This window comes from Trichosurus vulpecula, chromosome 4, assembly GCF_011100635.1.
Source record: "Trichosurus vulpecula isolate mTriVul1 chromosome 4, mTriVul1.pri, whole genome shotgun sequence".
Classification (NCBI taxonomy): domain Eukaryota; kingdom Metazoa; phylum Chordata; class Mammalia; order Diprotodontia; family Phalangeridae; genus Trichosurus; species Trichosurus vulpecula.
The window spans coordinates 34,588,284-34,872,554 of NC_050576.1; the positions used below are offsets into that span (position 1 = coordinate 34,588,284).

The 284,271-nt window shown below is 50.4% G+C and overlaps 3 protein-coding genes across 4 annotated transcripts; 2 read left to right on the forward strand and 1 right to left on the reverse strand.

Annotated features, from left to right (window-relative positions):
- The first annotated feature begins 35,529 nt into the window (after positions 1-35,529).
- ERI3 (ERI1 exoribonuclease family member 3) lies at positions 35,530-221,226 on the forward strand. 2 transcript variants are annotated; one of them, XM_036758045.1, is made up of 8 exons: positions 35,530-35,561; positions 56,454-56,739; positions 88,054-88,170; positions 94,896-94,955; positions 111,582-111,673; positions 134,831-134,903; positions 185,463-185,562; positions 220,510-221,226. In XM_036758045.1, exons 2-8 carry the CDS (start codon positions 56,644-56,646, stop codon positions 220,590-220,592), a joined length of 621 nt encoding a protein of 206 aa, XP_036613940.1. In that variant the 5' UTR covers positions 35,530-35,561; positions 56,454-56,643; the 3' UTR covers positions 220,593-221,226. The 2 variants fall into 2 exon arrangements, with proteins under 2 accessions (XP_036613940.1, XP_036613942.1); XM_036758047.1 differs by lacking the exon at positions 35,530-35,561 and having other exon boundaries at positions 55,302-56,739.
- Positions 221,227-221,370: 144 nt separating this feature from the next.
- Positions 221,371-237,631, reverse strand: DMAP1 (DNA methyltransferase 1 associated protein 1). The gene is made up of 10 exons (XM_036753290.1): positions 237,398-237,631; positions 236,845-236,936; positions 236,327-236,522; positions 229,665-229,823; positions 229,153-229,320; positions 228,467-228,652; positions 224,098-224,169; positions 222,812-222,884; positions 221,742-222,031; positions 221,371-221,575 (listed from the first exon to the last, which is right to left on the reverse strand). The coding sequence occupies exons 1-10, from the start codon at positions 237,497-237,499 to the stop codon at positions 221,516-221,518; spliced, it is 1,398 nt and encodes a 465-aa protein (XP_036609185.1). The 5' UTR covers positions 237,500-237,631; the 3' UTR covers positions 221,371-221,515.
- A 28,655-nt stretch (positions 237,632-266,286) lies between these two features.
- LOC118848912 (ubiquitin-fold modifier 1-like) lies at positions 266,287-266,725 on the forward strand. The gene is made up of 2 exons (XM_036757962.1): positions 266,287-266,465; positions 266,530-266,725. Exons 1-2 carry the CDS (start codon positions 266,331-266,333, stop codon positions 266,668-266,670), a joined length of 276 nt encoding a protein of 91 aa, XP_036613857.1. The 5' UTR covers positions 266,287-266,330; the 3' UTR covers positions 266,671-266,725.
- Positions 266,726-284,271: the final 17,546 nt, after the last annotated feature.

Consider the following 284,271-nt stretch of genomic DNA (forward strand, 5'->3'; position numbering starts at 1 on the left):
AGGGAGGGAGTTGGTAGAAGCCAGGGCAGGAACAAAGCAGTCAGAGGAGACTAGGAGTGGAGCCATGGGCTGCCCTGCCTTCCACAAATGGCCAAGGTCCTTTGGAGGCTAGGCCTGAGCCACCACCCCTGCCTCCCCAGGCAGTTATTACCGAGGCCTTTGCAAACCTTAAGTGCCATCCGCACACTCAATGCAGCCCAGCGGATAATTTCCTGTCCCTTTAAAGCATTAGTGTCAGATTATTAACGCCCTCGTTATGCTCAATTATTTTTATGGCCAGGTAATGGTGAGCTGCACAGCAATGGGGCTCCTGAGTAGTGGCTCCCTTGGCCCAGGTCCCTCATTCTTGTTGGACAGGACTGCCAGTTGCCAGGTCCCCTGGGTGGGAGCAGGGCGGGAGTGCTTCTTATTGCTGCTACATCTGCCCCTCTACTCCCAGGCCTCACCCCCAGTGTCAGAAGGCCTGGCTATGGAGAGAGGACAGACAAATACCACTGTTAGCCCTACTAGGCCCCAGTGGCTGTCCAGAAAATGCTGGGGCAGAGAGGGGTGGACAGGAAGGAGAAGCTGTTGGACAGTTTGGTGGAGGAGTCTTAGTCTCCCTGGGGCCTTCCCCCACCCCCATTGGATGGGCACAGTCACTGCTATGTGGTCCTGCTCCTGGGAAGCCACCTAGAGGGGCATGGCCAGCCTGGACAGCACCTGGAGATTGCCTAGGAGTCTAAAGAAGAGCCAAGCAAAAGCCCGATGTGCCATTGCTAGAAAACTGCTAGAGACTCCCTGAGGGGCTCCCAGGTTGAGAGCCAGCCCACTCCCATCTCTGAGACCTGAGCAGCTGCCTGCCACAGTGATACCCGAGAACCAGGGATCCCCCAATTCCCAGCCTAACCTGGAGCCCTGTCTAGTGACCCCTATCAGAGGCTTAGCCACAGAGACTGCTCCTCAGCAGACCTCCCGAGCCCCAGCTCCTGGGCCAGGTTCACCGCTTACCTTGATAGACGCCTTCAAAGCCCTTCTCATTCTCCCTGTCCTCCAGGAGCAAGGCCAGGTGTGGGGCAGATGAAAGGGCCTTGAGGGCAGCCAGTCTGATCCTTTCGTGGTGCATGAGAGGGAGAGCCTTAGGTGAGTGTCTCTACCCACTTCAGCAGACAGATGTAGAGCACGCACCTTTGTGCGAGGCCCCTTCCCAGAGAGAGCAGGTAGTTCAACCAGTGTGTCCAAGAAGACCACGGCCTGCCAAGACTCAGATGACCCGGCCCTCTCCAGGGTCTTCAAGGCCAGTCTTCTTCTTTCCTGGGCCTCTCAGAGGACAGACTAGAGTGTATCAGAGTGCCCAGCAAACACAAAGTAACCTCAGGGTGTGGGTGTGGGGGCTGAGGCCTAAATAGCAGCAGAGAAAACCTCATCTTTAGTTCCCTTGATCCCCAGGGAGAGGTTGAGGACAACCTGCCCCAGAAGGAAGCTCAAGGCACAAATGGACCTCTGCTTGCTCTGATCCTGAGCCCCAGCATCCTACAGAGACAAGAGATTTGGACTCCCTGGGCAGCCTGATCCCAGAAAGCTGGTTGCTTGCCAGTGAAAGGAGATTTCTTGTGCAGGCATGAGGCTCACTCTCCTCTGCCTTCATCAGCCCCAATATGGAGTGGTGTGTTTTGGGGATTGTACAGAGAGAGACATAAAGGCAGCTTCGAGTGCAAGGAACAGACTGCTGGGCCGGAGCCAGGAAGACTTGAGTTGAAATCCTCCCTTTGATAGTTACTAGCTATGTAACCCTGTGTGAATCACTAAAGCTCTGTTTGCCTCAGTCTCCTCAGGTGAAAAATGGGATAATAATAGTACCTACCTCCCAGAGCTGTTATGAGGATCAAAGTGCTTAACACGGTGTTTTGGCACATAGTAGGTGGTATGGGAATGCTTATTCCCTTTCCCGTTTCATATGTTAGGGAGGGTATCCAAAAGATAGGGTAGCTGGGTATCAACGTGGACAGGGTGCTGGGCCTGGAGTCAGGAACACTAATCTTCATGAGTTCAGATACTACTTCAGACACTAGCTGTGTGACCCTGGAAGAGTCACTTAACCCTGTTTGACTCAGTTTCCTCATCTGTAAATTGACCTGGAAAAGGAAATGGCAAAGCATTCCAATATCTTTGCCAAGAAAACTCCAAATGAGGTCATGAAAAGTCAGACACAACTGAACAACAACAAAATCCAAAAGATGGCAGCCAGAATGGGGAAGGGTCTTAAGATCATACTATGTGTTCAGCTTGCAAAAGAGAAAACTCAAGGAGTCTTGAGTGGTTTGGAACAAAGACCTCTGATATCCAGTGTGGTTCTTTAATTCTATGCTTTTGTCTGCTCCTGTCACAGTTTGGGATGTGCAAAACTTATGCAAAGTGTAGTTCCTGACCTGATAGAACCCATAGTCTGATTGGGAGAAAAGAGACCAAAGGCCATCACTAATGAGGCCTGTGATGCAGCACACTAAGCCTTGGCTTTACATGGTCTCGGGAGCTTCTCCAAAGTCATTCTCTCTACTTCCTATCCTCTTGACCTAGAGTTCTTTCTGGGGAATCTCAGAACATAGCTTGAGTCTAGGCCTCCACATGGAATGGGGATAATAAAGAGATCCCTGATCTACCCCATGGACCAGGCATGAGCTGAGCTGGGATCCCTGGCATCCACTATTCAGTAGGTCAGTCTCAGAGCTTAGGAATATGGCAGCAGGGGGAGGGGAAGGCATTAATGTAGACCGAACACTGAACCATGAATAGCTAGCTACCCATTCAGTGGACTTTAAGAGAGTGCTTTCCCTTCTCTCTGGGGAGGCTGGGGGTCCAGGAAGCTTTAACCACTTGGCCTGTGGTTCTCCTCTCCATAGCTGCCATCTCTTGGGCACAGAGGTTATACCATGACCTGACCAAGATTGGGACTCCATTCTTGAGCCATGTGAATGAGAATTCATGTAGCTCCCCTCTGCCCCACCCCAAGATGACCATCAGTGCCTGCCCCCAATCCTGGTCAGCTTTTGGTTCTGTTGATCTTTGGATCTCTCCAGAAAAAAAGGCAAGAGAAGTCTGATTTACTCCCCCAAAGGGTGAAAAGATCGAGCATTCAATTAATTGACAAGCATGTTAAATGCCTACTAAGTTCCAAACAATAAATCAGCCCCTGCCTTAATGGAACCTAGCTTATATTTGGGGAGAAAACATGGAAACATGCTTATATCAGATTGCGTGCTGCCTTGGGGAATGGGGAGGGAGAAAAAATTTAGAATTCAAAATCTTATAAAAGTGAATGTTGAAAACTCTTTACATGTACTTGGAAAAAATAAAATACTATCAAGTGGAAAAAACCAAAAAGTCCACACGTAAAATTAAAAACAGGGTGATTTGGGGGTACTAGAATATTGGGGGGATAAGAAAGGTTTTTTGGAGAAGACAGTGTCAGAGCTGAGCCTTGTTTGAAGAATTCTAAGAGAAGGCCATGAGAGATAGAGTAGGGTATGTGAAGAAAAGTGAGAAGGCCAGTTTGACTGGTCAGTTCAGTCTAACTTAGAGTGCTGCACAGAGATGCTTACTGAGGCCAGGAGCCAGGCTGCAGAACTTTTGACTGGGGGTTGTCAGACCCAGCTCTGGCCTGGAGCAGGAAGGGGTGTGTGAGTCCCAGGCCTCAAGGGAAGGGTCCACTTGAGACTGCCTGCTGGTGGAACTCTGGCTTGTGCTGGCTCTTGGAGGGAGGCAAATTGTTTATATCCCCCAGGGTGTGGTCAGCGGAGAACAGCTTTTCTCCCCAGGGAGTCACTCAACATCTGCCAGCCCTCCTGATCAGGAAGACTTTCCTGAAGTCTGACCCAAGTTTCCATTCTCTGAGTCACTTCCCATTATTCCTAGACATTCCCCGCTTCCCCCTCCCTGCCCCTTGCCCCAGCTGAGCCTCTTCCACCTCCTCACAGCTTCTCCCCTTGAAATATTTTCATACCAAAGTCATATCCGTAGCCAAGGTAGCATTGTTTGGGGGCTCGAGGACAGAGTCAGGATGTGGAGGCCTATTCCGGCTCCTGCTGGAAGCCTGCTGGCTGCGTGACCTTTGGCAGGGATCTACCCACCACCTGTGATGGGGGCGGCGGGGGGGGGGAGGTCCCGGAACTCTGCTGGACCAGCGGGTCACTGGCAAGGAAAGGGCTCAAGAATGCAGATACCCACCTGGCTGGAGCCAGCAAGGATTGACGCTGATGCGGGGTGCAGAATATGTACATCCACCGTGCTAATCTCTGATGGCAGAGGACTGCCCAGGAGAAGAAGGAATGTGTAGGAAGCATTATCAAAGGTCACGTTACTGCTGACTTGGTGCCACAGACTCAGCCTTACTTGACCCTTTGAGATTATACTGTTCCTAAGACCTTAGGCAGCTCACAGCACAGCCCAGTGAATAAGATCCCCCACTCCCCCACCCAAAACACAGTGGAACATAAACACAGGCACGTGGGAAAAACCACCCCAGTATCCAGGCTTCCTGGATTTCCACAGCTCTGCCCCACAGAGATCTTGTCAGGCTCACTTGCTTTCTCTCCTAACAACTCTGGACCCATAGTCTAAGGAATCCAAGTTCTTTCTGCTTTTACCTATAACTCAAAATGCTAGTGCCCTCATCAGAGCCGTTGGTAGCGGCTGCTGCCTTTCTGCCCTCGAAGCTCACCTGCCCTGCCTCCCTGGTTGTGCAGTCCACTCAGTCCTGGACTCCATGATTCTTACCTCCCCAAGCCATCCCAAATGACATCTCTCATTTGAAATGCTTTCCTTCAAGACCCACCTCCTCTAAGAAGTCTGCTCTGATTAACCCCACCATATCCTATCTGAGGCTTTATGCCCCTTTAGCATTTATCAGTCACAAATACTGAATTATGCTGTAACACACACAAGGGGAAGGGCAAGAGGTGAAATTCCAATCAGTCAGTCACCTTAGCTCCTTGAAAGAAGCAATTATAAAAACTGGGTGAAAAGGACACTGACATCATGGGGCACTGGACCAAACAGACTCTCATTGGAGTACAACAAATCTTGCGGGAGGAGACAAACTCTGGGCTCTAGCCCTAGTCTGTACAGTGATGACTGAGTTATCTCTGATCTGCTCCCCTGAGATATAGGCATGCCAACATGTACCCTACTGAGCCTCCCTCACATGCTTGTTTTCAGTATAATATCATTACGGGAGCTGGTAAGCATCACAAAGGCTAACGGCTAAAGATAAAGCCATTGGAGAGTGTGGAATAAACCCAAACCATGGTGCATGAGAGTAACAGGATACACCATAAGAAACAAAACATGAAGAAATCAGAGAAACTTGAGAAGACTCATGAACTGATGCAGATTAAAATGATCAGAAGCAGGAGAACAGAAGGTGTGTGTGGGGGGGTGAGGGAGTAAGGAATGAATTAGTATCAGAAATGAAAAGAAAAAAGGGAAAAATAAGAAAAAAGGAGCATCAATAAAATAGCTAAAAATCCATAGAAGAAAACAAAAAAAGAATTCCAGAAGGGGACAAAGAAAAGAACTGGGTAATTTTGTTACTATTTTGTTAAATTTCATATAAACTTTTTGTAAACAAACTGAACATCACAGAAACTTAGTTTTTATAGACAAGACTTTTTTGAAGCTGGGTGGGGAAGAAGTGGACCATTTGCACCTGTTTATTATACTATGGCAGGGTGGGAGGTGAATTCACCACATTTCAGATATAATCAGATGATACAAATGAGATTTATGGAAGTTTGGTTGCTCTTCTGAGTTCCAATCCCACATCACCAATTAACCGCCTGCCGGACTTCTGGATGTCCCCTAGACATCTCAAACTCAACACGTCAAAAGTTAACCTTTCCCCCCAAAACTCCTTCTGAACTTTTCCTCAATCTTTTTTTTATCCTGAATGTAACAAATCAAAAAAGGATTTTCATGACAAACTAGAATAGAAAAAAGGGGATTGCATGTGAAACTGTAAATCTATTATGTACAATTTGCTTTTCCCTTTAAATACATAGTTACGTAACTTTCTTTCCCCTCCCCCTCCCTTCCCTAGAGATAACTACCATTAGACACAAATATGTATATACATATGTGTGTATGTATATACACACATATATATATATACTTTATACACACACACACACACGTGTGTGTGTGTGTGTGTGTGTGTGTAAGTAAAACCATCCCTTTACTTTTAAAGGCATCATCATCTTTCCATGACCCAGGCTCCAGATCGAAGGGGTATCCTCAATCCATCACATGCCTTCACCCCATACATACGATCATTTGCTACATCACTTCTTACCTCCAAAGCATCTTCCATTCATTTCCTTTGACCTGCTCAGACAGCCGCCACTCTGGTTCAGCCCTTCATTAACTCTATTCTAAACTATGCCAATGGCATCCTCATTGGTCAGGCAGTCAGTATGCACTTATTGAGCCCCTTCTATGTGCCAGGCTCTGTACCAAGTGCTAGAGGTACACACACACACACACACACACACACACACACACACCAGTATCTGCGTTCAAAGGGCTTAGTCTAATAGGGGAGACAACATAGAAACAACTACGTACAAACGATATACAGAGGATGAATCAGAGATGATCATCACGAAGGGAAGGCATAATGATTAAGGAGGCCTGGGAAAGGCTTCTTGCAGAAGGTGGAATTTTAGCAGGGACTCAAAGGAAGCTCCGAGATGTAAATGAGGAAAGAGAGCATTCTAGCAGTAGGCATGGGGGAATTGGAAGATGGAGGGTCTTGTGCAGCTGGATCCCAGAGAATCGAGAGGGAAGTCCTTGCCTCTAACCTCTAGCCACTCCAATCCACCCTCCTTCGCTGCCAAAGTGATTTTCCTAAAGAGGTGATAACCCAGCCCCTTCCCTACTGCCCTTCACTCTGTGCCTCTCCCCCAACACTGGTCGTCTTGCTCTTCCTCAAACGCCCCATTCTATCTCCCATCTTCAGGCCCTTGCACTGGCTGTACCTGGAATGCTCTTCCTCCTCACCTCAGCTGCTTAGAATTTCTAGATTCCTGCAAGACTCAGCTTTGAGCCCTGCTGTCTACAGGAAGCTTTCCTCGAAGCCTCAGCTAAATCTTCACAGTGCTATTGTAAGGATCAAATGAGACAACATTTGTAAAGTACTTAGTACTGTGCCTGGCATGTAGTAGGCACTTAATAAATGCTTGTTTCCTTCTTTCCTCTCTGCCTTGTTTCCTCCCTGGCTCCTCCCCCCTTCCCTCCTTTCTTCTTTCTTTTCTTCCTTCTTTCCTATTGTCTCCTCTCACTATAGCAGAAGCTCCTTGAAGGCAGGAACTGTTGCCTTCCTGTGTTTGTATCAGCAGCAGCCAGCACAATGTCTGGCACAGTGGGCACTTTGGAACAAAGGAGGCATCATCTGGAAACATCTAACCTGCCTCCTTGAGGGGAGGGGGTCAGGTTTGTGGTGGCCTCAGGGGATCATAGGCTCATGGGTTTAAAGCTGGAGGAGAGAAAGACAGACAGACAGAGACAGAGAGGGAGGGAGGGAGAGAGAGAGAGACAGAGAGAGACAGAGAGAAACAGAGACAGAGGCAGAGAGACAAAGAGGAGGGGAGAGACAGAAAGAGAGAGACACAGAGACAGAGGCAGGCAGAGAGACAGAGAGAAACAGAGACAGACAGAGGCAGAGACAGAGAGAAGAATCATGCCCAAGTTCCTCCTGCCTCCAGAAGTGTCCGTTCCAGCAGGGGGTTGAGACACAAGCTCAGAAAAGTACATGGAGAGCTGCATCATTTGATCCTGGTTCTAAGTCACAGAGAAGTCGAGAGCTGCTGTTGGTTCCCCAAGGAGCTCCCCAGTGGGGACCCAGCCGACAAAGGCACTCTGAAATGCACAGTGAGGCAGAGACAAGGGTGGGCTCCAGTGGTCTGAGAAGGCTGCCCCCATGGGCTAACATGGGGGCTGAGAACACCTCTCATTCTGCAGTGTGGAAAGGGAGGGGAGCCAGCAACTGCAAGGGATGCCCATGCCGGCATCAGTGATGGACAGCATCTCTATTTCAGGGCCAAGCCCATCAAAACAGAACCCGCTCCCCCTAAGCACAAAAGAGCTGAGCCTCATCACCTTCTTCAGGCACCAGTTCCTAGCAAGTGTTTGCCTGTCTCCACCCCAATGTCAGACAGGGGCGTCGTGCCCCCAGACCCTCCCAGCCCACTCCAACCTCAGCTGTGTGCCCCATTCTCCCCTCCCTGGCTGCCCCCACCCCGGTTTCATGAGCTTTGAGCCTCTTCCCTCTGCTGTGGCTGTATCTGGATCGATTGCACTTTCCCTCCAGATTAATCTCCCTTCTCAGGGGCCTGCCTCCCTCGCTGTGTCCTCCCAGTGCCGGTGTTCTCAGCTTCTCTCCATTTAGCATCATCTGCGGATTTCATTAACTCTCTACTTAACCCCTCTCTCCCAGATCAGCCCTGAAGATGATAAATAAGGCCCAGGGCTAATCCGTGCACAGGCCCCCACTCGGCACCTCCTCCGTCTAACAAGACACGGGGCCTCGCTATTTATCACTCCCTGGGCTGCCAGGCCCTTGGACAATCTTCACTCCAGGTGACAGAGTTATTATAGCTCAGCCAGTTTGAATTGATTTGGGGAGTCAGATTTCCGGTGGGTTTCCACAATGTGAATTGTGGCCCAACTTTGACTCTCCTGTTCTTGTGGCTCATTTGGGTTTGTGAGTCAGGCCTAAGATGGGTGATCACTAGGGCAGCGTTCCCTGTGCCAGGCTGAGGACCACTAGCACTTTCACTTGCATATGGCATTACCCAGCAAGCACAGGGAGGGGATCAAGGAATGAGGACCTCTAGGAAGCTAGGGTGAAAACAGCCTCGTGGCCAAGGCCTCCTGATGGTGCCCCAGGGAAGGTGGTTTCAGGGCATCTGTTTGTCCACTCCTGTGACCTTCTGCAAATCACTGTGACCTTCCTGAGTCAGGATCCTAAAGGTGTAGCCCCTCAGAGTTGGAGGGAGCTGAGAGTCCAAGATTGGAATCCTTTCTAGATTGTCCCCTGCTACTGTCCACCCAGCCTCTAGGAGCTGACTTCCCACACAGGAAGGGTTCTCGTGGTTAAGAAGTTCTTCCTGACACCAAAGCCCAACTAGGTTCTTTGCAACATCATCCCATTGGTCTTGGTTCTGTCTTCTGGGTCCAGGCAGAAAAAGTCTGATCCTTCCTCCGTAGGACACACTCAAAGACAGCCCTTTTGTCCCATTTCCACTCCCCATCCCCCTTCTCTTCTCTAGACTAAACATCTCCAGCTCCTTCAACTGGTCCTCATGTGCTAATGATAAAAATATAATAAAATAATAATACCTAGCATTTATATAGAGCCTACTATGCACCAGGCCCTGTGATAAGTTATTTACAATTACTGTCATTAAAGTTGGGAGAGGGGAGGGAAGGGAGGAAGGGGGGGAAAGAGAGAGAGAGGGGGGGGCCTATTATTATCCCCATTATACAGTTGAGAAAGCAGAGGTTAGACAGTGACTTCTCCAAGATCACACAGCTAGTCAGGTGTCTGAGGCTGCCCTTGAACTCAGGTCTTCTTGACCTCAGACCTAGTCCATTGTGCCACCTAGCTGCCTCTGAGAGGATTTCTCAGCTTTTCACCATCCTAGGCGCGCTCTTCTCTCTCCAATTAATCTATGTTTTGTCTAAACTTTGGTGCTCAGAATTGAACACAACATTCCAGATGAGCAGATAATCCTCATGAGGGCAGAGAACAGAAAAATTAACACTTCTATATTCTTGGAAGCTTGGATCCTCAGTGTGCCCCAGAAAACATTAGCTTTCTGGGCTGCCTATCATGATACTGCCGCACATCGAGCTTGCAAGGCGCTAAAATTCCCAGATGCCTTTGAGACAAACTGCTAACTAGCTCTCTCTTGTCTTATCCTTGTGAAGTTGATTTTTTGAGCCCAAATGTAAGATTTACATTTCTCCCAATTAAATTTCATTTTCTTGGATTCACTGAATGCTCCAGCCAATTCAAGTCAGCAGGCGTTTGTTAAGCACATAGTATGTGCCAGGCACCAGGTAAAAAGCTGGGGATACAAACAAAGACCCCCCAAAAGTCCCTGCCCAGCAGGAGCTCCCAGTCTAATGAAGGGAACATACGAAGCTGGTCAAGAGCTTTTGGAATCCTAACTCAGGCATCCAGTGGGCCGGCCCCTCCTTCCAGCTTTGTGTCATCTGCATATTTGATGAGCGTGCCCTCAATCCGAGCCATTGAGAAAAATGTTGAGGTCTCTTACCAAGATGCCCTGATAGCATTAGTAATACCAGCTTTTTATCGCCTTGCCCTTCTTTTCTGCAGTGTCTGTCTGTCTGTCTGGCTATTCTCTGTCCTGGTCAGAGCCCCTCTGGAGTGTGCAGTTCCGATCCAGGCATTACAGTTCAGGAAGGTTTTGATAAGCTGGGGACCATGCCACTCGAAGTTGAAGGAACCCAGTGATGTGACCTGTGTCAAAAAGGATCTGAAGCATCTGAAGAGTTGTTACCTAGAACAACCTTTTTCTGCTTCTACTCAGAGGTCAATAGGGAAGTTACCTGGTGCGGCGGATAAAAGGCTGAGCATGGAATCAGGAGTTCAAATCCTCTGTTTGCCTCAGTTTCCTCATTTGTAAAAGAAGCTGGAGAAGGAAGTGGCAAACCACTCCAGTATCTTTGCCAAGAAAACCCCAAAAGGGGTCAGGAGTGAACAACGACAACTAGATGTCAAGCAGGGGCAGTGAGGGGGAAGTCGACAAGGACTTCCTAACCAGGAGAGCTGTCCCAAAGCAGCCTGGGCTGCCCATGGAGGCATTGGGTTGGAGATTCAGGGCTGGAAGCCTCTCTTTTAGAGGCCATGGAGTCCAACCCCCTCGGCTGAGAGATGGGATTTCCCAGGGTCTGAGGATGGGAATTTGAGCGTTCCGGAGTCCTATCCATTGTACGACCCCCATTCCCTCCCAGGCAGAGGTTGCGGGATGCCTGGCTGAGGACCCTGTGGGGCGAGGTGGGGGCGGGTAGAGAACTTCAGGTGACTCGGAAGGATCTACCTTCAAGCTCAGGTGCGCTGAATGGATGGAAAAAGCCCCAGCCAGGGGCTCCCCCTCCCCTAACCCCGCTCTCCCCCCAATTCCCATTTCTAGTCTGTATCTACTTCTCTGTGGACCTGTTGTTTCCCTCCTTCCGGGAGAAAGTGTACCCCTCTCGAATAGGGATGCTGGCACACAATAGGCGCTCAATAAATGCTGCTTGCATGCAATTAAACTGAAGGGCCCTTGGGGGTCCTGGAGCTGCGTGCCCCGCCCTGTCCAAGCTGGACTTGCGAAGAAGCCGGGCCTAGCGCCAGATTTGGGTGGGGGGGGGGCGGCGGAGAGGGAGGGGAGGAGCTCCCATTTTCAGCCCGCTCCCTCACCTGCTTTTTGTCACCGCGGCTTCTGCGATGTCTCCATTACCTCCTAATTGGCCAAGTCTCTTTTCTTTATTTTTCTTGTTAAGGACAGATTTAAAAAACGGGTTCAGGGCTCAGCGATTTCCGAGCGCTCATTAATTTCCCCCGTGCCGCTGCGCCTCCGGGTTTATTAATGGGGCCGCTTCCTCCCTGGGATTTCTCGTTCCCCTGATGTGCCTGAAGCAGCCTCCCTCCCTCTCTCCCTCCCTCACCCGCCTACACATATACCAGCCCCTTCCAAGTTTTGGGCGTCCTCAGCCCGTGCAGCTCGCGGGGTCACTTTGCCCCCTCCCTCTCCGTCAAGGGCAGTCCTGGCTCCCTAGTGGCCCCTGGACCCCATTTTCACCCACTCCCCCTCTTCCCCCATGGGCCCGGACCCCTCACTCTCCCCAGACCCCTGCCCCACCTTTGTCTTGCTGTCCCTGTCCCCCTCACTACACCCTTGTCTCCCCTATTTCCTGCTGGCTCTGGATCTTTTGCCCCTCTTCCAGTCCGTCCCTCTCCCCTCCAATGCTTCTGCCTCTGCAGCTGAAGAGGAGTCACCAAGCATCATCACCAGCCCCATGGCAGCCCGGTCAGGGTGGAGCCACTTCCCTTTTCTGCTCCATTCCTCAGTCCTTCCTCTTTCTCCACCTTCTTTCTTGCCTTCTTTTTGGCTCCCTTCTGTCAACCCCAACCCACTCCTCCCAGCTTTGCTCCCTTCCCAGAGTCAGGCTCCCAAAATATAGGAGGCTGAGCTTTCACTTGGGGAGAAAGCCGGGGCCCTTTCCTTTCTCCCCAACACTTTCCCTAAATTTCTCTCTTTCCTAGGGAAGAGAAATCACTGCCCTTCTCCTGTGTCTCTAGGCCAGTAGCTACAGGGCTGCGATTTCCCCGGGTCCCTCCTTTGGCCTTCCATTTAGCTGACCAGGACTCTCCCCTTTCCTTTAGGGGTCTTCCTGTGTGCTTGGTCAGGACTGGGGAAGGAAGGCAGTCAGAGACCGGGGTCGAAGAATCAGAGAATGCTTTGGAGCATCCAGGAAGGAGCCTAGGAGCCCATCTATACAACTGTAAGTGAGGAAATGTTGCCATTTCCTTCTCCAGTTCATTTTCCAGAGGAGGAAACAGAAGCAAGTGACTTGCCCAGGGTCACACAGCTGGTAAGTATCTGGGGCTGGATTTGAACTCCGGTCTTCTGTATTCCAACCCTGCACTCTGCCCACTGTGCCATTCAGCTGCACAAGAACCTGGATGTGCACACAGGTGATTCTTGTGATTCCAAGTCTCTGGACCCAAAGGTCTAAGCCTCACCTGGAGAGAGCTAGTAGGCTTAATGATGGGGGCGGGGGAGGGGAACAATCCTCACCTAAGCCCAGAGCTTAAGTGGAGAGGGAGCACAAATGGCACACTACATGGGGCCCTGAGTGAGGCCAGATCACTTCAGCCTCTGAATGGAGGGTGGAAAGCTCCTCTCAGAACCTCCTTTTAAAGAAGGAAGGCCCAGGCCCTCCTCTGGGCTTCTCCATCCTGCACCAGTCCCATCCCCATCCCTTCTCTTCTCCTCCCTCCTCCCCCACCTTTCTTTCCTGTTGTGTGTTGTCTCCCCCATTAGACTGTGCACTTCCTTGAGGGCAGGGACTGTCTTTTGGTTTTCCCTCTATCTTCAGTCCTTAGTACTGTGTGACTGGTACACAGTAGGTGCTTAATAAATGCTTATCAGCTTACTGAGGACCAAGACAAGCCATGGAAAAAGGGCCTGAGACCCCAGTCCTTTCCCCAGCAGATACAAAGCCCCCTGCTGCCTGAAGGTCAGGGCTAAAAGGACCTTAGGGACACTTGTCCCCTAAGTCTCCTCATCTTCAGGCTAAACCTTCTCAGCTCCTTCAACTGATCCTTGCTTGGTGGGAACTTGAAGCCTTTCACTGACCTGGCCTAGCCACTGCCCTCTCCCTCTTCTGGGGTCCTGCTCTTTATCAATGTACTTCCTAAGCTGAGGTATCCGAACTGAGCTTCACTCACTTCAGAAGGGTCTCACCAGGGCAGAGTACAGAAGGACTATTCCCTCCCTGCTCCTGGAATCTCTGCCCATCTGAAGATGGCCTTGACCTTCTTAGCTGCCACATCCCTCTGCTGCTGCCCACTGCCACCCTCCCATCCTTGTCTGGTGCATTGCTCTTTAGCGCCACCTTTCCCATCTCTGTGTGAAGTTGATTTTTTTTAACCTATATAAGACTACATTTGTCCTACATCTCATCTGGCTTGGTTCAACCCAGCATTCTAGCCTGTTGGGATATTTGGGGATCACAGGCCTGCCCCCCAGTGTGTTTGCACTCTGAGTTCCAACCCAACCTCTTGGGTATTTCCTAAGCATTACAAGTATGCTTTCATCCCAGTCATTAATGTGCCACCCCTTCTGGGCTTGCTCTTCCAACCCAATTGTTCCAGGCAGGTTGGGTTTCTAGAGGGCAGCTCATTAATTTCTTCCCTCAGAGTACTAGGAGTAACCCTGAGGGGTTTTGGTTTTTAGGTACAGTCTTACCAGTGAAAATCCCTTATTTGGTGCGCTTTTCCCATATTGATTTTCCAGTTAACATCAATTAACTTTTATAAAGGGATATTTTCTGAGGTTTAGTAAGGAAAGTCATTATAAAATATACCCTCCCTTGCCCAGACCAGGAGGTGCACTCTCCCCTGTGGGAAGGAAGCTCAAACTTGATGCACACTTGGAAGGCTCAAGATTCCTTGCCCTGGGAGTTGGCTTCTTGTTTTGAGGAGTACCCATGTTCTCTATGGGATATTCCGATGGATGAGTTGCTCTCTTGATCAGCTGGGCCAGTTTCTTGTGAGACTCAATGTCTCAGCTGATGGGTCAGTCACTGCTGAGCCAACTCAAACAGGGCTGGCTCCTCATCTACTGCCACTACTGCTTCTCTGATGCCCACTCGATTTGTAATCTTCTGAATCCCTTGCCCTAGTACTCTCGCCCTTTGCCAAATCCTAGCCCCACCTCTACCTCTCCTGCTCACGTGTTACTGAAAAAACTCTTTTTTAATTAGAATTTAATTTTTAAATTGTATTTTGTTTTTTCCAATTACAAGTAAAAACAGTTTTAGCGTTCATTTTAAAAATGTTGAGTTCCAAATTTCTCCTTCCTTTCCTTCCTCATCACCCCTTCCCTAAGACAGTAAGCAATTTGATAGAGGTTATGCATATGAAATCATGTAAAACATTTCCAAGAAAGAAGAAACAGGCCAAAAGAAAAGGACCACAAAAAATAAAGAAAGTAAAAATAATATGTTTTAATCTGCATTCAGACTCCGTGATTCCTTCTCTGGATGTGGACAGCATTTTCCATCATGAGTCTTTTGGAATTGTCTTGGGTCAATGTATTGCTGAGAGGAGCTAAGTCCTTCCTAGTTGATCATCATTGCATAATGTTGCTGTTGCTGTGTATGATGTTCTCCTGGTTCTGCTCCCCTCGCTCAGCATCAGATCATATACGTCTTTCCAGGTTATTATGAGGTCCATCTGCTCCTCATTTCTTATAGCACAACAGTATTACATTACATTCATATACCACAACTTGTTCAGCCATTCCCCAATTGATGGACGTCTCCTCAATTTCCAATTCTTTGCCACCACAAAAAGAGCTGCTATCAATATTTTTGTACATGTGGGCCCTTTTCCCTTTTTTATGATCTCTTTGGGATAGACACTTAGTAGTGGGATTGCTGGATCAAAGGGTATACACAGTTTTACAGCCCTTTGGGCAAATGAACAAAACTCATTAAGGAAGTCACCCAATTGTGCCGACTTGATCCATGAGTTTATATGATCAGCTTCAACTGAAGCAAATGTATCATTGTGTTCTTCCCTAATTGATTCCTTATTCCCCTCCCTGCAGAAGCCACTGCAAACCTCTCTTCTCTCCTCAAGCCTCCCCTTCCACCACTATCCCTCTCTCTCTTCTCAACTCTCTGGGTTGTCTGAGAAGGGATGGCGACCAAGGTCATGGTGGTGGATTGACTTGTCTGGCTCAAGCTGCCGCCTGCCTCTCCCTTGGGGTGACTTACTGCTTCTCCTCTCAATGATGGCTACAGGAACTGAGCTGGAAACAGGTCTGGTGATTTGAGGGACACTGCTGTTCCCTCTTCATCCTACTCTTTTGGACAGTATTACTAAAAACAAAACACACACAAAAATCCCTTTCATTTGTCCTTCTGCCACCAGCCTCTGTGCCTTTGAGCTTCAGCACTCCTAACACTGCTTACAGGACCATATCATGTGCTTATTTCCATCCTCTCTGGTTGTCATGACACTGTTCTATGCTGGTTTTCCTCCTACCAATGGAATTGCTCCTTCTCGCTCTCCATTTTCAGCACAGTCTCCATTAACTGTGAGTGCCACCCCAAGCTCTGTGTTGGGGGCTCTTCTCTCTCTCTGGTCTCTCCAGACTCCCTTTGTTATCTTGCTTGAGTTCAATGATCATTTCTAGGCAGATGATTCTCTAATCTACATATCCAGTGTCAGGTCTTTGTCTCTCTCCACAATTTCAGTCTCCCATCTTCAGATGACTATTGTCTGTTTTGAACTGGATATCCCATAGTCATCTCAAACTCAAGACATCCAAAACTAAACTCATTATGTACCCCCCCCCCAAATAATACCTTTCCCTTCTTCCTTAACTTCTCTATTATTATCAAGGGCACTACCACCCTTGAAGTTCCTCAAGCTCCCAACCCAGGTATCACTCCTTGATTCCTCACTCTCTCTCACACTGCCTGCCCCCCTCCAAAGTATCGCCCAATCAGGTCAATTTTACATTCATAACAGCTCTTGTAAAAAAAAAAAGCCCCCTCGTCTCCTCTGACACTACCACTAGCTTGGTGCAGGCCCTTATCACCCTGTACCTGGACTACTGCAATAGCCTGCTGGTGGGTCTCTCTACTTCCAGGGGTTTCTCCCCTCACCAATCCATCACCCAATCAAGTACCAAAGTAACATTTCTAAGGGGCAGGTCAGATCATATCATTCTCTAGCTCAGTAAACTTCAGTAGCTTCCTGTTTTCTCTAGGGTCAAATGCAAACTCCCCTGTGTTGCCTTTAAGACATTTTCACCTGGTTCCAAACTACTTTTTATGTATACATTCCTTCCTTTCATATGCTCTTCAGGCCAGCCAAACTGGATTTTTTGCCGTTCTTCACCTACAACCTTCCACCTCCCAACCACCTATCTCTCTCCCCCATGCTTGGAATGCTCTCCCTCCTCACTTCGATTTCTTAGAATCCCACATCTCCTTCTGCATTCAACTCAGCTCCTGCATGAAGTCCTTCCTGATCCCTCCCAGCTTTTAGTGCCTTACCTCCAAATTGCCTTGTATCTATTCTGTATCCATTTTGCATGTACACCTATTGTCATCTCCTATAGAATGGAAGCTGCTTAAGGGTAGGAATTGTTTCATTTACATTTTTTGCATCCCCAGCACCTCCCACCATGCCTGACATATGGTAGATCCTTAATAAATGCTCACTGATTGATTATCTACTGTTATCCTCTGCTATCTACTCTTCCTTACATCATTTATACACATCTTTTAAAAATCCAAGTTGGTTGGTAAGCTCCCTATGCATCCACATCAGTTTCTTTAGCCAATTCCCATTTTTCATCCTCATTGGAACTGTTCCGCTTTGTGTCCTTAGAGTTTAATTCAGAATTCTCCATCTTTCCTGGTCTACCTTGTAGAAGTTTTGTTCAGAGGATCCTATTTATGCCTCTTCTGAACCTTTGAGATGGGTAACGATCATTCTTCCCACCAAGGTTGCCATCATTTTCTCTCCAGCAACTCATTCCACCCTATTGGTGAGAATAAAATCCAGTATGGAATATTCCTTTGTTGGTTCTTCCACATTTGAAAGATGAAACTGTCATTAAGGCAAGACAAGAATTTCTTACTTGCTCTGTTTGTGGCAGAAAGAACTCTGGCTGATGTCCACACATTGGGTGTCCCTCATCAATATTACACTTTTGTGCAAAGCTTGTGATCTGTTTCTTGAGTTACTCATCTTTTTTTTTCCTTCTGTCTGGTTCAACAACAACAAGCATTTATTAAATATCTACTATGTGCCAGGCACTGTGCTAAGTGCTAAGGATACAAAGAAATGGAAGAACGAAACAAAACAATCTTAATCCCTGCTCTCCAGGAGCTCACAGTCTGATGGGGGAGACAACATACAAATAACTGTGTACAAACAAGACGAAGACAGGATAAACAGGAGGTAATCAATTTAATCATTTACAGGGTAAATTGGAGGTAACAGCTGGTCTGTATTTTACTTCCATGACAATATTATTATTTCTATTTCCCTCCCTGTTGATCTTCACCCAAATATTTTCTGTCATCTCCCCTGTAATTCTTGGATGATTTCCTATTCATGTTCTTAATATATAGTATAATTCTGACCATGGAGTGCACATGTGCCCCCAATCCCCTCCCTTCTTTACATAATTTGTCTCTTTCACATCATGTGCTTTTTCAGAACCATAGTGCAGCGTCCTGACCTGGGGTCCATGACCTCTCTGAAGTCAGATTCCCCTCCCTTTAGGATTTCAGGCTCTTCTTGCCTGTCTCCCATTCTTTACACATGTATGTTCCTACAACAGAGGCCAGGGGTTTTCTTGCTTGTTCCCTCCTTAGATTTGGGTTTTTTTTTCCTCCTATGGATTTCTCAGAGTTCCTCCTGCTCCTGCTGCTGCCTTCCTTCTTCCTGGGTACAATTCCTTTCTATGGTCCCTAGTCTTCTGAGGGTTTGAAGGCAGTTTTCTCTCTCCCTTCCCCCTCCCTTTGCAGGTTAAAGCCCTTTTGATTATATTTGCAAGATTCAGAGTGACAGAATTTGAAGCTGGAGGGGACCTCAGATATCATCAATCCATTCACCCATTTATCCATTGAATCTGTCTCACACCTGAAGTACAAACCCCTCTCTAACATCACCAAAAAATCATTATCATTTGGTTGAAGATCAATGAGGAGTGAGAGCCCACTACCACAGAGTCAGCCCATCCAATTTCTGGGTAGCTCTGATGTCAAGACCCTTCTCTGGTCCCTCTCTGGCTCATCAATGAGCATCATTAAACTGTGGTACCCAGAAGTGACTGCTGTCATCTTGATGTGGTCTGATCAGGACAGAGGTCTGGGGAACTATCACCTCCCTCATCCTGGAAACTCTGTCTCCCTTCATGCAGAGCCCCACTTTTGAAAATCTTATCTCCACGCTGATTCATATTAAGCTTGCTAAAAGTCCCAGACTGCTTTATGGACAAACCACTCTCCAGCCACCCATCCCCGTCCTGTACTTGTGACGATTCTCTGAACGCTGGCGCAAAGCTTTTGGCTTCTAGTTTATTCCATTGTTATCATTTGTCATCATTTCCAGCTCTGTCCTCAACAGCTCCATCCTGCGTGGCCAGCCTGCGCTGCCATCTTGACATAACCAGCGTCTTCTCTTCCTGGTGACACCAGCATCCCCTGACCCAGGAAGGCGGCTGTTCTTAGTTGTCCTTTTCCTTTGTGCCAACATCAGGTTGACCAAGCCCCGAGCTTCCATCTTTGAAATATTTTTTCAAATACATCCCCTACCTCCCTCCTACACATTCTTGCTGTTGCCTCATTAGGCATCCTCTGTCCCTGCTCAGGTGACCATCATTCCCATATTTTAAGCCATGACCTGAAATTCAGATCTCATCTTCTTGACCAGATGTTTGTTTCCCACACCTTCTCTCTTCCCAAAGCCGCTGCCTTCAATTGTAGGCAGTGATAAAAATGCTGATGTTCCTGGTCCCATCAGTTCTTCTCTAAGCTCTTCAGATATCCATAGCCCTGATGAATTCATCCTAGGAGGCACCCTGCTCCTCTCTTCTGTGGAGGCCCTAGACATGAACCATCTCTCAACTTTCTGTAAGAGATTTTCCCAGGAACTCTGGGGCAGTGTTACTCATCCCCACATGAATCATCAGAAGTAGAGAGTAGTCATGGGGTCTGACAATACCAGCATTGCCTCTTGGGAATGGATCCCAGATGGCAGCCGACCATCTCTTCTACTTGTCTGAATGGTCTCCCTCCCCCCTCCCTACCATATCCAGAGTTCCTCCTCTTCGTGCCTTGATGAAAAAGCAGCTGGTTCCTCCTCTGGCCCTTGCTTCACTCTCTCTGTGAAAGCTTCTGAAACACAACTTAGTTCAGGCCACTTTGCCCTTGCTTTCCCCCGGATTTCAATCTCATCTTCTAACCTCTAGCCCAGGTCTGGATTCTCTTCTGCCTCTTGGGATTTTTTTCCTTTGTTTCCCCCTCAAATCTCTTCTTCATTTTTCCTTTTCTTTTCTTCTTTTTTTTTCAGGGCTAAGTGACTTGCCCAGGGTCACCCAGCTAGCCTTCCTCACTTTCCTTAGGAAATTCCTCCTTCCTTCTGATAGCTTGAAGGATGGATGGATGTTTCTCAGAGTCCTGTCCTTTACTTCCTCCTTACTGTGAGATAAAGGCACTTGTCATCTCAGGAGACGGCCCAGCGGCTCTGCCTTCTCTTCACTTCTTGCTTGCCCTCCATCCCTGCCTTCTTCCCACTCACCACACAGGTACCCTCCTTCTCATCCCCCTTCACAGTCTACCTCCCACTTTGTGTTTTATCTTCTCCATTAGGAATTGGGAGCAGCAACCACCTCATTTTCCTGTGTTTGTGTCCCCAGCTCTTAGTATGGTGCCTGGCCCCTGGTAAGCCTTCAGAAATGCTCTATCTCTGAGGAAGGAGGCCTGAATCCTTCTTCATCTGTGCCAACCAGAAGGCAAGCAGGGCCAGTACAGCAAGATGCCACCCTGAACAGGGACATTTAGGACCTGGATCTGCCCCTTAACTTATCCTGGGAGCCATTCATGGAAGGCCAGCCCCCAAGCCAGTAGGTATGGGACTCTCCTCCTCAGTGGAGATGAATGCCCTGCCCTTGGTGAGGGCTGGGGCAGGCTGGAGGGTTGAGAGAGGAGGGTTTTGCTCTTCAGGCATCTTAGAGCTCTCTTCAAGTGTTGACTCACTTTAGGCACTTCTGGCTTCCAACTTTCAGAGGGAGGATGGAATAGGCCAGCCTCGCTTTAGGAAAAAACTCTAGGAAGATCTGAGGGAGGCCAGCTTTCTCCATCATGTCTCTATGCCCAACTTGCTCCTCTGGAGGATGTAGGGAAATTCTTTTGGGTGAGATCTAGGCCTTTGATATAGAACTTGGGGTCCTCCTTTCTCCCAATAATGAAGCAGTTATCAGATGTTACCTTGAACCTGATCACATCCCCTACCAGGGGTGGGGAACCTGCAGCCTCAAGGCCATGTGTGGCCCTCTAGGTCCTCAAGTGCAGCCCTTTGACTGAATCCAAACTTCATAGAACAAATCCCCTTAATAAAAGGATTTGTTCTGTAAAACTTGGACTCAGTCAAAAGGCTGCACCCAAGGACCTAGAAGGCCACACGTAGCCTTGAGGCTGCAAGTTTTCCACCCCTGCCTAGACCAACAATATCTGAGAGCAGATAGATATAATTCTATCCCAGGACCCATCTTCTCCCTGAGAAGAGCAGAGTGGCCTCTGGCCCTACACTCCTGCTTCCTCTCCTGGCAGGAATTAAGGTTTACCCTGAAGAAAGGTGGGAGAAAAAGAGGTTAGGGATATAGATAGGGAGAGACTGGGGCCCACCAGAGGAGGAGGACAGGAGGGGAGTTTTCCTATGGGTCAGGTATGAACCACTCTGCCTTTTTTTGTCAGGCTAAGTACAACCTGTCCTCTGTCCAGTGTTCTTTTGGGCCAAGTGCTTCCAGAAGAGTGGAAGGCCCTTTTGTGGGAGAGTAAAATAAGCCTGATGCTGCTAGGCCCAGGGTTCCCCGGAATGAGGCCATAGTCTAAGGAAGCTGTATGAGAGGCCTCCTACAATTGTGCCCACCTAACATATAGGCCACACCTAGAACCCATATAGGTTCTGACCTGGCCTGCACTCTAGGCTTAGGGCTCTGGCCTCTCTCCTTGGTTCGATTGTAGTGCTGAGCTGGGCTGGCCTTTGGGCTCCTTTTTGGTAGTCCAAAGGATATTTCAGTCTGGTGGCTTCTATCTAGCGAGATCCTGCCTATGCCCCTGACCTGAGTTGTTCATGGGGGACCCAGTGGCGTGGGCAGAGGGAGCAAAAATAGTGATGTTAGAAAGGCTCAGTGGGAGTTTCCTGGGACCTGGATCTCTTGGGGGACTTAGTGAGAGAGGCTGGCCCTCTGGGCCCCCAAAGAGGAAGAGACTAATGGCTCCTGCAGCTGGGCCTGCCCTCCCTTGTATAGGCAGGCAGGATCCCCGAGGTCCTGGCCTGGGGAGCCATATTTCCACACTCAAAGACCTTGTTCCTTGTCTCGTCCTGGTCATAACCCTGTTTAATAGAGACATTAAGATGAATTATTGTGGCAGTGCTGCTGGGCTACGGCGGGGTGGGGGCAGGGTGGCTCCTGGGAACTGCTGTGGCCGCCCATGTTCAAGAGCTGGTGGTGGGTGCAGGGAGAGGAAGGGAAGACTTAGACAAGACTGGGGGGCAAAGCAGGGACCTGAAGGGGGAGAAAGAGTTACAGGGGCCCGGAGGGAAAAAAGGATGAGGAAGGAGACACAGAAGGAAAGAAGAGGGAGCACAGAGGGCACTGGAGCCCTGAAAGAGACCCAGAGGAGCCGGGAAAGAATAAAGAGTAGGACAAAAAAAAGTAAAGAAGGGACAGCAGAGGAGACACAGAGGGATGAGAAGAGGTCCCTGAGGGAACCCAGGGGAGCGAGGCAGGATCCCAGATGGAAAGTGGGGAAACACAGAAGTCACAGAGGGGATACTGAGGCACAGAAGATTGGCTACCCCCCTGTTCTGCCCTCCCTGCCCTAGCTCCTATAATGAGGACCATGAAGGGCAGCCTCAGCCAAGTACTGATTGCTTCTGGCTGGAGCAGCACCTTCCTAGACTAGTGAGTCCTGTGCTGAGGACAGAGCCAGGGCACAGGAACTCCTAGGACTGTGAGGAGTCCTGTGACAAGAATTCCATTGCTTTGATTGACGCTAAAGGGCAGGCCTTCTGGGCAGGGTAGAATGCTTGGGAAGGGAGAAGAGGAGCTCGGTTATCCATTCCATGCCTTTTTCTGGGATCCCCTCAGGTGCCTGGGGGATGGGGTTCAGTCAGGACAGCCTGAAAGGGCAGGCGAGGTCCATTTCCTGTGGATGTAGGGGTGGGGACCAGGGATGACAGAGTACTCATGCTGTCAACTCTTGATCTTTGACTGTGACTCCCAAAGGGGTTGAGAGGAGGCGAAGCAGGGCAGAATGAAGGTTAGTGAAGCACCATTAAAACCCAAACTCAACATGGGACACCGCCCCCATGCCCCCTCTCCACCCCTGACCAGGGATCAGAGTAGGAATTCCCTCCATGACCTCTGCTTGAGGACCACCAGTGACAAGAGATTTAAGGCATTGAGGAGAGAGAATCTACTGCCACAGGGTCCCTGAGCTGGAAGGGAACTCTTTGACATCTATTCTACTATATACCTGAGCAGGAAATCCTTCCACAACATCTCCATTAAGTGGTCACCCAGCCTGAGCTTGGAGGCCCCAGTGAGGGGGAACTCACCACTCCCCAGCTAAACAGGACAGCCAAGCACAGATCCCTTGGGTATTCCACTGGAAATCTCTTTCCAGTTTGACTGGGAACCATTAATGACACCTTGAGTCCAGCCATTGGATCAGATCTAAATTCACTTAGTTGTCTTGCTATCCAGCCTCCATCTTCTCCCAAGAATAGCACAAGATGCTTTGTCAAATGCTTTGCTAAATTTAAATAAATTATATCTACCCCCATTCCCCTGATCTCCCAGTCTATTAAAAAAATGAAATGATATGTGTTTGGCAAGGCCTACTCTTGATGAAGCCAGGCTGTCTCTTTGGGATCACCATTTCCACTTCTGCTTGCTTGCTAGCCCTCTCTTTAATATCACCTTCCAGAACTCCCCAGGAACCAAAGTTAAGCTCACTGGCCTATGGTTAACAGACTCTGTTCTCTTCTTTTTCTGGAAGTCTGGACAATATCACCCTTGCTCAGGCCTGTGATTCAGCCCTCCTGTTCTCCACAATCCTTCAAGGATCTCTGACAGTGGCTCAGCCATCACCTCTGACAGTTTTCTAGGATTTGAGGATGTAGCTCACCAGGGCCAGATGACTTGAATTCATCAAAGACAGCTTTCTTACTAGATCTTTACTTATCTCAGGCATCAACTCCCTCTTAGTCATGTTTGTTCTGTCTTTTTCTGTTCAAAGGTCATTCTTCTTGGAGTAGAAAACAGAAGCTAAATTAGAATTGAACACTTCTGCTTCCCCTCTGTGGCTGTCTGTTGGCCGAGCTGAGACATTTTGCAGGGTGCTCCCTGGCACCATGCAACCTCTTCTCTATCTAGCCATTTTGGGGCCTGCTGTACTATCTGTGTACATACCCTTCCCCCCTTTCCTCTAGCCTTTCCCCCCTCTTATCCTGAGAATTGCAATCAAATTAACACCCTGATTGCCTCAACTGCCTTTTTATTCCACTCACCAGTTTTGTGGCTTCCCTAGATCAGAATTTTCTTCCCTTGCACTATGCACTGTTTCCCCTGTTAGAGTGTAAGAAGATGCTGTCTTGGTTTTGTATTTGTGTCCTAGTTTCTGTAAGAAGGATGTCCCATACCCCAAACCCAATTAATATTACTGACAAGAGGCTATATCCCTAATACCTTTATAAGCAAGAACATATCTCTGATTGAGTTATAGAACCAATCGATCAAAGCTGTAAAATAAGGGTGAACCATTCCTAGATACCTCTATTGAATCAATCCATCAATCAGTCCAAGGAACCTACGTAGGTTGGAAAGGGGTAGAATGTTTCAAGGCATTGGACAAAGTCAGATGATGTAAAACATTGGTGTGATGGACAGAACACTGGACCTGGAACCAGGAAGACCTGAGTTCAAATTCTCCCTCAGATGTTTACTAGCTGTGTGACCCTGGGGACCTCTCTTGGCCTCGGTTTGCACAGCAGTAAAATGGGGATAATAGTAGTACCTACCTTTCAGGGTTATTGTGAGGCTAAAATGAGATAATATTTGTAATATACTTTGTAAACTTTAAAGTATTATGTAAGCGTTGGATATTATTGGGATTGGTTGAAATAATTAGACACAACTCTGGTCCTATGTAGAACATGGAAGGAGATTACAAAAGGAGTGTTTCTACAATTACTTTGAGGGTTAAGCTCTTTGAGGGGCCATATCCTTGTACCTGTAGCCATTCTGCCCTCCCACACCAACCACATCGCATCAAAGGTTTGACCAGTAACAAACATGGCGTACAGCCAGGCACACCAAGGAAAGGAAGCTTCAGGGAGGATGGAAAGAAGCACATCTTCAAGAGTCCACAGGTGACCCAACCCTCCGGTCCCAGCAGACAGCAACACACAGAAACTTCACAAACACTCCAGGAAGGTGAAAAAGAATGTCCACCTAACTTAGGAGCTGTAAGTTACCCCTTTGCCATTTGTGGTCTCTAAGCTTGAGCTCATTTTCCCTTGGACTACGCAAATATTTGTGGGAGAGTGTATCCCTGAATTTGGGGGATATGTTTTGGTACCAATTGTTCTTACCTTACAACATTACTAAATGCCCCTTTCTAAGAGACAATTAACTCTATCTGGCTGATAATCAATTGGGAGCACACTCATGGGGGCTCATGAATAACAGTATTTGAATCCTCTCCTCCCAATCCTTCAGTGTTACCCCTAGGGCTCTAAAGGGAAGAACAGCCTGGGAACCCAACCTACCGGTCCAAGAGGGTGTTGGGAAGTAGCCCTGGAGGCTGTGTTACACAGAACATAGTAAGCACTTAATAAGTGCTTTTATTCATTCATTCATTTGTTACCAACATATTATTAGCCCTAAATCATTATCTTTCCCTTCTTTCATTTTATCCTCAGTGATTAACACAATGCCTGGCACATAGTAGGGCTTAATAAATGTTTAATAACTGACTTATTGTCTCATCCATCCTGAACAGTGGCACTACCTTTTCTTGTATCCTTCTCTTTCCCACAATCTAGCCTTTTTAAAAGCCTCTTTTTTTTGTTGTCCTTAGCTTCTCTTGTCAACCATGGGCCATTCTGAGCTGTCACACTCCTGATGTTTTGCTTAAAGGACTGTACCATATTTTGTATCAGTCCTTTGTTACCCTCACATCATCCAGACACATCTTTTAAATATCTAAATTAATTGGTAAATTTTCTGTGCATCCACATCAGTTCCCTTTAACCTTCACATAAGAACTGTTTCCTTTTAAAAAGTCTTCAGAACTTTATCTTTCAGATTCCTGTCACTCCTGGGCTAATCTATCCCTATAGAATTTTAGTGTATGGGATCCTTGCTATCCTTTATCTGAACTCTTTGAAATCTGCTCTGCCAAAATCTAGGCTCCATGTCAGACTATGGCTGGATTTTTCTTTTTCTCTATCACAAACTCCTGAGGGTGGGTGGGATAGAATGGTCACTTTACCCCAGGTTGTCATCATTTCCATGCCAGCAAATCAGTTCTCCGTTAGTAAGAAGCAGGTTCAAAAGGGAACTCTTCTTGTTACTTCCTCTACCTTTTGAAAAGTGACGAGAGAGAGAGAGAGAGAGAGAGAGAGAGAGAGAGAGAGAGACAGAGAGACAGAGACACACAGAGAGAGACACAGAGACACACAGAGACACACAGAGAGAGACAGAGTGAGACAGAGAGAGACAGAGAAAGAGAGACACAGACACAGACAGAGAGACAGAGAGACAGACAGAGACAGAGAAAGGAGAGGGAGAAGGGGAAAGAGAGAGGGACAGAAAGAGAAAGAGAAAGAGAGAGAGAGGAGGAGGAGGAGAGGGAGAGAAAGTGAAAAGTGAAGGAGGGAGAGGGAGAGGAGGGAATTCTTGCAAATGTCTAGATGGCTGAATCACCCCCCCCCCACTTTTATGCCTCTGTGCCAGGCTTATGATCTGTTTCTTGAACCTCATCTATTTCCTCCTTTTGTACAAGTGGTCTGTAGTCTACACCAATGACAAAATCATTTCTGTTCCTTCTTTCATTAATTTTTACCCAAATGCTGGGAGAGAAGTGATAACATAACAAGCAAGAATACCTAAACTCAGTACAAGCAAAAAGCCAGCGACCCCAAGGACAGGACAGGAAGAGACAAGTTAAGGATCGTTGGTCTAGCACTCATGACACTCTTCCAGCTGAATGCCTTTGCACTGCACAAGCTGTGAACTGGTAAATATTTAACAACTGGCTGGGGGCTGGGAATGTATGAATAACACCCTTTTAAATTTAATCTCCCTTGTCAACATCTTCTCCATCTCTTTCTTAAGTCTATGCAATTAACAAAACACTCAATCAAGCCAGGGTTTGTAGTATTTGCTGATTTCTGAGGTATAAATGCTCACATGGAAAATTTAACAGTTGGCTGGAAAACTTAACAATCAGGTCCCTTGAGCCGGTTCAAGCCAGCTCCAGCACTCCTCTTACTAGGGCTGGTATTCTCCATGCCTGGAACACTCTCCTTCCTCATCTCTGTCTCCCACTTTCCCTGGACTCCTTTAAGCCTCAGCTCAAAGCAGGGGCAGGTACCTTTTGTTGAAGGCCTTTCCTGGCCCTACCCAACCTGACAGTACCTTACATCTATATCCTTAGAGGGTAGGTAGTATAGTGCCTGTAAGCACTTAATAAATAATAGATACTTGTTCACTGAGTGCCTGAAAAACATGACAAATCAAAAAACCTGAACATCATAATGAAGGAAATAATATAAGAAAATTACCTAGAACTTGGGGACATGGAAAACAGTGCCAATCAAAAGAATCCATAGATTACTTCCCAAAAATATCTACTATGCTTAAAACCCCAAGACATACAATGGCTACATTTAACAATTCCAATGAAAAACAAAAAATTCTGCAAGCATCCAAGAGAGAACCTTTTAAAAAAGGAAGGAAATTTGAATAACAGAAGACTATTATGCATCCAGTAGACACTGAAAAAGGGAATGGGATAATATATTATGAAAAATAAAGAAGCAACCCAACATGTCATACCTTACCAAGCTGAACCATTATAATCACAAGTGAAAAAGATGGACGTTCAGGGTCTTCTGTAATCTGGTTCCTATCTACCTGTATAATCTTATTTCACATTACTGCCCTTTCATGCAATCCATGTTCCATCAAAGTTGGTGTATTAATTGTTGCCAGAATTCAGTATGTTACTTCCTGCTTCTTTGAATTTGCACAGATTGTGACCCCCATACCATGAATGGATTCACTCCTCATCTCTGGTTTTCAGAATCCTTTTCTTTCTCTCATTCATTCAACAAATATTTGTTAAGCTATTACTCTATGTCAAGCCCTCTGCTAGGTTCTGGAGATACAGATGTAAAGTACTGTCTGTTTAAAAGTTCTGTCTATTCCTATGGAGCAATTAAGTCAGTTTGGCTCCGAATTTTAACAGAAACAGTTACTGAAGTGGTTGTTCTGACTGCTGTGACAAACTGGAGCATATCTGGAGAGATACAACTGAATTTTTTGTGATTATAGGACAAATGTAATTTTATCTGACTATAGGCTAAAGATGACAATGTGGTTATTTTAACCGTAACCCAAGGTGGGGTCATGTGCAGAGAAAACCCAGAGTCTGAACTTGAAAAGAGAAAAGAAGAGAGGTGAAATGACAGATTTCAGAACTGTGCTAACTGAACTTGAAGCTGGACATGTTCAGTTGTTGCCAAGGAATTAAGTCTGACTGAATAGAGGAACATCTTGGAAGCAGGGAATCAGAGAAGTCACCCCATGATCACAACAAGTTTGGCTGAGCTATCATGCCTTCAGAGTGGTAGTAAAGAAATAAGCATCATCTCAACTTAGCAATGCAGGTATCTGCTCAGCACAGAACCACATTTCATCCAGGAACTTCTATCCACAATGCCTGAGACCAAAAAATAAAAAAAAAAAGACAACGAAGTTTACAATTCCAGAGTTGTGAGTTACCTTGAGTATATGGGTTTTCCTCCTTCATGTTCTTTTTGGCTGTCTTCTATAGTGTGCTTACTCTTTCCCCAAAGATACTTAATAGGACAGCGTGGCCCAAGTTCATGTGTGTATCGTGATGTCAATAGGTCAATCAACAAACATTCATTAAGCATATACTGTGCTAAGTGCTAGAGATGCAAATAAAGGTGGGGGAAAAGAAAAGCAGTCCCGCTCTCAGGAGCTCACAATCTAACGGAGGAGATGACAGGGAAACAGCTATGTATGAACAACATATAGATAGCCTAAATTGGAGATCATCATCAGAGGGAAGGCACTAGAATTGAGAAGAAAGGCTTGGGAATTGGAAAAGGCTCTTTGTAGATGGCAGCTGGGACCTGAGAGAAACCAAGGAAACCAGGAGATGCGCATGAGCAGAGAGAGACTCCCAGGCACGAAGGAGAGCCAGTGAAGTGCGTAGGTGAAGGGTTTGTTATTAACACATTTGCTTTAATATATGAGAAGCCACGGTGTTATTATTTCTTTCACTTTACTATTAAGTACATAGTTATAGAGATGGGGGTGGAACTTGAAGGAGCTCCCTGAAGGTGAAGGAGGCAAGGGCTAATTCCTTAATAAGGGATCATTGACCAACCAAGTGGCTGATTCCATCATAAGCCTAGCAGACATCGATAGAGCACTTTGACTTGCCAAGGACTTTACCAATTCACCAAAGGAGCCTCATCACTATTCTATAAGGCATGGGCATGTTCACATTATACAGGAAGGTGCCCTTGAACCCCCAGCTAAAAAATGTTTGAGGTGGGATTTGAACTAAGGTCGACTGGGCTCTAGGTCTAGCCACTGAACTTCACTATAAGCACTTTTGCCTCCTCCTCTTTGCCTGGTGTAAGGCCTGGCACACAGTAGGCACTTAAATGTTTGTTGATTGGTTGATTCCTGGAACACATGTCTCACTTCCTTCTTGTGCCCATCACTCCCTGCGTGCATTGGGTTGACTCATCAATGATGCTGTGTTGACCCTTGAAAAGGCCCCCAGCACCTCAGAGACCTACAGCTGGCAGGGGCCTTGGAGGCTAAGCATCCCTGACTGGTGGCTCTCTGGCCTCTGCTGGAAGATCTCCATTGAGGAAGAGCCCAGCCCATCCCCAGGCAGCAACTCCTTCCACGATGGGACAGCTCTCCTTGTTGGAAGGTTCTAACCCCCAAAAGGATCCTAAGGAAAGCCCAATGGAGAGGCAGCAGGGGCAGGCATTCTCCTATGCCAGGGGTAAGAAGAGGATTCTTATCCACAACACCAGCAAGCTAAATCTCTCTCCTAGTACACCTTGAATCTGGCTTGGGGCTGGTTGGCCAGTGATTGTTTGCAAGGTTGAGGTAAAAGCACCCAGATCAGGCTGGGCTTGGCTGGGGCCCTGTCCAAAGGAGCTGGGGCCCTCCTAGGGACTGTAGAAAGGTGGCAGTGCCTGATTAGGTGGGGCCGTTTGATTTCCACTTTAAAGGGGGAAGCCTCCAATGGCCCAGAAGAAAGGGGCTAATCAGAAACCTCTGAGAATGTGGCAGCTGGTCCCCAGGGAGCCCCTGAGGCAGCGCTGACCTCCCGGAGTGCGCCATTCGTTCCAGGGCCTGGCAGCTTTATGGGCGCCTGGCTGCCTGCACAGAGCACCAATTTGCTGCTGTAGTTGGTTTGGGGGACTGAAACTTTCAATAAATCTATATTAAAATCAAAGGGGGAATTAAACAGGCCCCCACGAGGGCTACCCAAGATGAGGCAGCCCCATTAGCACCCTGGCCTCCCGGCCTGGCGATCTGTCTCTCAGTTCAGGAGCGGGTCAGCGGGCTGATGAATGGTTAGGGGCCCAGAATGCAGCACGCTGGGGAAGACAGGAAAAGAGGAAGGGCGAGGGGAGGTACATAGACCCACAGCTTCCAGTGGGGCTTGGGGCAGGGTGAGATGGAGAATGGGAAGGGGGCCCTTCCATGGGTGCAAGAGATTACTTTTCTCTAACTACCCAAGCAAACACCTAGTTTTTAAAAGCATCCAACCACAGAATCCTTCGAGATAACACAGAGGACAAGGGATGGGGGATGGGCAAGAGAGATGGTCCTCTGACCTGGGATCAGGAGAGACCAAGCTCAGAAGTAAGTACTGGTGCATGAGCCTCAATCCCAGAAGCCAGCCCAACCCCGACACGAAAGGAATCCCTCCATAACCCACTCCATGAGTGGCCTCCCAGCCTCTGCTTCAGGACCTCTCAGAGAGGGGAGCTCTGCCCTGCTGATGGGCAGCTCTGATCACTGGGACTGTCCTTCCTGACATCCAGCCTAAATTCTTCTCGGCTCTCCAGGGCCAGAACCAGGCCAGTCCCTCCTCTGTGGAGGGATTATGGGACAGTTTCTGAATACGTGAACTCTCCTTTTATCCCCTCACAGCCTTACTTTCTCCAGGCTAAACATGTCCATTTCTTCTACTCCTATGTGATGTGACCTCAGGGGCCTTTCATCAAGCTGGTTACCTTTCTCTAGATACTTAATGTTCTCCTTTATCAATGTCCTCTTTGAACCGTAGTCCTAGAACTGAACACAAGATTCCAGGGGAGATCTGAAAGAAAGCAGAGGACACTGAGGCTTTCACCTTCCTACTCTTATAGGAATGCAGCTCAAAATGACATTAGATGTTTTGGGCTACCACTTCACACTGCTGGCTCATCTTGAGCTTGTGGTCTTCTAAAACCTGCAGATCTTTTTCAGAACAAGAGACCACTGCTATATCCCATAGAGATCATAAAAGGGGGAAAGGACCTATATGTAGAAAAACATTTGTAGCAGCTCTTTTTGTGGTGGCAAAGAATTGGAAATTGAAAGGATACTCATCAATTGGGGAATGGCCAAACAAATCGTAGTCTATGAATGTAATGGAATGCTATTGCACTATAAGAAATGATAAGCTGGCAGATTAAAAAAAATCAGGAAAAACTTACATGAACTGATGCAAAGTTCATGCAAACTGAGCAGAACCAGGAGGCCATTGTGCACAGTGGTGGTAACATTGTGCGAGGATCAATTATGATTGACTTAGCTCTTCTTGGCAATGCAATGATCTAATTCCAAGACTCATGATGGAAAATGCTATCCACATCCAGGGAAAGAAATGATGGAGTCTGAATGCAGACTGAAGCAGACTACATTCACTTTATTTTTTTGCATTTTTTCCTTTTGCAAACTGTAATTTTTTGCAAACAGTTTCTTCTTTCACAACATGACTGATATGGAAACAGGTTTTATATGATTGAATATATAAAACCTATATCAAATTGCTTACTGTCTTAGGAACAGGGGAGGGGGGGGGATGGGGGAAGGGAGGATGGGGGAAGGGAGAAAATTTGAAACTCAGAATTTTATAAAAAAAATGAGTGTTAAAATTGTCTTTACATGTAACTAGAAAAAATAAAATACTATTAAAAAGAAGAATAAGAGACCACTGGCCTAGAGGTTAGGCAGTTTGCCTTGGCAGGTCCTGCTTGGGACACGTGCTGGCTGCGTCACCCTGGGTCAGTCACTTGATCTCTTAGGGTCCCAGACAACTAAGACTTAAGGTTACCAAGAGGGTGCCAATATCTGCATAGGTAAGGGAAATTCTTCCCCAGGAGCCTTCTATATCAATGGAATCACAAAAAATATTTGGAACCCTGTTCCTTTAGGACCTCATCCCTACCCTCCTCAGTATTTTTAAAGTTTTCTGTGTTCAAATACATTCAAACATCTCCATTTGCCCTTCCAGTTTATCCATTCCTTCTTTTTTAACTCCTTGCAATATGGCTTCCACATTAATCAGACTAAATATAGACTAAAGGAAAAAAATGAAAGAACATGAAAGATAGTGTGCTTATCCTGGGGTGGTGTTTTTTTAAAATTTGTTGTCTCCCCTGTTAGGCTGTGAGCTCCCTGAGGGAAGGGACTTGCTTTTGCCTCTCTTCGTATGCCCAGTGCTTAGCACAGTGCCTGGCACACAGTAGGTGCTTAAAAAGTGGACTGAGTACAACATCTACCTAACTATGCCTCCCTCCTGCACTTGTGAAATGGATGTTTTGTGCCCATGAAAGATTTTATGTTTCTCTCTTATTGAATTTTCTCTTACTCGATTCAGCCCAATGTGAAGCCTATCAGGAGTCTTCTGGGGATCCTGGCTCTGTCACCCAGTGTGTTAGCTATCCCACCTAGCTTTGGGTCCTCTGCACATTTGATGAGAATCCCCCCTGTGCCTTTATCTAAGTTATGGATGAAAATGTTAAACAGCACAGGGTCAAACACAGACACCAGAGGCACTCCACAGGAGACCTCCTGGCACAATGACATTGAACTATTAACAACAGCTCTCTGGGTCTGGCCATCCAATCTGTTCTGAATTGCTTGTGTTATCATCTCCATCCATATCTCTCTATGCTCTCCACAAGAAAAGTCTGAGATACTTTGCTAAAATTGAGGTGAACTGTATCCACAGTATACAGTTAGAATAGAAAATGAGGAGGTCTGCTGATATGATCTGTTCTCTCTTTAAAAAAAGTTTTATTTTTTTCCCTAATTGCATGTAAAGACCATTTTTAACATTCATTTTAAAAAATTTTGAATTCCAAAATTTCTCCCTCCTGCCCTCTCATCTCCCCCCTCCCTAAGATGGTAATTTGATTTAGGTTACATATGTGTGATCATGGAAAACACATTTCCATATTAATCAGACTAAATACAGACTAAAAGAAAAAATAAAAAAAATAAAGTGAAAGATAGTATGCTTTGACCTGCATTCAGACTCCATCAGTTCTTTTTTTGGAGATGGATAGCATGTTTCATCATGAGTCCTCTGGAATTGTCTTGTATTGCTGAGAACAGCTAAGTCATTCAACACTTGATCATTACACAATGTTGCTGGTTCTGCTCACTTCACTCTGTATCTGTTCATGTAAGTCTTTCCAGGTTTTTCTGAAATCAGCCTGCTTGCCATTTCTTATAGCACAACAGTATTCCATTACAATCACATACTACATATAGTACATGTGCCCCTCCCTGACACCTGTATCCTGTCCTTCCATATTCCAATAACTTTCATTTTTCCTTGAGAAGCTGTCTGGGAGTAAGAGGAGCTAGGTGGGTGCTAGAGTGAGGTATTTCAAAGTAATTCAACTGGAGTGATTGAAGATTGCTAATTCATATGAAGAGAGGGAAAGTTCTACTCCTGTATTAATGTGAACTCTGAATCTAGCATGTTTTGTGTGTAGGAATGTTATTTCCCTAATACCTGACTTATATTGGATGTTGAGTACCTTCTTACTCCCTCATGCCCCCAGATCCCTTTTTGGGTAAGATCTGAGCCATAACCTAAATTATAAGTAAATTTGTCCCTGGGTAATCAAGGTTGGGGCTTAATTAGCTGAAGATTGTGACAAAAGGAAGTCTAACTCTTCTCATAGACTGGGCACAATATCTCAGCCCCTGCGGGTCGGAATGGTTCCCCTTTTCGTTTCTCCCTCACCCAACTTCTCTCTCTTGAAAACCTCCTCAGGGAAAAAAAAAGAAAAGAAAACCATCATTATCTCCCATGGGCTTCACTAATCACCTCTATGTAGATGACTCCCAGTCCTGGTCATTCTCCTATGCTCCAGTCCTAGGCATCACCCCCTGACAACTGGACATTTCAAATCGGATGTCTCATAGGGAACTCGAATCTTCCTCTCTCCCTGAACTTCTCCCTGCTATTATTGAGGGCACTGCCAACCTTCTAAAGTTTACAGCCTCAGTGGTGGCACTGGACTCCTCACTCTGTCTCTCACCCCTCCAATACTTAATCGGCTGTTGAGTCTCGTCGCTTCCACTTCCTCAGTATCTCCCCCATCTTTCTCCATCTCTCCACTCACACAGCCCATCCCCACCCCCATCCTTGTGCAGGCCGTCATCCCCTCATGCCTGGACTATGGCAATGCCCACCTGCTTAGTCTCTGATTAGTCTTGCTGCAGTCGCCTAAAATACAGTGGCCAGCATGGACATAGCTCTGTACAAGTATGATTTCATTTGATCTTCACAACCACCCTCATTTTATAAATGAGGAAACTGAGGCAGACAGGTGACATGACTTGCCCAGGGTCACACCGCTACTGAGCGTCTGGGTAGGGATTTGCTTTGCAGCCTTCCTGACTCCACCTGCTTCCTACATCTGCTCCAGATCCGAGCCCCACCTGGCTTCATCCCCTCCTGCCCGCGGTGCGCGCTCTCCTCCTAGGGGAAGGGAAGCCCCCTGAGGGCAAGGCTGCCCTGCGCTGCTAGGCTTCCCAGCCAGGCTTAGCCCCCAGGGAGTCCGTGATGGGAGGGTTTTCCCCGATGCCTTTATTGTTCTCCAGTCTCTCGGACGCGGCTGGAATGAAAGAGCCCGAGCCACGGACGAAAAGACCGAGATTCGTAGACAAAGGGGTCATGTGACGATCCGATGAATGAGGGGCACCGGTTAGTGAAGCAATGAAGGCACTAAAGGCAGCAATGCAATGCCTTGATAGAAGTAGGTGCCTGAAACGCCTGGCCCCTTGCTCCCCAAATGAGGGGAGCAGCAGTTGAACCCAGCCAGCTCCACCTCCTCTTCTGGGGCCAGCGCCACCCCCCCCACCCCCCCTCGGCTTCGTAAGGCGCGGCCTGGACCTAGGGGGCCCCGGGGCCCACGTGCCCCTAGCTGGACATGCGCAGTGGGCTCGACGGATGCTCGGAGACTGGCCCGCCTGGACTACAACTCCCATGATACCTAGCGGCTACAGCGGCCTGGCGGGGCGCCTCGACGCGCATGCGGATGGAGGTGCGAGGGCCGGGGCGGAGGAAGCCCCGCCCCCCAGACGCCCATTGGCCCACGGCACCGGCAGCGGACTCGGCGGTTGGCCGGCTCGGCCGCCCGTCGGCGGCGCCGCGCGGGGTCAGAGGGCACGGAGGTGAGTCGGTGTGTTGTGGGGACTCGTGGTGCGGGCTGTCGCCGCCGCGGCCGCCGAGGGGGGCGACGGGCAGCGGGCGGAGCCGGCCCCGCCTTGGCCTCCCCCGGACCCGGGCCTGGCCCACAGCCCCGCGCCTGCTCATCCGCCGCGGCCCGGGGGAGGCCGGCGCGGGGCCTGCGGGCGCCCGGGGGGCGGGGGCGCGCGGGGCGGTGGCGGGAGCGCGGACGTGGCGGCGGGAGCGCGCGTTGGGGGTGGTGGGGGGGAGAGGCGGGGTGCGGGCAGGGGTTGCCATGGCGACGGGTACCCCGCTGCGGGCGGGGCCCCGAGCAGGGTTGCCATGGCGACGGCCCTCTCCCTCCTGCGGGGCGGGGCTGAGGGAAGGTCTGGATGGATGGGGGCTCCCCTCTCCAGGGGGGATAGGTATAGAAGGAGGTCTGGATACGGGGATTCCTCATCCTGGAGGGGAGGGTTAGGTCCTCCCTCCTAGAGGAATAGCTATTAGACGGAGGGGGAGTTGAGGTGGGCCTGCATGGGAGCACCTTTCACCCGGGGCATTGATATCAGAGAGGGGAGCCCCCAGGGGTGGTCTGAATGGGGAGACTGTCATTCTGGGGGAGGGTTAGGTATTAGGAGGGCTCCTCCCCCTGAGGGGATAAGTATCTTAGAGGGGGCCCTCGGATGCCGCACCCTGACACCTTCCTCTGTGTTATGGGTGCTGCTGGGAATAGCTGGGGGGTACCCTAGGGTGGATGAGTGGCCTCTGAGGCACAGGAGGCAGGTTCATCCCTGATGTCACTCCTGTCTTCATCTTTTTCTTTTGGTGGGGAGGAGAAGAGGAGAGTGTGTTTTTGGGTGTGGGGCATGGCGGCTTCATGACTGTTTCTCTTGGGTAGTGAGAGGGCTGGGGGACCATTTGATCCTGCCTGGGAGGGCCCTAGGGGAGAGATTCCAGAGCAAGGCAGCCTCTGTCCTCTAGGTCTGTCTGGTGATGTTGGGCACAGGGGCTGGAGAAAATAGCCTTCTGACTAGGGGCTAGCTCCTTCTTAGATGTCCACAGTACATACAGGTGTGGGCAGCACAGGGCCTCTGGCTGGGCTCTGGCCTGCCTCATTTGCCTTGCAAGCCCTCTGGTGTTGCCATCCATAATAGCTGCTGAGTTAGACTGAAGGACTTGCAAGACTTTGGCTTGATTTGGTGTTTGGACTCCTACATTTAGGACCGGAAAGAATCGATGTCTTTTTGAAAACTGCTGGCCCTGACAGTTTGAACTGTTACCTCTGCTAATCGTCTCTGGTCACATCCTTAACATCAGTTCTTACCAGAAAGATTTACTGGGGCTCCCTTCTGAATGGCAGTGCCACATGAGTCCGATTGGCCAAATACTAGACTGGATTTCAGCTGTGGTTGGTGGGAATTGGCTCACTGATTTTGTTTGTGGAATTTCTAACAGGGTTTGGCTTCATCAAATATGGCTTTATTTTGACTTTATCATACGTTTCGTACCTTGTTTTAGTGGTTTGGTGCTTTGAGCTTAAGTCTGTAACACCTGAGTCCCCTATCGCTTAAAAGTCCATTTATAAACAGTGATTTGGAGTGTGACTTCAGTAATGTGAGTATCCAGGAACTTGGTTAGAAACCCACCACTTGGCTGCTGTTCGGGGAAGTGATTGATAAGGCTTCCTTTATGGATTCTGGGGTGGTTCATTGGAGCTCAGAGCACTTGACTCCACTGAAGTGCTCCAAATTAAAAGCTCGTTAACAATTCCTACCCAAAGATCCTGTAAATAATCAGCCGGCTAGGTCAGAGAGTTGAGCAGTCACCACAGCTCTCCATATCTTATTAGCTTGAAACTTCTAAATAAAGGTGATTAAAAACATTGAAAAGTGGTGTTTTCTTTGTGCTGGGCTCATTTGGTGAATGGCCTCCTTGGAAGTGTGTGAAAGGGGGCAAGGGTCTTGGGGAAAGAAGGGAAGATTCCCTAGTAGAGAGGACAGTGCTTCCTGATGCTGTCCTGGGAGGCCACCCAGTCTACCAGGGGCATAGTGGTCTGTTCTCTGATAGAAGAAAAGGGAAAAAAAAATCCCTGTGGCTTCCATGTCAAGAACCTGGGATCGCCAGTACATCTTGTTTTTGTGGCCTTGAGTTTCTGAGAGTGAGTGAGTAGTCTTATGGAGTCCTGTTTTACAATTTTAAGTGGTCTGAGACTGATTTCTTCATCAGGTGTTGACTTAGTTTATGGTGAGCCAACCTGTGGAAGGTCAGAATCATTCTTGTGGGCTGTCTGTTGAATAGGCGAGGGGCACAGTGACATTGAGAATGTGGACCCACACTTTGAAAATCAGGGTTTTTCTCCCTGCCTCCCCACCCCCCACCCCCAGCAGCCTGTCCTCCAGTATCCAGTTACACAATCCTTTGTTGATCTTGTCCTTTCTTACCCTGAGGGCTAATGCCTTCTTTCTGTTCCGTGTATTCCTGGTCCCCTTCACTGCCAGCTAGCCTGTGGGTAAAGATAGAGATCTTCAACATTTTGCCAAGGTAAACTTCCCTAGGAAGGACAGCCTGCTGGGGATAGAAAGACAAAAATGAAACTCTTGTCCTCGAGATTATGTTCCATAGTGGTAGATAACATGGACACTTGTGAGCACACAGAATAAATGCTGGGTAATTTTGGTCAGGGGAGGAAGGAAGGAAGGCCTGATGGAGGAGGTGGTATTGGAAATGAGCTTCGAGGAAAACTTTGGGGCTTCTGAGAAGTAGAGGTGAAAGCAAGAGAGTTACCTGGTTTTACAGAAGTTCCCAAAGTGGGGGAGGGGGCGGATACCACCTCCTGGCGGGTGCTGGAATGATCCAAAGGGCAGTAGTAGCCGATGGTGCAATTGAAGAGTGTTGAATAAAAATAAGGGGATGTTGGAAGCACAAGGAAAGAAGAGAAGATAAGAAAATTTTTAAATGTACATGTTTCATCTGTTGCGTAATAGAGGTAAAGTCGTAATGATTACATTATTTTCTAAATAAACATACAAAATACAAGTCATAACCAATCAGTGATTGTCTGCTGACGGGTCTTAACAAGCAAGTGTTAGCATGTGAGCCTGTTGAGCATTGTCAGGAAGTCTAGCATCAATCGGCTGGGATATGCACATGTAATGACTTGTTTATGATACAATAGTATACATCATATGGTATACAGTATACGGTTACATGACACTATTGCAACATTAAAATTTCAGTGCAGGAAAACCCCCACAAATTTACAATAAATTATTAAATTTAAGATGTATCATTTCTAAAAAATTATATATTTTTTGAAATGATGCACATTTGAAAAAACCAAGATTTCCAGGGGGCGCTGAATAATTTTTTTTAAAGGGGGTGGTAGGCCAAATGAGTTGGGAACCTCTGGCCAGGGATGTAATGTGGGAGGAGGACTAAGGTGTAACAAGGCTGAAAGAGGCGTTGGATCCAGCTTGTAAAAGTTGATATTTGAACCTAGAGGCAATAGGGAGCCACTGGAAGTTGCTTTTTTGTAGGAAGAGTGACACCTTTAAACTTGTGCAGTAGGAAAATACCTTTGGCAGCCATGAAGAAGACCCCACAGGAGAGGGGAGAGGAGCCTGGTTAGTACAGGTCAGAGGTGCTGGGGGCCTGCACCAGGGAGGTGACTGTTTGAGTAGAGAGAAGCGTATGTCTGTATGAGGGATGTTGTGAAGAAAGAGGTGACACTGTGACTTTTTGGAGTGTGAGCATGAATGAAAAGTCCAGTCTGGCTCTGGGCTTAGGAGCCTGGTGACTGGGAGAAAGGCGGTTCTCTTGACGGATGTTGGGAAGTTGAGAAGAGGGGAGATTTAGAGGGAAAGGTTGATGGGTTCTCTTTTGGCCATGCTGAGATTGAGATTATGTTGTGTGTAGAACTTAATGTTTGGATGAACTACTATGCTTAACTGCAGTCTTAATTCTGCAATTCTGTGATTTTTTTTTTTGGACAAATAAAAGGAGTACATATGAGGAACAACTCTCATCTGGAGGATGGATGCATGTGTTCATTGGGGGAATTTTCACAGAGGAGGCAATGTCTGAACTGGGTCTTGAAAAATAGGAGGGATTTTAGCAGGAGGAAATGGAGGCAAGAAATTAAAAACAACATGATGAGCAAAGGCTGGGAGGTGGGAAAGTGCACGGTGTCTTTGATAGAATGGTAATTAGATAATTAGTGAAACATTGTGCTTATGAAGAAGGCAGATTGTGGGAGAGTAAGTTGAAATATGTTCTCACTAAGCCTAAGGCTTGAGACACCAGAGAAGGGATTGGCAGATGTGATGGCTGAACTGCTGGGGGTGGGCATTTAGGGTTCTGGGGTGAGGGGAGGAGAGATGAGCCACTAGAAAGGAGAAAAATAGTGCCCTAATTTTTAAAAAGAGGAAGGTGAGCTCCATAATCTCACAGTCTGGTGATCCAGGCAGGCATGTCTCCCTGGCCAAGTCCTGACCAGTTGTTTATGAGCATCTAGCAAGGGGAAAACTGATCACCAGGAGCCAACATGGACTCACTTAGAAAATGCTATCTCACATCTAATCCTGCTTTTGTGGACTGGTTGAGGAGGGCAATGCAGTAGATGCTAAGGCATCCGGATTTTAGCCAAATGTTGGACAAAGCCTCTGGCCTGATCTGGGTGGAGATGTGGATGTGGATTGGATTAGGTGGATGCCCTGCTAGTTGATTAGTGGGTTGATGTCAGCCTGGGGGGCTCAGTCTGCTCTGTTCTGATCAATATTTTTATTTATTTATTTTTATTGAAAAGGATTAGATAGAAACAAGAATTTCCATATTCATAGTAGAACAGAAGAAAGGATTTTACATGCAACTTTGAATCTGTTTTGTACAGCTGGCTTTTCAAACGTATACAATAAATTCAGCATATAACCTTCTGAGCTGTTCTGCTTGTTTTGAGATTTCTTCTGGACTTCCTCCTCTTCTGTGCATTTTGAAAAGATGCTTCAGTGATCCATCCTTCCTTCCTTCCTTCCTCCCTCCCTCCCTTCTTCCCTTCCTTCCTTCCTTCCTTCCTTCTTTCCTTCCTTCCTTCCGTCCTTCCTTCCTCTTTCTTCCTTCCTTCCTTTCTTCCCTCCCTCCCTCCCTCCCTTCTTTTCCTGTCCCTAAACGACCTCTTGCTTTCCTCTCCCACCTTTCTTCTTGGAAGAAAAGAAAAGCAAAACTCTTATATATGTGTAAAGTACAGCAAAACAAATTCCCTCATTGGCCATGACTAAAAATCCATGCCCCCTGAGCCCACCACTTCTCTGTCAGGTAGGTAGCATGTTTGATTATCTCTTTTCTGGGATCATGATTGGTTATTGCATTAATCATTTCTTATATATTTCAAAAATTTTGCTTTATAAAGTAGTTACTATGTAACTTATATTCCCAGTTCTTATTTCTATCTTCATCAATTCATACAAGTCTTATCACGTGTGTCTGAAACCATCTCCAACATTTTTAAGGTACAATAATACTTTATTACATTCTCATTCCATGATTTCTTCAGCCATCACCCAATTGATGGACACTCCTTAGTTTCCAGTTTCTTGCCACCACAAAAGAGCTTTTATAAATCTTTGTGTATGTGTATCTGTAGGTTCTTTTCCTCTTTGTTCTCCTTGGAGCATGGACCTAGTAGTGGTGTTGCTGCATCCAAAGGTGGGCAGAGGTTAGTGATTTTGGGGGCATCGTTCCACATTGCTTTCTGGAATGGCTGGATCACAGATCTACCACCTGTGCTTCAACATACCCCTTTCCCCTCAGCCCCTTCACAGTTGTCATTTTCTTGTTTGTCATCTTCGTCAATCAAATGAGTGGGAGATAGAATTCCTCAGAATTATTTTAAGTTGTATGTCTCTAATAGTCATTTGGAACACTTTCATATGGTTTGATAACTTGGAATTCTTCCTTTGAAAACTGCAGGAAACTTTGATCATTTTTCTATTGGGGAATGGCTCTAGTTCTTATACATAGATTGGCTATGAAACCTTTATCAGAAAAACTTTGTGCAATTTTTTCCTTCAGTTACTTGTTTCTCTTCTAATTTTAACTACACTGATTTGGTTTATTCAGGGCCTTTTTGATTTTATGTAATCAGAATTGTCCATTTGTCTTCCCAATCACAGATCCTCTTTGTCCTCTCCTTATCCACAGTTATGAAAGGTGTTTTCTTCCTTGCTCCCCAACTTTGTGGTGTGACTTTTAATATCTAATTTGGAGCATGTCGTTGCATATAGTGTGAGATGTTAGTCGATGCCTAATTTCTCCTGGACTTGTTTAGCATTTTTATTGATGGACATAGACCCAAAAGTGTACTTGTCAAATCTGTGGATGACATGAAGCAAAGCTGGGCAGGATCCCTGCTAGAGTGGGTACATAATGAGGTTATTCCAGCTGGTTGAGGTCTTTTTAGATTCTGATTCTAACAAGAAGAGATTTAATACAGGGAAGGGTAAAAAATCAACTGCCCTAGGACAGGCTGGGGAAGCCACAGTGGGAAGAGCCCTGGGTCTGGAGTTAGACCTGAGTTCAAATCCTCCCTCAGATACTAACTAGGTGACCTTGGTTAAGTCACTGAATGTCAGTCTGCCTTGGTAATGGCATCTTTCTCATGGGGTTGTTATTAGGATCGGTTGAGGTAAAATTTGTCAAGACATAGCTTGGTGCCGGACACATAGTAGGTAAATACTATGTGAATGCTTCCTTCCCGTAGTTGGCAATAGAGGTGCCTCATTTGGACCTCCAGGGCTCTGATATCTGCACAGCTCCACCCTGATATGATCCTAGACTGTGTCAAGAGCTCTTAAGTACGAACATGACAGCCCCTTTGTCCTCTGCACTATTCATGTGCCGGGCTCTCTGCTAGGCACTGGGGACACAAAACAAGTCTTCAAGGCACTGTTATTCTAATGGGGGGGGGGAGAATGGGACACTGGACACTTGTAGACTGAGTAGATGGAAGGTAACTTTAAAAAAGGTGTTAGCAGCTGAGGGGGGTGTGGGATGAGGAAGGTGAGATTGAGCCTTGTGCTGCAGGTGGAGGTGAGGAGCTAGAGCATTCCAGGCATGACAGAGGTGATGAGTTGGGCCACGAAGCAAGCAGGCCGGGGTTGCTGGACCGTAGAGTGGGAAAGGGAACACTATGCAATGGGGCAAGATGGGGAAGTCCTTCAGTGCCAAACGGAGGGGTTTGTTTGTTTTTGATCTGGAGGTAATGGGGAGCCACTGGGTGTAAGGGAATGAATGGTCATCGTCCCACCAGTGTGACTCCCAAGCCTCTGTTGTTGTGCCTGATGCTAGGCTAGGTACTGTGAGGATGAGGACAAGTGGAAACAGGCCTGGCCTTAAAGCGCTTGCATTTTATTGGTGTTCATGGGGCTGGGAGGTCATGACCAAGCAGGCCTTGGCCCCAGTGTGGTTGTGAGGAAGAGAGGCTGAGTCAGAGAACATTTCAGAGCCGCCTATATACCAGGCACTGTGAGAAGCTGTAGGAATACAAAGAGAGACAAAGGTCAGTCTCTGCCCCCAAAGAGCTCATGTTCTAATGAGAGAAAGCACACGCAAACCGCTCTGTACCAGCATGCTATAGACGGGGATCAGCAGAGGGAAGGCACTGACATGAAGAGGAAGGCTCCTTGTAGAAGGTGGGCTTTGAGCTCTGACTTGGAGGAAGCCAGTAGAAGCTGGAGATGATGATGGGAGGAAGCGCATTCCAGGCATGAGAGGCAGCTAGGGAATATCCCTGGCATTGGGAGGTGGAACAAGGAAGCCATCATCACTGGATCATGGCAGAGGGAGGGTGCCAACTGGAGGAAGATTGGAAAGGCAGGTGGGGGCCAGCATAGGAAGGACGTTAAGTGGCAGACATTTCTTTGGCTTTTGACTGTTCCTTTGGTTTAGGTGATCAGTGATCATGTGTGTTAGAATTTGGGCTCAGGTTGAAGGCAGGTGGCTTTGTCTTGCCCATGGTCTCTTTGTCTGTTTGGAGAAGCAGTTGTGCCCTCACATGGCTGTCATAGGTTTTCCTTTAGATGGAGCCTTGGGTGTCTCCCCCTCACCCCCCACCCCCAGTCTTTGTGGGAAGGGTATGAAGAGTGGAGAGCATATGTGGGGAAGGGGTGGCTGCAGTGCCCTGACCTTCTCCTGGGGGGAACCCCTGCTTGGCATATTGGAGTGAGGCCCTCGAGTGGCTGATCCTTCTCCCTGGAGTGTTTTGGGGTTGACCTCTCCAGCTGGAGATGAAGTGCTGCTGGGTAAGGGAAGGATGCTGGCTAGGAGATGGAGTAGAGCATAGCAGCAGGCCTGTTGTTGGCAGCAACAAGTTGCCACACCCAAGTCCCTATTGTTTGGCCTCCTTGTTCTGTCTTTGTGGTCCTGCAGCGCAAACGAGGCTGACGGTCAGCAGCCATCTGGCAGGAGGCTGGAGCTCATTAGCCAGGGCATGACTCTTCGGAACAGGGAAGATCTGTGGCCAGGAGCTGCTCCACCAGGCATCTCAAAGCTTTTCACCAGGCTCTACTTTGGCCCCACTGGCATCAACAAAGAGAATTCAGCTTCCAGGCTGTTTAGTAGCTTCCGGATCAGAATTCCCCAAAATGACTGTCCCTGCATTGTCTGGTTGGCGGCTCTAGCTGTCATCTTTGCAAAGGGCCTTCCGCTACCTCTTTGGCAGGTGGATCAGCAGGTCAGCATTCTTATCCCTGTTACTCTTGTGAGCAAACGGGCTGGGGAAGCTGAAGTGAGTCGTCTGGGGGCATGCTGGGAGGTACACAAGCTGTGATTGTGTTCATTTGCCTCTGCAGTTTCTCTTCCTTGGGAAGGTGAGGGAGGCACCAGCTTGGCCGTTCATTCAGTGGGATGCTTGGGCTGTCAGGATCTGCCTGATGCCGTCTGGTTGTGACTGAGGCCCTGTTTGTAGAGTCCTCTCCCCTCCCACTTGGGTATTTTTCATCCTGATCTCCCTGGGGTGGTCCTACGAATTGTTGTGGTGGGTACTCAGCTTGGTGCATTCCCCCCCTTCCCCCCTCCCCAGTTCCAGGTACAATACAGAAGCACATAATTTATGGGAGTGTCAGAGCTAGCTGCCGGCAAGCACCTTGGTGACTTGAGAGGTCATTAGTATGCCTGTTCAGACCCTCAGTGTCCTTGCGATTGATTCTCCTTTGCATGTGTCTGATTTGGGAAGTTGTAGATCTGTGAGTGGTGATTGGATGTGACAGTCCAAACATGGGTCCCTAAATTAATCCTTTTAATAGTATTCCAGGCCCAAGGTAATGCGCTCATCTCTTCCCATGGGAAGGGAGGAAGAGAGTAGAGACCAGCCTGCCCTGCTGCTTCAGGGTAGCCCCAGCCCAGCAGTGTTAGGTTCTGGGGTGTAGGGCCAGTAGAACATAGGTTTGGAGTTGGGCAAGACCTTAGAGCCAAGTCAGCCTCCTCCAGCTACAGAGGAGGAGGGACAAGGAAGGCCTGCTCTGTCAGAGGGTGCCCAGGTGAGGATTCGAACTGAGCTCTTGGATTCTTTGCACCGTACCTTCTGCCTATTGGCTGCTGCCTCATTGTTCTCCCTTTGAAATATGGAAAGATTTTTTTCCTTTAGAATAATATTTGCAAGGGATTTGGAGATGCTGGCTGTAAAGGTGTATAAATGTAGGGCATTCCTTCCTGTTGGGGCCATGGGTGGACGGATGTCCAGGGCTAATCTGTCTTTCAAGCAGATCTCATTCTTCTGTTTGTCTTGGCCAGTTTTAGCTAGAGTCATACTTTGTTTCTAAAGGGAACTGGATTGTAGATTTGGGGGGCTGATTCTTTCTCTTGGTGAAAATTCAGTTCAGCAAGCCTGTGGGTCAGACACTGGGATAGGCCCCAGGGATGCAAGAACTACAGCAGAATGGGTCCCCAGAAGACAAGTCAAGTAGAGAAATATTCTCCCCAGTCATTCAGGTCACACACTGAGGCTTGTAGTCAGGTGCGAGTTTGAGTTGTATGTGGTAAGGGGCATGGCTTTTTATCAGGCCTGCACAACCTGCGACCCACCAAAGGATTTCTGTTACATCTTCCTCTACATGTCCTCTACATTTTTGGCAGGTCACCTGAAATACTTTGGTGTGCTGCAGGTTGTGCAGGCCTGCTCTAAATCCAGGGGAGGGAGACAGCAGGATCCCAAGGCCCTGAGCCATGTCTGCATTGACCTTGGCCTTCTCGGTGTGGTCTAAGAGCCACAGGCCAGCCAAGTCACTTATCTGCCATGTGACCTTGGACAAGTCATTATATTTCTCTCAGCCTCAGTTCCCTTCATTGACCTATGGGGCTAATGATGCTCACGCCACATTTCCTCATGGAGGAAAGCACCATAGAAATGTGAGTTATTGTTGGTTTCCTGGTCCTGTTTGTCCTTCAGCTCTTAATTGTCCCTGACGGTGAGGGAGGTCCAGGCCTGGGTGCTTTATCTGTGGGTGGATGAGCTAGCAGTACGGTAGTCACTGACAGTGGTCCCCTTCTACTCCTTGCCTTGTTTGCATGGTCTGTCCTCAGGATAGCCTGTGGCCTTTGCTGGTCCCCATCCCCTCCCCCACCTACCAGGACTGGGAGTTTGAGTATGAGAGCCAGCCCGATGTGCCAGTCTGCGACAGATGAACCTCCGTCCCCAAGTCTGCGTGACTGGGGTTGGGGAACAGGAGTGATCTGTCCGATCTGCAATTATTCTGTTGTCCAGGATGCTCAGAAAGATTAAGCTGCTGGTGGATCCATGTGTGGCCTGAAATAAAGTGGGTAAAAACAACTGTTCCTTCCCAGCTGTGACCCCAGATGGAGGCTGCCCAGGCTTTGGGGAGTTACAAACTGGTGTAAATGCTGGGTAAATCGTGGGACATATTTCCTCTTGTTGTGTATAGCCCGATGATGATGGAAGCCAAAGGCGAGACTCTGGAGACTTGGGGAGTGTGGCCAGTCTTTACTCAGGGCTGGTGCTCAAGGCCTGCATCTTAGGTTCCCTGCAGGCTTTGGTACTTGTGCATGGCTAGTCTTCAGTGGCAGAGAGGTCAGGGGTAGTTGGGAAGGTTCCAAATCTTCCCCTTCTGTCGGTGGTGGCTAGCCTTGGATGGGGCTGGCAGCTGAGGTGAAGACAGGGGAAGGAGCTGGAGTGGTCTGGGCTCTGCATGAGCCCATTTAAAACATTACCCTAAACCCCAGGCTTGGGTTATGTAGACTGATGGTGTCTTGCCTCCAGCATCCCAAGTGTCACCTCTTCTGGAGACACATCTGTCTTTGTGCACTCCACCCTCCCTGCCTCTGTCACCCAGTGGGGCAGCATAGCTACCAGGACCTGGCAGGTCACCTGATCCAACTCCGTTTTCTTACTCTTTATTCCAAGGCTTCCTTGAAAATGGGGAGGTGGCTAGGGGCAGAGAGACTTCAGGGTAGAGAGAAGTGAATTTGAGGCTCTAGGTTTAGGTTCCTGGTTCCCTGTGTTCCAGGTGAGCACTTCCAGAGGGGAGGTTATAGATTCTCTAGGCTGGTATCTTGACTGCAATTCCTGGCAAAATTAAAAAATATGTTATTAGATTGTGAGCATTTGGGGAGGGAAGTGGAAGTGACTAAAAGTTAGCAAGGACACACCAGGAGCAGATTCTGGACATGTTTCCTCATTTTCTTTTCTGATAAGGGTCACCTGGAAGGTAGATCAGGAAAAAGTAGAGGACCTAATATACTTGGTTTTCAGGAAAATGTTTATTAGAGTCTCTGTTGTGATTCCTGTGGACTGGTAGGAGAGATGTGGGGCTAGATCAGGGCTGTTCAGAACACGGGCTGTGCGCCCCCATGCGGCCTGCCTGTGTCCACCACAAGCACAGAAATTGACACAAATGCTTTATTTAAAGCATTTATGTCACTTTCCACGCTGGTAGTAAACAGGCGGGCTGCATAAAATCGCACTTAGGGCAGCACTTTGGATAGCCCTGGGCTTAGATGGTGTGGCTCATTAGGGGACTTTAGAACTGGTTGAATGACTGGACCTGAAAAAAGCCTGTCATGGTATGTTCTCCATTCCTCCGACTACCTTAATTACTGTCCTTTGGATATATTCCAAGTCATGAATGTCATTCCATAGATTTTCTACCTCAGGGTAACTTAATAGAGATAAATGTAAAGTCTTACAGCTAGGGTTCAAAAAGCCAATTGAAAAATTATGAGACAAATTCATCGATCAGCAAGCATTTTTTAAAAGAATTTTTATGTCTTTTATCTTTACCATCACCTACATTTCTCATGCCTTGAGTTTCATTCCTTCAAACAGATAGTTTTTAAAAAGAGAAAAAACAGTTCAGCAAAACTACTAAATCCATCCAAATCTTCTGTTCCCCACCCCCGAAAGAAGAGAAGAGGTGCCTTTCCTCACCTCCTCTTTGGGCCTGGCGCGGCCACTCCAATTTCACAGCATGCTGTTTCATTTGTTTTATTCTTTCCGTTGTTCCAATGTTCTTTCCATTAACATTGTTGTTTTCCTGGTCCTGCTAACTTCATGTTGCATCGTTTCAAATAAGTCTTCCCATGTTGCCCCATAGTTTTCAAATTCACTCTTGCAGCCCAGTCATATTTTCTTATATTCATGGAGCAGAACTTTTTTTTTTTTAAATCGAAAGCTCATTATATGTTCTTTTAAAAATGTTTTAAAATAATATATTATTTTTTCCAATTACATGTAAAGAAAATTTTCAACATTCACTTTTTTAAGAGGGTTCCAGACTTTTTTCTCCCTCCCTCCCTCCTCTCCCTTCTCCTCTCTCCAAGATGGCAAGCAGTCTGATATAGGCTATACATATGCAATCACGTTAAACATCTTTTCACATTAGTCATGTTGTGAAAGAAGAATCAGAACAAAAGGGAAAAACCACGAGAAAGAAAAAAAGAAGGTGAGAACAGTCTGCTTTAATCTGCATTCAGACTCCATAGTTCTTTCTCTGGATGTGGATAGTATTTTCCATCATGAGTCTTTTGAAATTGTCTTAGATCATTGCATTGCCAGGAAGAGCCAAGTCATTCACATTTGATCATGGCATAATATTGCTGTTACTGTGTACAATGTTCTCCTGGTTCTGCTCACTTCATTCTGCATCAATTCATGTATGTCTTTCTAGGTTTGTCAGACACCTGCCAGCCCATCATTTCTTATAGCACAATAGCATTCCATTTCATTCATACATCACAGCTCATTCAGCCATTCCTCAATTGATGGGCATCCCCTTGATTTCCAATTCTTTGCTGCCACAAAAAGCTGCTTTCAATATTTTTGTACATGTGGGTCCTTTTTCCCTTGTTTATGGTCTCTTTGAGATACAGACCTGGTAGTGGTATTGCTGGGTAAAAGGGTATGCACAGTTTTATAGCCCTTTGGGCATAGTTCCAAATTGCTCTCCAGAATGGTTGGATCAGCTCCACCAACAATGCATTAGTGTTCCAATTTTCCCACTATCTTCTCCAACACCCATCATTTTTCTTTTCTGTCATATTAGCCAATCTGTTAGGTGTGAGGTGGTACCTCAGCATTTCTCTAATCAATGATGATTTAGAGCATTTTTTATATTACTGTAGATAGCTTTAATTTCTTCATCTGAAAACTGCCTATTCATATCCTTTGACTATTTATCAGTTAGGGATGGAGCAGAACTTTTTAGCCATTCACCAGTTGATGATTATCTATTTCATTTCTAGTTCTTTAATACCACAAAAAGTAGTTATGAATATTTTGGTGTCTGTGGAATCTTACTCTTTGTAATTTACCTCCTTGGAATAAATGCCTAGCAGTGAGATCTCTGAGTCAAAGGGTATGAACATTTTAGTTGCTTTCTTTACATATTTTCAAGTTGCTTTTCAGAATGGTTGGCCAATTCACAGCTCCACCAACAATGCATTAGTGTGCCTGTCTTTCCACAAACTCTTCAACACTGACTATTCTCATCTTTTGCCCTCTTTTCCAGCTTGCTGAGTTTGAGGTGAAACATCAAGGTTGTTTTACATTTCTCTTAGTATTAGTGACTTAGAGTAATCTTTCCTATGATTGTCAGTAGTTTGCAGCACTTCATTCGAGAATGCCTTGTTGATTTTACTGATGAACGGCCAGAGATTCCACTGCTAGGGACCTTTTCTTCCCGTATATGGCCACTAAACTGGCATAGGCCCTTATCACTTCTTTCCTCTCCTCCCTGTCTCTCTCTCCTTTTCTCTGTTTCTCCCTATCTTTCCCCTTCTCTCCCCTCCACTCCCTTCCCTTCTCTCCTCTCTCTTCTCTCTCCTCCTCTCTCTATGTACTCTCTCCCCTCTCTCTCCCTCCTTTCCTCACTCTAGCTTTCTTCCTCCCCTCTGTTTCCCCCTTGTCTGTGTCTTCTTTCTCTGCCTCTCTGTCTTTGTCTCTCTCTGTCTCTGTCTGCCTATTCTCCCTCCTCCCTCTCCTCTCTCTCACTCCCCATACCATGCACATATGTGTGTGTGTGTGTATATATATATATACACACACATATATGTATACATATATATATTTATATATACATATTTCTTTTAGCTGCCTCTATATCTTGGCTACAGTCAGTATATTCATGGAGCCATTGTTTAGAATGAGGGCAGGGCAAGACCCCCTTCTGTGCTTTGGTGAGAGCAGTCATCATGGAGGATTGTGTCTGATTCTGGGCTGTTGTGGGAAGGATCAGTTGACAAGATGGAGAGAAGGGTGATTGGACTGGAGAAGGGTCTTGAGCTCAGGCTGAAGGAATTGGGGATGTTTACTGAAGAAGAGCAGCCACTACAGCCAGTTTCAGGTCCTTGGAGGGCTGTCTTTTGGAGGAAGGATTAGCCTTGGTCGGCTTGGCCCTAGAGGACTGAACAATGAGAGGTGATGAGGGGAGCTGCAGAGAAGCCAACTGAGGCTTGAGATTGTTGGATATTGTAGGCAAAGCTTCCTAATGGATTCTCTTCTGAGGGCTTGAGGAGGAGGATGCATGTCCGCTTGTCAGTGACAGTTTGGATACTGATATGTCTGATGTCTGTTGCAGCTGTGTGATGGTTTGATCTGACAGAGCCCTGAGGGACTCTGTGACCCTGGGCAGGGAGGGAGGGAGGGAGGCAACCTGACTTCAGTGTTTTGGGTGCTAGGTCAGTCTCTGCTCAGTGAGTGTCTTGGTTGACATGTTTAGCTGGCCTGGCTTTTCTAGGGTCACCAAAGGGGGAAAGATGTGACTTTATTTTTCTAGCACTGGGTGGCGGGCCTAGGGAGTTACCTCTAGGATTTAAAATTGTTTCACACATACAGAAAATCACTGAGGTTGCTCTGGAGGATTCTGGGAGTGAAGAGGGATTTGAGGCTGGGAGGCAGACCCACTAGTAGGCTACTGTAACAGGTCACTTGGGCTTGACCAGGTTGGTGACAGTGTCAGAGGAGTTAAGGGGGTCAGAAAAATGACCCCTAGATGGCCAGCTTGAGTGATTGGGAAGATGTTGGGGCCCTGGGCTGTAGCTGGAAAGTTGGGTAAAGGGGAAGATTTGAGGGGCATAGGGATTGAGTTCAGTGTTAGACATTAATGAGAGGGTTTTAATAAAGATTCTAGAGAGGGTCAAATCACTATAAATGGGTTCTGATTTTACTTCATTTGTAAAATGGGTAAGGCTCTGACTTAGGGGCCCATTCTGCTTCTGCTGCTCTGCCATTGACTGAATGTGTGACCTTGGGTAAGTTACCCCCTCCCCCTCCTAGGTATTTCCTGAAGTCCTATTCAGCTCTGACATTGAGGTATTTTTACAGCAGGGGCTCTAATGGGGTCAAGAAGGGCTTGTCAGGTTGATGATCACAATTCTTAGTGTTCTGTGGTCTATGAGGTGCTTTCCCTGGCTATTCTTAGTGCCCCGGCATCTTCTCAGGTGTGGCACCTCTGGTGTAGGGCAGAGGCCCTTTGTGGGTGAAGGTCCTAGTGCTGGCAAGGGAGTCAGGCCTGGACCGTGAACCTTGGCTTCTGGGCTGTTGCCTTAGAGCCAGCTTTGGGCCTTTCGTGAGTTTCCCTGGAAGGGACGTATCTCTGGCCATGCTGAATTCCTGAGTCCATGGGGAGAGTGTTTGATTCAAGAGCTACTAATGAATAGCCCCCAAACAGCTGTAGGTGTATGATTTTGGGGGAGACGAGTTGCTTTGGAATTCTCTTGGCCTTCCTTTGTTTCCCATTCCACATCCTTCTGTTCCTTAGTCTGCACTCTTCCCCCACCTTCTCTTTCCTTCCCTTGCCTCCTCCTTCTTTCCCTTATCCCTTCCTTCCTTCCCTTGCCCCTTCTTTCCTTCCCTCATCCCTTCCTTCCCTTGCCTCCTCCTTCCTTCCCTTGCCTCTTCCTTCCTTCTATTGCCTCCTCTCCATCTCCACTCTATGTATCGGAATGCAGTGAAATGTCTATTTACCCAGGATGCAGAGCTGAGTCTGACCCCTCTGTGGGTCTGTGCTAGCCTGGGGATGCCTCGTTTCCTTGGTCTCTCAGGTAAATACAGATTGAGTCTTTTTATAAAGGCATATTATTTACCTCATTAAGTGTGTGTTTTGGCACATGTGTTATTTACCTGATACACACTCAGGGCTTCAGACTTGCCATTTCTCTTGGCTGTGTAAATACCATGCACAGATGAGCCTTTGGTGGGTGTCATGGGAATAGGTCCCTTCCTTGCTGCCCCATGGAGGGCTGTGTCTTGCCTCATCTCTTCCCCAACCCCTTCCCCCCTTTTCTTCCTAGATGGGTGACTAGGTCCAATTGAATCTTTGGTGCCCAAGGAGGGCACTGTGTTGGAAGCTCCTGGGCTTGGTCCTCCTAGGGCTTGTCCTCAGGCTCTTGGCCCCTGTCTCTTTTCTGGGTGCCCATTGGTGGTTCATTCCACCTCACCTGAAGAGCCTTTTGGCCCTGTGCAGCCTGGTGCAGAGCTCCTCCGTGTCATGCTTTTGGCCATTTGGGCTTTCATTCCCAACCTGGGTGGTCCCTGGATGGACAGAGGGAACACCGAGGGGCAGTGGAGAATGCACAGGATTTGTCATGAGAAGACCTGAGTTCCAATCCTGCCTTTGCTTTTTACTGCTGGCATGACCTTGGGCAAGTTATTCCACACAATGTAAGAACTCTGACTCAATCCATCCAACCCCACCATATGTTCTCCTATATCTCTTCCCTTTCATGGCTAACCTTCTTGCAGTTAGTGCCTCCACTGCTTTTCTTCTCTCATCTTAGCTCTCAACAGTCTGATCTCCAGCCTTCCATTCAACTGGAAGAGCCCTCTCCAGAGTTACCCGTGAACTCTTAGTGGCCAAACCTAATGACCTTTTCTCAGTCCTTGACCTTTCTGTAGCCTTTGGCATTCATTGCTGATCACCCTCTTGTGCTTTCTACTCCCTTTTCTCTCTCCTGCTCCTGTTCCTGCCTGTCTGACACCTCCTTCTATGACTCTTTTTCTGGATAGTCTTCCAGGTTGTGACAGCTAACTGTGGCGGTTCCCTAGGAATCTTTCCTCAAAGGGTCTGTCCTTGGCCTTCTTTGCTTTTTCCTCTAGACTGTTCCCCTGGTGATTTCAGCAAGTCTCATGATTTTTGTTATCATCTCTTTGCTGCCGGTTCTCAGATCCAGCCCTCTACATCCAGCCCTCACCTCTCTCCTGAGCTCCAGTCTTATATCTCCAATAGTCTCAGACACCTTGAGCTGGATGTCCCACAGATGTCCTAAACTGGCCATGTCCAAACCCAGCCTCCTGACCTTTCCTCCCAAGCCCTCTTCTCTTCCCTCAGTCAGTTGCCCTGGCTCATAATTGGGCGTTATCTCTTTACTCCTCCCCTGTAGCCAGTCTGTTGCCCAACCCAGCAAGTCTCAGGTGCTCCCCCTCTTGGGCTCTTCCAGTGTCCTGGTGTGTGTCCTCTCACCTGGCCCCTTCACTGTTGGGATAGCCTTTTGGTTTTTCCCTTGACTCATCTCTTCCCCACTCTAGTCCACGATCTCCAAAATGTCAGCTTGTTCCTTCTAAAGTGCAGCTCTGACCACATCCCCCCTCCAGTTAATCAATTCCAGTGGCCTCCTGTCACCCTCAGGAGCCCATGGAAAATCCTTTGTTGAGACCAGGCCTTCTCCTGCCTTTCCAGTCTTTCTGTACTTTACTCCTCCTCATGGACTCGGTGATCTAGTGAAACTAGCCTTCCTGCCTCTCCTTGAAGCAGACACTGTCTCCTGACTCTCATCCTCCCTCCGATCTCACTGTACTCTGTTTCTGTCTTGTTTGTACATAGATGTTTGTATGCTGTCTCCCCATCACACTGGGAGCTCCTTGAGGACAGGGGCCATTTCTGCCTTGCTTTGTATTCCCAGCCTCACCACAGTGCCCAGTGTGTAAGGATTACTTGTTCACTTGCCTGGCTCTGCAGGTGCCCGAGGCCTGGTGCTGTTCCTGGGGCCCTGGGCTCCTGGGCGTGTTGTGAGGGCCTTTACATTCCCACAAGCCATTGCTGTGTGGCTAAGCCCTGGTGAGGCCTGAAGTGCTGACACCATCTGTGCTCTCGTCATCCTGCTTCCCCTAGCATGGGGGTCCAGGTGTGGTGTTGGGGACAGACCGCAGCATGCATTCACTAATGACGTGTGGAGGAAGGATGAATCTTGTCCTGCTGGCTTGGGGGTGGGGGTGGGGGCTGCAGGGGGAGGGTGCAGACGAGCAAATGGAGGCTGGGTGAGAATTGTCCCACAGCGGCCTGGACTGCTCTCCCCATCCCCACAGTTCTGTAAGCAGAGGCTGTGTGCCCATTTGCTGGAGACGTTGTAGTGGGGCATTCCTTTCTGGTTTGGGTTGGATTGCATGAGAGGCTGTGTGGCTTTGGGGATTCTGTGGGCTTGTCCACAGACACTCATGCAGTGCCTGATTGTCCAGGGGAGCAAATCTTGGCCTGTGCAGAGGGAGGTGGATGCCCAGGCTCAGCCCTGGGACTGATCATATCAGAGTGGGGGAGGAGAGGAGCTATGGTGATGCTATGGATGTTGGGAAATAGCCCTGGGGGAGGAGGGCACCAGCCTTCTAAGTACTGTGGCCCAAGTCCCAGGGAAATGTGAGCCAGCTTCGGGCCCAACAGCTGCATTTTTATGGGTTCCTTTTGCTGTTACTTGAAAAGGCTGTAAAATAGCCCTCTTCAGGGGGGACCTGGGGTAATACTGATCAGATTGCATCGAATACCCATTTCATAGAGAGGGAAACAGGCCCCCAAGTTGGGCTGGAAGATTATCAGCATTGACTGACCCAAGCATGGTGGGAGGGTCTTTGGCTTTAGGGACTGGCCCTTTCTGTGTCCTGAGCAGTGCTGCCCTGCCTGCCTCAGTGGGTGGGGCCTTGAGTAGACCCCTAGGAGATCCCCTGCCTTCTTCATTCTTGTCCTGTGGGCTGCCCTTTTACCTTAGCTCTGCCTCCCTCCAACTCCCACCTTGATAGGTGTGGGTTGGTAGATCTGTGGTTCTGTGACAGCGACTGTGGTTGCTTACTGGAGGACCCCCACAACATGAAGCTGTCCATGCAGCTGGAGCCCCGTATGTGCCTAACCTAGGAGCTCCCTGCTCCAGGCTGCTGATCTAGTTAAAGGGAAATGTAGGGGCGGGGGTGAGTAGAAAGGAGGCACAGTGAGGGGCCCTGGCACAGTGGGGCCTGCTGGGAATGGAATACCTGGCTCTGAGGGTTGCTTTGCTTTTTTCCTTGGAGCAATAGACGCTGTGGGAGGGGACATAGACATGGAGGGGAAGCTGACTGAGGAAGGAATTCCTCTCTTTCTTTGCCTGTGGATCCTTAGATGATTAGATTAGAGCATTAGTCATGTTTCTCTTACTACCCAGCTAGATGAACAAAGTCTGTCCCATTAGGCTTTTGGTGCAGTAGCCAAGGCAGCCAAAGTTTGTGATCACCAAGTTCACTGCCCCGAGTTCCCCAAACTGAGGCAGATGCTAGCCCCGAAATGGGCATATTTTTGTCTGGCAGTCAAGCAGATTGGGGACAGCTGTGCCCCCCTATTCTCCTGCACGGGCCACCTTGGCGTGGGGAGGGTGGATGGGTCCTGTGTAGTGAGTGTCCGGAGAGGTGAAGGTGGCTCCCTCTTACTGCCAGGATCAAATTCAAACTCTCTGTTGGGCATTTCAGGCCCTTCCTGGCCTGGTCCTTCATCATATACTTTCCTCCCCTCCATATACGGTAGAATCCAGCTACACTGGTTTTGCTGTTGCGTGTGTGTGCCCCTCCTTCCCCCTTCTCTGTGCCTGCTCCCAGGCTGCCACCTGTTCCCTAGATGCTCTCCTTCCTCTCCTCTGTCTCAGCCCTTTCAAGACTCCGCTCAAATCCTGCTTTCTGCAGGAGGCATTTTCTGGTCCCTCAGAGGTTGCATTCTATTTACATTGATCATATCTGTACCTGGTTATTTCCGTGTTGGCTCTCCGGATTAGACTCCTGGTAAGCTCTTTGAGGGCAGGGACTGTTTTTGCCATCCTTGGACAGTACCTGGCACGTGGTGGGTGTTTAGGAAACATGTGATGACTTACTGACCAATTATCTGGTTTTTCTCTCTTATTGACTGTTGGGTCTGTGGCTGTCTGAGCTGGTTAGCTGTGTGTGTTCTCAGGGTTCCGGGGCAGGGAGCCCGCAGTCTCTCATTTCTTTATTGTCGCTTTGGGGTGACCCTGCCTGGGATGGGCTCAGGAGCCTGTGGTTCTTCCAGGCCACAGCCCTGGGCAGCTGTGTGTGGGCTAGCACCCCAGGGAGGGCTTGGGGACCTCAGGGAGCCTCCTGCTGGTGGTGGGGGGAGAGTAACAGCGTGTCTTTTGTCCCCTCCTCCCTCCAGACTTCTGGGTGTTCAATGATAGCAGCATTTGGCCGTCCTGGGACAGTAAGGCTCTCTCCAGACTCGCTGTGGAAGGCGAGGATAGCGCTGGGCTCTCCTCCTCCTCCTCTTCCTCTTTCTCCTCCTCTTCGTCCCGGAGCTCGGCTCCATCTCCGGCAAGACGCTGGCGACTCACGGCTTCGGGGTGGCCATGGCGGCCATGGCAGCCATCCCTCCGCAGAGGTACCACTACTTCTTAGTGCTGGACTTCGAGGCTACCTGTGACAAGCCGCAGATCCATCCTCAGGTGACTGCGAGGGGCCTTGAGAGTGGGGTGGGGGCGGGTGCTGCCAGGGGCCCTGAGGGGTGTGGCCACCCCTTCTCTGACATGCTTCTTTCTGTTAGGCCTGGGCTCTCTCCAGTGCCTGAGGAATGCCCACTGGGTGTGGGGGCAGGGGTGGGGACAGGCACTGCCAGTGGCCCCGTGGGGCATGTCCACCCCTCCTCTGACATGCTTCTTTCTGTTAGGCCTGGGCTCTCTCCAGTGCCTGAGGAATGCCCACTGGGTGTGGGGGCAGGGGTGGGGACAGGCACTGCCAGTGGCCCCGTGGGGCATGTCTACCCTTCCTCTGACACGCTTTGTTCTGTTAAACCCTGGGGAATGGTGTGGGGGTGTGGGGGGGCATGGCTGGCCAAAGGAGAGCACTGACCTTTCTGGGATTCTTGGGGCAGTTAAAATCACTGACTCTATAGACTTCAGAGGGACCTCAGAGGGCATCTAGCTCACCCCACACAGGAATTAGGAGCCTCCCACAACATACTTGACCCCTGATTTTCCAGCCCCTATTTGGAGCCAGCTGGGGGCACCATAGTGCATGGAGCATGGGGCCTGGAGTCAGATCTAGCCTCAGACACTTACTAGCTGTGTGACCCTGGGCAAGTCACATAGTTTCTATTTGTCCCAGTTTCCTCAAGTGTGAAATAGAGATAATAATATCACTTACCTCACAGGGTTGTCAAGCCCTCAGCACGGTGTCCAGCACGTAGTAGGTGCTTGTGGATCAGTTGGCTCATCTGTACAATGAGGGGCTTGGGCCAAATGACCTCTGAGGTCTCTTCCAGCTGCAAACTTCTAAGCTCATGATTGTGGCAGGTGTGTGAAGGGAGAATAGATTCATTCTGCTTGGTCCCAGAGGCTAGAGCCAGGGGGAGGCTGGGGACAGGTGGGGGTTGAAGGGGCAGAGAAGGTAATGAGAACCTTCCTTCCACCCCCGAGAGCTGAGCAGCAGTACTGGAAGGTTGTGAGCTCCCTGGCCTTGGAGGTCTTTGAGCACAGGCTTCTCGGGGACACTCGAGAGGGGATTCTCATTCAGGTTGGGGGGGGGGGGCCTGGACACTCCCCTCAGAGGGAACCAAGCTCCACGGTTCTGGGATTGCTTGTGTGTCCTGAGTTCGTGGTGAGTGGAAGAGATGGGGCCTGACTTTGTCTTTTCTGGGGCTGCTGTGGTTCTAACCTCATCTGGGCGAGGCAGTGAGGAGCACTGTAGACGTAGGGGCCGGGGGCCTCCTGGTCCAGACGCCGAGGGTACAAGTTGGAGGGCACAGAATGGGGTGGTATGGTTGACTGAGTGGAGTGGTTGTACCCAGTGCGCGGTAGGGCCATGGTGGTGGCTGACAGGCTTGTATGGATTAGCGTGGCAAGCTTTCGGGGCAGGCAATGAGTCTTGGACAAGGCCTGGAAAGATGGCTGGTGTTTGGATAAGCAAGGAAGCCTGGCACTGGAGGGCAGTGAGGGGAGGTCTGGGACTCCTGGCCCAATTCAGGGGCTGTGGTGGGATTAGGAAGGCACTTGGGTCCCCTGCAGGGGCAGGTAGCAGGATGGCACGGGTGAGCTGGGGAGATACTTGGAAAAAGATCGGGCCACTGGTGGACAGCAAGACTCAGAGCTGATTGGCTCCTGGGCATGCCCTGGGCTGGCTGAATGAATGGGGGCGGGGGTCAAGCCAGTTCCTGAACAAGGGAATCTGTCGAGATGCTGTTTCTGAGGTGCACTGGGTGATACGTCCTGCCCAGGGGAGCAGAGGGCCCAGAACAGCCCTGGAGCTGGGTGGCAGTCCAAGAAGACCCTGAGGCTGGAGGGAGGGGCTCCAGGAGTGAGGAGAGCCGTCCACCCAGAGTCAGCAGGGTACAGGGGAGAGCCTCCTATGGGGCAGCTGGTGGTACCATCGTGCATCTGGAGTCAGGACCTGAGTTCAAGCTGCCTAACTCAGTGTCCTCAACTGTAAAATGGAGATAATCATAGCCCCTGCCTCTGGGGGGTGTCATGAGGATCAGAGATAGCACTTGACAACACTTTGCACACCTGAAAGAGCTATGCAAGTGCCGCCCATCATTATTACTGTTTTCCACTCTACCACGTAGAAAATGCTCCACTGTCTTGCCCTTTGCAGCCTGGCTCCAGTGTACCTCTATCTAGCCTCATCATACATTTGTAGAAATAAATTTGATTGTTTTTAATGAACAAAGCCTGATTTTCTTTCCCCATCCTCCTCATGGGCAGAAAAGTAAAACTTTGTAACAAATTTGCATAGTCAAGCAAAACAGATTCCCTGCAGGGTTATGTTCTTCTGTAGCAGAGCCTAAACTCTCCGTGTTGGGGGTGGGAGGCTGCGTGAGCTTGGTCTTCCCTGACCCTCGAGACTCATTTGAGTTTGGCTACACTGGTCTTGCTATTCAATTTATGGGACTCTCCACACAATTGCACAGGCTGTGCCCCATGCCTGGAATGCCTTCCCTACTGGCCCAAGGTACTACCTCCTGCCTGAGGCCTTCCCTTCCAGGTACACTGGCCTCTCTCTCCTCCCTCCTGTCCACCATCACCTCATGTTTAGTTTGCACGTACTTCTCTCTATACACTTTGTCCCTGCAGATAGAATGGTGATTGCCCTCATGAAGCCTGCACACAGGGTGTGCTTGGGTTTCACCTTTAAAATGAAGGTCCCAGGGCAGGAAAGCCTACCTGTCCTTCCTGAGCTGATCTGAGAATGTGATTGAGAACATACTATGGAGCTTGGGGATGCCAAGCCCCTCTGGTCTCTGCCTGATTCTTGGGGCCTGTGAAGGTGGCAGGATGAGAGCATGCTGGAGTTCCAAGCTTTGGCAAGGCCAGGGAGCTGTCTGATTTAAGGGTCCTAGCTTCAAGCTCAGTCCCTCTTGAAGTCACTTCAACTATACAGTTGTAAAAACCCCACTTTTTTCTCCTTGACCCTTTCACGTGACCTCATTTCAACGAGAAATGACCGTATTAGAAGGTGGAGGAGTGCTTCTGGGCCTCTTCTGTCCATGGCTGGGTCAGCTCCCTAAGCAGCAGGGCTTGTGTGTGAGACCCCCCTGCTGGACATCCCTAGACTGGAGCAGTGGCCTTCCACATCCTCTCCTGCCCCAGGTCTCTGCCATGAGAGGAACTTTTCTGTGATGTTTGTTGAATGAATTCTGTGTGATGAGGACTGCATAAAGGACCTGGGAAAGGGTTAGCCTAGAGAAGGCTCAGGGAGGGACTGGGAACTGTCTCCAAGCGTTTGAATGGTTGGGTCCTGTGGAGGAGACCCAGATCTGCTTGACCCGCAGAAGGGAGAATCGGGAGCTGGGGAGGGGGGAGGGAGGGTACGACAGGACATGTAGAGAGGCCAGTTGAGGCTTTTTGTCAGGAAAACATCCTCATACTGAGGGTTGTCCCAGGGTGGGAGGGACTGTCTCCCACGGAGGTGAGCTCCTTGTCCTCGGAGGTCTTCAAGCAGAGGCTGAGCGGCACCTATCTGAGGCCCTTCTCAGAGGAGCATTCTGGGAATGCCCAAGACATGGAAGGACCACCGTGTTTGGACCTGGAGGGCACGGCTCAAATTCTGGCCCAGTTACTTCCCAGCCATGTAATGCTAGGCGGATCATGTAAGGGTGTTGGACTGAGGTGACTTCCAGGGTCTTTCCAGCTCAGTCTTTGGGAGGTTAGCCTTGAGAAGCTCGTGCCAGGAGCCCTTTGTGCTGGGGTTGAGGGCAGCTTCCCCAAAGCTGTGCAGACACTGGCTCTTCCCATGGGCTGTCTTTCTTCATAGAGACACCTTTTTCTGGGTGTGGTCATCTTTCCCTGGGGCCTGCTCTCTGGGACTCTCCAAGGATACAGGTCCAGTTCAGGAGGAGGCTCTGCCAGCAACAGCTATGAGTCAGGGGTCTCTCAATGTCTCAGCTATTGCTTCTAAGAGCTCAAACGGGAGTGGATCCTGGCCTATTGGTCTTGACAAAGAGAAAACTGACCAGGAGAGGAATCATGAGACATAGAGACTCCTTAGTGTTCTGGGATTCTGGAGAAGACCCTTTACCAGATCACAACTGCTGAAAGATGATGTTGTTGGGTCAGTGCAAATTCTCCAAGATCAGTGTCCTTGTTTTCTGTGCCACTGTGATGAGGCTGAGGAGATCCCAGTGATGTGATCCTATCACGTGCTGGGATCCCTCAGGGAACCTGACTCAGGGTTTGAGTGCTTGGCAGGGGTGCTGGCGGCAGAGCTGAGCCTGGGGAGGGACCACAGTTCCCACAGCAGCTCTTGGTGCTAGGTCTTACCAGCATGGTTATTTCCAGTTTATAGATGAGGAAATTGCCTCTAAGACAAGGTTGGGGAGGGATCTCTCAGTCAGCTAGAAAGCAGAGCCAGGAGTCCGTGAAGCTGGCTCTTCTAGTCCTGTGTCCTTGCTCTATGGCCTCCTGGTGAAGGATGTGCTCCCTGGATTGGCAGGTGGAAGGAACAGTTCAGCCCCAAATAGGCCTCAGTTTCCCATTGGGGTCTTCATGGATCTGGATTCCAGGGCTCTGAGGCCCATCTTGGAGAAGAGAGGAAGGGCGAGCCTTAGGAGAAGGGCAGGATGTGCAAGGAGCTCCTTTTGTCTCCACACCTTGTTGGGTTTCAGAAGTCCCCCCGCCCCTCCCCCCCATCCTATAAGAACACTGCAGGAAGGAAGGGAAGGATGGAGGAGGAGGATGCCAACACCGACCCAGGTCTCAGAGGCCTGGAGAACACTCAGGCCATCTGCCCCAGCTCCTCCCCCCACCCCCCCGATTGATCCACAGGCACAAGCTTGTTTTGTAGCCAGATGTGTGGTGGTGGCGGTGGTGGTGGTGGCAGTGGCAGGGGTGTTGCTTGATCAAGGTCTTAGGCTCCCCTTTGGGGGAGGGGAGCCCTGACGGCCAAGGAAGGCTTTTTTCACAGGAGATGTTAACTTAGATTTTCAGAATACATTTTTACTTCCTTTAAACATGGGGCCTAAAACTCCTCTTGTTCCACGCCCAGGGGACAGAAAATGAGCTTCTCTGTGTGTTTCTAGAAGTTTGCAGCCTGTCCTGCCCAGTGGCTAGGCTTGGTTGGCGGTGCCTTTGGTTGGTCTGGGTCTCACCCAGCAGTGTTGGTGTGTGAGCTGGAGGGAAGCTTTACGTGAAGAAGCCAACGTTCCTGGCCTGGGTTTGTGAGGAGGGGTCCAGCCTGGCCTTGTTGGTGCTTTTCTGGCCCTGAGATTTTCTTGCTGGCCCAGCTGCTGTGAAAGCTGTCTCCACTGTGTTGCTCTGTATTCCAGGGTCTGTAACTTTGGAGAAAAATGACCTCTGGGATGGAGGTTTCCTAATGTTTGGTCTGAGTCCGATGGGGATTTCTTTCCTTAGCAAAGTTTGCAGAAACTCCATCTGCATTTCAAGTTAACCTGCCAGTAAATGACTTTTGCTTTTGCTTATAAAGAGAACCATTCAGATGCTTTTTTTAGGGGTGGGAGCAGAGTCATGGAGAAGGGGTTGGGCAATTGGAAGATTCCAGAGAGTTGAGATTTCGGATGTGTTAGAGGTGGGCATCCTGGCAATCCTCCATGAGGAAGGAAGGAAAGTGTTTTGGAAAAGTTGAAGGAAATTTAAGATTCTCCTCCTCACACCCTGGCCCCCCTAGACCCAGTTAAACTGTGTCTCCTCCCTTGGGTGTTCCTGCCCTGCTGCCCCAGCCGGTGTCCTTTGCCCAGTTCTGCTTCGGAGTCCCTTTGGGGGTTGTAAAAAAAGGCCTGAGTAAAATCTGACTGCCCTGTGGCCCCGCTCTGGCTTTGAGCACCCCCTGGAATCATTGTGCCTGGTCATGTGTCCACAGGGAAGGCCCTGGCACTCTTCTTTTAAGCTGGGAAATGAAATGCAAAACTGACATTAATGTAACATTATGGTGGAGATTAAATGCACCCAAATCAGGAAATTCAAAGTTATGCTCAGCACAGCCTCGATAACTCAGGTTCCCTTGGCACATGCCGTATTTCCTGTTAGCATGGAGGGGTTATATGTTATGGCATTAAAGCTGGCACTATCTGCCAGACGAGCAGGGTGAAATGATGGGGGAAGAGCTTGGGATGGGCTTGCAAGTGTCCCCGCTCAGGGAAGGCTTCATTTCTTCCAGGGTCACCGTTAGCTCCCCAAAGACAGGCAGGGTCTTCCATGGCTCTCTCTGGGTTTTCTCAAAACCTGATGACTCAGTCACCCCTTGGGGGTTCAGAGGTGTGGGACCAGAAAACTTGTAATTTCTCTGGCTTGGATTGTGGCATCCTCATGGGGGCCTCCTCCTGGGTGTCTGGTGGGTGCCTTGTGGGCCCAGGAAGTGGGATGGATCTGTTGGCTTTCTCTAGGCTGCAATCTGCCTTTATTTTCAGTCAGACTAGAACTGCAGGAGGAAAATAGCCATGAGGGGTAGGAGGGGGAATGAAACAGTGTGAAGTGTGCTCAGGGTTTGGGCTGCACTCGACACCGGGCCCCTGCTTCTGGGCCTTGCCCTGGAATCGCCCTGCTGAGCCCCTTCTGTGCCAGGCGCAGCCGAGAGGTGTTGGCTCTGGGTGCTGCCAGTCTGCCACCCCTCCTGGATTCTGCTCTCCCCCAGTGCTCCTCCCACCTGTAACTGCTCCTTCTGAGTCTCCCTTGCTGGCTTCTTAGCTGTGCTGTACTTAATTAGGCATGCAGCCATCTTTTCTTCTTTCTCCTTACCCTCCCTGTTGTTGAACACCCTCAGCTGCCAAGGATTCCATTATCATCTGGGTGCAGATGTTTCCCACACCCAGATATCTAGCCTCGGTCTCCCATCCGAGCACTCGGCCTACGATAACACTTCCTGTTGGACTTCTACACTTGTATGTTCTATCATAGGCATCCCAAAGTTTACATGGCTAAAATAGAATTCAGTGTTTCCCCTTTTCCAGACTTCCCTGTTTTGATGGAAGACACCACGTTGTTTTTTGTATCCCTGCTGGATCTGAGTGGGGAGAAACTCAAGGCAAGGAGGAGCCTCCCCCAGCAGCTGTAGTACTAGTGCAGGCACGTGGTGACCAGGGCCTGCACCAGGGTGGGGGCGGTGTCAGAGGAGAGAAGGGGACAGCTGCGAGCCATGTTACAGAAGTGGAAATGACAGGACCTGATCACTGATTACACCTGGGGGGAGGAAGAGAAGGTGAGAATGACACCCAGGGTTTGAGTCCAGGTGACTAGAGGATGGTGGTGCCCTCTCTGGTAACAGGGAAGTCCAGAAGAGGGGAAGGCTTGGGGGCAGGATGGGGATGGAATGAGTTCAGTTTTAGACAAGTTGAATCTTAAGATGTCTATTGGATGTCTCGTTTGAGATGTCCTCTGGGCAGGTGGGGATGAGAGACTGGAAGTCAGAAGAGACGTTAAGGCTGAAAAGACCTGAGCATCATCAGAATCCATGGGAACTGATGGACTGGGTCACCAAGAGAGAAGAGAGCCCAGGATAGAACCTTGGGGACCTAAAGGGAAAACCAGCAAAGGAAGCTGAGGAGAGGTCCCAACAGACTGGGGAGCTAGGCGAAAACAAGGTCACAAAATCCTGGGGAGAAGAGAGCGTCAAGGGAAGAAGGTGATGGACAGTGTCAGAGGCCACAGAGAGGTCAGGAAGGAGGAGGGTGGAGAAGAGGCTGTTGCATTTGGCAGTTAAGAGAGCACTGGTAACTTTGGAGGGAGCGTTTTCAGCGGATGATGCTGAGGGCTTAGGAGAGGGGGAGAGGAGTAACGGTGCAGGCTCCAGTAGTAGCCAGCCTCCTCAAGGGCACTAGCCAAGAAGGGGAGGAGAGAGGAAGGAAGGTGACTGGCAGGGAAGGGGGTATCAGGTGAGCATCAGATGGGCATGTTTGTAGGCAGTAGGGAAGTAGCCAGGAGACAGGGAGAGACTGGTGGGAAGTGGCAATGATAGGGGTGTGGGGGGCAGTTGGTAGAGAAGGAATGGTGGGAGGGTTCATTGTGCATGTAGAGGGCTGAGCCTTGGCTGTGAGAAGGCATCTGGGTGGTGGGAGATGTGGGGAGGTTTGGCAAATGACCTCACTTCTTTCAGGCAAGGTTCTGAGCTAGGAGATTGGGATAAGGGGGTACCATGGGAGCTCAGGGGATTGAGGACAAGGTTTGGAAGAGATGCTGTTGTCATTGGCAAGGTGGAAGGACTGCCTTGCAGCAGTGAGGGTCCAGACAAGATTCTGGACCATAAGTCTGTAGGGGACTCATTCAGTCACTGCAGTTCCATGATTTTCTCCAACTTCATTTAGCAGCACATAAATGGGAGCGCAGGCATTGGTGGGTAGAGAGTAATCCCAGGCTGAGGCTTGGCAGGGCAAGATCAGTAATAGGATAGAGGTACAAGGGACTTGAGAAAAGGCTGGTGGAGGTGTGGATCGATTTGCCAGGCAGTCAGGATGCAGAAGGGGTGAGAGAGGTGAGGGCAGGAGGGCTGGCTTTGGAAAGAATTGAGGGATTGCAGTCATCATGAAGATGAAGAACAGGGTTAGGGGTCATAGGCCAGAGAGAAAGATGGAATGGGAAAAGGAAGGATCAGATAAAGGAGTTGGGAGGTGCCCCTGAGGTGCTGGGCCCCAGGGTGCTAGGCCAGCCCTTGTAATCCGGAGCCCTTTTGTGCCTTGTGGCTGGACAGTTAGTCCTGCTTACTCTGTGAAATCCAGGCTAATGAGCCAATGGCATGGTGACCCTGAAGTGGTGTTTAAAGGCCCTGTTGTGGGTGTGTGGGCCTGCCCTGGGGGTCTGTTTGGTTCTGTACTTGTCTTTGGCCTGCTCTTTAGAGGGCTGAAGATGGTGTGCCAGGTGAGCTGGTGGAAGAGCAGGTTGAGAGTGGTAGGAGCTCATTGGCAGAATCTTGGGGCTCCTCTAGGGAGCTGGGGTAGCCAGGACCTGAGAGGAAACCCCTGGACCCCAGCCCTCACGTGGCACCTGCAGACCTGCCAACTTTGGGGGACAGCTGCATTCTCTTCCTGCTGTCCCACCTCTGTCTGTGTCTCTGCACTTCCTGCCCCACCTTGGAAAGGGCCAGACACAACAGAGACAGTTCCTATTCCTGGGATAGCTCTTCTGAGCAGCTCATGCTTATCAGCCTCATTTACTAGGATTAAAGAAAGGAGAGGGTGTAGGTACCGAGGACATGACAGATGACCAGAAGTGGGGGGGAGGGCATCACATATGTCAGCACCGTATCCTCTGGGTTGCACATAGACTGAGGCGTGGCCAGGCCCAGGCTTTCCTCCAGTGAGGCCCCAGGGGCTGGAGAAGGACCACAGGGGCTTGGTACTCTGGTGGAATTCTCTGGGACACTGCAGAGAAGTCTGGGCAGAGCACATGGGCTTCATGTGGCACAGGAGCTATGCAGCTGTGAACAGACACTTTGGGGGCTGTGGGTGCTCCAGACACAGACCTGCCTCCTTGTACCCCCGCCTCCCTTCCCCCCCCGCCCCCTGTCTCTGTCCTCTTGCCCTCTGCCTCCCTGTTTCCCTGTGCCCCTTGCTTCCCTCCTTCACTGTTTGCTGAGTGGAAATGTGGTTAGCAGCTCCCCTGGGCTTATGAGGCTGAGCCTTCCTTGCCTGCTGCTTAGAATCTGGGGCTGGGGACTCATGTCCTGTCTAGGTGGTTGTGGCTTTAGGGCAGGGTCTGCTTGGTGGTTTCTGGGGACAGTGGATCCTAAGGAATCCCTCCTGGGACAAGTGAGGGTAGCCTGGGCACCTCGGGCACCAGGCTAGAGGCTGATGGTCTGTGATTTGCCACACAGGGCAGGTGGTGGACAAGGTTTGTTGAGAACTGGCTGTGATGCTTCTGAGACCTTTCCCTTCTGGGCGGCCCTCTCACTTGAGGGTATCCATAAGTTGGGGAAGGGTCTGAAGGAAGAGAACATTGAAGAAGACTAAGTCTGCCCTCATCTATCCTTCCTCAGACTCTGGAGAGTTGGGCAGACAGGGCACTTGGGCCTGTGGCTATGACTCTGAGGAGCAGGGAAGGAGCTCCCAGAAAGGAACTCTGGAGTCCACCCTTGGTTTTCTTCTGGCAGACAGGAAGCCTGGAAAAGGCTTCACCAGCAGGCAGAGAATCACTCATTGCAGAGCTGGGGGCTAGTCTTGGCAGGAAGGGATGCCCAGGAGATAGGGTCTTAGATGGGGGTGCCCTGGGATGTGGGGGCTCTCTCTGCAGGTTTGCCCCTCACAGGCAGGACCTTATCCCAGCCTTCCTGGGCCAAGCTTCATGGTGAGGTGTTCAACCTTCCATCCCTTGGCCCTTGGAGGCTGGGATATGAGAGGGAGTGTCAGGCTGGCTGGGCAAGTGAAACGGCTTTGCCGTCCCATAGTGATGGGCAGTCTGGGCAAGGGTTGCTGTTCGAGGACTGTTGCTTGGATGAGGGACAAGCTCGTGAGGTTGTATGTTGAGAACTCAGGCTAGTTTTCTGCACACTAGACCCAGATTCCAACGCTGCTGTATTGCTACCTTCCTGGGGCAGGTTTCTTGCCCTACTCACCTCACAGAGAAGCCAAAGGAGACCATCAGGTCCTGGGGACAGAGCCACCCTGCTGCTGCCTTGAGGGCTTGCTCATTGCCTACTGAGCCTGTTCCCTGATGTTGTGGTGACTGTCTTCTGTCACTACTCTTGTGCACTGCTGGGGACCCAGTGCTGACTGTATGGGGCAGCATGCCAGCTGTGTTCCAAAGCATCCACACCCTGTCCCATTCCCCCAACAGCCCTGCGCAGCACACTGGTTATCTGGTTAATGAAACAGTTGTTTGGGATCCCTCGGGGCTCCCCTGGTACCCTAGCAACCAAATCATTCACTTACTGTGTGACCCTAGGCAAGTCACTTGACCTTTGGGCCTATCAATCCACTTTGTGGGAAATTGGCTGATTAGGAATATTGCATTGTGGGTCATGTGCAATGAGGTCAGAATCATGGCCTCTGGCTCCCCCAGGGGAGGGAACTTCTTGGTGACCCTTTGCTAGCTGAGCCTTCCTGGTCTGTGCCTTCTCTTTGAGGCACGTATAGGGCCGCCCTCCCTTTGGGGAGAGAGAGGGGAAGGGAGGTAGGAGTAAGGAATGAGCTCACGGTTGACAGTCGTGTCCTTGGCAGGTGAGTTTGCCTTTGGGAATTGGCTGGATTCTCTCCCTGCCTCCGAGGGGACATTGCCATGGGGGCAGTGGCTGCAGCCACAGCCATTCCCTGCCTCAGTGGCACCGCTGGGGGCTGTGCCTCCTCCCTGTGGTACCTGAAATTTCATGATAAATGTGTGTGTACAGGCAGCTCCCCAGAAATCATTTGGTGCCAGCTTCTGCTCCGAAGGATCTCCTTAGCAGAGGCTACCAGGATTTCAGCACTCCATGCAGGGCTGGCCGTTCTGTAGCAGGGTGTGAGTTCAGGCCTTATGTCCATCTCCACACAGAAATGGCATCATTGGGCAGTGCATTTTTCCAGGGAACTGTGATCATTGGTCTTTATTTGCGACTTGTAGTGTTATCTGTTTTCTTAAAACTCAGGTTGAGTAAAAGTAAATGGTACGTACACACACACGCACACACACAGCTAGTTGTCTGTGTTTGAGCTCTTTTCTGTTTTAATGGCCTTGAGGTTGACATGGGAAGGGGGAAGAGGGAGGGAGGAAAAAATAAGCCTTTTCAAGCCCTGATTTCCCCACCGTCCTCCCCCTGAAACTTGGAGGCGTCTGCTCTCATCTGTCAAAGTGCAAATCAACAATTAAAACACAAATAGCCCAATGCCAAAGATGACCTGGAGCACAAAGCAGCTGACAAACAAGTCCGGACAAATCGACGGATAATTTATAAGCTTGGCCCTAAAATCTAATTATTTGGCAATTCGAATTTGCAGCCAGCCAGGGCTCTGCAATAAATTTAACCCGCCATAAATTATTTAGGAGCCGTCTTCGGTGTAAATCAAAACCACGAGTGTTTGTTTAAGAAATAAGCTCCTTGTGCATAAAATGACTTAAAAAAAATACAAACCAGAGAAACTGAAGCAAACTGTGTTGCTCCTGCCTAGTGCAGAGTATGGCACCTGGATCCCTCAGGTACTAAGACCCCATCCTCTGCACAGGCTGGCTGCCTCATCTTTCTGCCTACCCCTGTATATACCCAGTGACTCCACCCCCTGCAGAACCTGGCTCCCAAACATACCCTTTCTTCCCCCCCCCCCCCATTCCCTACTGAGAGATCCCACTCTGTCCAGAGCCTGGCTCCCAGGACACCCTCCCCCCATCATGGGACCTCTCCCCTGCAGAAACTGGCTCTTAGCACCCTCTCCCCCATCACACCCCACGGAATCTTGCTCCAAGACATACACCCTTTGCCACAACCACCACCGAAGAACCCTATCCCATTCAGAGTTTAGCTCCCAGGATACACCTCCTCCCCTGCAACTGAGGGACCCTTCCCTGTCCCAAGTGCCAGAACTTTTCCCCCAAAGCTCTGCTTGGGTTCTCTGGGCTTTCAAGGCTGCTTCCAGAAGACCCCGTGCTCCTGGCCATGGTGGGAGCCTCTTCTTTGGGGGGAAGAGTGAATAGTCTCTTATCGAGCAAATACCAACTCCTTCCACAAAATAAACTTATTGGGTCCTAGGGAGGGAAAGGACCTTGGGAATCTACTCTGTTCCCTACCTCCACCAATCAGAGGCCAATATATTCTGTTTCTAAAGATGGCTGTGGATAGATTCTACAGCATTGAACACTCTTCCTCATCCGGCGCTGCTTCTAATCTATCTTATGTCCCCCATGCATTAACTCAGAAGGGGGTTGCTTTCATCCTTTCTCATTGCCCACAGTGCTTTCTGTGTTCTGTATGTTGTGGCCGTTCAACATTGTTTTGTGCGGCTGCTGCAGTGGGCAGAATTGGGTAAGGTGGCTGAGCCGCTGGCCCCTTGAAAGACAGTTCCTTGTCTGTGACTTCATCTTTTCCCTGACCTCCTCTGACTCAGTTCAGCAGGCATTTATTGAGTGCCACCTGTATACAAAGCGCAGTGTCAGGGCCTGAGGATACAGAGACAGAAATAACAAAGGGCTGGGGCAGAGCAAGGGGATTTCCTCCTCAGTGAGCCTCATCTGTTTCCTTTCAGCTTTTGCTCATTGCTCCTAGTTCTTCCTTCTGAGGCCAAGCAAAATGAACCTCATTTCTCTTCCAGGCGATGGCCTTTCAGATAAAAACTTGAAAACTCATCATCTCCCCCTCTGAGTTTTCTCTTCTGTAGGCTAAACATGCTTAGTTCCTTTAGTAGACTCTCATATGTCATGAACTCAGGACCCTTCAGTATCCTGATTCTTTTCCTCTGGACCCTCCTTCCTCTGTGCCTTCTGGCGGGCCTGTTCCATAGTTAACAAACTTGCTTTCACTGTAAAACTTTTCATTTCCTGCATCTTCCATCTTCTGGCTGTCATTGAGACCTGGCTCCCTCCTGAAGATGCAGCCTCCCTGGTCACCCTTTGCAGCACTGGCTGGTCATGATAGAGGAGTCAGAATGCTCCTTGTTCCTCATGTCACTTCTGGGCTCTCTCTCTGCTACCCTCGCAGATGGAGGTGTCAGCAATCTCTCCTCTATGGGGGTTCTTTTTTTAAATTTTTTTTAAAATTTTTAATTTACAACATTCAGTTCCACAAGTTTTTGAGTCCTGAATTTTCTCTGCCTCCCCCCACAAGACAGCATGTAATCTGATATAGGTTCTACATATACCTTCACATTAAACTTATTTACACAATAGTTAAGTTGTAAAGAAGAATTATAACCAATGGAATGAACCATAAGAAAGAAGAAACAAAACCAAAAAAGAAGAAAAGAGAGAAAATAGTTTGCCTCAATCTACATTTAGATTCCGTAATTCTTTCTCTGGATGTGGGTAGCTTTTTCCATCATGAGTCTTTTGGAGCTGCCTTAGAACCGTGTATTGATGAGAAGAGCCAAGTCTATCAGTTAGTCATCACAGATACCGTGTATCTTTAATCGTGTATAATGTTCTCCTGATTCTGCTCCCTTCACTCAGCATCAGATCATGTAAGTCTTTGCAGGTTATTATTAAATCCATCTGCTCCTCATTTCTTATGGCACAATAGTATTCTATTACATTCATATACCACAGCTTGTTCAGCCATTCCCCAGTTGATGGGCATCCCCTTGATTTCCAGTTCTTTTCCACCACAAAAAGAGCTGCTATACATAATTTTTATACATATGAATCCTTTTCCCACTTGAATGATCTCTTTGGGATACAGCCCTAGAAGTGGTATTGCTGGGTCAAAGGTTCATGGGGGTTCTTTAAATCCAAATTGATTACCCAATCAAGATCCTGGTGGCCATTTGTCTGTTGACCCCCAGGATGTTTCTCCTCATTTCTCAGGGAGATCAGTGCTTGGCTCACAACATTCCTCTCCTCCCCATGTGCCTTTAGTGTACATGTTTGTGCCCCCCTAACTTCCCAGCCATTTGATCTGTTACTCCTCCATTCCACGAGGACAGTCATGCCCTTAATCTTGCCGTTACCCACAAGTGTCCCATTTCCATGTTCATGAATCCCAGAATTCTTTTATGTGATCAGTCTTTTGCCATCCTTGTTCTACATCCTCACTACTGATGGAGCAGTAGACCTGGAGTCTGGAAGGCCCAAGTTCAAATTTGGCCTCAGACACCTACAAGTTGTGTAACTTTGGGCGAGTCACTTAATCTCCCTTCTCCGTTTTCTCATCTGTAAAATGGGGATGATAATAGCACCTACCTTCCAGGTTTTGTGAGGATAAAATGAGATAATATTTTAAAAGCTCTTTGCAGACTTTAAAGCGCTATATAAGAACTAGCCGCTGTTATCATTCCCATCATCCTCCACCTCCTACTCATGTGCCATGGAACAGAGCTGGAGAAAATCACAAAACTATGCTGACTAGGTCCACTACAAACTTACTTTATTACACAATCTCAGATGGGCCCTCACTGCTATAAGGCAATCTTTTTTTCTTTTGTTAATTACTTTTCAACATTCACTTCCATAAATATTTGAGTTTTAAATTTTCTCCCCTTCCCTCCCCTCCCCAAGATGGCATACAGTCTGATATAGGCTCTACATATACATTCATATTAAACACTTTCACATTAGTCATGTTGTAAAGAAGTATCAGAACCAGTGGGAAGAACCATGAGAAAGGAAGAAACAAAACAAAGCAACAAAAGAAAAAAAGAGAGCAAATAGCCTGCTTCGATCTGCATTCAGATTCCATAATTACTTCTCTAGATGTGGATAGCATTTTCCATCATGAGCCTTTTGGAGTTGTCTTAGATCCTTGCATTGCTGAGAAGAGCTAAGTATATCAAAGTCAGTCATCACGCAATGTGACTGTTACTGTGTACAATGTTCTCCTGGTTCTGCTCACTTCATTCTGCATCAGTTCATATAAGTCTTTCCATGTTTTTCTGAATTCCGCCTGCGCATCATTTCTTATAGCACAATAATATTCCATTACATTCATGTACCACAGCTTGTTCAGCCATTACCCAACTGATGGACATCCCCTCAATTTCATAAGGCAATCTCTCTATGCCTCCCAAATTGAATCACTTATCCCACTTACTACAGCAGCTATTCTGAACAGTCCCATCTCCTATCAAGGCTCTGACAGCATCCTGAGCCTGACAGAAACTGAGGCTATTTACCAAAAGTTCTTCTTTCTCTTCTCCCCTCCTCATCCCTCATTATTCATACATCTCTTCCCATTGCCCCTGTCTCACACGAGGAAGTTGGCCATTCTCCTCCACATGCACACTTGGTTCTTTCTCATTCCTTCTTCTCTGAGCTCCCACTACCATTTTCACTCTCTCCCTATCTACTGGCTCCTTGCCTACTGTCTGCAAACATACCTCATCCTTAAAAAGCGCTTGCTTGATCTGACCATTTCCACTAACTGTCATCCTATATCTCACCTTCCCTCCTTGACTAAACTCAAGAAAGCCGTCCATAACTGATGCCTCTCCTTCTCCTACTTACTTCTCAGTTCTCTGCAACCTGTCTTTCGACCTCACCATTCAATTGAAGCTGCTCCCTCCAAAGTTACCAGTGCTCTCTCAATCACTGAATCTGATGGTATTTTCTCTCCCTTCACCCTTCTTGATCTCTTTGTGGCCTTTGACACTGTTGATCCCCTCTTCTCCGGGATAGTCTTCCCTGTAAGCGTTGGTGATTCTGCCATTCCCTGGTTTTCCTTTTGCCTGCCTGACCTGTGTCCATTTCCTTTGTAGGCTCTTCATTGAGATCACACCCTGTCAGTATCACCCACTAAGTCTCCCAAGGCTTTTTCCACTCATATCATTTAGTGATTAGCTCTTACGGGTTCATTTATCATCTCTATGCAGATGATTCCTAGGTCTTTATATTCATCCTTTCTCCTGAGCCACTGCCCTGTAACACCAGCTACCTTTTGTATATCTTGAACTGGATACCATGTAGACATCTTCAACCCAATGTGTCCAAAATAGAACCCATGATTTTTTCTCACCAAACCCTCCTCTTGCTACCTTTCTTATTACCATCAAAGGTCATCCAGGCTCTCGATCTTGGTGTCATCCTTGATTCCTCACTTGAATTCACTCTGTATATCCAATCCATTACCAAGTCGTGTCATTTCTACTTTACAGCATTTCTCACATCCAGCACCTTCTTTCTAATTCCATAATCATTGCCCTAGTTCAAGCCTTCATCGGTCCTTACCTGGACTTTTCCAGTAGGCTTCTGGTTGGTCTTCTTGCCTTCAGCCTTTCCATATTCCAGGGTATCCTCCATTCAGCTGCCAGAGTTATTTTCTTAAAGAGTAGGTCTGACCATGTTACCACCCCCTGCTGAATAAATTCCAGTTACTCCCTACTATGGGAGAGGATGAAGTTAGGGGTGCTTGTAGATGAATTTGTCTTGTAAAAGAGAAGGGCCACCTCTTTATGAGACACAGTGATGAAGGGGTGGTAGTGGAGATGGCTGTCTGAGTGTTTTATTTTGAGAGGAAGAGGAGAAGAGATAAGAGCAAGCCCTTGGTTTGAGAAATAATTTTCTTACCAAGGATTCCACCTGGCCATGAGTGAATTTAGAAAAATAGATTTTTATTTCATGTCATTTCTGACGGGTGACCTGGCCTTTAACCCTTTGTGAAAAAGGATCACTTTGTAGGTGCAAGCACACCTTAAGACAGTTAGAAAAGCTTTTTATTACCATCCTGATTGGAATTTCCCTCCTGCATCCCATTGGTCAGGTCAGAGTTCACAGCCTTTCCGAAGACACCTAACTCCCCCCCCCCCCCCCCCCCCCCCCCCCCCCCGCCACATGGGTCTACACCCTGATTACATCTTCTTATTTCCACATTTCAATTCCCTCTTTCGTCCTCGTACTTTAGCCTTTATTTGATAATTTTTTTTTAGTTTCCTCCCAGTTCATCTGCATCAGATAGCATGAGAAAGGAATATTCTCAATTGCTAAGAGAATTGACAAAAGCTGTGGAAGATTCGAACCCAGGATATTCATGAGAAAGAGTCCCATTATCTAAGACAGCATCTGGATTAATGGACCTCATCCTTTCTGAACCATGCCTGGTCCCACCGTTGTTGATACACAGGAAAGAGGCTTTCTCAGAACAAAGAATAGGAGTCGGCTCTGAGGCTGATTATCAGGTGGCCAACATCCCCTCCTGGACAAGCAGTTGTATCTCTTGCATTCGTCACCAGTATGACTTCAAATCATGTTTCATGTAATTGCTGTGGAAACAAAGGTTAGTCATCCCTTACAGTGGCGAATGACCTCATTTTTTGTTTTTTTGATGAAATATGAGGTTGAGGTTCTTGGCCTATAGGATGGTGAATCAATAGGATTGTAAAGGGTTGCCTTGCTGTAGTGAGAGCCCAGTTGTAGTTACGTAATGTGAAATTTCTAGTAGACCCATTTAGAGTAGTTTGTGATTTTCCCCAGCACATGAGTAGGAGCAGAGGTGGCGGCAGATGATGGGAGTGATCCAAGGTGAGGGTTTGTCAGGGAGAGATTGCTTATAGAATAAGGGGACAAGAGATTCCTGCCTAGAAGGTAGTATAACTGAACTCATTCATCAAAGATCAGGATAGGAAAAGGAAGAAAGTGTAGTCAGGACTGGGACAGGGGAGGGGGATGGGAAAGGCTTGGGAAAGAACTGAGGGGTGGAGGGATTAGGGGTCACAGTGAGGATGAAAAACAAGGTTTGGGGTTGTAAAGCAGAGGGAGGGATGGAACGGTAAGAGAATGATCAGATAGAATATGCCAGTGGAGCCTTCGTAGGTAACGGCAAGGTCAGGAGCCACAGTGGATGATGACGATGATGACGACGATGATGAATATTAATAATAATAATGATGGCAATATTTGTATTGCCAGGTTTGCAAAGCATCTTGTCCATGTTATCTCATTAAATTCTCACAACAGCCCCATGAGGTAGTAGCTGTTATCATCATTCCCATTTTTCAAGTATGAAAACTGAGACAAAAAGTTTTTCTTTTATTTTTTCTTCCCTCCCTTCCCCTCCCCTCCCCTCCTGTCCTTTCCACATTAAGGGCTTTGGGTCTGGCCATTCATTCAGTTCTCAATTTCCCCAACTGCAGGATTTGTTCAAGTTGCATTAAGGCCTTTTGTTGCTGTTTGCTGCTGCACAGCCCCTTCCCATTCCACCCCCCACCCCGCCCCAAACTCTCCCTCATAACTAGGGTCTGTGTCTGACAGGCTCTGCCACAGGCTTTATCCAGAGTCCCCTCTGTTTTGTATCATCTTGGACTTTGCTGTTATGTAGGCCACAGCTTCCCAGCAGGTCTCCAAGCTCCAAGGACACACAGCTGACCAGCGGTCCATCCTGGCGGCTGTGTCAGAAGTAGAGCTAGTCTGGGGTGATCTGTCCTTGGTGAGGCTGTGCTGGCTGACACTTTGGGATCCTCCACTCTGGTCTGGTCTGACCCCCCCACGTCCCCTCAGTTAACTCCAGTGGCTCCCTTTTACCTCGAGGATCAAATGGAAAAGGCTGGTGGGCTTTCCAAGCCAGTCACAAGCTGAGCCCTTCTGACCTTTCCAGCCTCCAAGACTTGACCGCCATGAATCCATTCCACAGTTGAGGGACAGTGGCACAAGGCACTCCATGTCCCAGCTCAGGGCATTTTCCCTGGTGTCCTCCCTGCCTGCAATGCTGCCCTTCCTTCAGGAATCAGCTCACATTCCCTCTTCTGCAAGAGGCCTTTCCCAGCTCCCCCTCCCCACGGGCATCCCCATCAGCAACTTCTCTTAGAGGTCCCCTTCCATTTACACCGGAGACATCTTTGATGTATGTCGTTGTCTCCCCCATTAGACTGGGAGCTCCTTGAAGCCAGGAGCTGTGTTCTTGCCTCTCTTTGTATCCCTAGTGCTTAGCACTGTGTCTGGCACACAGTAGCACTTAAGGAGTGCTTGTTGACTTAAGTTGTACTGTACTGCAGACATGGTATGACCAGGGCAAAGTATAGAGGGATTGTTCCTTACTCATGAAAGCTGTGATTCTCTTAATGCAGTCTAAGATCACAGTAGCTCTTTGGACGTCTGGATGGAAGAGATGGGAGCCCATGAGCCCAACCTTCCTGCCAAGGCTCCTTCTCTCTTGGGTTGACACTAAACTCCTTCCCTCAGCCCTTTCCTATCCCTCCCGAGTTGGAGGCCCCCGCCCAGTCTATTCTTCCCCTTCCTAGTTGTCAGCGTCAGGCGTTTCTGTGCTCCTCTGCACCCTTCCCATGGGGTGGATGTGGTCTCTCACAACACTTGGCCGAGCAGTTATTCAGTCATTGAGATCTTCTTGTCAGTCAGTCAGGTGCCTGGCATTGGCCATTTGCTTAGAGTGAGTGAAGCAATTGCTGCTCACAAGGAACATACAGTCCAGTGATTAAGGCAGCAATGACTCGTGTAAGCACGAAAAATAAATACAAATAAAAGTAAAGTACAAGGTAACTTGGGAGGAAGATCTTGAAAGGCCTCTTCATGCAGGAGCTGGCAGAGGTGAGGAGCGAGGGCACTCTAGGCCTCAGCGGCAGAGAGGCTGGAGGTGGAGGGCCATCAAGAGAGTAATGGCCAATCCTGCTAGAAAGATAAGTTGGAGCATGTTTGTAAAGGGCTTTAAAAGCTGAATCAGTTTGTCTTTTATTCTAGAGGCAATAGGGAAGCCCTGGCTTTCCCTGAGGAGGAAGAGGAGGAGAAGGATGGCCTCCACTTAGGGAAAATCTCTTCATGTAAAATATAGAAGTGTGCTGGAGTACAGGGGCTGGGCAGGGTACTTGGAGTGGGAAGACCAAGGAGGAGATGGAATAACCTAGCAAAGGACCAGTGGTGGCAACTTGAACTGGGGCGTGGCTGTGGGACTGGAGATGGCAGTGTGCTAGGACCTAGCAAATCTCTGAAAATGAACCCGGAGGATAGTGATGAGAAAAACAAAGAGAAGCACCTGTAAACTCCTCTCTCCATTCCAGGACGACACAAAGCTTGTGATTCAGAGTCCTCCCTAGGTACTGAACTCGGGAGACAAGGCAGGAGGGCTCAGGCACACCTCTTCGTGCCACCAGAGGAGACAGGGCCAGAGGGAGCCCCATTTAAGCCACAGCTGAGCCACGGCGAGTGGATCACAGGGCCAGCTGCCCCCAGCACACACAGTAACATCTGGTTGAGACCTTTCAGGGTCATAGGAAGGGATGGAGTCAAATCTGGTTTCAGGATTGTTCAACGAAGAGGAAACAGAAGTAGCCAAGACCAAAACTTCAGTTAAACTACCAGAAGAGTGAGCCAAAACCTAGGGATTCCTGCAGAGCACAAGGCTTTAGCCATACTAAGACCAAAGACCAAGCAGGGTGTGCCCACACTGTCCAAGATATGGAGAGCTAAGTCTGATCCAAACACAAAGCCCCAGCCAAAAACTGGGGCTGGAGGTAGAAATAAACAGAAGAAAATTCCTAACACAACAAAGAAATATTGTGGACTGAGAGAATCCAAGGAGAGAGCCTAGAAGAAGAGACTGCCTCCATCAGAAGTTATGAAATAGAGCCTCAGAGAAAGAGTATCCTGGCCACCAGGTGCCGGAGTACCTGGAGGAAAAGAGACAAGCGATTAAAAAAAATTAAAGGGAATTAAAGAGTATTAAAGGGAAGAGCAGTGCAGGAAGAAATAGGGTTTGACAGGGAGAATGAGTAGCTTAAAACTAGTGGTGATAAGCCATACCCATACTGACCTCCTTGAAAATTAGAATAGGCCAACTAGAAAGCAGCAACTCCATGAGACGAGAAACCTTTTTTAGAAAACGAAAAGACTGAAAAACCAGAAGAACGTGTAAGGTACATGCTATCAAAAGCAATTGACCTAGAAAACAGGTGTAGGGGAGAGAATCTTGGGCTCATGGGCTTTGTGGGAGCAGGCGTGGGCTCCATGCTGCTTGGGGGCCTGCCCTGGCCCACTGCAGGAGAGCTTGTAAGTGTCCTCTCTGTTTCCATCTCCTGCTCTGGGTCCACGTGGCTTACACGCCTGGCCTGCCTCCTCTTGCTTGTCTTTGCTTATAGTTTCTGCAGACTTGCAACAGCCATTTTGTATGACCCTGGACTGGATAGAAAAGTTTATGAAGATCATACCCCCTTCCCCAAAGGCTGGTTATATTTCAAGAAATCAAAAACAAAAACTTCCCACATCTCTTGGAACAGCAGACTAAGTAAAATGAGAAAGACTGTCAATCAACCCTTCTGAAAGAAACCTCAAAATGTAAGCTCCCAGGAACATTATCGTCAAAATCCAGAGCTTCCAGGTCAAAGAGGAAATATTGCCAGCAACCAGACAGAAAGAATTCAAGTACCCAGGAGCCACAATCTGGATCACAAAAGATTTGGCAGCTACCACTGTAAAGGAAAGAACTTAGACGATCCTGTTTGAAAAGGCAAAAAAGAAAGGCTTACAACCAAAAATAACCCGGCCAGCAAAACTGAGCATAACCCTGCAGGGGACAGAATGGCACATTGGTGAAGAAGAGGATCTCCAGGCTTTGTTGATGACAAGGCCAGATGGGGTAGACACTCTGAAATGGAAGCACAGGAGTCAAAGGAAACATGGAACAGTAAATACATTTCATCATTCGGAAGGGACTGACTGATCATTTGTTTACAATCTAATAAGAGAAGAAACACGTGTGCTCTCAGACCCTTGATGTCTTCAGGGGCCACAGAGAGTTAAATAAGACAGAGGGCCTGAGGTGGCTCTGCTTGCTTTTGATGATTTTAGGAGAAGAAAGAAACAAAAAATATGCTGGGGGTTGGGGGAGTGGCGGGGAGGAGGAAGGGAAGGAAACGTACTATCTCACATAGTTCCTGGGCGTAAGATGAAGAGTGTACAAACATGGTGAGCCTCACTTCCATTGGAACTGGCCAAGGGCAGGTAGAAAACATGCATGCATGTACACAGCCCCACACACCCACCCACCTACCTTGGTGTAGAAATCCAGAGCAAGTGCGAGGCTTTCCATCTCTTCCTCTTCCTTAGTTTCAGCCTATGTCAAGACCCTTTAGGCTCCTGACTCTCCCCCCTCCCTCCTGGTTTGTGCCCTCTGTAGATTTGGTTGCATGCCAGCTCTGCCTGTTTCCTTGTCATGGATGAAATGTTAAATAAATAGCCCAGGGCCAAGCACCAATCCCTGGGGCACTCCACTGGAGACTTCCTACTGCATTGACATTGAGCTATTAAAAACTACTCTTTGAGAATTAAGACCAGTGATCAATGCAATGATCAGCGGTGATTCCAGAATACCATGGCAACCTCCTGATGGAGAGGTGACGGATTCGAGATGCAGAATCAAACAGACATTTTCAGACACAGCTAAAGTGGGAATTAGTTTTGCTTAACTCTGCATATTTGTTGCAAGGGCTTGTTTTCTTTTTCTAAAAGGGGCTGGGTGAAAGGGAATAGAGAGAAGGTAGCAGAAAAAAAAGGCATCCTTTTTTTAAAATGCAGAGAAGAAGATGGAAGGAAGGTCCTTCTGGAAAGAAGTGCCGACAAGCAAGCCAGGTTAAACTAATTGTATGCTTCAAAAGAAAAGCAGACTGTACGTAACAGGGACCTGCAATTTCATGTACAATCCTCTTTTTCTGTCGTACCACCTATGTGGAAATGCCCGTTTTATTTGCTGTCTGTTACATTCAGAATTAAAAAAAACATTATTTTCTGAATGTGGCCATTTAGTGAGTTCTGAATACATCTGATCGTGTCATCATCTAGTTTACCTCTTGATCTTCTCCTATATTTTATCAACTACTTGGTAAAAATTTAGGTCAGCTATATTCCCGGTGTTCCTTTGATCTACCAGTTTAGCAACCGAGTCAAAATGGGCATGAGGTTGGTTTGGCAAGACCTGTCCTCGATGACGCCAGGCTGGCTCGATGTAGTCCCTGCTTCCTTTTCTTCCCTTTGCCAACCATCTCATTAATGCATTTTCCCAGGAATCCAAGTTGAGCTCATTGGGTTTGTAGACTCTTCTCTAGCTTTGTGGTCCCTGTCCTGTTTTCCATAATCTTTGAGATATTACTGTCTGCCACAATGTTGACTTATATTGATCTTACGCTAACACTCCCTGCCCACCTCATTTTCAACGAACTGCTGCCTTCCCCATTTTGTCCCTTTGAGATTGATGTCTGTATCCCAGGAGGAAGACATTTTACTTACCCCCTTAAACTTCACCCTGTATGATCCGGCCCATTGCTCTAGTCTGTCGTGATAGTCTGTAGGTAGAGAGGTGAGGGGGAGGGCCTCCTGGACAGTGGGGGTGACTTGAGCAAACGCAAGGAGGTAGACATTGGAGTGGCAAGTGCCAGGGCCAGTCTAGTGTGGCTGGAGCAAGGATTGGGTGAAGAAGAGTTGTGGGAGATGGAATTATACAGGTGGGCCCAAGCCGGATTGGGCCCACCTGAGGAGTTTCTGTTTTGTCCTAGAGTCAGGGAAGGAGCAGGCCAGCTCCTTGCCTTAGGAAGATTCACCTAAAATTTCTTGGAAATGGCTGCTGGCATTGGGGTTAGTGGGGAAAAGCAGGCATTGGAGGTGGCAGCCTGGTGGATGTTCAGAACAGGGAAAGCTGGGTAGATGCTGCCATTGATGTGGATTCTGGGCCTGCTCAGGAGTAGACAGAAAGCTGTGTCTCTTGCAGCCTGAGCTTGGCTGTTCACATGAGTTTGAGGTGTTTGGGGGAGTACTTTGGTGGATGGTTGATTTGTGTAACAAATGCTATTTGTAAGAAATTCCTTTCTGGGCCCACAGCAGAGAGGTCTGTGTTGGCCAGGCAGCTTGTTCCCTCTGGGATGAAGGCTATTTTTAGCAGAGGAGGGCACTGTGCCTGGCCAGGAGAAGACCTGGACCACCAGGCATTTTTGGAAAAGGGGCATGCCTGGCTATCTCAGGAACCCTGGATTCAGTGCCAAAAGGGCCCTTTGACATCATTTGGTGTGGCCTATATAGCCCCCCTCCCCCGCCCCACCTTTTACAGAGAAGTCTTCAGCCCAGAGAAGGGGAAGGGCTTGTAGCTCTCAAGGTCAGATGGAAGATAGCAAGGCCAGGACTCAAAGCCGAACCCCTCTGACTTCAAGTCCTAGGCCCCTGTCTTCAGATGTCTTAGATTCTGTGTTTGTCAGTCAGTAAGCATTTAAGTACCTGTGATGTGCCAGGCACTGTGCTAAGTGCTGGGAATACAGAGAGGTGAAAGACTCTCTGCCCTCAAGGAGCTTAAGTCTAAAATGTGCTTATAGTCAAAGGGGCAGTAAGCCTAGGGGAATTTGATGGCCCCTGGGGGCTTGCCAGGCTCCTGGGCAATCTTGGTTGGTGCCTGTCTTGGGTACCAGCTCTTGCTTCTATTCTGGGGTTTCCCCAGGCCGCACAATGGAAGCTTGATTTGGAAACCTTTGGTCACTTCCCATCGCTGCCCCCTGCTACCTGCATTCAGCCACCATTCTCATCTCTCCTCCCCCCAGCACTGGGCTCCAGGAGGGGGGCTTTTACAGTCAGACCTCCGTCTCTATGCCAGGCCACACCCCCTTTATGTGTTATTTCCTATTCAGACATAGGCTTCTTGAGTGCAGGGATTGTCTTGCTTGGATTTGTATCCCCAGTGCCTGGCATATGGAAAGTGCCTGATAAATGCACCCTCTACCCATCCATCTGTGGGTTCCCCTGCGTGCCTGGATTTTTGTATTCTCTGTAGGTCTTGTTACACCATGTTGGCTTGGTGGCTGAGGCAGCTTGTCTGAAGAACATTGGTCTGAGAAGGGGAGTGTAAGCTTGGGGGAATCTGTGGATCTGTCTCTCTCTTGTCCCCATCCCAGCCCATCCTCCAGCCCCCTTCTCTACCGCCATTCTAGTCCATCCTAGGCTCACCTGCCTGGGTTTAGTCACTGCCCTCAATCCACTGGCCTTTATTAAATACCTGCTCTGTGCTGGCCTTAGGGCTGCCTCTAGCCTCTCCCCTCCCAGGCCGTCCATCAGCAAGGTGCTGGCTGCAGCATTCTTGGGCTCACAAACCTTCAGTGGCTCCCTGTTTCCCCCTGGTGAAGTTCACACTCCTGTGCATGGCCTTCGAGGCCCTGTGTGATCTGGCATCCTTCCTTTCCAGGTTTATCTGCTAATACTGTTTTCACATACTCTGTGCTCCTGCCAACCTTGACAGCTCTGTTTTGGACTTTTTGTCCTTCCCTGGCTCCCTGCAGCTGCTCCCTGTGTGTCCTTCTTCTCCCTCTTGTTGGGCTTACAGACCTCACTGGGCATGCACCTAAACTGTTGTCTTGTGTGTTACCTGTGCTGGAGCCTTCACCCCCTCCTAGACTGTGACCTGCTTTACCATGGCAGAGGGGCTCTGACAGCCCCCTTTCTCTTTGGGGACATGGGGGCCCAGGAGGCTTCTGGGTTTTCCTGGGTTATTTCTTTCTCCCCCTGCTCTTTCCCTGTAGGGGTTGACCAGGCCTTCCTGGGACAGAGGGAGAGAAGACTCTGGGTGGTGGACAGCATCTGTTCCCTTTGGCCCAGGAGAGATAGTGACAATGACCATGATGGAGCCTGGGAGCTGAAGCGCTTAGCATTTCATGAGAAGTACTAATGGAATTCTAGATCTGTAATAGCATTCTGGATCTCTAAAACAAGCCATGTGCTTGTACCAAAGTGGGAAGGGATCAACTTTAAACCATAAATTCTTGGTAATAGCGGGTTTTTCCCTTTTATTTATGTTTGATAGATATTTTTGTTTCCAGAGGAATGTCAACTCCTAATTTCATAATGTATCATGGGCTTAAGAAAATTGAATTTAATAAAGGCCAAAGATGAATGGCACCCTGAAAGGTCCCAACACTTGTCTTTATTAGCTGGACAAACTGCAGGTCTCCAAACACTGCTTCCCTCCAAATGAAAGTTTAAATGAAAAGTACCATTGTGTCACAGGTTAAATTTCATTGTGGCTCTGGCTAACATGGTTAGTGAGGAGTTGCCTTAGATACCAGGGCAGCAAAGCCCTGTCAGACAGGCGGGGTGAGAGATGCTCTCTGGTATGAAGGGGGGCAGGGTACAGAGACAGGCCAGCCCCCAGGGGGGCCTCCCAAACCCCTGAGATTGGCTCCTGGGCCAGGTATCTTGGAGACAGCCAGCCTCTACAATTACCTGGATGTTTGCTTTGTTGGAAAAGCAGGTCAGCCCAGGCCTCCCCCTGGGCATTGTCTGTTTCCAAGACTGGGAGGAAGCCTGCCCCCCACCCCCTTCTTCTCCCCACTACCCCCAGCATCCTCCTCAACTGCACAGTTCTTATTTTTTCTGAACCTCTGCCTTTGGTCAGCTTTGGGAGGGGTCAGTGATTTGAGCTGTCCTCAGCCCAGGTCTAGCCATTGGAGGTTGGATTGGAAAGAGATGCATTGCCTACCCAGTGTGGCACTAACGGGGCTCTGTGGTTCCTAGGCACAGGAGGATTTCTGTCACTGGGAGGACCTTAGGCAGAGCCTTTTGCAGGGCCGGAGCTGGTGTGTGTGTGGTTGTTGTGAGTGGGGGCAGCATCAGAGGCGCTGGCTGCCCAGGGATGGGGGCACCGAGGAAGCTCTGATACCTGTCAGGACTGCTGGGCCAGCCTCCAGGCCCAGGGCTGGGCCGTCCCCTCTGCAGTGGCTGCCTTTTCCACATGCTAATTTTACTCGGAGGAGTTGGCTTTTATTTATTTTTTTATTATTTCCTATTTGTCTCTTCCAGATGTTTTCAGGGCAGTTTTTTTTTTGTTGTAAACTAATTCCATTCATGTTTTAAAAATTTATGAAAGCGCTAATAAAAATGTCAAAGTGGTAAAAATGTTAGCTTTTCCTCTGTTTTGATTAAATTTCGCAAACTGTTTTTGAATATTAAAAAGCAATAATTTTTTTTATTCTCTCCCCTCCCCCCCCCTCCCCTCTCTCCTCCCACCCCCTCCCCACTTTGGCACTTCCCTTCTCCCGGAGCGGTTGGGGAGGCAGGCAGCTCCAGGAGCCATCACTCCACTGGCTCATTTGCACGCCAGAACCTTGGTGCTGTGCATCTCTATTAAATAACGGAGACAAATTAATCTTGGAGACACCAAACAAATTGTCCCTCCTGCTCCTCCTCCTCCTCCATTAAGTTCCCGGGCTTGTGGAGGGGGGTGTTGGGGGGGTGGGGGAGGTGGCTCTTAGTGGATTTTATCTAGTCTCTTATTTCTCCTTTTTGCTTCAGACTTTTTTATTTTTTTAAAGGAATAATTAAGGAGCCCATCTCCCTGGCATGGTGTGAACTTTCTATGAACAGATCGGTGCCCATTTCTGATGGCGGGTCATTTGTATCCTTGGCAGTCCTGTTGATGAATCACCGCTTTCTGGTTCCCCTGCCTGCTGCTAGCAGAGACACATGGGCAGGCTGGCAGGCAGAGGCTGGCGTTTGGGCATGGGGAGGGTTACTGTTAGTGTTCCCTCCTCCCAAATAGGGCAGTGGTTCTGGGATATAGGGGGAGGTGGGGGGCAGAAGGAGCCTCCCCCTTTTGACACCTTTAAAAAAAGATTCATTTTTAAACTAATGTTAACATCAAGCAGATAGGGCTGGCATATTGAGGATGGCATGTGGGCTAGGTAGGCTCTGGGTGGTGGCCTGGCAGACCCAAGGACAGACAGCCATCTTAGGTCATGTTTTGGGAGTGTCAGGTCTGTCCTGATGTTTCTAGGCTGCTTGAAGGTTTACAAAGCACTTTATATCCACACTCTCATTGGTCCTCATAGCTACCCTGTGAGCAAAGCATTGTGTAGAGCTCCCCCCCCCCCCCAACCCCGTGGTACAGATGAGGAAATGGAGCCTCCTGACTCCCCCTTTGGACCCCGCCCTGCCGGGAGCTCTCTGGGGCATTGCTCTCCATCCTCCCCTCCAAAGCATGGCTGGGTACTTGTTCCCATTCCCTCTCATCAACTCCAGCAGATTTCCCCTCCCTCCCCCCATCACTCTGTCCTTGTCTCTGGCTGCTTCCTAACTGCCTACACATGTGTCCATGTCTTCCCCATCCTCAAAAGGATCCCATGATCCTTCCCTCCCCATTTGCTGTCGCCCTGTGGATCACCTTTCTCCAGCTAAGTTCCATGAGAAAGCCATCCACGCAGGGCGTCCATGCTTCTCACCTCCTGTTCTCTCCCGATCCCTCTGCAGTCTAGCATCTGAGTACATAATTCAGCGGAAACCACTCTCCAAAATGGACAATGTTCTCTTAGTTGCCAAGGCTAATAGTCTTCTCTCAGGCCTGATCCTTCTCGGCCTCTGACAGTATTGAGTACCCACTCCTCTTCTTTTGGTGACACTGCTCTCCTGGGTCACGGTCTACGCATCCGACTACTCAGGAGGCAGCTGGGGTCTCAGTGGAGAGAGCACTGGCCATGGAGTCAGGGAGACTGGAGTTCACATCTGCCCTCTGATCCTTACTAGCTGTGTGACCCTGGGCAAATCTGCCTCAGTCTCCTTGGCAGTAAAATGGAGATAATCATAGCTAATAAAGTCCACGTGAATAATAATGGGGATAACGCTAGGAATGTTGTGAGAATCAAATGTGATCATTAAGTGCTTAGCACAGTGCCTGGCACATAATCAGGGTCACGTAAATGCTTCTTCCTTCCCTCCCCCCTTCGTTCCTTCCTCCCTTCCTTCCTTCCTTCCTTCTTTCTTTCCTTCCTTCCCTCCCTCCCTCCTTTGCTGGTTCACCATCCAGATCACACTCACTCACTGTGGGTATCCCCCAAGGTTCTCTCCTGTGTCCTCTTCTCTTCTTCCTGTATACCAGATGTTCTCAACGTGAGGTCTTTGAACTTGTTTTAAAAAAATATTTCAACAGTGGTGTCTCATTCTAGTTGTTTTCCTTTGTGTATTTCGTGGGGTCTGTTGCATCAGCAGACTAGGTGAGTGTGGGTGTTGTGGTCCGTGACACAGAAGAGGTTGAGAAGCCCTGTTCCGTCTTGCTTGTGATCAGTTGTCACCTCTGTGCAGAGGATTCCCAGATCTTTGCACCCAGCCTCAGTCTCTCTCCTGAGCTCCAGTCCATATTACCAACCACTTCTGGGCCATGTTGGGCCATGGATGTCCTAGAGATATCTCAAACTCAGCATTTCCACAAGGGCCGACCCTCCTTCCAGGTCGGCAGCCTGTCCCCTTGTTTCCCTTCTGCGTGCCTTTGCATTAGCTGTCCCTTGAGCCTGCCATGCTTTCCTGCCCTGTTGCTACCTCTTGGAATCCCCAGCTTCCTTGGAGGCTGGACTCAAACACTCCCTTCAGCAGGAGACCCGTTCTAGGTTCCCAGGTGCCCGTGCTCTCCCTGCTAAGATTTCCTTCTATCTAGTCTGTCTGTAGCTTGAATGTGTGTGCTCTCTCCCCTGTTAGAATATAAGCTCCTTGAGGACAGGGGTTGGGGGGGGAGCTCTGTAACAGCATGGTGCTTGGTGGTACACAGTAAGTGCTTAATAAATGCTTGTTGATTGACTCTTCATAAGGAAATTGAAGCCCAGAAAGGTCACATGATGTGTTTGCTCGCCCAAAGTCACTGAGCTAGTGAGAGAGTGGTGGTACTGGGCCTGGCCTGGGAAGAGGGGAGCCTGCTAGTGCTTGGGGGTTCTGGCCCTGCCCATTTCAGGAATCTCCAGCTCCAGGCTTAGAACAGGAACTGGCTTCTGAAAGGGAAGAAATAATGAGGAAGAGAAGGAGGGAGGAAGGAAGAGAGAGAGTAAGGGTGGGAGAGAAGGGAGAGGAGGAGGAGAGGGAACATTTTCAGTTGGTGGAGATCTCTTGGCTCCCACGGTCACCACCTTGGTGTAAGCCCTCATCCCCCCTGGTCTGGACTGTATGACAGTATTAACTCTACCCAGGTGCCAGAGGGCGTTTTCTGAAGCCCAGGTGTGACTGTGCCACTCCCTAGGTTAAGAAGCAACAATGGTGCCCTTTGGGGTGAGAGATGAAATCTAAACTCGTCCTGACAGTCTGGAGTCAGGCTGCTTTTCCAGACTTAGTTCAGCATTAGTTCCTTTCACATATATTCCAGCCTCCCAGCAGTTCACTAAACTCAGCATCCCATCTCCTGCCCCCAGGCCCTTAGTGGACAGTCTGTCGTGCCTGGATGTCTGTCAGAAGCTCCAGCTTGGCTCGGCACCTCTTTCTACATGAAGCCTTTCCTTCGTCGTTAGCCTTCTCTGCCTCCTCAGCTCATCTGAGCTTCACTGCTTACGTGGAGTGAGAGCTACTGGAGGCCGGGGCCTTTTTCGTTTGGCCTTCACGTCCCTAGTGCTGGACACATTTTCTTTTTGGTCTAGTTCTGTGATTTCACTGTCTAGGGAATTTGCAGTGAGGAGACAGCGTCTCCCTGGGCAGGCGCCTTAGAGAGTGGCCTGGGGCATAGAGTCGGTGAGTGACTTGTCCATGGTCACACAGTCAGTAGGAGTCAGAGGCAGGCCCAGAACCAAGGCCTGGCCTCCCTTTCCTCTATTTCAGGCTGCGTCTTGCCTTTCATGTATTAACTGCTTAATCAGTGTTTGTTGAATTGAAACTGATCATTCTAAAAACTTCCTCTCTCTTCTCTGTCTTTTCTCTTTCTTTCCTTTCTCCTGTTTCTCTTCCTCTCTTTTCACTCTCTTTTCTGTCTTCCTCCCTCTTGTTCTCTTGTGCTCACTGTCTGTCTGTCTCTGTCTGTCTGTCTCTTTCTCTCTCTCCCCTTCCCTCTTTCCCTCCATGTAGGAAATCATCGAGTTCCCCATTCTGAAGCTAAATGGTCAGACGATGGAAATTGAGTCCACGTTTCACATGTATGTGCAGCCGGCTGTCCACCCTCAGCTGACACCCTTCTGTACAGAGGTAAAGAGTGTGGTCCTGGGAGGGGGTCTGGGGAAGAGGGAGCTTTGGGCCCTGGGACACTCTGGTATGCTACAGATGAGGGCAGGATGAGGGACTTGAGTCGGGCTTTATGAGAACCGAAGTCTCCAGGCAGGCTTGTGGGGCCAGAGGCTGAGGATGTTGAGATCAGGGAGGTGGAAGATGCTGCCTTTGCAGAGCGTTTTGGGGAGGCTTCATGGATTCTGAGCTTCCTGAGGGCAGCCCTGTCTCTGTTTTGCCCCATGCAGTGTTAGAGCAGCCTGGCCTGGAGAGGGGAGCGCTGTTCCGCGCCCCCCTACCCCGCTTCGTGCAGCCAGGCAAGCCTCTCTCTGCCAGCTGGTCTGTAAGGAGCGAGGAAGCCTTAGAAATTCTTGGCTGCAGGACCAGGTAGCCCAGGGACTCTGGAAACAAGCTGCTATTTTCCCAGTCTTCCAAGAGGGGAAGACGCTGGGCTTCCTGGAGCTTTGTCTCCCCGAGAATCTCTAATATTGCCGCCCCACTAATGTCACTAAGAAAAATTGCCCTCTTTTGGACAGTCACCTTCTCCCACATCCATATAAATGAAAGAGACAGGGCGCAAACAGCGCCTAACCAACCAGAAAATGACATTCCTGCTATGTAGAAGACGGCCAGGCAGGAACAGAGCTGCGAGGCCCCTCCATCCAAGAGCCTCCTCTTGGGGCTGGGGAGCCGAGGGAGACCTGGGCTGGCTCTCCCTTCCCTGGCTCTTCTCCCCCTGCAGGCCAGTGGTTAAGAATAGCTAACCTTGTCCTACTGTGTGCCAGGTGCTGGGTGAAGCCAAGCACTTTACAAATAGTCTCGCAATTGAGCCTTACAACAGTTCTGGGGGGTAGGTGGTTCTCCCTTCCTCCCCTCCCCCCTCCCTCGTCCTCTGCTTCGTCCTCTTCCCCTCCCCTCCCTCCTCTCTCCTTCCTTCCCTTGTCTCCCTCCCCCCCAGCTGCCAGCACCTCTCCAGCTCATCTCAGCCGTCAGCCCCTCTCAGCAGGTCCTCATCAGACCAGCCAATCACACAGTGATTGGACACTGAGACCCTCCCTTGGGGTAGGAGCCCCAGCCGGGCCTCTCCTTGATACTCTGTCCTCAGGATAGCAGAGCCAGAGCTCTGGGGAGCCAGCTGGGGAGGGGTGGGCAACAGCCCCAGGGCCAGCTCTGCCCTGGACTCTGCTGGACAGTGGGTGGGAAGGAAACATTTGGGGGCCTGTGGGGAGGGGAGGGATTTGGGGATGGTCCAGTGAGACCCTGACACAGGGTCCCCTGCAGAATGTGGGATCTTTCCAGAAAAGTTTTTAATGGGTCCCCTAGATGGCAGCTGGACAGAAGAGAACACTGAGTCAGCAAGTGAGCTCACTTATGAACACTGGTGAACTTCCCAGAGGCCTTTCTTGGCCGTCACTTTCTCATCTCCCCCCTTTCCAGCTCGCTTATTCCACCCCATCCCTCTCCGTGGCACTTTCTTTTCTGAGCCCTGAGTAGAGCAGGCCAGGCTTCCGGGAAGGGCTTGACACCCCAGGAGTTGAGCTCAGCCACAGGAAGGCATGTAGTCTATGATGGCACAAGACTGCTGTGGAAAGTGTGTGTGTGTGTGTGTGTGTGTGTGTGTGTGTGTGTGTGTGTGTGAGACACAGGTAGAAACAGAGAAAAAAGGAGGGAGACAGAGAAAGGGAGGGAGAAAGTGGGGGGAGAGACTCATAGAAACAGAAAGAAAGGGAGGGGGAGAGAGAGAAGAGAAAGGAAGGGAGGGAGAGAGGAGTGTGGGAGAGAGAGAGAGAGAGGATGGGAGAAAGAAGGGGGGAAAGAGAGAAGGGTGGTGTGCACTTAGGCCACGTTGTCAGGGCTGCCGGGGAACCCTGGTCTCCTTGGGTTTCTCCAACAGTAGGACCTTCCCTCTCTCTTTCTCAGCCCTCTGGTCTACCTTGTGCCCTGTCAGCATGTGTGCCAGGAGAGTTGAAGCATGGGAAAGGAACATTTGTGTGTAGAGACCACTGGGGAGGTGGGCTGAAGCCTGGCCCACTCCTTTCAGGCCTCCCTTCTTGCTAGGAGCAGTAGCTCTGGGCGAGGTGAATGAATAGCTCTTTTCCCAAGCCTCTGTCATCAGCCTGTGCTCCAGGATGTAGCTTGGATAGAGATCAGATGGGATGGGCTAACTCCTCCTGGGGCCTTCTGCCCACTCCACCCCTCCCCCAGACACTGTTTATTGGGGTGTGCGTGTGTGTGTGTGTGTGTGTGTGTGTGTGTCTGTGTCTGTGTCTGTGTGTGTGTCTGTCTGTCTCTGTGTGTCCCTGTCCATTCTATTAAATGCTGGTAAAGGGTTTTGTCTCTCACACCTGTACTTAGGAACGGGGAGATTTATTGGTCTCTTTGTCTGGGAAGAAAGAGCAGGCCTGATTGTCAGATTGTACGCCAGAGACAAGTGCTTATATAATCAGCAAACTGTCTCCCTGTTGCTGGCGGAATACGATGGTGCCAGAGATAAACTGCAAGGAGAAAGCCCAGGATGTTGACATGGTACTGGCAGCAAGTCAGGGCCCCAGTGGCCACCACCCGCTCCCTCCACTCCCAATCCCGGGGCCCTGGCAACTGTTGCCCGCTCCCTCTGCTCCCAGTTCTGGGGCCCCGGTGGCTGTCACCCGCCCCCTCTGCTCTCAATCCCGGGGCCTCAGTGGCTGCCTCTGGTTCCCTCCACTCCCAATCCTGGGGCCCCAGCAGCTGCTGCCCGCTCCCTCTGCTCTCAGTCCTGGGGCCCCGGTGGCTGCCACCTGCCCCCTCTGCTCCCAGTCCCAGGGCCTCAGGACTGAGGCTCTGCAGTGGGCTCCATGGGGGCCCTCAGGAGCCCCCACTGTGACCCCTGAGGCCTGCTCCTCAGCTCCCATGACCATCATCCAGATGAGAGGGAACAAGCTCAGTGACAGGGAGAGGGATGTGAGGCAAGGCCAGAAGCAGGGCTTCCCCATGGCTATCGGACCCAGTGGATTGAGCGCTGGACCTGGTGCTGGGAAGATCTGAGTTCCAGTTCAGTCTCGGGTACTTTCTAGCTGCCCGGCCCTGGGCCAATCTCTCTCCCCCAAGTTTCTATTCTGTGGAATGGGGGCAGTAAAAGCATTTATCTCCCAGGGTTGTTGTAAGGACAAAATGAGATGTTGGCAAAGTGATTTGCTCTAGAAATTCCTAGTAATTCGAATAGCTCTGGCTCTTTGTGGAAACAGTAATAATCGTAAGTGACCTTGTGCAGCACTGGACAGGGGCATTGGGATCAACCTCCCAGCGACCTCAGGATCAGGTGCTGGATGGATAATTGCCCCATTTTACAGGGGAGGAAAGTGGGGCTTGTGGCCCCTTACCCAGCTCTTGAGAGGTGGGAATCTTTCTTCCCTAGGCTAGGGAGAGCAGGTCCTAGCGTGGGAATGTCCCAGGGAGGCTGTGGGGCCCCTTTCTTCTCCCACCTTCCTCAGGCACTGCGTTCACACCAGGTGGACATCCGTTCTCCTGCCCTGGAGTATCAGAGTTGAGAGCCCACCTTCCTCACTGAACTTAGGGCCGTCTCTGAGGGGCTGGCTGTGGCCTCCTCCTCCCTCCTCTGAGCACCTTTCCACCTGGGCTTTGGTTGGGCCAGAGGAAGCCATGCTTCTCACCTGGGACTAAGACATTTTTCTCTTGGGCCTAGCTTGTCACTTGCTCCCCATGTACCTGCAGAAACCAGAGCTGCTCCTGTCTCCTTGCCTGCCTGTTCCAGGGAAGCCAGGCTTTTCCTCCCTGCCCCTTCTCAGCAAGGTACCTCCTGGTCCTTCCTGCTACCCTGCCCCTCTCTGGACCTCAGTTTCTTTATCTGGATCAAGGGATGATCCCACCTGACCCCCTAGGGCTATGGTGAGGCTCTTGTTGGGAGAATGGATGACAGGCACTCAGGCCAGCTCATTCTGATGCCAAGAATTACTATGTCATCGGCCCAGTAGCTCCCCTTCCCTGGCTTGGGCTATTGCTCAGGCCCAGGGTCCTTTATGTAGGGAAGTCTCCAGCCCTGTTGGCAAGCTGACCCACGAGGGCTGGCATCCTCTTATGCAATCAGATCCTGTGGCTCCTGGCCCCTCCAGTGTGCTTGGTGCTTAAAGCCCCTTGTGAGCCGCCTTTCTCCCTCACCCCTCCCCACACCTTTCTAGTCTCCTCACGCCTTCTGTGCCTCCCATAGTCTTTGGTCTAGGGACTCCAGCCTCTGTCTGCCCTCCTCACCATGCCACATACTTTCCCATCTGCCTTAACATCCCCACTGAGATAGCACCATCTCCCCTACTGCTAATGCCTTCCCTCTGTTGGTTACCTCCATTTTTTCTGTATACTGTTTACATCTTGTTTGCCTTTCTTTGTATCTCTAGCACTTAGCACAGTGCCTGGCACATTGTAGGTGCTTAATCCACCTTTCCTGACTGACTAGTAGAGTCAGGAAGGAAGAAGCCATGGAGGCCAGCTCCAGCCTAGACTAACTGGCAGCTGAGCTCTGTGGTACTACAAGGTTGGGGGAACCCTTGGTCTTATGGTCCTGTGGGTTCCTAGCCATTGACCAGCTGGATGGGGTGCCCACCATTGCTACCATCACCCAGCTGGCCTTTGTCAACCACTTCCTCCTCTGTATCAGGCCCTGTGTTGGGGAAACAGGGACACAGAGGAACAGGGCTTGCCCCCAGGGAGCTGACATCCTTATTTACAGACAAGTAGATTCAAAATGCAGATGGAGGAAGTGCCAAGCAATTGGGGGGGGTGGTACAGAGGGAAGGGGCTAGCATGGTGGCCCAAGTGTGGCATTTGGGACATGGCGGCTGTGATGATGGGTGTCAGAGGACCTCTGGGAATCCCAGAGAAGAGCAGCTCTGGCTGCTGTTCTTGTCCAGTCCTTGGGCAAGGCGACCTTGGCATTGCCTCTTCTCCTCCCTGGGGCTCTCCCAAGCTCCAGCCTCATCTCTGCCTTAGGCCTCACCCTCTGACTCAGGCTCCCCAGGCAAGGAAAGGGTGCAGAGGGGACTTTCTCTGTGAAGTGAGAAGGCAGGCCCGCTGCCGGTGAAAACGGAGTAAAAGAACGGTGTCGTTAATCTTTTTAATTTATTTTCCTGTTCGACCATGGGAAGTCTGTCGGCAGCCACTGTTACCCAATTAAAATACAGATTAATATAAAAACAGTTTCCAGAGTATAAAATAGAGTGGCCCCGGCCCTCCACTTCTTTAAGATCCCACCTAATAATGACTTGATGAACTCTAGGTGCCCACCTGGAGGAGCACAACAACAATGGCATGGCAGCCACCGCCGCTGCCATCGGAAGATCCTCCCCTTAAAGCTGGCCTGTCCTGCCCTCTGTCTCAGGTGTTTGCTGTTCTTGACATGCAGTTAGAGCCTAATTGGTGTTTGATCTTGAATTCTCTGCCCCACTCCCTGGCTCCAGTCCCTTCTGGGTGATATCGTGGGGGCTGTGGCTCCAAGCCTGGCCTGAGATGACCAGAACAGGCATGTGGGGAGTGGCTGCTGAGGCAGGAGCATAGACAGGAGCTGCAACATTAAGCATGAGCTACGACTCCTCATTTTCCTCTGCCTTGTATGGCTGCTCAGCCTCCTTGCCAGAATGAGACCGAGGGCATGGGGGTGAGAGCGTGGGTAGGGAGCAGGCCAGCCTCCATCTGTTTGTAGAAAGAAGACACTGCCGACTCGTTGGGGCTGGTTATCTAGAGCCCAGGGTAGTTTTGGGAATGCCCCTTATTCTTGGGGCACAGTTCTTGTGATGTTTCTAAGGTTGCAAAAACCTTAGAGCTTGGCCCTAAATGAGAAGATGCGCCTCCCTCCTTGTAGAGGTGGGACCATGGGTGTGGAGAATTGCATGTCCTAGCGGCCGATGTTGAAAACACTTAGCTACTTCTGCTAAACTTTTATTCCTTTTTTTTTTCTCTTTGTTGTTAAGATGGCTTCTTGTGTAGAAGACAAGGATGGATTATGTTTAGAAATAAATAGGAATGGAAAACAAAATATGTCAAAACTTTTAAAAAGAAGGTGGAGTATACGTGGCCCTGCACACACCATGCTCACGTACTCGTAGACACATATGCACGGGCACTTCCAGGATGCAGATACCCACTTCCCTAGGGGAGCAGAAGGCAGGCCATCACCCTCTTGTGAGTGGTTAGTGCTTTCTGCAGGCAGGGCTGTGTGCTTGGAGCTGGCTCCCACATGGGGCAGAAGGACCATCCCAGGACTTTGGCCTAAGAGCTCCAGGGAACACTGACCATCAGGACGGGGGTCCACCTCCTGAACATGAGGAAATGCATACAAAGGCAGAAAATCACAAGCTCTTTGCCTCAGACCAGTTTACAGTCTCATGGAGGGGATAGGGGCAAAGTAGGAGCTCCAGACACTGAGGAGGCGGAAGCACTCTCAGGTTGGGGAGGCTTCCTAGAGAAGGTGGCAGTCGAGTGAGGCTTTGAAGGATGAAAGGGGATGGGTAGAGCAGGAGGGGAGCAGAACAGGAATCAGAAAACAGCTAGGGGTTCTTGTCTCAAGGTGGGCTGCTGCCAGACATCAGCTGGAGTTCTAATTGTATGCCCTAGGCAATAGGGAGCTACAGAAAGTGCTTGAGGAGGGAAGGCACCCCTCCTTAGAGGCCCTGTACTCCTTTGGTGTTGGGTTCAGTGTGCTGTGTTTTCTCTCCTTCCAGCTGACCGGGATCATCCAAGGCATGGTGGATGGCCAGCCAAGTCTCCAGCAAGTGCTTGAGGTAGGTCTGGTGACCTGTCCCCTGGAGAATCCAGCTGGGCTGTTTGATCACAAGTATGGCTTCATTAGGATGTTATCTATTGTCCTGTGGCAGAGAGGGGTCCCTCGGTGCCAGGAGCCAGGCAAGCCTTGACCGCCACACACATGTGGGCACTCCTGGCCCCTCTGGGGTCTCCCTTAGGTGTGGGGGAAGGTGGCTCTGCCAGCTGCTCCTTTTCCACCTTCTCCTCCTCTTCATCTCCTGCTCCTTTCTCTGCTCCCCTTCCTCCTCCTCCTCCTCCCTTCCTTTCTCCTTCCTCTTTTTCTCCCCTTCCTTCCCCTCCTCCTCTCTCTTAAACTTCTTGGTCCTCCCTCATCTTCCCTCTCTTTCTTTCTCTGTTCCTCCCTTCCTTCCCTCTCCTCCTCTTCATCCCCTGCTCCTTCCTCTTTGCCTTCCCCTACTCTCCTCCTTTTTCTCCTCCTTCCCTTCCTCTTCTTCCTCCCTTCCTTCTTCCCCCTCTCTTCCTTTATCTCTTCCTCTCATTCCTGTTTTCTCCTTCTCTCCTCCTTCCCCTCCTCTCTTCTCCGTTCTGTCCCCTTCCTCCGTGTTCTTCCATCCTCCTTCCCTTCCCCCTCCTCCCCCTCCTCCAGGTGAGCTTCCAGCTGAGCAGACATCTGTCCTTTGGCCCCCAGTGGGTTTGGGCCTTTGTTTTTGTTTAGCTGTAAATGTTGGCTCCTTGTGGCATGTGAACACTTCATTAACTGCACAGCCTCGGCCCTGTGCCCTCCCCAAGGCTGGCTTTGTTTGCTTTCCGCTCCTCCAGGAGGGCGGCTGAGCCGGCACCCCCTCCCCAGGCTGGGCCGCCTGCCGGCTGCCTGCCTGCTGCCGGGGAGGCGTTGGGCCTGTCAGGGTGTGCAGGCTGCACCGGGTAATGATTCCTAATCAGAATAATTACAACAATTGCCTGTGTGAGGGAAATCAAATTAAAGGCTTTCGAGGCCTTGGCAAGAGACCACACTTCCAGGATGGGCTCGCTCCTCAGGGAACAGAGAAAGGTTAAGGCAGCTCTTCCTCATGCTTCCATCCTTTAGGAAGCAAGGCAGCGGTGGAGTGCTGGTTCTCTGGACTTCCCACGTCCTTCTGTCCATACTTCTTCTTCCTTCAGGAAGGAGGGCTGGCCTGGCCTGGGGGGCAGGGGGCCATAAAGGAGCAATGGCATCTTAGAGATCTCTCAGCTGCCCTTGTCTTTCCCCTTAACCCAGTAGACCTAAATCTGAAACTAGACCACTGACAAGGCCAATGCCAAGGCTTCTCTGCCCAGTACAAAGGCGTTCCCTATGTGTGGCCTCTCTGCCTCTGGCCCTGGCTCCGGCCCTGGGGGTGGGGGGGTGGGATGAGCCCTGCCTCTTGGTGGGTGGGATGGATGCAGAGAAGAGAGCAGGGCCCTTCTCTCTGGCCAGAGCCATGTGGGTAAAGGGCAGCTTCCACCTTCCAGAGGGCAAGCTGCCAGGCCTTGCTTGGCCTGGGGGCCCAGAAAGGCTTTCCCACATCGGCCACACCACCAGTGGGCTCGGGATGGCTTATGGCCTGAGTTTGTGGGAGGGAAGTGAGGATATCCTGTTGTTTGTGTCTTACCTTTGGTGTGAGCTTCTGAGGTGTCTGCTTCCTGGGGGCCCCATGAGGCTGTTACCTGAATCTGGGCTAGACAAGAGAGATTCCAGCGGGATTTACTGCACCAGTTACAGGGCCTGCTCACTGCAGGTAGGAAATGCCTCTGGCCTTTTTGGGACAAGGTTATTAGACATAGACCTGACTCGTCTAGACTTTAGGAAAGCCCATGGAATTGAATCCCTTGTGCTGTGTTCAAAGGATGGGTGAGTGTCTGACAACAGGCAAGTGAGTGGACCTGGTCCCACAGAGAAGGCACGAAGGTGTCGGGTGGAGCATGCCAGGGATCTGGGCGAATCCCTGCCCTAGGGAAGGCATGCTTGTCTCGGTGACAGATGGGGCCAGACCGGCAGGTTAGAGTACACAGTTGGGATCCAAAAAGATCTTGACCCCAGAGAGCAGGGAACCTTAACAAAAGCCACTCCCTATGATTTTGTTAGAGGCTCTTTCAGCCGCCCGTTTCAGCCTTGCAGCCCACTGCAGCCCCTCGCTCCTCTTCAAGAAACCTTAGCGGAGCCACACTTCCCCCGCCTTGTATTGCTGAGGCAGATTCCTTTTTGAACCCAAGGGCAGCCTCTGGTGACCATGCTATTCGGCCTCTCAGACAACAAATAGGGGATCTGTGGCCCGCAGAGGCGCCTCTGGGGGGCGGGAGTGAGCCCCCTGGGTGCCAGGCCCTGTGCCAGGTGCTGTTTGCAGGTATCATCTCATTTGATCTGCACGACTGTAGAAGGCAGTGCTGTTAGCATTCCCATTTTACAGTTAAGAAAACTGAGGCGGGCAGAGGGTGGGAGGAGGGGGCACCCTGGGAGGTTGGAGGGGGGTGGACACTTGGAAGCGTTGCTGTGGTGAGTGGATTAAGGAGGTGCAAGCCATTACACCGTGCTGCAGTGAGGGCCCAGGTGAGATGATGGAGTGTACATTTGTGGTAGACTCTGTCAGCGTGGCTTTCTTATTTTCTCTCCATTAGTTCAGCAGAACATGACCAGGGATCGTGGAAGTGGCTGGTGGGAGTGATCCAAGGCCAAGACTTGGCAAGAGAACGAGAGGGCAAAAGGCCCAAGAAGAGAACGCATTGGAGCTGGGGAAGGGAGCAGAGGGCAGCCAGTGCAGGGTGACGGCCTGGGGAAGAGGAAGAAGAGCAGGGTTTGGGAATGCAGGGCAGAGGGAGGGTGGGCACGAGTCAGGCAGTGCCTTTGTGGGGGGTGGTGAGATATTTAGCCATCTTGGTTCATGTTGTTTGTCTCAATAGAATCGTAATAGTGATGCCAGCCACAGGCTGCACTTTGAAGATTTGCAAAGCACTCTGCATACGTTATGCCACTTAGTCCTCACACCCCATGTGAGGGAGGTGCCAGTGTTACTGTGCTCATTTTAAAAATAAGGAAGCTGAGTCAGGCCAGTGTTGCACAGCTAGTAGGGGTCTAAGGCGGGATTGCACTCAAGTCTTTCTATTGTGGTCCTTCTAGCTGCCTCTGAGGCCACGGACTGCCTTGTTTTTGTCTGTGGACAGCTAGGTTCTTTGCACAAAGTGAGCATTTATTATATTAGCCATGGTTTTCCAAATCAGTCCATTGCATAAGGAACCTCAGCACAAGGTCGTCGTAGGCCCAGCAAAGATTGAGGGTCTGGGGGGGAGACAGATCCGTTGGCCGTTTCTTTTTTTTTTAATTAATTTAATTTTTAAATTTAATTTTTAACATTCATTTCCATAAATTTTGAGTCCTAAATTTTCTCCCCCTCCCTCACCTCCCCCCTCCCCAAGAGGCATGCAATCTGATATAGGCTCCACATATACATTCATATTAAACATATTTTCACATTAGTCATATTGTAAAGAAGAATTAGAACCAAGGGAGGAAACATGAGAAAGGAGAAAAAAGAGAGAGCAAATAGTCTGCTTCAATCTGCATTCAGACTCCGTAGTTCTTTCTCCGGATGTGGATAGCATTTTCCATAATGAGTCTCGTGGAATTGTCTTGGATCAAAGTATTGCTGAAAAGAGCTAAGTCTGTCATAGTTGATCATCGAACAATGTGGCTGTTACTGGTTCTCCTGGTTCTGTTCACCCAACCAGCGGTCCATCCTAGTGGCTGTGTCAGAAATAGAGCTAGTCTGGGGTGATCTGTCCTTGGTGAGGCTGTGCTGGCTGACACTTTGGGATCCTTCACTCTGGTCTGACCCCCCCCCCCATATCTCCTCAGTTAACTCCAGTGGCTCCCTTTTACCTCGAGGATCAAATGGAAAAGGCTGGTGGGCTTTCCAAGCCAGTCACAAGCTGAGCCCTTCTGACCTTTCCAGCCTCCAAGACTTGACCGCCATGAATCCATTCCACAGTTGAGGGACAGTGGCACAAGGCACTCCATGTCCCAGCTCAGGGCATTTTCCCTGGTGTCCTCCCTGCCTGCAATGCTGCCCTTCCTTCAGGAATCAGCTCACATTCCCTCTTCTGCAAGAGGCCTTTCCCAGCTCCCCCTCCCCACGGGCATCCCCATCAGCACCTTCTCTTAGAGGCCCCCTTCCATTTACACCGGAGACATCTTTGATGTATGTCGTTGTCTCCCCCATTAGACTGGGAGCTCCTTGAGGCCAGGAGCTGTGTCCTTGCCCCTCTTTGTATCCCTAGTGCTTAGCACTGTGCCTGGCACACAGTAGCACTTAATGAGTGCTTGTTGACTGACTGAGCGTAATGCTTATTTGCCTTTATAGATGTTCACTTAGTAGCTTTGTAATAATATGTTTTAGAATTTTCCCAGGAATGGAAATGATGCTCACTGGCCTCTAGTTCACAAACTCTCTTCCCTTTTAAACTAAAAGTAGGATCCTTTTCTAACTTCCTGCATGCATTCTCTCTGTCTGTCTCTTCCTCCCTTCCTTCCTTCCTCCCTTCCTTCCTTCCTCCCTCTCTCCCTTCCTTCCTTCCTTTCTCCTTCTTTCTTTCTGTCTCAATTTTTCTTTCTCTCTCTTTCTTTCTTTCCTTCTTTCTTCCTTTCTTATCTCTGTCTCTCTTCCTCTGTATCTCTGTGCCTTTGTCTTTGTCTGTCAGTGTCTTTGTGTGTCTCTCCTTCCTTTCCTCCTCTGTATAGTCTTTCACTGACCATTGTCACTGACCCACAGGTCACCCATGCAATCTCTCTCAGTACAATGGCCTGTCCTTCATCTGGCCGACTTGGCTGGGGGGAGCTCATCAGGGCAACAAGGTGCCATCTTGCTGACTACTTACTTCACCTAGAAATGTTTTACATAAACTTTTAGTGCTATCTCTTGTTTTTATATCACCTAGATTTTCCCATATCCTTCTTCTTCCCCCTCCAAAAGAGCATCCCTTGTCATAAAGAATTTTCTTTTAAAGAAAGAACAAGGAAAAGAAGAGAAAGCAGGTCTGCCTCTGGAGCCCCACTGGGGCTGTGCCTACTCTTCCTCATTTCACCCAGTTCCATTTTGGTGGTTTCCTCCACTGATATTGTCGAAGTCATGGTGTCGATTGTCTTCCTGGCTCCACTCACTTCACTCTGCAGCTCTTCATGGAAGTCCTTCTAGGCTGTTCTGCATTCTCCATTGGTCATTGCTGTTCACTGTGCTGAGTGCTAGAGATATAAGAACGACAAAATGATGGTTCCCTGGGCTCCCTGCTCCCACAGACCTCATATCTTGATGGAGGAAACCCCATGCAAATAGCCATGAACATTCAAGATATATGCACTTTAAATGGAAGGTCCTCTGAAAAGGGAAGGCACTGGCTGTTGGAACCAGGGAAAGCTCTTGAAGAAGGTAGTATTTGAGCTGAATCTTCAGGGAAGCCAGGAGCTGGACATGAAAAGGGGGTGCATTGCCAGGATGGGGGGCAGCCACTGGAAAGGCATAGTTCTTGCTTCTCTTGGTTGATTGTGAGCATCCTTCCCACCTCTATGAGGTCCTGACCTTTCTTTGGTCCTCCTCTTTTTCCCAGTGTGCCTCAAAATAAAACAAACCCCCAGTCCTCTGGATTGGCCTTCATTGTCCTCAGTGGCCTCAGTCCTTTCTAGCCTTAGCCCTCCGTGCCCTGTTCTCACTGGGCTTTGCCACACTTTTCTATTCCGTCCTCTGGCTCTGCCCTGGCTTCTGTCCTGTGTTCAGGTCTTTCCCAAATCTAGGTTGGCTAGTGAGTTCCCCATGGGTCCACACTGGTCTCTTTTGGGAACTTCTTCTCCTTCAGAATCAGTTCCTTCAGCATCTTAAGAATTTCACTCTTTGAGGGGAGCAGTACCAGGAGATCATTATACATGATTACAGACACACGGTATATGTGATGACTAACTTTGATAGACTTGACTCCTCTCATCAATGCAAGGTTCAAAGACAGCTCCAAAAGCCTCATGATGGAAAAAGCTATGCACATCCAGAGAAAGAATTACGGAGTCTGAATGAAGATCGAGGGAAACTATTTGCTCTCTTTTTTTGTTTCGTTTCTCCTTTCTCACGATTCATTCCATTGGTCATAATTCTTCTTTACAACTTGACTATTGTGTAAATGAGTTCAGTGTGAAGGTCTATGTAGAACCTACATTGGATTACATACTGTCTTGAGAGGGAGGGGGGAGGAGAGGGAGGGAGAGAAAATTTGGAACCCAAAAACTTGTGGAACTGAGAGTTATAAACTAAAAATTAAAAAAAAATTATTATAAAAAAAAGAATTTCACTCTTGAGAGGTTCCCATCCTTTCTGTGCTGACTTCCCTGACAGGCTCTGATTCTGTGGAAGGCTGCCTCTCCTTCCCCTTTAAAACATGCTCTCTTCCTCTTCAGAGTTAGGAAACCCTGATCGGGACAGTAGACACCCTGATGGAGAAGAGGGTGAAGACTATCTGGGAGGAGGAGGGCGTGAAGAGGATCCCCTTCTCCACCCCACTGCCTTGACCTGTGTCCCAAGAGCATGAGCTTGGAAGGGAGCAAATCACCCCCAAGCTGCTCCTCTTCCAACTTTGGCCAAAGACTGCCTAAGCTGCTGGGACCTGCTTTCTCTCCTTTTCTTGGGCACGGGTCAGAGAGTTCCTAGCTTCCTTTGTCATTTCCCTAAGGGCTTCCATCCTTTGTACAGTGGGAACTTGCTTCTCTTCTGGTCAGTGTTAGGTCAAACATAGTAGGCTTTAGAGTTTGAATCCTGAGCTGGTCTTTTTAAAAGTCTTCTCTGGTGCCCACCTGAATCAAGCGAATCAAGGGTTGGTTACCCAGTGTGACAAGTCTAAGGATGTCTTCTAGCTGCCAGGAGGCCCTGTCCAGTGGGGTCTCATGCTGTTCTAGAGGCTTTGCCTTCCACTCCATCTGGGGAGACCCAGGACAAAACTTGCACCTGTCACTTAGCGCCGTAGGTTCCTCATCCTCCTGTGCCCCCCAACCCCCAGTGAGACATTCTTCTACCAGGAAAATCAGGACAGAGTCCCTGAGCACAGTACAGCCTGCTTCACATCACCTACTTCATCCCGTGCAAATTTTGCACATGCCACAGAGTGAATTCCCTTCAGGCTGGTGCCAGGCTGTCTCTCCAGAAGACTTCCCATCATTCCTCACTGTTCTGCTTACATGAAATGACGCCTGCCATCTCCATGCTTCATATGGGCCTGGAAGGGCCTCCTTACCTCTGTGTCTCAGCAGCCTTACACCTCATGTACCGCCACCCCCAGGAGCCCTTTGTGCACCGCCTCCCTCTCATGGTCTGTACCCAAAAGCTCGTGGAGGACAGAGACTGTCTCCGTCTTGTCTTTGTATCCCATTGCCTCACACCAAGCCTGGCACACCGTAGGCACTTGATAATGCTTGTTGCATTGTTGAATTCTACCCTCCAGGCCTCTGATTGGTCAGGATTCCCTTTTTACCATCCAGATTCTTTTTCTTTGTCTTTTGCCAAAGTCCCCCTCCCTAATTTTGGGAGGAGCCCTTGGCTCTCCCTGATAACCCAGAGAGAGAAGTGGTCTCTGAGCTCTTCTCCTCTTTTGGGATGAGGTCCAGCCCTCCCCTTGATGTCCAGGACAGTCCCATGTCTTAGGAGCTCTACCAGGATTACCTTTACGGGCCACCAAGTCTCAGCAAGCAGCATCATGGGCTCATGGTCTTAGAATGGATGGGGAGCTCAGAAGAGTACACGGAGACATAGAGTGACCCATCCAGAGTGTTCGACCTAGTTGGAGGTAGAGCTGTGTCCTCGGAGCCCACGTCCCGCATTGTCCACCGTACCTACTGAGTTGCTTCCTGGAGGAATCATGTGAAGGGCAGTGGATCCTGCTTCTGTGTGAAGGAAAACTTCTTAGTGATAGAAGCTGTTCCAGAGTTCTTTGGGTGGCCTTCATAGGTAGTGAGGCCCCCATCATGGGGGAGCTTCCAGAAGAGATGTGTTTGAGTGGGATTTGGGTTCAGGTATCAGAATAGATGTTCACTGAGGTCCCTCCAGCTGCAGTCTTGTAGTGGAAGGAGCCATGGGTTGCCATCAAAAGTCCCAAGTGTGAGTCCTGGCTTTTCCATGCCTGTGTGTGGGTTCTTTCATTTCCCTGGGTCTGGTTTCACATTGGTAAAATGCTGATAATAATACAACAATGTGAAAGCCTCAGCCTCTGGCTTCCTTGAAACTTTGGGCTGCCTGGGTCAAAGGACCCTATCCGTTTAGCCTTGGTTGTGCTTGACCTTCTGGGGCCACTTCCTCAGAGTGGTCTGGCAGCTGGACTCAGTTTCCAAAAGGGACGTCCCCCAGCTTCTGCCCCAGCAGTCACCCAGGTAGGGTCTCCCACCTGGTGGGGGAGGAAGGATGATCATATCACCACAGCTGAGTGCAGTCCGGACCCTCTCCTTGGCCCATGGAGGTCAGTGGATGGAGGGGCTGCCCACAGAGCCCCCTGCCAGGCCTGGCTGGCTCTAGCTTCCAGGAGTTCTGATACAAGGCTAAAGGGATCTTGAATCTGAAGTGGGGGCTTCCTGGAGTAGAACTGAACCAGGATAGCCTAGTGTATCCTGGGCATAAGCTGGGGCAGTTTTGACATCTTGGGCTATCTTTGGCCAAAGTTGGAAGACGAGCAGCTGGGGGATGATTTGCTCCCTTCCAAGCCCATGCTCTTGGGACACAGGTCAAGGGGCGGTGGGGTATGGTGTGGAGAAGGGGATCCTCCTCACACTCTCTTCCCAGCTAGTCTTCTCTCTCTTCTCCATCAGTGTCCTAATCTGGGCTTCCTAACTCCAAGGAGGGAGAAAATGACTTTGGGTCTTTCAAGCCAGGAGTGGTTTGTGTTGGGTTTGGACTGGCTGGGTGATGTAGGGATGAGATCATCTTTGGCTCACTTGTGCATTCTGCCCTTAAAAACAGTCATGTGTGTGTGCACACCCTGCCCATGGTGTAGGGAAAAGAACACGGGGCTAAGAATCAGAGGACCTAGGTCTGAGTTCTGACTCCAGTGTTTTCTTGCTCCAGACCTTAATTTCTTGGCCTGTAAAATGGGCATAAAATGACTTGAGAGTCAAGTCAGATCAAGGCAGCTAACGTTTATTAAGCACTGGCTGTGTGCCAGGTGCCCTGCTTAGTGCTGAGGACACAACGCAAGACAAAGAACAGCGTAATGAGAGAGGGGGCACACAGACTGCTGTCGCACACTGGGGGCAGTCTCAAAGGGAAGGCACTAAGATTAAAGAGGATCGGTAAAGACTTCTAGGAAGAGGTGGGACTCAAAGGAAGCCTGGGAAGCCAGGAGGGAGAGCAGTCCAGGCCTGGGGAATAGCCGGAGAGTGTGGGGAGGTCAGCATCAGTGGGGTGATGAATAGTGGAGGGGAATAAGGTGTAAGAAGACTGGAAAGGTAGGAAGGGGCTGGGTTAGGAAGGACTTTGAAAGCCAAGTAGTACTTTCTGTTTGGTCCTAGGGGTCACAGGGGGCCACCCAAGCTTACTGGGTGGGGTTGTTTTAGGAAGATCATTTTGGTAGCTGAGGGAAGGATGGGTTGGAAAAAGGAGAGACTTGAGGCATTGAGCCTGACCAGCCGGCAATTGGAGCAGTCCAGGCATGAGGTAATGAGGACCTAGAGATCTGTGTGACAGACCGTGCTATCTGCATTGTCAGAGGAGGGAAGGGGCCTGTGAGAAAGATGCTACAGAGGTAGAAAAGACAGGCCTTGGCAGCTGATTCGACATGGGGGGTGGGGTGTGAAAGAATGAGGAGCTCTGAGCCTGGCTGACTGGGAGGGTAGCAGTGCCCTCCGCTGTAACAGGGGAAGTAGAGAAGAGCAGAGAGTTTGAGGGAAAGATAATGAGCTTGCTTCTGGATGTATTGAGTTTATGGGACGTCCACTTCAACGTGTCTGATGCTCACTTGGAGATGTGAGGTTGGGGGTCAGGAGATCAGTGCTGGGCAAGTAGATCCTGAAAGTCGTTGGTACAGAGACGATAACTGAAACTGTGGAAGCTGATGCAGGTGGCAGAGGAGGAGAGGAGGGGGCCTGTGGCAGAGGATCCACATGATTGAGTAAGATCTAGCAAAGAAACCTGACGAGGAGGGGGCGGGGAGGGTACCAGGACAACAGTGTCATCAAAATCTAGAGACGAGAGTGTCCAGAAGAGGGTGACCAACAGAGTCCAGCCTGCAGAGAGGACGAGGAGGATGAGGGGGACGAGAACTAAGAGAATGCGGTTACATTTGGCAGTTAGGAGATCACTGGGAACATTGGACAGAGCAGTTTTGGTTGAATGATGAGGTCAGAGGCCAAGCCGCAGAGGAGGTGACGGTGCCCATCGCATGGCCTTCTCCAGGAATTTAGCCAAACAAAGGAGAAGAGAGGGGATGAGAGCAGGCAGGGATGGAGGACTCGAGTGAGGTCTTTTTGAGCAGGTGGCAGAGATCCACAGCATGGGCATATTTATAGGCAGTAGGGAATCCCCCAGCAGATTCGAAGAGATTAAAGGGGGTGGTGACAGAGGGTGCAGTGTGGTGGAGGAGGATGGGGTAGAGTGGTATCATCGCACAGTGTCTGACAAGGAGGCACCAAATAAATTCTTGTTGATTGGTTGCTGAAGAGTAAAATCCTGGGACAGGAAAATCACATTCCTGGCCCCTGTCACATTCAACATGGTTGTCGTTGAGTTAGTTCAGGGCTGTCTAAAATGCGGCTGCATGCAACCCACAGTGCGATATATGTAGCCCACCTACAAGCATAGAAATTTACGTAAATGTTTTAGTAAATGAAGCCAGGCTACCGCAGAGCTCTCACTAAAATGGCAAATCAAAATATGTTGTCTATTGTTTCAATAAAAACCTAAGGTTGGACAGCCTTGACTTAGTTGAAGGTGGAAAGTAGCTTGTTTGTCCAATTTGGAGAAGGCCTAAAGGTTAGAGAGACTGCTGCTATTTGGTATGATAGAATCCAAAAGGATCCCAACATTTTAGGATGTTGGTCTAAGATGAAATTAATAGGGATACATGTGAAGTTTTGTACTTGGGTTCAAAAAAATTATTTGTGCAATTACAGAATGGAGTTGTTGCTTCACGGCATTTCAGGTATGAGAGGAGAAAACTCCACATCTAGCCACACAGCTAGATACTGTAAAGAAGCCATGACATAGGAAGAAGAACTTGAAATATCCAGAAATTTACAGAAGCCACAATTCAAGGAAGGCTCTAGAAGCAAAGCCTGTGGCCTCCAGAGTCTGTGCACAAGGCACAAAGTTTGGGCCGCAAACAAGAACTCCTCATTCAGGGAGGTAGCAGCCTTGACCTCTCAGGTATCTCTTAGATTTCGTAGGTTAAGACCCATGACTAGTCCATGGCTCTAGAAGGCTCTGCTTCATTCCAAAGAAACAGGAAAGACCGAAGGGAGTGTGGGGCCACACTGTATGTTAAGAAGGAGCAAGGGCTGATCTGGAAGTAACGTGCTCAGGAGGTTCCAGAAGGTGCTAATGAGGAGGGTCCTGGCCCTCAGGGCTGCCAGGGCTCTGAGTGGAAGGTGTCAGGGAATGACTTGTCAGAATGCGATGTTTAATTTGAGACTCTGTGACGAGTATCTGACTAGCCAGGACCCTGGATGGTATTGATTTGTTGGTGTTCAGCCACATGTATGGCAGAGTTGAGTTTGGAAAGTTTCACCCAATCCGTAGGGATAGCTACCTCTGCTGGGCAGCTGTGACCACCATCAGAAGACCTTTCTGTAGATCCAATCCCAGTTTGTAGCATTGTGGTCTGTGCTAGGTATCTGTCTTCCTTGGTCAGTCTAGCACAGATGGTCCTCCTCAGCAGTAGTCCATAGCTAGTCAGATACCATCAGGAGGTAGAGTCAAGATGACAGATTAAGAAGGACCATTTTGCCCAGCACACCTTCTCGACAATGACTTAGAAAATGCACCAGACTGAATTTTGATCAGGACAGCCAAGAAAAGGTCACAGTAGTCATTTCTTCAGCCCAAGGCAGCTTAGGGAGACAGACAGAAAGGTCTGCTGACATTGAGGATGGAGGTTGCCAGGAGTGTGCATGGTGCCAGCAGTTTGGAGCATTCCAGCTTTGAGGGACTGAAAGTAGGCCAAGACAAGGTGCCAGGGCAGGAAGCACTGGGGCAAAAAGAAATCCCAGGGGATCCCTGAACTAGCACTGGGTACAGGCGCTGATGCCAGCTGGCACTTCTGTTGCCTATTACTCAGTTCTAGGGCACAGATCTAGGGAGGAGAGGTGTGGTCCCAAGCCAGTGTGGGCCCTAGCTATGTTCTGAGCAAGGAACAAGTTCCAGAAATGTAGTTATATGGCTCTGAACGCTAGAGAATAGCAGTGACTCAGCTCTACCTTTAATCCAACACGTAAGCCTGCAGAGGAATAAGCAGGGCAGGATCCCGGACCAAAGTGGAGCCAGGAGTGCAGTTACTCTGAACCTGCTGAACTTTCCCTCTGCCTAACAGAGACAGAGTCCTGCAGCAGTCTATTGAAACTCAGTAATGCACAAGCCAACAGACTCAGACCCAAGTCAGGAACTTGCAGAGCTTAAACCAGGGGGGCAGTGGGCAGACCTCTCCCCCAATGACACATCTTTGAGAGCACTGAAAACTTGCAGACCCCCTGCCCCAGACTGATGAGTAAAAGCTCGGGTCAGACATTGCTGCTAGAAGTGAACAGAGCCCACCACTAACATAGACATCCATAATCAAGTTATAAGCTGGAAGAACAAGCAAAAACAAATGAGAACTCAATCAGAAAGAGTACTTTTGTGACAGGGAAGCTCTAGGCACAAACACAGAAGAGAATGACTTGAAAACATCTACAAGAAAATTTTCAAAGAGAAATGCAGGTTGGACACTTAACCTAACAAAAATTCATTGGGTGCGGCGGAGAGAGAGACAGAGAGACAGAGAGAGAGAGAGAGGGAGACAGAGAGAGAGAGAGAGGGAGACAGAGAGAGAGAGAGAGAGAAAGTCAAAATACTTTTTAAAAATTTAAGTTTTCAACATTTACTTTTATAAGATTTGAGTTCCCAATTTTACCCCCTCCCCAAGATGGAATGCAGTCTGATATAGGCTATACATATACAATCACATCAAATATTTCCACATCAGTCATATCGTGAAAGAAGAATCAGAACAAAAGGGAAGAACCACGAGAAAGAAAAAATGAAAGAAAATCGTATGCTTCGATCTGCATTCACTCTCTGCGGTTCTTTCTCCGGATGTGGATAGCATTTTCCATCAGGAGTCTTTTGGAGTTGTCTTAGATCACTGTGTTGCTGAGAAGAGCTAAGTCTATCAAAGTTGGTCATCACCCCATGTTGTTGTTACTGTGTACAATGTGTTCTCCTGGTTTTGCTCACTTCCCTCAGCATTAGTATGTATAAGCCTTTCCAGGTTTTTCTGAAATCTGCTTGCTTATTATTTCTTTTTTTTTTAATTAATTTATTTTTAGTTTATAACATTCAGTTCCACAAGCTTTTGAGTTTTAAATTTTCTCCCCCTCCCCAAGACAAAGTGCAGTCTGATATAGGCTCTACATGTACATTCACATTAAACATATTTTCACATTAGTCATGTTGTAAAGAAGAATTAGAACCAATGAAATGAATCGTGAGAAAGAAGAAACAAAACAAAAAAGAGAAAGAGCAAATAGTCTACTTCAACCTCCATTCAGACTCCATAGTTCTCTCTGGATGTGGGTGGCATTTTCCATTATGAGCCTTTTGGAGCTGTCTTAGAACCTTGTATGGCTGAGAAGAGCCAAGTCTATCAAAGTCAGTCATCACACAATGTGGCTGTAACTGTGTACAGTGTTCTCCTGGTTCTGCTCCCCTCACTCAGCATCAGTTCATGTAAGTCTTTCCAAGTTTTTCTGAAGTCTGCCTGCTCATGATTTCTTCTAGAACAGTAGTATTCCATTACATTCATAGACCACAACTTGTTCGGCCATTTCCCAGTTGTTGGGCATCCCCTCGGTTTCCAGTTCCTTGCCACCACAAAAAAAGCTGCTATAAATATTTTTGTACATGTGAGTCCTTTTCCCTTTTTTGTGATCTCTTTGAGATACTAGTAGTGCTGTTGCTGGATCAAAGGATAAGCACAGTTTTATAGCTCTTTTGGTATAGTTCTAAATTGTTCGCCAGAATGGTTGGATCAAGTTCACAACGCCACCAACAATGCATTAGCATTCCAATTTTCCCAAATCTTCTCAAACATTTATAATTTTCCTTTTTTGTCACATTAGCCAGTCTGATAGGTATGAGAGGGTACCTCAGAGTTGTTCTGATTTGCATTTCTCTAATCACTAGTGATGTAGAGCACTTTTTCATGTGACTATAGATAGCTTTAATTTTTTTTGTCTGAAAATTGCCTGTTCATATCCTTTCAAGTCAAAAGACTTCGAAAAAATAGGAAAAAAAAATAGAAATATCTCATGGAAAACAACTGACCTGGAAAAGAGATTGAGAACAGATGATTTAAAGCCCTGAACAACAACAACAAAAAGTCTAGACATCATATTTCAAGAAATAATCACAGAAAAGGGCCCAGATTTCGTAGAATCAGAAGGCGTGGTAGAAATGGAAAGAATTCAACAGTTACCTCCTGAAAGAAATCTCAAAATGAAAATTCCTAGGAATATTAGCCAAAAGCCACAATTTTCAAGGAACAGAGAGTGTGGAATGATATTCCAGAAGGTAAAGGATTTAGGCTTATGACCAAGAATAATCCACCCAGCAAAACTTAGTATAATCCTACAGGGGAAAAATGGAGCTTTAATGACATTGAAGACTTTCAAACATTCCTGATGAAAAGACCAAAGCTGTGTAGAAATTTTGACATATAAACACAAGACCTAAGAGAAGCTTTGGAGAATAGACATTTGTGAGGAATCATAATAGACTATACATTTTACTGTTCACATTCTTCTATGGAGAGATGGTATATGTAATCCCTTGGAACTTTATCATTACTAGGGATCTTAGAGAGAGTCTAATAAGAAGGGGCCTACTATGATTCTGTTGTGTTTGGATGATCTCAAAAGACGAATGGAAGGGTGGGGAAATGGAATGCACTGGGAAGTGGAGGGGGGAAGGAAGAAAAAAGGAGAAATTATCTCCCATAAATGGAATGCATAAAGAAGCCTTTATACAACAGAGGGGGTGGGGGGAGCAGGTGACTCTGACCTCACTCACATCTGAACTAGTCAGAGGAGGGAAGAATACATGTACACACAGATGCAAGCATTTGTCTTACTCAACAGGGAAGTAGGAGGGGGAAATTGGGAGAGAAGAAGAGAGAAAGTTCAAAGGAGGGAGAAACAGAAGTGATTTTTGTCATTGGTGTAGACCACCTGGACAGAAAGAGAAAATAGATGAGGAGTTTGGGAACTTGCTCACAAGTGTGGAGTAGAGACAGGGTATGGTACTGATGGGGGACTTCAGTTATCCAGGCATTTCCTGGAGCTTTTCCCTAAAGCAGAGCTGCTAATAACTTCTTGACTTGCCTTAATGATAATTTGTCCTTCAGAAGGTGGAGGTACCAACCAAATGAGTTGGCCTTTGAAGGTCTAGTCAGTGGAATTCTAGGTTAGCTAACTGTTGGAGATGGCCTCTGAGAGCACTCCAGCCTGGAGAGTCTTGAAATGAGAGCTGTGCTTGTTACAGCCCAGCCCCAGCAGCAGCTCCCAGGAGTGGCCCCAGTATAGGTCTGGGACCTGACCCTGTCTGTCACTAGGTGCTTAGTACCTCTAAAGTACCTTAGTACTCTAGGCTTCCATGGTCTCCTGTGTTGGCTTCCAGGGTTCTCCCAGCTCCAGATCCAGATCCCTCCAGGATCACAGATTTGAGTCCTTTGGTTCTCTGCTGGAATGCTGCTGTGTTGGCATGGGGAGAGGGCCCTTGGCACCCATCTTCAGGACACCTAATATTCTGGTTTCCAGACAATCAGACCTTGATCTTGCTCAGGGCTTGGGTCTAGGGCATTGGCTCCCAGCATTCCTGGAAGAGGGCAGGACCTCAGCACTTTGGAAAGCTTGGGGTGGTCCCTTCTGGCAAGATGGTAGGGATCACCCTCTTTTTGTCTTTGTATCCTTGGCAACTGTTCCATAGTAGGTGCTTAATAAATGCTTGATGAATGGACTTCCTGACACCTGCCTGGCAATAGGGATGTGCATTTTGCCTTGGTCATGAGATTTCTTTCCCTTGCCCTCTTTACTCCTTGATGAGGAATTAATGAATTCTTAATCAGGGGTCTTTGTCCTTGTTTGGCACCATTTGGTTTAGCTTTAGCCCCAGGTCCCAGGCCTACGGTGGCATGCCAGCCAGGCTGAGAAGAGTGGAGAGGGGAACTCTGGAGGTATCCCTGAGTCCCAGCCCCAGGAAACCGTCTTGTCCCTGCAGGGCTGGCCGGGGAATAGGAATCGCTCGCTTCCATGGGCCCAGTGTGCCTAAGCATCATTTTCTTCTGTTCATCTGCTTCTGGCTACCAGGCCTTTTGTTTGCTTCAGAAAAGAAAGAGGCCAATCTCTTCTCTTCTTGTGTTCTTTCCAGAGGGTCGATGAGTGGATGGCGAAAGAAGGCCTTCTAGACCCGAGTGTCAAGTCCATCTTTGTCACTTGTGGAGACTGGGACTTGAAAGTGATGTGAGTATGACATGGGCAGCCCAGCCCCAGCCATTCAGATGTCAGGCAGCTTCTAGGGAGAGGGAGGCACCCAAACAGGCCCTGAGAAGAGTAGACCGAGGCCCACTGTGGCTGGGCCCACTCTGCCCAAGCCTTTCTGGCCCTGGGAAAAGCTTTGCTGCCAGAAGATCCTGAGGGGGCCCAGGCCAGGCATGTGCAGTCCGTGTGTTTGGGACTGAGAAGGGGCGGGGTCCCCTGCCTTGCCGTGTTGCCCTGCGTGGCTTCTGGGAAGCCAGTCCATGGCAGTGAGTTGTGCTGGTAGACTTCTGGAGGCAGGTCCTGAGTCACTTGGGGCCCTGTGGGACGTGTATCTCCCCATCTTTTACCTCTGCCTCACCCCCTTGGCCCCAGACAGGCTGGAAGGAAGTTGGTTTCTGTCCTCACTGGCTCTTAGGCTTCTGTTAGCCTTAGGGGTTGGGAGGTGTGCAGGAAGGCTGGGGTTTGTTTGTGGAGGACTGAGTGTATTGATCCCTCCATGTTATGTGTGGCCGAAGGTGGAGAGCATCCCCCTGGGGAGGGCTTTGCCTGCTGCCAAACAGCAGCGCTTTCTCTTCAAGGCCAAGTCCTTGTGTGCTAGGATCATAGACCTGGAGCCACAGGGATCATCAAGGCCGGCCTCCTCACTTTACAGATGAGGAAACAAGCTCTGGTGGGTCAAGTGAATTCTTCAAGGTTATACAGGGAGTAAGCATGCAAGGTGAAATTTGAATGCAGAGCCAGGACTCTCCTATATATTAAGCATTCAGAAGATGGAATCCCTGCCAACCAGACTCTGAGGGAAAAAATGTGAAGGCCAGGAGCCCCACATTATACTTAACTATTTCCTACTATCACCCCCCCAGCTCACACTCCTCCCCTCCTGTAGCCCAGATACACACTCATCTTCAGAGCCACAGACAGCCATATTTGAGGGGGAGGGACCATGTGGAGGAGGGCTTAGAGGCTGATAGGAGGCTCAGGGTGGTTTGGTGGAGGAAGGGCAGAGAGAGATAGGCCCTTGGGGCTGGCGGGGAGGGCAGACTGGAGGTGGGAGGAAGAGCTTTGAGATGCGGTGAAAGAGGCCCAGGAGGGCTCACCTGGCTGGCATGCCCAGGGGCTCTGCCCCCCTAGCTACCTGGCTGCATCTGCAACTTTTCCTGTGAGTGGGGCAGGTGGGGTCTTGGGGGTGGTAGAGGGGATGCTGTGTGAGTAGGAGGCCTCCTTTCTGCTCCTCTGCCCTCAGGTCTTTGACAGTGCCCATTGTGGGGACCAGGCCAGTGTTACTCACTGAGCTAGCTGATATGGCTCTAGGATCACACATCTGGATCCTCAGATAGGTAGCCACAGAACCTGATGAAGGATGGATGAGTGGGGGGCTGTGAGCCCTGGCTTGGAAGCAGCGTCTGTTGGGAGCCTGGGGCTGGCTTGGGCTTTGGGAGCCAGCTGCCCAGGAGACAGGTGTGTGGGAAGGAAGCCGATGGGGTGGGGAGGCCTCGTGGCTGGCAAGCCTCTGACTGCCTTTTAGCAGCTAGAGCCAGGTTAGCTGCTGGGAAGGCAGCCTCTTAATTAAATGTCTAACAAAATAAAAGCCGCCCAGGCGGACATCCGCACCATGCTCCGTGACAGCGCATCCAATGCAGTGGCGTTCCCGTAACCGCCCATCTGAGTCTCCGCTCGTCTCCACGCTGGCTCATGGAGGGGGTTTTTATCACACAGAGGAGCCAGGCAAGCTTGACACATGTGCCGCTAAATTGACATCCGTAACTTGTTAGTGGTGTATCTCAGATTCTTCCCTGCGGTCCCTGAGAGCTGGACATCTAGGTTCTGTGTTCTCTACCCTGAGGCTCAGGGTCTGCTGATTAGTGAGACTTAGGCAGGGGGGGCCTGGGGTGGCAGCCACAGCCCCAGAAAGGGGTGGGGGTCGGGCTGGGGCCTTTGGGAGCCCTCGCTTCCATCCAAGGCCCAATCAGAGGTGAGAACTGCCCACAGAGCAGTGCCTGGTGCTTCTGTCTTAGCTTCTGGCGAGGCAGACTGTCGTTAGTGGAGGGACATCTCACCTGGCTGAGAAGCAAACCCAAACCTAAACTCCCCTGTCTCCCACTGTCTCATTGTGCTGCTGCTCCTTCTGCCCCCCATCCTGAGCCTGCCTTTTGGGGGTGGAGCTGGGTGTTGACTGAAGGCCCTTGGCCAGAGTCAGGCTGACACAGAGTGTGTGGCCCTGGTTCATTTCATCTTGAAGGATGAAAACCTGGGAGGCTGAAGCTTAACCCCAGACCCTGGAGGCGTGACAGCAAGCCAGGACATTTCAGTTTGGGTGGGCTGGGACTGATGGAAGTGGCCCTCTGTCCTGTGGGAGGAGGTTTCAGGAATCATCTGCAAAGGCAGGGGGCAAGGAGAGGAGAGGATTAGCCCCCAGAAAGGTGATGGCATGTGGAGGGACTGTGGGCCACATTACTTGGGGTCTGTGTCCTCTGACCTCTTCGCTGGGGGGTGGGCAGGGGTCACAGCTGCTCTCTTGATTTCTTGCATGGTATACTTCCTGGCTCTGGGTTAGGCGCATGTGCTGGGTTTCCCTGGCAGCTTCTGTGGGCAAGGATTCCCTCTCCTTCAAGAGAGATGGGCCTCCTAGTGAGCTCCTGGCATGGAAAGGAATGGTGGTAGACTCTGCTCCCTCTGCTTCCCCAGGGCAAGGGCTTGAGAAGTGGGAAGAAGCAGCCAAGGGGCAGCTACCCAGCAGGAAATGGAAGGAGGGGCTCCAAGAAATGGACCCTCCACCAAGGTCTGGGGGCAGAGGCTAGATGCCCCCAGCTGGGGGCGGTCCCCAGCCTGGCCAGGCTGCTGTGCCTCTGCTTAGAAGGAGGATTTCATTTGTTTCTCTCCTCATGCTAAGAAGGAGATCCCTTTGACTCCCAAATCTCCTGGGGGGTGGGGGGACAGGACTGTGATTGTTCCCTAGCCTAGGGCCCAAGAAATCCTTGTGTCCAGGCCACACAGGCTGAAGGTGGGGCTGTTGGGATTCCTGAACCCGGCCCCAGCTGTAGATGACTCTCCTTCGGTCCTGACAGCCTCTGTGTGGATCTGGGCTGCTGTGGGGTGGGAGAGGGGCTCCTCTCATCTGCACAGCAGGCACACCTAGCTCTGTCACTTCCCAAGCCGCTGCCTCGTGGACTCGTGGACTCGCTCTTTCTGCCTTGATCAAAGGAAATGGCACCAAGTATTGGCTCGGAGACAATCAGCCTTGAGCACTTGTCTTTGGGGCTGAGGGGGAAATACTGTTCCTGTTGGTGCGCTCGTGGAAGGTGGCTGTTAGTGACTCGCCCGTCATTGTGGGCATGCTGATTGGCTGCAACCGTGTGGCGAGTCACCTCTGATTAGCGGCCTGCCAGGGATGGAGCGTGAGTGAGAACTCCCTGCCAGCCCTGACTTGTCTCATTTCCCATTACTTTTATCCATCACCACAAACGCCCAGGCTCCCCTCCTGAACTAATTAAGTTTGCATGTGTTTAGACACATTGCCAAATAGGGTTTAGCAAAGCGGAACTGAGCTACATCTCTTTCTGAACAGGCAAGGAGTGGGATGGAAGCTGGTCCCTGTAAGTAAGGGAGAAATCCAGTGCCAAGTGGGGATCCAAGGTAGAGGGATACTACTCTGCCTGGGCCCCCTCAGTGGCAGCTCAAGGGACTGAGGGCCTTTGGAGGGTCAGGGCTGGCAAAGCAGCTGTAGTGAGGGCATTTAGAAGAGACCAGGAGGCAGAAACTCAGTCAGTAGGCATTTATTAAGTGCCTACTATGTGCCAGGCACTGTGCCAAGGGCTAGGGGCACGAAGAAAGGCAAAAAGACAGTCCCTGGTCTCCTGGAACTCACAGTCTAATGGGAAGACGACATGTAAATAACTACAAACAGGCTACAGGCAGGATGATTTGGAGATAACAGAAGGAAGGGGCTGGCATTAAGAGGTATCAGAACAGGCTTCTTGGAGGAGGCAGAGATGAGGATGGAGAATGTTCCATGCACAGGGCCAGCCAGTGAGAATCCTCAAGTCAGGAGACAGAGGGTCTTGTTTGAGGAGGCAGGGGGAGGCAATGTGTAAGAAGAATGGAAGGAGCCAGCTTCTGAACGGTTCTGATTGCCAGTGATAGGGAGCTTCTGGGGTTTATTGAGTGTGGGGATGGCGTGGACCAGTGCTTCAGGAAGATCACTGACATCTGGGTGGGAGGTGGACTGAAGTGGGGAGAGACTCGTGGCAGTGAGGGCCTGCGCCAGGGTGAAGGCAGAGTCAGGAGAGAAGGGGTTGTATCCCAGAGATGCCATAAAAGTGAAATCCACAGGCCTTGGCCACAGACTGGCTGTGGGGAGGGAGAGAAAGTGTGGGGCCCAAGAGGACAGTGGTGCCCTGGAGAGTAAGGAGGACATTCAGAAAAGGGGGGATTTTGGGGGAGAGAGGATGAGCTCAGTTTGGGACATGTTGAAGATGTCTGTAGGTCGTTCAGTTGGAGACGTCTGAAAGGTCAGACTGGAGGCCAGCAGAGGTCAGGGCTGGAAAGTGGCCAAAAGCCTGTGTCCCATGACAGCCAGTGCAGCCCAGAGTAGTGGCCGGCCTTCTGCTGTGTCCTTTGGAAGGGAGGAGTTGGGGGGATTGGGAAGGTCGAGGCCTTGTTCTCTGTGAGCCCTGTAGCTTACCCAGAGCCCTTCCAGGCTTGGGAAGCATTTCACAGATGCTCTTATGGGGTCCCCATGAAGACCCTGTGAGGTGGATGCTGTCCTTGGAACCATTGTACAGAGGAGGAAACTGATGCTGAAAGTAAATGAGGTGTCTCAGGCAGGGTTCACACTCAGCTCTTCTTGATTCCAAGGCCAGCTCTCTGCCTCCTTCACTACCTAAGTGAGGCTCAGGAGGTCATCCAAGCCGTAAGTGGCAGAACTGGGACCAGTAGCCTGGTTTTCTGGCTTTGTCTAGCTTGTCATTGCACTAAAGGGGAAGGAGAAAGGAAGGGAATGAGCTGTTATTAAGCACCTACTATGTGCCAGGGCCTGTGCTAAGCACTTTACAAATATTTTCAAAGTTGATTTCCTAGTAAAAGCTCCAGGCATAGCACTTCTGTGGAAAGCATGGAGGTGGCAGCCCAGCTCCTGCAAGGCCTCACTGCCTGTAGGCAGAAGGGATCCCAAGCCAGGGCCAGAGCTGCTGGGCAGAGCCTGAGGTCTCCAGGCCTAGGGAACAGTCCAGCCCTGGAGCTGTCTGAGACCAAGTCAGTCGGTCAGTTACTGTGTCCCAGGCACTGAGGATACAAAGAAAGCACCGAACAGCCCCTGCCCGCAGGGAGCTCCTCTTCCAATGGTGGGGCCTACAGGCACACAAGACTAGGTACCTGCTGCAGTCCTGGGAGCATCCCAAGAGCCTAAACTGTGTGAGAAGGGAGCACCAGTTCTACCTGTCCTCTGGTGGGCCTGTAGGGAAGATGCCCCACCTCCCAGCCTATCCACGGGGCCCCCTAGGTCATGAAGCTTCACCTCAGGTACAGAAGGTGGAGGACATAGAGAGTCACCACTTTTTCGGAAAAGGATCTAGAGGTTTGAGTGGACCTCAGGCTCTAGCTGACTCAGCCGGATGAACGGCAGAATGTCTAGAAGGGGCAGCCAGAAGAGGGAGGGCCATTTGGATGAAGCTCCGTTGAAGGAGTCGGGGATATTTAATTCTCTGAGAAGAGCTGGAGCCTCAGCAGGGGAGGGCTGGGACATGGAGGAGGCAGCCAGGCCAGAGCCAGGAGCAGTGAGGGCAGCTGGAGAGAGCCACATTTCGAGGTTTCCCAGCATCAGAGCTGTTCCAGGTCTGGATAGTCTCTCTGCATTGGCACTCTTCAGGCCCCACTTCTTAGTACAGTCACTTGTTGGGTGGGGGCTGGACCCCAGGGCCCCAGCTTCCCCTCCAGCTCTGACACCGTGGCTTGGTTAGGGGCTGCCCATAGCCAGTCAGAGAAGCTCAGAAGCCTCTGCGCATCTTCCTGGTCAGAAGAGCCCCATGCAGGGGGAGCCCAGGCTCAAGATAAGCCTTCATGTCTCCCAGGTCTTCCCTTCTCGAGGCCACCCACCCCCCATTTCCTTCACCAGGTCCTCAGATGACGTGGCTGCCAGGTCTCCCGCCACTCCTCGGGTTGCCCCTCCCTCCAATGTTCTCCAGCTGAATACTGTCTTCCCTGAGTGCCAGCTTCCCGATGGGCACCAGGGCAGACTCCAGCAGGACTCTACCTCTCCCCCAAGGTAGATTTCTCCCTGATCTCCTAGCCACTTTAATCCTTCCTTGACTGCTGCCAAAGCGATTTGTCTGACCATGGCCCAGCCCTCCCCACCCCTGGTGGCTTCCTGTTCTTTCTAGAATTGGGTATGGCAGTAGGGCTCTCCACAGCCTGGCCTCTTCTTATTTTTTAGTCTTCTCCAGCCATACTGGCTTCCTTCCTGTTCCTCACACACAACACCCCATCTCCCACCTCTGTGTCTTTTCCCGAGCTGTGCCCCCTGCCAGGAATGCTCTGCCTCCTCGCTTCTCTGGCCTATTTCAAGCCATAGCTCCAGTGCTGCCTTCCACAGGGGACCTTGCATGGTCCTCCCACTTTCTGACTGTGCCCAGGTATTGACATGTTTTCTCCTCTGTTAGATTGTGAATTCCATGAGAGCAGACACTTTGTGGCATCGTGTGGACCCCCAGGGCTCAGTCTGCTCACCAGTGCTGCCCAGCCAAGCATCCCCTTGCTGGGTTTCTGACAGTGGCCCTTGGGTCCTTGGCCTGCAGGCCTGGGCAGAGATCCCTGGTGTGGGGAGGCTGTGCTATGTGTGTGTTGGGGGAAGAGGTTTGGGGATGGGGTATGAATCCAGCCCCTTCTTAGATTTGCTGTCTGAAATGAGCTTGTGACGTCAGCATTCAAGGCCTCTGCCGGCCTGCTCCGCCTCCCACTTCATCTTCTTCCCCTTGGGACCCTGAACGGTCCAGCCATGGTGGAGGCCTGGCTGTCCCCAGTTAGTGCTCTGCCCTCCTGTGCCTGGAATGAGCTCCTTCCTCATCATCTCTTGAAATCTTTCTCTTCCCCCCAGACCTCACTGCTGATACCGCCCCCATCCTCTCCCCAGGGGTATCGAGCCGTGCCACTTGTCACGCCCTCCCCTATATTCCACTACTTGTACGCATGTTATCTCTGCCGTCTGACTGGAAGCTTGTTGAGGGCCATGACTGTTGTTGGACATCTCTGTACATGGTCTGGCACACACGTAGTAGGGGTTTAATAAAACCTTGTTGAATTAAATTGAATGTGTTTTCCCCATAGTAGGTGCACAGGCCTGGGCACTTGGAGGTCATTAAGAAATTGTGACATTGATTGGAGCCACCAGGAGCCTGCTGTGTAAAGATGTCTCCCCTCTAGTGATGGGGTGTACACCTGGGGGGTATCTGAAGAGCTTGTCTTGCTTGAAGGCCCCCAAGGGCAGAAGTAGGAGTAGAGGGAGGGAGGCTGTTGGGAGGCAAGTTCAGGCTCAGTGCCTGGCCCAGAGGGGACCGGACAGCCTCCAGAGATGGTGTACCCCACCTTTGCCCCTCCTTGGGGGTTTTCAAACAGAGGCTCCTTGGAATGGCATCGTCCCATCTAGGGTTGGAAACGAGGCTGTGTGTGGAGGGCCCTTTGGTGAACCTGCCTCCTCTTCGTTAGGGACCCTTCCTTCCTTGTTGCCTGAGGGCCTGGGTGCAGGCTGCAGAGTGGAGGCCTGGGTGCACATGTCTTCTCTCCTCCTAAGTATAAAGGGGCTGCTTGGAGCTGACCAGCTGGGACCCCCAAAGCTACTTCCAAGCAGGGGTCAGGTTGTGTGCAATCATTCCCAGACTCTGTGTCCTCTAGGCGTAGGAGGCCTCTGTCACAGGCTCCCAGGGGCCTTGTGGTGATGGGCACCTCCATCTCTGTGTGACCAACCCACCTGCCACCTCCTTGCACACAGAAGTGGAGAATCCCCCCAGGGCAGGGGGAGATCTCTGTCTCTCCCCGCTCTTCACTGCTTGCAGTGTTTGGGGGGGCCCTCCTTCGGTTTACTCTGACTTTAGCCCGTGCACCTGGGCTTCCACCCGGTGTCAGGCTCTGAGCAGAGGCCCAGCCTCAGCTGGCCTTAGATAGCTTGGCAGTGGCCCCCATGGAGCCTGCCCTTGGCAGGCGTCACCCTATTGCTTTCCTGTTCTCTGGGCATGCCTTGAGCTAGTGTTCTTTGCAGCCCCTTCTTCCCCTCTTCATCAGAGCTGCTGTTGACTTTGCCCTCTCCGGGGGGCTCAATGCCTACCCTCCAGGGGTGGGGGCCCCCCCGGGCAGGCCTCAGAAGCCGGCAGAAGCCAGTAGTGGGTGCAGCGGCTGCCGTCTCTTGTTAGCACTGGCTCCCTGTATCATCTGCCTCATCCTGAATCCATCAGCTCAGCCCAGCTCTAATGAGAGAGAGCCATTCATTGTGGGTGACGTTCCCTGCGGAGACTCAGCAGTGGTATTAATTAAAGAAGAGATACCTGCAGCAGCTGATGAAGGGGGCCGCGGGCCTGCCAAGCTCAAATGCATTAGTGGGGAGATGGCCTCGTTAGCCTCACAGGGCCTTAGGCCTGGAGAGCTCATGGAGAAGATTCATTTCACCTGCTGTAAGCAGCTTCTGGGAGGAGGTGAGTGGATGGAGCCCAGGCAGGTCTCTCCAGCAGCTGTCTCTGGTCTAGAGCTGGCAGAGGAAGGCCAGGTGCCAGGAGGGAGGGAGAGGGCCAGCCTCCTGTCACCCTTCCATGTTCTCCCCTGCCCTGAGAACCATTCTTTTGGAGGGAGCCCTGCCAGTCTCCTCCTTCGTTCCCCAGGCCACATTGCTCCCTGCTGGGTCCAGAGCTCAAGCCCTCCTTCTTTTGGAAGCTTCCATTCTAACAGGGCAGCATAGAGAGGGGCAGTACCCAGACTGGATGGGCTCCAGACCATCCAAGGGGGGATTGGAGGAGGCAGAGGTCACTGATGAACCATGGAAGACTTTCGGGAGAAGAAAGAAAGGGATGGAAAGGGCATTGCTGGTGGTGGGGGTGGCTGGAGCAGAGGAGCAGGAAGGGAGGAGGGGCAGGCAGGCAGGTCGACACAGGAGTGTTTTAGCTCCTTCAGGGATTTCTGCTTTCCCTCTGCCCCTTAGAAGTGTCCATGACCAGCTAGTTCATCTCTTCCCTAGTGGCCAGCCCTCCAGTTTGGGGGGTGAGGGGGACATCACCCCGATCGCTTGCCCACTGCCAGCAGAGCCTGGAGCAATGTGGAGGGGGGCGTGAGTGCATCATGGCATATGGTCCTAACTAATGCAGACTGAGCCCTTTGAGGTTTGCAAAGTGTGTTACCAGGATTATTGCATTTGACCTTCACAACAACTCTGGGGTCAGGGCGAGGGGCTGTTATTGTTGGGAGGTGCTGTTCTTAACTGAGGGTGGGAGAGGTTAAGCATCTGGCAGGTAAATGGCTGAGGTAGAATCTGAAATTTTGTAGATCGGGAGGAAGAGAGAAATTAGAACCAGAATGGGAAAGCCACGAGTGTCAGGCTCAGGAGCTTCCCTTTCCCCCCTCCAGGCAGAGCAGGAGAGTGAGCAGTAACCTGAATGATGCATGCAGAAGAGGAACCTGCCTGTTCTGGGAGGCTGTGAAGCAGGTGGTAGCTTTGGTGTTGGAGCCCTGGGTTCAAATCTGGCTATGCTACTTCCTGCCTGTGCAGTCCAGGGCAAGTCCCGCCCCCTTTCTGTCTCAGCCTATCTTTAGTTAGGACAATGACCAAGGTAACTGGAAGGAGAGGGATGAGAGGGTCCAGGGGCCTTTGCAGGTGCACAGCCTTCAGTGGGTCCCAGAACTGGGTGGCACTGTTCTCCCATCTCCAGAGTCGGACACCTGCTCCTTGTCACCGGGCCTTTCAGTACCCTTTTCCCTGGGGAGCCCTGGCGAGGTTGGGAAGGGGCTTGGCTTCTTCTGAAGCTGGCTGTGTTCCAGGAGACCACTTGCCCACAAGTTCTCCCTGGTTATATCCGTGGTAAAAGGGAAATGCTCTCGGCCTGATTCGGCCATAAAGCACAGACCCGTGCTTGAAGGATTTACAGCTGGGGGCGGGGGTGGTGGCGCCCGGCTCACATTAGTGAAATCTTAACCGTGAGTTACGCTCAGGCTTAATTTTATTTACCATTTTAATCCTCTGTGTGCCAGTTGGACCAGCCAGGCAGATGTGTTTTATGAAGGCCCTCCTCAGGCAGGCCCCACCTTAGGAGCCAGAGGTAGCCCAGCCCCCAGCAGGGAAGGGCTCTCTGGCATCCCGGGCCACACCCACAGCCCCCGTCTCTTGAGTGAGCGCTCACAGTGCGACCAGTCCTCCCAGCGGCTCAGTGACATAGGACATCCAGCACTGTTAGTCCCATTTCACAGACGAAGAAGCTGAGGCAGAGAGGTACATGAAGAGAGTTGCCGACTGTCATTGCTGGTGTGTATCACAACTAAATGCAGGTCCAGTAAATCTGAGCTACCACCGCCCACCCAATCACAGGTGCTCATGTGGATTCTAGGCTGTATCTCCTGTGCCCCCCAGAGATCTCCAGGGAAAAAAAGGCAGTGGAATGAGTGTTTTGATGAGGACCCTTCCTCAGGAGACATGGCCCCTCAGAGACACCTCCGAAGGCCTGCCTCCCTGGGCAGGGGTAGGGGAGGGCTGCCCCGCCCTCCCCCAGGATCCTCTCCCTACAGGCCCCCGTAAGCTGGCCTCCCTGGGCAGGGGGCTGCCCTCTCCCCGCAGGCCCCCACCCCAGGCGTGTGTGCTGCTACCAGGAGCTGCAGTGTCTCTGTGGTGGGGAAAGGGTTTCTCAGGTCCGTGCTTCCCTGGGAGCATCCCGGAGGCTGATTCTGTCTGGTGGAGGAGAGAATTAATCTCCCACTTCCCATGCCTGCAAGGTGAGTGACCCCTGTTTTGTCAGCCCCTGACAATCTGCTTTCTAATTCGCAGCCAAGGTAATGGAGACATTAGGTTGCTCTAAAGCAGATCGGCTGGCTCGGAAGGTTGGCCCAGTGGGCGCCTTTCATCTTGGACACACACACACACGAACACACATATATACACAAGTACAGACATGTGTGTTCACACTGGTAGGTGACACTGACTCCTTGGGCCCATTGGCGTCTGGGGATGGGGGCTGGTGTCGAGGCAGTGGCCAGGCAGCTGCCCCCCCCCCCCGGTGCCCACAGCCCGCAGAGGCAGTAGGAAGTTGGTCTTTATTAGCTTTTGTTGCCTAGTTTCTCTGGGGTAATTTGCCTTTGTGTTAAGTGGCTGACATGACAGTGAGGGTGCCCTGCCCACCCCGCCGGGCATCTTCTCGAGGGCAGTTTCTGGCAGCCTGGGGAGAGTGGCTAGAGATGAGAGGCCACTGAGTGGTCTCTGGGATCGGTGCATTGGGTTAAGTAGAAATGAGGAAAGTGAGGAGAGGGGGAGGCAAATAATGAGATGTGAGGGTCTGGGCTCGAGCTGAACAGGTTCTGAAAGGCTTCTCCTTGCCTGTCTGCTGAGGGCTCTGCTTTGGGGAAGAAAGGGAGCCGGCCCCGAGCCGCCAGGAGCCTGACAGGCCCTCCTTGCTCCTCTCGCAGGCAGCCCGAGGCAGCCTGTCTCTTTGTTAACAGAGTGACAGCGATGTGACACCGTGGAAATAATTACTAACAAATCACGGTGCTGACTGCAAACAGCTCTCAGGCTTCAGAGGCTTGTCAGGGTGCAGCGAAGCAGTGCTGGAGGAGGGCGCGGGGGCCCCCCACCCCCTCCCGCGTCAATGCCAGGGGCCGCCGCTGCCTGGGCCCAGGGCTGAGGTCACTGGAGGGGGCTCGGGCGGCCGGCCCGGGGCCACAGCCCCTTCCTGGGGAGGCTTCCCAGAAGCTTAGCTCCCGCTGATGCCTCCCAGGCCACAGGGCTGGCAGAGCTCTCCCCACCTTTCCTTCTTCCGGCTGAATTACCCTGGTGATTTTGGACAAGTGGATTTTGTCCAGTCCCTCTCGCTTAGTGCTGGGATCTCCCTGACTGTCAGGCTGTAAATAACACTGCTTCGGGGTCTGGCTGGAGGCAGCCGGCAAGCCAAGTGGGGGTGGAGTGAGCAGGAGAAATACTTGAGGGGGCTCAGCCCGCACACCCGCCTCATACAATATTTATATAGGGATGGGAGTCAGCTGCGGTGACCTCCTGGGTCATGCTGCTAAATAGCTCCTGAATTGCCCTGCATTCTAATTGCCGCAGCTGTCCTTTGCCCTCCCATTGTCTGGCAGCTCTGAGCCCTGGGGAGGGCTGGCGACAAGTGCCTGTGGCTGCCCCTCCCCAACAAAAGCTTTTGGCCCCATTGTGGACCCACCCTGATTTGGGGGGGAGGATCCGAACCCCGGGGGACCTGGGCCTCACCTTGGGGCTGGGACTGGATTTGACTTACCTGCCAAGGACAGAGAATAGGACTGCTCAGTAGCATACGATGGCCACCCCAACCAGACAGAATGGCCATTCCCCCCCCAGAGAGCTGGAACAGGTCCCGTCTTGGGGAGAGAGTCCCTTTGCTTTTAGGCTTGCCAGAACTAGGATGAGGCCAGTGTGGCTTTGCCCCAGAGTGGGTGGGGGGCCCACTTCCTTCCAGGCAGGACCTGGAGCAGCATCCAAGGGTGTGAGTATGCCACACCTCTTTTCCACACAATCTGTAGTGAGGACAGGCACTGGACTTGGACCCCCTCAGGCTTTCTACTGGCACCTGTCAGGTTGGGCCAAATGTGACTTGTGGCCCAGGTCCCAGGAGATACTTTAGGAGCAGTGATGGCAACAGGTGTTGTGTTTGTAGATTTATCAGGGGCAGACGACACACTTAATCACTAGGTCCTGTTTGCAAAGGTCGCCTGTGTGATGTGTGGCTCCCCTCAGCTGTAGCAGACCTGCCTTCTTCCAGAAAATGCTGAGTATTGCCAACGTCAGGGGCAGGGGAGGGCCAGGGCTGCCCACCTGCCCTCCTAGGCTGTGTCTGTGAGGGTTTCCTCCTCCCCACACCCTGAATACTGACAGTCACAGTCAAGGGTCAGCTGGGGAATGGAGGGAAGGGATGTCCATAGCAGCTACGTCTAAAGGACATAGGTTGGGAGGGGCCAAGAGCTTCCCACCTTTCCATTAAGAGGGCATCTGACCGCTGGAGCCCAGCTGGGATGGGGTAGAGGGCCCAGACTTCTGTGAAGGGCATCAGGGAGCCATCTTGTGGGGTGAGGGGATGAGTGGACTCTGAAGGAGAATGGGCACAAGTTTCTGAAGTCATGATGAGTTTGATCCGAGGAACAGCCTTGTTCACCCCATCCCAGAACCCAGAAGTGGGGGCAGGGCAGCTTGCTCATTTGCAGGTCCCCCCGAGGCAAGAGAACTTTGGTACTTGTTCCTAGAGCAGTCAAGGAGGGGCTTTGAAATATTGCTGCGTGGTTTGGGCCACTCTGGGGAGTAAGTGTGACTAGCACCCTGAGACTGCCCCTGCCCCTCCCCCAAGGGGTCACGCCTGGCTGAGATCCCAGCACGCACCAGCAGGAGTAAGCTGTTGCCTGCCAGCCCCGGCACAGGTGATGTCCTTTCATCTCAGCCATCAGGAGCCAAGCGGAAATTAAATTTGCTTTGCTCCCTAGATATGGGGTTGATGCCAGGGCTTTTTCTGGAGCCCACCAACATGCCCACCTGCTGAGGTGGGGGCATTCATGCTCCCTGCCTGTGTGGCAGCCTCTGGGATGGAAACCTGGGGTACCTTGGCTTTGAGTCCACTTGGGTCCCTGGATGGGCAAACCTGCCTAGCCTCAAGTGTGTGGCACTTGGCAGAGGTGGGGAGTGATCAGGCATACCCTGAACAGTGAGATAGCATGGCCCCACCAGCTGGCAGGAGGGCACAAACCCCTACTGCTTGGTCAGACTGCTGATAAGAGTCACTTGACAAGGGGTCTGTAGGTACCTTATGGGTACTGGACCCAAGAGGCAGGTGCACTGGCATACAACCAGGATTGGCTTAAAGAGACTAGCGTGTATGTTCAGTGTGACCCAAGAAACTCACAGTGCACCAGGAGCATTGCTGTCCTGTTAGCTCCACAAAATGTTGGCCAGGCCCTCTTTTGAGATGGCCCACCCTTGTTTTAGAGGTGAAGAAATGGAAATCCAGACAGTAAGAGGGCCTTGGGGGACGGGAGTGGTGACCATGGCGCTCCTGGTGCTGCAGAGGCCCTGGCCCAACTTTCATGGTGGCGGCCCAGGTCTGGTGTCTGGATTTTCTCTGCCCGGCAACACCCTTGTGCGTCCTTCCTTCTGGAATGGAGTTGTTTACCAGATGAATGGTGAGAAGTGGGCCTAGCTGAGTGCCCAGGTCCCGGTGGCTGCTGCGTCAGGCACAGCACCCCCCCACCCTCCAGGCCAGGCTTGGTTAGTAGTCTCCCTTCTCCTTGGGCACGAGGGTGACAACTAGAAAATCGTTCAGGTCATTTGGTCCAAGGCCCCTGCCCAAGCACACTGAACCTTGTGCTCAAGCTGCAGCCCAGCGTATGGTTCTCATCCATTACCTCCACGGATACAGTGCTGGGTGACCAGTCCAATGGTCAGGAACCCCTGAACCCGCCTTGGGGGCCTCAGGCCGTGGCTTTGTTGGGGTTGCACCTCCTAGGCCCTGCGGAGCACCTGGGGACTGGTCAGAGAGGCCTCCTGGGAGCAGCCACATGCCCAGGTAGAACGGAAGGCCCTTGAGGGCAGGGACTGGTGGGGGTTTGGGGCTTGTTTTTTTGTCTTGGTCTTGTGTTCCCAGCGTCTGGCCCACAGTAGGAGCTTAACATAAGCTTATTGAACTGGACTTGGGGGAAAGGGTCTGAACCTGTGTGTTTGCTAAGGCCAGGTTGATAGTCCAGCATCAGGACTCGAGGTCCCTTGTAGACTCTGACTTCCTTTCGCACATGGGAGTGCCCCAGGGATTAGGGGGCGAGCAGGCTCACAGGGAGGATGGCAACCTAACCTTTGCACATTGCTTTAGGGGCACCGGGCTTCCCTGGTCCCAGCACGGACTTGGTCTCCTTCCCTTCTGGTTCCCCTGCATGACTTATGGCAGGGGAGGCTGGCACCCTTGCCTCCCCAGGGCTTCAGATGGAGGTTTGGTGCCTCCAACAAGTCGAATGTTGAGTCTTCTCATTGGCAGATCTCCCCTCTGCCTGCCTGTTCCTTGGAAGGACAAAGAAGGCTGGGGTGTTAAGTAGAGCCAGGGTAGGGGTGCCCCAGGCCACCATGTCTTGTGCTGGGATGATGTCCTTAGGTTGTTGCACTCTCTGTTTGCAGAGTCCCCCTGAGCTATCTGGGCTGGTCTTCACCACAGCCCTGTGAGGGATGTGTGGGGGTGGGAGAGGGGAGGCTCCATTGAGCAACCTGACTCAGCTATGAAATGACTCCCCTGATGTTGTCGTCAGGAGGCGCTGATGGCGCTTGACATGGCTTGTGCTGGTGAGTTTGGACAGCACTGTGCACACCTTTGATTCTCCCTTTGTGCCCCTCCCTTCCCATCTGTGGCAGCTCCTTTGTCTGGGGGCCAGGTGGGGGCTTGCATGGCTAGAGCCTCACTCACCACCTCCTCCAAGACTGGCTAGGCAGTGACATTCATTAACGGAGGGGTCTCAGAAAAAGACATTTCAATGCTGTGCAGACCCCTCACTGGAAGACTTCCTCTTCGGCGCAGGCTCCCTCCCCCCCCCACCCCCAATCTGAAGCATGGCTGCTGCTGGGGAGATTCATTAGCGCACCCTGACAGCCGACAGCGGGCGGCAGGCGGACGGAGCTGCTCACTGTCTCCTTCCCGCTCCCCCGCTCTCCTGCTCCAGCTTCACGAACACTGATATTTAAAGCTGATGGGCTTCTTATAGACTTCTTGTACCATGACAAGTTTGGAGTGGTGGGGGGAGAAGACAGACAAGGAGCTGACTGTCAAGTTGGTATTTAAGACAGCCCTTTCTTCTGACCCTCCACAGTCCACAGCAAGTGTATCATCTCTGCAGGCTGTAGTTGTAAAGGGACCCTGCAGCTCTCCCTCGGGGCAAGGATCAGGGCAGTGGCAAAGGCTTCTGGGGAGCAGGGCAGGGGAGGGTGGAAAGCATGTGTATAGAAGCTAGGACTCCAATCCCTGGGCTTCCCTCGCCCCATTAGCCTGCCCTGTTTCTCTGTGGATTAGGTGGACACCTTGCTCCCCGGCCCCACAGTAAATGTAGCCAGGGCAAGCCCTGCCTGTGATGGCCAGTTCTGGGTGCCCAGCTCTTTGGTGTTGAAAGTCCTCCCATGGAGGAGCCCATCGCCATCCCAGAGGGCAGCAAACTTTGAGGAGATCTCGGCATCCGAAGGGATGCTGAGAGCTGTCCCTTTCTCTCTCACCTGGGTCACTCAGGCAGGGCTCACAGAGAGCACCCTAGCCTAAAGGGCCCACCCAGGGGTGTTGGGTGAACACCTTGGTCTGACCCCCCAAGGCAGCATCAGCCTAGCTTCAGCTGGGCGTCACCCACTCTTCCCTCTCATTAGTAGGAGGTTCAGGTGGTAGTTGTGTGTCCACCAACACCACCTGTGCACCTGAAGTCCGTCATGAGCCTACCTTTGCCTCCCCCTTTCCCTTCTCTCTCCTCCCCCTTCCCTCCTCTCTTTCTCCTTTTCTTCCCTCTCATTCCCCCCTTCCCTTCTTCCTCTTCCCCCCTCTTTCCTCTCTCCGCCCCCTTCCTGTCTCTCTTTCCTCCCATCCCTTCTTTTGCCTTTACTTCTCTCCCCTCCCCCCTTTTCTTCATGTGGATGGCGGCTCAGCCGAGATGGCAGAACCTGTTGAAATGAGGCCCCTATTTCCTAGTCTGACCCCCTGAATAATTAGGGTTAAGTTGATATGCTATCTCAGTGGTGACACATTTTATCTGTCTCTGTTTGTACAAGAGGATACAATGGGGGAGGAAGGACCAATTTGTGCCCCGTGCGTTCTAACCAGGCGGAGATAAAAGGTGTCACAAGCCCGATAAGGGCCCGGCCTCACACTCCTCTCTCTTTGTTGCTCAATTGGCTCCATGTTTAATCCCACCCTTTCTCTCCTTCCATTCGCTGGGTCATATTTCACCTCGATGCCATCCTGTAATGATGCCCTGCGCGGTGTGGGAGGAGATAGGCACCCCTGGCTGACAGCCCGCCCTGATAACCAAACTCCAGCCCATCCATCATCAGCCGCTCTCCTCAACTTAAGGAAAAGTGATAACGAAAGCGGGCCGTTTATCACCAGGGCTGTTGATTTCTTCCGGGATTGGAGAGCTGCTGGCTCCCAGTGACAGCATAGGAACAGGGAGACAAAGACAAGCTGCCGGGCCAGCCTTGTTCTGCTGCTTGCTGCTGTGCGGGCTGGGATCACCGGTGCTGTCATTTGGGGCCAGCTGGGCAGGTGCCCTCCCTCCCTGGGGGTGGGGGGGGGCAGATTCAGAATGCCTTGGTGTGAGGCCCCCAAGAGACCCCTCCCCTGGACAGCGTGGCATCTCTGCTGAAGTACCTCTGGGGACAGGGAAGCCTCAGCTCCCTCCCTGGCCTCTGATTCTGCCCCCAAGGTTAAGTAGAACACAGCAAGGACCCCTCTACCCCCCCCCCAAGGCTCCTCATTTCTTCATGATGGTCTGGCTTTCTTCCTCTAGAGTCTAGACCTAACCAGGTGTGCCTCCATCTGTTCTAGAGCACAGTGCAGAATAAAGTGACCACCCTGGGTCAGACTGTGCACGGGGCTGAGTGCTGGCCTCGTCTCCTTTGGGCTGACAGCCAGGTCACGAAGGCTATGCTGGTTGGTCATTTTACGGCCTTATTAATATAGCTTTTTAAGTAGGCTTCCTCATGAGGAAGGGACTTCACCAATGAGACAGGCCCAAGATGGGATCTGTCAGCAATTGTTCACGATTAACAAATCAGCATTCTGGCTCACCAGTCAGCCTTTTGTATTGGGTTAGCACGGATCAGGAGAGAGGTGAAATGGGGTTCCGAGCCTGACCTGGTGACTGACCTGTTCCCCTTTGGCTAGGCTCAGGAAGGGTTTAGGCACTTTAGGCTTTTGCAACCCTTGGTGGGGTGGGGGGAGACATCTGAGCACTTGTGCCCAGGTGGGTGAGAGATAATCCAGGAGAACCCCGAGGGCCTTCCTGGGTCTGAAGTGCCCCTTTGTGCTGGGTGCCTATGTTCTAGATGCCTGGGCCAGAAACAAGAGTTCCAACTTATAGCCAGTGAGTCCAGACACTTCCTCACTAGGGAATCTTGCACCTATTACGGCCTGTGCCTCAGTTTCTCCCTCTGTCAAATGAGATCATGTGAGTATGTCCCTTGAAGAGTTCTTGTGATTCCAGCACGTGACGTGCGTGAAGCTCCTCACATGCTTACCTCTGTGTGCTGGTGAGCCCCCACATCATTGCTGTCGTTACTGAGAGAGCCAGAACTCTGACTGCCCTCCCTACCCCTGGCTACTCTTCTGGGCCTGTGTGACCAGGCTTCTTGTGTGCATGGCTGGTGGTGGGGCATGCCTGGAGAAGGCCCCAGCAGGAATATTTTCAGAAGCCTGCAGCCAGAGCTGATCAGTCTTGGAGGAGCCCAGCGGGTTTCTGTCTGGTACTCAGCTTCCCCTCCCTTCTCCTCCCCCCAAACCTGCTCTTCAAAGCACAGCTCCTTCCCCTGATGGGTCTGCCAATTCCCTGGGCCCATTAGCCAGCAGGCCATGGGGGAATGTTCCCCCGCATTCCCCATTTAATGAGCCCCTCACTCTGGCACACCTGTTTGCCATCAGTGCTGTGGGGGGAGGGCAGCTCCCAGCCTACTTGGCAGGTGGGGCCATAGGCTTGTTCAGTGCCTCTGAGTGGGGTGTTGTGGGAGTTGGAGGTGTCTTTCCCCATTTTTGTCCCCTTCCTCTGCTTTGCACTAGTCTTCTGAGTGCATGACCATGCCCAAAGGTCCCCAGAGAGGAGAGAAGCAGTTCAGTCTGTTCTTTAAAGGAATAGCATGAAAATGATGCTTATGTTTAAGCGGGGGAGGGAAATGTCCCTAAGACAGAGAGCACGTTTGTGAGGAGGCCCCCTCCTTGATACAGAAGTGACCCTTGAGCATGACCCGAGAACCCGGGGCTCACTCTGAATCCCATGGAGGCGGCACGTCAGTGTCAGTGTGGCCTGAGCTGCAGACTCCTGTGTCCCATATGGGTTGGCCTTGTGTTAGGGCGAGCCTGGAGGGATGGCAGGCTCCTGGGTCCTCTGTGGGTAGTAGGTCAGGGTGAACCTAAGGGCCTGAGAGGACAGGGTCACTGTTACCAGGATGTGACTCACATTTGTATACCACTTTGCAGATCTTCATGGTCATGAGGGTTCTGTTTTGTTGTTTCATAACAACCCTCTGAGATCAGTAGTGGGAGTCTTCTTATCCTGTGCTGTTTTATACAGGAGAAAACAGACACCGACAAAGGTTAAGTGACTTGCTTAAGTGGCCACACAGCTGTTAAGGGTCTGAGGGGGGTTTGGAATCCAGGTCTTCTGACTGACTCCAAGTCTAGTGCCTTCTCCCTTTGCAGCTCAAGACATTGGGTAGTAGGGTGTGTGTGTGTGTGTGTGTGTGTGTGTGTGTGTGTGTGTGTGTGTGTGTGTGTTGGGAGGGGACAGAGAATGTGTGGCAAAGACAAATAGGCTTCTCTCCCCTGTATTTGGGGTCTGTGTGCTGGGAGGTGGGCCATCCCTTGTCATCTCTTATGTCCTCCATCCTGAGGGCAGGCAGTGACATGCCAGCCCCTCTTTGGAGCTAGGCGGGTGGGCAGTGGGGCACTGTTGTCCAAAGGGCCCTGACCAGGGAATGAAGCCAGTTATATGTGCAAGAAAAGTAGTTCCATTTTACAACCTAGGCATAATTGGCCCTTCTCTATTGGCTGCCAATGACGCCATGCAAGCCCCTCGTAAAGCGAGGGCGGGCGGCCTGCACCTGTGGGCTGGCTGCATGTATAAAATTTCATTTGACGGCCCCAATAAGCATGACCAGATGACAACAGGCCCGGCCATGCCAGCCGCCAGCGAATCTGAGCCCCTGTAAAGCATGAATGGGGGTGGGGTGGGGCCCTCTTGGTGCTGGAGGATGCTAGGGAAACGTGGCTCCCTGTGCTTCCCCATGGGTAGCACCTTCTTGGGGCACCCACCTGCCCAGGGGCCTGGGCTCCCCAACCTCTTGGCAGGACAAGACACTGGAAGCTAGATAAGAAGTCAGCAGGTCTAACTGCCATCTACTTACTGGTCATACCCTTGAGGTTTAATTTGCTAGCTGGCCTGCATCCCTCTAGAGGGCAGAGTAATGAACAGAGGAGAGATTGCCACTCTGCAGATGCTGATTAAATGTCTCTTGGGCATGGACATAGACACTGTGCCCAAGCCTCTCCATCCCCATCTCCCTGCCAGGGATAGGAGGGCAAAGGGGAGACAAGTACGCTCAGTGCTGGGGATGCCAGGCCAGAGGGCCATAGGCCCTGCCCTCGAGGAGCTGGCATGAGAGAGGTGGTTAATGGCTTTGCTGCAATGTAGCATATCCAGTGTCCGTGGTGTTTCGTCCATTTGTTAATCCTCTGACTCCATCCAAAGAGGAAATAAGGCTGGATTGGTGTGACCTTTCCTGGCGAAGCCCAGCTGCCTCTGGCTGATGTCTGCTCCCCTTTCCAAATGCTCCCAAGTTGCCCTTTTAATCACGGGTTCTAGAGTTCTGCCAGGAATCCAAGTCAAGCTCACTGACCTAGAGCCTGCCAGGGATATTCTTGTTGATTTTGAAAATCAGGGTGACACAGATGCTTCTCTAGGCCTGGAGCCCCTCCCCTGCTTTCTGGTCTTTGAAGGCCCCTGCACTGTCAGCGAGGATTTGGCAGTCACATCTCCAGGGTCCATGAGCATCCTCTCTAGGGTGGGGCTCCTGCTCCCCTCCTGCCTCCTCTTCGGTCTTGCTAAGTTTACTGTTCATGGGGCCTTTGTTTTCTGTCCTGCCCCTTGGCAAAGGAGGGGGCAGGGTGGCCCCGGAGTCTCATGGATAGAGGGGCCTCCCAGCGGAGGAAGCTACCTTTGTCATGGCATGGCATGTTGCTTTACAGCAGTCCTGCGCAACCAGCCAAAGGAAAATGTCCTCTACATTTGTGTCAGGCCGCTCGAAATCCTTTGGCAGACTGAAGGTTGTGCAGGCCTGTCTTAGACAGTTTCCTAGGGCGCTCACTGAAAAGAGAAGTGGCTTGTCCAGGGTCACCCAGCCCTTAGGCAGGACTCAAACTCAGCTCCTTTCTGCCCCTGGGACTTGGGTACCTCTCTTCTTCTTCTGCCTGTGGCCTGTTTCCATCATCTCAGCCCAGGCAGCAAGCCTACTGTGTGCTGGAGATACAGGTCGAGAAACAAAAAGGCCCCTGCCCTCCGGGGACAGCTGCTCTGTTGGATGTTATGGGCATGTCACAGATGGTTAAACGTTGGTACTTCTGAAGAGGCGGAGTGTTCATGGGATCAAGGAAAGTGTCCTCAAGCAAGTGGCATCTCAACCTGGGGGGGCAGCTGAGGGTCCCAGTGGGCACTGGGCTGTCTCTGAGCCTCAGTGTCTTCATCTCTAGAATGGGAACGATCATAAAGATGAGGCTACATCCCTCGTGGGGTCTTTGGGAAGCCCCAAGGAGATGATGTCTGTAAGAGGCTGCAGATCTTAAAGCTCTGCAGAAATGTTGCCTATAATTCAGGAAGATAAGGACTCTGTGAGGTGGGGAGGGGTAAAGGAGAGGGAGAAGAGAGGAGAGGAAAGGGATTTAAATTGGAAAGGAAGGGGACCAATGTTGAGGGAGGCTGGGAGGATGACAGCTGGGCACAGAAAAGGAAGAACTGCTTTAGTCTCACTCTGGGTGAGAGACCTTTGAATGGGGAAGGACAGAATCCAACGGCTCATGGGAAAGGTCAGGTTACCTGGATCCAAGCCCTTTGTTTTGAAAGAACTGGCTATCTTGGGGAGGGCCATCTTAAACATGGCAGAGGTCAGGAGGAGGGGAGACTGCAGGACCAGAGGAGGGCCAATGAAGGCCTGAGGTTCACAGAGAGGGACTTGGACCAAGTCTGCAGGCTCTAGGCCAGGGAGCTCGACCAGGATTCCTGGTGGACGTCTAGAAAGGGCAGCAGCCCAGCTTCATCAGGGACGGGTCCTGCCAACCTGACCCTCACTTCCTTTTCTGGCCAGGGCAGTGCTGTAGGATATAGTGCAACTAGAATAGACCTTACCAAAGTATTTAATGCACAGAGATTAGCCAGACAATAGTTTGATTACATGGTTTCAGCACCAGGTGAATGGCTGACTTGAGTCATCCTGTCATTTTGGCAGAGAATCTTCAGTAGAGCGCCCCAGGCAGCTGTGATCCCAACCCTGTGCTGTTTGACAACATTCTTATCTTGATAAAACCCTAGGTGGCTTTGTAGGTTTTGTAGACTACACCTGACCTGAAGGCATGGCTGGCTGTATGTTGGAGGAGGTGGGGCGTGGCAGAGAACCAGTTTGAGTTTGGTTATCTAGAACTAACAGTGAGAATTGGCCCAAAGTGGAAGGGGGTGCCCCAGGAGGCATGGGCTCCCCGTCATTGATGGTCTATAAGAGGAGGCCCCCTCCAAGAGGGTGATGGCTTGTTGACTGTGTGGTGGTAGATGCGTATACTCTTCTCCCCATGTGGGCATTCTCACTGCTGTCCCTAAAGGAAAGGGGCATCTGTTTCCATGGGGCCTTGGAGGGTAGAGGCTGAAGCTTGAGTGAATGGACCCCGAGGGTAGTGGTAGAGGACAGTGCCACCATCTCCTCCCCCTTTCGAGGCATTGGCTTTCTGCCTTCTCCCCAGCCTGATCCAACTCCACCGGCTGGCTGGACTTTCCCAGTGGGACTCATCTCAAGGCCATCCTTGGAACCTCGCCATCTTGAGCCCAACACGAACGTCCCTCTGCTCACTCAGGAACCAGGCCGCCTCCCAGTAGGGCTTCCAGAGTCAGCTCTCTCAGTATCCAGCTTCCTTACTGCTGCCTTGAAAGAAGGCCCCCTCACCTGTCCTCTCTGCTCTCTTTCAGGCTGCCTGGGCAGTGCCAGTACCTGGGGTTGCCAGTGGCTGATTACTTCAAGCAGTGGATTAACCTGAAAAAGGTACCAGTGTTTCCTTGTGTATGCCTGGGGCCCTTGGCCCAGTGGTGGGCATGGGTTCTGTTCCCTTTCCCCTTCCCCTTCCCTGGCTTTTTTTCCTTTTCTTGCTCTCTCTGCCTCCTCCTCCTCCCCTGCTTTGGTTGGTCACCTGAATGCTTTCTGGGTGTGGGGAGTGGAGTGGAGCTGAGCTGGCAGGGGCTGCCTCTGTGGGACCTGAGAGACCTGGGCTGGCCGAAGCAGGCTCTGTTTGGGGAGGGGGTGCTCCTCAGGAGTTCATACGCCAAACCTCTGGGCACTGGAGGCTTAAAAACTGTGCTTCCTTCTGACGGGTTTCAGGTCCACCCTTGCCATGGGCTGAGCACGTGAAAAGGTTTTGGTGAAGTTGCTGGAGGGTTCTGAGTTGGTAGTCTCTGGCAGGGAGCCAGACTCTTGGATTCTTCCTGCCTCACCCTGGGCACTGCCACCATTACCCTATTCCCTTGCCCAAATGTGTCTGTTCACATTGGGCTTGACTTGTCAGGGTCCCTGTTGTAGAAGAGGTGAGGACAGGTAGGAGCTCTCCGTACCCCTGGTGCCAGGAGGCCCAGGTAGTCCCACAGCAAGATGGCCTGGTCATCTCGGGCACGCAGGCTGGCATGGCTCTCCCTTATCCTGCAACCAGAGCACACACGGTCCTTTAGTTTCTGGCCTCTCTAGGTGGCATCTGTTTCTGCTCAGTCCTGTTCTCTGTGAGGTCCCAGTCCATGTGGGCAGGAGACATCTCAGGCCATGCCGCTCAGAGCCAAACTCAGCATGGACAGAAAGGGGCTCTGCAGAGCCGGGAGGGCTTGGGTGAGTGAGTCTGGGGTGTGCAGACAGAGCCTGCGGTCTGGGTCACAGAAGGGAACTGACACTCACCACGGGGTAAGGCCTTGCCCAGAGTTACACAGGGCAAGTGGCAGAGCTGGCATCTGAATCCAGGCCCTTTGGCTCCAGCTCCAAGGCGAGATGGAGAATAGTGCCCACAGGTCTAAAGGGCTCCTGGGTTTGCCAAGAAGTGTACAGATGCTATTTGGGAGGGAGGGGCTGCTATCATCCTCATTTTATCATTGAGAACACTGAGGTAGGCAGAAGGTAAGTGAGTGTTGGAGGCTGGATTTGTCCTCAGATCTTCCTGACTCCAGGCTCTGTTCTCTTGATAGATGGATGGACAGATAGATGGATTGTGCTGAGCACTAGGGATAGCCCTCCCCTTCCTTCCCCTTTCCCTGCCCTTTGGGAGTTAGGCTGGGGGAGCTCACACACAGAGGGGAGTTGGGGAAGGGCTGAGAGATGGTGGGGAGCGGCCTGGAATTTGGCTTCTGGCTGAGATGAGATCAAATGCCCTGTCAGAGCCCAGAGTCCCAAAGGCAGGTCCGGGGCTTGAGGGATGAGACAGCAGGGCCTGCAAGAGACAGTCAAGAAATAGGCCTTTCTGTGCCCACAGCTACCAGTCAGATATAACACAGTCTGGTCCGTCGGGAGAGGTGATGGGAGCACAGTTGACTTTCCTGTATACTAATGGGCTGGGTGCTTTGGACAGATGCCACGGCTGTGCTGGCTGAGGCCTGAACGGCAGCAGGGCTGGGGAGGGAATAAGGAGTTCAGAGAGCAGCGTCAAGCAAGGTCAGGGAAGAGGGGTCAGTGTGGACGTGGTGGGTGGGCAGAGCAGCTCTGGGTCCTGGGGGCTGTGGAGCTGGCTGAGGCGGGGTGGGGGTGGGGTGGAGTGAGGTGCCTCTGTGTGCATGTGCGCGCGCGCGCGCACACACACGCACACGCACACATACACACACATATACACACATGCTTTGAGCATAAGGTCAGATCCTTGCAGTCTTTGAGTTGAGTGATCAGTAAGCTGGAGATACGGAGACCCACAAGAGCCTGGGTCTGCTGTTCTCTTGGGAGAGGCACATGCACCATCAAATATGGAAACTGGGGCGGAGGGGGTGGGGGTGTCGGGACACACCTCTGAGAAAAGGTGGCGCCTGAGCTGAGACCTGAAAGGAACCAGGGATCCCAAGAGGCCAAGGTGGAGGGAGTTGGACGGCCAGCGTAGACACAGAGAGGGGAAACGGAGCCGTGTGTGGGGAACAGTGAGGCCAGTGGGCTGGGCTGGGGAATGTGGCCGAGGAGCCTGGGAGGGGAGCCTGGGGGTGGCCTAGGAAGGGTTTCTGATGTTGAGGCACTAGGGAGCCATTTAGAGCTTCCCGAGCAAGAGTGAGCCAGGTCAGATTTATGTTTAGAACACTGACACTTTGCTTTGGGAAGGAGGTTCACGTGCTTTTGTGGGGGCTGGGAGGTGGCTGGAGTTTCCTCCAAGATGCTCTCTCAGATGGAGGCAAGTGGGACTCCTGGCCCATTGTTTCTGTGAGGGAGGGCCTCGGCATCCTGGGCTGTCAGAGTCAATCTGGGGCCTCGATAGATGGGCGGCCCCGGAGGCCTAGCAGGCACTCAGCCGCGTCGACCGTGAATAATGGCCCTGTAAAGTTCATTCCGCTTTCAGGTGGATGGACATCAGGGCAGTGAGTGCCAGTGGGCACCTGGTAGGAAGGCAGGATTCTTGGGCAGGGCAGAGGCGGTGCGTACAGTGGCAGCCTCATCTCTTGCCATCAGTCCAGGCTGCAGAGGCTCAGGGGAATCACTTTCTATGAGTCTGTCCCTGAGACTTTCTGGAGAACCCCTGTGACCCCAGGGGCAGAACTCTTCTCTTGCCCCCGCCCCAAACCGGAGGCTTCTCCTTATCACAGTTCTGCCTCCTTGCTATGGGAGGTGCCATGGGCAGCTTGACATGGTTGCCAGGAGTGGGAAGGATGGATTGTCTGTGTGAGTCTAGGCAGGTACCTAAGAAGGCATGGGGGTGGAATCTGCCAGCCTGGGATTTGGGGGGTTAACATGATGGGAGCCACAGGCTCTGGGGGCAAAGAGCAGCTGTGGGCACGGGGACCTTAGCAGGACTGGGCTGGGCCTAGGTCTGAGGTGGGCCGCTGGCCCAGATTTCCCAGGGGGAGCCTTGGCAAGAGAGAGGAGGGAAGGGTGTTTAGGCGCTTAACAAAGGGCAGACAGACCGCAGAGAGCGGCAGGGGCCCTGGCAGCCCCTGAGCTCACACGGCACGAAGGATGAAGTCGTCTCACATCTGATCCTTCGTTCCCCACCCTGTGCCTGCTGACATCTGTAACGCCACTGAGCGGTCGTGAATCCCAGATGAACTGTCACTGTGACGTGATGCACGCCCTGCCCTCCGTGCCCTCCAGCGCCAGTCTGGGTTGGGCCAATGCCACAGTGGTAGCAGGCTTTTCTGGAGAAGATTGGGTGCTGCTTCTGGCACCCCAGTAGCCTGTTGTGATGTCCAAGTAGTCCTGGCAGGAAGCAGCCGAGGCCTACACTGCCCGTTGTTCTGGGAGAGTCAGGAGTCGTGGGTTCGGATCCTGCCCAGGTTACTGACTGACCTTGCTTCTCCAGTCTCAAGAACAAGAGATAGCCAGCTCACGCAGTTCTCCTTTGGGTTGGCCCAGCCCTCCCCAGACTGTATCCGGTTACACCCTCCCAGCCGCCCTGGGTACTGCTCCTGTGACTGAGAGCGGGGAGGGAACAGGCTTGCCTCATGTCCTCCGGCCCAGCAAATGTCTATAGCAGAATTCAAACTCAGGGCTTGCTGAGGCTGAGGCTAGTGGTCTGCCCAGGGCGCCACCTGGTGGCCCAGAAATGTGAGCAGCTGATGCCCTTTTGTAACAAATAATGTGTCACAGGAAGGTCCCAAACCATAGAGGGTAGAGACCTAGGAGTCTCCTTACTTGGTCCAGGTGATTCCCCCTGCTCAGGTCAGAAGACTTCCTCTGGGAGTCGTGTCCCCCCCTACCCTTCCAGGGAAGCACCCCACTGTAGAGTAAATTCCAGCAGGCTTGGGGGTTTTGAACCTGAGTGAAAAGAGGGGACTGCGGAAAAGGGGAAGCTGGGCTTCTAAGTCTTAGCATCCTAGGGGACCCCAGTGGACACCTAGCCCAGCTGATTGGTCTTACCCAAGAGGACATACAGGTGCCCCCCGGCGTAGGTGAAATCAGAACCCAGACCTTCTGATTCCCCACCCAAGCCCTGTGCGCTGCTCCACAAGGTGTTAGGGCTTTATCTCCCTCTCCTTGGCCCCAGAGACCTTTGGGCCTCAGTGCCTGCTTGGGATGGCCCACTCTCAGTGCTGATAGCCAGCCAAGGAGGAGGCGTCCCCAGGAGCAAGGGGCGGATGAGGCCTTCCGTTCCCCTTGTGGAGCAGCTGTTGTGGGTCAGGCTTGTGCCCAGGGGAGAGGCGTTGAGGTCTGGCTTTCCCGCTGCACGGGCAGCCCGGGCAGAGTCTGCAGGCTTTGTCTCGGCAGAGCAGAGCAGAGCTGGGGCCCACCAGCTTGTCCTGGCCAGGAGCCTTCTCGCTTCTTCTCCTTTAAATATGTCGTCGTCCAACAGCTGTCTGAACTCTGCAATCTCTTCACTCCTTCCCTCGCCTTGTTAACATGTGTTGCCTTTGGGGTAATCAGGGAAAAAATATTATGTCCTTTTACAATTACCGGGTTTTGGAATATTAAAATGTCTCGCTGCATCGGCAGTGTTATTTTGATTGGTATTCTAACCTTTGACTAGCCCATAAAGCGAGCCGCTCTTGGAGCCAATATTGCAGGGCTGAAATTTAATTCCGAAATGATTCCAGATAATAGGGAGACAGATAATATATGCATGAAGGATATTATGTTTGGACTGAATGCAGCAGGGCCAGGGCTGGGGAGTTGAATAATAGCCCAGAGTGAGTTATAATCTGTGGGACAGAAATACCTTACTGTCAGGGCCAGAAGAGGAGCCCCTGGATCACAGGCAGCAGGAAGAGGCGAGAGGAAGGAAGGGGCCGTACCCCAATAGGAGGGGCATAAGGGTGAGTACTAAAGTCATTGCCTGCCTTGCCCTGTCTGTGCCATCAGAGTGCCCACTGCACAGCCTGACAGCCACCACAGGAGAGTCCTCTGAGGCGAGGGCAGGTCATCCGAGCTGAGCCTGGTGGAAAGGGAAGGATTCTAAGGGACAGGGGTGAGGAGGGAGGGCATTCAGGGTACAGGGAACAGTTTGTTCAAAAGCACAGAGGTGGGAGATAGGAGGCCTAGTTCGAGTTTAGCTGAAACATTGAGTGCCTGGAGGAGAAGTCTCATGAAATAAGTCTGGAAAGGTCAACTAGATCATGAATGACTTTAAATGCCCGGCTCAGCGGTTGTATTTTATTCTAGAGATGATAGGGAGCCTCCAAAGGTTTTTTGCTGGGGTCGTGATACAATCTAGGATGAAGGGGCTGGTGACCTGTTGGGAGCCAGAGAGCATCAGACTGGGAAAGGGCCTAACGATCCTGCCCTGGGAGGCCATTCAGGCTGGAGAAGAGAAATTGTAGTGATTATTGACATGGAAGAGCCATGAGCCTGGTGCTGCTTCGTCCCAGAGGACAGAGATGCCAGCTGCCTGATGATCCAAACTTTCCCAGAGTAGAAGGAGCAGCCCGCACCAGAGGCCTGGGAGCAGACCTGGGACGATGGCTCACTGGGGCTGTCGGAGAGCCCATTCTCTTGGCTCTGGGTTGGATTCCATGTATCTGAGGGCCCTTCCAACTCCTAGCCTCCATGAACCTGAGGGCAGGAGGTTCCCAGGGGTCCCTGATGCGTGTCCAGATCTTAGGAGATACTGGGTGCACTGTTTTCCACTGGTAGAGACTTGTCACTGCACCATTTCATTGTGGTTGTACCCACCTTGCCCCAGCCCAACCCTTCTGGCCTCCCATAAATGCTCTGTGGAGGACTGACCCAGGGCCCCACGGTAGCTCCTCTGTTGGGGTGGCATAGGCCTTCAGCCCCTCAGGGACCAGGCAGAATCCACCTCAAGCCCTTTTCCACTCTGGCTGCCATCTTCCCTGGCTAGCCCTTCTTCCCCGGCTAGCCCTTCTTCCCCTGGTATCTTCCATCCCTGGGCCTTGCTTACCTGGAGTGAGGGCCTCTGAACACACAGGCTGGATTGTCCTAAAGGGCTTTGCTCTTAAAGGAACAAACGGACTTCAGGGAGCAGAATTATTGGTGAACGTAGCAGTCTGAGCCCAGGGTAAGCTGAGGGCTGGCCTGGTATATGGCCACTTTCCCAATGTCCTTCTCAGATATGCTTCAGGTACCTCCATTTGGGAAGGTGAGAGTGCCACCCAGAGTCCCAGCCCTGCCACTGAACCAGTCTGGTCCTTGTGCCCAGGACAGAGATTCCAGCCTCTCAGGTCAAGAAGAGGCCTCCTGGTACCTTGAGTTCAGCCATAGCAGCCTAGAATGTTTGGCCGAGTCTAGTGAGATGGGATTCAGTAGGAACAGAGGTAAAGTCTTGCGCTTGGGTCCAAAAGATCAACTCTGCCTACAAGCAGTGATAATAACCATAGCTCGCCTTTGTGTATAGCATTGTAAGGTTTGTGAAGCACTTCACATACATTAAACAAGACTGTGAGGTGGGTGTTAGTATCACCACTTACAGATGAGGACGCTGAGGCTCACAGGGCTTATGACTTGCCCAGGGTCATACAGTTTGCTGTCTGAGACAGCATTTGAACCCAGCACCTCCTCACTCCAAGTTCAGCATTCTAGATCCTAGGCCAAGTGCTAGATGAGGGGCGCATAGGAGGAGGGTTAAAATGATCTAGGGAGATTTCAGGGGAGCCCAGGGTTTGCTCTTAGGCAGCAGCCTCCTGTGGCGTCCAAGGAAGCTGATGCAATCTTGGACTCCATTAATAGAGACCAGAGCCCAAGGGGGCAGGGTGCCCCACCCTCCTCAGCCCTTGCCCGGGCCACGTCTGGCCTGAGAAGCTGGAGCGCATCTTAGGAGGACTTCAGAATCCTGCTGGGTGAGAATCGACCCGGGGAGCTGGGCATGTTTACAGTAGAAAAGAGAAGGCTTGGTGTGGGGGAGAAGCATCCCCACTTCCTTTGCTGTCCCTTCTGCCATCTGGCTTCTGGCCTCATCATTCCACCAAAACCACTCTCTTCAAAGTTACAAAGGATCCCTTCACTTGCCAGGCCAATGGCCTTTTCCCAGGCCTCCTCCTTCTCACCCTGTCTGTAGCCGTGGAGGCTGTCTCACCCTCTTCTTTCTGAGTTTCTGTGACATTAGCATGCCTCAGGGTTCTCCTCCTGCCTCTCTGACCACTTCTTCTAGTATCCTTTTCTGGATCTTCATCCAGATTGGCGGCTGGTGCGGGAAGAGCTTTCCAGCACCGAGAACTGTCCCAGTGTGGGATGGGTGCCTGGGGAGGCAGTGAGCTTCCCCTCATTGGAGGTCTCCAGCCAGAGGCTGGATATCCCCCCACTGGGGATCCTGTAGGAGGGGTCCGTGGTCTCTGAGTCCTCTTTTCAGGGCAAAGTCCAGGGTCCTGTGAACGTTTGTCCAGTGTGATAAACACAGCCAGCCCCGCTCCGGCTGTAAGGGAAGGGACCAGGCCAAGCTGGGGACCAGTCCTTCTGTCGGCCTTTTTTTTTCCCCAGTAACGCCAAACCATAAGCTCTTTTTGTGGTCCTTAGATAAGGCCCCACCAGCCTGGGCTCAGTCAGAGAGAGCTTCAACCCCCGACCTCCTGACAAGCCCATGCTTGGCTGTTGTCCTCGTTCTGTTACCTTGTCCTGATCCCATCTCCCGGATGGAACGAGTGCCCTGGGCCTCACTTTCAGCCTCCCACTCTTCCCTTCTTGTCAGGATGACTCCTCTTTATGTCTTCAGAATTTCATCCTTAGGATGTTCCGTTCAGCCTGGACTGACTTTCCAAGGCATCCTGCTTACTTTTCCTCGGAATCCTTTGCCATTTCTTCTCCCCCAGTCTAGCGTACGTGTCACATTCTCCCCAGCATCCTGTCCTTTATCACCAGCTCTAACACGGAGGGGATCCTTCCCCCAAAGATTCCCGTAATTTCCACCTCAGAAACCATCCCTCCTTGTGTGTGAGGTTCAGATCCTGAATGTTTGGGATGGGGGGGGGCAGTGTCAGACAACCAGCATTTATGAAGCGTCTATATTGTACTAAGCGCTGGGATATGAAGAAAGGCAACAACACAGTCCCTGCCCTTGAAACGCTTACATTTCCAGAATAGAATTTCCCATATGCTTAACTTAGTGCTTACCATCAGGTACTTAATAAATGCTTGGTGAGGATTGATTCCTCTGCCTTCTGAAGGGTGAAATCACTATTAAGGCAAATTAGTTGTTAGCTATGCTATTTTGGGCAGAGAGCTCTAACAGATGTAACATTTGTTAAGCACCTACTATGTGCCAGGCACTGTGCTAATTGCTGGTGATACAGGAAGGCGGAATATTTTCCTGCCCTCAAGGAGCTGACCATCTAATGTGGGAGATAACAAGAAAACAAATATGGACGAGCTTGCTGATGGGATAAATAGAAAATAATTAAAAGAAGGAAGGTACTAGAATTAAGAGGGGTTGGAATTAAGATGTTTGATAATGGAATCCCTCTCCTCTCTCCGTCTCTCCCTCTCCTCGCTCCGTCTCTCCCTCTTTCTCTCTCTCCCCCCTCTCCCTCCCCTCTGTCTCTTTCCCCTCTCTCTCTCTCTCTGTCTCTCTCTCTCTCTCTTTCTCTCTCCCCGCCCCCCCCCCACACACACATAGCTATTGTGTCATGCCAGGCTTGTGATCTGTTTCCTGAACTTTTCATCTGCCTCCTTTTCTGCCTGGGCAGTCTATTGCAGACCCCACTAACGAGATTGCTTGTCACCTAAAGTTCTCCTACCATGCTTTCCCCCCACCCCCCGCTTCCTGGATTTCTTTATATTATTGTGTCTTCTTAATAGACTTTACTTCTCTGCCACTCTTTCTCACCAGGGCTTAGAGATAGCTATGGTACCACATTTGCCTCCTTGTATTAGAATCTGAAGTTCACCCTACACATTGTCAAAATAGGCTTCCATATGTCTGGGAAACACTTCCAGCTCATTAGGTTGTATATGTAGTCATTTTGTTCTGGTTTTTTTTTTTCCAGTCCAAAAAAATGAATGAACAACAGAAAAAAAATGTAAGTGTTTCCCACATGCCAAATGCTGTCTAAGCACGAGGTTTCCAAAAACAAAAGGATAGGTATCCCCTACCCTCAAGGAGTATACATTCTAATGGGGCAGACAATACACATAGGGGAGTGGATGGTGAGTGCGACCACAGGGGAATAGTTTGACATGCCTTTCCATGAACAATGACAAAGTTGATTTGATCTGGCTTCATGGTTCCAAAACTGGAGTTGTAGAACGGGAAAAAAAAATGATAGTTGAGTAGTCTGCCTTCCCTCCATAGTAGTAACCATTTTATCCACCCTGGACAATGTCTCTGTACTACCCCTACCCCAATTAGTGTGAAGAATCAGTCATTCAAAAGTGCAAACTAGGTTCTAGAAGTCCTAAATTATTTTAGGAGGAGTGAACTAATTGGAAACATTGGATCAAGATATACCAAGAAGAAATAATTTGTGACTGACAAAAAAAATCAGACTTACCTCTAGGCTTATGCACAACACCGTAAGCCAATTTGGAATCGTGAATTGAGTGGCAATGGTTGAATCCAGTGGTAAAGAACTCCTAAGAAGAAATTGTCCTTGCTGAGAGAGAATCAAGTTCTTCTCTCTCTCCTCCATTAACCAGCTGATGACCTTGTGAACTTTGAAAAATCATGATATCTGAAGTGAGTAGTAGCCACTGGAGCCAGAAGTAGATGAGCCTAAGAGACAATCTAGACACATCAAGAAAAGGTGGCTTCAGGGTCCCACAAGTTCATTAATCCTCAGAGCCCAGGGAAGTGCTCCACCTAAAGGTAGCTACATGAGGCCTTCATGGCAGGAGAAAATGACTTCCAGTGACCAGAATCTGTGAGTTTTCACTTTGACCGCATATATCCTTTAGATCTCAGTTTCCCTGATGGATCTTGTGTGTGCAGTGAGTAGGCCCGTAATTTGGGGATTGTTTCTGTATCAGCTGCCTTTGCTATATCTGCCTAGTAAATATCTTTTCTTAAAGCTCATTAATTCTGGCTGATAATTAATGGGGAACCTACCAGTGGGGGCTCAGGATCAACAGAAGTTGAAATTTTACCCTCTTAGAGGACCCCTTGAACCCTGAGGGGAGAAGAAATCCAACTGTCCTTCAGGGAACCAACCTATCAATTCAAGTGAGAGTCTGGAGAGTGGGGCTACATACTAATTTATATTAGAGCTGTTTGGATACACATTTCTTTACTGCCTCTCCCACCCCCACTAGATCATAAATTCCTTAAGAGCAGGAATTATATTTTACTTTATCCTCACATTCCTACACTCAATGTTTTTACCCTAGCATGGAGGTGACTTGGGGTTTTCCAAGGCTATGCCAGCATGGTGCAAGCCCTGCCACGTTCTGTCATGCTGAAAAGGGTACAAGGACACCCTTACAAAGAGCCTGTAAATGCTGTCTGAACACCAATCTTTCTTCCTCTGGAGAGGCTGATGAAGTCTTTAGCCATAATAGCTCAGTCCTATGAAGCCCCCTTCTACTGCCATAGTGCTGATGCATGGTGGCAAAAACCAGTCTAACATGGCTTTATTAAGCACCTACTGTGTGCCATGTACTTTGTGAGGTACTGAGGACAAAAGTAAAACAGCAAATAGTCTCTTTCCTCAGGGAGCTTACCTTCTTCTGTGGTAGGTTACATGTTAACAGACAAATGGTCATTTGAGGAAGGACATCATGAACAGCAAGGGGGAATAGGATGGCCTCATAGGATGTGGTGTGGGAGCTGATCCTTGAATGAAGCTTGGGATTGTAAGAGGCAGAAGAAGTTCGAGGACAGCAGCTGTCTGGTCTAACCCTCAAACAAAAGAAAATCTCTACAATAACATGCTGAACCCTCCTCTGATACTCCAGCCTGCTTGACAACCTCTGAGAAGAGAAAAGGGAAGGAGGTTGTATTAGGGGACGTAGGGGACAGCCCATGCAAAGTCAGGGAGGTAGGAGATGGAATACTCCGTCTGGGTACCAGCAGCAAGTGAGCCAGTTGTCCTGGAGTATAGATTGTGCAAATTTAATTCATTTCAGCAAACACTAAGTGCTATGGATTCAGAGCCAAAAGCCAATACTCCCTGCCCTCAATGGTCTAACATTCTACTGGGAGGACACAACTTTTGTAGCCAGAAAGTCAATAGAAAGCATATACAAACATGTACAAATTGAAGGAAAGAGTGGGCCCTAATTGCTGGGTGGATGGGGAGAGGCCTTGGGTAGGAGTTAGGACTGTGCTGTGTTTAGGAAGCTCCGAGGAAGGTTGGGAATTCCTCTCTCTCTGCCTGTTTCCCTCTTCAGGATAATCCCAGTTGGTGGGCCATGATGGTATAGTGGGGGAAAGGGCTGAGCTTGGGGTCAGAATGGGGGAGGGGCGTGGAAGAGTAGATTGGAGAAGAGGACAAGGCTGCCCAAACACCACCAATAAACGGTAATTGAGCTGTTGAGACTCAGCTCAGTGTGAGACAGCGTTGGGCTTGCAGAGAACCTCCTGGAAATGGTCTGGGGTCACTCAAAGGTGTTTGACCTAGCCATGCACACGGGAATAGCCAGGGAGAGGAAGAATACCTCTTGTCCAAGCTGGATGGGCAGCCCAGGGTTGGACAGGAGGAAGAGAGCGGGCCGGGTGGCCTTTGGGAAATCATACAGCACTCCGAGGATCTCTGGGCTTCTCTCAGAATCACTTATCATTTAATTGCTCAATGGACAAACATCATACAACCCAACCTTGTCATTCGCCTGCTCAGTCAACATCAGTTGCTCCCTCTTGCCTCTAGAATGGAAGACAACTCTCCACACTCCAGCCCCAGCCTAACTTTCCAGTCTCATTGGATCTTATGCTCCTTCCTACCCTCCATGATCCAGCCAAACTGAAGTGATCCCTGGAATGAGTTCACATTCTGATGGAGGAGAAAATAAATTCATGTAGAGATATATGCAGACAAGCTATATACAGGCTAAATAGGAAATAATTACAAGAAAAGGCACTAGAATTAAGAGGGGCTGGGGAGGTCAGACTATTCAACATAAGGACTTTGTGAAGGTCTCTCGAGTTGACCTTCAGTGGGCTGGCCTCCCTCAGAAGCAGTGGCCTGTAGAAGGTTGGCTTGGAATCAGGATGGCCTGAGGTCCAGTCTCACTTCCGAAATGTAGTAGTTGTGTGACCCTGGGCCAATCATTTAACCTCTCCCAGCCTCAGTTTACTAAACTGAATGGCCTTTGGAGTCCCTTGTTCCCTTCCAGATCTAGATGTAGGAGCCTGTGAGGGGTCCCCAGAAGGGTCCAGTAGAGGTTGGGTGACCCCTAGGGAAGGATGCTCCATGCAGGGAAGACCAGAATGAAACAAGTGCCTCTTTGCCGTGACCTCCCTTGAATGCTCTTCAGTAGGCTTGTGCCCCTTACATCTTCTATGGACTTTGGCTCTCCTTGCCCTGCACAGTTCCTAGCTCCCTTCTCTGGATTCACTCCAATGTATGACCCTCCTGTGAGGACAAACGTGCCACCGCCTCCCTGGTCTGAGAGCAGCCTCCCCAAAGCCCAGGATCTTCCCATTTATGGCCATTTGTCTCTGGAGGGGATCCCGGGGTCATCTCATTTTATAAATGGCCCAGAGAGATGAAGGGCTGCACAGTCACAGACAGAGCTTGTGACAAACCCATGCACTCTCACTCCTTCCTTGTTCAGTTGTTTCAGCCGTGGCCGTGGACTCTGTGTGGCCCCATTTGGGATCCTCTTGGCAAATATACAACAGTGGTTTGCCATTTCCTTCTCCAGCTTGTTTTACAGATGAGGAAACTGAGGCAAACAGGGTTAAGTGTTTTGCCCAGGGTCACACACAACTACTACGTATCTGAGGCTGGATTTGAACTTAGGTCTTCCTGTCTTCAGAACACTCACTCTTCCAGGCCCCTGATCAGGATTCTAGGGAGCACCATGCCAAAAGTGGAGCCCTGTGGCACTCTATTGGAGACCTTTGGCTTGGTAGGCTCTCCTGGGCTGCCTAAGCACCCAGAGGTATGGGTTCAGCCCTATTCCCCAACACTACCCCCAGCCCCCGAGGTCAGCTCTCCCCCAGGCACCCCAGATCCCTTGATTCTTCCCTGAAAGAGGAGCTATTTGGGCCCTTTCAATGGCAGCTAAGCCAGGTCCAGAGTCCCCCACCCTCCAGAAGCCAGGTGCTGGCAGCCTGTGGTCTGGGCATGATGGCCTCCTTCTGACTGGGGCTTTGAGGTGGGGGTGGGGGACAAACTTTTTTTTTTATCACTGCCCCTCCCCTTGCTGCTGGCCAGGACCTTAAGTCTGATAGGGAAACAGGCAAGGCTGGGCCTCCCTGTGCATCCAGAAGATGATTGGTGAATGTGAATTGCCGTGTTCCCTGACCCCCAACACCTCTGCAGCCTTGAAAGGGAGGAGGTAGAAAAGAGAAGGAGGACTCACCCCATGGGCCTGAAGCTGCACAGGGACTGCCCTGGCACCCAGAGGCCAGGAAGGGAGGCTGAAGGCCTCAGCTGCTTCCAGTCTCTGGTTTCCTGGCCAGGCTCCTCCTCTTGGCTGCCTCCCTCATCTGTGCAGTCAGGACTCACTTTCCTCCAGCATTCTGTGGAACAAGTACCAATTTACAGATGATGACGCTGGACGCTGGACCTGGATGATGCTGTGCTGACTCCCCCCAGCTTCCAATAACTTATAAATGCCAGGGCCAGGCCTTGAACTCAATGGCCAATGGCCTTTCCATTTTAGTACCTGCCTCTCCTTGGACAACCCGGGCTGGGCGATCATGGCCTTCAGGTATTTCAAGGGCAGTTAAGTCAAATTGAGAAGCATTTATTAAGTGTTTGCTGTGTGCCCAGCCCTGGGCTAAACTACACAGTCCTTGCCAGTCTAATGGGGGAGACAGCCTGCACACTCTACCCAGGATAAAAGATGGGGAATCTCTGAGGGAAGGCGCTAAGACCAGGGAGGACTGGAAAAGGCTGCTGGGAGGGCGTGGGATGTTGGCTGAGGCTCCGGGGGAGCCAGGAGATGGAGAGGAGGAGAAAGCATTACCGGCCGGGGAGGGGGAGGTGCGGCCCGGGCAGAGGCACAGCCAGGAGGCCGGTGTCACGAGGAAGAAGGATGACACCCACCCATCACCCTGGCTAACGACCTTGGCGTGTGGTCTTTGCTTCCTCACTCTCATCCCCCATTGTCCAGGTGGTTCCCACGTCCTGTTGCTTGTACCTTTGAGACATCTCACATCCATCTCAACCCCCATAACGTCACCCCCAAGTCTCGCAGTGGCTGCTGGGGGTCAGCTGCCCTCTGCTCATCCACCAGGTCAGCCTTCTTGACATTCAGGTCTGACAGCATCACCCCTCTCCAAGAAGCCTCGAAGACCAAAATAAGAATTCCTTCTTTGGTGCCTCAAGCCCTTGGCCATCCGGACCCATGTCCCATGACTCTCTCACTCACTGTACCGTCCATCTGTTCTTGTTGCTCTCCACTCATTAAGCCCAGTCTCTTGTCTCCTGGGTGACCCCCAACCCCTTCGCCCCAAAGTGCCTTTGTATACCTGAGAGCCACCAGGGGGTGCCGCGGTGCGCGGTGTCCAGCCCAGAGTCCCGAAACACCATGTTCAAATGCAGCCCCAGACACTTCCTAGCCGTGTGACCTGGGCGAGTGACTTCCCCTCTCTTTGGCTCGGCTTTCTCATCTGTAAAATGGGGGTAGTAAGAGCACCTACCTCCCAGGGTGGCTGTGGGCATCAAATAAGACGATATTTGTCAGTGCTTAGCTTGGTGCCTGGCACATAGTAGGTGGCATTTCCCACCCCCTCCCCACCTCTGCCTCTTAGAATCCCTAGCTTCCTTCAGCACCTGCTTCAGGTGCCCCCTCCTCATCCCCCCCAATTGGCCATTTGGAATTTAATCGAACATCAGGCCAGCGTGGGGAGGCAGCCCAGAGCAGCTCAGCATCCAGAAGGGGCCGGGTGCGCCCTGCGCTTAGCGGGAGAGGGATGGGAAACTGGGCCAGGGGACCACTGAGGTCTAGTTCTGGGATCCTAGAAATTTAATTCATCCCTTGGCGGCCAGCAGCCGCTCCGGTCTCATCCGCCCTCCTGCATCGCCCTGCCTCAGCCTCCCCAGGCAGGATGGAGTCAGTTCTGCTGGGCCTGCCCTTGCTCCCGGACTTTTCTTTGCCCTGTCTGGCCCTCACAGCCAAGGGGTGGCCATCTGGTGTCCCTTCTGTGGGCCCTGGCCCTGTTCTGCTTCCCTGCACACATCCCTGGCCTGAATCCCTTCTTTCAGGGGCTCGGAGTTACAGGGTGGGAAACCAAGTCCAGCCTCTTGGGGGGAACAGGGGTCGTGACTCCTAGAGCCCAGGAATCGAATCCCTCATCTCAGCCTCCTTGTCCAGCTAGCTTCCTGGTGCTCAGTTCCCTTCTAAGGAGTCTGGCCTGGCCCACAGCATTTTCTCTTTGGCCTCTGCCTAACCTCAGACCCCTTCCAGCAATGGGTCATCATTCCCCCTGGCCTGGCCCTGCCCATGGGATGAGGGAGGTCCAAGTGGTCTTCTCCACCCGTAGCTATTCCTGGGAGGCAGCTCATAGTACAATGGATGGAGCCCCAGGCCTGACTTCAAATCCTACCTCAGATGCCCCCCAGCTGGGTGACCCTGGGCAAGTCACTTAATCTCATCTGCCTTAGTTTCCTCAATTTTAAAACAGGGATAATAATAGCACCTCTGCCCCTGGGTCGTTACAAGAATTAAATGAGATAATATTTATAAAGTGTTTAGCACAGTGCCTGGCACATAGTAGGTACTCAATAAATGCTTGTTTCCTCCCTTTCTGGGAGAACCAGGCTTTCTCTCCTCCATGTGCACGACAGGTAATCCCCCAGCATCTGAGCTCCCTGCCCTGTCTGGAGTGGGAGGCAGATGTTGGCTTCATGCCAACTTGAGGTGTGGGGTGCTGCCCATGGAATGCTGGCATCAGGCTTCATTAGTGTGGGGGCAGCCTAGAGGTGGGGGCCCTGGGAAGGCTAACCTTTGCCTCCTTCACACTCTAATTGGAATCTTGCAAAATTAACTGGAGACGGGGCCGCTTCTTAGTATCCCTGTTCATTAGTGGGCTGATGGGGCTCCAGAGTTTCTGTTCCCTTGCATTTCTGTGTCTGACAGGCCTGGTCCCTGGAGAGGCACCCAGGCAGGGGGTGGATGGGCTAGGCATATGTCTGCCTCGCTGCCAGGTGGCTTAGCTTTGCCTCTTCTCCTTGGTAGGACCCTCGTGCTCACACAGGGCTGCCCTGCCAGCCTCAGACGCAGCGGCTGGGCCCACACTGCTCTCTTCAAGAGATCATAGGAATCACCTGGTTACATTACAGGTGGAGATGCTGAGGTCCAAAGGGCAGAGGAGGCATGCAAGGCCACACCACCAGTGACTTAGTGGCAAGGCTTGGTTGATCTGTCTGGTGCCTGGGTCAACTTGGTTGGGCAGCATGGGTTGGCACTGGCCTGGATAAGGTTGTCTGCCTGCCTCCAGACTCGGAGGTGTTAAGACGAGAGTGTATGATGTGGCAGAAATAAGAACTGATGGGTTTTTTTTTCCAGAAGTGAATGTATTCTCTCTTAAAAAGAAGAATCTTAGAATTTGTCACTCTTTACTTAGGCTTTATAATGAGTCCAAATTTACAGGGTACTTAGACCCTGAAGGTATAGGACGTGTGCTTGGGGAAAGAGACCACTCCATCATCCAGTCCAGGCTTTTTCTCTACCATGCCCACAACAGGTAATCCCCCAGCCTCTGCCCAAAGCCCTCCAGAGTCTGTTGGCATGCAGGAGGTCAGAGGGAGATAACATGAACACACCTCCTGGGGCATGTGCCTGGGGGCCCCTGAGTGGAGGGCTGGCCAGAGCTCTGTGCCAGGCCCCCAGCTCCTTCTGAGGGGCATCTCCCTCCATTTCTCTCCCACAAACATGCATTGAAAGTCTGCTGTGTGCAGAGCCCGGGGGCCTGGCACAGGTCTCCTGGGGGCTGGTGTTTGCTTTGCCTAATGACTACAGGCGGGCACCAGCCCCGTGCAGGTGGGGGAGTCAGGGGCCTGGTGTGACTTCGTTATGCAATGTGCATATTATGCCTTCATTGTAGTGTAATTACGCCAGCTGCCGATGGGGAGTGTCATAAAAGGATATAAAATGCCCATTATCTGTCTAAAGAATTCCTCCTCTGTATAGTGAGGGCTGGTATTTTATCTTATTTTTATAGCTCTAAAGGAAGGAGACAAGCCTGGCCTCTGAGAGCCCTGTGGGAAGCATGGGGCTGGGCTGGGCTGGTTTGGAGGATGGGCCCCTTGGAAGGGTCACACTGGCCAAAGATGAAGGACCTTGACCATCCCTGAGCCTGGGAGCATCCACTGGGATACTCTAGGCTAGAATAAAGAAGCTGGTCATGTCACTTGGGCTGAGATGCCTGCTTCTTCTGGGCCCAGATCAGGTACCTTTCCCCACCCACAGCTCCCTGAAGGCCCTGGCACCCGGGCTCTGGAGAAGGCTCCAGCTCCTGCCTCCTGTCAAGTTCAGTTCAGTTCAGCCATTTGTTGAGTGCCTGCTGATGGCCAGAGGTTCTGGGTGCCATTCTGGGGTTCCTGCCCTAGAGGGGCTTCTACTTGCCTCTTCTTTTTGTCCTATCTGTCAGCAGGACAGTTCTAGGCCCCTGCAGAGCCTGGGTGGGCTCTCTGTGTTTGTCATGGCTGCCACAGGCCCCAAGAGAAATGTGTTCATCTGGTGTGATTGCTGAGTGTTTCAGGGGCACGTCCAGACATTGATTAATCAATGCCAGGGCTGGGCCCCTCCAGGCCAAATCTGTGTCTATTAGGCCAGTGGCCTCACACTGACCGGCTGCTTCAGCTTTGTCTTTCCGACAGTTTCCACCCAAACCACAGACTCATGGTGGCAGGATCCTGGGGCTCCTTTGGGAGATGAGGGGGGAAGGAGGCTAGAGGGGGAGAGAGTCAGAGAGTACAGGCTGAGGAGGCTGGCCCTCTCCTGGGCCTGCAAAAGAGAGGTTGGGTCTTTTCCAGAACCTGGGGGCTTGGGACCCCTGACCCAGCCAAGGCTTGCAAAGGGGATTGGGGATGGAGATGGAGGAGGAGAGGCTCAGCACCATTGTTTTAAGGGTCTCTGTCTGGTTGGGGATCCTGTGTTCAGTGTCTATAGCTGGACTGCTATACATAACCCTCCCTCTCTCTAGGGGCTGCTAGGACGTGAAGTAATGAATGCCTCTTCCTTCTGGGCAGGGGAGAATCAGGGTTGTCTGTTACATTATCTGGGCCAACATAACCCCAGAAAAGGTCTCCCTCAGTGGGGAGGGAGCCAGGATATTGTGGAGAATGAGTGGCAGCTGAGTTTTATGTGGGAAGAGGACCTTGATTGGGAGCTCCAAGGTACAGGAGAGCAGGTGCTAACACGTCTGCCCCCCTGCCCAAAGTCTGCCTGTGGCTGGACATGAGGTAGGGACAGTCCCTAGTGCTGATTAAAGGTCAAGTCTAAAGGATGATCCTTGGTGGGATCCCTGTGGTGGGGGCAGGCATCTTTGGGGGCTGAACCTGCTTCTGCATGGGGTATGCCTGGAATTCTGGAGGCAGACAAGGGAGTCTCTGGGTCCCAATGTGGCCCCATGGTGATGTGCCAGCCCGGCCAGGCCATCTAGGTTTGAAATGGGTGCTGCAAAGTCTTGAGCATGGCCGTCAGTGGAGATGCCAAGGCCCTGAGGTGGCATTCCAAAACTGGGATCCTTTAAGAAAAAGAATTTTCCAAACCAAGCACATTTTAGAGCTTAGCAAAACCAATATTTCTCCATCCTCTGCACTTATTCACCCTAATAGTTTGGGCCCCTAATTGGAAACGGGCTTTATTAGTCTCATTAGGAGCTTGGAATGATGGCAGGAAGAAATGTGGAGATGCATCAGGCTGGTGGGTAGTAAATCTGTAGCCTTAATTGGCCTGCTCCCTAATCAGGTGGGTCTGGAAGGGTTGCTCGGCTCGGCTCAGAAACTGCCTGAACCTGAAGGCCGGGCCCAGCTAGCTGGCCATCTTGTCCTCTCCACATCTCGTAGCAGGGCCAGGACAGATTCCCCCTGGGCCGGGCATGGGACTCCTTGAAGTGGCCTTCACACTCTCCAGCCCAGCTGGCAGCAGGTCCCCAGGATGTGGGGGCAGCAAGGAGGGGAGCCCCTTCCCAGAGCCTCATTGCCTATGCACGCGCCGTCCGGGCCTGGCGGCATGATTACCTCGCTGCGGAATCCGTCCCTGCCGGGGCTGCTGATAGCAATCATTGATTAAGAGGGTAATTGTCCTGAAAATTCAGATTGATCAAAAGGCAGAAATGATAACTTGTGTAACTGTGTTTAAAGCCACGTCCTGTCAATAGAAGAGCCGGAGATGGATCATGCAGAAAAAGGAGGGCGGAGGGGCTCTAGGCCCACAGCAATTCTTCTTGGGGGTCCGCATCAGGATGTTTCTTGTCAGTAACCTGGGCTATTGGAGATTCAATCACTTTTATCTTCCCCTCTCTCTCTCAATCCAAATGCCTTTTCATATTAGAAAATTAGAATCCGCTCTGCTCATGCAAGATTTATTAGCTCTGCTGAGCGATGGCACCCAAGACTAAATGATGGGGCTTTTCAGGGGCTTTTTACACGTTATGACCAAACTCGCAACTTCTCGGCATTGTCACTGGGAATGCGGGGCTTCAGGGAGCTGCCTCCCTCGCCCAGGGCAGCTGGGGAGTAAATGTCCTCTTGGTCCAGTTCTCAGATTGTCTGGAGAAGCTGACTCGGTCCCACCTTCCAGCCCATTTCTGTGGGCGTTTGGGGGTCCAAGATGTCTTGTCCCCCCTCAACAAGAAGAGCTAGCCCAGAGCTGAAAGGACTGCATTAGGAGGTGGTGGGTTGTTGGGGGTTTTCAAGAGTCTGGAGGACACCTTGTCTGCCGTGTTGTAGAAGGGATACCTTTCGGTTATCTGTCAGCCACATGCCTCCAAGGTCTGTCCTGACGCCCAACTTCTGATTCTGTCAGTTGATTGCTGTATTCCAGAAAAATTGTCATGTGAAGGAGAGATTGGGCTCATTCTGCTTGGCCCCCAAAGTAAGGAGTAGGGAGGCGGAGAACAGGGGCAGCTGCAAAATGTCAACGTAGGCTGGATGGAAGGGAAAATTTCCCATCATTGAGAGCCTTGGGAAACATGTTTTGTTAATTGTGATCTGAGTGATGATCCAACAAAGAAGGTGCCACCAAGTAGGTAGGAGGAGAAGCGGGAGGGGACAGGGTCATGAAAACTTGGCTGGAAGGAAGGGCCCAGAGAGCGTGATCTGCAGAGAGGCTGCATCATTCCTGAGAAGCGTGAGACCTGAGAAGAGCCCATTAGACGTGGCCAGGCAGAGATCACGGGGCCTTTGGAGAAAGCGGTCTCTGTGGAATGATGACATTGGAGGCCATGGTACCCGGTGTAAAGGGGAGACGGAGAAGGGAGGTGGGGCACCCAATCTAAGCAGCTTTTTAACAAAATCTCTCTTTGAAAGGGGGAAAGAGACAAGACAGGAGCTGGAGGGACAAGCTAAGGTTTTTGAAGCCTGAGGTAACATGAACATGTTTGTAGGGGGTGGAGAAGGAGCCGGTGGGCAGGGACAGTGAAGATTAGAGTTTCCAGGGGTAGCCAGCTGGAAGAGAGATGGATCGAGGCTACAGGCAGAATAGTCAGCCTTCATCTTCATCAGAGAGTGTAGTAAAGAGGAACACTGGGGCTGATGACAAGGGGTAAGAGGCAGCTGGGTGGGGCAGTAGATAGTGTTTTGGGCCTGGAGTCAGGAAGACCTGAGTTCAAATTCAGCCTCGGACCCTTATTAGCCATGCATCCCTGAGAAAGTCATTTAATTGCTGCCTGCCTCAGTTTCTTCCTCTGTTAAATGATAGGGTTGGATAAGGCCTCCTCGAGCTCCAGATCTATGGTGCTGTGACTTTGATATGGAAAAGAAAGCACTCAGGGCAAATGACCACCTCTGTTTTTTCTCATCTTCTAAAATGTGGTGCACAGACCTGAACCCGAGGCTCTAACTGGGGACTGACCAGGGCATAACAGGTGGAATGCTCTGGGGATCTAAGGTCAGGAAGACCCATCTTTAGATCCCACCTCTGACACAGTGCCTGTATGAACTGGGCAAGTCATTTAACCCCTCTATGCCTCATCTGTAAAATGGACTTGATCTATGACAAAGACTTAAATAGGAAATGGTAACCCCAAACTCCTTTTACACTGTCCCTGGAGGTTAATACTTAAAATGTTAAAACATTTACCAGAACTGTAACTAGGCATTTCTTCTTCACCTCGGCTCTGTACTGTCCAAACAGGTCTCTCAGGGTCTGTGTGTTCGGTCTAGCTAGTTCAGGACTTGTGCTCATCATCCCTTCACATTCAACTTCTTCAAGAAGGATTTAGTTGCAGAAATTCTCTCCTGCTGACCATCAGCTCTGCCTGAAGGATCCAGAAGCACCTGACCCCTCAAACTTGGAGGGACTGCCTCCAGGGACCAAAATGACCATCTCAGTATCACTCTTAGGTCACCAGTGCTCAGGGGTCTCACACACACATACAAGAGGCAGCCAGGAAGTCCCCCCTAGAGACTCACACACCTCACATTTCCTTTAAAGTCCACTGAGTAGGCATTTCTTTCTGCACAGTGACCAATCTTCTGACTCTTGCCACCACCAAGGGATCGGTAAGTTGACTGCTTCATCATCCCAACAGGCCAGGTCCTTCCCTTATCTCCAGAGTGTCCAGGGAGCACAGCACATGCGCTATGAGATGGCCCAGCCCGGACTCCAGTCCCTCCTGCTGCACAGACTGCTGTCCTACCATACCTCCTCCATCTTCTGTGTGTGAGGATGATTTTAACCCAAGAATCTGATCCTACATTGGTCCATGTGAGCTATCCCCTCAGACTTGGCTCAGCGTTCTAGTTGAGTTCTTTTGAGTCTTGACTGTCATCCAGTGTGCCAACCACGCCTCCCAGCTCCATGTCGCCCGAGACTTGATAGGAATGTATCTCATGCCTTTATCCAGGCCCTTGAAAAGAGTTTGGCACAGCATGGGGCTAAGCATTGTGAAACTCCATTTGCCCTTTTACATGGTCTGAAAAAGATATGGGGATTCCAGGGGACCGCATCTCACTAGGAGTCAGCCTTGGGATGTAGCAGCCACAAAGGCTGACAAGCTCTTGGGCTTCATTAAGGGAGCAGAACTTCCTGGGAACAAGGGGGGGCCGTTCTCCCATCCTCTGCCCTGGTGAGTCCCCATCAGGAACATTGTACCTAGACAGCTCCTAGGCCTGAGGAAGGGCTCCCACCTCTGGCATCGCCTGTGTGCCTTTGGGGGAGTCCCTTAGTGTCTGTGAGCATCCCTTTTCTCACTCTTGAAATGAAGGGGTTTGGATGAGATGGACAGGCCCCTTCCAGCTCCTGATCTTTGATCCTAAGAGGACCCTCCTCTACTCTGCCCCGATCAGATGCTCTCTGAAGTGCGATGTTCAGTTCTCGGTGCCAGGGTTTGAGAAGATGATGTTGAGCTGGAGAGAGTCCAGCCAGGGTGGGAGAGGGCTTTCGGGCTGCATCTGAAGGTATTGGGGGTGTTTGCCTGGAGACGAGAAGACTTGAGGTGGGAGGAGGGTGACCTGATGGCGGTCTAGGAGGATTTAAAAGGCACCAGACTAGTTCTGCTTGTCTGCAGGGGGTAGGACCTGGCGCAGTGAGAGCGCATTGCAGGTTCAGATCTAACATAAGGAAAGCCTTTTTACCAATGAGAACAGCTGTCCCGCAGTGGGATGGGCTGCCTCGAGAGGCAGTGCGCTCCCCGTCCTTGTTTGCTCTATCATCCTGGGAATGCCCTTCAGATCTGGAATCAGGGCCCTCTCAGCTCTGTGGCGTCGTCAGGACAATTGAAGTCACAGGTCTCTCTTGAGGCCTTCTCATTATGCTGAGGTGAGAGAAGGAAAAGGCCTGGCTAGCACTGGCCACAGAGTTATGTGTGACTGGTCTACAGGGGCCAGAAGGGACAAGGTTGGGGCTTTCTGGAGGAGAGGAGTCTTCAGGTGGACCTTGAAGAGTGACTTTGTAAATATAGGTGTCCTGTCTCTTCAGTTAGACTGTAGACTCCTGAGAGCAGGGCAGACCCAGCCCAGCAAAAAAAAAAAAAAAAAAAAAGAGAAGAAGAAGCCAGTCCCTGCTCTCAAGGGCTCACAGTCTGATGGGGGAGATGACAATTCTTAACCATTAAGCTCAGAGAGGATAAGTTGGAGGTGATCAGCAGAGGACAGGCATTAGCTTTAAGGCCAACCAGGAAAGGTGGGACATGAAGGAAGCCTGGAAGGGTGAGGGACAGAAATGAGGAGAGAGAGCATTCCAGGCATAGAAAACAGCCAGTCAAGGAGGGAGGAGATGGGAGATGAGAGGCAGGTAGCGATTAGAAAAGGAGGGAGGAACCCCATTATAAAGGATTTTAAATGCCAAACAAAGAAGTTCACATTTGAGCCTGGAAGTAATAGGGAGCCATTGGAGTTTATTGAGTAGAAGAGAGACAGTTAGAAATATGCATTAGGAAAATCAGTTTGGCAGCAGAAAATGGCCTGGAGCGAGAAGAGAGGAGACAGGCAGACCCCCAGGAGCCAGTCCAGGCATGAAGTGATGAAGGTCTGCACCAGGGTGGCAGGAGTGTCAGAGGAAATTGAGAACGAGCCACACCATGTCCAATGCAGAATCACGGGGGTAGGGAGTAGGTACCAATGATCTGTCTGTGTCGCTGCCAGATGGCCGCCCTCCCACCGGTGGCTTTGTTCCTGTCTCAACCTGGGCCATCCCGTACCCTGTCCTCTGCCTCTGTTTCCCCTGTACTTAGTAACCGTGAGGGGCTACGCAGGAGCCTGTGGCTGATGGGTAAGGTCGGGGCTGATTCTCCGCCCTCCCTGGTCTGCAGGAAGGAACGTCCTTCCTAGCACCGCCAAGCACAGCCCAGTACTTTGGAACACCTGATTTTCTTATTTTGAGCCAAACCCAGTAGTCCTGACTGACCAGACCTGATCTTTGGGATTATTTTGGCAGCCGCATAGATGGTGGATTAGAGAAGGAGAGACTTGAGACAGAGACCAGTTAGGAGACCATTACAGTGTTCCAGTGAGGAACCATAGGTTTAGAGCCAGAAGGGCCTTTAGAGGCCGTCCAGCCTCTTAACTTTACAGGTGAGTAAACTGAGGCCCAGAGGAATGACACAAGTGAATGATGAAAGTGGAATTTGAACCCAGGTCCTTTGACTCTTTAAGTCCACGCTCCTTCCATTCTGCCGTACTTCCCCTCCAGGCATCAGGACTGAACCGTTGGGGAGTGGGGAGTGGCTAGACGTGGGGAGAGAAGGGGATGGATGGGAAAGTGTTGGGAAGATACAAAGACAAGATTTGATTGGGGGGGGGCATGGGAAAATGAGGGAGCGCAGTCTGAGATTTCACACCTGAGAGAGCGGTGCTCTTGGCAGAAATGGGGCAGTGTAGGAGGAAGACTTGTTGTTATTCATTTGTTCTCCGGTTGTGTCCGACTCTTCCTGACCCCATTTGGGGTTTTCTTGGCAGAGATGCTGCAGTGCTTTGCCATTGCCTTCTCCGGCTCATTTTACAGATGAGGAAACTGAGGCAGACAGGGTGAAGTGACTTGCCCAGGGTCACACTGCTAGGATGTGTCTGTGGCTGGATTTGAACTCAGGAAGATGAATCTTCTTGATTCTGGGTCTAGCACTCTACCAGCTGCCTCAAGGGCAGACTTGGGGGGATGGATTCTGTTTTTAACAAAACAGGCGTGTGATTTGAGATGCCTCTGGGCCCCCCACGTGGAGATGTCCAGCAGGCTGTTAGTGATACAGGACTGAGTTCTGGGAAGAGACCAGGAATTGGGCTCTAGCTCTGAATGTCATACACATAGAGATCTTTGAACCCTGACAAGATCACCAAGAGGAAGCAGATGAAGGACAGAGGCTTTGAGAACATCCACAGCTAAGGGCATGATGTGGCTAGAGGACCAGCAAAGGAGGCTCCCAGAGTGGTCAGAGAAGTAGGAGGGGATCCCCGAGGGAGCAGCGGGCCATCCGGGTTTGAGAAGTCAGATGGTAGAAAAGAGAAGGAGGAGTCCACAGAGGCCGTGAACCATAAGTGGGATGTACTTTCTTTCCCAAATGCCCATCATTCCTCATCAGTCAGAGTGAAGTCCAGAAGGAAAGGCAAGAATATGATCCGCTCCCCTTTAAGCGGGAAGAGGGAGCCCCAGCAGATGTCCGGGTGGATGGCCTTCCTCTTCCAACTTTATCGCGTCTCTGGTCTGACTTTGTGGAACTTTTCTCCTTCTGGCCAGGTGGTCTGTAGTATACCCCCCTAACCCCATCGGGCTCCTCTCAGACGCTCTCTACCCTGGCTCCCACTGCCACTTTACCAAAGTGATCACAGGACTGAGGATGCCTTCTTGATAAGTACTGTTATTCCTCTGCTAGGCAGCTGCACCAACCTCGTGCCACATTCTAGCTCTAAATCTCCCCCGCGCCCCAGGCTGAGTGAGTGACACCTGTGAGGCCGGGCATGCTGGGTTGTCTTAGGACTTTTGGCTCCCGCTGTTTATCTAAGGTGTGACTTTCATTCCTCCCCCTTTTCTCACCATTGTTTGCTGTGAATTACTGATCCTGGCCATCCTAGACGCTCGGTTGCTATGCAGTGAAGGAAGTTCAGAGTTTATACTAGAGGCAGTATAGTTCAGGGGAAAAGGGGGCTAAATCATAGGCCGTGAGTCCAAATCCTGACTTAATACAGGTATGACTCTGGGGGAGTCACTTTGTGCCTCTGATCCTCAGTTTCCTTCTCAGTAAAATAAAAGGTTTGGACTTGATGGCCTCTGATGTCTCCTTGAGCTCGAGATCTATGTTCTCAGGTCCCAAGACCCAGCTCCTTCCTGTAAGGAGCTCATGATTTGCCCTCAGAACTGCCTGGCACACACCACAGAGGCGAGCAGGCCCTGTCCTCTGTGTAGTCCAAGCAGAAGATCTTTGTGTGCTGAGAGGATGGGGGAAGTAGCTTTCTGAGGGTCTTTGGGAGGGGTGTCTCCTTGGAGGTGTGCAGGGCTCTCTCTAGGAGAGGTCTGTCCCTGATAGATGTCATCATTAAGGAAGGGGGCACCTCCCTACAGGCATCAGTGTGCCTAGGAGTGTCTCAGAATGAGATGAGGAGAGTCCCAAGGTCTGTTTGTTTCTCTGGGTATGTGGCAAAAGGGCCCGAAGGTGTGGGAGACACACGGAGGACCACAGGCCCAGTGTGCCTGTGAGCTGCTGGCTGTCGCAGCTCCCTGGGTGCCTGGGCCTGGGAAAGGGGTAAGATTTTCCCTCTCACCTGTGCACAGGGCTCCCTGGCTTCCTGCTGTTGCTGATAGCCTTGCCCTTTGGGTGGCTGGGTGAGGATTTGTTCTTAGAACACTAAGGCTTCAGAAGGGACAGGTATGTGCTTGCTAGACTGAGCTACTCGGGGCTCTTCGGGACTCCTGGGCGGCCTTCCTTCTGCCCCACCTTTCCTACCTCTCCCTGGCCTTCTTCTCAAGCTTCCAGGCAGGGGTGGAGCCCACCAGGAGGCCTTCTCCTCTCTCCGGGCCCAGACTCCTCCGCAGCTTGGGGGTCTGGGTCCTGGCCCCACAATTCAGCCGCCCAGGGAGGAGGCAGCCAAAGCAGCCGGCTTCGAGGGGGTTGGGGAGGCTAGAGACTCCTTTTTGCTAGGTTTGACCTAAGCCAGGATCGGAAGGGAAGAAAAGCAGCTGCACAAAGGCCTAGCCTGGAAGGCTCCGTTAACGAGCCTGTGCCTTTGAGGGCGGCCTCCCCTCTCCAGGCCCTCGGCACAGCCAGCCAGGCCGCTGTGTGTGTGTCTCTCCCTCTCTCCCTTGTTCCCCCTCTCCTCTTTCTCGGTTCTCTTTATTATGTGAAGTTACCCCAGCTCCTTCCCTCACTTCTCTTTCTCCTTTTGTTCTCTCTTTGTCTATTTATCACACTGTGAAGGTTGAAAGAGATGTTATTAATCTGCGAGAATGAAGGCAGGATTAGTGGTATGAAGCGGATTTTGAGAGGTGTAATGATAGAAAGACTCGCTCGGCTGGCGGCCTGCGTGAGCTTGATAAATGGGGAGCACTCCAGACTGACTCGCGCCTTCCCCGCGCGGCGAGGCCTGCCCGCTGGGGCGTGCCGTGCTCTCAGATCTGCCAGCCGTCCCACGCCGTGCCTACCTGAGCCAGAGCCCAGAGCCAAGGGTAAAGCGGAGACAAATATCTCCCGCCGCACTTGAAGACATCATTGCTCCCGGCAGCCATTTCAAGGGGAGGGAGGCACGTCAGGCCCTTGCCTGGCTGGGGCGGGGGGGCGGCATGAGGTGGGGGAGCGCTACTATGTTCATCCCGCCTGGGTATGAAAGAAGGGTCCTAGCCCATCCTGCCCCCTGGAGCTGACCAGTCCATAGAGGGGCCTCAGGCAGGGCAGCTGACCCCAGAACCCCAAGGCCCTCTGTGTGCCTGGGCCTATGCTCTCCTGGGCTTGGGGAAAAGATTGGGGCAGCTGGAAAGCCAATGGCGTCATCTCCAGGAGGAGGTACCGGTGCTGTTGTGCCTCATACCTCATTGGGAGAACTGGGCTCAGCCCTGGGCATGGTCAGTGTGGGCTGAAGTTATCATGGAGCAGCTGGACCTGGGCCCCCATTGGAAGGATGGAGGAGGGCCGCAGATACCGGGACTGGTCAGAGCCAAAGTGGGCCTCAGAGGTCAGCTAGGCCCATTCCCTCATCTTCCAGGCCCAGACCGAGATTACAACATGACCACAATAACAGTGGTGATCATAATAGCGTTTAGTTAGTGCCCGCTGCGTGCCAGATCCTCACAACAACTGTGAGGTAGGCGCTGTTATCCCCATTTTACATATGCGGGAACCAAGGCAGAGAGAAGCGACCTCAGCTCCAAACCCCGCTGTCCCACGACACAGTCTGACCCCATGGAAGCTCACTCCCTGCCATGATTCTGCCTCTCCTCCCTCCTTCCCCAGGACTTCCCCATGGAAGCAGCAGCCTGGAGTGGGGGTCTTTGAGGTCGTGGCCATTCTTCATTTTCTGCATTTCTGGTTTGCGTTCCTGACAGCAGAAGGAAGGGGCCTGGAGCTGGGATGTCACTGCAGCCACAGTGTCTCAGGCAAACTAGCCAGGCCTTAGACTTCAGGGGGAAGAGGGATGAAGTGCCTCTGCCCAGGAGGCCTCAGTCCCTTCAGCCCCAGAGAAGGTCTGCAGAGACCCAACAGGAGAGGGATGGGGTGGACTGATCAGCAAGCCCAGCTTCCCTAGTTGGGGCAGGGGGACGGGACAAAGATGACAGAGACAGAGAGAGAAGGACAAAGAAGGGAGAGAGAGAGGCAGCGGTGAGGGGGGTGGAGAGAGAGAGACAGAGAGGGAGGGAGAGGGAGACAGAGAGATAGAGAGGTGAGGGAGTCAGAGAGAGAGGGGAGAGAGAGACAGAGAGGGGAGAGAGACAGAGAGAGAGGAGGGAGAGAGAGAAAGAGGAGAGAGAAAGAGATGGAGAGAGACAGAGAAGAGAGAGATGGAGACAGAGAAAACGGGGGGGGGGGAGAGAGACAGAGTGTGTGTGTGTGTGTGTGTGTGTGTGTGTGTGTGTGTGTGTGTTTTAGAGAGTGCGTACGCATTTTCTGTCACATGCTCAGGAAAGGATTATATTTTAATTTGGAAAGCACTTTAGAAACTTAAAGTGACCGACTAAGTGCTGAGTGCTATTAGAGCCTTCCTTTTTATTAGGAAAAAAGACTTGGTTTTCCGCTTTCATCTCCAGGCCTGGCCAACTTCTAAGAGTCAAAGTTAGCAAAGCAGCTCGGCAGCCCCTCACTGAGGATGAGTTCCATGCCAGGTTCAAAGCGAGGAACTTGAAATGCACAGAATCTGCTTCCCAGACCAGCCTCTGTCCCCTGACAGCAGGATTAGCCCTGTGCTCGAGCTGGAGCCTGCCTGGGGGCTGGGGGCAGCCATGGCAGGGTCTGCCACTGAGCGAGAGCCCGGGAGACTCAGCCCCCTATGTGCTCACCACATGCAAGGCCCCAGGCTGGGTGCGGGAGGAGACATGCGGCGTGGCCGGCCCCAACCCCTGCCCTCCACACCATGCATGGGCGTGAACAGCATGCCAGGAGAATAGCAGCACTGAATTGTTGGCTCTGGTCATTGCCAGTAAGTCCACAGTCTTCAGAGGCAGCGCTGTCTGGGTGTAAAGACAGGGCCTAGTGTTCTCCTCGACAAATCAGTTACATTGAACTCATGTGTTCTCTGTGAGGGCTGAAGATGAAGGGCATCAGTGATTGCAGGATTAGAAGGAGCTTCCTGGAGGAAGCGGCCTCCGAGTTGGACTTTGAAGGATGCATAGGAATCCACCAGGCAGAGGGAGACCCAGGTGCGATGAGAGAGCGGACATTACAGAAAGGGCGTGGTTAGTATCATGGATGTGAAAGGGAGTATCTGACGTAGAATTGGAAGCCAGGGGCCACCAACCCCCATGATAGACCAAAGAAATTTAAATTTTATCCTAGAGGTGATGGGGAGCCTTCGAAGGTTTTTGAGTAGGGCAGTGACATGGTCACATCTTTGGATCAGGAAGGTTATTCTGGTGATGTTAAGAAGAATGGATTGATGTGAGGATAGAGAGGGGAATAGAGGAAGGTTTATAAGGAAACGATTGCAGTAATCTGAGTGGTTCTCATAGGAATAGAGGGCTAGGACAGATATGAGAAGGGCGCTTCAGAGGGGGAGGAAATGGATCTCAGATGGAGGAGGAGAGGCTTGACCCTTGTCAGGAGGTTAGGGAGTTGAATAAGCTCGCAGAGGAGGAAGGGAGGAGAGAGCTGGATGCCCTGAGAAGAAAGTGGCTTGTGGGCCTACAGCCACAGAGGCTTTCCGGTGGGTAGCAGAGGGAGAAAGGAGCTGTGGTGGTGGCTGGTCAAGGTTAGCACTAAGGCAGAGTTGGTAGCATGATAGCAACAGGGGAGAGGCTTCCTGGCGTCTTTCTGGTGTGTGCATCCAAGACTTAGCAGATGGGTTCCCAAGGCTCATCCAGGCAGATGACCACCACTCACTTCTGGCCAGGCCCGTGAGCACAAATCATGTGGCCAGAAAGACCCTAGGAAGACTCACCAAAGAGCTACCAAATCTTAGGGTGGGGTGGGGGTGGGGGTCCTTACTGGGTCCTTACTGGGTCCTGTTAGTAGCATGAGAAACACACATTTGGGAAGGGAATGTCTAGCTTGGGAGGTGGTGTCTGAGGACAGGATTTGGATTTCTGGACAAGGGCTTAAAATGTCAACCAAACAGCATAGTGTGCCAGGCACTGGGCAAGAGGCTGTGAATACAGTGATGACAGTGAAGGGAAGAGAGGAGAGAGATATTTGTACATGTGTGTATATGTGTGTATTTATATTGACATATACAATGTGTATATACATACGCACATATACATACACAGATTTTGCATATATATATGTATATGTGTATATGAGAGAAAAGGTGGGGGGTTGAGATAGCGTTGCTTATTAAGGAGACATATTTGCCCCCAAGGAGGTCAAAAATAGAGCCCATATACTCAGATATTCATAACAGCCATTTTTGTGGTAGCAAAGAGCAGGAAGCAAAATGGGTACTCAGCGATTAGGGAATAGATGAACAAATTGTGGTCCATGAAGGGAATGGACTGTTTCTGCACCCCAAGGAATGATGACTGTGAAAGATTCAGAGAAACATGGGAAGATTTATCCAAACAGATGCAGAATGAAGTAAGCCAAGCCCAAAAATGGTATCCCCAGTGACTACCTAGAAAGAGCAGACACTGAAACAGGTGCTTTGTGATGACAGTGACCAGGCTTTATCTCCAGGGAAGAGCTGGTGGAAAGCAGCCCCCTCCCTTCATTGCAGAGATGGGGGACTGTGGATGAGAAATAATGCAAAGCCTGTCAGACGTGCTTGGAGTGTTGGGTGCTTCTGCTGAACTGCTTTCTCTCCCCCACCCTCCCCCACCACTGCCTTTCTTTTTTAACGTTTGCTACGAGGTTGGCTTGCTCAGTAGGGGAAGGGAGAGGGATATATTTGGAAATGAAGGTGATGCAGAAGCAAAAGAGACCAATAAACATGAAAGTTTTTTAAAAGGAAAGTACACTTTTGTGAGGAAATCTAGAAACCAAAGCGGGACCATGTGGTGGGGAACACTTAGGTGAAGATCAGCCAGGGAAGAAACATAAGTTATTTTGGTGTCTGATTAGACTGCTGACCACCTGGGCCCAAAGAGAATGGATGAAGGGTTCAGGAAACAGATCCTGAGCTGGTTCCTGAGATGGGAGAGAGACTTCACTTACCAGGCATCCACTGGAGGTTACTCTCCTTCCCCTCACCTTCTCCTTCTCTGTCTCCTTCTCCTCCTTCTCTCTCTCTCTCTCTCTCTCTCTCTCTCTCTCTCTCTCTCTCAGAAACTGGGTGGCTAAGAACCTCTTAAACTCCTTTAGTGAAAATTTTCTCTTCCAAAGTGCCAAGGAACCAAGGGGGCATTCTCATTTGCAGAAGTAAATTGGCTTCTGAGTAAAAATGGTGGGAACCTCAAATACTACCTCCTAGAGTTTGTCACAGAGGAGCGAAGACATGGCCCCGTCAAACAGATACTCTATATTTGAGAAGGCAGATCTCGAAGGTTTCAGGGATAGGTAGAATTCCCTTGACTAAAATTCTGTAGGGGAAGTGAGCCCAGGAGGGATGGGAGATGCTCAAGAATAAATTCTGAAGGCAGAAGAACAATCCTAGGAAACTTGGTCAACCTACAAGTATTTATCCACCACCTACTATGTGCCAGGGACTATGCTAGGTACTGAGGATACAAATTTTATATCCTCAGTGCTTTGCCCAGTGCCTTACATACATTAGGCACTTAATAAATGTGTGTTGACTCTTGACAAAGAATAAAACAGTCCATATTTCCATGAAACTTATATTCTAATGGGAGAAGCAGTAAGGATTCATATAAGTGTATGCAGAATAAATATAAATAAATGCAAAATAGTTAAAATACCAGATAGTTTGAGAGGGAACCCACACTAGCAGTTGGGGAAAATCAGGACAGACTATGTGAGAAGGCTGTGCTTGAACTACATGTTAAAGGAAGAGAGGAACTCTGTGAAACAGAGATGAGAAGGGAATGTGTCCCAGAAACAGGGGACAGCCAGCACAAAGGCACGAAGATGAGAGATGAAATATCTTGTAAGGAAAAGAAAGAAGGTCGCTTTGGCAGAGTGCAGGAAGGGGAAGAATCTCCAGAGGCTAGGAAAATAACTGGCTTTGTCTGACAAAACTAATGCAAACCAAATGAGATTATATTATAAAGTGCTTAGCACTATGCCTGGCGCATAGTAGGCCTGTATAAATGCTTAGTCCTTTCCCCTTCCCCTGGATCCACCGGGAACTCACTAACCATGTGTGTGTGTACGTACAGGTACGTGAATATGTATATATACACACATGCATATATGTTTTTAAAGAAATTTACAACCCATCAGATTGGCAAAATTGACCAAAAAAAGGAAAATAACAAATGCTGGAGGGTCTTTGGGAAAAGAGGTACATTAATTAACACCATCTTGGTGGAGCTGTGAACTGGTCTAGTCAGTTGAAATTATACCCAAAAAAACTATTAAACTGTGCATACCCTTTGACCCAGCAATGTTACTTTTTGGTCTATACTGCAAGGAGACCAAAGAAAGAGGAAAAGGATCTATGTGTACAAAAATGTTTATAGCAGCGCCTTTTGTGCTGGCCAAAATTTGGAAACTGAGGGATTGCCCATTCCATAGGGAACGGCTGAACAAGTTGTAATATACAAAAAAATGGAATACCATTTTTTGTTTGTTTTATAATTAAATTTTTTTATTTTCAGTTCCAAATTCTGTTGCTCCCTTCAGGCCCTTCACCACCCATTAGGAAGGCAAGAAATATGATACCTATTATACATATGAAGTCATACAAAATATATTTTCATATTAGCCATATTGCAATAAACAAACCAATTAATTAGTTAATTAAAGCAAGAAAAGGAAAATGGAAAAATATGTTTCCATATGCACTCAGAGTTCATCAGTTCTCTCTCTGCAGGTGGGTAACATTTTTTCATCATGAGTTCTTTGAAATTGTCTTAGATCATTGTATTGCTGAGAATAGCTAAGTCATTCACGGTTCATCATTGCACAACATTGCTGTTACTGTATACAATGTTCTGCTCACTTTACTCTGCATCAGTTCAAAGAAGTCTTCCCAGGTTTTTCTGAAACCACCTGCAGTAGTGAACTGTAGTGCTGTAAGAAATGACAAGCAGATTGGTTTCAGAAAAACCTGGGAAGACTTCTTTGAACTGATGCAGAGTAAAGTGAGCAGAACCAGGAGAACATTGTATGTCGTAACAGCCATGTTGCAAAGATGATCAGCTTTGAAAGGTTAAGGAACTCACAGTGACCAACCACAATTCCAAAACACTTGTGACAAAATTTTCCGCTCACCTACGGATAGAGAACTGATAGATTCAAGATGCAAATTGAAGCATATAGAGATATATCATATGAAGTATATATGTGTATGTGTACATGTGTATATACACATGTGTTTGTGTGTGTGTGTGTGTGTATAAAATGACATAGCAAATACGGGAATTCGTTTTGTTTGCCTGTATGTATCTGTAGCAGTGGTTTTGTTTTTCTTGCTTTCTCAGTGGGGGGAGAGAATTTAAAACCAAAAGTAAGATAAAATTGAATTTTCTTTTTAAAAAAAAAGTTTAAAAAAAGAAATGAAAAAAACTAGGTCATAGAGGATGGAAATTAAAGCATAATAGTGTCCTATAAAAAGTGTCAGATGTAATAAAATTTCTAATAATGATACTAGCTAGTGTCTCTATAGGACCTACTATGTGCCAGAGACTGCACTGTTTTACAGTTATTATCTCATTTGATCATCACAACAGCCCTGGGAGGGAGGAGGTGCTCCTGTTATCCCCACTTTACAGTTGAGGAACAAGGCAGATGAGGGACACTAAGGACAAGAAAAGGAGTCTACAAAATGATTGGGGAAAGAAGAAGATGAGAGCAAGAAGTAGACATCTGTTTGGTGTTGGACAGGACAATGAAAGTCGACAACAGAGAAGGCTTTTATCTTGCTTCTTTCTCTGCCAAGGAGACACTCACATGGAACTTACAGAACAAAAATAACCAGCCAGGAGTTGATATTTAAGAAAGGATGCCCTGGATGAGCCCAAGTCTCCTGGCCCAAATGAGCCACATCCTTGGGTCCTGAAAGAGCTGGCAGAGGGCACTGCAGAACCATTCTCAGTGATGTTTGAAAGAGCCTGGAACACAGGAGATGCCAGAAGATTGGAGAGGGGCAAATGTCCCAATTTTTTTTTTTAAGGATATGAAGAAGGAAGACAGTCTGTAAAATATAGACCAATGAACGTGACTTCGCTTCCTAGGGAAATTCTAGAGCAGAACATTAGAAAGGTGGTTGTCTAGTATTTAGAAAGGGACAGAGTGCTTCCAAGAGCCAGCCCCGCTACACCAAGCTCATGCCAGACCAACTTCATTTTCTTTCCTGCGAGGATTACTAAATGAGGAAATGAGGGGAATTCTGTAGATAGTTTACTTCTGTTTGACAAAAGTTCTTGATAATGTATCTCAGATTCTTGCTGGAAAGTTGGAGATGTGAACTAGATGCTAATGCAATTAGATAGATTTGGGGACATTTGAATGGATGGATTCAAAGAGTAGCTGTTCAGGGTCAGTACTGGGCAATCCCTGGCTTATTTGTACATAGGTGTTTGTTTGCATGTTGTGTCCCCCCATTAGAATATAAGCTCCTGGAGGGCAGAAACTGTCTTTTGCCTTTCTTTGTATCCCCAGTCTTAGCAGGGTGCCTGGCACATAGTTTAGGTCCTGGAAGCAGGGAAGGGAAGCAAGAGCAGGATGGTTAATAAGGGAAGGACATTTGTCTCCATGGTCTCACTGGGGTCGTGGGTGGGACGTCAGTCGGGCCAGGTGTGTGTCAGTTGGGGGCAGGGTTGGGGAGGTGCTGTAACTGGGTATGGGCTTGGGAGGGATTGGGCCTAGCATGAGGCAGCAGGGTGTTTGAGGTGCGTTCGGGCCTCACTCAGCAACGCAGAGCTCTCCCGTCTGGGCTGAACTTGCCCACAGGCCCTGTTCCCAGTGAGTGGGGGGCTGCTGCGCCTCTGCTGACTTTCCATACCTCCTGTTGTTAATTATAGAGATGTAATAATGCGATTAGCGCACTATTAAAAAAATCACTGATATGATTACCATGGATTTAATATCACATGATATATCATTATATCGTTACACGGTGACAGATGTAATTGAAATACACTTATTGGAGCTGGGGGTCGTGTTTCATTCAATCCAAGGCCCCCTGGGGCGGAGGAGAGCGCTGGCTAAAAATAAGTGGCAGAGAAGGAAGACAAAGGGAGGTATGGGGGCCGCCGGGCCAGGAAGCCCACCAGACTCACAGCCTGAGGCCTGCTGCCTCCGCCACCCGCCACCAGCCCTGGCAAGGCTGGATCGGTTCCTTCTGGCTGCTGAAGAAATGTAAAAGCAGCCATCTGGGAGGCCGGGCCCAGAGCTGGGCTTCGGCTTTGACCTGCTACAGTGGGCATGCTGTCACCTCCCTTCAAGGCCACATACTGTCTTGCTCCCTGCTGTCTCCCCTCACCTGCAGTGGCTAGGGGCAGGTAGAGGGAGGGAGCACCTCCATCCCCTTTGCAGGTGGTGTGAGGCTGAGACCATCACTGAAGGAGGCCTCGGCCTTACTCTGCCTGGCCCAGGGGCAGGGCCAGAGCCAGGAAAGAGCACCACGAAGCCAGCTAGGCTTTCTGCCCCTGGACGCTGTCCTAGGATGCAGCCAGTGAGCCCCCCATCATTGAAGGGATCTGTCCTGCCCCTGTCCAGGGCACCATCGCCCCTCCTGGGTGTGTCTCCTCTGTGTTCAGATCCCTCAAGCCCCAGGGTCTCCCCTGAGCCTCCAGCCTGCATTAACAGCTGCCCCCGGACGTCTCCACTCAGACGTCCCAGAAGCTCCTCAGACCCACATCTGATAAAGTTCGATTCCCCCCTTCTCAGCGCTCCTGTTTCTGTCCGGGGCATCATCGTCCCCCCAGTCACCCTGGCATCATCCTTCACTCCTCCCCTGCCCCGACACCTCCCACATCCAGTCTGTTGCCAAATCTCGTCTTTTCCACCTCAGCCTGTCTCACAGATGATAATAATGACGTTAATAACAGCAGCAGCCATGATGATGGCTAACACTGAGATGCTGCCTGATCTGTGCCAGGCATTGCGCTACGCACTTTACAGTTAGCCTCTCATCAGGTCGTCACAACCCCCGGGAGGGGGGTGCTCTTATTACCCCATTTTGCATATGAGGAAACTGAGGTTGATAGAGGGCAAGTGACTTGCCCAGGGTCACACGGCTAGTATGCTTCTGAGGCTGGATTGGAACTTGGGTTTTCCTGACTCCAGGCCAGGCGCTCTGTCCTCCGTGCCCCGCAGCTGTCTCCGTCTTTCCTCTGACACTGCCACCGTTGTAGTTCCAGGCCTCGCCTCCTCCCTGGTCCTGCAGGTTGGTCTTGCTGCCTCAAGTCTCTCCTCACTGCAGACCGTCCTGGACTCACCTGCCAAAGATCTTCCTCAAGCCCAGGTCTGACTGTGCTGCCCTCCCCCTGCCCCCAGGGGCTCCCTAGTAAAGCCCTTTATAACCTACCCCCTCCCGCCTTTCCAGTCCTCTTACCCCTCACTCGCCCCTACATACTCTTCTACCCAGTGACGCTGGCCTCCTGTCTCTTCCATCTCCAGACTCTGGCCATTTTCTCTGGCTGTGCCTCCTGCCTGGAATGCCCTCCCTCCTCATCTCTGCCTCTTGCCCTCTCCGGCTCCTTTCAAGTCCCAGTTCAAATCCCACCTTCACATGGACTATTTGTGCCTGTCCTGTGGTGGGGCCTCTCGAGCCCATATCGGTCTGATCAGCCACAGTCGGACACACTGTACCTTGACCCCGACAGCGATGTCATATTGTCCTCTTTGAGAACCAAGGACAAGCACCAGAATCCCAGCTCTCCCCATCCCCATCCCTCTGTTGGTTAGCCCCAGTTTCTCTTGTGTGGGCCTTGTTTGTAGCATAGTGGTTTGCAGGAGTCTCCTCCACTGGCTTTTAAGCTGCTTAGAGGCAGAGACTCATTTCGCCTTTCTGTGTATTTCCCAGTGTTAAGCTCACTGCCCTTAACAAATGTTTGTTGATTGACTGATTGACTGACTGTATGCACTTAGAAGCAATCTTCCTCCTTGTGGTTCCTCCCCCAGGTTTCTCCATCTCCTTTATCTCCCTAGGATAGTGGCCAAGAAAGGGAGGAGAGCTGTAGGACAGTAGCTTGAAGGAATGTTAAGGTCTGGTCTAGGTGGTTTGTTTGTTTTAATGGCAGAGACTTGAACCTTTGAAGGCTGTAGGGAAGGAACCAGTAGCCAATGATCAGTCTGCAGAGAAGATGGGAGGGGGTCATTGGGAGGGAGGGGGAGATCTGGGAGTCTTGAGGAGGAAGAAGACGTTTAGAATTGCTACTGGGGGAGTGATACAAGGAATTAATCTAGGATGAGTAAAAGCCCTTGATTAATTTATTTCATGCCAAGCCAGCCCATTCTGCGGAGAGCTAGCTGTCACTGCTGGCCAGTTTGTCCTCACTTCCAGCCTGTTTGCCTTTTTTCACAATCTGTCCCCATCGCCCCTTGTTCTGTCTGCTCTCTGGGGCTGATCGGGACAAGCCTGATGCTTTTCCCCACACACCAGCCTTTTAAGTAGTTTGTCATATTTCTCCCGAGTCTTGTCTTCTCCAAACTAGATCAGCCCAGTTCCTTCAAACCGATCCTCATCCGACATGGATTGAAAGGCTTTTTCCAGCCTGGTCCCTTCCTCTGGACACTCTCCAGCTACCTGGTGTCCCTCCTAAAATAAAGTCACTCAGACTGAATGCAGGCCTGCAGATGGGGCCTGACCGGGGAGGAAAGCACGTGGAACTGGCCCCTCCCTGTTCCTGGAAGCCAGGCCCCCCTAATGCAGCCCCAGCTTGTATTGAGAGGCCCTGAGAGCTGCCGTATCACACTAATGATTCATATTGAGCTCGAAGTCCACTGAAACCCCCAGCTCTTTTTCAGAACAATGGCTGTCTCATCATGTCTCCCCTTGTACTTGTAAAGCTGATTTTTGGAATTCAAAGATAAGATTTTACATTTACCTCTATTGAATTTCCCTTCAGCCCAATGCTATGGCCCATCAGGATCATTTTGGATCCTGACTCTGTCATCCAGTGCATTAGTTAACCATCCCTCCTAGCCCTGTGTCATCTGCAAAGCCTGACATCCAGGCTTTTATCCCAGGCATTGATAAAAATGTTAAGCAGTACAGGGTCAAGCACAGATCCCTGGGGCACTCCACTGGAGACCTCCTGCCAAGCCGACATTAAACCACTAATGACTGCGCTTTGCCTCTGGCCACTCACAGGGCTCCAAATCTGTGAGATCGTATTTCATCTTTTTCACACAAATGGTATGAGACACTTTATCAGAAGCTTTGCTGAAATCAAATGCTCAGCTAAAAATCATAGCTACACATCCCCTGATCGTGATCTGGCCTCAGACTCTTACGGTGTGGGTAAGGCACGTCACTGCCGGCTGCCTCAGTTTTCTCATCTGTAAAATGGGGATATATGTGTCTAATGACAACACACACACACCCCTCCTCTTCAAGGTTCAGACGAGTAATATTTGTAAAGAGCCTTGAGAGTCTGTTAAAATCCTTGCCATTATTACAGTCTAACCTTATCAGAAAAGGAGGAGATCCAAATAGTCTGGCATGACCGCGGCTTTTATCGTTGAAGCAATAGACAGACAGGTGGATGGGTGGGTGGATAAAGAGAGAGAGAGACACAGATAGATACATAGATAGATAGACAGATAGACAGTCAGTCACGCCAACATTTATCAGACGCCCAGCCAGGCACTGTGCTGAGCATTAGATAGAGGTGATGAGGGTGACGATAATAATGGTGATGATAGAGATGACAGACAAGTCGATAGGTACAGGCAGCTAGATAGGGCAGTGGATAGAAGTCTGGGCCAGGAGTGAGGAATACCAAAGTTCAAATCCAGCCTCAGACACTGTGTGACCCACCCTGGGCAAGTCACTTTACTGCTATCTGCCTCAGTTTCCCCATCTGTAAAATGGGAAGGATAATCACACCCCTTCTCAGAGTGAGGATAAAATGAGGTAATATTTGTAAAAAGCCAACTTTAACGTGCTATGTAAATGCCAGGTGTTACTATTATTGTTGCAGACAAAAGAAAGAACATTTAGTAAATACCTAACGTGTGGCAGGTACTCAGTGATAGAAAGACGAACAAAGGAGAAAGTCCCTGGCCTCCAGGAGCTTGCATTCTAGTGAGGAGAAGAAAGCCTAAGTAGGTGTTTGAGGGGACCAGGGGAAAGGAAGCCAGAGGGGCTCTTTGGAATCACCGCTTCTTCTTCTCGATGGTCAGCAGCCCCCATCTCTTTAATCACCCATTCTCGAGTTCTCCCAGGAATCAGAGCCTACCTCTTGGGCCTGTTGTTTGCAGACTCTCTTCTCTTCCCTCCTCCAGTCCCATCCTTTTCTCATTTTCTGTGATCACTTAGGTGAGCCTGACGGGCTCAGCACACCTCTTGGCCACTTTTTTCAAGACCCCAGGATCTGAGTCACACCAGCTGGCTGCTCTCTCACTGTCGCCTTACCTCCCTTGGCTCCCTCTTTTGTTCTGTTCTCTCCAGTGCTGAGGCCGTTCTTGGCAGAGAAAACAGAAATGAGACGAGAAAAGGGCATCAGAAAAGAATGAGTTAATGAATGACAAATAAATAAGTGAATGCATGAAAAGCATTTATCAAGTGCTTGTTGTTCAGTTGTTCCAGTTGTGTCTGACTCTCTGTGACCCCATTTGAGGTTTTCTTGTCTGAGATACTAGAGGGGTTTGCCATTTCCTTCTCCGGCTCATTTGACAGATGAGAAAAGCGAGGTAAGCAGGGTTAAAGGACTAGCGGCCAGGGTCACACAGATAGAAAGTGTCTTGAGTCTGGATTTGAACGCAGGCCTCCCTGACTTCAGGCTCTGTGCTAAATACTGAGGGGGCAAATACAGAGATGAAACAGTTCTTGCCCTCAAGGAGCTTACGTTCCAAGAGGAAGACAAGACATGCAAGGCATTACTGGCCACGGAATGATACTTTGGTCCAAGGAGTCCCTGGGGGGAACCATGGGACGGTCCCTTTGACAGAGCCTTTCTAGTAGAGAAACACGAGTGGATTTGATTACTGTTCCCAGAGCAAGATAGAAATGGGATGTAGGGTCTGGGGAGAGCCAGGACAATACAGGGTGGAAGGGCTTAAATCCTTTGGAGCAGGGGCTGTAGAGGCCCTATGTGGAGGACATAGATATTGTTGTGCCATGTCTGGGCTGGGCATTGATACGTCTGTGTAGGGCAGTATTGCTTCTGGACTGGGCCTTGGTACATCTGGGCAGGGCATTATTTTGTCTGGGCTGGGCCTTGATGAGTCTGTACTGGGTGTTATTGCATATGGGCTGGGCCTTGGCAAGTCCGGGCTCTGTCTGGGTATTGTCACATGCCCCCCACACTGTGTATTTGTGTTTTATATGTACTCTCTGTGAACAAGTTGTGACTCCCAGCAGACCGTTAAGTGCCTCGAGGGCAGGAACTATCTCCCTCTGGTGTTCATAACCTGGCACCTTGGCCGGCTCCGGGCACAGAGTGGGTGCTGAATAAGTGCCTGCTGCTGGATTGAGGTCAGCCTGGTATGGCCTATTCTCGATGGAGCCATGTAGCTTTAGTACTGGCACCCCTGTCCCTTGAGGTCAGCCTGGTATGACCCGTTCTCGGTGGAGCTATGCGGCTTCAGCACTGGCACCCCTGTTCCTTGAGGTCAGCCTGGTATGGCCTGTTCTCAATGGAGCCATGCGGCTTCAGCGCTGGCACCCCTGTTCCTCTGCTGGGTTCACCCTAAGCAGCTCCTTTCTGATCTGCTCTTCAGGCTTCCCGGCACTCAGAATCAAGCTCCCTGGCCTGTTGTCCACAGACTCTCTGCTAATCGTGCCCTTTAAATGTCAGGTCCTTCTCCAGTCCTGCAGCACCTCTCCTGTTCTCCGGGAGATCTTTCTAAGATCACTCTCAATAGCTCAGGACCCAGGGCTAGCAGCTCATTACAGAAAGGGATCTTCAGATGGATTCAGCTGGGCCAGGCAGCTTGAAGTTGCCAAGAGGCCTTTGGGAAGCTCGTTCCTCGTCTTTTCTTTTCTAAACAAACAAGAGTCCAAGAGTCTGTCTCTTCTCTCTCCCCACCATCTTGGGGATCACTGTCCTGTCTACCTTGAGCTGTGGCCCATGATGGCTCCCCTCTCTCCCATCTGGGGTCCTTTGCTGCCCTCCATCAGTCAACCAGCCCACTCTCCCCAGGGGCCTGCCCTGGCCTCCATCCCTCAAAGCAGCTGGCCTTGGGAGAGCACACGAGTTCCAGGACTGTTTCTGGGGGAGGGGAGCCTTGTCTCTGTGGTATAGATGGAAGGCCTCCATCCGAAAGGTGGTGTTATAGGCTTGACCATCAGCTGTTCCATGGTGACCCCATCCATCCCTGGGACTGCCTTGACCCCAGCTTACTTCCCTGGTCCCTACTCACCTGGAGCTGTTTGCACCTTGTTCTCTTTTGTGGGGGAGGGGAGAAGGAAATCACACTGTGTGCTCATGAGACCTCACGGGAGTTAGGTCACTAATTTGAGTCCAGACCGTGGGGGGCAAGCCCATGTCCCCACCTTTCCCTTCCCCCTTCATCTTAATCGCACATGCATGCACACACACGTACACACTGAGGCGTGCGCTCACACGCACACATGTATATGCTCATGCATGCACACATGTGCACACACACACACACGTGCGCGCGCGCACACACACACACACACACACACACCCAGTCTTGGTGTCTTCTCAGAGCTTTGCACAGTGACCGGAAGGCCTATAGGTTTAGAGCTAGTATAAATCTTTGAGAACATGTGGTCCCTCCCTTTCATTTTATAGATGAAGAAACCGAGGCCCACAGGCCATAAGTGTCAGAGAGTGGATTTGAACCCGGGGCTCTGATTCTAAATCCCCTTCCCTCCTGTTCCCTACTTCCTGCTTGCAGACCCCCTCCCCCTCATTGTACCCACCTGGTCCTGTCTGGTAAACCCACCCAGACCTCTCTGTAAGCAGGGTCCCAGAGCTCAGGACTCAGGAGTGGCAGGGGACATTCTTGCAAACATCTTCAGAATGGCTCCTTGGGGAAGCTTGCGCCCAGGGGGTGGAGCCTTTCACCCTTTCCCTAGGCAACATCTGGTCCCATCCACCACCCACACCCCAGCTTAGGAGGAGAATAGCCAGAGGCCAGGGAACCCTCCTGATGACTGACTATCACTTCAGCCTAGACTCTGACCCCCAGCATTCAGCAGCCCCGAGAGCTCCAGGCTTCCTGGCTGTCTCCTGGCCTGGACTCTGGGGATCTGTGGACTTGTTCAAGCTCTGGGCTCCCTTTGGGATAGGGGTTGGTGGGACAAACTATGTGTTCGCTATATCCAAGGTCACAAATGGGACAGCACAGAGTAGGTAGAGAAGTGAATGTATGAATGAACGAATGAAGTGCCTCCTGCTCTGTTCCAGGCCTTGCGATGGGTGGGTGCTAGGGTAAAATAGTCGTTCTCGAGGAGTTTCCCTTCCAGTGGAAGGAGGCAGGACATATAGGGAGGTCAGGGCCAGGGGATGGAGTTTGGATGTGGGTAGTTCCAGCCACAGGGCAGTGGATTGGCAGCCCCTTTCTAGGGGCAAAGTTGGCATTGACTGGATTGTTGTTCTCAGAACTAGAGATGGAAAGTGTGAGCTAGCCAATCCACAGGATGCCTGGGGTGGGTCCCTGGAGAGGATGGGAGGCATCCTCTGGGGCTAACTGGACAGAGTTAGGCCTACCAGTCAAGATAGCTCACCCACAAGGTGGAGTCCAAAGCCGAGTGGGTTATGGGGGATGAGGGGAGACAGAGATGTGATCTGAGGGTGATGGCTGGTCCAGGTAGGGAGGAAGGGCACAGTTGGCATCCTGGGTTAAGGTTATGGCCTGACCCTTGCCCTCCTCCCTGAGGTCCTAGGCCATTCACTGGCCCCTTGATAGGGGAGGCTCAGCAGCTGCCTGGGTTGGAATCGAGGAGCCCTGCTGTCCTGTGACCCTTCCCCATCCCTCCTTCCTGACCCTATAGCCCAGGGCCACCTCTTAGTCAATCCTAGAGGTAGGGGGCCCCCTTGGGCCTTCTGCCTTGGGGTTCCATCACCAGGCCCCTCCTCTGGCCCCCCGGGTGCCCTGTCAGAGAAGCCACCAGGTCTGTCTTTGTCTTGGGTAAGGGCTTGGGCAGGGCTGGGCCAGCAGGCTGGCCTGAGAGCCAGGTGAACCCAGTGGGCCTCAGGCAGGGCTGGTTCCTCAACCTCTTCCCCGCCTCGAAGAGAAGCTGCCGCTGAGGGCTACTTCATCTCTTAAACCCAATACACTTGGAGCAGCTGCTAAGCCCTGGGTAAGCCGGCTCTGCGCGGGCTTGTGATGGGGCTGACAGTGCATGGAGCAGCCTGATTATACACAATTCCATTTTCGCAGGCCCAGCAATGTAATTTCACAGGGCGATCAGTGTTTGCATGTAATAGCAGCCTGGGCTAAGGTGTCAGAATATTAAAGGCGCTAATGGAAGGCTCCCGATACACTGGGGGCCGGCCTGCCCGCGACGTCGCAGATGGCTGGGCACTAAACTAATGGGGCAGCATCCAGGGAGGGAGAAGCTTGGGCCGAGGAGCTCCCGGGAGGGAGGCAGGGCACCTGCTTCCCAGCCCAGGCACGGAAATTAAACTGAGACCTGGGGGGCAGGGAGGCGGAGGGAGTGGCAGGGGTGGGGAGGAAGGGGTACAGAAGCTAGATACAAGTCAGGCAAGTGTTCATGTGTGTGTGGGGAGATGTGCTGCGCCTGCCCACCTTTGGTCAGCAGGTGGGAGCAGGGCCTGCTGGAACCCAGGGAACCCTCAGAAGAAAATGAAGATCCAGGGAGTGCATTTGGCCCACCCAGAGTCACAGTGGCAGCAAGGAGCAGAGTCAGGGTTGGAATCTAGATCCCCCACCTTTCCATTTCTCTGGTGACCTCGGCCCCACCCATCTCCCCTTGTTAAACCCCAGGTGCGTACCCTGGCAGGGAAACTAGGCAGGATATGGGGAGAAGGTTGTCAGGGTTGGGGGTGGCCTAGGCTGAGCCTGGGGCGGGGGAGCGGGGTGCCACAGGCGGGCCTAGGAGGGACCTTCGCAACTCTGAACCAAGCAGTCTCAAGAGTGCCCTCGCTGTGAACACCCGGCCTTGGCCTACACAAAGCCAGAGAGCATCAGTTTATAGGATTTCAAAGTAGGAGGGACCCCAGAAGCCACTGGGCCCAGCCTTAGGGTAGTCAGCCAGGAATTGTTACCCCCTGCAGTGTGCCCAGTAGCTGATTCATCTTGCTTCTGCCTCCCACTCTACATTGGGGCTTGCTGTCATGGTGAGGAAGGCTTCCTGACCCCCAGCCTCAGTCTGCCTCCTGCTGGTCCAGGCCCTGTCCCCTTGCATAAGGTGGCCTATGGCCTGCCCATACTGTGGTGGTGACTTAATAGCCCTGGAACCTCAGCTTTTGCTTGGCACAGGGAAGGAGATGAGCAGACCCTCACTTGGCCTAGGGGGAACAATGCCCAGGATCAGGCTCCCCAGGCACTCTGACGTTGTTCTGTTCCCATGTGGTGTCTGAGGGCTGGGCAGGTGGCATTTGCCTTGGACTCTTCCACTCTGACCTGAGCCCTGCACAGTTGGAGCCAAGCCTGTCAACCTAAATTCTCCTCCCTGGCCCCCTGTGCTTTCCCTCTCCCTGGACCTTCAGAACCCAGCTCCATCATCCCCCACTCCAGGCCTCTAGGAGGTTCGGCCGTGTACTCTTGGGCCTCAGGCTCAGCTGTTCTGGGTAGTTTTTGTTTCATTTCTGTGCCTCAGCACCTAGCACAGGGCTAGGCATGCAGTAGGTGATCAATCAGTGCTTGTTGATTGATAGTGCCCTCCCACCTCAAACTGTGTACCCTGTATTCATTCGGTAGGTATTCTGTGCATGTCCATATCCATGGAGGTGGTCTCCCCCATTTGCATGTTAGCTCCCAGAGAGGAGGGTGTTGGCTGTCTTTGTCAGACTCTCCCCAGTGACCGGCACAGGGCCAGGCACACAGTAAGGCACACTTAATCAGTGCTTGTCCATTAATAGATGCACCTCTTTTGCTTGTGGACCATTCTAATTGGTGGGAAAGTAGAGCTGAGGCAGCAGCCTTTCTGGCCCAGGACCAGGCGGGGGAGGGGGTCTACTGGCATAGTATTTGAGGGGAGGACCCTAGAGTTATCTGACACATGAGGAAACTGAGGATCAGGGAGAGAAGGGGTTCATCCAAGATCACCGGGAGTCGGGGTGGAGCATGCATTGGAAGCCAAGTCTGGGAGTCCCAATCTGATGCTCTTTCCACGTTGCACCCCTCTCTCCCTCTGTGATGCAGGGAGTTCAGATTAATCATTGTTCATGTCGTTTTGAACCCTTCCGGGAAGCAAAGGCCTAGAGGAAAGCGGTGTTTGTAAAAATCAAACACGTCCCGGTAGGCACTTAGGAGGGACAGCTAGGCATACGGGGGCCGTGCGGCTCCAGACCCTGCGCTGGGTCACGGACACTCTGGGTGACCGTGCCTTATCTGGGAATGTGAAACTGCCCGGCATGACAGCCATGGGCTGCTGCCGAGATGTGCACATTCATCTCCACCCAGGCTCTGACAAGCTAGACTGCCCTTCTTGAAAGACATCAGTCAGACGAGAGAGCTGGGCTGGGGGCCGCCTCGCCTTGCCTCCCTCTTTTCTTCTCCTCTCTCTCTCCCTTCTCCCTCCCGCTCTCCCTTTCCCCTTCTTCTCTCTCTCTCTCTCTCTCTCCTCTCTCCTCTCTCTCTCTCTCTCTCTCTCTCTCTATCTCTCTCTCTGTCTATCTCTCTCTCTGTCTATCTCTCTCTCTCTCTCTGTCTATCTCTCTCTCTCCCTCTCTCTCTCACTCCCCCTCTTCCTCCCCCTCTCCCTCCCTCCCTCCCTCCATCTCTCCCTCTCTCTGTCTCTTTCTGTCTCCCTCCGTCTCTCCCTGTCTCTGTATCTCTGTCTATCTGTCTCTCTCTGTCTCTCTCTCCCCCTCCCCCCCTTCCTCCCCCCCCTCTCCCTCTCTCCGTCTTTCTGTCTCGTCTCTCCTCCCTCTCTCTCTGTCTCTCTCTCTGTGTCTCTCTCCCTCTCTCTCTCCCCCCCCACCTCTCTCTGTGTCTCTCTCCCTCCCTCTCTCCATCTCTCCGTCTCTCTCTCTCTCTCTCTCTCCCCTCCTTCCTCCCTCCCTTCCTCTCTCTCCCTCTCTCCCTCCTTCAGCTGAGCCCCATGGTGTGGGGGGATCTTTGGTGATAATCCAGTGATGATAGTGGGAATAAAGGGGACTCCTCCTCCACTGCTGTCTGTGTCCGCAGCAGCCCCCCAAACGCCGGTGATAAGGGTCCCTCTGTCAGCCCTGGGATGAAGGTGTCGAGATAACATTGAGGCCCCAGAGAGGCGGGAGAGAGCCGCCAGCAGGGGCTGGGTGCGTCGTCGCCGCCCGCCCAGCGCTAAGCTGGGAAGCGGGCTCGGCACCTGCTAATACGCGTGTTTAATATTTGATGTGTTGGGATAAAGCAGGATCACCTTCGAATTGAATTGAGTGTCAGACGAGAATCTATTACTGAAATTCGGGTGTGATTTGACAGCAAAGTAGACGATGTTATTCTTCACTAGTTACTGCAATCTTCTCGCCGACATCACTTAAATATTTTTTTCTTTGCTTGAGTAAACACACATTATCCTTCTTTTTTCCACCCTTCCTTCCTTTTTTTCCTTTTTAGAGGAAAAAAAATACCCAGCTTGCCTTCTCAGGGCTGATAGAGGAGATGGTTATTTCTTTATTTGTCCTATTAAATGGAATTTCTGATCGTTTAATCCTGCCTTTGTAAGTGATTTTAAAGTACTTGAAAGCTGGGAAGGGGGCCCCCCACTTCTCCCTCCCCTGCTGGCCAGACATGACCACCCTGAGTTCAGGAGGCTGATCTCCAGACTCTGGCTCCCCAGCCCTCCAGGCCTGCCCTTGCTAGGGGCCCACTGAGGACCCTTGGCCTGAGCCAAAGCTTCAGAAATGGGGTTGTTAGGTGTCCTCCCTGGTGGGGGGTGGGGAAGGGGGACTGAGCAAGGTGCTTTGACCAAGAGGCTCTCCTTGGTAGACCACTCCCCTCCCACCCACCCACCCATTGTAAGGATTCCTAAGGCCTGATTGGAGGGAACAGGAAAGAATTTGGCATTGGAGACAAATGAATGCAGGCCAGGGTGCTGCCCAGTCCCCCCACCCCTCAAGCAAGGTGACCACCTCCTGCATCAGGACAGGCTCAGAACCCACCATGTTAGCCTAGCCCAACCCAGCTCTGTCTGCTAAGTAAGTCCATGTAGCCCATGCCATTGTGGAGACTGCTGCAGGCCACATGAAGTCATGCCAGCCTCACCCCCCAGCTCCCTCCGAGCTCTGCCTGCCCCCCAGACCCTGGGGCTCTTTGGGCCTCTGCCCCACCAGGACCATAATAGAGAGAGCTCTGAGGCCTGGGGTCAGGGGGACTGGGATTCCAAGCCCACTCAGACTCTTGGATGAGAGAAGCTGGGAAAGTGTACCATGACATCCATCTACAGCTTTTATCATCACTGATCCTAGTGGGGTGACCTTGGGCAGGAGCCTGTGCCCCTCCAGTAGTCTCTTCCTCTAGAAGGGTCCCTTGAACGCCCTCTCCCTTAGTGTTCCAGAGGCTTTGGCCTCCCCTGCCCCAGCTGGATAACAGGGCCCCCTCTTCCTCGAAAGCCTCAGGGCTGGGACTCTCTGCCCTTGCTGATGCTTCAGCACCTCTGGCCCTGCCCATCTGCTTTGGTCCCGTTAGCCCTTGCCAGCCTCACCACCTGCCCAGGCTCACTGCTTCACTCCTTTGCTGGGCTGGAAGCACTGCCCCCAGCCCTCAGGGAAGTGGGCACAAGGCCTGCTCACTGGATGGGGGAGACTGGAACAGGCCCCAGGCTCCCAAACTGAGGCCATCGCCGCCATCCCCCTGCCGCAGGGAGCCTGCTGTGTGCCTCCTGCCCAGGGCTCACTGTGACCCTCATAGCCCCAGAGAAGACCCTCTAACCTCCCCTCCTCCCCCTCAGTGCTGAGTTAACAGTCAAGAGCCGAACTTTGCTGTTTAAAGATTAAAGGCTCCCTTTAAATATTAAACACCACAGCATCTCTCCTGATGGGGTGGGGGGGGTGGGGGGGAATCTAGTCAGCAACTTAAAGCTGAGCAGGGTTAGTGCCCCCTGCAGACCCTGGTGGAGGGCTGGGGAGGAGGTGCCTCCCTCCCCTCTCCTGCTTCTAGACCCCCCATGAGGGTCGAGGAGGTGTAGGAAGAAGGGAGAGAAGAGCTGGGGGGCTGGGGGGAGCAGATCGATGCCCCTGGCACTTCCTTCCCCAACCCCAGGAAAAACAATTAACAGCAGATCGATGGGCAGTGGGCTTTGAATATGCATAAGTGTGCACTTGACCTTCATCAGGGAGCAGAGACAACCCCACCCCTGCACACACGAGCGCGAGCGCACACACACACACACACACACACACACACACACACGTGCACACACACACACACACACACAAGCACGGGGGCTGCTTAGGGAGTTTTCTCAGCTACTCCAAAGACTTGACTGCCAACCTTGATTCCTGGCAGGTAGGGCAGTGCACATGGGGGCTCTGGGACAGTAGGCCAAGGCCTCTGGGATCTCCCAGAAGGAGACAAGAGACTTAAAGGCAGCTGGTGGTTAGGGGACTGGACCTAGAGCCAGGAAGACCTGAGTTGAAATCCAGCCTCAGATACATCCTGGCTGTGTGACCTTGGGCAAGTCATTTAACATCATCTGCCTCAGTTTCCTCAGTGCACCTGCCTGGTAGGGTTGTTGTGAAGATCAGATGAGATAATACTGTAAAAAGCACCTTAGCCCAGTGACACGTGGTAGGTGCCTATTCCCTCCCCCATCCCCCAAAAAGAATGAGATAGAGGCACTGTGTATCTGGAGAGACTGGGCCAAGCCCAGAAACCTCCCCAGCCTGCCCCTCAAGGCCCTCCAGTCTATCCATACCTTCACCTTCTGCTTTTTCCTTAGAACTCCCCTCCCCTCCTTTCTGGCTTGCTTTTGCACAGAGCTTTTCCTGTCTCTACACCTTTGCTCAAGCTGTTCCGCCTGCCTGTGATGCCATTCCTTCCCTTTAAGGTCCAGCTCTCTGTCATCTGCCAGGAGTGCAGAGCCCCCAGGCCTAGCTTCTGCTTCAGCCCTCCTTTCATACTGTGAGCTCCCCTGTGAAGATCTCACAGCCCTATCACATGATATGCCAGCTGAGCAGGCATTTATCAGATACCTCCTGTTTGCCAGGGAGGGGAGGGGGCCAGCTGTGAGATTTCATGAACACAGAGGCTGGCCCCCAGGGCTTGGAGGGGCTGGTGGGTATAGTTGTAGGTTTGTAGGACCCACCGGAAGCTGCCCACCATCCCAGTAGGCCCCAGCAGTTTCTTTGGAATTTCCCCGGGGTCTGCCTTGGGAGACCCCAGGGAGAACCCAGGTGGGAGTCTCTCTCGTGCCATGGGGCTTGCCCTAGGTGCTGGGGGTGAGGACTGGGGAGGGAGGGGCCAGGAGGCATTGGACCTGCTCAGCTTGGGAGAAGAAGAGAAGAGGAGGGGGGAAGGGCTGTGTACACAGCAGGAAGGTTGGGAATTAGGCATTGACTTAATTAGGAGTTGTAATTGCTAATCACCTCCCTCCAGGACCCACCTCATGTGCTATTAATTACTATTAATTATGTGGGCCCTGCATAGCCAGAGAGCCAAGCTTGGCTCACAGACTGGTAGGACTGTTGGGCCCCAGGCCCATCTTCTCCCTGCTTGGCCTCTGGGGCGGTCCTCCCCTGGACTGACTAGGGGCCTGGCTGAGAGGTGGGGCACCTCAGGAGAGGGAAGAGGGGCCGTGTGGGTGCGGGAGTACCTCCATTAACCAGCCTCTTCCTCTCTTGCAGGCCTACAGCTTTGCCATGGGCAGCTGGCCCAAGAATGGACTGCTAGATATGAACAAAGGCCTCAACCTTCAGCACATAGGACGGCCTCACAGCGGCATCGGTCAGTCTCTGCTGCCTCGCCCCAGGCTTGGCTTCCTTTGCCCATCCCTGTCTTCTGCTGCTCCCCCTTTCCCCCTCCTCCTGCCCTCTTCTGACCCACACTCCAGCTCTGGGGGAGAGGGTGGGCATCACAGGGAGCTCTGTGCCTCCCTGGGCCACCTGCCTTTTCTGGCGGAGGCTTGGGACTCTGTGGGTCTCAAGATTTTGCTCAGGTTTCCAAGGCCTTTGGGTTGGGGCTCAGGGTCAGTGGACTCGCTCTGAGAGCCGGGATGACAACATTATAGGGAGCCCCCTCATTGCCCACTGCCTCGTGGTCCTGCTCGGGGGAGGGGGGCTGGGGGAGACCTCCTTGGAGAAACTGCCACAAGCTCTGCTCCTGAAGGGAGCTGTTTAATATTGTTTCAAGGCTCTGGCCACTAAACTCTGGGATCGATACGAGTTAAGGAGATGAATTATTTAAACCTCACCAGCTTTTAATTAGTAAGGTCCTTCTGAGCGATGACTCTGGCTGCATTATTGACGGCAGTGGCGGCATGAGAACGTGGTCCTCAGATGTGGTGGGGTGTGGGGGGTGAGAGGACCCCGCCGCATGCTCCCTGAAATCCAGGGCCTCGTGTCCTTGACCGACACAGGCGGCCACGCTCGCTCGAGCACATGGGCTGTGCCCTGAGCCCTCCTGGCTCCTATGGAAGCTGGCTAGAACATCCAAGGCCAGGGCCCCACCCCCAGCAGGTACACAGGTACAAGGTCAGGATGGGGTCAGTCGTGAGCTGTCACCATCCAGAAAGGCTTTGTGATTTGAGATAGACCTGGCTATGTGGGTGGGGTCAGGACAGTGGGGAGGGAGGGAGGGAGGGAGGAAGGAAGGAAGGAAGGAAGGAAGGAAGGAAGGAAGGAAGGGAGGGAGAGAAAGAGAGAAGAAAAGAAGGAGGGAAGGAAAGAGAAAGAAAGGAGGGAGTGAAGGAGAAAAGGAAGGAGGGAGGGAAAGAAGGGTGTTGTCATGCTCCGCGTCTTACATTTGAGGACACTGAGGCTGAAATGGGCTAAGCTTCTTACCCAGAGCCTCTCAGCTCCTAAGAGTCTGAGCTGGGCTTTGCAGTCTCCATTGCGCCACCTAGCTGCCCCACCGAAGTATTGCTTAAGCACTTGCTGTATGCCGGGCTCTGTGCCGAGTACTGGGGGTGCAAATATAAATAAACCAGACAGTTCTGGCCTCAGGGAGCTCTCCGAGCTCCTGAAGGGAAGCTGACCAGGCTAGATGTGGGCAGCTCAGGAAACCCAGGGCAGAGATGGCCAGAGTGAAGACAGCATGGGACAGAGATGGAATGTATCCCCTTTATGTAGATGCGTAAACTGAGGCTGCAAGAGCTGGTAAGTGAGGCAGCATTGGAACACAGGGTCTTCCTGACTCTAAGTCACTGTGCCCACCAAGGTGCTGGTATCAAGGGGCACTCTGCCCCCTTACCCAGCACCTGCCTTGGTTTTTCACCTGACAAGGACATTGCCCATCCCAGCAGTGGGGATGCATGTTTGCCTTAATTAGGACTCCCACATCTCTTTTCCCCCAGGCAAGAATATGAGAGAGGGGGGAAGGATTCTTTATTAGGTTTGTGTACCATTGTATTGTTGTTCAGTCGTATTTCTGCCACATACAACTCTCTGTGACCCCATCTGGGGTTTTCTTGGCAGAGATACTGGAGTGGTTTGCCATTTCCTTCTCCAGCTCATTTTACAGAAGAGGAAACTGAGGCAAATAGGGTGAAGTGACTTGCCCAGGGTCACACTGCTAGTATGTGTTTGAGATCAGATTTGAACTCAGAGAGATGAGTCTTCCTCACTCCAGACCCAGCGCTCTGTGCACTGTGCCACCTCACTAGTCCACCATGATGCCTCGGTTATTTTCTACCATTCTAACCATTAAAAGTTAATAAGGACCAGGACCGAGCCTCCCCAAGGGGCAGGTACAGCTTTCCAGAGTCCTGGTTTCCTGTTCCAGTCTCACTGTCCCCACACCATGGCCCTTGGGCTGCTCTGCAGGGTACCCTGGTCTAGGACTGTCAGTAAACATCAGAGGCAGGGCCTGAGCTCACGTCCCCCTACCCCCAGGAGCTCTCCTCTGAAAGGTGGAGGGGGGAGGGAGACACCCCAGGCGTGGGGGACACACAGCTCAGAGGCTCGTGGGAGACACAGAGTGTTGTGTTCAGGGGCCACCATCCAGGCCACTTTGGGCACAGGCAGTGGTGAAGGCCCAGGCACTGGGCACACCCTCCTCAGACACCCTCACTTAACCCATCTCTCAGTCTATTCAATTTGCAGAGGTTACTCCTCCATTCCACCCAGGATTGTCAGCAATCTCCCCAAGAGCTCCAATCATGATTGTCTATTATTCAGTCTCTATGTTTCACACTTCCTGTCTGCCTTAGTTTCCTCAGCTGTAAAATAGCACCTAGAATGGTTTGGAGGATCGAATAAGATAATGAGTGTAAAGCTCTGGCACACAGTAGGCCCCCTCTTCATTGGGAGCACTCTCTCTTCCCCTCCTCCACACCTCTGCTCCTTTCGAAGGCCCACATCTCTCCTTGTGCCCTTGATCACCCGCCCCAATCTACTACAGAAGCTTGCCCTCTTTCCCTGCCGCCATGCCAATCCTTCCCTCGGCCACCTTCGGATTCTCATCATCTCCTGGCTCTTCCCCTGCTGCCTCCACACACGAGGAGGGGTCAGAGTGGGGGAGGGACGCTCATTTCCTGTTGTCTCTCTATCCTAAGCAGCCCCACCGGTCCCTGGCACATAGTAAACATGTACATGTTTTTTTATCCAGTATTTCGACTGGAATCTTTCCTTTCACAGCCAGATCCTCCCAAGATTCATCTTCACCCACTGCTTCCACCTTCTCTCCTCTTGTGCACTGTCCTTGAAATCTGGCTTCTTGCAAACGAAGCTGCTCTCCAGGGTCCCCAGTGCTGTAGCTGCTCAGTCTGACCGACTTTTCTCAGGCCTTCCCCTGCCTGGCCTCTACCCCATCCTAGAGAAGGCTCCCTAGGCCCAGTCTGACTCCTGACCACATCCCTCTCCTGTCCAGAAGCCCTCCATGTGTCCCCATTGCCTCAGGCCTGGTCCCAGGATCCCCAGCCAGCCCTTCCAAGCACATTCTAGAGGATCACCCCCTTCCCAATCTATGCCAGCCCCCAGACTCTCCAGGCCTCAAATGCCCTCCCTTCTCACCCCCACCTCTCGGGGGCCTCAGCTTCTTACAAGGCTCAGCTCAGGTGTCTTCCTCCTACCTCTCCCCCTCCCCCATCATGCCTGGGCCTCCCAGATGTGCCTGGTTATTGGCAGACTCCCCCCCAAACCATCTTTTATTCATTTAGGAGCATAGACTTCGAGCTGGAGGGGGGAATCCTCACTTCACAGATGAGGAAATGAAGACCCAGAGATTTAAAGGGACATGCCCAAGGTCAGAGCCAGAATTTGAACCCAGGTCATCTGGCCCCCAGCTCAAGAGTTTTCCACATTGTGCTTCTGTATAGGTTTCTCTCTCTCAATGGAGTATCAGATCCCTGAGGGCAAGGCCTGTGGGTGTGCCCAGTGCCTGGACCTTCACCACTGCTTGTGCCCAAACTGGCCTGGTTGGTGGCTCCTGAACACAACACTCTGTGTCTCCCATGAGCCTCTGAGCTGTGTGTCCCCCTGTGCATGGCTGTCTCCCTCCTCCCTCTGCCTCTCAGAGGAGAGCAGTGAGGGGGTGGGGAGGGGACATTTCACTGGCTGGGGGGGACTTGAGTTCAAGCCCTGCGTCTGACACTCCCTGGACTGTGTACCACTGAACAAGTCTCAGGGCTATTGTGGGCATGATGGCAGATGTAGCAGAAGGTCCCTGTGGATGGCTGGAACCCCATTCAGATGCCGTGCCATGAGGCCTGGTGGGGAGATGCTGGGAGGGGCATCTATCATGTCCTTCCTCACACCGTCACACAGCTAGTGAGTGTCTAAGGCTGGATTTGAATTCAGGTCTTCCTGACTCCCACATTGTGCAGTGGGGAACAAGGAGTGTTCTGACTCTCCCACCATAACCAGTGAATCGGGAGGCATGAGAGAAGATGCGGCCAAGGGAGCAGACAGGATGATCAGATCTTAGGGAAGGCCAGGAGGTGAACGGAGCAAAAGAGGAAGAGGTCTAATGAATGAAAGGGACTTTGTCCACTAGAGTGAGAGGTCAGAGGGCACAGGGGAAGGGTTAGCAGATCTGGGGAAGCAGGTAGAAGGGGGTGGGGTCATTCGCCAGCCAGGGTCTTCCTATCACAGGGATGGTGAGAAGAGGAGGCGGTGGGCCTGGGCAGAGTATCAGGGGCAGGGGGTGCACTGAGGAAGATGAGTGATGAGACCCTCATGGCTCTCCGTGCCCCGGTGTATCCAGAAGTCTGGCCATTCTCTAGTAGTATTGGTCAGAGCATTTCTGGGGCCTGGGGTTCGGTTCTGGGCAGGGCCTGGTGACCAGGCCACATGCAAAGGCACTGGAGGTGTTTGGTATGGAGAAGAGTCAGGCCAAGGGCCTGTGCCACCTACCTGGAGGGCTGTCATTTGGGAGGGGGACAAGCATTGTCCTCTGTGGCCAGAGGCAGAACTAGTTGCAGGGACAAGAGGAGGCTGAGGCCCATTTTGAGTGCATAAGAGAAAGAGCTCCTGACCCTCAAAGCCGGCCAGAACGAGTGGCTCTTCTGGAGACGGTGACATCTTCGGCCCAGAGGTCCAGAGTAGCAGCTGGACAGCCACTTGCTGGCTCACTGCATTGTGGAAGGGCTCCTCAGGCAGGTGCTGCTCAGACCTAGTACCCTCTGGGCTCCTTCTAATGCCATCATTCCTGTCCCCTGCTTCTTCAGTCTGGCTGGTGCCCATCTGCCTGCTTCCTTCCCTCCTCATCTCCACCAGCTTGTGGCGGCACAGAGGTGCTGCCTGGTAACATGGAGGCCTACACCCCTTCTCCTGGCATCTCCAGCAGGAGTGGGGTCCCAGACAGGGTACTCCCCTGCCTTCTCCCCATGGCTCCTGAGGCATAGCTTCTCTTAATGTCCCTGGCCTGCCCTGTGCCCACCGCTTCTCCTTCCTCCCCCCTCCCATATGACGCCACTAATGGCTGCCTCATTAGGCCTAGCCACCAACCCTGGTTTTCTGCTAAAAGGGCCTTGGTGCCCCCATCTGGGGTTTGGGAACCTGGGCCCACAATGCCCATTAATGGGGTCTCCAAATAGACTGCCTCAGATCCGGCCCTGCCCACATCTCCTTGTCCCCCAAGGTCCAGGAGGGACACCTCACCCATTGAGAGGGTCAGTGGCCGCTCCCGCCCCATCTCTGGAGGAGAGGGTGCTGGGGGTGGGAGGGGGCTAGCTTGGGGCGCTAATTAGACAGGGAGAGGAGGAGATGGCGAAGCACGAGTTTGGAGCAGCGAGGTTAATGGCGTGCTCACGGAGTTGGCGGTTTTAATGAGCTCCAACTCTCCATGCGCTGAGTTCACTGTGCGTGTTAAAAGGGTCTCACTGTGGGAGTTTGATGGGGACTGTCTCCCGGTCCCTGGGTCAGGGGTCATCGCCCGTCACTGTCCACTCAGGCATATGTACTTGGTGACACAATTCTAATGAACTACTCAAGGAGCTACCATGCCAGGGAGGGGTTCTGACGGACCCTCAGCACCCAGCTGAGCCGCCTCCATTTGTAGTTCTGACAGCAGACCCCTCCCTGGGGCTCCTCTTGTCCAGCAGGGGTAGGACCTGACCCAGAGACAGGCAAGGGCCTGACCCGCATAGAGGAAGTAAAATGCCTCACCTGGCTGGGGCATAGGGAGGCGGGCTGGGAAAGGAGATGAGGGAGAGATGGAGAATGGGGCAAGCTTACGGAGGGCCTTGAATGCCAGGCCAAAGCAAGGGGCCTCTGACCTGTCCAGACCTGTCTGTGCATTAGGTAAATGACAAAGACAAGAATGATAGAAGGGGACAAAGACTGTTTCCAGGAAGAGCAGTGAGTGTGTGCCAGGCCCGGTGCTGGGACTGAGGATACAAAGAAAGGTAAAGACAGTCCCCGCTCCCCAGGAGCTGCCAGCATGGTGGGAGAGCCAACGAGCAAACAGCTGACGACAGACAAGCTATAGATGGGTTCACTAGAGGGAAAGCGTGCCTGCGGAGGGATCAGGAAAGGCTTCCCGTGGAAGGGAGGAAGCTGAACTGAGGAGGGAGGGAGGCCAAGGCATGGCCAATGAGAATGCTCATGGCTGGGAAATGGAGCATGGGGGGAAGACCAAGGAGACCCGTGCCACTAGTTTTCAGAGGAGCTGAGCTGGGGGGGTGGGAGGGGAGGGCATGGTGGGAAAGACGCTCCTGAAGCTGGAGAGCATGACCAGGGAGAGGCTGCAGTGAGGAGGAAGGGAGAGGGCCCAGAAGGGTCCCCTACACAGATAGGTTGTCAGGACCAGCCGTGGAGTCCTCGGACATGCTCCCTCGGGACCAATCTTTGTCCTTAGAGGGATCCTTCATTTCCGGACAAAGCCTGAGAGTCTTTGATAAAGAAGGTGGTCAGCCTGACTCTGGGCTAGAAACCAGAGGATGGCCTTCTGCCTAAAGGGGCCCCTCAGCTCCAGCCTCGCTGGTTCCCTCTAAGCCCTGCTGCTTCCATGAAGCCAACTCTCAGCCTTCCCTTCAGGCAATGGAATGAACGCTGGGTTGGCTTCAGAGAAGGTGAGATCACTTTCTTGAGTGACCTTGGGCAGGCCACATGGGTGCCCTCTCTGGACAAGAGGGTCCTGGCCTTGATGACCTGTAATGTGGTTTCCTACCAGCTCTGATCCCATAAGACCAGGACCCTGTTTAACTTCTAGCAACACTGTGGAATACTTTAAGCTGAATTCTTTGTGACGAGCTCACTCAATGATGTATCATGTCCTCCTACTGCCCCCAAGTTTGCGCATCTGCATGGACTCCCCAGGATGTGGCAGAAGCTCTTCTGACTCTGGGCACTGTTTATAGTGGGACCCTAGAAGGACCTAGTAAAAACTGGGTAGTTACAAAAACTGAATCAAGAGAAGCCAGATTCCCCCTCCTTAGCCACTCAGCCTTCCCTTAGCCACGGGGCCAGATAGAAAGGTTGTCGTGGAAGGTGTGGCGATCCCTAAGAGCTACTGGGCATGTCTACCTCTCCAGGCTTCCTCTTGTAGAATGCCATAGACTACCAGGCATCCCTGGATCCCAGGATGCCGCTCACATTCTCCTGGCGGGCTGCTCAATTAGGAATTGAAATTGGTGGAAAGGCAGGAAGCAGAAAATGCACTAAGTCAGCTTGGAAGGAGGCCTCTCCTGGAGTGGCTTAAGACTCCCACCTTTTGGCAGTCACCCCCACAATCATCCCTGCCCCCTAAACTCAAATCATTTCCTGTTGACCTGCTCATTTTCTGCTATCAATATGCCCCATGTTTCTACCATCCTTAAAAAAAAAACCCCTAGTCCCCTCAAGCTAATGACCTTCATTCCCTCTTTCACAGGCCAATTCAAAAGAATAAATAGTTGTCCACAGTCACTACCTCCACTTCCTCCCCTCTCACTTCTTGGCCTTTTGAAATCTGGCTCCCAGCCCCACCAGTCAGCTGAAATCACTCTCTGAGGTTGCTGGCTCACCCCGAGTCCACAGCTTCGAAGGCACCCTTGATTCCTCCTCCCTAAAAGGCCTGAGCCTCAAAGGGCCAGGGTCTCCCTTTGCGTCCTGGGCAACCTCCAGACATCCTGGTGAATATCAGGCCCCTGGACCCAGATGACTCTGGAGGAGAAAGTGAGGCTGGTGACCTTGCACGGGCCTCCCTCACTCAGATCAAAGCCAACTGTAAGTCATGGCATCATTTCCCTGATGTCATGGTCCTCTTTGAGAATGAAGGACAAACACAACATTTCCACTCAGTCACCAAGCCCTTTCGGTTGGATCTCTGCCTCTCTGACCTCCTCTTCTCCGAGCTTGGCCCCCACCCATTCCCTTTCACCTGGATCATTGTGGAAGACTCCGCTATGGTCTCTCTGCCTCCAGGCTCCTCTCTCCAGTCCATCTTCTTTCCTCATAGCTTCCAAAGTGATTTTCCTAAATGCCACCATGCCCCCATGCCACCTCACCACCACCACACCCTCAAGACACTCCAGTGGCTCTCTGTCACCTCCCAAAGCTCCTTACAACATGGCCATAACTTACCTTTCCAAGCTTACTACACCTTATAAAATATAACATTATAGTGTAATAATAATTTATTATAAATAATTGTATCTTCATTGGCATCTAGGTAGTGTCATGGAGAGAGCGCAGGACCTGGAGTCAGGAAGGTCCGAGTTCAAATGTGGCTTCAGATGCTTGTTAGCTGTGTGACCAACCTCTCTCAGCTTCAGTTTCTTCATCTATAAAGTGGGGGTAAATAAATCACCTCCCTGCCAGGGCTGTTGTAGGATCTGGTGAGATGGTACTTGTAAAGCTTTGGGAGCGCTAGCTTTTATAGTGTCCCTGCATCCTGTGTTGAGGCCAGACTGACCTTTCTGGCTGTTCCTTACCTAGCAGTCCTCCTCTGGCTCTGGACCAAATGATCTAGTGTGTATGTTGTATGTAATGTGTGTGTGTGTGTGTATATGTGTGTGTGCGCTCGTGTGCATGCACTTGCACGAATATGGGCATAGTTTACTTGAAGGGATAATATGCTGTGGTGGACAGTGACGAATAATTAATAATAATATGGTGCCTTCTGTGTGCCAGGGGCCATGCCAAATGCTTTACAAATACTACCTCTTTTTGTTCTTGGTAGTCACTATTTTACAGTTGTGGATGCTGAGCAGACAGGTTAAGTGACTTGCCCAGGGTCACCTGGAGAGTGACTGAAGCAGGATTAGAATTTAGGTCTTCTTAATGCCAGATCAGGTCTAGTTCTCTCCTCTATTCACTGTGCCAGGAGGCAGGAAGGCCTGGATTCAAATTTTGCCTAAGTCTTTACTCCCTAGGTGAGTCTGGGTAAGTTCCTTAACCCCTCTGTACCTCAGTTTCCTCATCTGTACAAAGGGGGTCAGAATGGCACCTTCCTGACAGGGTCGTTAGGAGGGTCTCATTATCCGATGAGATAAAATGCATGTAAAGCACTTTGGGAAGCTTAAAGCTCTGTATAAACCAGCTGCACACTGTGTGTGTGTGTGTGTGTGTGTGTGTGTGTGTGTGCGTGTGCGCGCGCGCGTGCATACATACACACATATACACACACACGTATATTCACACGTCTTTCTCCCGAGCATAAGCTCCTTGAGAGCAGGTGTGTATATGCACACACACGTCTCTCACCCCAGCATCAGGCCTGGCCCATAGTAAGTGGCTGATCAATGCTTTCGAGCTAGATGGTTGGAGGTGCCGAGTCAGAGCTAGGAACACCTCCCCAACCATGGCCGTGGCACAGCTGCCCAGAGGCTATACTGGGTCTTCCCTCACTGGGGAGTCCTCCTCAGATGGGGCTTGGACCAGATGTGTCTGGGTCCCCTCCAGCCAGAGGCTTAGCCAGGGGAGCCTTGGCAGTCTTGGCTGCTATCGAGGCCTGTCCTTCACATGTCCCCTTTCCTTTGCCATGAGGAGATTCTCAGACGGAACAGAGAATGATTTGGGCCAGGCTTGGTGTGACTCCTGTCTACAGGAGGTGGAGAGGGCCTGAAGCCAGGGGGGGGGGGGAGACAGGGTTCCCCCCCAGGGGCTTATCTATTCCCTTGGCGGGGGCAGCTGGAAGCCGCACCCGCTGACCTCATTCCTGAACCCTGCTCTGGGCACCCTGCGTCCACACTGCAGAGGCAGTGCCAAGACCCAGCTGGCCCATGTGAGGGCGCTTGTCAGAGTGCATTAGAAAGGCAACAGGGATCTAATTAGCAGCCTTGAGAGGTGTCAGCCTGGAACGGGGGCGGGCAGGCTCCGGGAGACGGGCTTTTACCCAAAGGAAGAAAGGACAGTGACAGCCTTTTCTGTGCACACGGCGGTCCCTCCCTCCGTGCCCGCCCGCCCGCATGGGGGGAGCGGGATAATGAGGCTCTCTGTCGAAGGATGCCTTTGCCTCCCTTCCTTGAAGTTTGCCAGGTCCCTGTGAAGGGCCTCGGGCCAGGGGATTAGTGTACACCAAAGCGTGCGTGCGTCTGTCCGGTCTCCTCCGTGTCCTTGCCCGCTGCCCCCCCTCCCATAGCTGGCCAGCAGGGGGTCCCTTCTGATCATGCAGGCTCCGAGCAGGAACCTCGCCTCGCTCCTGCCGCTGACAAAGGAAGGAGGGAGACAAAGGAAGATGGGCCGGCTGGGCCGGCCAGTGCTCAGCTGGCCCCCTTCCTGGACCTGGCCAGAAGGGAAGGCCACAGAGAAAGAGCAGTTTGGGGCGCCCAAGGAAGGGGTGTCCCCTAGTGAGAGCCCATGGGATGGCTGGGAGGGAGGGAGGTCCTCCTCCCCAAAGTGGAGCCCCAGTCCAAGGAGCCCAAGGCTGTTGAGCAGGGGCTGGAAGGAGGGGGGCGGGGGTCTTCTGCAGGAGGAGGGATGGGACCCTTTATACCAGACAGTCAGTCAGTCGATCAACAGGCCTGTCAAAAGAGCCTGTTCTGTGCCAGGTGCTGGCGACCCAGCGACAAAAGTCAGACAGTCCCTGTGCTCAAGAGGCCTGTTGTATCCACGCCTTCTAATGGAGCAAGCACATTCCAGGCCCAGGGAAGGAGCAGGCCAAACGCCTGGAAATGGGAGATGGAGATGCTGTGGGGGGAACAGAAGAAAGGAGGCAGCCTAGCTGAACCATAGACGAGGTGCGTACATGTGTGCAGTGAGTAGAAAGGTGCTCCTCAGGTTGTGAAAGGCTTAAAGACCAAACAGAAGATGAGCATCATAGGCATAATCCAACAGATGAAGAAGCCGGGGCCTGGAGGGGTCACCCAGCTCCTACAAGGCCCCACAGGTGGTCATTGGCAGAGCCGGGGCTTCCCGAATCCTGTAGCAGGTCAGCCCCCAAGAAGTGGGTCTTCAGAGGAGACTGTAGGACAGGGAAGCTCTCTCTGAGGACTGGGAGAGCCTTGGGGCCCCCTGCATGCAGGCCTCCTCAGGCCCCAGTCCTCAGTTTCCTTGGATGTTGGCTTTGTACTGGGGGCCAGGATCAGGAGAAAAGCAGCTTGATCCCTGAGGTGCCAGGGAGGGGAGTGAGTGGGGGGTCCCCCATAGGAGAGAAACGAACAAGGTCATGGCTTAGCGAGTGCACCCCATGACTGCCTCTCCCCTGGGGCTCAGGGGGAGCAGGTAGTATTCCTGCCCCCCCCCCACCTCCCCAGCCTTGGCACTGGGAACCCAGAGGGACTCTGAGCGCTGGGGTAATTAGCAGCCACCATGTCCCACAGTGGCCCGCTCAGCGGCCTCAGGCAGCGCTCATCTTTTTGTCTGTGTTAAAGGCATCGGTAACTACAATCTTTGTTTCTCTGCTCCCCCCGGCCCCCGCCGGCCTCCCCTTGTCTCTCTCTGTATCTCCTGTCAAACCATCGCCGACGTAAATGACAAAGAAATCAGCAAGACAGATCAATGCCGGCCAAATTAGCGCTCGCAGATAGACTGTTCGCCGATGTCAGCGCCCTGACCCCTGTTGATCCTGCAGCCTCCACTGCTGATATTATGCAAATTGCATCCATCTGGCGGGACCCGGCCTGCGCTCCCCGGCTCCTGACTCTCCTGCCGGAGGAATAATGGGCCAGGGAGGCGGGGAGTGTGCCCACATGTGCGTGTGTGTGTGTGTGTGTGTGTGTGTGTGTGTGTGTGTGTGTGCCACGCGTGTGCGAGCACACGGGCTGGTGATTGACAGGGCAGATAAGGGGCTTCATTGGATTCCTTGGGGCTGGAGGATTAGGAGCTCAGCTCCAGATGGGAGATAACTCAACTTCATTTCGGTCTCTGCCTCCTGACCCCCCAGTTTCCCCCCTCCCCAACTCTGCCCTTCCCTTTTCCGTCGATATTCGCAAGTCATTAGCAGTGGGTTAAGGTGAGAGACAATGTCAGAGAGAACAGGCTGGCCAGCTGGGCCACCACAACTCCTTGGAAGGTCATTCTGATTCCCTGCAGAACACACAAGGACCACACCCTGACTGACCCCCAGAGACTTAGGGAGGCCTCTGGAGCTGGCTCCCTCTCCTCATCCCCACTGTGGCTGAGGACTCCTGGGCCCCTCCGACTTCCCTGCCCTCATTCCCACTGGAGCTCCAGCCCCAGTAACAAAGGGAGCCCTACCTGGAATTGATACCAGAATGCCCCCAGTGGGGTCCCTGGGACATCCCTAGAGGCTGCTCCTCATCCCGGGTGGCACTAAGACTACTCCTAATCTTTTGTCCCCACACCATTGGGGTCCTACCAGGGCCACAGATGGGGAGGACTGCGATGAAGGAGGCCCTTGTTCATGACCTCCAGCTGAGCGGGCTATGGACCAACGGCTGTGGGGAGACCTCCGTTTGTGCCCACCCCCTCCTTACTGCTGGGCAACGTTGAGCTAAGCAGGAGCTAATGGAGGCCAGGCCCAGGCGGAGCTTGTCCGTGGGGCGGCAGGCGTTTGTTGCAGCTGTCACCGGGACTAGATGCCAGTACCCTGGACAGCCCCAGGGCACCATCCCTGTCCCTGTCCTTGGGAACTCCCAGCCAGAGGCAGACAGTCATGCAGACATACACGTAAAGGACATGCAGAGGACGGGGCGAGCATCAACTGACAGGCTTGGGAATGTGTGGGACCAGCTCAGCCAAGTGAGGCTGTCAGGAGTGGTCCTGCAGGGCCAGGTACCAGAGGTCCTGGGGCCGTGGGGGCCAGGACAGGCCCAAGTTGCTCCAGCCCCTGTCCCCCTTACCCCACTGCTGTTCCATCAGGCCCCTGCCCACTGAGCACACACACAGGCTGAGAGAGAGAGAGAGAGAGAGAGAGAGAGAGAGAGAGAGAGAGAGAGAGAGTGTGTGTGTGTGTGAGTGTGAGTGTGTGTGTGTGTGTGTGTGTGTGTGTGTGTGTGTGTGTAAGGCCCCTGTTTAGGAGGTGGGGGTGGCTCCCACAGCCGGGCTCAGGCCTAATGAGAAGAATATGGCTGCTAGTTAGGTGAGGGGCGGGGAGGCCGCCAGGCTGCAGGAGCTGGGAAGCGGCACTGATTGAAGGCGGAGGCCAGGGGTCAGTACAATTAGGCCCCAGAAGCCGGGGCCCCTTTGAAGCTCAGTTCTAAGCGGCCGGCTCCCTTTGGTTCAGGCTTTCTCCACTGTTCCCCTTTCTTCTCCCTTTTTTTCCTCTGGCCCAAAGACAGGAAGGCTGCAAGCTTGGAGACTGAGGTGTTACTATTATTAAATTCCCCAGTCTCCTCTGTCCCCCACCCCTCCCCAGACCCCACTCTAGGGAGGGAGGCCGGCGCTGGAGCTGGGAGAGGGGGAGGTTGGAGTCCTTTCTCCTCTCCTTTCCTTCCCCAGCCTTGGCTCTGATGTTAATTCTTCCCTGGAGAGAAGGATCAAGGTCACACTGCCTGTCCAGCAGCTGAGATGGATGTGGGGATGAGCAGCGCAGACCCCTTGGGGCCCCAGCCCTTGATCTGAGATGCAGGATGCGCCACCATGCCCTGCTCCTGGGGTGGGGGCCACGTAGGGCCTGCCGGCCAGACGGTTCCTGCCTTCCAGTCCACCTCTTCCTCCTCCTTGGTCTCCCTCGAGGTAACTGCCGTCCTGGGAGCCTACAGCCAGCCTTGGGCTGTGGGGCGATGCCCCTTCCCCGGGCTGAGGAAGGGGGGCCTGGGCCCTGCCCACCACCCCCAGCCTGATTAGGGAGGCCGCTGAAGGGAGAGGGCCCACGGAGGGCATCGGGCCGGGGCTGATGCTCTCCTCCTCCTCCTGGAAGAGATAAATGTTAGCTCATTTCCTCAGTAATTAGTTACTCCCTCATCCCCGAGTTGTAATTGTGAACAAGCTGTAATGTTTAATTAGTGTGTAAATGAAACCCCAATTCCATAATGGCTGGGCTGACAGCGCTAAGTGAGGCCTCTCGGGCAGAGGGGGCTGGGACCCGGGCCCGATGCTGCCATTGTTCCCCTGCTGGTGGAGGCTAGGGCGGGGCTCCTTTTACCAAGGGACATGATAGGGTGGCCTGCCAGGGCTCAGCTGCCCAGATAGAGCCCTCCTACAAAGCTGACGGGGGGCCCGGTGCCTGTTGAGGTCTCCGGGGGCTCCTGGGCTGGCACGCCCTTGTGGCCTTCTGCCTCCTGGGTGCCTGCCTGGTCTCAGTGGAGCCTTCTCCCTCCCCGGGAGGCCCATAGCTTATTCTGTTGTTTACAGAGGGCTCTGGCAGAACTGGGGGCTGGCCCTGTATTCATCCCCATAATCTGTGTAGATTGTGATAAACTGAAGCCTCCGACAGACACAGACAGGGCTGTGACGCTGCCACCGCCTGGGCCGCTCCCTCCCCACCCGCCCGCTGCAGCCATAAATCTCAATTTACGAGGGTGCCGGGGAGGGGGGGCAGGGCCGCGCTAATGATCGCTCCTCCGCCTTATTTTTCATGTTTCAACAGAGTCATAAATTTTTAAGAACAGCCAGTGCAGAGTGTTAGCAACTGAGCCTGGCAGCCACCTGGGGGGCTCCCTCTGCCCCCCGGGGCCCAGCCCAGAGCTCCTGCCGAGCTTGGGCCCAGGCTACGGCCCTGATCGGGCTGAGCCATCTCCAGAGGCCAGGCCCCTCAGCATCCCGGGCTCCCCCCGACTCTAAGCCTCCTGGCCCAGGCGGGCTCTGGATGGCCACATGGGATGATGCTGGCCTTCTGATGGATGTCCCAATTCAGGGACTTGACACCATGATGTACTGGCAGCCTCAAGACATATGGATTTGAAGATCGGCACCGTGAGTGTAATTGTCAGGCTTTGGCCCACACCCACGTGCGCTCCTGGATGCGCCACTGCCCAGGAAGGAGAGCCCGAGCTAGGCACTTAACAGAGCTTGGTGCTCCTCAGGCACTCAGAGGGGTGAGGAAGGGGCTTCGGGCAAGACTGGACCTTTGCTCACAAGGACCAACCCTTCTGTGTCTCTTATTGCTGCCATCTCGGGCTCCAAGACACGAGAAGTCAAAAAATCCTGCTCCCGACGACCTGCTAGCTATGTGACCCTAGGCAAGTCACTCGACCTGGGCCTCAGTTTCTCCGTCTGTAAAATAAAGAGGTTGGACTCAGTGGCCTCCAAGGTCTCTCTCAGATCCAGATCTACTACTCTGTGATTCTTGCCTAGATGCTCCTTCCTCCCCCCAGACTCCTGAGCCTGGCCTTGGGGTTTTCAGAACTCTCCCGGAGATTAAAGGAAAGAGCTGAAGGGGGTCTTCTGAGGAGAGGCTCCGATTTGACCTTCAAGGCCTTGAGGCTGGAGCCAGCTGACCCTGAGGCGGGCTCTAAGCCAGGCCCCTGTCAGCCTCACCTTCTCAAGTTTCTTGACTGGATCTTCATCCGTGGGCTACCCCAAGGCTCATTCTGGCTCCACACTCCTCTCCCTCTGCGCGCTCTCCCTTGGAGATCCCTTCAGCTCTCACGGCTTCAGTCATCCTGAGCAAAAGATTCTCGGGCGTGTACGTGCAGCCCCAATCTCTCTTCTGAGCTCCTGGCTCACAGGATGCATTGGACTGGATGTCCTGGGGTCATCTCAAGCTCTTCTCTTTCCCTTGAAGCTCAGCCCTCTTCCCAGCTTCCCGCTGAAGTCGAGGGCACCATCCTCTCCATTACTCGGGTTCTGGACCCGGGTGTCTCCCTCCACTCCTCCCTCCCTGCCTAGGATCTCCTCTCTGCCCCTTCTCTCCACTCCCAAAATGCTGCCCTCCCCTCCCCTGGCTCACAGCAGCCTGAACAATCGCCGTGACTTCCTAACAAGTCTCCCCTTCTATCCCATCTTCCTGAACTGTAGGTCTGACCCTGTCCCTTCTCTGCTCAGTAAACCCTATTGCTTTAGGAATTCCAAGCAGACTCCTTTGCGGGGCCTGCTCCCACCCTGCCTTTGCTGGCTTATTTCCCTTCTCCCCTCCGTGTCTCCTGCACTGCAGCCAGACTGGCTTTCTTGCCATTTGCCTCTCCCCCCTTTCCCTAAGCTGTCCCCAGTGCCCCAATGGCTACCCTCGTCACCTCTGCCTTTTACAAGGCAGCTCCCACCTTCCTTCCTTCGTCCATAAGCCTCTAGCTGGAAGGGCCTCCCCTCAAAGTCATCTAGCACTTACTCCGCTGCCTGTGGGCACTTCTGTGCCCACCCCCAGAGCAGACGCTGCTTGAGGACGGGGAGTAGCTCATTTGTCTCTGGTGATCTCGGTGCTCACGCCTCTCGGTGAGTTCTTAAGTGGTGCTCCTGGCCCTCCACCCATCTCCCCAGCCCCAGTCCAGGGCTGAGCCTCCTTGAAATGGAGTAGTAAGAGAGCCTTGGGACCCGGGACCCAGGAGCTTCTGGGCAAGAAAATTAATGCCTGTGCCTTTCCTTATTTCCTTAGGAACTAGAACAGAATAAGGACTTAAGTGTGGTTAGTCTTTTTATTGGGGGAGGCAGGGCTGGGGTGGGAGGGGGTGTATATCCATGTGAGAAAAAGGAATGTAGGTGAGGGAAGTTAGATGGGTCTGAGACTGATCAGATGGCCAGACCTCAAAAGTAGGTCGTTTCTCATCATTATTATTCTTATTAATTTTTTCAATTGTTAAGCACCGTTTTCTCCCCACCTTCCCAACTGAAAAAAAAAGAAAATGAAAATCCTTGTAACCAATAAACAGCCAAGCTAAATTCCTTCCCACCCGTCTCATTCTGACCTTGGAGGCCATGGCCACCTCTCTGTCAGGAGGTGAGGAGCATCCTCCCTCGTTGGTCACTGCATTGATCTGAGTCTTTCAGAGATGTTTGTCTTGTGTTGCTGTTATCATATAAATTCTTCTGGTTCTGCTCCCTTGACTCTGCATCAGTCCGTACAAGTCTTCCCAGGTTTCTCTGGAACCACCCCCTTCATCATTTCGTACAGTGTAACAGTATTCCATCACATTCCCCCAATCCATGCAGCCCCTTAGTTGCCAGTTCTTTGCCACCACAAAAAGAGCTGGTGTAAGTATTTTTTGTGGGTCAGACTTTTTCGTCCCAAAAAAGTATGGAAGGTCTCTAGTAGGATTTTGATCAGTGGAAAGCAAGCTCGGTATGGGTCAGTGCTATGACATTGGAAGCTGAGAAAGCTAAGGGGATCTTGGGCCATGTTAAGGGGACAGAGCCCAGGAATAGGGAGGCACAGCTACCTCTGTCCTTGTCAGGTACCCTGGTCCTGGGTGCCGTCGGTTAAGAGTAACATTGAGGAGCTGGAGGACATCCCAGGGAAGGGGAAGCCAGGATTGGGGAGGGCCTGGAGAACATTATCCAGGAGGATCCTTTGAAGGAACTTGGCCTGGGAAAGGGAAGACTCAGGGGAGGGGAGGGGGGCCATAGCCACAGCCTTTACGTGGAGGAGTCAGCCTTCCTCTGCTTGGCCCCAGAAAGCGGAACCAAGAGCAAGGTGGGGGAAGGGGGTATATTTAGGCTTGAGAGCAGGAAAATTCACTAGACTAGAGCTGTCCTAAAGGGCTACCTAGGAAGGTGGTAAGCTCCCCGTCCCTGGAAGTCCTGGAGCAGAGGCTGGATGGCCACTTATAGGGGAATTCCTGTTTGGCTACAGCTGGGAGCAGAGGCCTCCGAGAGCCTGGGTGCAGGTGTGAGCGTACATCCAGGTGTGCCACCTCTCTCAGTGCCTAGGACCAGACCCGTACTATGTCCAAACTTGGTTCATTTTTGGAATGGATTTTGTGTGAGTAGCTGGGACTCTGCCTTGGAGGAGAAAGGGATGGCTCCGAGCCGTCTGTGCCCCCATGGTCATGAGTGTTTGTGAGCATGTGCACAATTGTGCCTCAGGGGATCAGTCAGCCCACAAGAACATATTAAGTACCTACTGTGTGCTGGGATACAAAGAAAGGCAAAGAAACATGGTCTCTGTCCTACAGGACCAGGCAGCTAAGGGGCACCGTGGGTACAGTGCTGGGCCCAGTATCAGCAAGATCTGAGTTCAAATCCAGCCTCAGACACTTTTTAGCTATGTGACCTGGGCACATGGTTTCATTTCATTGCGTTTCCTCATCTGTAAAGTGGAGATAATACTAGCACTTACCCCCAGAGTGGGTAAACTGAGGCACTGTTTGTAAAGCTCTTGGCAAGCCCTCCAATCTGGTGGCTGTTCAGGAGCTCCCCATCAGAACTAGGTTCACATAACGGGAGGAGTGGTGGCTGAGGGAGGCCTGAGAAAGGCCTGCTTCAGGAGGTGGGATTTGAGCTGAGTCTTGGGAGCAGGGGCCGTAGCGGTTGTGTGTTTCAGGGACCCGGTGACTCCTTGTGCACCTAAGGCCTCTGAAGCTTGATCATCTGCAGTCCTGAGTCAAGGAGGGCAGGAGTCTGGGCACGGGCCGAGGGCCGTGCCATGTTCAGAGGACAGGAGCCTGGCATGGTTGGGGCTGGAGCTGGGGCTGGAGCTGAGGCTGGAAGATGCTTGGGTGCATGTGTTCCCTTGTCCCAGCCAGAGTAGCCTGGGAAGGGGGATGGGCTTCTAAGACAGACACACCAGGCCCGAATCCAGCCTGATTAGGCAGTTGCAGGTAGTTACTGGGGGAGAAAGGAAAGGGAGCCTAGGGTTCTCCATAAGCCCATCCCAGCCCGAGCCTCCTCTTCTCTGGGGCAGATCTCTGGCCCCAGGAGAAGACCCACCAAAGGGCTTGTAATAAATATTGACCCAATTCAGCAATCAGTGGGCATTGATTATGCTCCTACTATGTGCCAGGCACTGGGCCAAGCCTTGGGTATATAAAGGAGGAGCAAAAGACCCCTACCCTCAAGGAGCTTCCATTCTCCTGGGCCCCTGCTTGGGCTGGACAAGTAGTGACTCTGAGGTCCCCTAGGCTTGGCAGAGGCTGCCTGGAAGGGGAGAAAGCCCACATTTCAGAGGTCAGGGGCATAGTTGAAAATTGTCTCCCATCACCCCAATCAGACGTCCATGCTCAGACCCCTCGGATCCAACCTGGGCCTGGCCCATCGGGCCCCAGGTCCCCAGGGTGTTGGCTGTGGAGGCCTATTAGTCCTCATTACTAATTAAAGGCACAGGAGCGATGGCAGGCAGCGTGATGGAGTGGGTCTGTCCCGGGCGGCCCCCCTACCTGTTAGCTACAAATACACAAAGCTGATAAATAATAAATAGTTTGATAAGCCTGGCCCGGCATTATTTAAATTAATAGGGATTATCCAGAGCACCCTGAAGTGCAGGCCGCAGATGAAATATTCACCAGGCAGGGAGGCTGGGACCAGCAGGCAGGCAGGATTTGTTAGAGGACCAGAACCAGCCATGGACAGAGTCCTGGCCCGTGATTAACTGGCCACTGTCGCTGGCATTGTCACTGTTGTTAAAGCAACAGATCCCTTTCTGGGGATTGTTTGGGGGCCCACCCTTCTCCTCCAGACCAGTGTCTCTGAGCCCCAAGGTGCTCCAGATGATGCTGGGTCCCACCTGCCTCCACAGTCCACCCACCCATGAATCTTTGTTTCCTTAGCCAGATACATGCCCTGTGACAGGGCGCTTCCCCCACCCCACCCCCAGTCTGGGGCAGATCTGCCTGGCCTGAATGCCCTCTTCTCTCCCTCTCATTGCTCCAGAGTGAGACACTCTTCTTTATTACCTCCACCCTTGGGGGGGCACCCACACTACAGAGTAATGCACTGGCCCCTCTCCTGGCAGGACAGCATGTATCACAGGGGAACTGTCCACCTTCTGCCCTGCTTTTGCCCCCCAAGCCCCTTCCCCCTTCCAGCTGGCATTTATTAAGCCTGGGGCACCAGGGGATACAGAGACACCAATCCCTGCCCTCCAGGGTGGCTGTGGCAAGGACGGTCTATACAATATGAACAGATACCATGGAACTCCAGAGTGCCAGGAACAGGCAGCCCTCCGTTACTGAGCCTCAGAGGAGACCCCAGATGCGGAAGCAGAGGGGGCATTCAGACAGCCTGAGCCAAAGCGGATTGGGAGCAGGAATGAACCAAGACAGAAAGTATAGTGCCAAATTGGGGGTGCAGCAGGTGAGTCACTTTAGCTAGAATGCAGAGACAGAATCCACAGACATTTATTAAGCGTTTGCTGTGTGCCAGCTGCTGAGCTAAGTGTTGGGAATACAAAGAAAGGGACAGATGAGGAAAGAGGAGCTGAACAAGGATTAAGTGACTCGCCCAGGGTTACATAGCCATCAGGCATCTGAAGCAAGATTGGAAGGAGGCTCTTCCCAACTCCAAGGCCACAGGAGCTCAGAGTAGGTCAGCCGGCCAGTCTCACCAGTATGGACCCTGCCCCTCCGAGACTCCGGACTGGGTGCTGAAGGCCATCCAGGGACCCTGATGTATCTTGTGTGTGCCAACCTCCATTAGAATATAAGTTCCTTGAGGGCAGGGATCAGCTTTGTGCCACTCATCGCATCCCCAGAACTTAGCACAGTGACTAGCAGAGGGCAAGCGCCAAAAAATGCTCAGTGACTTGCCTGTTGACAGAAAAGGCTTCCTGGAGGAAGTGGCACCTGAGCTGACCTTTGAAGGAAGCTGAAAGAGGAGGGCAGGCATTCCAGGCATGGGAAAGAGCCTAGGCAAAGACCTGGAGGAGGCTGTAAAGGTGGAGGGGACAAGAGGGACTTCTACCCTCAAGGCAATTCTAAGGCAGAGGAGAAAATGAGAGAAGTCAACACCTGCTGGACTAGGAGGAGAGGGAGGTGGCAGCTGCATCACCAAGGCCAAGGGGGAGGTGGCCGAGAGGGGGAAAAAGAGCCTAGACTCAGTAGGTGGGAAGGCATTGGTCATCTGCATGAGAGTAGCCACAAAGCCTGCCTTTGAGGAGGGTAAAAAGGAGGCTGTGGACAAAGGTCCAGAACTGTTGACAGGTCAGCTCCTAGAGGGGATGGGAGAGGATGGACTGAGGGCATGTGGGGGGAGGCTGCCCTTGGCGAAAAGGACCCCCTCTCGGCAAAGGTCAGAGGCCAGGAATGGGATGCCAGGGGTGTTGTTGTAGAGAAGGGATTATGAGATTGTTACTGTTTTCTCAGCAGGGACTCTGCTGGGAGGGAGCCACGGGGGCTTGAGGGGAGAGGTGAAGGCTTGAAGTAGTTGCTCGGTGGGACGGGATAGGGAGCTTATCAAGGAAGAAGAATCAGTCAGTCAACATTTGTTAAATGCCTGCTATGTGCCAGGCATTGTGCTAAGGTCTGGGGATACAAAAAAAAGGCAAAAGGCAGCCCGTGTCCTCAAGAAGCTCCCAGTGAAAGATGGCCCAGGGGCGAGAGCACAGTTGGCATATTGGCCTGACTCCACCAGCGTTTAGTAGCGACAGAAGAGGAAAGGAAGAAGTAGATGGGAGGGTGACCCAGGCCTGAGGACTGGTAGGGCATGAATAGCAATAAGACAAGGAATTCAAGAGAGGAGGCTCCTGCCTAGCTAATCTGTTCAAATTCTTGGTTCAAGATGATGAACTAAGGAAAATGAAACCACAGCAAGAGTGACGGACTGGAAGAAGAGGAGATGGAGGGGTTAGAGCTTAAAAAGGGAGAGGCAAAGAGGAAGATGGAGGTCTAGGAGATTATGATCAGAGAGGGGGGCACGGTCAGTGGGTGATGGTGAGAGCGAGGCTGTGACCATCCGTTTGGGTAGCAGCGATGCAATAAAGACACTGAGCGCTGAAAAAGTTGATGAACTCCTCCGTTGCTTTGGAAAGCCCACAAGGTTGAGGGCAGAAGTTGGGGAGACCAGGATGATTGAATCCAGTGCTGAACTCATCAAGAAAGGAAGGAAAATGACCTGGAGGCCGCTAGATTATGACAACCAGAATCTAGACAGAGGTGCCTTGGACAGATGGAATAAACCTCCAATGGGAAGAAGTTACAGAAAGGGGGCAATGAGAGCATTGGGTAGTTGTAGTGAGGAAGGAGAAGGAGACTCCTGGGCCAGTGGGGGTAAGGGGGTGGAGTTGTCAGAGTGAGGAGAATGCAGCTTCAATCCAATCCAGTGAGCATTCATTATGCACCTATTTTATGTAAAGAACACTGCTAGGAATGGATAGATGGATGGGGATACAAGAGAACACAATGTATCGGCACCTGCCCTCAAGGAGGTTCCATTCTAGGGATGTAGACATGTACTCTTATAAATAAATGTATATGTAGAGTATTCAAGGAACGCAACATCAGTATTGCTCATATGAGTTTCTATAATCCCAGTGATCACAGTAATACAGGAGACATCAGTACATAAGCATTCAACCAAGAAAAAGTTATCTCAAAAAAAATGGTCTGATTTGTAAAGGAAACACACTGGAAAACTGGCTCTCCAATTACAGTTTAAAACAAAAGAAAAAATCCTTTTTTGTTTCTATTGGATTGCTACAAAACAAGGAAGAAGGTCTTAGAGAATCTCTCCGGTGGGTCCCAGCAAATGTGTAGGGAGCCAAAATCAATCCTGAACAAGCCTGAACAGTGTAGCATTCCCCGCTGGACCAAATCCTTAACTTACATTCAAGAGTTAGGTTCCCCAGAGGGTAGCTGCTATTCTACTGGTTCTAGGCTACCCTGTAGTTCTTCGCTGGTTCTAGGCTACTCTGTGGGTCTGCACTTTCAAAACAATAACTCATGAGCCCCAACCAGTATGCTTCTCATTTAAAATCAGCCAGTAAATACAATTAAATTCTAGCAGAGGCATTTACTGAGCAGCATAGTGAGAACAATCCAGCAAAACATTATCCCCCATAAACCTGGGGTGCACTGTCCCACAAATACACATAGTACCCATGCTATAAATTCAGAATACAGTAGTAGGGAGGCTCACATAGAGAGAAGGGACCAAGGCAGCTGACAGCTCTGGTACTTGAAGGTATTAATGTTCTTTTTCCCCTGTGTAATCATAACACTGTTTCCTTTCCCCTCCCAACCTGCTTCCCACTCCTTTCTCACATTCTCAGGTCTGGTTTTCTAGACTAGTTCTCTTGAGTCCATAGATGACTCTCTTTTCTTCTGCCAGAGGTCCTGCTTCTCAAAGCTGTTTCAAGTGTCTGTATCCATCTCTCCCTAGAGACTGTGCCTCTGCTCCCTTAACTGTACTTCAAACTCTAGAACTAGTTCTCCAATTGTTGCATGGGGTGTATTCTTTTGGGCCTTGTAAGTGATGCTGGATACCATGACCAGTGGGAGAGAGGAACTCCAGACCAGAGTGCGCAGACAGCTGTGGGAGGAGGTGAGCTCCCTGTTCCCAGAAATCTCTGATCAGAGGCTGGGCCCCTTTCCTTGGGCAGATGATGAAGTGCATCCTTGCCCTGGTCTGTATTCACTTGTATGTATGTCAAGCCCCATCCAGCACCAAGAATCTGGGCTCCTATGTGACGTCAGGGAGGTGTGTCTGTGTGCACCCCCTTCGTAGTCCACTGGTGCCCAGTTAGCTTCTTGCAGAGGTCTGGGGACCCCAGAGAGCCGGGAAGCTATAGTGAGCTCAATTGAGGGGACCCCAGGAAGGGTCAGAGACTGGGAACCCAGTGTCTCCAGGCCAGGTGGCTCTGCCCAGCAGGACCCCTCTCTCAGAGACACACATATGCACACACACACACACACACACACACACACACTCTCTCTCTCTCTCTCTCTCTCTCTCTCTCTCTCTCTCGCTCTCGCTCTTGCTCTCTATCTCTCTCTCTCCCTCTCGCTCTCTCCCATGCAGCAACACACCAGACATCCAGGTATGCACACTGATAGAGAAAAGTGGATACAGCTGTGGGTGCATGACAGGCACTCCACACACAAACACACACATAGTGACGACTCAGCCAGCCTTGAGAGATAAGAGAGAAGATCCAGCCCATGTCAGCTTAGGGCAGTTTTCACAGTGTGCTTATGTGTGTGTGAGCACTCACTCCCCACCACCCCCCATCCTGAGGTTCTGTGCGTACAAACTCAGGGCCAACTGTGAACAGATCATCTGAGTATGCAGGTTTAGCTTCAGCTTGTGCCCCTTCCCTGTCTCAGCTTACCCAGCCAAGGAATGGGGCTACCAGGCCCTGGGTTCTGAGCCTGGCTGTTTGACCCAGATCTAGGTAGGCCCTTTGTCCGTCTGTCCTTCCAGCCTCCCCCAGGCTGGTAAGCCCTAGTGGGGGGCAGGCAGGGGCTATAACGTGTAATGGCCTGAGTTGGGGCCGTGGCCATGTTAATAAAGTGTATTTCACTTTTAATTTTGACATCTAATGTAATGATCTTTTTTAAGGCCCGGTCATATTATCTGCCTCACTAGATTATTGAGTCTTCATCATCTCCAGATAAATTTATGGCCAGGACGGGGCTTGGGATTTATCATCAGTCAATAGAGCTCAATACGCTAACAAGGCGTGTAATAAGATATACATATTTAATGATCCGCAGGGAGGGAGGGAGGGAAGGAAGGAGAAAAGGAGGGGGCCAGGAGCAGCCTGCCAGCCCATTGCCCTGCCTCTTGGCAGGCAGGCCCCACCAAGGGCATGCTGGGGTGGTAGGCAGGGAGCTCTGAAGAGTGATCAGATCTCCCCAGCTGGCCCTGGGGGCACCACCAAGGCAGGGGTGGGCATAGGAGAGGGCAGAGATTATGAGCTTGGGTCAGTGCTGACCCTTTGACTGACTGGGCACAGAGGTAGAGGGCCCTAGGCAGAGATTGAACTAGGAGGACAGAGGGTAACCCAGAAGGGCAGAGACAGAGGAAGGGACAGATAGAGTAAAAGAAGCCTCAGTGGTTCAGTAGCCAGGGAAGAGATGCTGGCCTGAGCAGGGAGAGCTAGTCTGATGTGATGCTCATACTGTGTTTAGATACACGTGCTCCTGTGTGTGCCCGGGTCTCTGCCTGTATGCATAGGTCTGACCTTGTACAGCTCCACCCTACTTAGGCCCATGAGCCCCTGAGCTAGGGGAGCCTGTGCCTGCAGGAGCCCCGGCAGGGGGCTCCAATGCCCTCCCAGGCCCCAGCGGGGCTGGGAGCAGAGGCTCCTCTGGACTGCGTGTCGGTCCATTCGGTGCCGGGGCTGGTGCCAGCGTCTGGTCTGCACCGCCCGCCCAGCTGCCCGCCTGCGACTAGCTGATGGTGATATATGACTTTTCATTACGGCCTCCCAGGCCCTGCCCGGGCCACGGGTGGGAATTCTATTTATTCCCTAATTTGTAAAAATTCCCTCTTTATCTGATCCCAATCAGGGCGGGGTAATTGGCTCTCTGGGGCCTTGATGAAGAGCTATGTGTGTCTGCCCAACCCGCCCAGCACTGGCCCCCCGGCCGGCCAGCCCCCAGCCCCTCACCCGCTGCCGCTGCCGCCAGGGCCCACAATTAATAATGATTTGCAAATGGCAGACAAGCAATAACGCAGAAAGATGTGTCGCCCACTCCCGCCTCTTCATTTCCTCCGCTGATATAAATGGCCCCGGAACAAAAACCCAGCACCATCAATTCTGAAATTAGTTATTTGCCGTAATAAATGGGGCCTGGGAGCCGTTGACCGACCCTGTTTTGCCTCCATCCTGTGTTATTTCCTTGATCCTCTGGCAACCTGTCCTGTCCCAGAGCTGAAACCTGGGCCCTGGCCCCAGGCTCTGCTTCCCATCCCTGGGCCCCTTCGCTGGTCAGCTCTGTGGCCAACCTGGGCCACCTCATCCCCCAGCCAATCTCCTATCTAGCTGGAGGAGTTACCGTGGCCCCCAGCTCCTGTCTGACCAGGCGTTCTGGGCTGTGTTGCCTCCCACTGTCTCCCAGCCCCTCTCTTAGCTGGTCTTCTGCTCTTCACCTGTCTTGTCTACAGCCCGAACCCATAGCCTTTTTGCAAGTGCAAGATTGGAATTGAAACAGCAGGAAGAGGGCTTCTGGGGGGAGCCACCCTCCTTTCATACCCTGCCAGCTGTCCAAATCATCCCGCAGTCACCTCCCTGCCTGGGAGCTGGCCTGTCCCTTGGCCTCTCTCTACAACTAGCTCTTTCTGGGTCACTTTAGGCATTTTCTCTGGGCCTGAAATGACAGGGTTGTTCTAAAATGGTATTTTCCAGCCCCTGGTCTACAGTACATTTCTAGCTGCTCTGAAGAATTTGTCTTACAAAGGTGCTTACTCCTTCCACACTATAAACTTCAAAGCAGAGTCTTCCTCTTGGTCCCTGCCCTGGCCCTGTGAGCTGGATGGAGGTCTCCAGGGACAACTTCATGTGATATTTTCCCTTGTGGGGGAGAAGGAATAAGTTCAGAAAATGTAGCATTAGAGACCTTGGGCTTCCAGGATCCTTTGGGGTCTAACTGCCCATCTGGGCCACCTTTTGGGGTATCTTTGCAAGTGCTAAACTTGGCATTTGGCATTGGCACTGGCTTCTGGCAGTGTGGCCCTGGCATTGCAGGGTGTGGATGCTGAGTGGTCTCTAGGGCTCTGGCTTTGGGCTGACTGATGCTGTGTGGCCCTGGCATTGCAGACCACATTGGTTCTATATTGTACTGGCCTATGTGGATGTGGCATTGCTGAGAGCAGGTGCTTCATGTCACTGGCTTCAGGTGCTGCCATTCTTTATGTCAGTGTTCCACAAATGCAGTGAGGCCCTTCCTGTGGATGCGTCCAGTGCTGGGCAGTGAAGGCTTGCGGCAGAGCCAGAGTAACTCAGGGGTGTTGGGGTGCTCTCCTCAGTCACTGGGTTGGGGTCAGGCTTCCCAGGCTCGGCTCCCTAAGACATTCGGTGACCTTCTGTTTCAGGTCATCCCTGATTACCAGTCCCTCCCAGTGGACAGCCTGCCCAGAGACTCTTGGTAACAAGCAGCTCACTCCCCCCAGGTCTGCTTAGAGCAGCTGTCATTGCTTGTCAGACAGGCCGGTTGGTAGATGTTACTACTGAGATAGCATCTGGCGTGGACAGCCACGTCTGGTTCTGGGCAGGGGCTGGGACACTGGGCTGATGCCAGACATTGGAACGGGGGTTTGTCTGTGCAGGGGACCTGGGGCAGTTGCCCATCACTGAGTGGCCGGGCCCTATTCCCGCCCCCCGCCCGGTGCCCGGCCGGCCAGCGACTTAATCGGGCCTGGATAATGGATGTCTAATTGACTCATTTCCATGCTCTGCCTACAGGAGAGCCGCATTAAATGTTTGATTGCCTTAATTTCCAAACACATCATTATCCCCGTCTTACCAGCTCTTAATAAACACTTTATGAGGATTTCTTTAAAAAAAAGATCCGCGGCCGCACACTTCTCTGAAGTGATAAACTCTAATTAAGTCTAATATTTAAAAATATGGTAATGGCGAGTTCTTTGAATAAGTGGACTGCATTTCCATAATTTCATTATTACGTAAAACACGCTAATTATTCGGAGTGCGCTTATTACTAACGGAGCAATCTCCCGCTAATAAAGATGAAATTGGCTTTTCCCTTATTGTGGGGCTGGCCGCCATCCTTCACCATCAGCCCTGTGGCACCGCCGGGCACCCAGGGGGCTGGCCGGGGCGCCCAGAGAAAGTGCTGCTGGGGGAGGGGAGTGGATGGGAACACAGTCAGGGAGAATGAGAGCGGCTGTAGGTCAACAGGAAGGAAGGAAGGAAAGAGTCTGAGGGGTTCAGGGGAGACTGAGGAAACAAGGCAGGTGTCAGGGAGAGGAAGGATAGAGGAGACTGAGGACAGCCAGGGAGGGAAAAAGAGGGAAAGAGATCCCAGAGGGGAGCACCAGCATGCCCAGGGGGTCCATGCAGAGCAGGGTCCTGTCCAGAGTGGTCACCAGCACCAGCTAAGGCCTGTGGGGACAGAGGGCAGAGGGCCATGAACCTGTGCTTCAGTGTCCTGTTCAGTGCACTTACAGCAAGCAAAAAAAACACTGTCCTAAGGACTGAGGATACAAACAGGCCAGGCAAGCAGTACCTGCCCTCCAGGCACTCACATTCTAAGGAGAAGAAACCCCCTAGGAAAGGTTCCAGCTGCACATCAGATGCAAAGGTCCCATGGTCCTTAGGGTGTAGCAGCAAAGCAAATGGTAACACTCTTCTGTAGTGTTACTTCCGCTGATAAAATCCTCTCCGTTTCTGATGGTGAGCCATTTGACAGAGCCCAGACTTTGTTCAGTTCTAGGTCTGCAGGAGCTGTGTCTTTATCTCCCCAGGGGCTGCTTCCCAGGAGGCCAACAGAGGGCGCTGGAAGCCTGGCTGGTCCCCAGGCTCTTAGGCCTGAGGCGAGGGGGCCACCAGGGCAAGTGGGAGGCCAGGGTGCCTGGCTCATGCTGCCTCCTGTCTCTTCCGCAGGGTGCCTCACTTTCCCCTTTGCCTGTCATGGCCTCCCTCCTCATCACCACCTCTCAGAAGGCCTCATGCCCTTCAAGGCTCAGCCCACAGGTCACCTCTGCTGAGGCCTTTCTTGGTGACCAGCTGTTTGTACTCATTCTGTTCTCATTAACTGTGTATGTGCTTACCTGTGTGCATGGCCCTCCCCCACTAGTAAAATGTAAGCTCAGCCCAGCACCTAGTTTGGGGCCAGGCAGAGAGATAGAGGGACAGACAGACAGACAGATAGACAGAGAAATGGAGACATAGACAGATGGGGAGATAGACACATAGACAGGTGGATAGATGGGAAGACAGATGGAGAGAGAAAGAGAGCGAGATGGAGAATTAGGTAGATAGATAGATAGATGGAGAGGTAGCTAGTTGGATGGGTGGATGAAGAGGTAGATAGATAGATAGATAGATAGATAGATAGATAGATAGATAGATAGATGGAGAGGTAGAGAGATGGATGGATGGATGGATAGACAGACAGATCGATCGATCAATTGATAGATGGAGAGATAGCTTAAATGGATGGATGGACGGATGGATGGATGGATGGAGAGGTGGGTGGATAGATAGACACAGAGATAGATGGAGAGACATAGAGATGGAAAGATAGATGGATGGATAGATAGACAGATAGAGACATATGGTGTGTGCTTAGCAAATACTTGTTGGATTGGAAGCTAGCAGATAATCTTCCAGATGAGGCTCCTTCCCCCCTCTCATCCCTCTACTGCACCCCTTCCGATGTCATTGAAGGTTGCCAGTGCCCTGTATAGTAACAGTGTTGGGAGAATAAGGGGGCCAGGGAATGAGTTCTGATTTTGACAAGTTGAATCTGAAGTGTCTAGGAGACATCCAATGAAGATGTCCAAAGGGCAGTTGGTGATATGGAACTGAAGCTCATGGGAGGGCCTGGGGCTATATCTATTGATCTGGGAGTCATCAGTATGCAGATGATAACTTGTGGGAGCTGATGAGGTTACCAAGAAAAAGAACATTGAGGGAGAAGGGAAGAAGGTCCAGCACAGAGCCTTGAAGGCCACCTACGGGTAGGAGGCATGATAGGGAGGTTGATCTAGCAAAGGAGATGGAGAAGAAGCCATCAAAAGGGTAGGAGGAGAACCAGGAGAGGACAGGGTCATGGAAACCTAGGGAGGAGAGAGTATCCAAGGGGGAGCATGGTCAGCAGGATCTAATATCACAGACAGCAGGAAGGATGCAGACTGAGAAAAAACCCTTTGATCTGCCATTTGTGGGGAGATCTTCCATCACCTTGAGCAGGGCAGCTTCGGCCAAGTGCGCGGGGTCGGAAGTGAGTGGCCTGTGAAGATGTGAGAGCAGGCAGTGTAAACTGCTTTTTTCTAAGAGTTTGACTGTGAACAGAAAAGGAAGGCTCCCAAGCCATCGACTTCAACCCTCTCACTTTACAGATTAGGAAACTGACCCCTGAGAAGGTTAAGTGGTGGTGGGGAGCATCAGACAGACCCTGAGCCCAGGTCCCCTGTAGCTAGAGACAGCGTGGGAGGGGATGAGAAAATCAAGGGGATGTTTAAGGCTGGGGAGGCAGCAGGGGAGGAACCAGAAGCTGGGAGAGAGTTAGGACTGGAGAGATGGAGGGGGCAACCTGCTGGAGCAGACGAGGCATGAGATCAAGGGCACATGGAAAGGGGCTGGCAGTGGCAGGGACATCTTCTTCCTCTGAGAGTGAAGCAGAGGGAGCCCAGGCTGTGCTACTGAGAGGCTCTTGGGTTTGCAGGCAGGGAGAAGAGAGCTCCCAGTGCGTGGCACCAGTTTCCCTGGCAAGGTTTAAGATGAGGGTCTCTCCTGAGAGGAAGGATGGGAGGGGTGTCTGCAGGAGATGTTTGGAAGTTTGCTGGGGGGTGGTCAGTGGAGCAGAGTGGCATCCTCACCTTTGCCTTTAAGAACCCCCACAATGGAGACTCAGCAAGCAATATCCTGGGCAGAGAGGATGGGGATTTGTCGTGGACCCACTTGGTACAAGTGGGCGACTGTTCCCAGTTTCAGATGCACATGAGTCAGATCAGAGGAGGATGATGATGGCAGCAGTGCTGGGTTAGAGTCGAGCATATGAGCTGATAGGCCTGGGGGGATGCCGAGGCCCAGGGCGAGAAGGAAGCTGAGTCACCCAGCATTGGTCATGCACTTAGAATGTGCCACCCGCTATCCTGAGCTCTGGGGAGCTGGGGGTACAAACACAAGCAGAAAGTCAGACCCAAAGCGGAGGGCAAAGCAAGCTCTGTACAGGATAAATAGCGAGGACACTGGAACGCAGAGGGCCGTTCGGAAGGCTTCCTGTCGAAGGCAGGACTTTAGTTGGGACTTAAACGGAGCCAGGGAGATCAGTGGTTGGAACAGAGGCCCTGTTCCAGGCAGGGGCACAACTAGAGAGAATGCTTAGAGCCAAGAGGTGGAAGCTGGAATCACTGGATGGAAGATTGCAGACTGGAAAGGGGGGATGGGGCTAAGCTGTGAAATGCTTTGAATGCCAGAGAGAGCATTTTATATTTGCTCCTTGAGGCAATAGGGAGCCAGTGGAGTTGACTGAGGGACAGCAGGGTGACACGACTGGACCTAAAATCACTTTGCATGGTGTGGAGTGGGGAGAGACCGGAGGCAGGCAGGTCCACCAGAGGCTGCTGCGCGAGTCTGGGTTTAAGGTGATGAGGGCCTGCACCCGGTGGGGCAGTGTCAGAGGAAAGAAGAGGGCAGATGTTGCAAAGGTCAAACTGACAGGCCTTGGCAACAGCTTGGATGGGGGCGGGGGGTGGCGTGATGTGGGAGAGTAGTGAGGAGTCCAGGATGACTTCGAGGTTCCAAGCCCGAGGGATGGAAGGACAGTGTTGTTCTCCACGGTGAGAGGGAAGGCAGGCATGGGGGAAAGGATAACCAGGTCTGTTTTTGGACCTGTTGAGTTGAAGATGTCTACTGGATTTCCAGTGTGAGAAGTCTGAAAGGCAGTTGGAGATGAGAGGCTGGAGGTCAGCAGAGAGGCCGGGGCAGGATCCTCAGCATTAAATCCATGGGAGCTGATGGGATCACCAGGTGAAATGTGGGCACAACTCCCTTCCCGGATGGCTTCTGGCAGAGGCAGGATGCCCCCCTGCATGCTGGAAGTGTGGTGGAGGGCCCCACTATTCCTACAGGGATGAGATGAGATGCCTGTGAGGGCCCTTCCAGCACAAAGCCTGGGCCACTGTGCTGTGCAGGGGGAGAGCCCTTGGGAACATGAGCTCAGAGCTCTAGGGAGAGGTCAGACAGGGCAGGAAGTGGAGCTGGATTGGCATTTGTCTCCACTGTGGGTAAAGCCAAGGGTGGGAGTGAGAGCTGGGAAGAGGCTGTAGCTAGACCCTGAGAAATCCCCAAAGGAGGGGGCTGGTGAGAGAAGGAGGCAGAGAATGGGGACAAGGGTATCTCTGGAGTGAGGGAAGACAGAGGAGCCAGGAGGGAGAGGGTGATGGGCAAGGCTGGGAGCTGCAGAGGCCAATGAAGAGACGAAGAGAGGGGCCATAGCAGGCAGCCTTGGAGCTCGCTTCCAGTCAGTAGTGGGGTTGGACACCAGGTTGTTAAGGGCTGGTAAGTGAGAAGAAGGGGCTAAGAAAGCAGAAGCTGCCAGTGTATGAGGCCTTTTCTAAGAGTTTGCTTTGAAGAGAGGACAGCCTCTGGGTGAGCTGAGGTCAGGTGGAGGCTGGGGCAGGAGGGGAATGGAGAGGGCTCTGTCCTGGACAGCAGGTGGGGCCTGATGGCCAAGGACAGGCCGAGAGAAGCGTCATTCCCTTTTCTGCCGGCAGAAAGGTGGCAGCGCCCACCTGAGCAGGGTGTGGGAGCAGTTTTTCTTAACTTGAGCAGCCTTCCAAGGGGGCCCCTGCCCCCTGAGCTGTGATCCAGCCCCGGAACCAGAGCCTTGGTGCTCAGAGCTAGAGCTGGGGGCCTGAGGGAGTCCAGGTTGATCGAGAAAGGTAGACAGGGTGGGGCAGGGAGGGCCAGAGAGGAAGGGGTGGTGGGACAGGGACCTGAAGAAAAGCACAGTCCAACATTTATTAATCACCTGCTGTCTTTAAGACCTTGTATTTGATGGTGGAAGGTAGAGGGGGGGGAAGGGTACAGAGAGAGATGGGAGATGAAGGGACAGAGAAGGGGGAGGTAGAAAGTAAGGTATTCATGCCATTAAGCATTTATTAGGCACCTACTGTGTGCCAGAGGCTGGGCTGGGGCAGAGCTCACTGGGGAGGTGGGGTCCCTGGGACCCTGAGAGGAGAGCCCGGCCCGGCCCCCTCTGTCCTGGGGCTGACCCCAGCCGCCTGCTCAGCCCCTAAATCAATCCCTAGGATTATTACAATATCAATATACAATATTCCTACACTCACACCATCGATTTTGCAGTGTGGGCCTAGCCGGCCAGCAGGGCTGGAGGAACGTGGGGCCCCCTCATTAAAAATCTATAGCTTGGCTGCCGGCCCCTGCCTCCAAACTGGGCAGTTTGTATTCATTAGCTCAGATACTGAAACCCTGTTTGTCTCAGCCGAGGGGCCCCCTCCGTGGCACCTATCGGCCAAAGGAACCACCACCCTGGGCTTCAACCTGACCTTGGCACTTCACTCAGGGGTACCTCCAGCTTGGCGGGACTCACCACCAGGTGGAGGAGGTGGCTTGTGAAGACCAATGGAAGCTGCCGGGAGGCTGGGGCTGGGGGTTGGAGACCCTCAGCTCAGGCTAGAGAGGCAGAGGTGTGGGCCCAGCCCAGTTAGGGGTCAGCTCCGGGGCAATGCATCTCCTCCCATGATGTGCCCTCCTTTACTTTATTCTGGGCCTTCTGCATCTTCCCCTCCCCAGCCCACTGGTAGTGGGTCCTCCAAGGCAGGGTCCCCAGCCAGGTTTATGGCTAGTCCCCCAGCTAGCGGCAGCCAATCCCTCCGTAAAATCAATGGACGCCTGTAATTGCGTGTGAGACACTTGTTCCCCTGTTGTGGGCCTTTATGCGAGTCATTATAAACAGCGTGTCTGTGGGCCAGGGTCAGAGGATAGAAGTCAGAGGAACAGCCTAGGCGGACCGTGGACGTGCACATGGGTGCCAAGCCCGCGTTCGACCGAGGGTGGCAGTCCTGTGTCTCTCTGGGCCCACGGGGTGGTGACACACTCCCCTCCAAGGTGAAACAGACACTCTGCTCCAGCGAGAGTCGCCTTGGAGGGGTCGGAGGAACCCCCAAAGCGGCCGCAGGCTGACAGTGACGCATGGGCACAATTAGCCGCGACTCGGCCCGTCCTTACCAACCTTAGCGGCCCTTTAAGCTGTGATTAAGCGGCCCCCTTCCCCAGGGGAGATGGGTGCACCCGCGGTTTCCCACACGCGCGGGCAGCCAAAGTCACCCTGGGCAGCGAGGCTGTGATGAATGGGACGCACCGGGCAGGGGAAAATGAAGACGTCAGGGTGGGCAGGACAGAGCGTCCGGGCCCTGGCCCCCTCCCTCCCGGCCAGTCTGGGTCTCGATGTTCCGTCCCCGCCCCGCCCCCATCCCCGGCCCTGTCTCTGGTTCCCCACCCCCGCGGTCCCCTGCGCAAGAAGGATCGCTCGGCGGCCGAGCTCCGTCAAGGGAGAAATTACACCGCGGCTCTGGCTTTTTCTTACGGCGACGGGGCCCATACATCACCGCCCGCGGGGAGACGACGCGCAGGCCAATTTCCAGCATGAAATATGGGGCCCGGCGTCCTCCTCCCCGTGGGCTCCCTGATCCTCCCTTCCCCCGCCCTGGTCTGCACAGTCGGGGAGCGCGTGAGCAGCTGGGCTTCAGAGGCATGAGGCGCCCGCTCCCGAGAAGGCCTAGGGTGGAGCCATCAGGGCCATTCTGGGGCCGGGGTAACTGGGCACAGAGCTGGGCACGCCAGGCCCAGATCCGTCAAGTCACTTTGGGCTGGAGGTCAGAAAGGGATTGTTCACCACGAGTGCTTCACGTTACTGTCGGGGCTTCTCGACTGGTGGTGAGTGCCCCCTCCCCTAATTGGGGGTTATCAAACAGAAAAGCAAGGACCAGGATTCCTTTCCTGTGTGGGTTGGGCTAGATGCCTTGAGGCACCCCTCCTCTCCACCTTCCAACCCTCAAATATGGTGACCTTGCCTCAATGGAGGGCAAGGGATAGAACCCCTGGTGGCCTGAGTCCAGGGGACAGGACTCCTGGTGGAGAAAACCTGAAGGGAGGCCAGGAGGGGGTGCCCTTCAAATCCCTTCCTAGGGGATTTGCCCCCTCCCACTGACAGGTGGGCAAGGGTGGGGCTGATCCAAATTCCACAGCCAGGGGAGCAGAGGCAGCATAAATTCTCTCAGGCCACAATCTTCTTCCGAGTGCCTGGGGAGGAGCTGGTGGCCGAGTTGTTTCTGGCACCCACTAGACTCCCAAGGGTTCATCCCCAGCTACAAGCTTGAGTCTTCAAGAAATAGCCTGACTTAATGGAGGTTCTCTTTGGAGTTCAGGCCCTGGCGAACCCCACCACCCCATCCCCAGCAGTGGTGATAGCCTTTGGGCCCAGCAGCTTCTCACTCTCCCCTCTTTCCACAGATGACTGCAAGAACATTGCCAACATCATGAAAACGCTGGCACACCGAGGCTTCATCTTCAAGCAGACGTCCAAGCCCTTTTGATCGGCCGACCAAGGGGGAGTCAGCTCTGGCCACAGACCCCCCCAGCCAGCCCCCTGCCTGCCCCTCGCCCCCAGCCCCCTGCCCAGGGCATCTGGAGGCAAGGAGAGCAAACCCCCTTCCCATCACCCCTAGTCTGGTCTCACTACCCACCCACCTGCCTGCCCACCCATCGGCCTCCATTCTGAGGGGGCCCCGGGGCCGGACAGCTGGAGGGGAGGGGGCTCCTGAGCCCATGGAGCAGGGCCAGTCACCCCAGGGAAGGCAGGGCATGGGGCAGCTGGGCAGGCAGGCCAGTCAGCCTTGGGCTCCCTCCTGGGGGTGGGTGTGTCTCTCCTCCACCCTGGGCCAGCTCAGTCCCAGTATTAGGCCCTTCCCTGGAGCTCCCAGGGAGGTTGGGTCAGACCTCACACTCCCCCCCTCCTCTGGCACAGGGCGCTCCATTGAAGGGGTGGGGGCCCAAGCTCCCAGTGACCTCCACCCTCCCCATAGTGCATGGCGTGTGGTTGTCCCTTCCCTGGACTCCAGGACAGAGTAGCCCCTCTCCCTCCCCCTGCCCCCCCATCACTGTGTCTGTCAACCCCACCCGCTGTGAATGTGCCACAGAGAATAAAAGTCTGGGGGAATGAGGCAAGGACCCTGTGAAGCCGTGTCAGGGGCTGGGGAAGGGGCGGGCTAAGGCCCTGGGACACAGGGTCGTGTTGGTGGGTCCATCCATGGTGGTTCAAGGTGTGTCACACCCCCACCCCTGACCAAGCAAGAAGAAGAGAATAAGAAGCAGTGGAGGGTCAGCAAGCAGCAGTCGCTCTATTTACACAGCCCCCCTCCCCCAATACCAGTCCTAGTCTTTGTTCACGCCGGCGCCAGCCTAGGCACCCACCCAGGCCCCTTGGCAGCAGGCACGCCCAGCTCGGGCCTCAGGAGCTTCAGGGTTTCTTGGCCTTTTTCACTGACGATGAACTGGAGGCTGATTCCCGTCGCTTCCTCTGTTGGGAGAGAGGGAAATGTGGGGGGAAGAGGGGAGTGAGCTGCTGGGAGTCCCACACAGGCTCTGGACAGCCTGAGCGCCCAACCCCCTACAGAGGTGGAAACAGGCCCCAGGGGGCTAACCTGCCCAAGGTCATGGGTGGGGGGGGGGGGCGTTGTGCTCACCGAGTTGGGCGTCAGGGGTGCGCCCACCACGTCGATGATGGTATCCTTGGCCAGGTCGGGGCCAGGCCCTTCACCGGGCAGGGGCGGCGGCTCTGTGCTGGGTGGGGGCGGGGGTGGGGGCGCAGCCCCCAGCGGCCCCACTCGGGCCAGGGCCTCGTGGCGATGCCGCAGCATCTGGAGTTCGTACTCGCAGTTGGCGCAGGCCTGCTTCAGCTCGTACAGCAGCACTAGGTCGCTCCGCAGCTCATTGAACATCTGTACCAGCTCCTCTGTGGGCGTGGGGCTCAGCTCTGGGGGCACATGCGGGGAGGGGGTGTTGCATGGGGGGGGGCCTCCGAAGGCTCCTCCCCACGCCTGCGCTCAGCAGATCCAGGCTGATTGTCCCTCCTCCCCCTGGCACCATCACCGGGTCCTTCCTCCTCCCTGGGTCCGTCCCCATCCCCCATACCATCTGCCCTCTTCCGGACACTCCACTTTATTAATGTCCTCCTCAGACAGAGCACAAGACTCCACACGGACCCTGAGCACAGTGAGACCCTCAGCTCCCTACTCCTCGAAGCACAGCCCACGGTCCCATTGACTATTCCGGCTACCCCATGACCCATGGCATGCTAGGGGGCCACTCAGATTCTCAGAGCTTTTTCAAAGGAGCTATTACCTAGTGATCCTCTCACCTGCACCCAACACATAAACAAACACACACTCCTCTCTCAAGAAGCCCGAAAGGGAAGCCATTTCTGCCCAGGGACCTGAATCCCAGTGCTTACAGGGTAGCTACAGGGTCTGGGGGCCACCTGCAGTATAGTGCTCCAAGGCAGGGTTCACAGGCTCCCTGACTCCATATTGGAGACCTCCTAACTTTAGGACATCCTTTAGGATGGGAGGAGAAAGTCCCACACAGGAAACCCCCAAACTCTAGATGGGATTCCCCTAAGAGCCCAGGGGCCTCCTTGGGGGCACCAGCTGAACCTCAATCCTCTGCTCCTGCTCCTCCCCTCTCCCTGCCCCCATCCCATGTCCTCCATCCCCCACAGCCTCCTGCTCAGCCTCGGGCCTAGGCCCACACTCACCCACTCCCAGCTCCAGAAGCATCTGCTCCAAAGCCTTGATCTTCTTCTGTCCCACAGAGCTTGGAAGCTTCATCTGCACAAGGTATCGCAGCTCTGCTCAGCCTCCTCCTCAGCCCTACCCCCCACCCCGACCCTGCCGTCCTGCTCCCATTGCCCAGACCTCCTGCAGACAGGAGGCCAAGGAGCAGAGAGAGACAAAAGGCCACAGGACAACATAGCCTCACAGCCACTGACCCCTGTGCATGAGTCACTCCCCTGGCCGTACCAGGCACAGGCCCAGGGGGAGACACCAAGTGAGCAGATACCCAGGTCCCAGACAAGGTCCCTGCCTCACTGTGCTCACAGTCTGAGGACAGGTGGGGGAATGACCAACCTGGATCATCAGGGCTTCAGGACAAAGACAGAGGCCTCTGCGAGGCCCAAGGTCAGGCAGGACAGGAGGCTAAGCAGAGCAAAGGACCCAACGAGGGGGGGCACTCCAACAGGAGGCAGAGCCTGGACAAAGCCCCAGAGGTCCAGGACCCAGTGTCACCCAGCTAGGCTGGGGCAGTGATGACAGACTTGGGGGAGGACCTAGGCTACCAGAGATTTGCAGGAGGGATTCTGGGAAAGCCTGAGCCAAGGCCGGAAGGCCATGTCCATGCCCAAGAAAGATTTCCTGAGAAGCATGAGGGCACTGAACTAGAGGGAGGGGGCAGGCAAAAACACGTCAGGGCCTCCTCGAGGACCCAGCCTCACAGAGGCCTATTCTCTACCAGGCACCAACAGGGAGAGTGAGCAGGCTAGTCCTCATCCCAAAGCCACAGCCCAGAGCTAGCCCCGTTCCTCAGCAGCTCCATCTCACCCCTTCAGGCCTGCCACCCCTCTTCTATCTCCTGGTTCCACCTGGCAGCTAGCGGGCAGCCGGGAAGACTCCATTGGCCAGGGAGCAGAGTATATTCTAATTTCACCATCATTAAGAAAATGTTATGATTTATGTGGCAGGGCCCACTGATCCCAGCTCTGCATTTAGCGGGTGAGCCGTCCATCTCTAAGATGGATGGAGGAGGTCTGCTTCCCGTGAAATGTTATCAGCCTGAAATGAGGAGTCCATCACTCACCACCTCGGCAAGGCCGGCCCCTGGTGACCAGTGCCACCAAAGGCCACTGCCGGGCAGCAGTCCCAAGACTGGTGACTTCAGGTCAGCCAAGGTGAGGCCCTACCACAGCCGCCCACAAACCAAGCAGACTTGGGGAGATGTGGAACGAGACAAGGGCCAGCGAAGGGATCGGAGCCCAGAACTTACCCTCTGACTACGAAGCGTGACTCCCGCAGACTTGAAGTCGGGAAACTTGATGCCAGCTGTCTCCGGGACAGCCTGAAAGGAAGGGGAAAAGGCAGGGATCAGACAGGCAGCAGGCCCACCCAGGGTCCTCGCCCTCCGGGGGCCACACAGACAGCGCAGGACAACAGCCCAGCTGCTCGGCCTTCCAGACAGCCTCCTGCACTCTTCAGCTGGCTCAAACCAGGGGGAATTCCTTCCATCACATCCAAGCTTGCTCCTCTGCCCCGACTCCACAATCCTCTCCAACTTCCTCCCCCTGGACAGGGCTACAGGACCAGCTGCCGAGGCCTGAAAGGGCCCTATGCAGCCAACCGAGGGCAGCCCTAATAATTAACACTAGCAAGAGCTAACATTTACGTAGCATGCACTATAAAGCATTTTGTAGGCATTACCTCAACAACCCTGGGAAGGAGGTACTGTTACTATCCCCATTTACAGGTGAGAAAACTGAGGCAGACAGGTTAAGTGACCTGCCCAGGGTCACACTGCTAGTGCATGTCTAATGCAGGATTTGAACCAGGGCCTTCCTGACTCCAGGCTGGTCCCTGCACACCTAGCCCGGGATCAGCAGCCCAGGTCTGCCACTCCTCCCATGTGACCCCCGAGGAGGCTCAACTTGGTGCCCTCTTGGGTCTTTCCCAGCCCTAGAACTAGGGTTCTATAATATCCATGAAGAGAAACCTGCTGCCTCGTGAGGCCCCCTTCCAACTGTCAGATCTGTTAGATCTTCCTGACATTAAGCCTCAGTTTACCTGTTTGTAACTTCTCCTTAGAACCCAAACTTGCTCATTTTGTAGATAGGGAACTGAGGCCAAGAGAAAGGAGTCTGTTGGAAAAAGGTGACTGCTCCCACCTCCCCTGCTGTGTCCTAAAGAAAGAGATTCCTCTTGGAAAGCCAACAAAGCAAGCAAAGTGGCTCGCTGCACAAAGAGCCCCCGGGGAGGCCTGACCCTGGGCAGCAGGGATACAGGAGTGTCCTGTAGGACACAGGGGCAAGACCTTCAAAGGGAGAAAGAACCAGTGAGGGAAAGGGCAGGTTTGACGCTCAGCGCCCCCAGCCAGAGGCAGGCAGCTGGAGTGTGTGATGGGGGCTGGTGCACACGACGGGGGCTGGCACACGTTGTGGGGGCGCCAGCTGGGAAGGTCTAGTACCTGTGGCTGGGCAGGCTCAAAAAGGAAGAATGAGGAGCCCACTCAGATTAATACACTCCAGGGGAAAGTGAACCCAGGAGGGAAAACTCAACAGACCAAGAGGGCGACAGCTCAGCCAGGGCCTGGGGGCTTTGTCCAGAGCTGCCACACAGGGAGCTCTTGGAGTTCATCTGCCCCAATCCCCGCTGCAGTCCACAGTCCCACAGGTGGCAGGAGGTGCAGCCAGGATCCCAACAGAGGCTCTCCCCCAGACTCTGGGTTCTGTGCTTTCACATGGGGAGGGGCCTTTTGCAGGAATGACCACGGAAGCAGAGGACGTCTCTGCTAAGAGGCCGATGTGCTAAAGCTACATGGCACTGACACGACTCTACTGGATAGGAGCCACTTCTAGGCGGACAGTAAAAGGGTCAATGTCGGCAAGGCTGGGGGACGACAGGCACCTGGATGGACTGCAGGGGGGCTTCAAACCCTCACAAACAACTGTGCCTTCGAGAAATCACACATACCGCGTCCCCTGAAGTAGCGCGCAGTGTTTGCAGGGTCTGGAGGAAGAAGGGGGAGGGGCCGCCTGGGGTCAGGAGCCAGGGCCAGCAGCTGTGGGGGCAGAACCTGCTGTCCTTCCCCCTCAAGGACCCTTCTTGTTCCTCAGCCCATCCAGCTCCCAGGTGAGATCATGGTTGGGACAGAAGGTACAACAACTCTCATTTGACCAAGTGAAGGTACAGCTCATGAAGAGCAGCCTGCATTCAGCCCATTCTGCCATTAGCTTTGTTAGGAACACTGCCTTCTCTGAGCCTCAGTCTTTTCCTCTGTGAGATGGACAACTGATGAGTCAGGAAGCCAGCAGGCCCAGGTGGGGAGGGAGGGCCCTTTCAGGTCTCAATGGCTGGGGAGGGAGCCCACCCGAGGCCAGGTCTTTAGGGCACGAGGGCACTGGGGCAGTGCAGACGGGCAGTCCCTGCAATCTGGCCAAATTCCCACACCTCACTCCTCGGCCTCCCGCACTGGGAGGGAGAGAATACCACGCTGGCAGGAGCCCTACAGCATTGACAGGATGCCCAAGGCCGTGGTGGCACAGGACCACAAATGCCAGTCCCTGTGTTCCCATGAGTGCCCCAAGCAGACAACAACAGGGACCACGAGGAGAGACACTGCCCACAAGAGGTCCAGGAGGTGGGTCTCCAAAGGTCACCAAGGGAGGCGTGGCCTGGCAGAGGCCCTGAGGGGGAGGATGGAGCTGCTGCAGTCTGCGAGAGACAAAGGCCTAGGCAGAGGGGCCTCCCGCAACTGAGCACAAAATCCTCGAGTTCCAAGACAGAGAGAAAGGTCCACCAGCATCCAAACACTGCCAGGAGCACCTGATGGGTTGGCAGACAACTGGAAACAGAGGGTGCCCACTGGCAAGGAGACTGCAGAGCCAAGTGAAGGGCAGTAATGATCTTGGGCAGTGAGGACAGAGAGGAAGATACGGGGCAAAGCTGGACAAGCCAGAGCAGAGAAAAGTAAGTTGAAGCTGGAGAACCTACGCAGGAGGCCTCCAACACTGAAACAGCAAACTGAGTCAGCTCAGACTCAGAGGAGCCCACCCAGGCTGTGCCTGATACCTTCCTCTGGGAGGGTCCCTAGGAGAGCCCAGCTGCCACCATGGTGTCTGCAGACAGGCTAAGGGAGGCTCTCTTGGGAGGGGAGAGGTGGTGCTGCCTGGACCTTGGCTCGGGTAGATGGGACCATGAGGTTTGTCTCTGGATGAGAACAAGAGACCAACAGGGAGAGATACCAAGATGGAGGAGGAGATGGATGGCAAGAGACCCCCCCAGCCAACCAGGAGCAGTGCAAGGCCCCTGGCCCAGATGAAGGATGTCCTTGGGCCCTACAAGAACAGGCAGAGGGGCCTGTATTATTGGTCACCGCAGAAAGATGGTGGCAGCTCAGCCAAGGAATGGCAGAAGGCCAGAGTCCCAGGGCTTAAAAACACAAAGGGATCAGAGCCTGCCACCTCAAGGCTAGGAAAGCTGGCCTGAAGATAGTGAAGCAGGGACCCCGAGGAGCCAGCCTGGCCTCACCAAGGCCAGACTATGGCTGATGCCCTACTTCCTCTTTGGAAGAGGCCAACCATGAAGAGAAGGCAGCAGAGCAGACCTGCCTCACGTTGGCAAGCTGTGAACAAGGCCATCCCATAATGAAGCGGACAATGAATGGGCCAAATGACGAACCCCAATGAGGAGTCATTCATGGGTCAGGTGCATCCAGGAGAGTGCCCTTGGGGTTTGTGCTCAGCCCAGGCACTGCTGCAGTGTCTGCTCCTTAGCACTCATGGGACCCTGGGACAGTCCCCTGCCCCTCTGGGTCTCAACTGCTTTGTCAAATGAGGGGGTGAGCCTCTCCAGCTCTAGGCCTCTGATGCGCGTGCCTTAGATCAAGGCTTTGCTGGCACATGCATCAGCCCACAGCAGGACATCCGCTGCTCCCCGCTGGGTCCCCCAACCCTGGCAGAGCCAGAGCACAGGGTGTGGCCACAGGAGAGGGAGCAGGGTGCCACTCTGTACCTGCCAAGGTCCATGGGCCAGCAATAAGGATGAAGCTCCAGAGATCTACATGTGAGTGCAACAGAGCACAAGTCCAGGATGTAGGCAAGGGAAGAGCTACATGGCTGAAGAGCTGATGCTATGAGAAAGATCTGGGGGTTTTAGTCACCCACAAGCTCAGGAAGAGGCTATTCCAGGGAAAGGGTAGAGGAGATGATCCCCAGCCTGCACAGACCTCATCTGTCATCACAGTATCAGAGGGATCCTGACCAACAGCAAAGCAGCCAGCACAACAAGGGGCCTAGATTTCTTGTCCTGTGAGGATGGGTGAAAGGAACCAGGGGGCGCAGTGCAAAGAACAATGGCTCTCAAGTCAGGGGACCTGTGTTGGAAGCCTGTGTAACCTGAGGCAAGTCACTTTCCCCTCTGGGCCTCAGTTTATTCCTCTGTAAAGTGAGGGGGTTGGCCTGGATGCCTCTGAAGCCTCTCTCATCTCTACCATTAGACTCCCACAGGCCTTGGTCCAGGAGCTGCCATCCCAGCCTGGAGGGCCCCAGAAGGCAGGGCAGGGGCAGAGGTCCCTGGCAGTGTTGGGGGCACTGGCCCAGGCACCCCGAGGTGATGTGCCCCCCACCAGCCCTCGCCCTGCTCACTGGTTTCTCTGTCTCCTTCTTCTGCGGTAGCTTCTTCTTGGGGGCCTTGCGCTCAGTGCGCCGCTGCTCCGCCGTGGTATCGGCGGCAGTGATGAGCTTCTGCAGGTCCTGGCTGCGCTTCTCCCGCTCCTTCTTGCGGGCCTCAATCTTGCGCAGCTCCTGAACCAGGTACTCCTCCTCTGCCACCTGCAGGCACAGTGAGGGGTCCAGAACGATCAGACCATGGAGACGGCCCATCAGTCACACTTGTGGGATGTCCAGAATGCCACTCCCCCTCCACGGGGCACAGCTTTATAATTTTGTAGGATTAAGGGGGGAAAAGCCCAAGCGCTAGTGTGAAAATGTCAAGCACGTGATGACATTTTGCAGTTCCAATGTTGACATTCTAAAACAATCTGCCTCACCAGCATGCTGCTGCTAGCTCCGTCACATCTAACTGTCAAGGCTGCCCCAAGATGAAATCAGCCTCCTTCCTCTTCAGAGGGTCAGGCCTAAGGCCTGGGCTGCTGGGCCCCCTGCCCAGTTGCTTCCCACCAGAGCACCCTGAGACAGGAGGGTGCAGACAGCATCTCTACAGGCTAGGGGAGTGGCTCACTGCTGGGAGGGGAGTGGCTCACGCTGGAGGGGAGTGACTCATTGACTGAAGGGGAGGTACAGGGCACAGCCACAGGAAGGGGGCTCCTCACCTGCTCAGGGGTGCGGTTGTAAAGCCTCTCCAGCTGCTCCTTCCGCCGCCGCTCATGCCCGGCATCAAACACAGGCACCTTGAGGTCAGTTCCTGGCACAGCCCGGACATTGGCCAGCCTGGCACAGATGTGATAGTACCGCTCCTTCAGGTCTTCCACCGACCGCTTCTGGAAGGAGGAAGGGACATGTCAGGAATGTTGGGGAAGGGACCCTAGTAGGACAGGGACACTGGACCTGCCTCGTGGGGGATGCAAAGACAGGGGACAAGGGGAAGAAAGAGAGAAGCAGGAGACATGGGGGAATAATGCAGGGGGCAAAGATTCCTAACAGCAAGGGTGGTTCCAGCAGCCTGGGCTGCCCAGGGGGAGAGAGGGCCAAACAAGAGGTTGCCCCACCTGTCAGGCTACTGTCCAGGCATTCTTGGTCAGGGCCAGGCTGGACGGAAAGTCTCTGCAGCCCTGCGGGCCTAACCAGGGCACATGGGGGGATAGTGAGCACTACCACCACTGACCTTAAATTGCTGGTGGTCATAGCGGTCATGGATGACCACAAAGCGCAGGTCGAAGCGACGGCTCAGGTCAAACAGATGGTCAGTCTCTGCCTTGGTCCAGGCATCGTCATGCAGGTACAGCTGGTACTCCTGCTCTGAATACACAGGCACCTGCACTGCCTGGGGAAGGACACAACCACGTGTTGGGGGCACGTCTCCCCCGGGCTCTCCAGGACCCAGCACACAGTGAGCACAAGTCCAACGGTGTTCCCACGCTGCAGATTCCCAACAGGCTGCCCTCCATCCTCAGCTCTCTGTGGCTCTGGCCCAATAGGCAGGCAGGTAGGCAGCTAGCCATGCCACAGTGGAACCACCAGAGGGCAGCAGAGGCTCACCAGACAGGCATTACATGCATTCACCATGGACCCAGCCACATAGAGGGAGGGGACAGTCCCTCCATACTCAACCCAGGTCAGACCACATCTCTAGGACAGGGGTCAGCCCTGAGCAGCTCAGCTTAGTGAGGACATCGAGAACATTTAGCTGAAAGCAAGCAGGAAGGCAAAGATCCTGCCTGGAGAAGAGAGGACCAGGGGGACAGGGCTTGCCTCCTTCTGTTAGGCCCCTGAGGGCAGACCTAGGAGCCAGAGGGAAGAAGGCACAGATTTTGGCTGGATAAAAGGGAAGGCTTCCTAAACATGACAGCTGGCCCAGGGGAAGCCAGCCAGCTTTGAAAGTGTTCTGCCTTGTCCTATCCTGGGTCACATGGCACAGAGCATGTCCCTACACCCTGGGATCCAAGGGAAGAAGAACAAAGACAAAGCCAAGAGTGGGCCTCTTCCCTTTGTTCTGGAGCCTAGAAGAGGGAGATGGTGACGCCCAACCAGAGGATTCAGCCAACTGCGCCCTTCACCCAGGAAGGAGAAGCCGAGGAAGGTACCTTCTAATGAGGCTGGGAACTTAGTGAGCCAAGGAGCCAAATGTGATGGGAAGGAGGGTTGGCCAGGCAGGCCACCCCCAGAGAAGATCCACAGGAGCAGGAAACACCAGGACAGTGAGAAACCAATGTGCAGGGAGCGGCCGACGAACCAAAGAATCCTGAGACTCTTGTTCCTTCCAGGAGGTAAACACTGCGATGGACACTCCAAGGTCCAGCAGCTGAGCGCTAGAAGGGCCCTCACAGGCCTCGAGGCTGAACCACACACACAAGGAGTCGCCACTCCCACCCCCACCAAGGGCTTCCCAGCTTGTCGAAGCCCCTCCCACTATGGGACGGCTCTCCTTCCCTGTGTCAAAGCCGACCCGCCTCTTGATGCACTCTGGAACCCTCCAAGACTAGGCCTTCTCCCCCATGTCAGCCCTGAACCTTCGCTAGTCCAGGCTCAGCATGCCAGGGCCCCTCCCCCATTCTGGCTGCTCACTCAGAACAGGATCAAACACTCCCGATGAAGAGCAGAGGGCGCTGGGACTCTCACTCTCTGATTCCCCAAGTTCTGCCCCTCCCAAGGTCACATCAGTCCTTTGGCTGCCCCATCACCCAGCTGACTCATACTGAGCTTCCTGAGCTAGAGGTCCACTGAAACCCCGAGATCCTTTTCAGAACACCTGATAGCTAGCCTATCTTCCATCTTACATTTGTGGTGTTAATTATTTTGAGCCAAGTGTAAGACTTTATTTACACTTATCCCTAATCAATTGTATCTTCTTCCCTGCAGCCCAGGGCTCTAGCCTGTCCAGCTTCTGTCTGGGTGGGCCTATGTCGTCCACTGGGTTACCTCTCCCTCCCAGCTGTATGCCACCTACGCCCCTTTTCAAGTCACTGATAAAAATGTTAAGCAGCCAAAAGTACTGATCCCTGGGGCCCTCCACTGAAGACCCCCAGCCCTGATGACACCGGATCATCTACTCCCCTTGCAGACCCGCTGGCTGGGTCCCCATCAAGTCCACATCCTTCCCTCTTCTCCACAAGAAGATTCTAAGAGGCTTCCTCAGAACCTTGCCAAAACCGGGATGAGCTCCGTCCTCAGAAGGGTTCTCATGTCCTGGTGCAGGAATTTGGTCCTTCGAGGGAAGGGGCCAGGCCTGGCAGGACCAGCCTCAAGGAGGCAGAAGGGGAGGGTCCCCCCTTGTGGTGGTTCCGCCTTCAGGACACCCTCTAGGACTCGCCAAGAACTGAAGGCAAGTTCAGGGCCTGTTGTTTTTTGAAAATTGGGACAACATTTGCCCTTCCCCCACTCTGTAGTGCCCCGACATCACAGACATCACAACTGTCACTCCTTCAGGACCTGACAATGGGCTCACCTGGGCCCGACAACTGGCATTTGCTCCCTGGGAGAAGGGGCCTCCTGGGTGCAATGGGACCTCTGGGCTAAAGGGACACAGCAGGCCCTCCTACACCCCTCCTCCTCATGTCTCCAACACCACCTGACCATCTCATTCATACCACATGACCTCAAGTCCAGCTGCAGGAAGAAATCAGGGGCTACCACCACACTGTGCTTCCTCGGCTACCCTTACCCCTCATATGCTCCTCCTCGCTTCCTGCCCCCGAGGACAGCTCTCCCCCTGTGCCCTTACTCTCATTCAGTTCACCAAGCCTTTGGAGCCCAAACTGCCCTTTCCTGGTGCTCTTCGACATGCCAGGGATCTAGGCTGTGGTCTCGGGCCCTCACTGAGCTCATCCTCTGCTGCCTGGGTCAGCACACCCACTGAGAGCTCAAGACTGCTGACTGACTCACTGATACAGATCACAATATTAACAGTCAGGCCCTTGATGGCAGCAAAAAAACTAGAAACAGAATGAGAAACGGGGGGAAGATAAACTGATTTTGGTTTATAAATGCAATGGATGTAAGTTCACTAAAAGAAACAGCAAAGATGAGGCATTCAAAGCAACATGGGAAGGTTTGTAAAAAGGCAAACCAGAACAGCAGCCACAAGATCAGAGTAAGGTAAATGAGAACCACATTAAAGGGCTCCTGAATTCAGACTAACTGCAATGAACAGTCTTGGTTCTGCAAAGCAGAATCTCACCTCCACCTGCTCAGTAAAAAGTGGGGACTTATGGATACAGAACACTGCACACCCATCAGACAGTGAAGCTTTTCAGCTGATCTGGCTTTGTTATAAGGTTACTAGTTGGTTACTTTGTCATAAGGGATAGGTCAATGAGTACGGATGAGGAGGACTACCGACAAGAGACTAGGATGTTAAAGCAACAACAAAAACGCCTTTTAAAAAACCCCATTTAGAGCCCTAGACGATTTCCAGGGCCCCGAGGGTGGCAGAGGCAGCCAGGAGCCTGTCCTCCACAGGAAGCTCTGTGCTTAGCCTAAATACCACAGCCTCCCTTCAAGGAGCCCAGAGATTACACACTAAACCTGCTCAGTAACAGCACCAGCAGAGAGAAAGCTCTACAGCCAGCGAGGGGCAGACTTGTGCTGGGACGGCTGCAAGTCAGATGGCCCGTGTACCAGCCCTGTCAATCTCTAAGCCTAAGGTTCCTCATCTGTAAAGTGACAAGAATGGTCCCTCCCCTGCTGAGCTCCCAGATGGACGGGGCCCTAAGGAGATCATGGATTCATGGGGGGAAAGAGCTCCGGGAACTGGGGAGCAGCACCAAGCCGAGGAGAATGTTCACTGAAGACAAGCTGAAAAGTCCTCCCTGGGGGGAAATCAGGCCCAGGGATGGGGGAGGCGCTTTTCTGACATCTCCAGCCCTTGGTGATCTCACCCATCTCCATCCAAGGTGTCAAGCACCTCCTTCATCCAGACAGCTCCTCCAATGCCCAAGCACATAGTGGGCACCTGGCCTGAATCTCTGGGGAGCCCAGACCTGCCTCCAGAACAGCACCAAGATTAGAGCCCCAGGGCCACCAACTAGCCATGTGATGACAACCCTCTGGGAGCAGACTGAAGGGACTTTTTTTTCACTTTCTTTTTCTTGCTTTTATTCCTCAGCATGGCTAACACGGAAATGTTTTGCATGACTTTCTATGTATAATGGGTATCATGTTGCTTGCCTTCTCAATGCGGGGAGGGGCCAGAGAGGAATCTGGAACTCAACACTCTTAAAAATGAAAGCTAAAAATTAATTGATATTTTTTAACCAGGCCCCCCCCGCCCATGCCTCAATTTCCTCATCTGTACCTAGTTCAAAAGGCAACGTCACTAGGCCCAAACGAGATCAAATACGGGTAGAGGGTGATGAAACCACTGTGACTATCCCCCTACACCGAACATGCAATCAGAGTGAGAAGCCCGGGTCCCATTCCCACCTCACAACAATAAGGGATTAAAGGAAGAGGGAGGAGATGGGGCGGAACAAGCCTGCTTCGTGCCACTCACAATAACCCTGGGAGGCAGGTGCTGTGGGGATCCCTGTTTTATACAGGAAACTCAGGCAGGCAGAGGTGAAGTGAGTTTCCAGGATCACCAGCCAATCAGTGTCCAAGTCAGGATGTGAACTTGGGCCTTACTGACTCCAGGCCCAGTGCTCTATCCACTGCACCACACGGCTGACTCTGCTATAAGACTGTTGCGGGGCAAGGGCTGATCGGCCAAGGGGACCGTGGCTCAGAACCACCCTGAAGGGACGTAGAGGCTGAGAGAGCAAGGAGCCAAAGCTGACACCTTGCCATGAGCCCCAGTGACTGGGAGGACGGGTGGGGAGAGCATTTCAATGTGGGGCATGCGGAGCCTAAGAGGTCTACAGGACATCCACAGGTAGCTGGAGATGAAAGAGTGGAGGTCAAGAGAGAGGCTAGGGCTGGATACACAGATCTGAGAAACATCTGCCTAGGATGACACCTGAGATCCTGGGAGCTGAGGAGATCACCAGGGGCCCTCAGATACAGCAAGGCTTGGCAACTACCAACACCACCAAAAGGGGCAAATCCTGTCTGCCACCTCTTCTGGCAAGTCCAGAGCTAAAAAGGGTTTTTACACTTTAAATGAAGTTTTATTGTATTTAAAAATGTAAAAATTATTCTTAGTTCAAGGGCCATTCAAAAAGAGGCAGCAGCAGGCCAGAGTCTGGCTATGCAGACCCCCGGTATATAGGAGATGAGAAGAGGACCCAGGAGAGGACCCGAGGGAACAGCCACAGCTGATGGGCATGACCAGAAGAAAGTTCAAACCTGGAGCCTGAGGAGTGATCAGACAGGGAGGAAGAGAACCAGGAGAGAGCAGGATCACCAAAACCTAGGGAAGATGTATTCAGGAGAAGAGGGTGATGTACAGAAGCAAAGGCTCCAGAGAGAGCAGAAAAAACAAGGACTGAGAAAAGACCATTCCTTTTGGCTCTTAGGAGACGGCAGTTTTGTGAGTGGGAAGGTTGGAAGCCAGAATGAAGAGACCTAAGAGTGAAAAGAAGTGTAGCATTCACTGAAGAGAGCTTACCCCCAAAGGGACGAGAAGCAGTGGGGATGTGGAGAGGCTTTTCAGGGCAAGAGAGACATGGGCATGTTTGTGGGCAGTAGGGAAGGAGCCAGGAAACAACTGAAGACTAGTGAGAGAGTGGGGATGAGAGGACGATCCGCGGGAGACAGGAGGGAATGGGGTCTCTTAAAGAAGCAGATGCCTTGGCCAAGAGGGAGGCCACTCCTTCATGTGAAACAGGGGTGAAGGAGGAGAATGTGGCAGAAGGTACTTGAGGAACAGGAAATGAGGAGGAGGGAAGGAGAGGAAGCTTATGGAAAACGGCCTCAGTTTTGTCTGTAAAATCTGCGTTGTGGACCTCGGCTTGGGATGATAAGAGGACAAGGAGCACTGGGAGACTTACCCTCTTCTCTCCTCTCTCACGTCCAGTCAGTGACCACATCCTGTCCTCCTGCTACGTCTGTCTCCTTCCTCACAGCCACTGGCTCAGTCTAGGCACCTGTGCCACCTGCCTGGACTCTGCTGTGGCTTCCCCTCAGGCCTCACTACCGGCCCTACCTCCCTAGTCCAATCCATCCATAGAAGGATGCAAGATAAATCTTCCTTATGCAGACCTTGCTGGTATGGTGGCTGTGGGGGCACAACTCCTGGGCACAACTCTTCCCACTGACACACACTACCTGGGTAACTGGCAAATCATTTCATCTCCCTCAGTTTCTTCATCTGCAAAATGAAAGAGTTGGAGACAAATGACCTCTGAGGTTCCTGAGCGTTCTGGACCTAAGATGCCAGGATTAAATGGAACCTCTTCTATCCCTGCTCAGGACCCAAATCTTCCTGTGGCTCCCAGCCACCTCCTAGAAGCGAGTTCCAACCTTGGACCCAGCACTGAAGGACCTCAGCCACCTGGCACACTGCCAGCCCATGTAGACTACTCAGCAGCCCAACCACATGATCCCCTGTACTGCTGTCTCCTATGCTTCAGGAGCTCATCCCGCCCCCTGTGCCAAGTCCTCCCCAAGGCTTAGGACTCAGTTCAAAAACCATCTCCTCCAGGAAGCCTTCATGGAAACCACCCAACCACAAATGACCTCTCCTTCCTGGGCCTCCTCTTAGCCCTCGGTTTGTGCTCCCCTTGGTGATACCTCTCCAAAGACTAGGAGTTGTGTAAGAATAAAAACTGTTTTGCACTTGTCTTTTACGCTTGCTGGGCCAGACCAAATGCTCAGGTGGGCCGATTCGGAGCCAACCCAGAACATCAATGTGAGCCAGCCCCAGCGAGCACAGCTGCAGGGAAACCTCACCTTATTGAACCTGGCAAAGGGATAGTCCTTGCCCTCCTCAGCTGCCCGCCGCCAGTGATAGAACATGGCCCCATCCTTTCGGGCAGGGTTGGTGAAAGGCATCCACTTCCAGGGTCGCACCTTCTTGGACCCTAGCTTGGCCTTCACTGTGCGGTATCCTTGGGTTGTATCGCTGGGGAGCAGGGGGGGTGCATCCCTGCCAGGGAAGTGGGGAGGGTGATTATAGGCCAACCCCTGGGATGCCCCATGAACCCTCCTTGCTTGCTCTACCCTCCTCCCTGAAAGGGAATAGCTGCATGTATAGGGCTGGGAAGAGAAGCCCAGCCTCAAAAAGACAAGACAGCCTCGAAAGGCCCTCCCATAACTGAATGAGGCTGAAAGAGGCCCACCAAGGCGAGCCTGAGAAGCCTCAGGCAGGTAGGAGAGGTGAAACCTGGGCATCTCAGTCCATCGCGGGGGGGAGGGGGATGGAGCTAGGAGTGGTGGGGATGGGGAGGTGAGGGGGTGAATCCACTTGCTTTTTGTCGGAGTAGAGCAGAGCGTAGACCTCACGGTGCATGCCCTCTGGCCTCTTGAACGTCAGCGTCTCTGACGACTTCTTGGACTTTTTCTACGGAGGGACCAAGACTCAAGTGGAGAGACCAGACCAGGCCAGGGAGCCCCGCCACCCACATCCCTCCAGCCTGGCTCCCCCAGCCCTTGCCTCAGCCCCACCTTTGCCATCAGCCCCTCCTGCACAGGAGCTGAAAGGGCCTTCAAAAGGCATGGAGACTGGCCCCCACTTGAGCAGGGTCGGCCTGCATCTGTTTGGTGCCCTGCAGAAATGGGGGGCTCACTACCTCCCTTGGCAGCCTCTGGCTTTCCAGCAGGCCTGGGGCAGGTCCAGGAGGATGCTCAAAAGCCACGCCCCTTCTCCCGGCCCCGCCCCACCACAGCGCGCAGGCGCACGAGGTCCCGCCTCGTCCGGGGGGTCGGCCCGCTCCACACCACGCAGGCGCATTCGGGCCCGGAGGCAGCTTTGGCCCCACCCCTCGGCACCCGCCCCGCCCGAACGCGCAGGCGCAGACGCACCTTGTCCGGGTTGATGATGTCCTTCTTGCTGATGGGCCCCGGCGCATCGCCCTCGGGCCCGCCCAACTCCAGAATGTCGCGAACGTCGGCACCCGTCGCCATGGCGGCCCTCGGACTCTTCGGGCCTGAGTTCGGCCCCGGCCCCTCCTCCTCCCTCCTCCCGCTGCCGCTGCCGCCGCCACTGCCGCCTCCCGGCGCCGCAGGCTCCGACTTCCGGCTGTGCAGAGTCACCGCCTAACCGGCCCGGCCGGACCACTTCCGGTACGAGCGCGCCCCTGAGTATGGTAGCGAGCGCACATACCCGCGGCACCTGCGGCTGCGCAAGAGGCAGGGGGCGGGGCCCACGCGCGCCCCGCCCCTCGAGCCCTCAGTCAAGCCGCCCCAACTTTCGCTGTGAGCCTACTGTGTGCTTAAGGACCCTGAGCAGGGCCTGAGGACCCACCCCCACACACACACATTCTGGCCTGGAGCTTACTTTAGTGCACGCACACACGCTCGCCCCCACCCACCCCAGACACCTGGGCGAAAGGGGCGGGGGCTCGGGAGGAGACCCTGGCCGGGGCGGGGCTGAGTTTGATCCGTGGGGCAGTCGGGAGCTCTTGATGGTGCAGGAGCCGGGGAGTGACTGCGTCCGACCCGCGACGTGAGGAAAGCCACGACTGTCCTGGAGTGGGGAGAGACTCCGGGCTGGGAGAACCAAGAGAAGGGGTATCAGTGAGGGTCCGAGCTGCGGGGTCGCTGTGTAAGGGAGAAAAGGCGTCAGATGGAGAGCAGAGAGGTCATGGGCAGTCCGGGCGGTGGACGAGTCACCCTAAGCACGTCACCTGCCTCGCGCTCAGTGCATAGTAGGCGTTCTTCAGACGCTTATCCCCTCCCATACGCATCGACTGTGTAATGTAGGACGATGGGGGTCACTGGGAGCCTGGACAGGTGATGGCGATGCCCTCCACACATAGAGAAGTTAGGAAGAGCAAAGATTTTGGGAGAAGCGCGATGAGTTCAGTGTTAGACGTGTTGAGTTCGGGATGGCTGTGGGACGTCTCGTTTGAGATGACCAGTGGGTAGCTGGTGACCCAGGACTGAAGCTCAGGGGAGAGACTGAGGCTGGAGATGGAGAGCATCCCTCCGTATGACTCCCACGTGGGTGAGGTCGCCAAGAGAATGTGGCAGAGAAGAGAACGTTGGAAAACAAAATCCAGACGTTGCAAAAATGTCTGGAAAACAAAATCCTAAGGGTAGAATGTGGATATGGCTTCAGCAAAACTGACCCAGCGATGAAAAGATCACGGGTGGCTTTGGAGAGGGTGGTTTCACCTGAATGATGACATCTGAGGCCAGATTGGAGAAGACTGAGAAGTGAGTGAAAGGAAGGAAAGTGGGGGGACCTAATATGGATGGCATCTGTCCTTAGGGTGCCTCCTTCACTCGTTTGACATTGTCACCCCCTGGTGCAGACCCTTGTCACTGGCCTGCACTGTTGCAATAGCCTTCTGATGGGTCTGCCTGCCTCCAGTCTCTCCCCATTCAAGACAATCCTTGACACTCAGCTGTCAAGTTTGTCTTCCTAAAGCACAGATCAGACCATGGCACCCCTCTTACTTGTTAAATTCCAGTAGCCATCACCTCCCAAATCAGATATAAAGCCCTCCGTCTGACTTTTAAAGCCCCTTACCACATGTCCCCTTTCTACACTAATAGTCTTCTTACACTTTACTCCCTTCTTTGTGCTCTATGATTCAGCAACACTGCTTCTCAAAAATGACCCTCCATCTCCTAAATCAGGGGCTTTTCAATGATCAATCTTCCTTACCATTCCCTCTTTCTCATTTCTGCCTGTTGGCTTTCTAGGCTTCCTTCAGGTTTCAGCTAAAAACTTACCTTCAGCAATAAGTGTTTACCAATCAAAATAGTGTAAAAATAAAAATTCTAAAGATAAATTAACAAAATTTAAGACAAACGAGCCACAGAATTATAAATAAGGCTAGAAGCTATTTGGGGGGAAAATAAAATAGATACCCTATTAATGAACCTGACTTTTAAAAGAGAGAAGAAATCCAAATTGCCAAAAAAGGAAAAAGAAAAAATCACAACAATTGAAGAATAAAAGAAATTATTAGAAACAATTTTGCTCAATTATGTGCCAACAAAACTGATTTAAATGGATGAATATCTAATTTCAGAAAAAAGAAATTGAACAAGTCATAAATGAACTTCCAAAGAAAATAAACCCTAGGACAATGTGTATTTACAAGTGAAATCAATCAGACCTTAAAACAACAACAAAGTCCATTATTATATAAAGTGAATAATAGGAAAAGAAGAAATCCTATCATTATTTCTATGAAATAAATATGATTTTGATACCTAAACCAGGGTGAGGCAAATCAGAGAATGAAAACTATAAAACAATATCCCTAATCAATATTGATGCAAATAATTTAAATAAAGTATGATAAAAGAGATTATAGCAACATACCAAAATATTGCATGTTATAACTAGATAGGTTTTATTTTTTTTTCAATCAACAGAAAGGTTCCTTTTTTTCCCTCTCACTTCTCCTACTCATTCCATTGAGAAAAGGAAAAAACAACCTGTATGTAGGATTATATACAGAATACAAAAATGGCTCAATATTAGGAAAACTATAAACATAAGGAGCATATTAATAACAAAAACAATCAAAATCCCATAGTTGCATCAATAGATTCAGAAAAAAACTTTTGACAAAAAACACCACCAACCAGTGATGTGAAATAGTGACTTAGGAAACCCCAAATTGACATTATATTTTATTGTATTTTTATTTCTTTTGCTAAACAGTTCCCACTTATATTTTAATCTGGTACAAAAACATTTAACTCCTCTCAGGGAGTTTGACACTTCTGCTACCAAACATTTCTCTTAAAAAAAAAAAGATTAAAAAGGAATAAATGGATACACCTTTCCTCAATATGATAAATAGTATTTATCTAAAATGGGGCCAGGAAAAATATATAATGGAAATTACTAGAGACCTTTCTAATAAGATCAGGAGTAAAGAAAGGATTTCCATTATTACCAGTATCACTTAACATAGTGCAAGAAATGCTAGCCATAGCAGTAAAGCAAGAAAAAAGAAATTGAGAGAATAAGCACAGGCAAAGAGGAAAGTTTTTTTTTCTTTTGCAGATGATATGATGGTCTTTATAGAGAACCCTGGAGTGTCAACCAAAATAATTGGACTTCAGCAAAGTAACAGAATATATAGCAAGATACAAAAAAAGCCCACACAGATCATCAGATCCCTTTCTATATACTATCAACAAACTCAGTGGGAAGAGAAAATCTACAGAATGCGTGAAATATTTAAGATTCTAACTCCCGAGTGTCTCTGGGTTTATGTGAACAAAAATGAAGGACTAGACATCTTCTCTGATCCTCTTGAGCCTTCATAATCCCATCTCCTCCCAGCCTCATAAGAAATATGAACAAGAGGTTAATTAATTATTGCAGCTGTATCCATAGACAAAGGCACTAAGAACGCTAAAGGGGTTACAATCCTATGAACAGCAAAAAAGGCTAATCCCTACTTGGGTCATTTGACACCTACTCCCCTGCCAGGCCCTGCATTTGGGTAGGGCCTCACAGGCTTCTGCTCTAGGGATCCACTCCTCAGTTTCCTTATTCCTGGTGCTATAGTTTCAACAAATTCTGCATTTGCCTTCATCCCTATAATTCTATAGAAACAAGCAGCAGAACTCATCTCCTACCCACCCTGTAAGTGGAGGAGGTGGAGGTACAGGAAAGTGAAAGTCACTGTGTGGATTGACTCAAAAAATTAAGACCAGGAGGAACTAGAGTAGGGAAACAGTGTATGGGGCTCTACCAGGCCTGAAGGAAAGAGTACTGACATCCAGACTCTGTCTCCCAAGAAGTCATCTGGGCAAGGACTTGGGCCATAGAAAAGTGAATTCTCCAGAATGGGAGGAGCCTGAGACAGCTTTGAGGTCTATCCCTTAGGGGATCTGCAGACAAAGGGGAAGGATTCAGAAAGTAAGTGAATATGAGAGAAAGAGACTGAAATTACCAAAGATCTCAGGAGGAAGGAAACTCACTTAAAAATCTTGAGCACATGCCCCAAAACCTATTAAACTGAGCATACCCTTGGACCCAGCAATACCACTGTTAGGTCTATTCTCCAAAGATATCAGAAAAAAGAGAAAAAGGACCTATGTGTGCAAAAATACTTACATTGCTCTTATCATGGTGGAAAAAATTAGAAACTGAGGGGTGCCCATCAACCAGAAAATGGCTGAGCAAGTTACGGTAGGTATATGTGATACTATACTGTTACAATACTATTGTATTGTAAGAAATGATGGAGGGGATGGTTTCAGAAAAACCTAGGAAGACTTGAATGAATTGCTGCAAAGTGAAATGAAACATCCAGGAGAATAATTTATATAATAACAATACTGTAAAGATAAACAACGTTTAAAGACTTAGGAGCTGTAATCAACACAACGAAACCAACAATAGTTCCAGAGGACTAATAATGAAACATGCTAACCATCTCTGGATAGAAAAATAATGGCCTCAAGGTACAGAATGAAGCATGTGTTTTGTTTTGGTCTTTGAGGTCTAACGCAGGAATTTGTATTGCTTGAGTATACATATTTGTAAGGGGTTTTGCTTTTCTTGCTTTCTCAATGGATGGAAGAGGGGAAATGAGAAAGAGAGAATTCAGAACTAAAAATAAAACTGAATTTTTTAAAAAGCTAAAGACCTTGAGCACAAGCAGGTAAATCAACAGGGAAAATATAAATAGCAGAAGGGGAGATAGCTTCCAGGACATCTAAATGAGTACAAATATCTCAGAAAAACTATTGCAAGACAGAGGAAAATGAATCAACACCTGATGAGGCAGAAGACCTTGTGGCATCCCAAAAGAGCATGGAAACAAAGAATGATTCTGAAGGGTTCAAGAGAAAAATAAGAATTATGAAAGCAGAATTTACGGCTTTCACAGCAGAAATATTTGGAAGACTAGAGAAACCTGAATTCACAGTAGAGTCGTCCAAGAAACAAGAGAGAACTGATTGAGAACATAAATACACAGAAGTGAAAGACAATCTGGCTGAAGTGAAGGAAAAAGCAATAGCATTCAAAGAAAACGTTCCCTCCCCAAGCAAAACAAACTGCTCTTGAAGACAGCATGCATAAAGATAACTCAAGGACCATAGATATCCCAAAAGAACACAAGTAAAAGCCTGAACCTGTAATGCAAGGAATAGTTATTAAAACTATCCAGAATTTCTGAACACAGGAAACAAAGTACCAATTGAAAGAATGCACAGGTAGCCTCCAGGGGGGAAAACCTATACCCCAAATTCCAAGAAATATATGGCTAAATTTAAGAATTCCAATGATGACCAACAAATTCAACACATCACCAGGAGAAACTCCTTGAAATATAAAGGAGAGGAAATATGAATAACACAAGACTATTCTGCACTCACCAGAAAGTGAAAGATGGAATAGCATGCTCCAAAGAGTAAAGGAACTCAGGAGGCAACCTAAGGTGAAATATCTTGCAAATGTGAATCTAATCATTAATGAAAAAGATGGGTATTAAATTTTAAGAGTCATTGGAAGGGAGCAGCTCAGTGACACAATGAATAGAGCACCAGCCCTGGAGTCAGGAGGACCTGAGTTTAAATGTGGCCTCAGACACTTGACACCCTTACTAGCTGTGTGACCTTGGGCAAATCGCTTAACCCCAATTGCCCTGCCTTCCCCCCTGCAAAAAAACAAAAATAAAAAGAGTCATTGGAAGCATTTCTACAAAGAAAATCAGAGCTGGGAAAGTGATTTGCTTTGCAAACATACCAGACAACAGAAATACAAGAAAGGCAAACAAATACAGCAAATAAGGAAGGCATAGATAACAAGATAAATTATCCTAGAAAGACACTAATGGGACTAACAACAACAACAAAACAACAGAGGGACCAGTAAGAGATTTCTTCCTAAATAGAAGAAGTGATGGACTTTACAACAAGTTGCCTACAAGCAAATCAATGTTGTTTTGTTGTGTAGGAATAAACTATAGAAAGGGAGGGTATACGAAAGGGTAGAGAGAAGGAAGAGAGGAATGTGTAAGGTACACAGAAAACCATGTAAAAATTAAATAGTAAACCATGAAGGGAAAATAATTCCTGTAGTCTCTCAGAAAGAAGAGGAGCTATAGAGTGAGGTAGTAAAGGGAGGAATTGAAACAGGAGCAAAGAAAGGGGGAAATCTTGATTCAGTGGTGGGAAGGCTCCCATGGTGGAGAGAGATAGATTCTGTAAACATAAAAATGCAAAAATAGTCAACAAAACTTTTACATACCATAGCTTGCAGTAAAAATTGTAATCAATTCAGGGAGTGTAAAGAAAAGACACCAACCCAAATGGAGACTTAGCAATGAAATTCTAAATAATGAGTGAGTCAAAGAACAAATCATAGAAACAATAATTATGTGAAAAACAATTATAATGATGAATCAACATATCAAATTTTCTGAGATGTAGCTAAAGTAGTCCTCAGAGGAAAAGCTATATCTCTAAGAATATACGCTAACACACAAACACACACATGCACACAGAGAATCAATAAGCTGAATATGTGTTTTAAAAATTCAAAATCCAACAATAAACAAACCCAGAATAAGCACAAAAGAGGAGAAACTGAAAATTAGAGAAATAGAAAAGCTGGAAACCAAAAAGACTATTGAAATTTTAAATAAAACTAAAATCTGGTCCTTTGAAAAGACTAATAAAACAGATGAATCTTTAACCAAGCTGATTAAAAAGAAAAAAGCAGGAAATCAAATAAATGTAATAACAAACAAACAAGATGAAACCACAACAAAACCAGAAGAAATAAAAATAATTATCAGACTACTACACACAGTTATATGTATCAAAAATGAGAACATAAAAGCAATAGAGGAAAAGTCAATATATAAAATTCCCAAACTAGCAGAAGACCAAATAGAGATCTTAAATTATCTAATCTCAGAAAAGGAAAATGACCTAGCTGTAATGCAACTACCTAAGGGAGAAGGAGGGGAAGGGGAAGGGGAGGAAACCTGGTCCTGATATATTCACAGGAAAATTCTATCAAACTTTTAAAGAGCTATTAGTACAAATACTGTACAAATTATTCTCAAAAATTGAGAAAAGTATTCTACCAGATTCCGTTTATTAGACAAATATAATCTTAATATCTAAATTAGGGCAGGAAAAGTCACAGAAAGAGATATACAGACCAATATCATTAATGATTGTTGATTCAAAAGTTTTAAGTAAAATCCTGTCAAATAGACTACAGCAATTCATCCCAAAACTCATAAGTTATGACAAAGATAAATGTATACCAAGGATGCAAGGATAGTTCGACATTAGGAAAACAAACATAATTAATCGTATTAAAAACAAAAACCTGTCAAACCACTCAGTTATCTCAGTAAAGGAGTAGTCATCAAAATAATCTGGTATTGGTTTAAAAAAATAGAAGAGTAGATCAGTAAAACAGACAAGAGAAGGGAGAATCATAATCTATGAAACTCAGTAACCCAGAGTTTGATAAACCCCAAAACACAAACAACTTAAGAGTTCCCTATTTAATAAAAATTTGGAGGGAAACTGGAAAGCAGTGTGGCAAAAATTAGTCTTGGATCAACATTGTCTTTGCCAAGAAAACCCTAAATGGGATCATGCAGAGTCAGGCATGACTAATCTACTAAACAACAACAACATGCCTATTGATTGGGAATGTACCACAAAAAAATTGTAGTATATGTAGTACATAGTATTATGTTATAAGAAATTATGTGTGTGATGAATACAGAGAAACATGGGAAGATCTATATGAACTGATGCAGAGTGAAGTAAGCAGAACCAAGAAAACAATATACATAATAACTACAGCAATGTAAACAAAAAGACCAATCATGAAAAAAAGTAAATTCTTCCAAATTATAAGGAACAAGCCTACTTCAACCAGAGAGATAGGGGAAGACCTCACCAACTCATCCTTTTGCAGAGATCAACAAGAGGTCAACAAGAGCTGTCCATGGTACAAATTTTCAGAATTTTTTTTTTTTGATGTATGGATCAATCTGGGCAGCTAGGTGGAGCAGTAGATAGAACACTGGGCTTGGAATCAGGAAGATTCATCTTCCTGAGTTAAAATTCTGCCTAACACTATTGTATGACCCTAGGCAAGTCACTTAACCCTGTTTGCCTCAGTTTCCTCTTATGTAAAATGAACTGGAGAAGCAATGGCAAACCACTCCAGTATCTTTGTCAAGAAAACCCCAAATGGGGTCATGAAGAGTTAGACATGACTGAAACAACTCAAAAACAAATGAATCAGTTATGCTAATTGCTTCCTCTTCCTTTCTTTTTCAGTCTTTAAAAAAATATTTGTTACATGGGAGGAGAAGGTGAAGGATATGGGGGGAAGCTATGATGATGTAAAAGAGAAACATCAATAAACTCCCTTTTAAAAAGTTACTATTGAAAAATTGCAATGAACAAACATGACCCCAAAGAAGAGAAATGAGAAGACACTCCACCCCATTCCTTTGCAGAGGTGGGAGGTCCACAGGTGTGGTACATTGCATATATTTTCATACTTTTTCCATATGTTGATTAATTTTGCTGATTTTTTTCTCTACTTCCTCTTTTTCCTTTTTTTCTTTTAATGAAGTTATTTTTCATGTGAGATGGCTCTCTAGAAAGAGGAGGGGGAGAAATTTTGGTGATGTAAAAACCAAAAGATATTAATAAAAATTTATTGTTAAAAAATCTTCTACTTACACCAAGACAAATGCAGAAAATACACAGATAGGATTACAAAACACTCTTTACAGCTAGATAACGAGAGATTAATTGTTCATGCTTGGGCTATGCCAATATAGTAAAAATGACAATGCTACCTAAATTAATTTTTGTATTTAGTGTCATACCAATCCAACTACCAAAGGATTACTTTAGGGAGCTAGAAAAAAATAATAAAATTCAGCTAGAGAGACAAAATAAGATTCTCAAGGGAAAAAAATGAAATAAAAAATGGGAAGGAAGGGAGCCTAGCATTGCCAGATCTTACACTGTACTACAAAGCCATAATCATAAATACAATTTGCTACTGAGTAAAAAATAGAAAAGAAAGGAATCATAAATGAATCAGAGGAACAAGGGGGGAATGATGGCAGGAAGAGTTCCTAACCAAACTAGGGAGGTGGGACTCATAGAAGGGTCAGTGGACAATTTCAATCACATAAAATTGAAAAGTTTTTGCATAAACAAAATCAATGCAGAGAAAATCATAAGGGAAAGTTATCTCATTTTAAAAAATCATTGCAATGAGTTCATAGGATATTCAACATAAATAAGGAATTGGTTCAAATAAATAAGAATAACAGCCAATTGATTCCCCAATAGATAAGTGTTCTCAAAGGAAAAAATCCAAGCCTGCCATATGAAAAAATGCCAAACCATTTAATAATTTAGGGAAATGAGAATTAAAACATCTCTGGTTACATTTCATACCCATAAAATTGGCAAAGTTAACAAAAATTGAAAAGAAGTCAACAAGCATTTATTAAGTGCCTATTATGGGTCAGGCACTATGCTAAATGCTGAGGATATAAAGAATGGCAAAAAACAGTCCCTGCCTTCCAAGAGCTCACAATCAAATCAGAGGGACATGTAAATAACTATGTGAAAAGTAATCTATTGACAGGATGAATGGTACATAATCATCAGAGGGAAAGGTACCAACTGGCATTAAAGAAAACTGGGCAAAAGTTTCTTGTAGAAGGTGGGATTTTAGCTGGGACTTGAAAGAAAACAGACAAGCCAGGAGGTAGAGATGAGGAGGAAAACATTCCAGGCAAAGGGAAAATGCCAGAGAAAGTATCCAGAACCAAGAGATGGAGTGTCTTGTTTGTAGATCAGCCAAGAGGCTGATGTCACTGGATCAAAGATTATATAGAGGGAATGCAAAGTAAGGTAAGTAGGGAATAAAACTGGAAAGATAAGAAGGGACCAATTTATGAATGGCTTTAAAAACCAAAGTGGATTTATATTTGATCCTAGAAGTGATAGGGAATCACTGTAGTTTATTGAGGGGGTGGGGGGGAGGTAACATGGTTCAGAGCTTTAGGAAGATAATTTTGGCAGCTTAGTGGAGATTGAATTGGAGGCAGGAAGACCAGCCCACAGTCTCACTAATATATCATTGGTGGAACTGTGAACTGGGCCAGCCATTCTGAGAAGTAACTTGGAACTATTCCTCCAAAGTCACAAAACTGTGCATACCCTTTCACCCATCAATAACACAACCAAGACTATGCCCCAAAGAGATCAAAGAAAGGTGAGGAGCCACATATGCAAAGAATGTAGTAGCAAAGAATGGGAAATCAATCAATAAGCATTTATTAAGTACCTTCTATGTGCCAGGCACTACACTAAGCACTAGGGTTACATGAGAAAGGCCAAGGACTGTGCCTGCTCTCAAGGAGCTCCCAATATAATGGAGGATACAACATGAAAACAATATGAGCTATGTATGGGATAAATGAGGTAAATTCAGAAGGAATGTATACTAGCATTAAAGATCAGGAAAGGCTTCTTCTAGAAGGTGGGACTTTAGCTGGAACTTGAAAGAAGCCAAGGAAGCTGGGAGAGAGAGAATTCCAGGTATAGAATACAGCCAGTGAAGCTGCCTGGAGTTGATAGGTAGAATGTCACATTTGAGGAACAGAAGAAAAAAGACCAGTGTCACTGGATGTGTGAGAAGATTAGAAAGGTAAGAAGGGGCAGGTTTGGAAGGCTTTGAATATAAGAGTATATATCTGGTCTTGGAGGTAATAGGGAGCCACTAAAGTTTATTGAGGAGAGTGATAGCAGGTCAGGTCCTGACTTAAAGAACATCAGCTTGACCTCTGAGGTCCAGAAACTTGTAGCCAGACCAACCAACCAGCAGATTATTGCAAAAGTCCCAGTTGTGACGTTTAAAAAGTTCAAGAGACATAATTTCTGGGTAATTAATCATTTTAGTAATAATGTTAGTATTTTATTAATAAAAGAGGTCAGTGGCACTCTCGAATACCAAAGACCCTCTTCCTGGTGGGCTGATGACTTATATGCCCTTGGAAAAGTGGATGTTCCGGAAGGTGCCAATCAACTCTGATTGGTTAGCAATTTAACGAGAGAGTGAATTTTGAAATATAGGCAGTTGGAAATGTGAAACAGAGGTCAAGAGAGAGGTTAGGGATGGATAAGGAGATGTGAGAATAGGCTGCATAGAAATGATGGTTGAATCCATGGGGGTTGATGAGATCATCAAGTGAAGTGGCATAAAGGGAGGAGAGAAGAGGACCCAGGACAAAGTCTTGGGAGACACCTACAGTTAGCAGGAATGACCTGGATTGAGATCAAACAAAGGAGACTGAATAGTAATCAGACAGATAGGAAAAAGAGGAGAGATAGAATCACATAGACCTAGAGAACAGTATCAAGATGGTGATTGGTTGTCAATGACTGCTGAGAGGTCAAGAAAGATGACTGAGAAAAGATCATTGGATTTGGTGATTAAGAGCTCGCTGGTAACTTTGGAGAGAGCAGTTTCAGCTGAATGATGAGGTTGGAAGCCAGACTATAGAGAGTTGAGTGAGAGGAGAGGCAATGGGTGCTTCCTCTTGATGGTCTTCTCAAGGAGGTTAGTTACAAAAGAGAGGAGAGATACAACACTATAGCCAGTGGGGATGAATATATCAACTGAGAGTTTTTGAGGATGAGGGGAGATGAGCATTTTTGTAGGCAGTAGGGAAAGCAGCCACTAGACAAGGAGAGATTGAAGTGAGAGGGTAGGGATGATGGAGGGGGCAATGTGCTGGAGAAGTAATTGCCTTGGCAAGAAGCCACTTCTACCTGTGAGACAAGGGTGAAAGAGGAGACAGTGAGGGAACTTATCTGGGTGATGCAAGATGAGGAGGAGGAGAGAGGGAGCTCTTGGGAAAGGGCCTCAATCTTTTTAGTGAAATAGAATTTTAGTGAAATTGAGGGAGACAAAAACATCAGGGAAAGCCACTGGTGAGTGAGATGGGATAGTGAGTCAATGTGTTCAGTCATGCAGTTGTGTCCAACTCTTTGTCACCCTGTGGACCATAGTACACCAATACTGTCTTTGGGGTCTTCTTGACAAAGACACTAGAATGGTTTGCCATTTTTTTCTCCAGTGGATTAAGGCCCACAGAGGTTAAGTGACTTGCCCAGGGTCACACACCTAGTAGGTGGCTGTGGCTGGATTTGAATTTGGGTCTTCCTGATTCCAGGCCCAGCACTCTATCCACTGAGTCAATTAGGGGGATGTGAAAGGACTGCTGTGTAGCAGTAAGGGCCAAGTTGAGGTTACTTAACATAAATTTGTAGTGGACTCAGCATAGTTTCATGATTTTCTCTACCTTCATTCAGCAATACATTTATAGAAGTGAAGGTGGTGGGTGGTGGACATGCTCCAAGGCTGAGGTTTGGCAGGGCAAGATCTTCAATAGAATAAGGAGGCAAAGGACTTGAGGAGACAGAGTTAAACTGGCTCACCAACAGGTCAAAATGGAGTATAACCATTGCAGGTGTGATGGATGGCCTGGGAAAGAACCGAAGAGTGGAGAGATTGGTTATGGTATGGAGGAAGAGAAGGTTTTGGAGCTGCAGGGGAGAGGAAGAGATAAAATGCCAATAGATTGTGATCAGACAAGGGCACTTCAGAGTCCATGAAGGCAATGCACTTGTAGGTGATAAGACCAAGGGTCTAACCATCTTTGTGTGTAGCTGAGGTGGAGTGGACAAGCAAGCCATGAGAAATCAGGAAGTTGAGGAATTTGGAGGTTAAGGTGCTTGAGGAAATACCAACTTGGATGAATGTGTTGAACTCCCTCGTTTGAGAGCAAGAATTTAAGTTTGAAGACTGAGCTAGGCACTGAACTCATTGAGGAAAGAAGAAGGTCTGGGAGGTGTGTAGATGGTAATCACCAGAATCTTGGTTTGGCAATAAATGTGGATTGGCTGAACCTCAAAAGAGGAGAGGTTTGCCAAGTGAAGGAAATAGCGGGAGTATGGAAGTGTCAATAGGGAGGAAGTAGTATTCCTACTCCTCCACCATGGCAAGTGAGGCAGGTGATGGGAGTCCATGTACTGCCATGCTGGAAAGGGATGCTAGGGAGGCTGTGGCATCAGGGGGAAGTCAAGTTTCAGTGAGCCAGAAGGTGGAAGCTGTGAGAAAGGAAAAGGTTGAATATTTAAGTATATAACCAAAGGAGGTGTACAACACACAGAGAATAGCTAAGCCAATTCTGCTATATGAATGTAATGGAATATTTACACCATAAGAAATGATGAGACAATTTCAGAGAATCCCTAGGGTGATCCATCCCAGAGTAAAGTGAGAACAATTTATACAACATGGTAAACAAACAACTCTGAAAGGCTAAAGAACTTGATCGATATATTGGCCAATGACTCCAGAGTCCCTGTGATAAAACATGTTACCTATCTCTGAACAGAGAGGCAGTGGACTCAAGGGAAAGAAGGAGGAATACATTGTTGGACATGGCCACTGTAGGGATTTCTTTTGGTTGGCTATGCATATTTGTTACTAAGATTATGTTTTTCTTTTATTATTTGGGGTGGGAGATGACATTTGGGAGGAAGAGTGGAGTTCTGTTCTCCTCCCCTGACATTCCTAAAAGAAAAGAGGGCCATGAAAGCATTTTCTAAAACACACAGATGAAAATGAGAAAAGTCAGAAGAAAACCATGAAAGGCAGGCCAGCTTTGAAAGTAATATTTAAGTTGTACACTTTTGAAAAAAAGTCAGCCTCATGTGGGATTGGTAGTTTTGCATCCAATCTGTTTTCTGTTCTTCTTTGCATATTAGTTCATGAAGTTCATTCCCAGGTTGGTCTGAATCCATCACTTAATGTAATATAAGGATATACCACTTCTTTCATGTAAAATAACCCATTATTGAGCCATTGAGCTGGACTCCAGCATAATCCCAACAGTACATTCATGTGCCTGTCTTCCCACCATTTCAATGGTTTCCCTATCCTGTTACCTCACCTCATATATCATATCATATCTCTAATCTCATCTCATATCATATATCATATCATACCCACCAACAGTGGGGCCCTCCTATTTCTCTACTTTTTTATTTGGTAGCTTTATCAGCTCCCATGGATTCAATTTTCTATGCAAATGACTTCCTGACCTACATATTCAACCTCAGTCTCTCCCCAGAGCTCCAGTCACCCATCCGCCATGGCCTAGAGACATTTCAAACTCATCACGTCCAAACAGAACTTATCCTTTCCCCCAAATCCAATCCTCTTTTGAACAAGACAAGCTTTGAAAAGCCCAGCCTGGCCCTCCCTAATGACCTCCAAGATCTAGCCTATAGCTCTGGCCCCCCAAATCTCCCCCTTTCAGGAGTCCTAGTAGCTCACTGAAAGCTTGCCCCTGGCCCAGCCTAGATTGCACAGTCGACCTAGGATGTCCGTAGTCACTCAGCAAAGTGTCTTCCTAAGTCCTAGACTTCCCTTCCCACATCCACACAGGCTTCTGTGGCAGCGAGGGACTGGGCAGCTGAATGTGGTCTGTAGCCCCGGCTAGGCAGTAAGGCTGGGTGTCTGGAGTCTATAGGCTCCCTCCCCAGGCAGGACATAAGAGACAGAAGGATCCTGGCTGCAGCCAGCCCCCTTCCCCCCCACCCCCCGTTTGTTTCACCTCCCTCGGTTGCCTCACTTCTCACCCAGCAGCTCACCCTTGACAGCAGAACCCTGATCTCCCCAATGTTGGGCCTACTGGGAAGCTAGATGGCTCTATGAGAGTTCATTTGGACCCCTACTCCATTCCGATCAGTATTAATCAGATTGATGTTCCGCATAAATCTAGATGGGTTCTTAGTGGGCCTCAAACTTTAATGTAATGTTCATATTTGTTTACCAAGTTATGAGGCTCACTTGTTCAGCCGGACCATTCTCTCTTGTCCAATATGGGCAGGTGACCATCTTATGACCACTTGGTCAGTGGAGATGCCCCGTGCTTCACCCAACCTGTGACCCCCCCTGCTAATATGCCATTTTTGGCCCTCAAGAGGCTATCAACCAATGCGATTCTGTATTTTGCCATGCCTCTTTTGCATATTTGGGTATCAAACCCTATAAAAACAAGGTACTGGGAAAAGGAGGCATCTCAGATCATGAGATCTGAGGTCTACTTCATTAGAGGGGACCATAGATCCTTTAATAAAGTGCCATTGGCTCAGAGCTCTGCTTCAGTCTCTTTTGTAGGTTGGACAATTTTAATCCCCAAAGCTCAGTGGATAGAGCACTGGGCCTGGAGTCAGGAAGACCTGAGTTCAAATCCAACCTCTTACTAGCTGTGTGATCCTGGGCAAGTCACTTAACCTGTTTGCCCCAGTCTCCTCATTTGTAAAACAAACTGGAGGAGGAAATGGCAAACTGGTTCTAGTATTTTTGCCAGGAAAACTTCCTGGATAATAAGGTCATGAGGTCACAGAGTCAGATATGACTGAACAACTCCCATCTACTGCTCCATCCTGGCTCCCATCCCTGCCCCCACACTACAACTCTAAGATACCCCTGACCTAATTCTTTGGATGTGCACACACTCAATCCAGCAACCCTCCTCCCATACTGTGCCCACTCAGATGCCCTGGTTCATGATTGTGAGGAGACCGTGGACTACGTTTATGCCAGTCAATCTGATCTAAAAGATTCTCCTCTCCTGAACCTGAAGTAGAGTGGTACACAGATGGATCAAGCTTTATTGAACAAGGGATTAGGAGAACTGGGTATGCAGTAGTCAGCCTCCACCATACCATAGAGACCAAACCCCTGTCCCCAGGACCTCTATCCAGATGGCAGAATTAATAGCACTCACCAGAGCCCTAGAGCTAGAGGAAAATAAAAGAGTAAATGTTTTTACCTACTCAGAATATGCTTTCCATGTTCTACACACCCATGGAGCAACTTGGAAAGAAAGGGGATATCTGACAACAAAAAACTCCCCTCAAACATGCCCAGGAGATTTCACATCTCCTCCAAGCTGTTCAAAAGCTGTCCAAGATAGCTGTTATATTTTGGAAAGGCAGCCAGAAGAGGGAAAAGGATCAGGTCATGGGAAATCACCTGGCAGACACTGCGGCAAAGAATGCTGCCCCCCAGTTGGCTATACTGGCTCCTTTACTCCCACAGCTCCAATCCCTTCACACATTCCTACAGCTCCCAAGAACAAGCCCTTGCCAAAGAAAGGGGATGCTCAGTCTCTCCCTCTGAGTGGTTTCAGACACCCTCAGGCCGACTTCTTATCCCAGAGGAAAGCCAGTAGAAGCTTCTTTTTGGCCTACACCAGACCACACACCTGGGGAAGAATGCTTTTCAGTCTCCAATAAAGCCTATTTTTACCGGCAATAAGCTAGGAGAAACCACCCAACAAGTCTATCAGGCTTGCCCACCTTGTGCCCAGAGACTCCTGAATATACCTGTGAACCCTTGAAGGACCTCAAGCTACTTTTTAGAAAGACCCCGGCACCTTCCAGCAGACAGGTGAAATTATACACACCCTTCTCCTTTTATGTTTTGGCCTCGCCACAGCCGTCTTTAATTACCTCCAGAGAAATCACCTTTTATGCTTATTTGGTCCTTGTTTGCTTAACCTTGTTTGTCTACGCCAGGGTAAGGGCCATCAATTTCCAGATGACTGCTCAGGCTATATGCCAACCTCTGACCAAGTTCAAGGTCTTTTAGCCCACTGGACCTGGCATCAGCCAAGTTCTGAAGTCTGACACCTTGAATGGAACCCATCAAAGCAGGGACAGCTCTATAGCCCTTGCCAGCAGGAAGCAGTTTCAGAAGCCAAGACCTTTGCCCCTTACCCGAAAAGATTTTGGGTCTCATCCCCTTGAGCTTTCCCATGAAACTGGACATCCCCTTCAGCTTTCCCATGAATTTCAGGAACCCAGCCCCTGAACCCAAATCCCTGGTCTGCTGAGGCATCAGGCTCACCCCAGTCCTTTCAACTGTCATTTCATTGTGGCCCCTGACCCAGTCCAACCTGTCATTCTCTGTTACCTCTAACCCAGTCCCTGAATTTTCCCATACATTTCAGTAGCCCAGATCACTGGTCCCTCTGCCCAAGGCATCTGGCCCACCCCAGCCCACCTCGATTACTTAATTAGCTTCCTTGACACTCCTTAATCCCATCCAAATCTTCCTATTATCTTTCTCCCTACAAAAATATCAGTCTTGTCCCTATCAAATGCCCAGACTCACTAGGAGTCTGGCCCATTTGTATTGGCGTCACAAATAAATTTGCTACTTGGACTGGAAGTCTTGAGCAGTTGAATTCTTCCAAGGCAGACCTCTGCCCTGTACCCTTGCCTTTTGGGGTTCCCAGCACCCCTAGACCACAATACCCCCAACTACTGCTCCAGCCTGGCTCCCATCCCTGCCCCCACACTACAACTCTAAGAAGATAGAGGACAAAAGCTTTAAGACAGAAGGCCAATGGCAAAGAGGCCTGAAGAGGTCAAAGCAAGTTCTCTGAGGACTGGTTGGGGAGGACTGAGCCTAATGGCCTCAGGTTCACTTACAATTTCACTTCACCCAAACCTTTGGCTGGGGGAGGGGTGGGCAGTCCAGGAGGACTTTCTGGAGTGGGAGGAGGGCAGTAGCAGTCCAACAGGGTGGGAGGGGAAGGGAGAATGTCTGGAGAAATACCCAGAGCCTAAGGGGAGGATGGTGCTGATGGGGTGATGGGATCTGGACCCCTAAAAGGAAAAGACCATATCTTTAAAAGGAATCCAGTCCCTGAATTTTCCCATACATTTCAGTAGCCCAGATCACTAGTGCCTCTGCCCAAGGCCCTTGCCCCACCTCAGGCCTCCTAGATCACCTAATTAGCTTACTTGACATTCCTTTTGCCTCTCACTTAGACAACCCAGACTACTTGCATATACTTCACACTCCTTAACCCCGTCTAAATCACCTAATTGGCCCACTTGATAGTCCTTTCACTGTTGCACCTGGCCCACCCCAGACCATTCACTACACCTTAATGCCATTCATTTTCTTTCACACCCTTTTTGTATATAAGCATCAGCCTCTACCCCATTACAGTGCAGATTCCCTAAGAATTTCTCCTACTCTATTGGCATTACAGTAAAACCTTGCTGCTTTGACTAAAAGAAGGCTTGAGTGCTTGAATTCTTTCCAGGCAGACTCGCCCTGTACTCTGACATTTTGGGGTTTCCAGCAACCCCAAACCACATTAGTGGGAGTGGGTCCAGCTCTTCCTGCTCCCTGTAGCCTCCTAGTTGTAATGACATAAAATTCAATTCCAGAAATATTTATTCTAGAGTTATCAGCCCAACTTTGGGATCATGTCCCGAGGCCTGGAGACTCATGCTGTGCCAGACCCAGGGGAGAGGGCTTTGTGTCAAATATGGGCTTGCACATGCTGGCACAGGTCCATGGCTACATACACACACACACACACACACACACACACACACACACACACTCTCACACACTCACACACTCCCCACAACTTTGTTGTTGTTGTTGTTTAGTCATTTTTTAGTCATGTCCTGCTCTTCATAACCCTATTTGGAGTTTTTTTTAAGATTTTTTATTTTTGGTTTACAACACTCAGTTCTGCATGTTTTGAGTTCCAGATTTTCTTCCCTTCCCTTCCCTCCCCCCTCCCCTCCCCCAAAATGGCATGGAATCCAATATATCCATATACCTTTGCATTAAATTTGTTTACACAATAGTCAAGTTGTAAAGAATAATTATGACCAATGGAATGAATCATGAGAAAGAAGAAATACAACCAAAAAAAAGAGGAAAAAAAAAGAGAGCATAAAGTATGCCTCAATCTGCATTCAGACTCCATAATTCTTTCTCTGGATGTAGATAGCTCTCTCCATCATGAGTCCTTTGGAGTTTTCTTTGAACCTTGTGTTGCTGACACGAGCCAAGTCTATCAAAGTTAGTCATCACAGAATCAATATATCATTTCAACTTCCTTTCATATGTTATCTCCTCCTATTAGAATCTAAGCTCTTTGAGGACAGGGACTGTCTTCTTTTCTGCTTGTATTTGTATACTTAACACTTAGAACAGTGACTGGAACATTGTAAATGCTTCATATATGCTTGTTGAATTGATTTGTTCATATGGAACCATGGGTCTTTATCCTCCTTCTCTGATCTCTTTGAAGTATAAGCCTAGTGGTAGGAGGAGTTTATGTTCTCAGGGACTAACATTTGCTTATTTGATTATATGCATAATATATGTGTACAATGTTCTCCTGGTTCTGCTCCTCTTATTCTGCATCATATCATGTAGGTCTTTCCAGGTTATTGTGGAGTCTGTATCTTCCCCATTTCTTATAGCACAATAGTATTCCATTACATTCATAAACCACAACTTATTCAACCATTCCCCAATTGATGGGCATCACCTTTATTTCCAATCTTTGCTACCACAAAATGAATTGCTATAAATATTTTTGTACATATGGGTCCCTTTACCCCTTGTGTGATCTCTTTGGGATACAGCCCTAGAAGTGGTATTACTGGGTCAAAGGGTATGCACATTTTTATAGCCCTTTGGGCATAGTCATTTGGAGTTTCCTTGGCAAAGATCCTGGAATGGTTTGTCATTTCCTTCTCCAGTTTATTTTGCAAATGATGAAACTGAGGCAAACGGGATTAAAGAGACATACCCAGGGTCACAAGATGGATTGGAACTCAGGGAAAGGAGTCCTCCTGACTCCAGGTCCAGCCTTTATCAATTGCACCACCTAGCTGCCCCCACAACCACTTTCCCCATATGTGTCTCCTCCTACCTGCCTTTCATGTCTGTTCCGCATGTGTCTGTGTGTCCCCTCTGTGTATTTCTACCACCCATGTCTCTCAGTCTATTCCATGTCTGTTTGCCTCCCATGTGCTTGTGCCCTCTGTGAGTCTCTCTGCCCTCCAAGCATCTGCCTTCCTCCTTCATTTCTATAGGCCCCCCATGTTTCTGTCTAATCTCTCCATGTCTGCCTGCCCCATGTGATTATTTCACATGTGTCTGTCTTCCAGCCATGTACGTCTGCCCCCCCCCCCTTATTTCTGCCTGTCATTTCCATATCTGCCTGTCCCCAGTGTGCTAACCCCCAGCATGTAACAGTTTCATGTCTTTCTGTCCCCTCCATGGCTGTTCACCACCTATACATCTGTCACCTTTATGCGCATCTGCCACCCCAGGTTTCTATCTTCTTCTTTATCTGTTCTCTGTGTCTGTCTGCCTCCATGTTATCCGTCTATGTATCCTCTTCATGTTGATCTGCCCCATGTCTTTCTACCAACTATATGTGAGAAGCTATGTTCCAGGCACTGAACTAAGTACTCCAGGAATATTTATCTTATTTGGTCTTCACAATAACCCTGGTAGGTAGGTACTATTAGTTCTAATTCTTCTTTACATCATGACTAATGTGAAAATATGTTTAATATGAACATATAAGTAGAGTCTATATCAAATTGCACTCTGTCTTGGGGAGGAGAGAAGGGAGAGGGGGGAGAAAATTTAAAACTCAAAATCTTATGGAAGTGAATGTTGAAAACTAAAAACAAATAAATTAATTATATATAAAAAATTCAGCCATTCACTAACTTGATTGAAAAAAAGAAAGCCAAATTAAAAATGAAAAAGATACATTCACAATGAAAATATAAAAGAAATCAGTAGAAGCCATTTTGCCTAGTTATATGCCAACAAAATAGATAATCCCTGAAATGGTAAGCAATCCAATACAGATTATACATGTGCAATCACATAAAACATTTCCATCTTACTCATTTTGCATAAGAAGACTTGAATAAAAAAGAAGGAAGGAAAGAAGGAAGGGAGGAAGGAAGGAAGGAAGGAAGGAAGGAAGGAAGGAAGGAAGGAAGGAAGGAAGGAGGGAAGGAAGGAACTGAATAGCATGCTTCAGTCTGTATTCAGACAGTATCAGTTCTTTAGAGACAGACAGCATGCTTCATCATGAGTCCTTTGGAATTGTCTTGGATCATTGTATTGTTGAGAATAGCTAATTCATTCATAATTCTTTATTGTATGATATTGCTGTTACTATATACAATGCTCTCCTGGTTCTTCTCACTTCACTTTGTTTCACTATGTTCATGATTATGTTCATGTAAGTCTTTCCAGGTTTTTCTGAAATCATCCTGCTTGTCCTTTCTTATAACACAGTAAGATTCTGAAATCATCTCTTTTTGGTTACTTTGACTTAGTTTTAGTTTGATTATAGAATTAGGCTCCCTTCTTTTGGAAGAGCTAAGCCAGACTAACACAGGTATTCTCTTAAGTCTTGCTTACCTACAGACTTAACAGATAGATTGAGAAGACATTATCATTTAGTAACAGATAATTTAGAAGAATAAAATAATCATATAATGATAAAGTTTTTCGAAAGACTAAGTCTCTCTTTCTGACAGAAAGTAGGGTTGACCAGAGGCTAAATTCTTCTTTCTGGCAGCTGGAGAAAGGTTATCCAGAGGTTAAATTAAGCCCCTTTTTCTTGAGCTATAGTCTAAGTTGAGTAATGGACTATTCTAAGGAAGATTGGGGCGGGGGGAAGGGGGAGCTGTTTACCATTGACCAAGTTCCTCTTTCCCAGTTTACTTTCTGGTTACAACAGGTACCACTTAGAGGAAAGTCTGGGAGAAGCTAACTAGTCAGGTGACCTGCCTTGTCCAATTGAATTATGTTCGAAATACATTTCTATACTTTTCCCAATTCCTCTTTTTTGTTATAAAAACCATCTCTGTAAATCACTTTTTATCTCTGACTTCTGAGGAGTCAGGTGACCTGGTTTAATATGCAAATGCTAGCTTTGCAGATTAATTCATAGATGGTTCTGTAACTTTGTCCTCAGTTTCCTTTTTATTTCAGGTAATCAATTTTAACACATTCATATGCCACATTTTGTTCAGCCATTCCCCAACTGATGAGCATCCTCTCGATTTCTGATTCTTAGCCACCACAAAAAGAGCTACTATAAATATTTTTGTACAAATAGGTCTTTTTCACTTCAAAAAAAAATTGATGTCTCTGGGATACAGACCTAGCAGTGGTATTGCTGGATCAAAGGGTATGCACAGTTTTATAGCCCTTTGGGCACATTTCCAAATTGCTTTCCAGAATGGTTGGATCAATTCACAACTCCACCAACAGAGCAATAGTGTCCCAGTTTTCCCACATTCCCTTCAACATTTATCATTTTCCTTTTTTGTCACATTAACCAATCTGATAGGTGTGAGGCAAAATTGATCATCTTAAATGCTATGGATGAATATTTACAAAAATATAAATTGACAAGATTGGCAGAATAAAGTAGTACTTAAATAACCCCATCTTAGAAAAAAAAATTGAACAAGCTATAAATAAATTCTGAAAGAGAAAAAAAAGACCAAGACAAGATGGATTTACAGATGAATTTTACTAAAATTTAAAGAACAAGTAATTCCAATATGATATAAACTTTTTGAAAAAGTAGGTAAGGAAGGAGTCCTATCAGTTTCCTTCTATGAAAGAAATATAGTCTTAATATCTAAACCTGAGTCAAAATAGAGAAATAAAACTGTGGACCAATATCCCTAGTGAATATTAATGCAAAAATTTTAAATTCATTTTTAGCAAGGAGACAACAACAAAAGATCACAAAGACTATACATTATGACCAAGATGAATTTAAACCAGGAATGTAAGGCTAGTTCAGTATGAGGAAAACCATAAATATCATTGACCATATTAATAACAAAAATAGTAAAAATCATATTATTGTATGAATAGATATACATAAAGCTTTTGATAAGATACAGCACTCACTCCTGTTTTAAAAAGTAACACAAGAAAGCACAGGAATAAATGGAGCTTTCCTTAAAATGGTAAGTAATGCTTCTCTAAAACCAAGAGCCAGCATTATCTGAAAATGGGATTAGCTAAAGTCCTTTCCAGTAAGATTAGGGGTATAGCAAGGATTTACATTATAACATGTATTATTCAATATAGCTAGCAATAGCAATAAGAAAAGAAAAAGAAATAAAAGGAGTAAGCAAAATTACCACTTTTTGCAGATAACATGATGGGTTGCTTTGGGAACTCTAGAGAGTCAACTTAAAAACTAATTGAAAGAATGAACAACTTTATCAAAGTTGCTGGATGTAGAATAAACCCATACTCATCAGCAGTATTTCGGTATATTACCAAAAAAATCCAGCAGGGAGAGATAGAAAGATAAATTCCATCAGCCACATTATAAAACACTTGGAAATCTACCTGCTAACATGAAATGGTTCTCAAAGTAAAGAAAGTATTCCAAGAGATAGAAATGTGAAGCAACTATGTCAGACAAAGAGGATAGTATGTGCAAATCAATTCAGCTGTTAGAGCAAAGATTGACTCAGGGAATCACTAATACTCCTCATCATAACAGCCAGTTTTCAAGAAAGACAGGTGGAAAGGTAGACTAGAACCGTGTCATGGATGTCCTTAAATTGAGAAGAAGGAATCTGTACTTTATTTGATAAGCTACTGAAAGAAAGTGAGATTTTTGAACATAGAAGCAGGGATCAAACACTTGAAATAGGTAAATCACTTTGGCATTGAGTTGAATGATAGATTCAAGTGGGAGATAGAATGGAGGCAGAGAGATCAGATGGGGATCCGTGAAAATAGTCAGGAAGAGACAATTAAAGCCTGAAATGAAGAAAGGTTGAGTGACTTGCTTAAGATCAGATAGTGAGGGATGGAGCAGGGATTATATTTCAGCTTCTATGAATCCAGAGCAGGAATTCTAACTCATCTTATCTCACATACTCATGTTTGTATGTATACATACATGTGCACATGTATAAAAACTATATGTGTATGTACATATGTGGAAAATGTATGTGTGTATATACATGCAAATGCATACTCTACTCCCACAATTAAAAAGAAAAGAAAATCTGCCTGCCAAGATATACACAGGAACTATATCAACCTAATTGCAAAACAATCTTGACCCAAATAAAGGCAGATATAATCATATAAGTATGAATTGCTCATAGATAGACCAAAAATATATAATAAAAATGACAATACTACCTAACTTACTTAGTAATTTACTTACTCAGTGCCATGCCAAACTACCAAAGAATTACTTTAGAGATCTGGAAAAAATAATAGCAAAATTCATCCAAAGGAACAAAAGGTCAAGAATATCAAAGGAATTAATGGGGGAAATAGGAAGAATTGGGACTTAGAGGTACCAAAATTCAAATTATACTACAAAGCCATAATCATCAAAACATTTTGGTGTTGTTGTTGTTTAGTCATTTCAGTCATGTCTGACTCTTCATGACCCCATTTGGGGTTATCTTGGCAAGGACACTTGTGATGTCAATCAGTGATTAAAGATCTTTTCAGCCCATTCGATTGGCCTCAGGTGGGGCTAGTTAAGGGAGGCTTGATTAGAGGCAGGCCTACATCCTTTACTTACTAAGAGCTAAGCCTCAGACCCACATCCTTTTGCTGACTGGGCATGAGGCCCTTGGGCCCTAAGAAGAATGTATCTATCCAGAAGGTAGCCATTAAGGTCAGAATTCAGCCCAAGGAGAAGAAGTAAGAACTCTGAGATGACAGAGCTGAGAATCTGCAGACTAGTGAGCCACAGAGCTCAGAGAGCTGCCGAGAGATGAGAAAAAGTTGCAGAGAGAGTGCAGAGCTGAGAGTGGAGACCAAAGGGTTTCAGAGACCAGACAGTTGAGGGGGGAAGAGAACGCAGGCAAGCAGACAGTTGGGATTTGTGAGTGTTTATGGGAAGGCCCCAGCAGGGGGGAAGGTTGAAGGATGACTTGTTTCTTTGCTATAATACTGTGTTATAATTTCCTTGTTGTTACATTGAGGTGGATTTACTGGTTTTGGAATACAATTACTGCTATGTTGAATTGGGGTTATTGGTTTTGGGATTTGATCCTCTGGTGTCTAAATAAATGTTATACTTCCCCTGCCTTCTACCTAGAGAATCTGTTATACTTTGTGATTCTGATTGGATTCTATACAGGAATGTTCATGATCATCTTTGAGGTCATGAATCTTGCCTTACTGATACAACACTGGAGTGGTTTGCCATTTCATTCTCTAACTTATTTTATAGATGAGGAACTGAGGCAAACCAAATAAAGTGACTTGCCCAGAATCACACAGCTAATAAGTTTCTGAGGCTAAATTTGAAGTCAGGTCTTCCTGACTCCAGGCCCAGGGCTCTATACATTGCACTACCTAACTGCTCAAAACATTTTGATAATAGGTAAGAAATAGAGAATAATCAGTAGAACAGATTAAGTACACAATATGAGCAAATGAGCACAGTAGCTTAGTGTTTGATAAACTCAGAATAACAGCTTTGGGGGCAAGAATTCACTATTCGACAAAAAATGTTAAGAACACAGGGCAGAGCCAAGATGGCAGCTGGAAAGCAGGGACTTGCTTAAGATCTCCCCCAAATCCCTCCAAACACCCGTAAAAAATGGCTCTGAACAAATTCTAGAGCTGCAGAACCCACAAAATAGCAGAGGAAAGCAGGTCTCCAGTCTAGGATCTATCACATGATGCTGGGAGCAGAGCATAGCCCAGCGTGGGCTGCACCAGGACAGACCAGTTCACCTGAGCAGGACTTAGGGCCATGAATCATTGAGCTGTGGCAGTTACCAGACTTTTCAACCCACAAACACCAAAGACCACGGAGCAGGTTAGTGGGTAAACCTCTAGATTGGGTTAGAGAGAAGTCTAGCCACCAGCCCTGGGGGTGGCGGAGGTGGTGTGGCTCATCATCAGCTGCTTCTGGAGTCCCTGGCTCACACAGTGGTGGAAATCAAGCAGCAGACCAGAGAGGGATTGCAGGGCTTGCTTTGCCCTGCTTGGATCTGGGTCGCAATCCTGATTGGTGGTTCTTGGGGGATGGAGGAGCTCTGCTGTGGCAGAGCTTGCAGTGACAGTGGAGTAGAAGTAGCTCTGAAAACAGCAGCACAGCCCCTAAAGCTTGGGACAAAGCACTCTCTCTACTCTACAAGCAGTCATACCCTGACAAAAAGCTCAAATGTCAAGTAGTTGGCTGGGAACATGGCCAGGCAATGAAAATGAACCCGACTGAAATTCAGACTCAAACTCAAACTCTAGATTCCTTTTTTGGTAACAAAGAAGATCAAAACACACAGCCAGAAGAAGTCAACAAAGTCAAAGAGCCTACATCAAAAGCCTCCAAGAAAAATATGAATTGGGCTCAGGCCATGGAAGAGCTCAAAAAGGATTTGGAAAAGCAAGTTAGAGAAGTAGAGGAAAAATTGGGAAGAGAAATGAGAGTGATGCAAGAAAATCATGAAAAACAAGTCAATGACTTGCTTAAGGAGGCCCAAAAAGTACTGAATAAAATAACACCTTAAAAATAGACTAACCCAAATGTCAAAAGAACTCCAAAAAGCCAATGAGAAGAATGCCTTAAAAGGCAGAATTAACCAAATGGGAAAGGAGGTACAAAAGACCACTGAAGAAAATACCACCTTAAAAATTAGATTGGAGCAAGTGGAAGCTAGTGACTTTATGAGAAATCAAGATATTATAAAACAGAACCAAAGGAATGAAAAAATGGAAGACAATGTAAAATTTCTCATTAGAAAAACTGCTGACCTGGAGAATAGATCCAGGAGAGAGAATTTAAAAATTATTGGACTACCTGAAAGCCATGGTCAAAAAAAGAGCCTAGACATCATCTTTCAAGAAATTATCAAGGGGAACTGTCCTGATATTCTAGAACTAGAGGGTAAAATAGAAATTGAAAGAATCCACCGATCACCTCTTGAAAAAGATACCAAAAAGAAAACTCCTAGGAATATTGTTGCCAAATTCCAGAGTTTCCAAGTCAAGGAGAAAATACTGCAAGCAGCCAGAAAGAAACAATTTGAGTATTGTGGAAACACAGTCAGGATAACACAAGATCTAGCTGCTTCTACATTAAGGAATCAAAAGGCTTGGAATACAATATTCCAGAAGTCAATGGAGCTAGGATTAAAACCAATAATCACCTACTCAGCAAAACTGAGTATAATGCTCCAAGACAAAGTATGGATTTTCAATAAAATAGAGGACTTTCAAGCTTTCTCAGTGAAAAGACCAGAGCTGAATAGAAAATTTGACTTTCAAACACAAGAACCAAGAGAAGCATGAAAAGGTATTTGACAACATCACTGAAAACATGTTAAAAAGCATAGGAGCAATTGTACAGCCCTGCTTCATTCCATTGATGACTGGGAAAGTGTGAGAGCGTTGTCCATTATCCAGAACCCATGGAAACATGCCGTCATGAAATGGTATAGAATATTGATGAACTACTAGCAACCAAATTTTGCCATGGTCTTCCACAAGCTCTCATGACTGACAGCATCAAAGGCCTCCATCAGATCGACAAACATTGTATACAGACCTCTGTTCTGCTCCTGGCATTTCTTCTGGAGTTGTTGCACAGCAAACACCATATCAACCATTCCTCAACTCTTTCTGAAGCCGCACTGGCATTCAGGTAGATGACCATCTTCCAGTTAAGGATCAGCCTATCATGGAGGTCTCTGGCAAGAATCTTACTAGCAATGACTGAGAGACCCCCTCCCACTTTGGTTGTCACAGGACAATCTATTTCCTTTATAGAGATGGACAATGGAGGCATCCTTGAACTCCTAGGGGTTAACCTCTTCTTGCCATATAACCTGGAAGATTTCAATCAGCTTTTGTATAAGCAGTAGACCTCTTGCCTTGTAAATTTCTCCTGGAATGGAATCAACCCTAAGTGCTTTGCCATACAAGAGAAGCCTAATGACACTGAAAACCTCTTCTTCAATTGGAAGTGCAGCTAGAGGATTGACTTCAACCTGAGGTATATGGTGAATAGCTTCAGCATTGGGTGATGATGGTCTGTTGAGAACACTTCAGAAGTATTCAGCCCATCTTGTCAGGATTACGTGCTTATCACTAATCAGTGTGGCTCCATTGGTGCCAAGTAGTTGAGATATACCGTAGGTGTTTGACCCTTATAAATAAATAGCCTTCAGGGTACAAAGAGGCACTTTGGATTGTTACTATCTACATAAAACTGAATTTCATCTGCCTTCTGTATCAGCTAAACAATAATCACAATATTGACGATAATTGTGAATATGCCTGTGTAGTTGTGTATAGCAAAATGTGAGAACTCTCCATAGAAGGTAGAAGAAGTAAAACATTTATTCAGACACTGAAGAACCAAATCCCAAAACCTTTATATAGTGCTAACTATATGCCAGGCACTGTGCTAAGTGCTTTACAATTATTATCTCATTTTCATCTGCACAGCAACCTTGGGAGATAGATGCTATTACCAACCCCAATTTACAGATGAGAAAACTGAGACAGGCAGAGGTTAAGTGACTTATTGAAGGTCACAGAGCTAGCAAGTGTCTGAGGCTAGATTTTAAAATTTGAATAAAAAGAAAAGCCAAAAATGTTTCCATCCCTTTCCTTTTTTCCCCTTCTGTTCCCTTCTTTTTATTCGTGAGAGTAAGATATGAAAGGCTCGAGTCTATTTCCAAATGACTCGCATGTATGCTCATAATGAACCCCTTATCCCAAATCATTTTCACATTAAACATGTTATTTTTATCCTTAAAAAACGTTGAGAAGAATTGAGCGGCAGAAAGGAACTGAGCACCGCCGTGAGGCTCCCTAACGTCCAGCCACGGCCTCACTATGTCGAAAGTTTCCTTTAAGATCATGCTAACCTTGGACCGGCGGCTGCCGTACAAAGTACTCAGTGTTCCCGAAAATACTCCTTTCACAGCAGTCTTAAAGTCTGCCGCAGAAGAAAAAGAAAAAAATGGCAATGTTTGCTTTTCTTTTAATAACTATGGAACACATTGCCAAGAACTAGTATCAGCTTTCCACACAGTTTAAAGTTCCTGCACCAACAAGTGCTATAATCACAAATGATGGAATAGGAATAAATCCTGCACAGACTGCCGGGAACGTTTTCCTAAAGCATGGCTCAGAACTACGAATAATTCCTAGAGATTGTGTGGGGAGTTGTTAATTTCTGCTGAATGGAAATTTACCATTATCTTTCTGAATAAACATTGATATTTATTTTGTAAAAAAAAAAATGTTGAGAACACTAGAAAATAGTCTAGCAGAAAATAGATATAGGCCATCATGTCATACCATACACTAAGAGAAGTTCAAAGTGAGTACATGATTTAGACACAAAGGATGATATCATAAACAAATCAGGGGAGGAAATTATCTATCATATCTAAGGGTAGGAGAAGAATTCATGACCAAATAAAAGACAGGGAGGCTCACAGCAATAAAATGAGCCATTTTGATTATATAAAATTAATTTTTTAGCACAAACAAAATTAATGTAGCTAAAATTAGAAAAGAAGTGGATTTGGAAAAATCTGCAGCAAGTTTCTCTAATAAAGGTCATTTCTAGGATGTTTAGGGAATTAATTGAAATTTTAAAAAAAAATAAGACATATCCCCAATTGATAAATGATGAAAGAAAGTTTTCAGGAAGAAAAAAGCTATCAATAGCAATATTTTTTAAAAAATGCAAATTAACTCTGAATTACTACCTCATGCCCATCAGATTGACAAAGTTGACAAAATATGAAAATGACAGTTCCTGGAGAAGATGTTGGAAAGCAGGTGCATTAATGCACTGTGGATAGAACTATGAACTGGTCCAACTATTCTGGGAAGAAATTTGGAACTATGCCCAAAAAGCTATTAATTTGTGTATACCCTTTGTTCTAGGGAATTACTACTAGGCCTATACCTCAAAGAAATTGAAGAAGAAAAGGACTTATATGTATAAAAATATTTATGGCAGCTTTTTTGTGGTGGCAAAGAATTGGAAACTGAGGGGATGCCCATCGATCAGGGAATGACTGAACAAGTAGTGTTAAATGTATGTGATGGAATACTATAGTGTTATAAGAAATGATCAAAGGGATGGTTTCAGAGAAATCTGGGAAAACTTGTGTGAACTGATGAAAAGTGAAGTAAGCAGAACCAAGATAACAATAACAATATTGTAAAGAAAAAAGTTTGAAAGACTTAGTAACTCTGATCAACACCATGACCAACCACAGTTCCGAAAGATCATAACAAAACATGCTACCCAGCTCCAGATAAAGAGGTGATGGACTCAGTGCAGATTAAAGTTTATTATTCTCTTTCTTTTTCTTAAAGCATGGATAATTGGGAACTTCTTTTGTTGGACTACACCTGTTTGTAATGAGTTTTATTTTTCTTGCTTTCTTGATGGATGGGGAAAGAGAAAGTATAAGGGAAAGAATTCAGAATTAAAAATAAAATGAATTTTTATTAAAAGAGATCTCTGGTAACTTTGGAGAGAGTAGTTTTGGTTAAATGATGAGACTGGATGCCAGACTGCAGAGAGTTAAGAAAACAGTGAGAGAAAAGGAAGTGGATGCACCTATTGTGGATGACCTCAGGCAGTTTAGGTACATAGAAGAAAAAAGATAGACAATGATAGCCGGTGAATTTGGACAGATGATGGTGGGGACATGAGCGTATTTGTAGGCAGTAGAGAAGCAGCTAGTAAGCAACGAGGAAAGATTGAAGTTAGTTGAGAAAGTAAGGATGATAGAGGGAGCAAACTACTAGAGAAAATGAAATGAATAGGATCGCTCATGGAGGGAAAGAGAAGGACCGCTTCTCCTTGAGAGACAGTGAAGGCAGAGATGGTGGCAGAGGGCATCTGGGATATATGAAAAGAGGAAGAGGGGAGAAGAGGAAGTTTTTGGGGAATGGCCTCAATTTTTTCAGTGAAATATGAGGCAAGATTCTCAACTCAGAGGGTGGGAGGAGTGGGAGGTACAAGGAGGGATCAAAAAGTTTGGAAGAGTTGCCCTGGGGAGTGGGATAGTGACTTAATTAAGAAAGCATATAAAAGGATTGCCCTGACTTAAAAAGGGCCTAGCTGAGATTACATTACATAAATGTACAGTTGTAGTGGACTCAGTCAGCACAGTTTCATGATTTTCTCCCACTTTGTTCCTCGGCATAGATGGAAGAATGAAGGCAAAGAATGATGCAAGGGTATAGTCAGTGCAGGGGTGATGGCCTGAGAGAAAACAACAGGGTGGAAGGATTAGAGGTCATGGTGTGGAGGAAGAACAGGGTCTGAATTAGGTTGCAGAGGGAGAAATTGAATGATGCTAGTGTTTGATCAGACAAGGAAGCTTCAGAGTTTATGACCATGGACATAAATAGAACACTTGTGGGTGATGGCGAGATCAAGGGCATGGCCATCTCTGTGTTCTGCTGAGGTGAGGTAGAGGTCAGGGGAAATGAGTGTTTGAGGCAGCATCAATATGTATGTTGAACTCTCCTAGTGTGAGGGCAAGAGTTGGGGAGGAGGGATTGGGAGCCAGGCACTGAGCTTATTGAGGAAAGAGAGGAAGGTCCTGGAGATTAATAGACAACAGCTGCCAGAATCTTGATCGGGTGGTAGGTATGGAGTGAATGAACCTCAAAGGAGGAGAGGCTGCCCAGTGGTGGTGGTAAGAGGAGAATCTAGAAGTGCCAATGGGGGGGGGGGCAAGGACTATTCTGACTCCCCCACCAAGACTAGTGAATGGGAGAGGGAAGGGAGAAATGAGCAAAGGACCAGCCAGAGCTAGAAAGGGTGGCCAGAGAGGCTATGTCCTCAACAGGAAGCCAGATCTCAGTGAGTGCAAGAAGATAGAGAGACCAAGAAAGGAAAACGTTAAGATGAAAGCAAGTTTGTTTCCTATGGTAAGATTGATTGGTTGATTGACTCTGGAGAAGACATTCCAGAGAACACAGAAAAGGGAGGGTAGCTTTTGAGTAGGACCTTGGAGAGTTGGGTAGAGGGATATGGGAATAAGGGAGTGGTTAGTAGAGGTCAAAGAAGGGGGTTTAAATAAAGGAATCACTGAGATTGGGAGGTAATGATGTCATGGGACTGTGTTAATCACTAAGGAATGAGTTCAGGGAGATTATCAATGTCCATAGAGGTTCAGCCTCTGGGTCTAATTGTCCCAGGACATCCTCAGGGGAGAGAAGGTGCCTAGACAGGGTGAAAGAATGGCTGTTCAGGGAGGCCAAGAAGTCCCCAGGGCAGGCATATATGTATATGTGTATATATGTGACTGTAACATGTTACATATTTATAATATATACATTTATATCACATGACATATTACATTACATGTGTATATTACATGTGTGCACATATATACACACAACGTACTACCTAGTCAACATCCCAGTAGCTATTGTCTACTGACAGCATACATATACATATATGAACATAGACCTACACATATATATGTATATATATATATATATATATATAACACATATACCTTTTATATAAACGGATGCTTTTTGTTGCCTCCCCCAGTAGATTGTAAGTTCTTATTTTTGCAGTCTCTTTTTCCTGCCCCACCCCCAGTTTAGCACAGTGCTTGGCAAACAGTAAAAGCTTAACAAATACTTGGTAACTGAAAAAATGTAGATTAAATTTAACTTAATAGCAACAACATTGCCTTGATTGTCAGCGTCCCCTTGTGGATTTACTTTTGCTCTCTGTTGTTTAGTTTTGAAAAAATTAACTTGAATGGATAACTTTTGATTTTTATGTCTCCAGAATTTCTTTCAGGGTCCCTCTCCTTTGCCCTCTAAGAGAATCATCCCATTGAACAAATGTTTTTCAAAGGGGAGAAAAAGCTAGATACATTGAGCAAGTATGAAAATCTCTGCACTGTGCCACACTCATGGACCCCTTCCCCTCCCCCCCCATGACACACACCCATACCTCCACACCAGAGTGGGATGGCTGTAGTTTACCTTCTCTGTAGCACCCCAAGATAACAAGGTCCTCCCACTCCCCCACCCCCAGCAAGGACAGAAAACCCTTCCCTGTTTCCTGGGAGCTCCAAGAAGGGAGAGAGATGTCTTTAGCATCCAACCCCAACCAACCTCACCCTGACCCCCATCAGCCACTGGGGAGCTTTAAAAAAGGACTAGGGGAGGCGAAACAAAGGACAGCCAACTGAAGGGGCGACCTGATGGTGGACGGGGTGGGAGGGGCTGGGCTTTGGTGCCTGCTCTGCACTAGGTACATGAAGGGAGGAATGAAAATCCTGGATGCTAGGGCCTGGTTCCAGGCAGGGCAGTGTGGAGGATGGACAGCTTCCCCCACCCTTCCCTGGGCATCCCCCTGGGAGAAGATACCCTGGCTTGCTGCCTCTGAGCCTCATTCCCACTTCTCAGGAGTCCCTCTCAGGCTCTTGGAGGTGACAGGCTGTGTGGCGGTGTCTGCTGCCATCTGATGGCCAAGATGCTCCCTGCAGTTTTGGACTCTGGACCAGCCTAGAGGACCCATGGGTCCTCCCTCTGATCTGCAAATTAACCGTGGTCTCCATTTTGAGGATGCCTCAGCCTTCCACCACCACCCCCAATCTCTGGGGTCCAGCCTAGAGGACACATGGGTCCTCCCTCTGATCTGCAAATTAACCATAGTCTCCATTGTGAGGATGCCTCAGCCTTCCACCACCACCCCCAATCCCTGGAGCCAGAAACAGCACATCTTGTTTCCTTGGGGGAAGGCAGCGAGTCAACAATTCAATTCCAAATGGGGCAGTCTTGGGGAAGGGAGAAGGGAGAACACCTTAAGAGACTGACACTTGGGGAATAATAAGAATAAATAATGTCAGTTAGCAATAATGTAGTCTTTAAGGTTTGCAAAGCACTTTACAAATATTCTATCATTGGATCCTTACGACAAGCCAGGGAGGGAGGTGCTGTTATTGCTCCCATTTTACAAAAGAGGAGACTGAGGCAAAACTGTAAGTGACTTGCCCCAGGTTACACAGCCTCAGACTTAGGTCTTCCTGACTCCAAGTCAGGCCCTCTACTCCTGTGTCAGCAAGCATCAGCGAATCAGGTGGCACAGGCTCAACTGACCAAGACAACTTTGGGGGCAAACTGTCTTGGGGGGAGGGAAGCTGGAACTTGACTGCTCTTGGCATGGGGTGGGGTGAATATATTTTCATGCCATATACTGATCTCGTGTCTCTTTGTGTATCTGTCTTTGTGTGTCTCCTGTCTCCAGAGAGGAAACTTGGTACAATGGAAAGGGTGCTGGATTCCAGTGTGTCATCTCCCACCTCTTGTCTTTGCCCTATCTGGCTCCTATGCCTGGCATGCTCTTCTTCCTCACCTGGGACTCTCGAGATCTCTGCTTCCTTCATGGTTCAGATGAAACTCCTTCTTTTTCCCAATTCCGCCTCATCTGGCAGTGCCTTTCCACCCATCACTTTGTGTTCACTTTTCACATATAGTCTATAGACGCTTGGCCATGTGCACACTGCCTCACTCGTAAAAATGGAAGCTCCTTCAGAGCATCTATTTCCCTCTTTCCCTTGTGTCACCAGCACCAAGGGCAAGGCCTGACACAAGAAGAGGGACCTGGGAGATGTTTCATTCATTCCTTCATTCACTTCTCTACCTACTGTGGTACTGTCCCATCTGTGACCTTGGATGAGGTGAATGTACTCTATCCCACCAAATCATATTCCAAGGGAGCACAGAGCCTGAACAAGCCTATGGCCATCTGGGGACCTGGCCAGAAGAAAGCCAGGGGCTTGGTGGTCACAGGGCTTATCCTGATCATCCCTGCTCGTTAGAAAGGTCCCCTGGCCTCGGAAACACAGGCTATTCCTTTGCTGAACTTTGGTGATATGGAGTAGAACAAGACGCTGCCTGAGACATGGGGCAGGGGGCACAAAATAACCAAGGCTGATCTGGGAAGAAGTGACAAAGCTTTCACCTGTAACTTCTGAGCTGAGGTCACCTGCAGGGCTCCTAGATGGGCTCAGGTGGGGGCATTGACCTGGACAGGGCTACCAAGGAGGCTTCATTGAGGGTGAGGAGGGGTCCATTACGAAGACTAAAGGAAGGAAATTGGGAGGTAGAGTAGGAGAGAAGAAGGGAAAAGGGCTTGTGGCTACACGTCTTCATATCTGTGTCTACTTGGTGGCCCTTTGGTTTCTCCTTGACAGAGCCAGGGCCCAGGGCCAGCATAAGACCGACCACAGCCATTTACATGTGCTCTCTACATCCCACCTCCTCCCTTCCCCAAGACCAACAGAGGGTCCTGAGCCCAATGACAGTCCTGCCCAAGGGACTCAAAGGAACCTGCCTGGTAACTTACCCAGGCAGTGGAGACAGGAAGACACACAGCTGGACAGCTGGGTCAAAGGGCAGACTCCTCAAGAACCCCAATATTAGCCCATAGCCTATGCCCAAAACATGTTTAGGTTTAAAGGACCTCCAAGCAATACTGGATTTTGGTAAGACTGAGGCAGGAAAGGACCAGTCTGGGAGTCACGGCAATCTCCAAGCCAGGTCCTGAATCTTTGATGATGAAGGAGCAAGCCAGGAAAGGCGATGGGTTGTGGAGGGGCAGGGAGAGAGATGTGCTCCCTTGCCTGAGGCAGGTAGGTAGCACAAAGGAGAGAGCTCTGGGCCTGAAGTCAGGAAGACCTGTGTAATCCTGGACAAATCACTCTCTTAAGCTCTGTCTGCCTCAGTTTCCTAAACTTTAAAAAAGGGGTAATAGTAACATCTTCTTCCCAGGGTGCTTGTAAGGATCAAATAATCTAATATTTGTAAAGCATTCATCACTATGCCTGGCACATAGTAGGCACTTATAAGCATTAATAAATATTTGATCACTTTACCATTCAGGGAACCTACAGTCTGAGTGGGCCTGGAATGTTGGGCTAAATCTAATAATGTATAAAGTGTAAAGAAGTATGATGAGTCAAGAAATTGGATTCCAAAGTGTAGGACATGCCAGGTTTGGCTCAATACAGAGGGGCTTGGGGTGGAGCCAAGATGGCAGCTGGAAAGCAGGGACTTGCATGAGCTCCCCACCAGGTCCCTCCAAAAACCTATAAAAATGGCTCTGAACAAATTCTAGAACTTCAGAACCCACAAAATAGCAGAGGGAAACAGGGCTCCAGCCCAGAACAGCCTGGATGGTCGCTGGGTAAGGTCCATCATACACAGAGCTGGGAGCAGAGCAGAGAAGAGCCCAGCGTGGGTTGTGCCCGGACCAACCAGACCAGGAACCAGGCGGAACAGGCCCTAGCGCCCTGAATCAGTTTGCTGTGGCAGTTATCAGACTTCAACCCACAAACACCAAAGACAACAGAGAAGGTTAGTGGGAAAAGCTGCAAGGGACAGAGTGAAAGGAGTTGGTGGTTCAGCCACCGCCCCGGGGCCAGCGGGGGTGGTACAGCTACAGAACTATAGCAGCAGTTGCTTCCGGCCCCAGGCCCACCTGGTGGGAGGAATTAAGTGGCAGATCAGAGCTGCAGTTCAGAGCCTGCTTAAGATCTGAGTCGCAGTCCGGGTTGGCTGTTCTTGGGGGAGAAGGACCACTGGTGTGGCAGAGCTGGCTGTATAGAAATAGCTCTGAAAACAACAGTGCATCCCCTCAAGCTTGGAACAAAGTACTCTCTATTCTACAAGCAGTCATACCCTGACAAAAATCTCAAGAGTCAAGTAGTTGACTGGGAACATGGCCAGGCAGCGAAAACGCACCCAGATTCAGACTCAGACTTTGGAATCTTTCTTTGGTGACAAAGAAGACCAAAACATACAGCCAGAAGAAATCAACAAAGTCAAGAGCCTACATCAAAAGCCTCCAAGAAAAACATGAACTGGTCTCAGGCCATGGAAAAGCTCAAAAAGGATTTGGAAAAGCAAGTTAGAGAAGTAGAGGAAAAATTAGGAAGAGAAATGTGAGTGATGTGGGAAAACCATGAAAAACAAGTCAATGACTTGCTAAAGGAGACCCAAAAAAATACTGAAGAAAACAACACCTTAAAAAATAGACTAACTCAAATGGCAAAAGGGCGCCAAAAAGCCAATGAGGAGAAAAATGCCTTGAAAGGCAGAATTAGCCAAATGAAAAGGAGGTCCAAAAGACCACTGAAGAAAATATTACCTTAAAAATTAGGTTGGAGCAAATGGAATCTAGTGACTTTATGAGAAATCAAGATATTATAAAACAGAACCAAAGGAATGAAGAAGTGGAAGACAATGTCAAATATCTCATTGGAAAACCCACTGACCTGGAGAATAGATCCAGGAGACATAATTTAAAAATTATTGGACTACCTGAAAGCCATGATCAAAAAAAGAGCCTAGATACCATCTTTCAAGAAATTATCAAGGAGAACTGCCCTGATATTCTAGAACCAGAGGGTAAAATAGAAATTGAAAGAATCCACTGATCGCCTCCTGAAAAAGATCCCAAAAAGAAAACTCCTAGGAATATTGTCACCAAATTCCAGAGCTCCAAGATTAAGGAGAAAATACTTCAAGTAGCCAGAAAGAAACAATTTGAGTATTGTGGAAACACAATCAGAATAATACAAGATCTAGCAGCTTCTACATTAAGGGATCTAAGGATCCAGAGGTCAATGGAGCTAGGATTAAAACCAAGAATCACCTACCCTGCAAAACTGAGTATCATGCTCCAAGACAAAATATGGATTTTCAATAAAATAGAGGACTTTCAAGCTTTCTCAGTGAAAAGACCAGAGCTGAATAGAAAATTTGACTTTCAAACACAAGAATCAAGAGAAGCATGAAAAGGTAAACAAGAAAGAGAAATCACAAGGGACTTACTAAAGTTGAACTGTTTTGTTTACATTCCTACATGGAAAGATGAGGTGTATGATTCATGAGACCTCAGTATTAAGGTAGCTGAAGGGAATATACATACATACATACATACATATATATATGTGTGTGTGTGTGTGTGTGTGTGTGTGTGTGTGTGTGTGTGTATACACAGAGCGCACAGGGTGAGTTGAATATGAAGGGATGATATCTAAAAAAATAAAATCAAATTAAGGGATGAGAGAGGAATATATTGAGAGAGGGAGAAAGGGAGAGATAGAATGAGGTAAATTGTCTCACATAAAAGTGGCAAGAAAAAGCAGTTCTGTAGGAAGGAAAGAAGGGGCAAGTAAGGGGGAATGAGTGAATCTTGCTCTCATCAGATTTGACCTGAGGAGGGAATAACATACACACTCAATTGGGTATCTTACCCCACAGGAAAGAAGGAAGAAGGGGATAAAAAAGGGGAGATGTTAGAAGGGAGGGCAGATAGGGGAAGGAGGTAATCACAAACACTTTCAAAAAGGGACAGGGTCAAGGGAGAAAATTCAATAAAGGGGGATAGGTTAGGAAGGAACGAAATATAGTTAGTCTTTCACAACATGAGTATTGTGGAAGGGTTATACATAATGATGCTCATATGGCCTATGTTGAATTTCTTGCCTTCTTAGGGAGGGTGGGTGGGGAGGGAAGAGGGGAGAGAAATTGGAACTCAAAGTTTCAAAAACAGGTGTTCAAAAGAAAAGTTTTTACATGCAACTAGGAAATAAGATACACAGGCAATGGGGCATAGAAATTTATCTTGCCCTACAGGAAAGTAAGGGAAAAGGGGATGGGAGGGGAGTGGGGTGAGAGAAGGGAGGGCTGACTGGGGAACAGGGCAACCAGAATATATGCCATCTTGGAGTGCGGGCAAGGGTAGAAATGGGGAGAAAATTCATAATTCAAACTCTTGTGAAAATCAATGCTGAAAACTAAATATATTAAATAAATAAATTTGAAACAAAAAAAATGCAGAGGGGCTTGGAGCCTGCTGGCATTGCCCAAGAAGCCCTGAGGGCTTGTCCTGGGCATGGCCAGGGTACCTAATCTGGAGGCCCTCTTCTTCCCCATCACATGGCTGAGAGAGCCTCCCATGATTGGCTGCATAGCTGCCAAGGTTCTTTCTTCCACACTTTTCAAACTGTCCAGACTTAGACAGTCATCCTCTCTCCTGCACCCTCTTTTCCTGTGGGCTCTTTCCTGTTGCATCTAGAGGTTAAAGGACATCATTTACCAAAACAGGTGCCATGAACTGATTTGGGAAGGAGAGATACCTCCCCCCACTTTTATCTTGGTTCAGAGAAATGGGCCTGGAGACTCCATTCATTATTGTTTCTCCTTCTGAGTTTCAGGTGGTGATCCCTGTTAGAACTCAGGAGTTGGGACTGTGGAAAACTCAGAATCAGGATTCCAGAGAGAATAATGCAGCCAGCTGGCCTGGCTAGGAAGCCCAGAGATGCCCCAGTATCTGGGACTCAGGTTCAAGGGGAGCTCTGGGCTTGGACCTGGGACTATGTGCCCTATAAGAAAGGAGCTAAATTGTAAACAGATCCCCTTCCCTTCCCCAGAGACTGAAGTGGTACAAAGAGGGAGGAGGAGTAAGGCTCATAGGTATTGGAGAATAATTTGTACAATTATGATTATACCTTTGAGGTAAATATTTCTTTGTGAAAGTGAATTTGATGGTTAAGTGACTAAATAGAACTGGGTACACATACACACTTGAGAGCACACCATCAGTGGGGCTGGTAACATATCTGTGAAATCCTAGATATCCCCAAGTCCCCCTTAATGGTACCAGAGAACCCTAGGAGAAGGGTGAGATGTAACAATCCTGACCTTCCTGGAAGTGGGGCCAGGGCAGTCAGTGTCACACAACCTACAGCTCAGCCCAGGCCAACTGTCTCACTTCCCATCTGTCTGCAAACGCTCGGGATGTCTCCATCATGCCCCCAGGACCCTCATCATTCTGCAAGATCCCAACAGCCCTGGTACTCACTCCTCACCAGTACCCTGTGCCCCTAGGGCCTCTCTGATTGTGGAAACGGGGGGGGGGGCAGCCTTCTCTTCATTCCCCACCCTCCTATATTTCTCTGGATTTCATCATTCCCTCCCCCTCCCCTCTACTGAGAACCTTGCCCCTTGCCCCTTTCAACTTCCTTTTGTGTATTGTCTCTTCACATTGGACTGTAAGTTCCTTGAGGGTGGGGACCTTTTTCGTATTGTATCCTCAGTGCTGGCATATACTAGGTGCTTAATAAATCTTTGCCGACTGACTCCTTTGAAAAAGACCTAGGAGTCTGGTTGTCCTGAAAACTCACTAAGTCAAAAAGCAGGGAGTAATAGCCAACTCAGGCCATCTAGGGCTGCAGTGAGAGACAGACAGGATTTCTATGGACAAGGAAGGAGGAGTCTCTTTGCCCCAGTCAGAACTCATCTAGAGGACTGGGCTCAGGCCTGGAACCCACATTAGGAAGGACATTGATCAACAGAGAGCGACCAAAGTAGGGCAGCTAGGCTGGGGGAGAGCTCCAAGTCCATGTCATATGAGAATCATGGAAGCATGCTAGGAAGAAGAGAATACTGGGAGGTGGGAGGGTGGAGATAGAGCATGACAGCCCCCCCCCCATCTTGAGTTCATCCTTGGAATCTCCACGGGTGGGAGTGGAGGGGGGAATTGCCCAGAGGGTGATTCAGGCTCTTATCGAGGAAATACTTTCTAAGAATGAGAGTGGAACAGGGTGCTTCATGGGGAGAGGGGGGCCCTGGAAAATCCCAGCCCAGAGGTGGAGAAGCCCAATGGCCAGGCTTGGGGCAGAAGGGATCCATGTGAACTAGATGGTGTCTGCAAACCTTCCAGCTCTGAGACTCTAACCCCTGTGCAGTGACACCCAATGAGAAGGATAGGCTCCTGCCATGACTAAGTCTTGGCCCTGCTCTCTGAAATCCTTGCATTTCCTCTGTCTCACAGGATGCCCTGATATACAGCCAGCTTTCTCCTCCCATTTCTGAGGTCACTTCCCAGTTTAGACACATGCACTACTCCACTCCCACCCTACCCAGAGACCAGGTTGGATCCCCACCCACCTGCTTCTGGCCAGACTCATCTGATTTAGAGTTAAAAGGAGGTTAAGGTTGGAGATGAGTTCAGGCTGGGAAGGATTACTTTGGATATTGGTTTGTATTTCCATTAGGGTTAGGATTGGGTTGTATGGGGTGTTCAGGGAGGACTAGCACCTCTAATGTGAGGGATTGCTGAGTCCTTTTCAGGGCTGCTCACCCACTTTTGGGTCCACCTGGCACTCAACCCTCGCCTGTGGCTCCAAGAAGTCTAGCACGTGGCTAGAGCCTTGGTAAACCAGTCTCACCAGGCAGGCTGGATGAGGTTGAAGATAATCTAAAGACCTCAGAACCATTGGTGAGTTATGGGGGTGACACATGCAAGACGTCCTCTGGAGGAATGGGCAGATGAGAACAACTTGTTCCAATGGCAGCCGTGAAGGCGGCTGAAGCAGGTTCTGTGGAACACTTACAGCTTGGTCAGACATTGAAGATGCCAAGGTCATCCACTGCGTCCTGGACCATCACCAGTCATCTTTCCTTTTGTCTCCCCACTGGACCTTGATGACTCTGGAAGAGAGAGTGAGGTTGATGACTTTGTGCAACTCTGTCTGGCTTAAATCCAATTCACATGCAAGCCAAGACATCAACCCATGATGCCATCGGTCCTCTTCCAAAATGAAGGACGAACCAGACATTGTGCTAAGCACTTTACAAATATTATTTCATTATTCCCTATGAGCTTTAGAGTGGTGGCCATTTTGTATCTTCCCCCATCATTCCCAGTTCAAAGCGCTCCACATCAGCATGCTCCAGGCAATCCACACCCACACTAGCCTCCTATTCCCAGAATTCCCTCTGGGCCTTCTTGCAGGCCTAGAATGCATTGTCTCCTCCCTGCTGCCTCTTGAAATATAGGAGAGCTGGCCTGGGACCTTCCTCAAAATGAAGGTTCTAGAAGAAACTCCCCAGTGGGAGATGAGGGCGACAGGAAAGGAGGGATGTTCCGGGGAGAGAAGGCCCCAGGGAACTTCTAGGGTGAGAAGGCATGCTTGAGGCATGGTGGCAAAGTCTGGAGAGTTGGCAATAGAGTAGAGTAGAGGGGTGGGTTGTTGGATCGAGGGAGAGATAATGCATTGTTTTGGACATGTTGAGTTTGAGATGACTATGGGGCATTTAGCTTGAAATGTCCAGTAGACTGGAGCTCAATAGAGAGCCTAGGGCTGAATATATAGATCTAAGAGCCATCTGTATGGAGATGATACTTGAACCTATGGGTACTGAAAAGGTCACAAAGAGAGAGATTGTAGGGAGAGTAGAGGAGAAATCTAAGGTTGGGGCCTTGGAAGGACAGCCACAGAAAGGGCATGTGACATAGATATTAATCCTGCAAAAGAGACTGAAAAGGAGCAGTTAGAGGGGAAGTGGGAGAGACAAGAGAAAGGAAAAAAAATATCTAAGAGGAGAGTGTGCTCAGTAGTGTCTGAAACAACAGAGAAAGCAAGAATGATGAGGACTAAGACCATCAGTGTGGCCATGAAGAAATTGGGGTGACTTAGAAAAAGGCTGGCTTCAGTTGAGTGATGAGGTCAGGGGTCAGGAGTAAGTGAGGGGGAAGGAAGGGAAGGCAACAGCAGCAGGGCCTTGGATTGTGTCTGAGAAAGGGATTAGAGCTCTGGGATGAAAGGATTGGGGAAGGCTTTTTGAAGGATGGAGGAAGACTGAGGAGTCCCTCCTCTTCCCTTCTTCTCCTGTCTGATATTCTTCTATCACGTCCTGCCCTTGGTCAGTGGTCCTCTCTGCCTTTCCAAGCCCCCTTTCTTTCTTTTCACACTGAAAGCTCTTCTCAGTGTTTTAGGGACTCTTTAAGGTTGTCCCTGTGGGGGTCCAAAATTGTCCCACCAACAATAAAAGAAACTGAGGCAGAGCTCTGAGCCAATGGCACTTTATTTAAAGGTCCATGTCCCCCTCTAATGAAGTGGACCTCAGATCTTCCTTACTATCTGAGATGCCCCCTTCCTCCAGGGCCTTGGTTTTATTGTGTTTGATACCCAGACAATACAGATGAAGCACACTCAAAATGAAAAATCTCATTGGTTGAAAGACTTTGCCCTTGTCTACACAAAGTACAGAATGCCACTGGTTGACAAATGAGCCAATGAGCAGACCTTGACAGACCTACCTTGACCTTTCAGGAGGTCCTACCCAGCTGATGAGCAGACTCATGGGCTGAGCTGATAAGCAGATGTCAAAACATCCACAAGGGCTGATGGGCCTGTAGACAGGCAGGCCACAGACTGGCAAACAGGGCCACTTTTTGGTGAAGCCCTCATGGCCACTTCCCCATATTGGGCAATAGAGGGATGATGAAGGACAGAGGGGCAACAAAAATAGCCAGGGGACTTTCCATGTCGTTGACTCACCTCTCCCACACTAGGTCAGTCACTGTAACAGGGCAAAAACAAGGGTGGAGGGCCTCTCATTAGCTTCCTATGAGCAAGTGAACTTACAGTCTGCAGTTCACAGTTCTAATATACAGAATTTATAATCACTACCCTTGCGGAATCAGATCAAACTGATTCATACCAATTGTAACAAAATAAGGGTCCAATTAATAATTTATTACACCTGATAGCTTAAAGTATGGTGAGGGGCTCCTTAGACCCTCAGTCTCTTCTTCTAGTAGGGTGGTAGCCTGCCTTCCGAGCAGAAGCACAGACCTTGCAGATCACTGCCTCATTCTGGCTGCATTCCGTTCTTCTCTGAAGTGAGATTCGTCTGGTGACTCTAACTCGGGTAGGTCACCCCTACCCACCTCTTTTGTACCCCATTACTCACTTGACTGCCACACCCAACTTCCTTTCCCTTCTCTCTTTCAGTGGCTCTTTCCTCATCTTGTCAGCTTGGTCTTCCGTCTAAGTCTTTCTCTTTCAATTTCTCAAGTCCTACTAACTTCCCTTCTTTCAGTCTCTGGCTTTAAAAAAAAATTCCAAAGTTTCCCCTTGTCTTCCTACCCTTAAGTAACCTGTTAACACCTTATCTCCCTCGCCTATATTTAGTGTCTCTTAAGACCCTGAAGCCAAACTCAGCGTTAGTGAATAAGCTTTTATTAAGCACCTACTATGTGCCACACATTATGCTAAGCACGAAGGATACAAAAAAACACAGAAGACAGTCCTGGTCTTCAAGAAGCTCACAAACTAGTGGAGGGGACAACAAGAAAACACATAGGTATACATATGCTATATAATGACTGTGTGACCCTAGGCAAGTCACTTAACCCTGTTTACCTCAGTTTCCTCATCTATAGAATGAGCTGGAGAAGAAAATGGCAAACCACTCCAGTACCTCTGCAAGGAAACCCCAAATGGGATTGTGAAGAGTCAGGCACAATTGAAATGAGTCAACAACAAATGCTGTATACCAGACAGGGCACTAGGTGGTGCCATGGTGCATAGAATGCTGGGCCTCAAGGCAGGAAAACTGATCTTCCTGAGTTCAAATTTGGCTTCAGACACTTATTAACTGTGTGACCCTGGGCAAGTCACTTAAAGGGATCATGGAGAGTCAGACACAACTGAAGTGACTGAATAACTGTATACAGGATAAATAGGAAAAAATTGAGAGACGGAAGCCTCTAGAACTAGGTGAGATTGGGAAAAGCTTCCTGTGGGAGGTGGGATTTTACAAGATGGGTGAGCCACAGTTAGACAACAGAATGTCCGAAAAAGACCCAGGGATTCAGGTGGATTGCAAGCTCCATGTCAGCAGTGTGATCTGACCACTAAAAATGTAATGGGCTCTTGGACTGTAGTGAGAGAGTTATTGTTTCCAGGAACAGAGAGGTAAGCATCTTACTGTCCTCTGCATTTGATAGATACCATCTGGAATCTTGTACTTAGTTCTGGGCCCAACATCAATAAGCTGGAGAGTGTCCCAAGGAGGGCTGCCAGAATAGTGAGCCTGTGCCACGTGAGAATTGTCTGAAAAAACTGGAAGGGGGGAGGGGGAAGCCCCAGGGATGAACACTGGGAGTACAAAGGAAAGTAAAAGACAGTTCTTGCCCTGGAGGAACACACAATCTAATGGAGGAGACAACATACAAACAAGATATAGACAGGATACATTGGCAGCAATCTCGGGGAAGGCGCCAGCATTAAGAGAGGTCAAAAAAAGGGATCTTGCAAAAGGCAGGACTTTAGCTTCAAAGTGAAGGAAAGTATTCCAAAGGCTATGTGTGGAGGAGGTCTCAGCTTTGGTCAGCTGGGCCCCGGAGGGCAAAACCAGGATCAGGAGGGGAAAGCAGCAAAGAGGCTACCAATGGCTAGACAGCATCCTCCTCCTGACACCCGTGCCCACGGGAATGGATAGATAGCCTCAAGAGATGCTGGGTTTCTCCTCATTGGAGCAGAGACCAGATGCTCCCACTGCTCAGGGTTGGTGTAGGGGAATCCTGGTTCAGGAGGGGGTTGGATTAGATGCCCCTGCCAGCTCTGGTGCCCCCGCCAACTTTGAGCTTTGGGGACTCTCCTTATTCAGCACAGATCCTTCCTTTCCTGCCCTTTCTCCCACCAACCTGCCTGTGTCCAAGCACACACCAGTGCATGAACAAGCTCTCCTCCCTCCTCCCCCCACATACCTACCCAAACCCCTGGTTTGTCTCAGTTCTCCCACCCCCATCCTAAGTCTGGTTGTTTGTCCTCTACCCTGAGCCTGCCTGGCTGAGATTCAGAAGCTGTGAGATTGAGGGGGAACAGCTCAGCCTCCACTGGAAGAGCCTAAAGTTCTCACTGTATTTATTATAAGCATCCATTGCTATGGGCCTGGGCTGTGGCCTCTGGGCCATGTCCCCAGGTTGTGGGCCCTGGGAGGCTGCTCCTAGGCTCAGCTTTCTGGAATGGGGAGGACACAAGATAGGGTAAGCTAGACCCCAGGCTCCTCCAGAGACAACTGAGGGGCTGGTGCCCCTCGGCCTCTGACCTTGGAGGCTCATTTTCTTCACACTGTATTTAGAGGTGAAACTCAAGGTCTGACTTTGCTACTGACTTGCTCTGTGGTCTGGGCAAGCCTGTTCCTCCACTGATGTCTCAGTTTCTTGACTTGGGGAGTTTCTCAGTTTAGGGGAGATCTGAAGTTCATTTGTCACCCTTTCCACCTCTGACCCCTGTGTTCCTCACAGAGCCTGCTTTGGTCTTCCCTGGGAGGAATGGGTGGGGGTGACTAGGATAGGCTGGCTCAGATGGGGGAGGGTGAGTCAAGGATGGGGACAGAGGAGGCTGATGGGAGGGAGAGAGCCTGCCCAGCAAACTGGGGGAGAGCTCTGATCTGCTGGAGCTGATGGGGGTGGCTGGAAGGGCAGGAAGAGAGGTGGGGATGGGAGTGGGGAGGGGGGTACTTGCTGGGTAGGAAAATAATGACCCGGACGGGCTGGGCCCCCAGGGAATTCCCAGCTATAAATACCCACCCAGACTCGCCCTTTCCCGAGCCCCAGAGGTGATACCAATAGGGAGAGGGGGTGGGGAGTGTCACAGACAGATTTCCCCCAGCTTTGCCAGAAAATATTTCCCTTCCCCTTGTGGGCCCACCCAGAGCCCAAGTCTCCTCCCCCAAAGACCCAGGCAGGGGCTCTCTCTGTCTCAGGTTTCCCCAACTTGGCACTCCAAGTCTTTTCTCTCTCAGGCCACATGGAGAGAGCTGAAAGGACCAGGACATCATGAACCTGGAAGAGAGAGAGAGAGAGAGAGAATGTGTAGGGGGTGGTGCAGGGTATGACAACAGTGATGGAGTCTGGGAAGGGCTGTCCATGGTGGAGGAGGAAGGGTCAGCCTTGCTCTGT

Bases quoted from the DNA above. Each gene is read 5' to 3' on its own strand.
- ERI3 (XM_036758045.1), top strand. From the start codon at position 56,644: ATGGCGGCCATGGCAGCCATCCCTCCGCAGAGGTACCACTACTTCTTA. The intron at 111,674-134,830 runs GTGAGTATGACA...GCTCTCTTTCAG, and splicing joins GACTGGGACTTGAAAGTGAT to GCTGCCTGGGCAGTGCCAGT. The intron at 134,904-185,462 runs GTACCAGTGTTT...CCTCTCTTGCAG, and splicing joins AGTGGATTAACCTGAAAAAG to GCCTACAGCTTTGCCATGGG.
- DMAP1 (XM_036753290.1), bottom strand. From the start codon at position 237,499: ATGGCGACGGGTGCCGACGTTCGCGACATTCTGGAGTTGGGCGGGCCC. The intron at 236,937-237,397 runs GTGCGTCTGCGC...GTCCCTCCGTAG, and splicing joins ACATCATCAACCCGGACAAG to AAAAAGTCCAAGAAGTCGTC. The intron at 229,321-229,664 runs GTCAGTGGTGGT...TCCTCCTTCCAG, and splicing joins ATGACCACCAGCAATTTAAG to AAGCGGTCGGTGGAAGACCT.
- LOC118848912 (XM_036757962.1), top strand. From the start codon at position 266,331: ATGTCGAAAGTTTCCTTTAAGATCATGCTAACCTTGGACCGGCGGCTG. The intron at 266,466-266,529 runs GTTTGCTTTTCT...CTTTCCACACAG, and splicing joins AAAAAGAAAAAAATGGCAAT to TTTAAAGTTCCTGCACCAAC.